Source organism: Panthera tigris, chromosome A3 (assembly GCF_018350195.1).
Source record: "Panthera tigris isolate Pti1 chromosome A3, P.tigris_Pti1_mat1.1, whole genome shotgun sequence".
NCBI lineage: Eukaryota > Metazoa > Chordata > Mammalia > Carnivora > Felidae > Panthera > Panthera tigris.
In genome coordinates, this window is record NC_056662.1 from 1,072,985 (window position 1) to 1,348,505 (window position 275,521).

General features: G+C 59.9%; 8 protein-coding genes across 20 annotated transcripts in view; 2 read left to right on the forward strand and 6 right to left on the reverse strand.

The window, feature by feature from the left end:
* Window positions 1-77,104: 77,104 nt before the first annotated feature.
* SLC17A9 (solute carrier family 17 member 9) lies at window positions 77,105-90,925 on the reverse strand. Of its 2 annotated transcripts, none has more exons than XM_042979967.1 (13): window positions 90,697-90,925; window positions 85,565-85,762; window positions 85,034-85,173; window positions 83,292-83,391; window positions 82,132-82,242; window positions 81,445-81,541; window positions 81,158-81,254; window positions 80,454-80,541; window positions 79,543-79,577; window positions 79,088-79,203; window positions 78,805-78,860; window positions 78,620-78,649; window positions 77,105-78,121 (listed from the first exon to the last, which is right to left on the reverse strand). In XM_042979967.1, the coding sequence occupies exons 1-13, from the start codon at window positions 90,756-90,758 to the stop codon at window positions 77,944-77,946; spliced, it is 1,308 nt and encodes a 435-aa protein (XP_042835901.1). In that variant the 5' UTR covers window positions 90,759-90,925; the 3' UTR covers window positions 77,105-77,943. The 2 variants fall into 2 exon arrangements, with proteins under 2 accessions (XP_042835901.1, XP_042835900.1); XM_042979966.1 differs by having other exon boundaries at window positions 82,112-82,242.
* Window positions 90,926-94,460: 3,535 nt separating this feature from the next.
* GID8 (GID complex subunit 8 homolog) lies at window positions 94,461-102,908 on the reverse strand. Of its 2 annotated transcripts, none has more exons than XM_042979968.1 (6): window positions 102,590-102,908; window positions 102,137-102,276; window positions 99,477-99,607; window positions 98,251-98,447; window positions 97,749-97,946; window positions 94,461-96,976 (listed from the first exon to the last, which is right to left on the reverse strand). In XM_042979968.1, the coding sequence occupies exons 3-6, from the start codon at window positions 99,592-99,594 to the stop codon at window positions 96,803-96,805; spliced, it is 687 nt and encodes a 228-aa protein (XP_042835902.1). In that variant the 5' UTR covers window positions 99,595-99,607; window positions 102,137-102,276; window positions 102,590-102,908; the 3' UTR covers window positions 94,461-96,802. The 2 variants fall into 2 exon arrangements, with proteins under 2 accessions (XP_042835902.1, XP_042835903.1); XM_042979969.1 differs by having other exon boundaries at window positions 102,137-102,333.
* A 36-nt stretch (window positions 102,909-102,944) lies between these two features.
* DIDO1 (death inducer-obliterator 1) lies at window positions 102,945-153,413 on the forward strand. Of its 10 annotated transcripts, none has more exons than XM_042979957.1 (17): window positions 102,945-103,033; window positions 119,841-120,007; window positions 120,482-120,594; window positions 122,054-122,885; window positions 123,304-123,625; window positions 126,001-126,213; window positions 127,038-127,248; window positions 135,853-136,327; window positions 136,449-136,608; window positions 137,842-137,958; window positions 138,082-138,186; window positions 138,364-138,499; window positions 138,754-139,279; window positions 139,697-139,850; window positions 140,540-140,629; window positions 141,443-141,638; window positions 148,893-153,413. In XM_042979957.1, exons 4-17 carry the CDS (start codon window positions 122,056-122,058, stop codon window positions 151,949-151,951), a joined length of 6,594 nt encoding a protein of 2,197 aa, XP_042835891.1. In that variant the 5' UTR covers window positions 102,945-103,033; window positions 119,841-120,007; window positions 120,482-120,594; window positions 122,054-122,055; the 3' UTR covers window positions 151,952-153,413. The 10 variants fall into 10 exon arrangements, with proteins under 10 accessions (XP_042835891.1, XP_042835895.1, XP_042835890.1 ...); XM_042979961.1 differs by having other exon boundaries at window positions 102,970-103,059; XM_042979956.1 differs by lacking the exon at window positions 102,945-103,033 and adding an exon at window positions 108,972-109,040 and having other exon boundaries at window positions 121,876-122,885.
* Window positions 153,414-162,575: 9,162 nt separating this feature from the next.
* TCFL5 (transcription factor like 5) lies at window positions 162,576-178,655 on the forward strand. Of its 2 annotated transcripts, none has more exons than XM_042979964.1 (6): window positions 162,576-163,252; window positions 164,305-164,491; window positions 164,757-164,919; window positions 166,291-166,537; window positions 168,643-168,784; window positions 177,886-178,655. In XM_042979964.1, exons 1-6 carry the CDS (start codon window positions 162,576-162,578, stop codon window positions 178,006-178,008), a joined length of 1,539 nt encoding a protein of 512 aa, XP_042835898.1. In that variant the 3' UTR covers window positions 178,009-178,655. The 2 variants fall into 2 exon arrangements, with proteins under 2 accessions (XP_042835898.1, XP_042835899.1); XM_042979965.1 differs by having other exon boundaries at window positions 166,294-166,537.
* A 157-nt stretch (window positions 178,656-178,812) lies between these two features.
* On the reverse strand, window positions 178,813-196,212 carry COL9A3 (collagen type IX alpha 3 chain). The gene is made up of 32 exons (XM_042979654.1): window positions 196,139-196,212; window positions 195,527-195,595; window positions 194,391-194,426; window positions 193,720-193,791; window positions 193,067-193,120; window positions 192,334-192,369; window positions 192,003-192,026; window positions 191,754-191,807; window positions 191,345-191,398; window positions 190,973-191,014; window positions 189,799-189,855; window positions 189,358-189,411; window positions 188,658-188,711; window positions 188,317-188,370; window positions 188,037-188,090; window positions 187,601-187,654; window positions 186,925-186,978; window positions 186,140-186,193; window positions 186,001-186,054; window positions 185,797-185,841; window positions 185,633-185,686; window positions 185,497-185,550; window positions 184,982-185,035; window positions 184,801-184,872; window positions 183,814-183,849; window positions 183,319-183,363; window positions 182,192-182,224; window positions 181,901-182,047; window positions 181,712-181,766; window positions 181,088-181,270; window positions 180,067-180,144; window positions 178,813-179,362 (listed from the first exon to the last, which is right to left on the reverse strand). Exons 1-32 carry the CDS (start codon window positions 196,208-196,210, stop codon window positions 179,172-179,174), a joined length of 2,049 nt encoding a protein of 682 aa, XP_042835588.1. The 5' UTR covers window positions 196,211-196,212; the 3' UTR covers window positions 178,813-179,171.
* Window positions 196,213-199,210: 2,998 nt separating this feature from the next.
* Window positions 199,211-207,219, reverse strand: OGFR (opioid growth factor receptor). Its single transcript, XM_042979970.1, has 7 exons — window positions 207,005-207,219; window positions 204,495-204,563; window positions 203,791-203,869; window positions 202,892-202,970; window positions 201,858-201,924; window positions 201,163-201,311; window positions 199,211-200,461 (listed from the first exon to the last, which is right to left on the reverse strand). Exons 1-7 carry the CDS (start codon window positions 207,176-207,178, stop codon window positions 199,537-199,539), a joined length of 1,542 nt encoding a protein of 513 aa, XP_042835904.1. The 5' UTR covers window positions 207,179-207,219; the 3' UTR covers window positions 199,211-199,536.
* A 4,280-nt stretch (window positions 207,220-211,499) lies between these two features.
* On the reverse strand, window positions 211,500-215,703 carry LOC102958752 (MRG domain binding protein). The gene is made up of 5 exons (XM_042979971.1): window positions 215,489-215,703; window positions 214,752-214,873; window positions 212,692-212,773; window positions 212,304-212,378; window positions 211,500-211,873 (listed from the first exon to the last, which is right to left on the reverse strand). The coding sequence occupies exons 1-5, from the start codon at window positions 215,634-215,636 to the stop codon at window positions 211,692-211,694; spliced, it is 609 nt and encodes a 202-aa protein (XP_042835905.1). The 5' UTR covers window positions 215,637-215,703; the 3' UTR covers window positions 211,500-211,691.
* A 21,788-nt stretch (window positions 215,704-237,491) lies between these two features.
* The window catches only part of NTSR1 (neurotensin receptor 1), a 46,228-nt gene continuing 8,198 nt past the window's right edge, over window positions 237,492-275,521 (reverse strand). Inside the window, exons 2-4 of the mRNA XM_042979972.1 lie at window positions 243,685-243,886; window positions 239,065-239,155; window positions 237,492-238,186 (exon numbers count right to left, since the gene is read on the reverse strand). Coding sequence (XP_042835906.1) covers window positions 237,937-238,186; window positions 239,065-239,155; window positions 243,685-243,886 — 543 coding nt within the window. The 3' untranslated portion in view covers window positions 237,492-237,936. The remainder of the gene's footprint in view (window positions 238,187-239,064; window positions 239,156-243,684; window positions 243,887-275,521) is intronic.

Below are 275,521 nucleotides of genomic sequence, written 5' to 3' on the forward strand. Positions count from 1 at the left end.
GATGACCGAGTTCCCTCGGCTGGTGGGAGAGGCAAGGTCTGGGCCGGGAAGGGCTTAAGCCCCCAGAGGAGACCCCAGGAGCCTCTGCGTCGGGGCGCAAGCTGGCGGCCAGAGCCCCTGGCTTTGTCCCACTGAGTGAGTGACAGTTAACAGGTCCCTCATCTCTCAGGGCTTCGGTTCCTGAAACGAGCATGAAATGAGCACTGAAGGACAACATCAGTGCCTGCTCTAGGCATCCCCCCGCGAATCCCCCTGCAAATGCCCCCTCTTCCCGAAGGACCTTAGAGGAAAAATGAAGCGTGCTTCAGTCATAAAACACCCTTCCTCTGCACATCTCCACCGCCAAGTGCACACGGTGGGCACCTGCTGAATGGGAGAGCAGCGCAGGCGCTGGATGGGCTCACGGGGACCCAGAAGCAGAGGGACCCAGCCGGTCACTCTTCTTCCTGCAACATCCCGGGTTGGGGGCAGGGGGGTCACCGTCTTTGCTGGATCATTTCCTAAGAGCTGACACGTGCATGTGTTGCCCCACATGATGGCTCTTTTGCAAAAGGAAATTACCGGCAATCTAGATTTTATAGAGGAGGGCTCGTGGAATGTGGGTGTCAGGGGAGTCTGGCATGTGACAATACACGGATGATTTGAGACCTGGTGGGGGTCCCATCCCCCTTTCTGTGTGTCCTTGGAGAAAGCCGCACAGGCAGGAGGAGCAGTGCATGCAAAGGCCCTGAGGCGAGAGCAGGTCTGCCCTGCTGAAGTACCTCCGAGACTCCTCTGGGCTCTGACCGGTTGGAAGCCACTCGGCATCCACGGGGTCACAGTACCAGAGATGCCTCTTGCATCCCTGCAGGACACAGGACGTGCAGAAAAGTGGCTCTTCCCAAGGATGCACACTGTGAAGAGCCACGGCCCCTCACCCCGAAGGAATGTCCAGCCCCCAGGGTCCCAGCCCAACAAGGCAGGTCTTCCAGGAGCCAGGAGCTCGGTCACCTGTGCAGATCCACCAGAGGCTGGCTGTGCGCCGGCCGAGGAAGAAGAAGGCGGGGGTGGGGGTGTCCCCGGAGGCCTGGCTGGCTCTTCCTCGGGGAGGCACCTGGGCTGGGTGAGCAAGATCAGGGTCACTCCAGCCGGGATCCCTCCACCCCAACACCTGGGGCCCCTCAGGGGGACGGCTGTCCCTCCGCTCTGCCCCATGGGGCGGCACTTAGGAAGGGACAATTTCCACCGCCAGCTGCTGACCCGACGAGCCGCCAGTACACCCTATACCGTGGAGTCACTTCAGTGACAGGTGTCCCTGCAGAGGAGAGAGCCTGCAGGCCATCCGCCACACTGACTGGGCCGTGCCCGTCTGCGCTGGGACAATGACGGGGGAGCGGGCCTCATCAGTGGGGTGAGAGCTGAGGAAATGCATGTGTCCCCCCAGCAGCATCTCCCGTCCCATAGGCTGTGTTTTTTAAAAATTTTTAATGTTTATTTATTTTTGAGAGAGAGAGACAGAGCACAAGTGGGGGAGGGGCAGAGAGAGAGGGAGACACAGAATCGGAAGCAGGCTCCAGGCTCTGAGCCGTCAGCACAGAGCCCGACGCAGGGCTCGAACCCACGAACCGCGAGATCACGACCTGAGCCGAAGTCGGGTGCTCAACCGACCGAGCCCCCCAGGCGCCCCCCTCATACACTGTTTTTCCCATGGGCCCCAACCCCTCTCAATGGGGGGGCCTGTGAGCACAGCAGAAGGGGCCACTTGTGACCTGTGGGGCCTGCAGGGGACGGTGACCCACTGGCACTTAGAGCCAAGCCCCCACGCCTAGAAACCCCTGCAGGTGTGGCCCGGGGGGAGGGGGCGCAGCTGTGGCCACGTGGGGCGAGCACGGGCCTCCTCTCCAAGGCCCACGAGACCGCAGACCCGAGACCTGGACAAGTGGCCGTTGCTTAAGTCGCCAAGTCCCGGGGTGGCTCTCGCGCAGCCACAGCAACCGGAGGTGGCTCCCGGAGGAGGCAGCGGGTGGGAAGGGCCCAGCGGGCGGCGTGGCGGGAGGTCAGCAGCGGGTGGGAGGTGGGTGCCCGGTGGGCGCGGAGGTCCGGCCAAGGAGACTTCCGGGCAGCACTGACGGTGCCCCCCGTGTGCTGCGGCCTCAGGCGGGGTGACCGGCGCCGTTTTAAGCAGACGCTGCAGTCGGTTCCGAGCTGATGCCGAGAGAAGCCGTTCCTCCGTCCGCTCTGCCTGAAGCCCGAACTGACGAGCGGCTCGGGCTGTTCTCCATCAGGGTGAGCCTGGAGGGCTGTCACAGCCTCGCAAAGGCTTGAGGGGAGCCTCACAGAGCCGCCCACCGCGGGCCCGCGGGGCGGGCGCTGAGCAGGGGCCTTCAGGGACGTGTGGGCGACGTCGCCTCAGAGGTTCGTGGGGGCCCGAGACAGGGGGGCTGCCTCACAGAGCTTTGCGGGGGCAACTTTGGAGACGGCCTACAACGTTTTACGACGAGGGTCCTGGGGGGAGCATTGCTGGTTCGGACTGAACAGGGCAGAAGGCGGACAGAATGGACAGGAAGGGTGACGACTCCAGGCCAGGGCCAAGAACCTGACCAGATGGAGCCCCCAGCAAGGGGCCGTGCACCTGCCCGGACCTCAGGGCCCACGGGAGCCTCCACTTTTGCCCCTTCGGGGTGGTGTTTCCTCAGCAGTTAGCCCGCACCTGTTCCAGCACTGGCTGGGTGGGCACAGACAACGTGTCCCTTGAATCCTGGTCAAGAGAAGCGTGTGGTTGTGCCAGAACCCCATCCGCTTCTGGACTTGATCGATGACAAGACCCAGGCCCCTGAGACCAGGCCTGATGGCTCAATGGCATGTGCCTTTGGGGTGCCCGGGAGGACCCAGGGAATCGTGCAGGTGGGAGGAATGCAAATAATTTCCGGCCTGGTGGTTTTAAAACCTGGCCCACCAATTATGGGAAACTCCTCCATCAAGACCTGGGGCGCATTTCTCCTCCTACTGAATCCGGACTCCTGACGGCTCCATCGATAGCATCTGGTGGTGGATACTGTGCCTGTTTCCAGGCCGAGGCCTTAAGAAACTGACAGCTCAAGGGGCACCTGGGTGGCTCAGTCGGTTAAGCGTCCGACTTCAGCTCAGGTCACGATCTCACGGTCCGTGAGTTTGAGCCCCGCGTCGGGCTCTGGGCTGATGGCTCAGAGCCTGGAGCCTGCTTCCGATTCTGTGTCTCCCTCTCTCTCTGCCCCTCCCCCGTTCATGCTCTGTCTCTCTCTGTCTCAAAAATAAATAAACGTTAAAAAAAATTAAAAAAAAAAAAAAAAAGAAACTGACAGCTCGCACTCCCTGTATCTGGGACACTCGCCCTTGTAACCCAGCCACCGTGCTGTGCGGAAGCTCAGGCTGCCCGAGGAGAGGCCGGCATGGAGAGGAACCACAGCCGGGCCTGCCCTCCAGCCCTGTGCGTGCGCCATCTTGGAAGCGGGCCTTCCAGGTGGAGCCCACGTGCCCTGGCTAACACCGTGGAGCAGAGACAAGCTGACCCCTCCAAGCCCTGCCCAAATTACAGATTCCTGATCTCAATGGTCATATTTTAAGTCGTCGTGTCTTGGGATGGTTTGTTCCGCAGCAGCGGATAACACAGGCGTCCACGGGAAGTGCGCAGGGAAGTTCCTGGCACATGGCAGGTGTTCAGCGAGTGCTGGCTGCTATTTTCATTCTTCTGGTGATTATCATCGTCAACAACAGCGACCTCAAAGAAGTTGGTCTGGCAGAAATGGTCAACTTCCAGAGATCCACGGGCCCAAATAATATTCTAAATACTTGGACTCCAAACGGGACACATGGACATTAGGAACAAGGGTGCAAACCACTGCTCCTTGGCTTTGTGGATCAGCCTGTGGGGACATCAAGCTTTCACACTGTCTTAAAATGAACGGGGTAAGCGTTGGGCTTTGGGCCATCACAGGCTCCATGTTGCTTTTTCTCCTTGTCCATAATTTCTTTGCCTAAAATGTAAAAGACAGTGAAAACGTGCCCGTGTTAGAGGCTCTCCGTTCCTGACTTGGAACTGCCCGACTCTGCTTTCTCGAGGAGCCACAGACACGGAACACCCTTGTTTCCGTTTTGGTTTGAGCAAGGCGCTCTCCGACACCAGCCGCGACCCCACGAACGGGCCAGTGGGATTGATGGGGCCGACTTCAGAGCTGCCCTGCAGGAATCCAAGTGCCGAGGCTTCCCCTCAGATTTCAAATGCAGGGAGGGTCATTTGGGCCTGCGGTTCAGGTGGGGCCTCTCCCCTGGCAGATCCCCCTGGGGCAGGAGAGCCCCTGTGGGGGTGGCCCCAGCCCCCTGCCTAGGCACCTCAGAGCCAGGCCTTCTCAGCACTTTCTAGGCGGCCGGCCTTGCTGCCAGCCCCGGGGTGGGGTGGGGGTGGGGCTTTCCGAACACCCCTCAAGCCCCAGTGCTCCATGATCCATCCCTGGGGCCCCCAATGGAAGTGGCCCCTAGAAGGGACGCCCGGGCAGCCGGAGAGAATGGGCCCGTCTCCCCTAGATCTCATGGGCCTGACCCCAGTCGGCAGCCGCCTCTCCTCTGGCTTTGGGGGGCTAAGGGGCCATACAGTGGCCCCCACTCGGAGCCCCTTGCAAAGGAAAAGATCAGCTGCCAGGGGAGCCCTGTGGCGGGAGAGCCGTGTGGCCGTGAGGTAATCAGCAGGCAACACTATTACCATTATGCTGCTAATTAATTCCCAGCTCATTACATTTCCTGTGGCTGATTTGTACTCGGGCTGATTTGATTAAGCTCATTTCTATGCTAATAAATGTGTTTTCCTTTGGTTTTAGTGGCCAAAGGAAAGGGCTCGATATTTACATATTTTGACGTTTATCAGAGAAATCACAGCGTCTGAATTAATGAATCTCTGCTTTATGGTTTGTAGGAAGCATCATCGTGGGGTCAGGCACTTCCCGCAGACAACCCTTCTCTGTGACCCTCGGGCCCAGCCCAGGTGGGGTCTCCTCCCTCCCAGGTCACAGCTGTGCTGGGCAGGACCTCCCTTTCCTCCCTCTGTGGGGGGCTGTGGTCACACCCTCTCTGCTGACAAGGGGTGTGTTTAGGAGGGCAGCACAGAACCCTGGCTTTTCTGTCCCTCTAGGTCTGAGTGGCAGGGTGTCAGGGAACCTTGATATCTCCCTAAAGCCAACCTCATCCTGACTATGGATGGGGTCCCATCCACCCCCCACCGCAGCTCCCTCCAGCTACTGTGTGAGCCCCCACCCTGCACAGACACCTACCGGAATGGGGAGGGGGGCAGCCCGTCCCATGCTGCCCAGTACTGTGGTGTCCCTGGGCCCCTCTGCCTCAAGGCCTCACAGAAAGCAGAGAGTGAGAGGATTTATCTGTCCCCAGTCCCCACCTCAGCAGGTCCTGGGATCTGTCTCCTGCCTGCACCCCAGCAGGTCCTGGGATTGATCTGTCTCCTCTAGGCCAGTCCAGCCCCCACATCCCACCATGGCTTCTGTCCACTGCTGACCACGCCTCCCTGGCCCCTTCCTGCGGGCTGGGGCTGGAAGGGCACAGGGGATCCATAGGGCCAACCCTTCCCTGCCTGGGAAGACCATTCAGTGCCAAGCCGCCCTAGACTGCACTGTCCAATCTGCGGGGCCCAGGGCCACGGAGGGTACCACTGGGATCAGGGCCAGCCCCAGCAGGGCCAGCGGATGTGGTGGGCCCCGCTCCACACGTCCAGGACCCAGCCTCCAACCTGGGCCTCCCTGGACAAGGGCCCTCAGCCCCTTGCCGCCCCCATGAAATGCTCTAGGGGTGAATGCAGCCCAGGACTGACTGACTGAATGATGGCCCAGGACAGGAGAGCAGACACACCTGGCAGCGGGGGTGGAAGGCCTCAGGGGTGGGAGGTAGGGTCTGTGCTGACCAGCGGCCATGAGGTTTGCACAGTCCACCAACTGCGCTGCATCTGCCCAGGAGCCAGTCCTGCAGCAGAGGCCGACTGCGGGGGCGGGGGGTTTGCTGGCAGGGGCGGGGCCTCGCCGGGTGAGTGGGGCCTCCGCCAAGGCCAGCGCTGGGTCCTGGGTCCTGGGTTCAGTGTCCACTCCGGCGTGCACCCCACCCCGCAGCGGGGCCGGCACCTTCTTGGGATCTTTCTGCAGCGGAGACTTAGGGACGAATCGCTGTTTCCTCAGGCTCTGCTCCTTTTCCCTGGTGGTGGCCTCCGAGCCCAGACGGTTGTCCAGTGGTCCAGTGAAGTGCCCAGGGTCAGACCGAGGCAGCACGTGAGGGGAGGGGTGTGGAGCGGAGCGGGCTTGGGAGCAGGACAAGGACGCAGGGATGGATGCTGGGGTGTCCCCTGAGGTCCTGCAGCCAAGATGGGAGAGACCTGGAAGCAGAGTGGGGGAGGGGCAGTAGGCGGGGCAGGGGGAGGGGCAGGGGCAGGGTGGGGAGCGGGCTGCCCAGGCCGCTGGGGTGGGGGTGGGGGGCGAGGGGGGGGGTAATCTGGAGCCTCCTAGGAATCCGCCATGGGGCCCAGCCCAGGCCTGCACACGTGGTGCAGCCTCTCAGTGTAGAAGTACGAGACCCAAAGATGCCAGAAACACCGTTCCATGAAAACACGAGCTTCAGGCGTTTGCCTGCTCAGCTCAGGACATCCCCTTGTCCTTTCAGGACACGTCTTTGCGGCAGGCCAGTGGGTGTCATTTCCAGATTCTGGAGCCCCAGAATCTGCCCTGGGTCCCATCCTCCAGCGCCCGGAGCTGGCACGCTGATGCAGAGGACACTTGATGGTCTTGTCTTCCCTCATTGTTGCCTATAACAGGTCTGACATGAGAGCCTTGCCCAAATTCTGGGGGCCCATCTGTGGCATTCTGGCCCAGGGACAAGCCAGGGACTCCCAGATGCCATGTCCCCTTCTGGAAACGCCACCGGGACCTCTTCACACACCTTCCTCTCCCTCGTCCACACCCATCACTCATCCCACCTTCCCCTGGAAAGATGACAGAGAAGCTGTTTCCTGATGGAACATTGATCCCTCCCCCAGAAAGGAAGCTGTGGCTGCCACCCCCCCCCACACACACACACACTCTGGAGCTCTGCCAGGGGAAGGGACTGAGGGAGCCTTCCCGGGGAGATGTTGGCCAGGATTCATGGGGGGAATTCATGGACTGAGCTGCAGGGAAGGCAGGACGGTGCCACTAGCTGCTTCCCAGGAAGAGCCAGCACACCGGGCTCAGCGTCCCCACTGGCCCCAAGGACTGCCTGACGCATGCTACCCACTGAGGTGGGCTGTGAGCTCCGGCCGAGGGACAGGAATTTACAACAACGGGTCCCTGATAATGTAGCCGTGTGACAGATGGGGAAACTGAGACATGAATAACTGTCCAAAAACAAAGTCTTGTCAATTCTCCGAGGCCACGCCCTCACTGGCGGAGCCGGAACCTCACGGCAGACAGGCCCACCCCCTGCCAGCCGCACTGGGCTCTTTCCCCTTCACCCAGCACCCCCGTTGGGTGGCAGCTCCCTGCACCCCACAGCAGGCCTCTCTTTGGGTTGCCTCCATCCCCAGCCCACGCTCAGACCCAGGCGCCTATTCCCCACCTCCCCACACTGCATCTGTTCCTTCTCAGTGACGAGGACTGGGGACAAATGTCATGACAGCTGAGTGCTAGGTCCCAGCACACGCTCCTCCGATGTGGCGCTGACGCCAGGTGACAGAACCACTCTAATCCAACACAGCTTTGCTTCCTGGCGAAGATTCCCGGTACACCCAGGCGGCCTTCGTTGGCACCAGAGTGGGTGCAAATGGTTATTCACCTGAAAATTCAGCTTCACTAAATGGGGTGAGGATCAGGGGACAAGGCCCTGCCTCCTGGGACTCCATTTTTCAGCATAAACTCAGTGTCAGGAATTATCAGTAGGCCTCCTCCCTTGGTGTGGAGCTCGGGATTACACTGAGAGGTGTCCAGGGGACATCTGCTCCGCACACCTGCCTGAACCCCAACCCTCAGGATTAGCAGACACTCAGACATTGCCTAATCACTTTCTCAAGGCAGCAAGCAGAGGAGGAGTGTCCTCCTCTGTCCCTTTGGGGAATCGCCATGGGAAGGGAGAGAGGAAGGGCAGGGATGAGGGAGGGTCCACTGAAGGAGTGCAACAGGAAGGCTCAAGGTCTGACTGAGGTCAGTAAAAAGACTTATGTTCCCAAAGACACACAAGCAGAACCATAACTCATGATGCGTTAAAGTGAGTCTGGTTGACTGGCATTTGTCAGGCTGCCTGAAGGTCTCGGAGGCCGGATGGCTGTGCCTTCAGCACCTTGGAGAGCGCTCCAGGCCCAGAGCTGAGTCTTGACCGGGTCCCAGCACCGTGGACAGCGTGCCGGGCCAGCTCGGCCATCCCCAAGGGACTGGTAGGCACAGGGCCCGGGCTCTCCAGGCAGCAGGTGAGGCAGGGCGGCTGCAGTCAGCTCTGCCAACAGCCAGGCAGCGACGTGCCTTGTGCCTCCTAGAGCTAGCTGTCCTCCGTGCGGCTTCTGACACGTGCCCCCGATGAGTGATGACAGCTCAGCTCCCTGTGGGGAGTGGGAGCCTCTTGGGGCCAGGCGTTTCAACTGCCGTCTAACCAGCAGGTTTTAAAAGCCTAGAGCCCCTGAACAAGAACAGATCAGCTGCTCCCTCCGAGGCTTTTATGACAAGCCTCTCTTTTACCTCCTCAGGACCCCATCAATGCTCCGTGTACATGAGTCCAGGAGGGGTTGGAGGGCAGAGAGGGGGCAACCAGCTGGCTTCTCTGCTTTCCGGCCCTGTGTCAGCCCCACTGAGGGGGCTTGGGCTGGAGAGGTTCAGCTCAAGGGAATGGTCCACAGGAATGTTGGCCCAGGAATGTGGGCCTCTGCCTGGAGTGTCTTCCCTCCCTCATTAACCTTGGAAAGAAATCGGCTCAAACGCCACGTCTCCCCGGAAAGAAAGGGATGGTGTGATGCACACACCTGTGTGTACCTGCATCCACTCGGGGCTGCCTATGGGGCCTCCCCCCGCTCTATCCCGCAGCCTGCTGTCAGCATGGCAGACAATCCGTCTGTGAGCTCCTGTCCTTCAGGACCCCAACTCTCTCCACTGCACAGTGTGGTTCTTACTGCCCGACCTCTAGAAAACTCTCTCTTCCCTGGGAAAATCCCTCAGTGGCCTCCCAAGAGGGAAAAAGTGGCCAGATCCCTTGGGGGTTGGAAAGAGCTGAGGATCCTAACCCTCCAGCTGCTCTGTGAGTGCACTCCCGCCCCGCCCCGCCCTGCCCCTGCTACTTCTGTGGGAAGGTGCCCTTTCACCTTTCCTCCCATGCTACGTGCCCCAGGAGACCTGGGGGTGCTGGGCTTCAGGAAAGTAGATGGTTTCAGTGGGGCAGGAAGTGTGGCCCAGACTCCGGGAGCGGGGTGCTTGACTCCTGTCCTGGTCACTGCAGACCACACACTGCCCTCGCCTTCTGGGCATCGGAGGGGACGTGACTGGGCAGGAAGGGAGAGGGGGCTCGGCTGTCTCCATGCCTCTTCTTTGTGTCTCTTTGTCTAGGGTTTGTCCAGCCCCTGCTGCTGGCTGTTGGGGTTGGAGCCGCCCTCCCTGCTGCGTGGGGTGGGGTTGGGGTGCAGGGCAGGGATGGGCGAAGGTACCAGCAGACAGAGAGAGGGAGGCAGAGCAAAGACAGTGAACTGGCCGGCACATCTGGGTTTGCTCCACAGCCACTGGCTCCACACAAACCCCCCCGGCTCACATGGCCCCTAGCAAGCAGTGCCCAGTTGGCCGTGGGTGCCGATCAATGCTTCACAAGGGGCTGGTGATGCCCCACCCCCCAGAATATCAGGCCAGTTTGTGCAGGGACTGAGTGAGTGAATGGACATGTGGATATCAGAAGGCGGCATTTCGCACTGGAGAGTGGAGCCCTGGGGTCAGGAGCTGGGTCCCCGCTGTCCCCGCAGCCATGTCCCCACCTCCATCTCATCTGGGCACCCTGTTCGTGCACCGGGAGCCCTGCCTGTCTCCTGCCCAGAGCGGCAGCTGTCCACCCGGCAGCCCTGAGTGTCTCCTCTTGCCACCACTGTCGGCCACCGGTGCTCGTTCTCTGAGTGTCCCTCCCCTCCCCTCCCCCTGCTAAAGCTCCACAGGGAGGGGGCTCAGCCCTCCCATGGCCCCTCGGCCCCTGACGCACCCTCGTGGGTGCAGGGTGACACCTTCCAGGCTCTGCAGGGCGGGCCTCTCTGTCCCGTGTGTGTGGCGGCTCCACGTGGGATCCTGGTTTTGCTGAGCCGGGCAGCAGCTGCGCTGACCCTGAGCGGGCCTGCTGGTGCCGGTGGGCATCCCCACTGGACACATGCTCCCGAGAGAGGGGGACCCGCACAACACAGCCTTCACGGCCGGGGTCACTTGCTCAGGGCTGTCTGGCGGGGGTGACGGGGCTCAGGGCAAGTGGAGCATGCCCGTCCCCTCCAGGCACCTCCCCCTGCCTCTCAGCGGCCCCGCCGCCCAACCGCTGCTGCGACCCTAGCTCTGCAGGCCCTTGCGGGGCAGCGGAAGCCAGCGATTTGTTTACATCTTGGACAAACTCTGGAAACCCTAAATCCTCTACTTCATGGTCCTGCTTTGTCCACAGGCCCCACTCCCTTTGGCTCAAGGCCCTCCTCACCTAGTGGACATCTAGGGCCCTCGTGCTCCAGAAGTAGGACAAAGGGACCTTCCACCTGCCACGAAACAGGAAGGCGTCAGCCTGGGCCGAGTGGGCAGGAGAATCAGGCACAGGTCCCACGGGGCACAGAGCACGGCAAGTGTGAGGCTTCGACCTCTTGTTCCCACTTCCACAGTGTTCGGCGTTATCCAACCTCCGTAAGAAGGTTCCGTCAAGATGTCCTTGAGGTGAGTAGGGCATCGTTGTAGTTGAGATGGCAGAGCGACACTCTGAGAGTCAGCTGGTGCACCCCCCACACCGCAGTTTCCTGTGGCCTGCGTGGCTCATCACGTGTGGTCCCCGGGGGGGCTGCTGCTGCGCACAACTGTGACCGAAAGGCTGGGAGAGGCTTATAGCCTCGGGGATGGGGCTCTGGGGCCCTGACGGGGTCTGGGCTGGCACCCCTTTCCCGGAGAACCACGCCACCCGCCAGTGGTAGAAAACCAGTCCCGGGTGCAGACTCCTGCGTCAGCGCCCGTGAGGTCCGAGACAGGCTGTGTCCAGAGCTGCCCGGCCGCCACCTGGGGGGACAGCAGGAGGCGGCACTGGGAGTGAGGTCCGTCCTTGAGGGCGAAATGGCACTTTGTCTCCTGCCCTCTCCCCTGGGGCTGCCCCTCTTCCCGGCCCAGCTCGAGGCCTGTGAGGGCAGAGCCTCTTTCACCTGCCGCGACTCCCCCAAAACACAAGGGGAAGGCGAGGGAAGAATAAAATCCGTCTCAGGCATCCATCCCAGGATGGAGACAATGCTGCCCGGAGACGGGGCCCGTGCCCATCAGCAGGGAGGCTCCCGACGCCACAGCCGGCGACAGAGCCCGAGGTCGGGAGGGCCCCCCGCACCCTGACCCTGGGCACGCACAGCACAGATCCACCTGCAGACGGAACCCTGGCCAGGAGCAGGGAGGCGGCCGCGCATGTCCTGCGGTGAGAGGACGGAGGAGAACGGGCGTCCTCCCTGAGGAGCAGCTGTGCCGCAAGGGAAAGCCCTCAGGGCGCTGCCTTGGGGGCTGGGACAGCGGCCCCGGGCCTGCCTCCTGGGAGCCCGGCGGGTTTGCAAGTGTCACTGCTGTCAGGCCCCAAGAAAGCCCAAAGGTCTTTCTACGCCGACAGGTCACAGAAGCCCTGCCAGGAGAGCGCACGGCACGCGGTTCGTCCGACACCCCACTTCTCTCCGGTCCCCCTGCCGGTCCCCCTGCCGGCCGTGTTATGTTGGCGTCCTCTGATGACTGTTCGGGACTTTTACCAACCACAGAAAACAGAACTCACGGTAAACAATACCTTCTAAAATTGCTTCAGTTCTGACAGTTTGGAGAAGAATTAACGCCTTGGCAGAAGCTATAAAGACTTGCCTTCTCCAAGCCAGTGCCAGCCTCGGCTGATCCTGGATGTTGGAGATAATCAGATGGCTCCCTGGAGACACCCGGGGTGCTCAAGGGGCCGGGCGGAGTCCAGGCCAGGCCGGGTCACCTCCCAGAGGCTGAGCCACGTGCATGTGGGGAGTTGGCCCCGGGCCCTGACCAGCACTGCAAATGCAGGCAGTCATTCCTGCAGAGGTGACCCAGAGGCATTGCAGACTGCGGGCGACATGCTTACAGATGGCGGGAAGAGGCCTCATCCATGAGCAAGACAGACCAAAACGTGCAACAGGCTTCAAAGCTGCTCGCCTCCTTCCACCGGCCCCAGGGTCCTGCCGGGCCCAGAGCCCAAGGGCATCATCCCCACTCGTGCAAATCTTTGCCCCCCCGGGAGCTGGTATGGACTCATATTCCTGCCTGCAGGTTACTTTTCCACTGAATTAGCTACGTTGCACACCTTTAAGACGTTCTTTCTAAACGCCAGGTTTAATTTTCACAAGTTTCTGGGTCTCCCCCGTGACTGATGAAGATATGGTCCCGCTCGGTCAGGGCAGACACCACAAGTATGTGGAGCGGGTAGGAAGGCTGTGGGTCAGCTTTTACAGAAGCTGTTTCTGGACTGATCCTGCTGGGGAAATGCCCCACGTGCCACGGTGGAGGAAACCACATCAAAGTAAGTATCTTAAACCAGTTCTCGTAATTGCTGTCAACGAGACCAAAACAGGGGCAGCGGGCAGTGAGGGAGTTTCAGCCAGGACAACAGCATGTGTGGCCCCCGACACCCGACCTGCTCAGCCCCTCGGCACTGGGGCGTCGGCCTCTCCCTCCACACGCTGACCCCCAGGTGGGCGCCAGCCCCACCTCTGTCCAGACCACATGCGCTGCTCGGAAGCAAAGGGCTGCGTGTCCCTCATGGGACCCGGGCCCATGCCGCTCAGGGCCAGCCAAAACTGTGGGCTAACTGAAGCCGGCGAGAGTGGCTGGCACCTGGGGTCTCTGTGCCCCCACCCTTCCCAGGATGCTGCAGGCACCGTGGTGGCAGGTGTGGGAGGTCCAAATGACCAACTGAGTCTGAGCCAAAACTCTGCCACATGAGCCCAGGGAGGCCGGCGAGGAGCAAGGCACAGTGGCCGAAGGCAGCTGTGGTGAGGATGTCCACAGCCCTCGGCCTCGGCTGGTCTGGCTGCCACTGCCACCCTAGGTCAGGGACATTTGGAGGCTCCTCCGGCCCCACGCACAGCAGTCTGTCAGCCCGTCCCGGTCAGGGTGGGACGCACCGACATCAACAGTGCTTAGCTCGAGGACCGGAGAGGGAAGAGAGAGCAGGTCAGTGAGGCTCCGGGTTCGTGTGTCTGCCCTCGGGTGCCCACGCCCTCCCGCCCACACGCTGGGAGGGGCCAGCGCCTCCCAACGCCCGGCCGAGGTCAGGTTCATCGGCCACCTTCCCGTCCTTCCCTGGTGACCAGCCCACCGGTGCCGGCAGCTGGCCTTCCTCCTGCCGACCCTCACCGGCCTCTGTGGCCTCCGCGATGGGAAGGCTTCGTGTTGGAGAGAAGAGGAACGAGGGGCGGGCAGCAGGTGTGGCCTCCACACCTCCAGTCCCATGAGCTCTGTCGCGGGAACAGGTCAAGTCCACAGGGACTGCACTAGGGACAAATGGCAGTTGTTGGTGGCCCTGAGGGGGGGTGGCAGGGAGGCATCTGCCATCAATCAACCAGGGGAGGAGCCATGAGCCTCACTGACCACAGGGCAGCTGCTGTGGGCTCAGGGGAGGGATCCACGATGAGGACATGGCCATAAACACCGAGGAGGGCCTGCCAGGCCCCACAGAGTCCGAGCACACCCACGCAGGCACGCACCTGCCTACGTGCACACAAATGCACCCACAGAACACGGGTGCACACACCATGTGCACACACTCCCATGCATGCAACCTGTCATGCAGAGCACACACCTGACAACACACACACGTGCACTCACGTGTGCACACTCGCGGGCATGTGCACACGCACACAGAAATCACAGGCACCTGCACGTGCACAGACCGAGCACAAGACAGAGCATGCGTATGTGTGCATCCGTATGTGTGAAAACACACTAGCGCACACAGGGCAGGTAGTGGTCAGGCAGTGACCACCTCTTTGGGGTGCAGATGCTTCTCTCCCCTGGCAGAGCCCCCTTTTCCTGAAGCAGGGCTTGGGGTGTCTTCTGAGCCCTCTCTCCCCCAACCTGCAGCTCAGTTAGGTTTATAAATCTGAGTAAAGCTTTATGAGAACTTCCTCTCCACCCTCCTGCAGCCAGAGCTGAGATGTCAGCCCCGTGCACCTGCCTCAGAGCCCAGGTTCGGTGACAATAGCTGACATTTCCTCCTCCCTCCTTCCCGCGTCGTCCGCTTTCTTCTGCGAGTTCCTGGAGCCAGGACGAAGGTCGCAGGAATATCTTGTCTTACTCGCACTCAGGGTGTCAGATGAATCACCCCCAACCCTCTGTGGGCTGAGTCCAACTGAGACCCACAGGCCAGACACAAGACTCCGTATTTTCTTTCCCCTGTGAGCACGTGATGAATGAAGGCAGGAGGGGTGGGGACGAACAGGTGAGCTCGTGAGCACGTGAGTGAGCTGGGGTCCTGGTGGGGCCATGCCTGACTGGGTCCCAGCAGCAGCTGAGGGACGAGACATCACCTCTGCCCGTGGCTGGGACGGCCCAGAGACTCTGGCCCTGCAGCTCAGCCAAAGACAAACGCCCCAGAGGGGCAGAGGGCCACGTGGGTCTTAAAGGTGCACAGAACATGTAGCTGTCACCCCCATGCCACTCTCTGCAGGGTGCCGGCCTCTGGCCCTTGAGGAGATATGGAGACCCCAAGACCCAGAAGTGAAGGGCCTGCTTACAGCGAGGTCCCCCTACCCCCGCCCCACCCAGCGACCAGCCTGCCACTGCCCTCTGCCGGCCATGCCGGACCACCACACTCCTGGCCCTGGCGGGCAGAGGGAGGGGACATGGGAGAACCCCCCCTGTGTCAGCTCCAGTCAGCATCAGCGAGCCAGTTGCCATGGCGACCGGACGGTGGGGGTGGGGGGCTGCTGTGAAGTCCTTCTGGAAAGCAGGGAATGTGTGTCCTCCTTCCACGGAGCCAAATTCCTCACCCTCTGCCTCTCCCGGCCAAACCCATGTGACCACCCAGGCCCGGGGAGGGGGTTAAGCCCCGCTGTCCTGGGCGGCCCCACCCCGGGGCTCCCGCACCCTGGGCACCATGAACCCGGCTCTGCTTGGGGTATAGTCAGCAGGAAAGACGGTCCTTCTTCCTTGCAGCCAGTGCCCCTGACGCTTCCACAGGCCACATACCCTCCAGAAAAGCCAGAGGAAGCCTGGGGCGGCCACCTGGGGGAGGTCACTGGGATTCCCCTGCCTGGCTTATGGAGGCATCCGTGATCTCGGCCAAAAGCAGAGGTGAGGTGGGCACGACACGAGCAGGGACCCCAAGGCTTCAGGCCCCACTGGGCACACAGGCCTTTTCCCGGGGCTGCTGTGCACACACCTGTCTGGAGGGTAGAGGCTGATCCAGCTTGGACGGGAGCTGGCCGCAGCGCCGTCTGAAGCCAAGACCCCGGCCCTGGCGGCCCTATCGGCCGCAGCTCACAGCCCCGGGGAGGGATGCCACCCGGCATGCCCTGGGCCAGCCGCAGCCTTCGATGGCAGCACGGGCTGTCAGAGCCCCCCTATTGCCCAGCGAGCAGTGGACAGCTGAGCCTGGAGCCCAGGGGGACTGAGGAAGCCCTGACCTCAGGGTGCCACCAAGTGAGAGGCTCGTGGGGACCCCTCGTGTGCAAGAGCGGCCCAGAAGTTTCCTCAATGGGAGACGGCTCCCGGCTCTCCAGTTACTACTTTATGTAAACAAACAAGAGAGTCGCTGGTTCTAAATAAAGGTATTTGTCTATGTAAATTAATATATCATACGCTGTCCTGAAATAGAATTATTTGTCTCTGGAGGAATCATGTTAAAGACTGACATAGGGTATAACTGTATTCATTTGCATATGCAGATATGTCTAATTATTCAACTCGCAATTAAAGGCTTGTGTGTCAGCAAATGAGACTAATTAGATACATTTATCTATGATAATCAGCTTTTTACAAACAAAATAGATCCCCTCCACGTCGCAGGGATGCGGTACGTGGGGAAGGCTGCCAGACCAGAGCAGGGCCCGCTTGGGGGCGGCGCCCGGAGGGAGGGGCCGCTGCGGTGACCCACCTGGTGAGCTGCCCAAGGCCACGGCCCAGCGGAGCCAAGCTGGCGGAGGGGGCGCCCCGGAGCCCGTGCCCGCCCACAGGAGCACCTTCGAGCAGAATCAGAGAGTGGAGTCTCCAGGCCCTGCAGAAGCTGTGGGGCAGAGGGAGGGTGCCTGGGCCCGAGGAGGTCCTGGGTAAAAGCCCAGAGAGATTCAGAGTCCTGGCAGGGGGTTCTGTCCCCTGGAAAGAAAGGGCAGGCGTGTTTCCCACAAGGAAACCTGATCGCAGGGTCACTGGGCACATCCCGGGGGCTGGGATCTGGAGCCTCATGCTGGCTGCCGTTGCAGACCCTGGCTCTTGCCTCTGAGAGCAGTCTGGACCTCGGGGCGTGGCCCCTTTCAGGAGACCAACCAAACGGGCCCTGCAACACGGGTCAGAGCCCCCCAGACCCTTACTTCAACCCCACATCTCGGGTGAGGGTCATATACAGCTTCAACACGGGCTGTGAGAGTGAGTGCGGCCAGCCCACCCACAACCCCAGCCACCGCACATGCCCACCTGCCTGGCCCACAGCCCCCCACTCCCAATCACCCCACCAGTCGGCTCGCTGGGCACCTCCCACACCACTTGCCTGTGGCAGGAACCCATTAACAACGCCGACGCTGATCACCAGCCTCCCCGTGTCCCTGCTCTGGGGGCTGTGTACTGCCTGCCCATAAAGTATGCCCACCTGAGCACTAGAAGGGGACCTTATTTGGAACGTGAGTCTTTGCAGGTGCGATTAACGTAAGGCTCTCAAGAGATCATCCCGGATTCGGGAGGGCTCTAGGCCCACGGCTGCCTGTCCTTCAAGACAAAGGAAAACAGACACAGGCACAGAAAACTGGCCAGGCGGGGACAGAGACGGAGGTCGGGGTGTTTGTCTACAAGCCTAGGCTGCACACTCGCCTGGAACGGACCCTCCCTTGGAGCCCCGGGAGGAACCGATGCCGTGACACCTGGATTTCTGTCTCCAGGGCTGACAGGATAAACCTCTGTTGTTTCAGGCCTCCCAGCATGAAGTTCTGGGCCAGAGGAGCCCTAACGCCTCCCCCCGCCCCCCCCCCCGCTGCAGGGTCTACTTCTGGGGGAACCCAGCCCAAGACAGGGAGTTTTTTAGCTAAATGAATGAACTGATTTAAACACTTCTTTTAGCCTTTGAGCAGATCTGTGATACCATGGGTTTGATAAGCTGGTTGAATTTCTCTAAATACACACTCGAAATAGACTCTCGTAATATGGAAATTGTCGCCTGAGGCTCTGGCCACCTGAAGTCTGCATGACACCAGTGGCAGCCAGCCACACCCCCCAGGAAGACTGGCTCCTTTGCTCTTTTCAGAAGTCCGGGAGAGGCCCCAGTTTCAGAGGGACCCACTGCAGAATTCCTCTCAACGGCTGGTTTCTCTAAAGAATCCCAAACACAACCAATTCCTAAAAGAGCATTTTTCATACAGCTTTGCAGGACTTGACATCACACCCGGGGGTATGGTGGCCACTGGAGTGTGGAGGCCACAGAGCAGGCAGATGAGGGCAGGACCGCAGCCACACAGGGAAAACAAGGACAGTCAAGTCCAAGGGGGTGCCAGTCCCAGAAGTGACCCTCTGAGTGAATGGGGCAGGTGAAGGGGACAGGCGGCGCCACGCCCAGATGCCCCTGACCTGGCCCAGAGGCAGGAGGGGTGGGAGGTGTGGCTTCACTCCGTGGCTGGAGAAGCAGGGGGTTGCATTTGGGGGGGGCCCAGCAAAGCACCCTTAAAGTCTGCCATTTCTGGGTGATGAGTCTATGCTTGCCGGGGGTGGGGAAAGCCCTGGAGGGGGGAGCGTGGACCGCCATGTCGGGGTGCTGCCTGCTGCCGGCATCACTCTGGCTGATAGGGCACTGGCCTGGATGCTCATGGAGAGCCTCCCCATGCTTCGGGTAGCAATGGCCGTCTGAGATGGCGGTGCAAAGCCCAGCCCCCCTGAGGCAGGAAGGACCACCCTGGCACAGCCCCCAACCCCCCTTGCCGAGGCCCCTGTCCCGGGTCTGTCTTCCTACCGTGGGCCTGCTGTGTGCCAGGCCCCATTTGGGGACACTGACGCCTGTGAGCACAGCAGAACTGTCCTGTGAGCCTGCGTGCAAGGGTGAGGGCAGCCAGAAGGGCCGAGGCTGTGCGGGCTCCAGTCAGGGCACCGCGTCCGGTGCGAATGGGGCCATCACCACCTGCAGGGATCCGCCTTCCCCTGCCAGACTCCTCTGCACAGTCACCCATTTGGGGCAATTAAAGCCTTTATTTGGAAGACATAACACCCAATTTCCTCAGCTGAGCAGCTTTTCAAGTAGCATATTATTATCTCGAGTTGTGAGAGCAAGTATCCCTCGGAGTCACCCTGCCCGCATCCTGAAGGCTCGTCTGCCTCCCCTCTGCCCTTGGGTGGATGCAGGAGAAGGAGCCCAGGCAAGCTGGGGCAGGGAGGGGAAAGCTCGCAGGTGGACAGACAGATGGGCGGGGCCTCGGCACCCCGGAGCGCATCCGCAGGGACAGTCCTGTCTCTTTGCAAAGTGCCGGGGCTCAGAGCTCGGCTGAGGCTGCATCAGCTTGGCTGCCGCCTCAGCAGGTCCCTCGGAGTTGATGGAAATCTAATCAGGCAGGCAGTCTGGCACCAAATGTCCTAATTTCCCCAATGCTCGAGGGACACGAGTATCTCTTGGCTGCTGTGGCTCCCGGTCACACCTGGCCTTCCCATCATGCTTGTTTCTTAGGCCAACCTGCAGCTGCGTGGAAGATGAGGCCCATCGGAAACACTGGCTGTTTTCAGAACCTCTAAATTAATTAGGCCCCGGTCGCAAAAGGCACTTAAAATATCGGTGGCATGTGAAGGGAGCACGGGCACGAGAGCAGATGGGGCCAGAGCCCGCCCCGTGCAGCCGCGAGTGAAAGGCCTACTGGGGACAGGGGCCACCACCTCTCCTGCAGGGAGATGCCCTCACAGACCTCCCTGCTCCCCGGCTCTCAGGGTCCAGGCCCAGGGAGAGAGCCCGTGCTGGCGGATGCCCTGCCAGCACTGGTGAGCCCCGAAGAAGAGAAAGGGAACCCGGGCCCAGAATGAGCGCTGCCGCAGTACTTGGGGTGCTGGAACAGGTATCTGTGTGAGCCCCCAGCACTGTCTGCAGGAGGCAGTAGGGGGCTCAAGGTCACTGAGGATTTGCATTACCGGCAAGGGCATTTCTGGTAGGGGACAAGCATGGGTACAGGTGCAGAGAGTCTCTGCTCTGCCCTGCCCTGGATGGACGCCCTGGAGAGGATGAGGCTCACAACAGGCCCCCAATGCACCCTGACCCCTGACCCGTTCCTTCCAGCCCAGGTGCCTGGCGTGTCCCTAAGGACCCCTACCCTCCAGGTGGCATTTCTGTGTCTGGCACAGAGCAGACCCTCCATGGAGACCTGGTGCTCGGGCAAGAATGTGGGGTGAGGTTTCCACCCTCGGTGCCCATGTGGGCCCCATGCTCTGATCCCCTGGGCTTTCGAAAGGCCACCAGGCCAGAAGGGCTGTGCAGAGAACAACACAGGCTGTCAGCCCACTTCCCAGCCAGGGCAGGTAGGGAGCCCCCCCACAAAGGTCAGGCCCACCATGTGCAAAGGCATCCCAAAGCCCAGAGGACTCCAGTCCCACCAGTGACCATTCAGGAAAAGCTGTGGTTTCACAACTGCCATGGAAGAGCCAGACCCTGGGTTCCCCTGTGCATGCGGGCACTGCTGTGATTTCTACACACTAACCTATTAGGGACAGGAGTCAGGGAAGCCGGTGCCCACGTCTGTCCCCTGAGTGTAGCTGCCAGAGGAAGCCTGGCCCGCAGGCTTCCTATCCCTCCACACTGGCTTCCCCACCCCAAGTGCCAGCCACCCGTGTCCCCTTCCTCCATCTTCTGGACGCTGCCCTTTCTGGTGGGGAGTGCCTCTCAGCCAAGGCCGAGGAGCCCACGGAGAAGCACCCCGGGGGCAGACGATTCCGGAGGCTGTTCTGTGTTTCTTGTCCCAGCAAAACCAGGCCCCCTGCCCCAGCAAGACCTCACTGACCATAATTTCCACTTTTTCTTGCCTCTTTCTCCCTGGCCTCCTCCCAGATGAGCCGCCACACATCAGCCTTGCTCAGAGCCCAGCTCAGGTGCCCAGTCCCAACAAGCTTCTCTGGGGACAAACGCCCCTGGGTCAGCAGGGAAGAGCTGCTGCTCCCGAGGCCAGGGTGAGCTTCCTGCAGCCATGGGGTCAGGACACTGGCTGAGGAGGCCTCCAGACCCGCCAGCTCTAGACGGTATCCAGGTGACAACCAGAGCCAAGGCTGGCCCTGTGCCAGCTCCCGGGAGGTGTCCTCTGTGGAATGTCCTGATGAGGGCGTGTTTGTTACCTGTGGCCTCGGGCTGTGCTGGATAGTCTATGCTCCTGGCACCACCAGCCCCGACAGAACTCTGGACACCCAGGCTCGGGAGCCTCCCTGATGACAGTGCTCCACGGGTGTTCCCACGTGGCTGCTGCCCACACAGCTCCCTGGCAGGAGGGCCCCTGGAGGCACACGGGGAAGGAGGGAGAAGGGAAGAGAGACAGCTACTCACTCAGCAGAGGGTGGAGACGAAATGGGGTTTGAGAACTAACTTTTACAAATGAAATTGGAATCTGACAAGAACTCACAGTTTACAGAAATGTTGTCCTAACTCGGCTCCTGGAGAGGAAGGTGCCGGCACGGCACGGCCCGCCGTCAGGCTCCTGGCACCCCTCACGTGCCTGCACAGCGCAAGCACGGTTTCTCTCCAGGACCCCCTTGCAATCAACTGAGTTAATATGTTACCCCTAAATAAGTTAATTATATTATTACTTTCTGACACTGCAATCACAGATTTTTATGTTTTGATGCTAAATTGGGTAAAACTTTAAATTAGGGTAATTAAATAATTAGCTTTAAGATGACAAGGTAGCTAACAGCTTCCCTCTCCCTGACATGCCCAGTCAGTATCGCCTGCATGGAAAATGCCAAAGAGAAGGCCTGTGCCACACCAAAGAGCCTGCTGGGGTGTCCCCAACATTCCTGGCTCTCATCTGCTGCCCTCCCCTCTGGGTTTAGTGTCCCTGGAATAACCCATTGGCCTGGGCTCTTGTGTGAGGATGGGGCCTGGCAGTCTCTACATGTTTTGCAGGAAAGCGCAGAGCTGGACTCTCCTGTTGGGGAGCAGCGGGGTTACTGGCATTTTCCACACAGCAAAGTAAGTGCATTGGTCCCCACAATGGCTCAGAGCTCAACAGAATCAAAGAGCAGCTTACATGTGAGAAACCTTCCCCTCAGATCTGAATCTCACCCCTCTCCTCATCTTCTTGTCCCTCCAAAATGCAACAGCTCTGAGCACCAAGTCACAGATGTGCATGACAATGGTTATGGGGTTTGTGGCTATTTGAGGAGGTGCTCAGTTTCTAGGTTAATGTGGCACATAGAAACATTTAGGACCTCAGTGTTCAAGAAAAGCAATATTTATAGAGTGTGTGCACCATCTGTGGCCTCATTTCTCTCCAGGTGAATTCCCTGTCCAGGTTGGATGTCAGCAAGAAAAGGCAGAGCAGCTTTGAGCGTGATACTTTTCATTTCGAGACGTGTGAACATATAGACTCAGTGCCTGCAAGATGTCGGCGCTGACCTGCTAGGCTTGGGGGAGAGACTCTGCAGCTAAGATTCGCTTTCACTCGGGGGCTCCTTGCTTGGATGTGTGCATCTTTACTGGAGACGTGTCCCACCCCGCATGGGGGCGACCAGAGCCAGTACCTCCTCTACAAGGTGGCGGCAGGTGCACCCTACCAAGCAACCGTCAGCACCACGGACAGCATACAGCCAGCACCATGGACAGCACTGAGAGCCGAGCAAGGGGCGTTCCTCACAAAACCTCTATTCCTTCTGGGCACTAGTGACCTGTAACGCCCGCCCCCACACCCCGGGGGGATGGCAGCTGACCCTGAATTCGGAGAAATCATCCTTATTTCTGGTGCCAGAGGGTCCCTGGACTTGACCCACAGCAAGTGGGAGGCCCCCACAACCACGGAGTCAGCACTGGGTTGGCCATCAAGCACATCAGGCTGGCTGGTCCAGGTCCCAGCCATGGCCCACCCTCTGCCCACCTTCTGCCTTTGGAGGGGGGAGGCAGCACCATTATTCACTAAACACAAAGAAGTGTCTCCCCCACCCCACCCCAGTACCATCAGAGTGCAATGAGGAAGTTACCCTAGACCCTAGGCTGAGTGAGCCCCTTGTTGGCACCCCCACTGGGCCAGCTCCAGAAGCCACCAAGAGCTTGAGGACAACAGAGGTCACCTGATTAGCCATGTGGAGCTTGGCAGGAGCCACTACCATGGCCTCTTCCCATTTCTCAGTAATCCCCCAAACTTTGGCAGCCTGCCCTCCTCCCTCCCTTCCTCTTCCTGCACAATATATGTGGTCTTTTCTCTCTCCTGTTCATGAGCTTTTAGAAATGAAAACCCACCAGGAAAATCCACAAAGGAAGAGAGGGGGGGAACTGAGAAGCCCAGGAAAGGAGGAGACCCTCTTCAGGAATATTCACATGACCAAGAGGTACCCAAGCCTCTTAATCCATCCCAAAAGGAAGCCACAAGTTCCCTTAAACAGGAGACGGGCAGGTGAGGGCAGGGGCCACATGGGTGGAGATATCTGTGTCCATCAGGGTCCAGTATTAGGAGAGCAGAGCCCGTGACTCAAGTTTTACTGGCCACAGTGTCAGATTCAGAAGGGCTGCAAAGCCAAACAGGGGATGGGGAGGGGACAGAGGCCACAGGAAGCCAATCCCACCCTGAGGGCTGGGGGCAAATGGACACTGTCTGCAATGATGAGCATACCTCCTTCCAGGAGACCATGGGGCCCAGCAGGAGCCCCTGCTCGGGGACAGGCCTGGGCTCGTCTGTCGGCTCAAGAGAGGCTGCTGTGGGCTGGGGCCCAGAGGGTGAGAAAGGGGTGCCCCACAGCTTCCATCTTGACCCGTCCCTCTGAGTCCTCGCCCTCCTCTGGGTGTCTGGCCCTCCCACTCTCCTTTGACCACAGAAGGCTGTGAAGGTGTGTTCTGGGGGAGGCGCTATCATTTGGAATCCCTTCCAGTCATGAACAGGGGGCAGTGTGGTGGACAGTGGGAGGAAGCCACCTGGCCCCTCCCAGGTCCAGATGAGGAGGAGGGGCCGGAGGGGTAGGCAGTCCCTGCCCTGGGGTCTGGATCACACCTTCCATTTGTCCACAGGGAGCCACGGCCTGGGGCAGGGAAACGTCCTCAGCTCCACAGGCGTGAATCCCGGCTGCTTTTGTAGAGGAGGCTCCTTTCCCCCCGCCCAGGACGGGCTGACGCCTCAGTGGGTCTGGGTCCAGGGAGCAGCCGTGTGCGTGTGGTGTGTCCTGCTCATGGTGACCAGGGACCCCACACGTGTCCCACTGGAGAACACAGGTGTCTATGTGCCCCAGAAGGCGCTTACTCTGGGGCTGGAGGCCGGCGGTCTTTTTCCAGCTTCTCTGTGCTTCGTTTCTTTGCTCTCATCTCATTTCTAAGTGTGGAAATTACTCTCAAAATAATGCCGGACAGAATCACACAAAATCTAGTACTTTACCCCAAACCTCACCCACACATTCCTTGTTTGGATTTCTCTTCTGAGGTTGATTTACGTCCATCTAGTTTACCTGACTTTGCCGCATTCACACACAGGCACGTCATCTGTCCTGACGGCATACTGCTGCCTTCCGGGTCTGAACGGAAAACCGTCTGCAACCTGGGCCCACATGTGGGACCAGGCATGTCCCGAGCAACCCAGCTGCAGGACCTCCGTCTCCCGGCCAGACTCCCTGCTCCCACTGGGGGACACACGGGTGGGGATGGAAGCATTTTGTCTTTCTTCCTGCCAATGACCAAATTCAAATGTACAACTTACAAACGACATTTGCACTTTCCAGCCCACTGCCTGCAATGATTGTGCGGTGATTATTAAACACGTCATAAATAATAATGTGACATTTTCAGATTGTGCATCTGATTAAGTAGCCATTCTTTGCAGCCTGAGACTGGGCAGCTGAGATCGCTGAAGACAGGACCATTTCACGGGGTCCTCGGCCCCCTGCCAGCCTCCAGGGACCAGCAGTCAAGGCCCCCAGTTAAGTCCACACAGATGCAGCCTCCCCAGTGCCGGGTCCCAAGTGTCAGGGTGGGGGCCAGGGGTAACCCCAGCTGTGTCTTTCCCATGAGCCTGAAGCCTCCCCCCAATGTGCCTAAGTCTGAGAGCCTCAGCCTGTCTATCGCCTGAGGTCTGAGACCACTGCCCGCTTTCCCAGCCCAAGGTCACTGCTCAGACACGACCTGACCCCAGTCTCTTGCCTCTGATGTTGCTAGCCAGACCATGGCCTGCCCGCCACCCAGCCCAGCATAGCCAGCAGCCAATTGGGAGGCAGTTCCTTGGAGAGGAGGGAAGGAGGATACACCTGAACAGAATTCCTCATTCTCAGCAAGATGGCCCAGCTTTCAAGACACCAAAGAACATTTCAGAGTCTGGGGTGCCTGAGTGGCTCAGCCAGTTAAGCGTCCAACTCTTGATTTTGGCTCAGGTCATGATCTCACTGTTGGAGGGACCCAGCACTCCGTTGGGCTCTGTGCTGACAGCACAGAGCCTGCTTGGGACTCTCTGTCTGTCCCTCCCCACTCTCTCTCATTCTCAAAATAAATAAACTTAAAAAAGGAAGAGCTTTCCAGAGTCCATGATGTCTGACTGTGCTGCCCCTCTCCACCCCGCTGGCTTGGCAGGGAGGTGATGAGGCTGCGTGATGTGGGTGGGGGGTCAGTGCTGTCCCCAGGGTGAGCCCTGCCACACCCCGTGACGTTGTCAGCACCGACAGCAGGTCACCTGGACACCAGGACGGTCTCAGGGGCAGGTGGGAAGCAGCCTCAGGAGGGGCTGGAAACGAAGCCCCGGGGACCGGGAGGCAAGCTGCAACGTGGTGTTACGTGCACGGTGCAAAACGAAAACGTGGGCCAGCGCATGAGGCAGGGGTGCCGCCCTGAGAGGCCCTCAGAGCAAAGCTGCTCCTCCCTCTCAACTTGTCAGGGTGTCTCTCGTCTGCTATTTAATGTCGTTCTAAGTAAAGAAAAGTTAAATTCCAAATTACTAGCATGAATTTTACTGTCTGTCCCCATCTTACACAATAGCAGCTATAGAAGCAAATGTAAGAGCTTAACTTCTACACAGAAACATCAAAACCACACAAGCGCACCTCCCAGCACCACCTGCACGTGGCTCTGTTCTTGGGAGAAAATGCCACACACACCCTGCTTTTGTCTCACTTCCCGATGCGTGGACGGTCCCCCCGAGACCCCTTCTCCCACTGGCGGCGCAGGAGGAGGCAGGAGAGGAGCCCGGGTTTCCTGCCCCCTCACCCCGTTCCACGATCACCCTCAGGCGCATGGGGGCTGACACAGGAAGTGGTGGGAACAAGCAGCAAGGGTCGCACCATGGCCTCCCCTCTGCGTCTGTCGCAAGTTCTCGCTGAAAGGGACGTGGGCGTCTGCTGGTCTCCCTGTCGGGACGCACTCACTCTGATCTCGCTGGACCCGCGCATGCGTCCCTGGAATTCTGTGTTCAGGGGCTCCCTGAGCCTCCATGTGGTTGGAGGAAACAATGCAGAAATGACAGACACGTGAGGTTTCTCCTCTGCTCACACACTTGCTGTGTCAGCCCCTCAAACGTTACTTACAAAGTACAAGTTCAAAGACAAAATTATTAAGAATTTCAAGATTGCTACAGTGTGGCATTAAACCAAGCACATGCCCCCCCTGAGGGTGGCCCCTATGCCTGCCCGGGTTATAGCTCGTGAGACTGGCCTTGCTCCCCCCCAAAAATGGATGTCACTCCCCGACTGGGGAAGGAGACAGGATCTGGAGCCTGGGCACACCCAAACCCAGAGGCCAGCAGTGCAGAAAGGTGAGGCCCCCAGGACAAGAGGACACACACACACACACACACACACATGCTTGTGCACACACACCACATAGGTGCACACATGTGTACAGACGCAGGTGCACACTCTCACAAGTACACACAGGTGCACGCACACGGACACAGCATCAGAGTCCCAGCATCAGTGCTCCTTTCTGTGAGGTAGCTGCTGCCTCACTGGGTCGCCTTACAAATTCAAATGTCCCCAGAAAGACACTGAGGTTTCTGCTCCCCAAACCCCTGCCAGGCCCGCGGAGCCCTCTCCCTGCCCGTCTCCTCCCAAGTCCATATCCCACAGGGTGACTCCAGGCTCTTCCACAGAGGGTGGAGGAAAAAAGCTCATCAGCAAAGCCCCGCCCTGTGGACACTGAATGTTCCAGAGACGCACCAACAGACAGCTTCAAGGGAAATGGGACGTTGTGTTTTCACCCCCCCACAGCAGCACTGTGCTGGGTGACAAGGACAGTGCTGCTCAGGCACGGGAGCCACCCCAGGTCACAGCATGAGCCCCAAAGCCCCCACCACAACCACACCGGGACCCTCCTCTGCACCAGCGTGCCCCCTGCCTGCTCCTTGCAGGTGGCCCCAGCAGCCAGCAGAGGGGCTGGGAGGGGCCGTCACGTCCTGCTTTCTGCCCTCAGCCTCCTTGGCTGTCACAGGACCAGCCCTTCCTTCCCCAGGGGATGGTGGGTCGGGCCCCTCCTTAGAAGAGACAGAGGACCCTGCACACCCCACAGGGGCAGGCCCTGGAGGACGCAGATCTAGGGTTTCCTCCTTGTGGTCAAGTGCATGAGGGTGGTTCTGGCTGCCCTGGGCTTCTCCTCCTGGACCAACTGCCCCAGAAGCAAACCTTGGCCCTCAGTGATCCTTGCCCTCACCGCCACCTGGGCCTGTCACCTGCCCAGCTGAGCACAGAGCTGGAGGGGCCCAGGCTCAGCTCCCAGCACCGGAGTGGGTGAGCCCTCCTTCTCTCAAGGCCTGTCACTTCTCGCTGACCCCTCATGTCCAGATCGAGGGTCACCTCCTGTGGGACCCCCAGCCTCCCTGAGCGGTCAGGCCCCACCTGCCCCAGCCCCTGGGTGCCCAGCTTCTGCCCAGCACAGGGCACATTGCCAGCACACCACTGCTCAAAGGAGAGCCTCCTGATCTTTGGGGAACAGGTAGGACAGGGTGGTGGATGCCGGCTGGCCTTAGTAACTTCACAGAGAGTGGTGGCCGTGCCTGAACCTTCCAGAAGGGCTCAAACAGGACCACGTGACTCGGTCAGCAAGCAGTTACACCGCGCGAGCTCCGCCAGGGTGAGAAGAGCCTGCACTGGCACTCGGGAGGCCGGCGCTCGCCTGCCAGGGGCGCTGGCTCTGGGTCCAGCCCCTGAACCTGACGGTTAGATGTTACCAGGTGCCTCACGGCTCCGGGGCGGCCAGGCCTGCAGTGAATGCTGCCCGTGGACCATGCGTGTCCCTGGGTCCTCCTGGCCCCGGGGCTTGCTGGCAGATGAGGGACGACGGCTCCAGTCCGGCACCTGCCACGCAGCCCCCAGCGCCCCCCCCCAACCCAGGCCCATGGCACGTGCCCAGCTTCCCGTGTGGTTCTGTGTGCACCCAGCCTGCTCCCAGCCTGCTGGATACTTGGCAGCTTGCTATTTCACTTAAAAAGATGAAGAAAACAAGACATCGGAAGGCAGGACACTCTCTTAGGTGGGAAGCCCGCACTTAATTGAGGATGTAGCTATTTATTTTCTCCCCTCACTGGTCCAGACCATGAAATATTTATTTTTCCTCATTGAGCCTCTGCACTCAAACTGCCTCGCACCAGCTCCCTGTGGGACCAAAGAGAAAATTGTTAGTCGATAACCTCGAACAAGGGAGCCGAGACGATGCAAGCTGGCAGCTTTGGCAGGACCCCAGACAACAGGGAGCTGCTGTGGGAGGCCCGTGGGCCCCCAACAGAGCCCCACCTCCCAGCCCTGGGTAGCCCTGTGCACGACACGCTCACGGGGGACGGTGTCCGGGGGGCCCATCCACAGCCCGTTGTCCAGCCAGGTGCAGCCGCTGGGATGCGCGGCCGGGCCGGGTGGCGGTGCGAACAGGTGCGTCTGTGGGCTCGGACCAGCACAGGCAGAGGCGGAGGCCGGGGAGGGAAGGTGGGAGCCCACACCCGAAATGAATGGGACCATCACGAGAGACGACCAGCGTGACGGCGTGAGTGGGGGCAGCTTCTTCTGCCGAACCCACCTCCCCACTCATTCTGAGAATCAAGCTTCTTTAAAATCCAGGAGCCATTCCCTGACCCGCCCCCTCCCCTGGAGCCGAGCACAGCAGGTGGAGAAGCACCAGTTCGGGGAGAGCCGGACAAGTAGCATCTCTCCCCCACCATCACAAGTCACACCTTCCAGGGCCCGGCCCAGACACAGGGACCCCACCCACACTCCCGCAGCCCAGGACACCCGCGCCTGGTGGGTGGCCGAGGCCCTTGGAGAAGGGGGCGCCCCAGGGCAGGAAGTGTGGGGGTGCCCCATCCCGACACCCCCATGCTCCGGGCCAGGCAGGTGGATGCAGCTGTGGGCTTTCCAGAGCCCTGGGACGGAAGGAAGGAGGGGCAGGGGGAGGAGGCTAGACTCTGCCCAAAGCACTCCCCACACGGGACTTCATCACAAGGAGACGGGAAGGAGAAGGAAATGGAGATTTCTGCTGCCGAGTAAGATCCCACTTTAATTTCATGCCACATTAGGGCAATCTGGCAGGCAGAGCCCCCCAGAGAGGGTGTGCGTGCCGCGTCCCCCAGGCCGCCAGTGCCCTCTCAACCTGATTCAACAGTGACCCGATTCAACAGTGTTGGATTAACTCCATCTATCTCCACGGCCAGACCAGGACTGAACCCGGCCCCTCTCCCGGCTCTTTGTTCGTGTCTCGTGAGCGGGAGGGGGTGAGCACCCACACACACACAGCGGCACGCCCCAAAACCAGGAACACGACCTTCCCCCAAAGAAATGACCGTCTGCCTCAAGGGGGCACCTGATGCGTGACGTGTCCCCAGCTTCTCCGGGACTGGCGGTTCAATTACCACATTAACAGGCTGCTCGGAGAGCCGTCCTGGGCCTGACCTCAGGTGTGTGATCTTAGGTGAAAGGGTTGTGTCTGCTCAGAAGGTCCCGTGTTTGCACCACTCCTCTTACCTGAAATGCCCAAAGCAGGCAGGTCCAGAGACCGGAAGTGGGTAGGTGGGTGCCAGGGGCTGGGGAGGGACTGCTAATGAGGACAGGCCTCCTTTTGGGGTGATGGCAGGTCTGGAACATAGTGGTGGCCGCACAATGTGCTAAATGCCAGCGAATTACACACTTTAAAATGGTTGAATTGCACAGTGCGTGGAGTATAGTTCAATAACACCGTTTAACAAAACAACGAGATGCGCAGGGCAGGCGGGGGCGAGGGTGAGGAGCTCCCCGATGGGCATGGTGCCTCCAGGTGGGCTCAGGTGGGCTCACGGTTCCCCGTGCTCCACTCGGGATGGAGCCATTGCGTGGTCACGCTGCGTGGGTGCTGAAGAGGGGGGTCTGACAAAGACCCCTCCTTGACCAAGCTCCAGTCAGGCTCCCCCGAGTGTGCTTTTGGACCAGGTCTCAAACCCCAGGCCTCTGGGTCCTTCCCTGTACCATCCAGTTCCAGCAAGAGTCCCCCGCCCCCCATTGGCTTCACGGGCAGGAGGCCCGGGCCATCGATCCACACTCAGTCACCGGGTGCTCCAAGTTTGGATGGTTTAATGCTCTGCAGTCATGGTCAGGAAATTCTTCATAATCTTTGAACAAAGGGCCCTGCATTTTCATTTTCTACTGGGCCCAGAAAGTTCTGAGCTGCTCCTGCCTCTGTGGGGAGGAGATAAAGGCTGGCCTCTCTCCCCACCTTCTGGTGGGCCTAGAAGTGAAGCCCAGTGGCTTCCAGACCCCGCCAGCCTCCAGCAAGGCACAACTGCCCAGAGAGGCAGCTCTGGGGACCGGGCAGGTCAAGGTCAGCTACTCTGCAGGGGCAGGACCCCAGGTTTCCTGGGCCCTGCCCACCAGGCCCTGCCACCCACTGTTCTCAGCTATGAGAGTCCCCACAACCAGCAAGGGGCCAGCGCAGGACGGACAAGGGGGATGGTGTGTGCAGGATGAATGAATGAAGGGGGCTGTGCATGAGGCATGAATGAATGAATGAATGAAGACCGGCAGGTGACGTGCATGGATGAATGAATGGACCACACATGCAGCAGGAATGAATGAATGAAGGAATGGGAGTGGGCATGGCGGGTGAATGAATAAACAAATGAATGGAGCCCAGCACCCGACATGAATGAATGGATAGATGAATGAATAAATGGACGGTCTCCCCAGTGAGTGCAGCCTAGAAGCGTGTGGAGCCCGGGCAGGGGCAGCAGGAGGAACCAGAGCCGCAGGGGGCCCCGTGTCCACCCCATCAGAGTTGGGTTCCCCCTTATGAGCAGAACTGTGTCCCCAAAGTTCACCTGTTGAGATCCGAACCCCCACGACCTCAGAACGTGAGCGCATTTGGAAGTAGGACAGCTGCAGAGGGAATCAGGTAAATGAGGTCTCACTGGACTCTGTCCTGTAGGAAGGGGACCCTGGGACACACAGCGCGCACGGAGAAGGCCGCGCGCTGCCATACGGAGGCAGAGACCCGTCCGCGGCCACCGGCAGACACAGAGCTGGCCCTGCGCACACCTTCCTCGAGGACTTCCGGCCTCCGGGACCGGGAGAGGACCCATCCCCCCTGTTCGAGCCCTGGGCCACTCACACGTTGGCCCCGCTGGGAGGGCTGGCGACACGCACGGGAGCACGGTAAACGCGCTGACAGCTCACGTTGGGCCCCACCTGGCGCCTGGGTCCTGATGCTTCTTCACGCTGCAGCCCCACAGGCCCCAGCGGCCCCTAACCCGCCGGGCCTCAGCGGCTGGTGCCCTGGCTGGGCCGAGAGCATGGCAGCCGGCCAGAGGTCTCCCTCGAAGCCGCACACGCACACATACCCTCGGCCCGCGGGTCTCCCTTCCTGGCCCCACGGGGGGGCCGATGCCATGGCCCGGTTCTTCCTGCTCCCCGGCCCCTCAGTCCTGCCTAGCACTCTCGAGGCCCCTGGGGCTCCGGAACACTCTTTCCAGAGCCCTCGAGCTCTGTTGTGAGCGCCCTGGGACAAGGGCAGAGAACTGGCAGCCACAGGGGGAGGCCCGAGTCCCCGTGAGGAGTGCTCAGGAGGAAGAGCCGGCCTTTATGCACAGGTGGCCTCCTGTCTGTGTACCTTCACGTCATAAGCAGGTGCCCTGTCCTGTTCTGAGGGGTGAAATTGTGTGGTGTCCGCGGACGGCGTGGCATGGCCTTCGGCCGGCACAGGTGAGGCCGCTTCTCCGGGTCCCAGGAGCTGAGGGGTCTGCTGAGCATCTCGGTGCCTGGGGGGGGGGGGGGGTGAGGTGTGCCGAACACAAGGGTCTGGGGCACCCAGGGACTCCACGGGTTCCCCACTGACCGCTTTCGTGGCCAGAATATTTCAAATGGTTACTCCAGTTTGAATTCATCTTAAAAAATAAAAATTTCAAGGGGTGCCTAGGAGGCTCAGTCGGTTGAGCACTGACTTCAGCTCAGGTCATGATCTCACGGTTCGTGGGTTCGAGCCCCGCGTCGGGCTCTGTGCTGACAGCTCGGAGCCTGCTTCGGATTCTGTGTCTCCGTCTCTCTCTGCCCCTCCCCTGCTCACGCTCTGTCTCTCTGTCTCTCAACAATAAATACATGTCAAACACTTTTTTAAACAAATAAATAATAAAAATAAAAATTTCTCCAAGGCCACTCTGTATTGTGCTCAGTCCTCAGTGTCCCACATGAGAATGTGAGCCAAACGACCCTTAGCCCCTCCCCTCCCCTCCACAACCCTGCGCGAGAACCACGGTGGCTCCTCTCTGGCCGCACAGAAACCGCTGGAACGTGAGGGGCCTCTGGAAGGAAAACGGAGTCGAGGATCATATATGCTCACAACCTCCACTCACCGCAGGTGACTCGCACCCCCTCCGGGGAGACCCCTCACCCGGAGGCCCAGGGGCCCCTGCCCCGCGTGACAGGGTGACGTGGCCACCGTCCAAGCCACAGTTCCAGGCTGTAGCGAGCGGCGACAGGCAGGAGTCAGCCGTCCGGCCCCTGGCCGCCCCGCCCCATGAAGTGTGCACAGCGTGTTCATCGAGTGAACCAAATGGCGGCAGGAGGGCGGGCCCAGGCCACGAACACGCCACGAGGGCCGTGGGCCCAGAGGATCTCGGCTCACGGGGCGCCCCGGAGAGGAGCAAGGGGCAGGGGGCCGCGAAGGAGGACATCGCAGCCACTGGGGCTTTGTGGTCACAGCGTCCAGCCGAACGAACGCATCAGCGTGGAGGCCCGGCCGGAGCGCGGAGCCAACAGCCCTGACCAGCCGTGCGGCACCTCCACGTCAGGGCGCGTCTGCGCCAAGTGTCTGAGGGGGGTTGCTTCCCACGGGACACCCGGAGGGGCTCTGCCGGCCGATGACACCACGGTGACGCCACGGCCAGCGCTGGCCGTGCCCCAGCAGCAGGGGCACCCGAGAGCCGTGGCCGGCCCGGGGGGCCTTTCCTGGGGGTCAGCAACCCCACAGCGACGGACCCTGAGCTGCTTCTGCCACGACGGAGAGGTCGCACGAGTGCTTGTGCGCGAGGGCCTGGAGGCGTTTCCAGCTACGCTGTGCCGTCTCATTTCCGAGTCGCTCTGGAGCCTCACCTTATGCGGAAAGTGGGAAATAACGCTCGTCTCCCACCCGCTTTGGAAAGCCGCCCACTCTGCCTGACTTGGAGCCTCGGGCTGAGGCGGCTGTGACCACCCATCCCCACCAGGTGGCGCCACCACGGGGAGCGGCTCTGGCCTCCTTGGGGCCTGGAAGCCGGGTGGGTGGTCAGGGGGCTGGACCATCCGGGTCCAGGGTCAGCAGCCATTGATCTCCTCCTGGGCGGCTCCCAGGACAGGGCGCCCAGCTGTTCTGAGCTGGAAGGTTCGGGCACACACAGCCCGAATTTTCTCTGTCGTGGCTGCCCCTTCCCTCTGGACGAAGCCGACCTGGGTTGTCAGTAAGAACGTTTGTCTGGATGACACTGTCCCTGAGGGTAGGATGGACCCAGGGAAGGGGAAGGAGGAGAAGCACGGGGAAGGGAGGCTGGTGGCTCCACTCCCAGCAAGCCCACAGCCCTCTGCTCGAATAGGACGCGACCCAGTGCAACCTCCTCCAGGAAGTCCTCCTGGGACCAGCACAGCTAGGTGACCCTCCACAGCCCTCCCCAGGCCACTTGGCAGATGGGGTGGGCAGGCCTGCAGGGCACCCACAGGCGGATGATCCTTCTAGATGGGGTCTCCCAAGAGGCCCGTCTCTTGGGTGGGGGTGGGGTCAGCCAACCAAACCACAAGGACCAAGAGTAGGGAATGACACTCGGGATGCAGTTTCCCGGCCGAGAGAGAGCAGCTGCCGGAAGGGAAACGAAGTGGTTTCCCCCGGGGCGGCCAAACTGGGCAGAGGTTCGGCTGCAGCTGCCGGCAGCCTGTGCTACTCGGGGGCTGCCCTCCTGAGAGCAGGGCAGAGCTGAGAGCTGAGGGAGAGCCCTCAAGCCAGCCTCGGACATCTGGATCCAGCGGTGCCTGAAGCCGTCCTTGGTTCACACAACTGAAAACCCAGAGGTCCCTTTTCTTCTTAAACCAGTTTGGATTAGTCGAGATTCCTTCCCTTGCAAGTGGTCGGGTCCCAGCTCTGAGGAAGGTCAGAGCTGAAAGAGACGCCAGACGGGTGTGGAGCGACACCAGGAGGCCACCCCCGGGTCTGCCCTGCACACGGGTCTCTGGGGCCCAGACCCCAGCCTGCTCTCCCTCTGCAGCTCGGAGCCCCTCCCCACCCCCACAGAAATGGAGGAGGGGCTGTGGGCAAGGCCAGAGGCTGTTCCTCGTGCCGGTGGGTCTGGGAGGAGTGGAGACCCCCCCCCCCACACCCCGCCGCCATCAATCAATCTCACCGTCATAACCAGCGAACACGCTCACCGAGCCAGCAGGCTGGGCCATACAGGGTCCCGCACGCCCCCCAGGACCGCCCCTCCCGATCCCCTGGCACATCGTTCACTTGCTTTCCAATTGTGCCATAAGCAGTTGTTTGCCAGAACACCTCTTTTTTTAATTTCCACGTGTTGATGTTTAATCTCAACCAAGTACAAAATCATTTGTGCAATAACGTGGGAGCCACGGGAATAAGAATCAGTAACAGACACGTTCAATCTGCTCTCAGCGTGTCTCACAGGTCTCCGCCCGCTGGAGGCGTTCACGCCTTCTCGGACACGCGGGCCACCCAGGACTCCACGGCCGGGGCAGTCTCGTGGGCTCGGGGCAGGTCCAGGCCAGTCTTCTGGGCCACCTGTGGGGTACAGACGGGGCAGCTGAGGTGTGACCGGCCCCTCTCCTCCACGGGCCTTCAGAGGGCCCCCAAGTCCTCATGTCTCCACAGGCCTCGTGTGCAGTGGGGCCCCCTCCTCCTGCCCACAGCTGCCGGAGGCTCTGATAGAGAGCTAGAGACTGCAGCCACGCCCACCCGGAGAGGGACTCTGCACAGGGGTGCGGGGGAGGGGGGAGAGCCAGGTGCCCTCGGGGCCCCCAGGTGAGAAAGTGCAGCTCCCCCCGTCCAGGACTCTGGACCCCAGGTCCCAGGTCCCAAGCCTGGGGCTGGACTTTATCCCGTCTGCATCCGGACAGATGCAGCGCGTCCCTGACTCTGTCCCAGGGCCATGTGACCCGGGGCAAGCCAACCCTCTGGGGGAGGCAAATGAGGCCACCGAGTTCCTGGCAAAGCCGTCGGAGCTGGCACCTCCCTTGTTCAGCAACAGCGACAGACTCAGAGGCCGAGCTCCCCGGTGGCGGGCCAGCGGGAGCATACGTGGCAGAAGGACCTGTGAGGACCTCCGACCCTGCAGGACTGTGCCCTTTGAGGGACAGAAGTCCGTCTCAGAGCCCTTGGCTACCAGCTCGCCGGCGGGGGACAGTGCCCAGGCTGCGGCTCAGGAAGGCCCACGGGGCCAAGAGGCCTCTCTGAGCAGAGGAGATAGAGGCCAGAATCAGGGAGGCCAAGGCAGCGGGCAGCCCAGGGCCGAGGCCCCGAGCGCCATCCGGAGGGAGCCCCAGGGATCTGCAGAGGGCGCCGGGCTTGGCGCAGACGAGGGTCTGCACGCGCAGGGCGCGACGCCCCAAGATGAGGGCAGTGGCAGGACTCACGCGGGGCCGGGCAACGTGCGTCCCAGCAAGGGGCACCGGGCGGGGCCCCAGAGGGACTCTCTGAGGGTACGTGAGCCACACACAGTGCTCCAGGGCGCCCGTCGACAGAAAAGCCCGCCCGGAAAGGGTCGGCCTGGCCCCTGCTGACCTAGCTGCACAACACGGAGACCTCCCCGAAGCACTAGGACAAAATCCGCACCCAACGGCACAGGGTCCCCAAGGCCAGCGTCCCAGCAAGGTTGCCAGGGACAGGAAGAAGGGGGAAGCGTCACCCGCAGCGGGAGGAAAATGGGTCGGCAGGAGCAGGCCCAGAACGACAGAGGGACGGCTCGGCGGCGGGGACTCGGGCCTCGTGTCCTCGGAGCATCGGGTGGTGGGAACGTGACCCCCACGTCTTCTCATCCCACACGTGAAAAACGCAGCCTCTCAAGTGACAAACACAAGGGACAAGATGAACAGCAAATCTCACGTCACAAAAGGAAAAAAGTGAACGTGAGGACACGGCAATAAAAACTACCCGCAAGGAAACCCAGAGGGGACAAAATAGACTGAAACAAGAGTATCAGTGGCACGCAGGCCACCAGTAAGGGGGTGGAGGGACAGGAAATACGCCCTAAAAAGTAACGGTCAAGTTTTCCAAACCTGCTGAAAATCCAGAGACTGAAAGAGACCAACAACTTCCAGCGGAATGAACCCCAACGAAAAGCCTGGTGCGGCGATCCCAATACAGCTGCCAAAAACCGGCAATAAAGGAAAACCTCCAGCAGTCCAGGAAAACAGACGAATCACACACAGCGGGACGGGGATCGGAGCTACGGCGGACTGCTGGGTGACACTGTACGGGCCAAACACGGCGAGGGGACAGCTTCAAAGTATCCACAGAGAAAGAAAATCTGTCCAGCTAAAACCCGACGTGGCACAAAAATATCTTCACAGATGAAACGTTTTTAAACAAACAAAAAAAGTCAGAGGATTTGTCACCCGCAGGCTCTCAGGAAAAAGTCATCAAAGATCTTCAGGCACAGCGAATGACACCGGGCCGGTCTACGCAGACGGACAAGGTGGGCCAGACACGGAGAGCACGTGGGTAAAGGTAACACACTGTCTTATTTTTGATTTTCGGAAGGTAATCGAGCGTTGAGAGCCGACTTATTAATGATGTGCCTTGGGCTCCGCCCACACAGCGTGGGCCGTGCGACAGCGGCACGAGGCAGGGGCGCGAGCCCACGGCTGCCGGGCGTGCAGGGCGGGCGCTGGGTTAGCAGGACCCATGCTGACCCCAGACAGCCACCGCTGACATGGAACTCGGAGCCAACAGTAGCGATAAAGATTGAAACACTTTTCAAACCCAGTCCCCGGCGATACAGGAAAAGAGGAAAGGAGCCGTTTTGTGAAGACGCGTGTCCGGAAAACGCGTGTCTCCTCGAAGACAAGTCGAGAGTCTTCAGCGGAGGCAAGGACACCCCGTCCGGACAGAAAGGCTAACGGATCCATGAGCGTACCAGGGAGGACATCCACTCATCGGCGATGACAAAGGGACACCAGCCCAACTCCACAGGCCAGGGGCAATGAGGCTCATGGGACACAGCCAGGCAGGTGTCACTCGCACCCTGGCCGACCAGCCACGGTCCAGATGGGGCCACGGGCCTCCGGTGGGCGTCCACACAGGTGGCTTCACGCAAACACAGCGGCAGGTGTTGGCGAACACGGGGCCGGGACAAGGCCCGTCGCCCAGATCGGCCGGTGACCCGGGGTTGTGTCTTATTGGCCGTGAGGGCACCAGTGGGGGACGGGCTCCTGCCTGCTGCCCTGGGGGTGGGCGCTCCCATGGCCGCCGTGTGCAGCCAGGGTGTGAAATGGCCACAACCATCTGACCCAGTGCCATAGTGACGGGGCTCAGAATGAGGTCCAAGGTGCCGTGGGCTGAGGGAGCAGGGAGAGGGGACACCCGAGTGGGAGGCCAACAAGCCATCGTGCCTGCCGGCAACCCTCAGCCTTGCTACCCCATTTTACAGATGGGGGAGAGTGAGGGAGGCCTTCCTGGACGGCTGGGCAGGGCACCGGGGTCCACACTGCCATCGTCCCAATAAGGTGACCCACTGAAGTGTGTGAATCACATGGTGCACACGGGTCCTGTCCCCACACACGCAGACCCCGTCTGCACACATGGGCCCCGTCTGCACACGTGGACGCCGTCTGCACACATGGGCCCCGTCCACACACTTGCCTAAAGTGCACAGAACCTGGGAGGCAGGTGCCATGGCCGGGCCTTGCCCAGGTGAGGAGAGAGTTGCGGGTCCCGCATCAGCTGCCAGGAGCCTGGCCTCAGGTCCCCAGCCGCCGTCCGCCGAGGCCTGCTCCTCCTCCCTCTGGGGCCATGCTCAGTCTCCTGGGCCCAGATCCTCCCTGCAGCCAGAACCCAACATCCTCGGGCGCCAGGCTGGAACCCCTCACCCACCGCACAGACGCCCCTGCGCCTCCCTGCAGCCCTTCCCTGTCTGCGGGGCCCCCTCCCGGGCCCAGAACGGCTGCTGGTGCCTGCAGCTCCCCCCATCCCCGCTGGACTCCACCTGATGCAGGGCTGCTGGGGGCAGGGTGAGGGGACCGGGGCTGTGTCCTGATTACCCCAGAGGGCCCAGGGCCAGAGGTCGGGCCCAAGAGCCACCTAGGACACGCTTGGACTCCATGACTCCGCAGCCCCCAGACTTGCCTTGGAAGCGGCTGGACCCAGGGGCTTGCTGCCCCCTGGAGGCCAGAAGGAGAACTGACCCTAATGGGCCACCCCCTCACCCCTTCAGGAGGTGCTGCGGGGCGCTGAGCCACACCCACGCCGAGCCCCACCGATGTCCGCACCTGCAGAGTGCGGGGCAGGGGCTCGGGGCACGGTGACCTCAGGTGACCTGAGCAAGTGCTGGGCAGTCACTGCCTGATCTCCGAGTGCCCGCAGAGAACACAGGCGAGGGGGCAGCAGGTGAGCCAGGACCTAATGGGGTTAATGGGGGAGGAGTGGGCAGGGGACACAGAGGACAGAAGTTGGAGCAGGACTCAGGCAGGCCCCCCGAGAGGGGTGCAGGGGACAGAGGGGAGTGGCATGGGCCTCACAGGGAAAGTTCTGCCTGCAGATGTCGGGGGCTGAGGGACCACCTGGGCCAAGGTGGGAGTGGGCCGCTGTTCTCCCGAGCTCTGAACGGCAGCCAGGGGCCCCTGCAAAGGGCCAGGTGGGCCACAGTCTTACTGTGAATGAGGGGACCTCGGCAGGGACACACCTGACATGCTTCACCAGGATCCCCCTTGTCACCTGGGGAGGAAGAAACGTGGGGAGCCCGTGCAGCAGCGGGATGCAGGGAGGCTGTCTCGGGTACTACTCCTGCGTGACGGCCACCTTTTATCACTCGTGATCCCGCGTGTTGGGAATTGGAGCGGGCTCAGCAGGACAGCCGTCTGCTCCACATGCCGTGGGCTGGGCAGGGTCAGGAGGTCCAAGTAGGGCCACCGATACCCCGGGGCCTCCTTGCGGGTAGGTGCTAGGCACATCCTCTCTGGAACCTCTCTCCTGAAGACAATGTGTCCAGGGGCCAGAGGCAGCGAGGGAGCAGAGGCAGAAGCACCCCACCACCACCAAAAGAACAGACGCAACCCCGTCTGCTGCACTGCTGAAGACCCACGTCCGGGAGGGGGGCGGGTAGCTGTGGACGCCGCAACTCAGTGAATGCTGAGGCCAACGGCCTGGACCGGGTGGGGAGTGGCAGCAGTGGGCAAAGAAAGGGGTGTCTCCAAGCACCCACTTAAGCAGCAGAAGGAAGGAACGAGGTCTGTCTGCACGGCCATGTGCTTCCAAGAGCAGTGCCTGCCCCAGGACCAGAGGAGCTGGCCCGGACCCCCCCTCCACACACACCCTCACAGGTGGTCCAGAGCACACGCCTCCCTGAGGAAAAGGCAAGAAATTGGGGGAAATCTCAGCACACCTCCTCCTAGTGCCCCCCTGGTGAAGACAGGAAGGTGCCCAGGGGCCCTAGGTGGCATTTCCACACTGTCCCACATCGGCATTACAGAGCCACCTCTGCCAAGGGAAGCCTGGGATCCACCAGCCTCTGATCTTGTTTCCAGCCTCTCCAGCTCTGCCTCCAGTTCTGCCTCCAGGACTCCCATGCCAGCCCTGTCACTGGGTGCTCACAGCCCTCCCCTGCTGCCTTCCCTGCCAACTCCAGTCAGCATGAGCGTGACTGATCAAAGCCAGGGATGGGACACCGGACCCCTCACCATCCTCAGGCCCCAGAGCGAATGGTCTGCCAGCAGCGGGGGGTGAGCACAGTCCAACTTCCATTTCCTCCAGAGTCTGAGTTCAAGGCTCTGCCCACTTTTTAAATCAGTTTGCGTTTTTTGCTACTGAGTTGTATGAGTTCTTTACATAGTTTGGATATGACCCCCCTTATCACATATATGATTTGCAAATATTTTCTCCCATTCTGTAGGATATCTTTTCATTTTGTTGATAGTTTCCTTTGCTGAACAGAAGCTTTTTGGTTTGATGTAGTCCCAGTAGTTTGTTTTTGCCTTTGTTTTTGTGTCAAATCCAAAAAAAATCATCACCAAGACCAATGTCAGGGAGGTTACTATCTGTGTTTTCTTTTAGGAGTTTTAAGGCTTTGGGTCTTATGTTCAAGTCTTTAATCCATTTTGAGTTGATTTTTGTGGATGGTTTAAGATAGGGGACCAGTTTCATTCTTTTGCATGAGGTTGCCTAGATTTCTCAACACCATCTGTTGAAGAGAATGTCTTTTCCTCATTGAATATTCTTGGCTCTTTTGTCATAAATTAATTGGCCATATATGTGTAAGTTTATTTCTGGGATCTCTGTTCTGTTCCACTGATCCGTGTGTCTGTTTTTATGCAAAAGCCACACTGTTTTGATTACTACAGCTTTGTACCGTGGTTTTAAAGAAGGAAGCATGATGCCTTCAGCTTTGGTCCTCTTTCTCAATACTGCCTTGGCTACTCAGGGTATTTTGTGGTTCCATACAGATTTTAGGAATTTTTTTTTTCTATTTCGTAAAAAAAAAAAAAATGCCATTGGAATCTTGATAAGGATTGCATTGAATCTATAGATGGCCTTAGACAGTATAGACATTTTAACAATATTAAGTCAACCCATGGGCACAGAATGTCTCTCCATTTATTTGGGTCGTCTTCAATATCTGTCAACAATGTCACAGTTTTCAGAGAACAGGTCTGTCACCTCCATTGTTAAATTTATTCCTGGGTATTTTACTCTTTTTGATGCAATTGTAAATGGGATTATTTTCTTAATTCCTCTTTCTGATGGTTTGTGGTTAGCATATAGAAACTCAACTGATTTTTGTGTATTAATTGTGTATCCTGCAACTTTCCTGAATTCTTTTATTAGTTATGACAGTTGTTTAGTGGCGTCTTGAGGGGTTTCTATACAGACAGTCCCCTACTTGTGATTATTTGACTTTACAAAGGTGGGAAAGCAATACACATTCAGTAGAAATCGTACTTTGACATTTGCTCTCTCCCCCAGCTAAAATCATGCGGTCAGATCCTGCCTTGTGAGGCTGGGTGGGGATGGCTCCCAGCAGCCACGCACTCAGGAAGGTCAACAGCAGATCCACTCACAATTCTGCATCCAGTCAACATCCTATTTCCCCTTTCCATACAGCATTCAATAAATCAGATATTCAACACTTTATCATAAAACAGGCTTTGTGTCAGAGGACACTGCCCAACTGTAGGCTCATGTCAGTGTTCTGAGCACGTTTAAGGTCAGCGAGGCTAAGGTGTGATGTCTGGTAGGTGAAGCGTATGAAATGCATTTCCTACTTGTGACAGTTTCAACTTACGATGTGTTTGTCAGGATGTGACCCGTCCTAAGTCCAGGAAGATCTCTATATAAAACCATGTCATTTTCACACAGAGGCAAGTTTATTTCTTCCTTTCCGATCTGAATGCCTCTTGCTTCTTTTTCTATCAGCGATATTGGCCTATGATTTTCTTTTCCTGTAGTGTCTTACTTGGTTTTGAAATCAGGGTAATGCTGAACTCAAAACATGGTTTTGGAACTGCTCCCTCGTGTTCAATTTTTTGGAAGATTTTGAGAGGGATCGGGGTTAATTCTTCTTTAAATGTCTGATAGAATCTACCTGTGAAGCCATCTGGCCCCGGGCTTCTCTTCATTGGGAGGTTCTTAATTATGGACTCAATCTCCTTGCTACTGATTAGTCTGCTCAGACGTTCTGTCCCTTCATGACTCAGGCGTGCTGGGTTGTATGTTTCCAGGAATTTGCCCATTTCTTCGGGCTGTCCAACTTGTTGGCATACAATTGTTCACAGCGGTCTCAGGACCCTTTGTATTTCTGTGGTACCTTATAAGCACGTGGATGTTTATAGCAACTTCATTCATAATTGCCAACAACTAACAGAAGAAATAGAGATGTCTGTAACCATGTAGACATTTTTAACGATACAGCGAATTTGGCCAAATTAACTTACATAAAACATTACACCCAACAACATGCTTTCACAAAAAAAAAATTACAAAAATTAACCCTATGAGATGTCACAGCAATTTAGGGAGAAGGAGGGAGGGACAAACGGGGGGCGCAAGGGCAAGGATTTCTAAGGCATTTTAACTGTTCTGTGTGACGCATACCCGTCACTACACATCTGCCCAAAGCATCGGCGCCCACAGCACCCAGAGGCTCATGTAAGCTACGGACTCCGGTTTGTCATATGTATCAGCATTGGTTCATCAGCCGTGACACCTGCAGCTCGTCCTGCAAAGTCAATAACAGAGGAGTGGGGGAGGGGAAGGGTTAAGTGGACACTATACTTTCTCATCAGTTTTCATATGAACTTTAAAACTGGTCTTTAAAGAAAGTGTACTAATTTTTTTTTTAATTGACCATATGCTGAGCCTAAAGCAAGCTTCAAAAAGGAAACTAAGGGATCTTGTTAACATCTTTAGGGGACAAATTTTTCAGAGCAGTCTTGATGTGCCCAGCAGAAAGGCTTTATGGATGGTTGTCCGCTCCCCGTGGTTCAGTCCAGTTACACAGTGAGAGACCGTCACATCTCAGCAGCTGTCGATAGATGAAAGATAAGAATATGGAGGGTTTGAACAACACGATACATACACTCGACTGAATTTAGGTAAATATAGACTATATATATACACATACATACATAGGATTTCAACTGTGTCCAATAAAACTCCCATCATACGCATGAGCTATGTTCAACGACTATAATGGAATAAAATTAGAAATCGACAAGAAAGGAAAACCAAAAAGGTATTCATATATCTAAGTAGCATTTACGAACTTTAAAGCTGCTTTCCTATGAAGAAATCTGGTATCGCTTCAAAGAAATTTAACTATTTTGTTAACGTTTATTTATTTTTGAAAGACAGAGCATGAGCAGGGGAGGGGCGGAGGAGAGGGAGGCACAGAATCCGAAGCAGGGCTCCAGGCTCCGAGCTGTCAGCACAGAGCCCGAAGCGGGTCTCAAACCCACGGACCGTGAGATCATGATCTGAGCTGAAGTCGGACGCTTAACTGACTGAGCCACCCGGGCGCCCCACTTCAAAGAAATGTAAAGGCTCCATATCTAAACGTCAGGGGTGCAGACTGTGTTCTCAGAGGGAAATGCTGAGCCTTGATTGAATGTCCAGAGTCTCTTGGCGAAGCTCACTGCTCCTAATGAAGCACGAAAGATGGACACCTTGTCCAGCTGGGGGCTGGGGGGAGGGTGTCAGGAAGGCTTCCTGGAGGAGGAGGTACATTCAGCCCGATGGGATGGGCAGGGGCATTCCAAGCGGGCAGACGTCTAAAGCCAAGGCGCTGGAACCAGGAACACCCCACGTCACACATCACTGGCACCAGTGCTGGGGGCACCGTGGGGTGGGGCTCAGCATGGGGTTGCGCAGGTGGGAACGGCCTAGAGCACCCCCAAGTGGCAGGGACTCTGCCGCAGGTGAGTGACAGCTGCTGGGCGTTGTGGGTGGAGAGAGATCGGACCAGCCAGGAACCTGGTGATGGAGAAGAGGGAGCAGAGCGGCGAGGGTGAGCCTGCACGGAAACCCTGCCCGAGCCGGTACACCGACTTGTTCTCTGTGTATCGCTCTAGGTCAGTGGCTGGGCCACGAACCAAGGAGACCGTTTGAGGAGATAAATTCATGCTGATGCATGCTGCACCTGTCTCCACGGCATCCTTCCCGAATACCCAGCAGGTGCCCCCTCTGCGGGGGATCCGAAGGTCCAGCTGGTGGGACAGGATTTGGGAGTCGTGAGCAACATTCGGGAGGCGGCCGGGAACTGTCTTATATGTGCCTCATCACGAGGCCACATCGCATTAGAACCTCCTCTCGTACGGCGTGGCAGCCTGAAAGTAGCATGTTCAGTGAGAGAAGCCCACGAGGCATGATTGCAGTCACACGAAATGTCCAGAAGAGGCACAGACACAGACAGAAAGGAGACGGGTGGTTGCCAGGGGCTGGGGGAGGGGAGGAATGGAGAGCGGGTGGGTGAATACGGGGTGTCTGTTTTGGTGTGATAAAAGTGTCTTAAAATAGATTGTGAGGTGGTGAGGGACGCATAACACCGTGGACATACTGAGAACCTCTGAAATGTGCACTTTCAATGGGTGATCTGTGTCGTATGTGAATTACATCTCAGTGAAGCCTCTCTCATCAGCCTGGACGGGCCTGGCTCAGTGCCTGCTCGTAGGGGAGAGGGGGGAATCCTTTGAAAATCGCCCAGTGCCGTAAAAATATGAAAGGTTGTAGTTCTGCGAAGCTTCTAACAACACCTAGACCAAAAACAGCTTCTGGGGGGCGCCTGGGCAGCTCAGTCGGTTGAGGGTCCCACTCTCGATTTCGGCCCAGGTCATGACCTCACAGTTCATGGGACCGAGCCCGATGGGATCCCCATGGGATCGAGCACTGGCAGTGCAGAGCCCGCTTGGAATTCTCTCTCTCTCCCTCCCTCTCTGCCCCTTCCCCTCTCGTGCTTGCTCTCTAAATAAATAAACATTTTTTAAAAAAAACAGCTTCTTGTAAGCAGACCAGGACCAGTCCATCCACCTGCCCCAAGAAGAGTGTGGTGACACGGGGCAGAGGTGGGTCAGATGCCGACCACCACCCTGGGCACTGTGGCACAGACTCTGGGGGCTTTGAGGGTGTGCACTAAGCACTGCCTAGAGGCACTTGGTAAGGGGTACACAGAGACATGTGTCACCCTAAAATGAGCTAAGCAGCACTGTCCTCCATCACCAGAGACCCAGAAAGACAACGGGGGCGGGGGGCAGAGTCCCGCCTGAAATCCCAGAGGAACCACCCGACCTCCTCCCTGCTGGGCGAGCCGGAGGTGGTCCTGGCTGCCCCTAGGGACCTTGTCCCTGGGGAATCATCCACGCAAAACCGCAAAGAGTTGCAACCTCGTTTGGCCTCCCGCACTAGAGCGATATCACAGAAACGAAGCACAACCAGAAACCGGGTGCAGAGATGTGCAAGAAAATCAATAAAAGCATTCAGAGGCGTGAAATAAATGCTTGTTAGGCACCCTTCAGAGAACGTCTGTGAGTGAACGCCCCACGTCCCCACACCGGCCACCGTGGCCTCCTGTTCGTTAGTGGTGTTTGACAAGAAACGGTTGAAACGTCACAGGTGGTGTAGGAATGAGAAGGATGCTCTGTGCTAGGAGACGGGAACCCTACCACGCAGGGCTCATTCCCAACACTGACAGGTGGATTCTTCCGCCCCTGAGGCTGGGAATCCCCCAGAAGGTCCACGCGGTGTGTCCACGGCCTCTCCTTGTCCTGTCTCGATGCCCCTCCATTTGCAGATGAGGAAGTGTGGCTTGCCCGAGGCCACAAGCAGCGAGCTCTGGGGACCCCAGCGCTGTGTTCCCTGCTGCTCCCCTGCCCCAGCCTGCCTGCCTGGCCCCCCAGGTGACTGTGTTCCACGTGGGCCCCCACCTGCCCCACCGGCCCCCCTTCCCCAAGACCCAACAAGTACAGATGCAGGGGCAGCCGGCGCCATCCACTGGGGGCTGCGGCATCCGACTGTCCCCGCCTGGCTGCGGCAGAAGGGCCGGCCGCATGCAGGGACCGTGTCTGCGTGACCCAGAGTGGCTACCCGGAGGGCGGAGGAACCACTGTTCAGAACAGCCTTCAGTTACAAACACAGTCCCACTTTACTGATGCGGAGACGGGCCCAGGGAGGCTGCGGAGCTACCCGTAAGCGGTGGAGTCCGTGCAGCCCTACCTCACCCCATGCTGCCCCTGCCTGCAAGGGTGAAGGGCCCAGAGCTGGGGAGACCGGGGCCACGGCACAGATCTGCTTCATCAGGCTGTATACACCAGGGCCAGCCTCGAACCACCAAACCCCGGGACCGTGAACCCAGTGACCAGCATGACAGACAACAGGAACCTGGGAAGCAGCCTCCTGCGGCCGGTGAGCAGGTGCCCAGAGGGCGGGAGAGCAGGCATCCACCTGGCCCTGAACTCCTAGGAGCCCCTGAGCCCAGAGGGTGGGGCGCAATCTCCTGAGTGGCCAGCAGGTGGCGGCGTCTGACCAAAAAACGGTGCCTCTCCTGGCGCTTTGCCGGATTTGAAGCTGCTTTTCCGTCTGTGGGGGGTGGGCCCCCGACGAAGGCTGTTTTAGGGTCCTGGGCTCCAGATGTGGGCCCATCCCTGCCTCCAGTCCTTTTCCGAGCCGTTGAAGGTGCTTGGTTACGGGGCCATTCAGAAAATGGCGGTGGCCTGAAGTTTAGACATCCCAACTTCCATGCCCACCGCAGACCAGGGTCCCCGTCCCCGGCTGCGACGCGGACACCGGCTTTAACCTAACCTCCCGGGTGACGCCGACCTGCAGACGTGGCTGGGACTCTGCTCCAGGCCTTTTTTTTTTTTTTTAAGGTTAAATCTTTTATTTCCATTTTTTAAAGTTTTTATTTTAATCACGCGGTGCTCATCACAATCCCAAGTGCTCCCCTTAAGCCCCGCCCCCCGTCCCCCCCCTCTGGTGGCCGTGGGTGTTCTCGGCACTGAGGAGTCTGTTTCTGGGCTTGTCTCTCGCTCTTTCTTTTCCCTTCTCTTGTTTGTTTCTTAGATTCCGCATGTGAGTAAAATCATAGGGTCTTTGTTTTTGACTTAATTTGCTCAAGCGTGTTTCCAGATCCATCCACGTCGTGGCAAATGGCAAGATTCCATTCTTCTTGGTGGCTGAATAATATTCCATTGCCTGTCTGTCTCTACCTCTATCTCTATGTGTCTGTATATCGAGAGAGAGAGAGAGAGAGAGAGAGAGAGAGAGAGATCCAGGCCATGACTGGAAAGCCAACCTCACCGTACCTGCACAGTGACTATGTCGGTCACCATGGCGTTCTGCTGACACACCCCTCGGTGATTCAAATGCCCCCACTGGGTCCATAGCATACCGTCCCCTCAACCCCATCACCTCCAGTCGGTCCTGAGCCCCAGAGGCAGGACATCGTCTGATGCACTTTTCCTCAGGGCCCCTGTGGACTTGGCCCACCTCTCTGTATCCCCTGTCACCCCCTCTCCCCTGCAGCTCTGCCAGGCCTGGAGGGACCTCCAGGAGGAAGTGTCCCCAGCCCCCAGAGCACAGTGGCCTGTAGAGAACACTTCCCTGAGCACAATGGCTGCTGCTGTCCTCTAACATGCCACACTCCTTCGGACAGCCCGGATGCCCCCGCCCCCAGCCCCCTGGTCTAATTAACAGCCACTCACCCTTCAGACCACGGCCTGAACACCATGGCTTCCTGTCCACACAAGGCTGTCCCCAAAGCTGGCCTGTGACTAACCTCAGCCCAGGCCCCTCTCAGAAAGGCCTCACCCTGACCCTTCTCGTCCTTGCCAAAGACAGGGCCCACCTTCGCTCTGGGCCCGGAGATGCTGTGGGGGAGACCTGCCCTCCTGAACGCACAGCGAGGGCAACCACAAGGCCCCAGCACAGGCAGGTGCCTCAGCCTGTGTGTAGCTCCTCTCCACTCATTTCCATGCGGGGCCCGGAGCAAGGACGCCCTGAGGTTTTCCACGATGGCCTACCCCTAGGTTCCTGCCCTCAAACACCAGCACAGAGCATAGAAGCCCTTGAGAGCCAGGATCCCAGTCATTGCTGGATTTCCAGAACATTCCAGACAGCAAATGGCTCTTAGCCATTCACTCCACGGCACCTACTCACCTCCCTGAGGACTCAACACCACACACACCATTTCTGTTACTCTCTCTTTGAAGGAACCTGGAGAGCAAAGACACTAAGCCTCTTTGCCAAGGTCTCGTGCTGGAGGCCAGGGTGACCCTTGTCTCTGGGCTGAGCCAGAAGCAAGCCTTCCCACAAGCTCCCGGGCCTCCGGGCAGCTTCCCACCTGGAGAAAGTCTGGGGTCTTGGCCTCCACCCCTCACTGGAAGAACCAAAAAGCTGGGTGCTGAGGCCGGCAGGACCTCCATCCACCGGGGCCGGATCCGAGAGGCAGCAGCAGCCCAGAGACTCCAGGGAAAGCCCCAGAAGCCAGTGTGCACTCAACGCCTGGGTGGTTTTCCGTCCAAGAACGCGGAGGAGTTAGCTGGTGGTGCGCAGGCCATGTGCGGATATCATTCCTTCAGCATACTCTGCAAACAAGGACCCAGGGTTTGAGGAAGGAACCATGGCGCCCTCAGCTCCTTCCCCTGCCCCGTCTGAGCCGTTCTGGGCTTTTCCAACCTGTGTTAGAAACTCCATGGTTACTCCCATCGTCTCAGACCTTCCGAGAGCTCTGACACTAGTCCCCAAAGCCTCCCCTCGGCCTCCAGAACTTTTCCTGGTGGGGGCTCCCAGCTCGGCCCGGCCCTCACACGGAGGAAGCTGAGCCCAGTGACCAGCACAGCCCCCACCCCCCTGCAGGCTCTGGGAGAATTGCAGAATAGGACCTCATACATCGCAGCACCCCCCCACCCCGGGCCCCCAGGCAAAGATCGGGTCTGGCGCCCACCTGGGGATGCCACCTTAGTGTCCCCGGGGTGGGGAGTGTTGGGTGAGACACGGGCCAGAATTACGACTCCTCCCACCTCCACCCCCAGTGTCTCACTGGCCACCCTCCCCAAATCCACCACGGAGGTCACACCCTGACAAGGACAAATGAGAAGACCTCTCTGCGCCTGGACAAGTGTGAGAAACCCTCACACCTGAATTACCAGAAAATTGAAACAAGACGTTTATCCTAAGCAAGTTTTGTCCTCAAAGTCCAATCCCTGCTTTAAGCCACTATGACTTGGGGGAGTGTGGAAAGGGAGGCACTCATCCGGGGAAAGTGCGCGGGGACCACAGGCCCAGGGACTTCCCGATGGCGCCACAGGGCGGGCAGCCCGAGTGAGCGGTGCGCAAACTCGGTTACGCGGCTGTACGTGGGCTCCGTGGGGCACCTACCCGGGCTGCACGCCCAAGACCCCGGAGGAGGCCCCAGGCCAGGGCTCCGCACCTGCTCCGGCCGGGGGGGCCAGGTGTCCGGGGCTGTGCTGCGCGCTCCCCGCTCCGACCCCGGCGCGACGCTGGAGCCGGCTCCTGCCAGAAGAACCAGGGACAAGACGGGCTGAGGCAGGTGCCCGCGTCAGACGCGGGCGTCGTGCGGCGGCAGCCCCCCGGGGGACGCAGGAATCGGCCGGAGACGCGGAGATGCAGGTAAAGCCGCCGCCAGCCCATCTCCACGCAGACCTCCAGCTCCCTGCATCCAGCGGTCCCCGCCCCGGCCGTCGGTAGGCGCCGCCCGGTGGAGCCAGGCGGTCACCAAGTCCCCTCTGATTGGATGGCCGCGAAGTCCCAGCAGCCGCCTCCGCACCTTAAAACGGGAGCGGAGCGCGTGGGAGCTCCAGCCCGCCCCGCCCGGCCCTGCACGCGGCGGCGAGGGGTGGGGGAGGAGGAGGGCAGGAGGGAGCGAGGAGGAAGGACGAGGAGGACGGAGAGAGGAGGCGCCCAGGAGGCGGGGCCCGGGCGGCCGGAGAGGCTCCGGGACCGACCCACCGACCGCCGCCGACAGCCGGACCGACGCGCGAGCCCGGAGCTGCACCGGCCGCGCGGCCATGGCCGAGCTCAAGTCGCTGTCGGGGGACGCGTACCTGGCGCTGAGCCACGGCTACGCGGCGGCCACGGCCGGCCTGGCCTACGGGGCGGCGCGGGGGCCCGAGGCGGCCCGCGGCTACGGCGCGCCGGGCCCGGGCGGCGACCTCCCCGCGGCGCCCGCGCCCCACGCCCCGGCGGCGGCCGAGAGCAGCGGCGAGCAGAGCGACGACGACGACGCCTTCGAGCAGCGGCGGCGGCGGCGGCGGCGGGGGCCCGGGGGCGCGGGGGACGGGCGGCGGCGGCCTCGGGAGCAGCGCTCGCTGCGGCTGAGCATCAACGCGCGCGAGCGGCGGCGGATGCACGACCTGAACGACGCGCTGGACGGGCTGCGCGCCGTCATCCCCTACGCGCACAGCCCGTCGGTGCGCAAGCTCTCCAAGATCGCCACGCTGCTGCTCGCCAAGAACTACATCCTCATGCAGGCGCAGGCCCTGGACGAGATGCGGCGCCTCGTGGCCTACCTCAACCAGGGCCAGGGCCTGGCGGGCCCCGTGGCCGCTGCGCCCCTGACGCCCTTCGGCCAGGCCGCTGTGTACCCCTTCTCTGCGGGCGCCCCGCTGCCCTGCCCGGACAAGTGCACCGCCTTCTCCGGGACGCCCTCGGCGCTTTGCAAACACTGTAACGAGAAGCCGTGAGGGCCCCGAGCCGCCCCCACTCCCGCACGCGTCTCACATTTTACCTTGCCCCCCCCCCCCACCCCGCGACCGTGTCACCCTGACCCCACCGGCCCCACCCATCGGGAGAAGGCGCCCGAAGTCGCTTCCAGCCTGTGCGCGCGGAACCGTGTAGGGCCGCGAGCTCAGAGCACGTCTGGGCGCGGTGGAGAGCGGAACACCGGAATCCGAGCCCCCGAGCCCTCGGTGCGCGCCCCGGGCAATCTCCTGACTTCCGGCTCCAAGCCCGGGACGGGACGGAGGACCTGCCCTGCTTGTCCGGGCATCGCCACGCACCCTGAAAAGAAAACCAGGACTACAGCTGGAGCGGGGACCGGCGGCGTGACCCCGGTGGAGCGGGCCTGCTGGGCGCCAGCCCGGTTCTCACCGAGCGCGGGGACAGAGCTCAGCCCCGCCGGGGCGCGTCCTCCGCCCAAGTCGTCTGCTCCCGCCGGACTGCGGACTGCGGGGCCCGCTCCTGGTGGGCGTGTTCCCGAGGCCGGTGGCGCCTGCGCGGGGTACCTCGGGTCTCTGAGGCTCCGCGACCCCGTCGCGCCCCGACCCAGCCCCAACTGGCGTTTGGAAGGAGCTGCCCTAAGAAGACCCCGGGCCGGCAGCTTCGGGGCCCCCTCGAGTCCCAGTGTGTTACGTTTAGTTCCCCGCCTGCCTAGAGGCGCGCACCTCTAGAGGTGAGCCGACACCGGCTGTCTCCAAGTCTGCGGGATTTGTGCCCCCAAACAGCCCCCTGGGCTCCTCGGCCACCGCCGCTGACGCCAGCTCGTCCCCGCCGGGGTGCGTGGAGTTGGATGGAGACCGCGGGGCGCCCTCCGCTTACAGGCAGCCGCGTGGAGGACGGTCCTCAGTGCCCACGACCGCGCTTGGCCTGGGGTGTCAGGGAAGGGCCTGGTCTAGCTCCGGTGACCGGCAAAGCCCCCTCCGCACCAACCCCCACGCGTTTCCAGGGGAGGAGGCCGGGGCATGGGTGAGTAAGCTGGTGCCAGGGGCTACCTGACCTGTGGAAAGGTGTGGGGGGTCTGCGTCTGGGATGTCAGGGGCACGGGGTGGAATTCTGCCACTACAGGGGTCCCCGCACCCGCAGCCCGCCAGCCACCCTGCAGTCCGGCTGTCGGCTCCCAGTTCACCCCAGCCGCTCGGCTGCAACACCCAGCTTTATTAACCCAATTTCCTTGGCTGTCCTTAATGCTATGCTAATGAGGTGAGGACGGGGCCCTACAAAGCCGCCTGTCTAAAGCATTTAACTTTAATTAATACATTTCAAAAGGCCCTTTTGTATTTGCAAAATGAAGTGTGCGATTAAGCCTTATTCATAAAGACATACGCTTAATACTGGTTTTTGCTAATTTCCATATTTATTTCTTCACTGTCTTTTCTTCTCCCCAACCCACAACTTTGTCAGTTTTGCACATTCAAAAAGGGGAGTCTTAGAAACTATGTTTCAAATCCCTTTTAGGGAAGGAGGGCAGGACAGGACCAGTGCGAGCCACTTACCCGCAGGGTCATTTCAAGTCGATGGTAAATGGACTCTATAAATCCCTTACCCTAATCTGAAACACAGTTGCTGATTCTGGTTAAAACCAGACATGTTTAGGACATTTCTATTCAGAATAAAGTATTTGATTTCAAGATTTTGTTTTAAATATGATCACATTTTAATATCAAATTAAATATGTTCATTTGTGACTGAACTCAATTTCAACTTTCAGATAATTGTGTCAACCTGGGCCACATGCTTCTAAATCACAGAGTCTAAAAAGTCCCTGAGATGCAGACAGCCATCTGTAAGCCGTCACTCAGCGAATATATGAAATACTGAGGAGAAGGTGAGGGGAAAAAAAACCTCTCTGCCCCATCTTGGATGAAAAACAATTTTTTAAAAGGACCATTTCAGTAATGAGTTCTTCCAATTACTTGGTTTCCAAAAAAATTAAATTAAACGGGTTCTTTTAGATGCAAAAGCTGTGTATCTACTCTTCTGGAAAACGTCAGCCTGCCTCTCACTGGGGTGGAGTGGAGTCATTTTTCAGAGCAAAATTAGGCTGGATTCTCAGCAACGCTGATGAAGCAACCTGGTGTATCAGATGCATGTCATTTCATACCCCCTTTCTTTATTTTTTTTTAATGTTTATTTATTTTTGAGAGAGAGAGAGAGAGAGCAGGGGAGGGGCAGAGAGAGCGGGAGACACAGAATCGGAACCAGGCTCCAGGCTCTGAGCTGTCAGCACAGAGCCCGACGCGGGGCTCAAACCCATGAACCGTGAGATCACGACCTGAGCCGAAGTCCGACGCTCAGTTGACTGAGCGCCCCAGAGCTCCCCGCTCTAAGACAGCCTGGACACTGGAAGAACTCCCAGCACGGCCCATGTGCCCCACATACAGGGCCCCAGGGTCTCTGCCCGTTGGCCAGCCCACCACCCTCTGGAAACGTGGGCGGGGGCTCTGGCTGTCTTCTCCCAAGGGCTGCGTCCCCACGGGGTGTCACTGTGGGTGACCTCCCAGAGGTTTCGTGACCTGAGCACCAGCGCGGTCACTTCCTCAGCCCTGGGGAGGACTGAAATAGGAAGCAGCCTTTTTCCCAGAGGCTCAGGCTTAGATCCGCCTCAGGGTGAGGGGAGACGTACATGCTGTGATGTGGGGCGAGGGATTGTCCCTTTAAACCCCAGCTGCCCCGCTCAGAACCGGCCATGCGGGAAACTGTAGCTTTTCTAGTGGCTACCTAAAAAGAGCGAATAGATGAAATGAACTCTAATGACTTTTACGTGCCCCAGTGTATGCAAAACAGTATCATTTCAATGTGAAATCAGTGTTTTTAAATTATTAGGGGGGTATTTCACGCTCCTTCTTTTTTGTACTAAGTCTCCAAAATCCAGTGTGTCTGAATTCAGACCAGCCTCGTTTCGAGTACTCAGTGGCCACAGGTGGCTCAATTGTACGGATGCGAAGCATATGAGGCGCCTTTGTTTCCTTCACCTTCATAATAAACAGGAAGTGCCCCCTGGTTCGAGGAGTAAATTCCAGAGCTCAACAAAGAGGAGACGCTGTGTGACTCCTCAGTCTGGCTCACCAAGTCTAGGGGCAGGTGGCAAGGAAAGACGTTGTCAGCTTTCTACCACGAAACGGGGCAGCACATCTACGGAGTCACCGCTTCCCAGCATCGCGCACCCACCTCCAGGCCTGGGGAGCCAGCATGGTGACACTCCAGGGGAGGGGGGCATCCTGAAGCCAACACTGCCTTCTTCCTCTACTAACCACACAGCTGGAGGGCTCTGCCACGCTGGCCGCTGCTTGGGCCACTCGAAACGTGGGCGGGGGCTCTGGCTGGCCACCCAGGTTCATTCAAACTCAGTTGTGAGCCCGCGGAGCCCGCTCGTGGCGCCTTGGGGCAGGCTTCCCCGAGCCCAGGGGCTCCGCAGGGGTCCCTTGCTGGGGTCGGGAGAGGCGAGTTGCCTGGCTGAGGTCCTGCACCCTGTCTGCATTCACTGACCGGCACAGCCGTGGCCGATGCGGGTGCTAACACGCCTGCTTGCCCCGTGGCACCCCCAGCTTGCCAAGTGGAAAAAGAGGGCGCGTGGGTCGGAAAACCAAAGTGGGGGGCCCTTATGGTTAAGCTGATGATCGAGCATCCCAGGACAGACACAGTCTCCTCTTCCTTCCTTTCTTTAAAACAACCGACGGCCGATATATCTCTCCCTCTCGTTTGGGTATTTTGATGAGAATGTTTCTACCTACTTGGTGAGCCTCCGTGGTCCCAGTACGTTCTGTTCCCGGAGGGCCCGGGATATTTGACACCCAGGGATCTTTGTTTTCCTCCGGTTAGGAAATTCGCTTACCTGAAACCGCATCCCTGGTTTTCAGTAATAGGTAATGGCATGGGAACTGCGGGAGCAGAACCCCACCCTACCCTAGCGCTGCCCCCGGGGGCCTGGGGCACGGGGCGCACGGGCCATCGCGCCCGCCCGAGGTCATCCGCAGCCCTCCTGCATGAGGCGCGGCGGCTTCCGACCGTTTCATTTTGTTGATTTCATCCCAAAGGTGGGATTTTCTCTTCACCCGTGCAGATGTCGCTAGATTCGTCGGGGAACTTTGTTCTACCCTACGAGCAAGCAAATGTGCGTCCGTGCAGACACGCGCTTCGCCAAATATGCGTGTCTCTTTCCCTTGCAGGTTGGCAGCACCATTCAACGACGGGCGCCTCCTCCTACAGGACAAGTGCTGTTCTCCTAAAAGAATGTGTGAGACGCACGGACTGTTATCCAGCCGCACCCGCGGGCGTCTGCGAAGTCTGACTGCAGCTCCCCAGCATAGGCTGTGGAGCCCCGGCCAACCCAGCAGAGAGCGATTACCGCAATTTATCATGTGGATGTGCCTGTGATACGGCCCGAGTCTTTAATCGCTCTTGGCATCCCATCGTAAGGGATGGAAATAGAGGGATTTACAATGTATTAAATCATTTCTCCAACAATTAATTACCTCTTTGGATCATAACCCTGCACGTTATGTTCCGTACCCCGACAAAAGTCAGTTCCATAAAACTGGAAAATTAATACACATTTGCAGATTCAACCCCAAAGGGGCAAAACCCACGTTACCATAAATCCAGAAAGGCTCCAAGAGTTAGCGACATTACCTTGGATGTCAGTGTTACCCCCGTTTTACACAATGATTTATGCAGGTTCTCCCCAGTCTGAAGTGCCCGAGGCGTATGCAGTGATGTGAAGGAATGAACGCTGTTTGTAAGCGAGGCTCTCTGAGTAGGAAGCCGGATTATTTTCAAAGTCGGGGCGGAGGGGCAGCGCTCGTGAGAGGCACACGCGGAGGGGGGTCTCTGAGTAAACCGACGTTTCCACGCTCCTGTTCTGCGGTTGGCTGTGGGATCCCCCGGCTGTGGCCTGGTCAGGACACAGAGGGAGGAGGCTGTCTGGCTCCAGGGACCGCTGCAGTCTGCGTTTCCATCAGAATGCGAACCAGAGCTGTGCACGGGCCTGGCCGGTGGTCCCTGAGCCCCGGACACTCAGGCCCCTCCTGGGGTGCCCGCCCCACAGGGTGCCAGCCTGACGCGGGGAGGGGGGGCAGGGGGGTTGGTCGGTGGTGCCACCTGGGACAGGAGCAGGATCCTAGCTGGAGGGTTTCTTAGGAGCGGCTCGCCTGTGCGTTAGACACGGAGGGCCTTCCCAGCCAGCCTGGTTTCGCCTCCAAGCCCCATTTTGTCTAAAGTGATGAGCCCACCGCCAGTTGCGCTCCTGGGGGCCCTGATTCGGCCTGACAGGAGCCAACCTACCGGCTCCGTGGGGACAGCGCTCGTTGTGCTAATGAGGCCACAGCCAGTCTGGGAATTGGCCACAAACACAAGGCACAAATGGGACCCGCAACACTCGCTCATGGCCACAAGGCATCTGACAGGACGCATTTCACTCTGCAGCCGGCTGGCTCTGAGCCTGGAGCCGTGTGTCCTCGGCCCTCCCTGCACCTCCCTGCTTTGACCACAGAGGCACGGAAGTCACAAAATCCCAGGGAACCATCTCTAAGTCTCATGCCTTCTTTTACTGCCTCAGCGAACACCCGGGGCAGAAGCCCGCCTCTGCCCAGAAGGTTCCAGAGCCGGCCAGGCGGGACTCGAGGGACCCGGCCCGCCAGGTCATCACGGTGCAGATAGAAGCCGGGCATCCTCTGCCAAGGCCCTCGGAGGGTTTCGGGTAAAGCAGCCCGGATGCCGTCTGCTGAAAGCAAACCGGCAAGGGAGCAGCTCGTCACCGAGGAGGGCTACGCCCACGATCGTTGGTCACTGGGACCCAGAAACCCCACATCTGTGAGTCAGCTGATGCCAACAGGCCCGTGGCAACCAGACCGCTGATGGAGAAAACGCCCGAACAAGATGATTTCGGTGGACAGATCCATTCATCTTCTGAGCATATCACTAACCCGCCCCGTTAGGCTGGACGAGCCTGGCTGCCAGCGGCCTTCCTCACTCCCAGAGGATCCGGAGATCTGCGCAGGCCGCACCTGCATTTCAAACAGCACACACAAGTGGGAAGGTGTGTGTTTTGTGTTCAGGAATCTGGGTTTCCAGAAGAATCCAAAGCCCCTTAACTACAGAGAACTGCCATCCACCTACACTGGGTTCCCTCTTATGGGCTGTGGGTTTGGCAGCGACATTCAGAATGACCAGGCCCCTCCAGAGCCTCCCGTCCACTCCTTCTCCACCTCCGTGACATTGGGGTACCAGACGGGGTGAGCGCTTCGCCCCAGAATGTCCAAGGGCTGTTTCCAGAAACGCCTGTGTCCAGGGGGTGGGACGTGCCCCCGGAGCCCCTTCCCAGTGTGCCCACCCTAGCTCATTCCGTCCGTCCGTCTCTCGCTCACTCTCTCCCGTAGCTTCTTCAGGGAAAAAAGAAGCTCTTCGACCTCTCTCCCTCCCTCTGGCCCTGCTCCCCTGAGCAGCACACATACTCCTTAAAATACTCCACATGCAAAATACTCCTGACCATACCTCGCGGTGCGGCATCTGGCCTAGGGGGAGCCCAGCAGGTCCGGGAAGTAAAGGCTGATCCAGAAGGCAGCTGACGGGCCGCCATCAGCCTGGAGCCTGGAGCCCAGTGGGACAATGGGTGGGAACAGGCCGGGGCCGCCATTATTGTCTGTGCTCACGAGTGTCCTGACCTCGTGTGTGCGAGTCGGTCGCACTATATACAGTTTCGCTCCCCACGCGGATCCCTGGGTCCTCGGCTGCAGTCAGAATAGAAAACACCTGTCCCACCGGGAGCCCCCTCACGGCTCGCTCCTCCCGACGCCCCACCTCACCCGAAATGGCCCTCGAAACCCCCTCCCACTCTCTAGACAGCCTGGCCTCCAGTGTGCTTGACCGAGGCTAGCAGGGTGACCCCCTTGCCTGCTTATCCGGACGGGGGTTTTCCCAAGACACAGGCCTTCCATTTTCAAACTGCAAAGTCCTGGGCAAATGGCTGTGCTGGTCACCCAGGGGTTAGGTCCTCAAACAGAAGAGCGCAGAAACAGCATGAATAAAACCGGGCAGAGGGCCCTCCTCTCCGCTCGCACGCCTCCTGCGGGACGTCCTGAACCCCCCGCCATATGCCATGGAGACCGTGGCCTGGAGCACACAGTGTCTGCTGAGGGTGGGGGCCCCACTGCTGCCCCCGTGGCTGCTCCGAAGGGGGGGAGTGAGGCCACTCTACGCAGACAACAGGCAGGACCCAAGGGACAGTGGTTTCTGTTTGGTCTGAGGGACAACCTCGCAGCAAGAGCTTCAGGGAGCAGGGGCGGCTGAAAGCGCTCACAGGAGCGACTCTGCAGGGGAGGGGGCGGCCGAGACGGGGGAGGGCCGTTCCCCGAGCTACGGCCACTTTCTGTAGGCCTGCTTCTCCCAAGATGCCTGCACCCAGCTGGCCGGGCCAGCACCAGAGCGTCTCCACTCAACACATAGCCCATCCGGATTTTAGGGGAGGTGATGGGGGGGCGGGCCCTGAGGGAGAGACGTCTCCAGAAGGCGCAGGAGCTGGCCAGAGAGGGAGGGCAGCCAGCGGCGGCTCAGCGAAGCTGTAGGAACAGGGAGCAGACAGGAATCGGCATCTAATGAGCACGTCGTCGGGATGATTTTGCTCTAATTTTTTGCTTAATAGGGTTGGTTTAAAAAGTAATTTTGAGGAGCCATGCCTCCCCTAAACCTGTTCGTTATCACGACGGGCCTCCCCCTCCGGCACTGCAGGGGACGTGGTGGTTAATTAATACCGTGTCGGGAAGTGGCCGTGCTGACAGATGAGGGACATGGACGGACTTTCAAGGATACTGGCTTCATTAAGCAGCCTCATTACAGCTGCAGAGCCGCTAAGTACGCTGTTTAGGGGGCGCTCAGCTCTCGGCTACTCCCCTTCTCCTCTCCGCCCACCACCTAAGTGAACCAAGGATGTTTCCAAAATAGCCACAAACGGGCAAACAAGGTCAGAGGCCCCTGCAGGCACCGACAGGTGTGCGCCCCGCGCCCTGAGCCGCTCCGGACACAGCGGCGGGCCAGGCGGGCGAGGGAGGGCGAAGACGGAGCCCGAAGCCGTCCCGAGCCCAGGTGCGGATCTGCTCTCGGGGCTTCGCGCTCTCTGGGCCCTCGCGGGGCCTCCCCACGGCCGTTCCTCCGGCCAGACGGGTCAGCAGGGCGCTGCCCTGTGCCGGCGCCGTCTAGAGGTCCCTGGTCCCCCGCAGGCGGAGGGGGGCGGGGGTGGCCTGTGAGGGGGCTGTTCATTCTTTCACAGCGTGACTGTGTCCTCTTTTTTTGCATTGTGGCTTTTGGTTACGTAAACCGACGTTTTAACCATTTTGGACTGCATAGTTCAGCAGCCTCAGATACATTCCCAGTGTCGTGCAACCACTATACACCGTCTATTTCCAGAACTCTGTTATCATCTATAATTTGATTTTTCTCAAGTCGGGCTTATTAAGATATGATTTACATCCAGTAAAATGTGCGGCTTAAACACACGGTTGCACGAATATGGGAGACATGTGCCATGTAGACACCACCCCCAGGATCGAGACAGAGAATCCCGCCATCACCTTCTCGCACTGGCCTAGCCCCACGACCGCCAGCACACAAGGTAGCCTAGCCTTTTCCAAAACATCTTTCATTCGGCATGGTGCGTCTGAGGTTCACCGAGGTCCCCCTCCGGGCCTCAGTCTTACTGTCTGTAAAGCGGGATGGTGATCATCAGCCCAAGAGGCTTCTGGCGAGCCGTGAGAGACGTTTCCATAAATCTCAGCGCCTCGCCTGCCCCACCTTGGTTTTTGCGGAAGTAGCCCCCACGTGAGCCTCTGTGACGCGAGACAGACTTTCGGGGGGCGAAATGAGCAGTCTTCGCGGGAGGACCCGATTGGCGCGTGCCGAGACCTCCCAAGACCGTTCCTGCCTGGGATTCCGGGCCAGCTCCGTGGCGAGGCGGCGTCCAGGGCCGTCAACGCCCAGCGCTCTCGCAGTCAGCCCGCCCGTCCCCCGCGTCGCTTCGCCTTTCCAGACACGTGTCTTCTGGGTTAAAACTCATGCGGCCCACCTGGCTGCTGCTGGTGGCCCCCGTGACAGGTGAGAGGGGTTGAGAGCTTGGGGCAAGGAGCCGCTGGGTGGCCCGCACTCAGGACACGCGGAACCTAGAGCCGTTGTGCCGAACCCGTGAGACCCTCGTCTGAAACAAGAAAGGCTTGTGGCAAATGAGCGTGAGTCGTGCTGGGGACATAAACTGCAAAATGGGCCGTGAGAGGCTTGCTGCCCCTCAGACTTGTCCCAAACTCCTCCCGCTGCACTTCTTAGATACAGCAACACGGAGACGTCTTTAACAGGCGAGTGAGTTGAAAGCCGTCAGGGTTAAGTCCCTGACGTCATGCACGGACGGGCGTGCGCGTGTGACCCGAGTGGCCGCGGCCGGCGCCCAGCCACTGGCTGGACCTCCGCGTGCCCCGGCCACAGACGTCAGCGGGGAGCTATCTTCATAAACAGGAGGTATTCATAATCCCCCGTGTGGCAGCTCAATTATCTGTCCAGCGGCAAGGGACCGTTACGGATGAGGCCGTGATTAAATTTCCTCGTGTAACGACCCTAAGTAAATCTTTGCAATTTTCATTTTGTGGAGATTTAATATAGATCGGCGCCCTGTTGTTGGCTCCCATTTTAATCCAAAGTCACTCATTAAATGGAGACCAGCAGACGTCGGTGGGCAAGGCCTGTGGGCTGAGCTGCGGACTGGACGAGCCAGCGCCCGTTCCAGATGGACGGCTGCTGGCCTCGTTCCGTGATGGGCGCTAATCTGAAACCTTGACCTGCTTCTCTGCACATTACGCATATTAAATGCAACCTGGACACCCAGGGATGGGACGTTGTGGGGCCGCAGACAGGAACTAGAGACCGTCACGTTCACGGTACCAACAGTTCCCGAGATTTACCAGGTACAAGAGTGGCAGGAAGTGCTGTTTACAACAGGCTACGATTCCCGTGTTAAAGGAGGAAAAATGTATGCAGGGATCAGATCTTCGTGGAGGGAGACGAGACGCTGCCCGCGGTGGGGCTTCTGGGGAAGAGGCCGAGGGCCCGGTGGGGAGGGGAGAGGGGACGCGGCCCCGGTGGCAGTTCTATCCCAGCCGTCTTCACACACTACGGACATTGTCTATGAAACCCGGAGACTAACCGCCGTGGGTTGAGTGTGGCTCCAAGTTACGTCCACGTCCTGATGCCTGGACCTTGTGAATATCACCTTGCAGAGCAAACTGTGTGAGTCAGTTAAGGATCTTGAGAAGAGGCACCTGTCCTCTCCTAGATCAGCCGGCTGCACCCCAGAGGCACTCACCTGCATCCAAATCAGCAAAGGCAGAGGGAGTGGGGGGAGCTGCAGGGGGAGGCAGCAGAGAGGGGGCGGGAAGCCCGACGGACACCTACCCCAGGGTGGGAGGAGGCAAGGGGATTGTCCCCTGCAGCCTCAGGAGGCAGTACAGCCCCTGCTGACCCAGCCGCGGCCCAGAACTGTGGGAGAGCTCGGTTCCGACCCAGCCGCGGCCCAGAACTGTGGGAGAGCTCGGTTCCGACCCAGCCGCGGCCGCCACAGGGAAAGTACGGCAGACAGAAGGGAAGCGGTCTAACCTTCGTGGATACAAAACGACCCAGTCCACCCACCTGGGTCTCCCGGCCGATTTCCACTTTCCCTCTGGGGCCTCAAGTCTTCTGTGTGACTTTATTCTTCCAGAGGAACAAAAGGAGGGTGTGGCAGTGGTTGCCCCAGGTATGAACCACACACTAGGATGGTTCCCTCCCAGGGACTGGAAGAAAACCACTCAAAGACACCCCTTCCTCCAAATAAAACTGTCCTCCCAGCAAGCCCGGGGCCGTCTTGTCTGAGTTAAGCTCTGTGGTGCCTGTGGATGTCCGAAGGGGCCACCGGCAAGGAAGCCCCTTTATCAGTCTGTTTCTTTTCTTGTTTTAGAGAAGTTTTTCTTTTTTTATTTTTTTAATGTTTTGTTAATTTATTTTGAGAGAGAGAGAGAGCACATGTGCTGGTGCAAGCAGGGGGAGGGGCAGAGGGAGAGGGAGAGAGAGGATCCCAAGCAGGCTCCGCACCGCCAGCACAGAGCCCGATGCGGGGCTCGAACTCAACAACCGTGAGATCATGACCTGGGCTGAAACCAAGAGTGGGACGCTTAACCGACTGACCACTGAGGCGTCCCATCAATCTTTTTCGAGAGCACGGTGCTGTCCTCTGTCCAGGGTCTTTGCTGATGTCCTTGCAGACAGGGACCTGTGTCCTCTGGGCCACACCTGTCCCTTGGGCCCATCTGCACTGCCCGGATCACGCCTGGTCAAGCAGACATGGACACACTTCCCAGACTTCAGCAGGACGCCTCACCTTGGACCACATGGGACCCCCAGCCGTCTCTGCGAGCCCCTCTGTCCCCCAACGCCCTGCCCCAGTGACTGCGGGCCGGGGGTCGGGGGGGGGGGACATCCAGACACACTGGCTCTATCAGTCCCCTTATATTTTATTGGTAGTAATAAATGCCCGTGCTAATTAACGGAATAGGTTTAACCGCAGTAATGACTGTATCACAGGAGTGGCCCTTCTGGGTCTTACATAAAACCCTCAGTGATAAAATTTCCTCTGTGGCATTTTCATTAAGTTTCCATTGTTCTGAAGTGAGGCACAGGTTGTGCTAGAACATTCTGAAGGGGCTGCTGGAGCCTCACACCCGTGCTCCACTTGGGAAATGGGGTGGGGGTGCAGCGCTCGGATCCCGGGATCTGGAACATGCCCTCAGAACCATCTCTCCCCACGCCGTGGCCAGGCTGGAAGCGGGGGAGGACTGCACAAGCGACCCGGACAGGGCAGAGCCAGAGGCCTGAACAACCCGCTGATCACCGAACCTCAGTGTCACAGTCTGGGTGGGGATGGGAGTCTCTCTCTAGGCTGGGGGTGGGGGGAGGTGCACGCCTGCCTCCCTTGGGCTCAGCAGATGGACTTCTTACAAATGAGCCGTGTGGAGACCCTGGGCAGCACACGAGGAACTGTGTCCCCAGAAACCAACCTGTGCAATGCTTCCGGAGAGATCAGCCTGCTCTCAAGAGACTGGTACATTTTCTCTCCCATGGGGATCAGCTCCCAGGATTCATTTGGACCTTCACCTGGTCCCCAGTGCCCGGGGCTAACTGTGCCCGCTGACCCCTTGCCATCGCCAGGGAGGAACTGTGGGCAGCCGCGTTTCTCAGACATGGGCGCAGGAGCACCCAAAGACAGCACGAGGAAGCCAGAACAAGGACCCCCCCAGGCCAGGCCCTAGACCAGAGCCCATCCCGCTGGCAGCGTGGGCCCCGTCTCTGTAAGGGGGAGGCACTCCTGACTCCCGAGCCGTAGGTCTACAGGGACTGGGAGCCGACTGGGGGGTACGGATGTGGACGCAGTGGACGTGAGTTCCCGCCATCGCTGTGATCGCACACAGACGGGTACCTGTGTCAGCAAAGCCAACTGTCCCAAGGTCACCACCTCTGTCCTTCCAGACCTACACATGGAAACCCAGGAGAGTAATGTCGGAAATCAAGAGCCTGCATTTTTAAAACATGAGTTCAGGCTTTCCGCTAATTCGGACACTTGTTCTGTTTGCTCTCGACCTGTTTATCCTCCCTGGGCCTCCCATCCCCCATCCCAGCCTCCCTCCCCCCCCCCCCGGGCCTCCAGTCCCACTCCTGAGCCTCCCATTCCCACTCCGTCCACTCCCATCCCCCCCCCCCCGGGGCCTCCCCTCTCTCTTCCTCTCAGCCTGGGGAGTCTGCCCTCACGTGAGGCCACTGCCCAGGAGAGGACTCTGACCTCTGAGGGCCCCTGTCTGTCCCTTGGATGCTTCCACAGACCCAGGCGGGCGGCAGAGTTTGCCAGGAAGCAGTCGCTCTTTGTCAACTGCAGCCAAGAGCCGAGGCCGCAGGGCAGCGCCTGCCCCCAGCTGCTGCTGTCCTCTCTGTAAACCACCGGCCGCTGGGCCCAGCTCAGGCCCTCTCAGGGCCGCCAGCAGGCCCATCCATGAATATTGATGGCACTGCCTTTGTGACAAGCGTCCCACATGGGCCCGCTGCAGAGCGGCCGCTGCTCCGAGACCTATCCGGCTTTGCTGAGGGCCAGGACGCGCGGCGGCGACAGATGGACACTGGCCTCCAAACCTCTGTGCGCCCGAGCCCTGCACAAAGGAGCCCGGGATGTTTTTAATATCACACACTTGCCTCGGGGCTTGTTTTCAGTCCCATTTACCAAGGGCTTGGGCTTTTTATCAGTCAAATGCCTTAAGCACTTTGTCAACTTGGACATCTGGCCGCACGCTTACAATTTTTTTATTTGCTAAAATATTTAACGGTGTGGCGGGGTGGGGGAGGGGGTCACCAGAGATTTGGGCCACCGTGGCACATGCGGGCACCAGCCACCCCAGCAAAGCACCACAGGGGACCCCGTGGGAGTGGCTCTTCCCTGGTGGAGCAGTGGGAGTTCACCCCATTCGGGGCCTGGTGGACGCCTCGCCGTGTTCCCGCCTCTAAACAGTAGGGATCTGTGAAGTCAGCAGACAGTCGTGATTGACAACGGGGCTGTAATCGATCCTGTACGTGCACGTCCACGGCAGCAGTCTGTTCGGTACCAGAGCCCAGCCGAGGCTGGAGTCGACCCAAGTGCCCACCAGCCCGTGAACGGACGGACCACACGTGGCCCATCTAGACGATGTGCGCCACTCAGCCACACGAGGCACGTGGTTCTGACTCGCACGGCGCGCGTGGGCCTGGAGAACGTGACGTGGGGCGAAAGCGGCCACTCACAGAAGGCCACACGGTGTGAGATTCCACTGGCACGAATTGCCCACAGCAGGCAAACAAGGGGGACGGGAAACGGATGGGTGGTTGGCAGGGGCGGGGGGTGCGGTGTCCTTCTGGGGTGACGAAAAGTCTGGAACCGTACAGTGATGAGATGATTGTACAAAATTAAAAGTGGTTAACATGGTAAATTCGTAAAAGGGAATTTACCGAGATGAGGTGAGGCTGGTACTGGCTGTAATGGCCTTAACCCTGATCACCAGCGGTCACCAGTGATTAAGGGTCCCCTTGTGCTCAGCACGGCTGTCTGCCGAGGCCACATTAATGAGCAAGAACAGGCATGGACAGCAACCAGATAACTTAGCCTGAGATGAAGGAAGGCTTCCTGGAGGAGGTGACGTTGGGCTGAGCTCAGGAGAATGGGGAGGGGGTCCAGGCAGGGAAACAGCAGGGAGGCCATTGAGGCAGCAGTGTGGCTCCCAGGGATGAGAGAAGGATGACCTAGGTAGGGAACAAAGAGGTCGAGAGGGCAGTTCCTGCTCCTGCCCCAGGAACAGCGGGTCACCCGTGTAGAAAGGAGGTACATCAGAGGGCAGTTTGCCTGCCCCGTGGGCCCTTCCCTGAGCCCCTCCCACGTGCCCGGCCTGGTGAAGCTGTTCTCTCATGCCTGCCCTGGGCCCCACACTTCCCAGGTAAGGACGCTGAGGCTCAGAGAGGGTGGGTCGCCGTGAACCCCATGCCCCCTCCGGGCAAGGCCTCAAGCCTGAGTCTGGAGCTCCTCTCCAGCAGAGGGAGGCAGCAGCCTGCCAGCTCCAGTGAGCTCCCCGAGGGATAAAGACTCCTGAGAAGTCTCAAGAAACTGGCCCAAAGCCTGTGGTCCTACAGCCTGGGCCCCCAGAAGCCGAGGTCCCCAGTGTTGGGCCAAGTCCTCAGTCCTGGTGAGGACCACTCTCCGTGCCTCACCCTCTCCTGGGCCACCGTAAGAGGCCACCAGCAGCACACGAGTGCACGGTTGCAGGAGCCACCAGACTGACTGGGGTGCTCCTGCCTCAGACCAGCCTCCTTCACTTGCCAGCAGAGGGGGCCTAGCCCCTGGGGCTGCACGCAGTCTGAGGACCCCATCCCCAAATGCCTGTGCACAGGGGATGACCGTGGTGCCATCCACGTCTGCCTATAGCACTGAGGGTCCACAGCCAGGGCCAGGCCAACAGGAGACAGCACGAAGGACACAGTGTGGAGGGACAGATCCTGGATGGCTAGGGGAAACTGAGCCCTCCCCAGCCTGGAGGGTCTGCCTGGCTGTCAGAGGACATTCCTGGGAAGAGGTACAGAGAGGCTGAGGTAGGGGGTGTTGTAGGGCATGTTCTGGGGAGATGGTCAGGGCCGCTGTGGGTCACGATCCTGTCCCCAGACAGGCTGGTGGTCATCGAGCAGGGTCTCTATGTCCAGGGGCCCCCAGTGGCCCCAGATGTGCCCACCCCACCCTCGCCAGTTCCACGCCCCCTCTCTCGGCCCGCCCTCCTGCTGTGCCAGGCCCCCTCGGCTTGCTGCCCCCCGCCCACTCCCCTGCCTCCTGCCTGCTCCCACTGTCTGAGGACAGAGACGGACCCACTCCACCCCACAGCGGGTTGGCCAAGGCACCTCTACACTCCTGGATCCATCCACAGTCCTAGTGCCCACACTGTCTGGGGAGCAGAGGAGTGAGAAAGATTCCAGAGGCTTCCACACAGTCAGCATGCCCAAGCTTGGACCTGTTCCCCAGAATGGCCCAGCAGGGTGTTGACCTACAGCCCTCTACACCCGCCTGGCCTTTGGACACGGTTCTCAGAGCCCTGAGTGTTCTCCCGCCCCCCATCTCTTCCCCATCACACCCACCAGACCCTGGCAGGATGCCACCCCGGGGAAGCCGCTCGGACTTCCCAGCCCAAGTCAGCCCATGTTCCCACCCCATGAGCCATCCAGGCCTTTTTCCTGAGCTGGGCAGGACCCCATCATTGACGCCTGGAGTCAGCACCTCGGACAGGGCCAGGTCCTGGGGGAGCCCAGCAGGGACCCTGGAAGGGGTTCACGAGGTTACCACCCCAACTCCTGGAGGGGACAGCAGCAAGACAGGACTCACCTGCGGAGGAAGGTGGCAGCAGGGACTGGACCCGACCGGCTGGACCCAGGATGCAGCGGAGGGGGCCCTGCGGCCAGCTTGGGATGCAGTGGAGGGGGGCATGACGGCCCACTCGAGACGCTGTGTCCTCCGTCAGCTTCTTCAAAGAGGACATCTGTTCATCTCTCAAGGAGACCGGCTTCTCTCCCCGCCCTCCTCTGGATGAGCTTCCGTGTCCCCGCAAAGGTGCCGGCAGACATGAAATGTGCCCGCCAAGCCCACCCTCATGTGGCTGAGCGTCTCGGGCTGACCCTGGGTCACCTGCACCCCCACCCCCCACCCCGTCTGTCCCTCCCAGCTCCGTGGCTCCGTCCCCACGGGTCTGGGCCGCGCAGCCCCCTCCGCCAGCACCGCCAGGACCCCAGCCGGCTCGCGCAGGTTCTGGTGCACCTCTTGCCTTTAGATGTTCAGCAGCATGAATATTCTTATTTTTTATTTAAAACTAATTTGGAGTTCTCGCTCTCTAAGGGGCTTCTAATCACCAAAAATCGCCTACGGCAAGAGCTGATTGACAGGCCAACGTGGCCACTTCTGAAGAACAAATTGGCCATTGGCGGAGCCACATACAAAGGGAAATGCCAAGGGCTTGTATTTATGAGCTATTAGGGAGAATGCTGTTAGCATCTGCTTCCCACATGGGCAAAAACACCTGTCAGACATCAGGAGACCATAAAACAGCCCACGTTTAATAGTTACTTTGTTTAAAAAGTCATTAAAATTGAATGTCAGCTAAAACTTAGGAAAACAGTTATTCTTCAAACCCCTTTGATTCTTGCTAGCAAGCACACAGGACTCTTTCTTCCCAGGACAAAGACGCAAGTTTGTAAAGGGGAGTGGGGGACTGCCCCAGAGCAGCTTCAGTGACAGAGCGAGGCTTGAAGGAGAAGAAGTGTCTGTTGGGACCCCCGATGAGGTCCTGGGTGTGGCGGGGTGGAGGTGCCTGCCCACCCTGTGGGATGGCTGGCTGGACAGGGCTGCACCCTCACCAGAGTCTGCAGATTGGGTCATCCCAAAGGCCTCCACCCTGACTGTCCCCGCTTGCCCTCAGTCCTCCCCAAGCAGGGTCCTCCCCAGGCAGTGTCCTCTCCAAGCATGGTCCTCCCCAGGCAGGGTCCTCCCCGAACAGGATCCTCCCCAGGCAGGGACCACAAATGAGGTGGGCTCTCTCCAGCCACGAGGAGGCAAGTGCAGGACCCTCACATCTCCTCAGTGTCCCCAAGAGCTGCCAAGTAGCCAACAATTAGGGCCAATTCTGGAGACGACTCCTGATGGGAACTCATGGGCCCAAGCCCAGGATCGGGTCAGAGTGGCAGGTGGGGCTGGGGGGCTGCTAGTCAGGCAGCCAGAGCAGGGCCAGGCCAGTCCGAGGGGCTGTCCGCCTCGGAAGGTGGAGACAACTGCCCGCTGCTCGCAAACAACAGATGGTCCCGGGGACAGAAATTGGCCCACAGCCCTTGTCACATTCGTTACACAATGTGGGTCAAATACTGAAGGCGGGGAGAGGTTTGCTTTGGGAGATGGCAGGGGCAGGGAGCCCTGGTACAAGCGAAGCCCACCATCATCTCCACCCCACTGGACAGAGGGGAAGGGAGACGGGGCGACCCAGGTCACATCCATGACCCTCACCACACAGAGGGAAGGACTGAGATGGCCGGAGTCACGTCCCTGATTGTCACTGGATGGAGGGGAAGAACGAGGCCAGGGTTAGGCACAGGCACAGGCAGCTGATGAGAGTGACCAGCCGGCCCTGGGGACTTTGGCCCCAAGAACATTGTTCTTGCTCAGGTTCTAGGCCCATCTTTGCCCGGGGCCTGCATGGTGCTGGGGGGCTCAGCCCAGGGCTGCACATCAGCTAAAGGTTGATGGAAGGAAGGAAAAGTTCCGCCTGGCCATGTCAGGGCTTCGGAGCTCCCAGGGTAGCTGGACAGCTGGACATAGAGACCCCAAGAGAGAGCAGACGCTGTAATTGGCCAGTTTTGACAACGTGACCTGTGCTACAACGGACCGGGTAGCCCAGCCTGGGGCATCTTTCATGTAGATGAGTTAACCCTGGTGAAATCGTTTCAGCAGAAGAGCCGTGGAAATGTTGGACATGGTGTGTGTGGCCACGTGGAATGATGAGCAAGGACTTCAGCGGGTTCAGCGAGGAAGCTCCGGAGAACGTTCTCCAGGGAGCACATCACATGATGGAAGCTGCGTGGGGTCTGTGGATCTGGTGTCCTCGCGGGTGATGCCTGCGGATCCGTGTGTGCTTGGTCACCCATTTGGGGCAAAGTCCTGGGGACGGGGCAGAGAAATCTGAATGGTGGCACAGCCCTCCTTCCCCAAAAAGCCATCATCCTGGGGAGAAAATGGCATGAGATGATGATGCAGAGGGTCCGTGGGGGACACTGCAGCTCGTCCCCAACCTCCTCACCCCAGCTCAGCCCCAGGGACTCAGGGACTCCTGAGGAATGGCAGTTTGGGAAGACCAGGGGTGGTGAGCAGCATGGAGGGTTGGGTCTTGCTGTCCCTGTCCCTATACTGGGGGAGCCTGGGGCGGGGACTCCCTAGCCCCAAATTCCAAATGACCTTCAGGAAGCTTTCGGACCGTGTACCGTCGAACAACGCTCTAATCCCAGCCTGTGAGACAGGGCCGCTGTCCTGCAGGGACAGAGGAAGGAGGACCCGGGGTTGGACAGGCTGGAGCCGCTCCTTGGTGGGCATCAGGGGCCACGGACGGAGGTGAGCGACCCCGGAAAACACCGTCAGCGCCCCGGACGGGGGGCCACACGTCCCCGTTGGGGACCAAGTCTCCTCACGGAGGGCACAGAGGGGCCAGCGCCCGACCAAGGCACGTGCACACGGACAGCGGCCTGAAGCCCTGTCACCAAGTATCAGCGGTCCTCTCTCGGGGGCATTTATTCCCACTCATTCGTCCTCTGCGTTCTCAGCAAAGAGCGTGTCTCTGCCAAGTCCATCAGGGCAGTGTCTCCAAACTGGAAAGGAGAGCAAGTGTGGGCCCAGGGGGGCCGATGGTGCGTGCGCCCCCCCGGGCACTGCCCACGAGCTGGGAGGCTCCAGGCGGGTTCGCCGCCCCTCTGCCTCCCTGGAGATGGGGTGCCAACCTGACGGCCTCTTCCCCTACTGTTCAAGGACGCCAGACAGGCTCTGTGACCCGCCATGGCCTCCATCCCTCCGGACACAAGGAGGGTGGCCGGTACCGGGCACCTGACCCGGTCTCCGAAGAGCCCTGCGCGCCCGACATTTGCAGCTGAGGCGAAATTTGCAGGACGTTAAACCAGACGCTTTTTCTTAATGTTATTTTGGGAGAGAGGGAGTGAGCGTGCACAAGCACCCGTATGCGGAGCAGGGGCAGAGAGGGAGGGAGAGGGAGAATCCCAAGCAGGCTCTGAGCTGTCAGCACAGAGCCCAACACGGGGCTCGAACTCAAGAACTGTGAGATCCTGACCTGGGGCGAAACCGAGCGTCAGACGCTCAACCGACTGAGCCCCCAGGAGCCCCGTTAAACCAGACACGGTCAGCGGCAGTTAGCACATTCGGTGCTGTGCGGCCCCACCGCCTCTCGTTCCAGAACATTCCTTCACCCCAAACGGAGGCCCGCCACCGGCGGCAGTCACGCTCTGCCCACCCCGATCCCTGGCAACACCGATCTGCTTCTGCCCCTGCGGACTTTCCTACGACTCGTGTCCTCCCGGGTCCGGCCTCTCACCCCACGCCGTGGTTTCAAGGCTCGTCCACGCGGCCGCGTCCACGCTTCGCTCCTTGCTGAGCCCGAGTGACACCCCGCCGGGGGCTGGACCGCGTTTGGCGGACCCGTCGTTGTCTCCAGCTCTGGCTGCCGCCAGCGTCCGCGTGTGGGTTCTGCACGGACACCCCGCCATCCCTCTTGGGCGCACGCGGAGCGCTGGAGCTGCTGGGTTGCTATGGAAACCTCACAGTTCGGCGTCTGAGGATCTGCCAGGCGGCTCTGCCCGGGGGCTGCACCCTGTACCCCCCCGGCCGGCGTGAGTGGGGCTGCGCTTCCCCACCGCGTTCACGCCAACGCTTCCTGCGGCCTGTGTGCTGATTCCAGCCGCCTCCTGGCTGGGCGCCGGGCTCGCCGAGGTGGATCCGCACGTCAGCAAATGATGATGCCGTGCGTCTTTCCACGGGCCGCGCTGTGCGCCAGGGCTTACGGGCCCGCGGCTTGTTTGTGGCGAGCAGGACTGAGCCGTTCATTCCCCTGGACACCGGTCGCTGGGGTGCTGTGTTCTGTCTGCACCGTGGTCTCCCGGGCCTGCACTGGCGTTTCTGTTTCAGCAAAGGGAGAGTCTCAGACACGGAGGACGTGGGTCTCCCCCCAGCCAGGAGAGGCTGCCCTGGGGGCCGGGTGGAGATTTGCCGCAGGAGGTCACGGGGGGGGGGGGGGGGGGGGGGGGGGGGGGGGGGGGGGGGGGGGGGGGGGGGGAGGTCTCGGCACCACCCTGTGGGGAGGGACGGAGCAGGGGGAAAGCCGCAGCCACAGCCGAGGTCTCCATGGCCCCGCGGGAGGTTCTGGAGCTATGACGGCCCTCACTGCTGTCGGTCCAGCTGAGGCTAGGGGGTGGGGGTGGGGTGGGGCGGCGGGCCAACCCTGGGGGAGGCGCAGCCTGGGAAAGGGGCTCGGCTGTCAGCTGCCAGCAGCCCCCACCCCCAACCTAAGTGGGGTCTGGTCGCCCACAGCATTTTCTACGGCCTCCAGGGCAGCCTCACCTGCCCTCTACGGCCCTGGGTTCAGGGCAGGTGGCAACAGAGAAGCTACACTGTATGGCTGAATTGTGTCCCCCAAACCCAATGTTGAAGCTCTAACCCCCGGGGTGTCGGGGTGACTGTATTTGGAAGGGGGGGTTTTCACAGAGGTGATCAGGTCAAATGAGGTCAGTGGGGTGTGCCCCACTCCGGTCTGTGTCCTTGTAAGGAGAGATCTGGAGGACGGCATCTTCACGGGTGCCCAGGAGAGAGGGCTGGGGTGGGGGGCGGCCTCTGTGGTTGGAGCCCCTAACATGCAGCATTTTGTTCTGGCAGCCTCGGGACACTAAAACGCCACCGTCACACCTACCCCGAGGGCGCTGGGCTGGTCCCTGTGGAGGCGCCTAATTCTGGGAATACAAACGAGCATCCAGGCAGGCACAGAGATAGAAGACAGGAGGGGGGTCGACAGAATACGAAACGTCCCTGCTGGGTGCAGCAGGTGTCGGGGAAACCGCTGGCTTGTACACAGGGAGCCCGTCCCCCAGGCGTCCTCTTCACCGAGGAACAGGAGGAAATAGGAAAATACATTCCCAGCCTGGGCACCGGCTGAAGGCTCTCTGAGCCAGAGGAAGAGCGAAAACTTGAACCACTTACGGGTTTGCAGGATGGCAATTAATGCTAACGCGTTAAATAATTTAATTGGACAGGGTGTACTTCGTGTCACATGTCCCTGGCATCTCCGTTGGTCTGTCCTTGGCACAGACGCTTTCCCGGCTCCTTCCTAAAGCAGCTCCTGGGTCCTCTGCCCACCTGAGCAAAGGCAGGCATTGCTTTTGTGAGCAGGAGGAAGTGGGCATCGATCAAATTCTCCCTGAACAACAATCGTGAGCCAAGACTGGACAGCCGAAGGGCGGCTGGGGACGCCCTGAAACTCAGGGCCCCCCTGCGGTCTTCCCAAGAGAACGAGCCCCGTTCTTCCCGCAAGCCGGACCCAGCTCAGACGCCCCCAGACCCTCCAGCACCCACATCGGACGGGCACACCCCTCCACTCTCTCCTCAGGGAGCCCTAACCCGTCACCCGAAAGCCAGGCTACTTTACGTCAATCATCGTATTCTCTCTAGCAGCCGCTGTAGGTCGAGCATTGGAGGGGGCTCATCTGGGCCATTCTGTCGGGGGCTCCTCGTGCAGTTAGCCAGAGAGCCTCTGTCTCTTCGTGCACACCAGGGCCTCCCCGTGTCTCCCTCACAGCATGGTGGGGGCCCCAGACCCAGTGTCCCAGGAGAGCTTTCCCTGACCTAATCCAGAAATCACCTTCCGGTCTTAGAGCCCACCTAGATCCAAGGTGCTCAAGGGAAGGAATTTGGGGGCTACTTTTAAAATAGCAGCTCGGCTTCTCGGGGAGGAAGGGCCTCCCTCCCCTGTGCCCGCTTCCCCCCGAGGCGGGCACAAAGCTGCCTGATCAATGACAAGGCAGCAGACCCCAGGATTCCCACCACACGTGTCCCAGGGCCTGTTGATGCTGGGTATCTCTGCCAGGCAGAGCAGAGGGCACAGTGCGCTCCACCAAGGACCACCGAGGCCAGGCCCCAGGCTGGGGGGCGCGAAGGAGCACTGTTCATGAGCCCCGCCCTCAGAGCCCCTGTCTAGTGGGGGGCCCCTGCCACACCAGCACCGTGTGTGTGCCTGCACGTACACGTGTGTGCACGCATTTGTACATGTGTGTTGGATGATGGGGTGGGGGTGATCTAGGCAGTGACAGAGGCCAGACCAAGGTCTGGAGGTGGAAAATATAGGCAGGGCAGAGAACAGGTGCGTCTGACCGACCACAGGCACCAGGTGTGAGGGCTGGAGGGACACGGGGCCTGGAGTCTCAGAGACTGAAGCAGGAGCCCCGGGGTCAGTCCCCGCCACTAAGCTGCCTCACTGACCTTGGCAAGGGTCATTTTAGTAGGTGGTCAGGCTGAGAGGGGCACAGGACCCTCTGGGGGGACAGAGACAGAGACAGAGAGATGGAGACAGAAACAGAGGGAGCAGGAACGGGGTGTGGGTCTCAAGCTGGCTGTCTACATCTTTGTTGGTAGGAGGAGGGTGGCAGGAGGGGCCCCGAGGTCTCTGCAACAGCACGGTGGCTGGCGGGCTCAGGCCCTGCCCGCTGGACGCCGGCTCACAGGGTGTGAGAAGCAGGCCGAGCTCCTTCCCCCCACTGCCAGGCGCAGCTCTGGTGAGCCCCTGGCCTCCCCGCTGCCCACTGAGGACAGGCAGGGATGAGTGCCTGGTGTGGGTGGGGCCCAGGGCGGGTGGAAGGTGCGGGGACAGCACCCACCCCGAGGCACCTTCTCCCAGCTTCCAGCCCCTGCTCACAGGACTCGGGGACACGGGGCTGCTTGGGCATGGCAGTGCTGGCCAGCCCCGCTCCCCCCCGCTGGCCTGTAACCCCACATGGCCACCGCCTCGGGCTCAGGAAGGGCGTCAGCTAGACTCCAAGGAGGACCAGCCAGGGTCCACTGCCCCACAAGGGGCTGGAAGGCAAAGGGGTCGGCGACGGAGAACACATCTCCCCCCACCCCCAACCGGCACCAGCCTCCCCGCCAGCTTCTTTCAAAGTTGGGAGTGTCTTTTGTATTCCAAAGGCCAAAGGGCCAAGCTTGCCTTTAATTAAAATGCACGTCCTTTAATTAAAGGCCCCATAACACATGAAGGGCATCCACTGAAATAGGACGTGTGACACAGTCATTTCCCTGCTGTTAATTACTAATTAATGAAGCTATTTCAATTAATAGCTTCCCCACCTCACTCCCCCTCTGACAGGCCCCGTGCTGGGGCGCGTCCTAGAATCAGACACCAGCTCCCGTGCCAGCAGCCACCGTGCTGAATATTCATGCCACGACCTCAAAGCTTTTCAATTAAACATAATAAAATAAATCCCAGTCAAAGCGCGGGCCAATTGTGGCTCATCTCCTTCCTCGGGCGCCCGAAGAGGGGGACCGGACGGCCCGCTGCAGACAGGACGGAGCATGGCCGGTGGCCCCTGCCTGTCCCCCTGGTTGTGAGGTCCGACTCACCCAGGGGGATGGGTGTCCGGAAGTCCCCGAGGGGGCAAGTGGGGACTCCCAGGGCACCACGGTCCTGCAGCTGAAAAGACGCAGCCAGAAACGGAGGGCCAAGGAGAGTGGCCCAGAGAGGTGGGGGGCTGTTAACATGTTCATTAGGAATTTTGAGTGGCCATTAAAGATCCTGCTTTAAAGAAACGAGGAGAGGGGCGCCTGGGTGGCTCAGTCGGTTGAGCACCGACTTCGGCTCAGGTCTCACGGTTGGTGGGTTTGAGTCCCGCGTCGGGCTCTGTGTTGACAGCTCAGGGCCCGGAGCCTGCTTCAGATTCTGTCTCCCTCTCTGTCTGCCCCTCCCCCGCTTGTGCTCTGTCTCTCTTAAAAATAAAAAATAATAAACATAAAAAAAAGTGACCTTATAAAAAGAAACGATGGGGAAAGTCATTTGTGGTGACCACGTGTGGGTGGGAGCTGAAGGGAGGGCACCCGGAAGCCTGTGTGGGGTCCGGGTCCGAGGACAGGACTCAGGGAAGCCTGTGCCCCCACCCGAGGGACATCCGGAGTCTGAACCCCCAGCTCCCCTGCTGCCTCCTTGCTCAGGTAGGTGGAGGACAGCCCCGCCTGGAGGACCCAGCCCCCCGCCCCCAGTGTCGAGTCACCGGGCCGGCGCCCCAAGCCCGGCCCCAGCCCTTCCCCCTCCCACTCCGCGTCGGGCTCCTGCCGCGCTGTCCAGCCTCCGCCTGCCCTCGCCCGCCCTCGCCGCAGGGTCCCCTGCACCTGGAACATCCTTCCAGCCCGTTCCCTCCAACGGAGCCCAGCGGCAGGGCACCCACGGACAGGGCACTGAGCAGCCCGCCGGAGGCCCTTCCCACGGCACCTAGAGGCTGCTGGACGGACGGACGCAGCTCTGTCAGACGGCGCCCTCTGTCGGCCAGCTGCAGGTGACAGCAGCCCTGGCCTCTGCAGGTGCCTCCAGGCAGGGCCGCAGGGGCACACACCGACTCCCACACGCCCGGGGGCAGCGAGCTGCGAGCACGGTTGGGTGTGCGGTGCAGGAGGCCGGCCCGAGCCCTACGCCTCCCGGCTCTGCTGCTTTTCCCCCCATCGCTGCCTGACCTTGGTCCCCATCAGCCACCGGGACCTGACAGGGCTGTTGACAGGGGACGCGTCTGAGCCTGCGAGCGGCAGATAACACAGGGCTGGGCCCCCACCGGGCTGGAACACCCTCTGCCAGCAGCACCCTCCCTGCCAACAACCGTTTCCCCCCGACTCTGCAGCCCTGACCGAGCTCCAACACTGGCCTTGGAGCATCCAGCCCAGAGACGGCATCCCAGATCAGGAACGGCCGTTGCCAGAGGGGGTCGGGCCCCTCTGCTGGGCACCAGGCCTGTGTCCCCAAATCCCACGTGCCTGCCTCCCTCCTCTGACTCTGCGGAGGGGACCGAGTGGGACCCGATACGGCGTCCTGGGGGCCTGGGGCCTCAGTTCACACACGTGTATCTTGGTTCTCCTTCTGAGCAGACCCACCATCGCCTCCTGTGTCCCATGTTCCTTCAGGGGCTCAGGGTCCGAGACCCTCAAGGACTGAGCAACCACGGGAAGGGCCACCTCCTTGCTTACACTCTCAGAGACCTCACGGTTTGCTGTGGGTTGCGAAGGTGTTAAAGGCCTTATCCCGACAGCCAAAGGTTGAAACAAGCCAGGAGTCCACCGCAGACGAGTGGGCGAACAGGTGTGGCCCGTGCACACACGGGACTGTTACCCAACCGTAAAAGGGAAGGACGAGCCGACACCTGCTACAACATGGGTGGGCCTCGAGGACACCACGCCGAGTGGAACAAGCCAGTCCCTGAAGGACGAATACTGCGTGACTCCCCTTGTGTGAGGGACCTGGGGCCGTCACACCCATAGGGACAGGAGGCCCCTGGGGGCGGGGGTAGGTGTTGTTTAATGAAGACAGGCTTCCCGTTCTGGAAACGGTGGGTGGGGACGGCCACGCGGCAGTGTGAACGCGCCAACATCCTGCGCCGCCCGCTGGCAGCGGTCATGAGGGCCGACCTCAGCTCCCGCGTCCCAGGAACGTCACCGTGTTCTGTGCTGCAGGACATCGGCCGCGGGGGGCCCTCCGGGGCTGGGCTCCTCCTCCGCCGGGGGTCACTTGGGGAAAACCTCCAGCGGAGCGCACGTGAAGGCCTTTGCGGTAAATTAACATCCCTAGAACATTTCCACGCGGCCCCCCCCCCAGCGCCTCTCCGCGTCTCCGCGTGTCCACGACGCCCCCCAGCGCGTCTCCACCTCCACAAACAGGCCTGCCCTATGGAGGCCAGACTCATTTTGTAATCAGAGGTCCGTCTTCGGGTTCTTTCTGATCACAGGTGGGGGCGGCAGGGAGCAACGCGTACTCACGCGGAGCTACCCTCCTCCTCCTCGAGCGCACCTGGGCTGTCTGGGCCCGGTTCCGCGGGAGCCGCGACAGGCAGGCCGCAGCAAGGCCAGAGGCTCCGTGCCACCGCGGGCGGGTTCCCCGGGTGGAGGGGCACCTCCTCCCTCGCTGCCCCTGCACGTTCACCTCCACCTTCCTTCCTGCATGTGTCTGCTCAGGGGGCCGCCCCTGACCGTCACCTGCAACACTCCGGGGGCTTCCTCCGGGGTGAGCTCAACAAGTCTTCAATACGTGTTTATTCTTTTTAAAAAAGGAAGATTGGGGGCCTGGGGGGGCTCAGTCGGTTGGGCGTCCAACTCTTGACTTCGGCTCAGGTCATGTTCTCCCGGTTCGTGGGATCAAGCCCCACATCAGGCTCTGTGTTGACAACACAGAACCTGCTTGCGATTCTCCCCTCCCCCCCCCCCGCCCTTCCCCCGTTCACTCAAGCACTCTTTCTCTCTCTGCCCCTCCCCACGTGCTCGCCAACTCACTCTCTCTCAAGATGAATAAATAAAAACTTCAGAAAAAATAAATAAATAAAGGAAGGTTAATAAAATCGCAGCCTTCCTTTTCCAGTTTAATAGCTTATCATTTAAATAAGTCTGGTGTGATCTCTCCACATTCTTAGTTCTTCTACATAGACATCTTGCAAAATCTATTACAAACTCACGAGATGACCAGTTTCTTGTTATGAGAGAGAGAAGGACAAGGTGGGAGGGCTCCCTGGTCCCCAGAAGCATCCCTGGCAGAGAGGGACCCACAGGGGGGTGCCGGGGGGGGCCCAAAGATGGGCAAGGGCGTCTAGCCCACAACCCCCAACAGCCTCCATCAGAGCCGCGGTTCTGGCCCAAGGCACAGTCTCCTGAGGACATGTGGTGAGGCCAGAAGCCAGTGCTGGTTGTCATCACTGGCAGGGGGTGGGGGTCACCTAGTAGGCGGGGGCCAACTGCTAAACAGCCCGCAGTGCACAGGACAGCACCCCCCAGGAAGAATGATCTGGCCCCAGGGCCAAGAGGCTAAGCAGAGCAGGTCTGAGGGAAGAGTCCCGCTGGGTGGTGCCCCTGCCCCTGTGATGACAGACAGGCAGCCCTCCCACCCAGTGACCACGTGGGCACGCAGACCTACGTGGGACAGACTGTGATAGTGCAGCTGCTACTCAAAACACCAATCCCACTCACCCCTGCCAGCCCACGAACCCCGGGGGAGGGCGCGATCACCTCACTGGCTGGTGGAGAGACTGAGGCCCACCAGGGCTGCCCGGGCTCCGCTGGGGCCTGTCCCCCTCTGCTCACACACCCGGGATCAGGAGTGGGAGGCTCTTCAACACAGCCCGACGCCCCGAGGCGGGCAGCACTGGGTCCTCGGGGAACCGTCAGGCCGAGGCAGCTAGAGGTCCTCGTGGGTAGGGCTCAGGTCCACGCGCTGGGCCTCTCCAAACAGCAGAAAGACGCACAGCCCCAGGCTGCTGACGGCAGCCACCAGGCTGAACATGGACGTCCAGGAGCCCGTGGTCTCGATGAGGTAGCCTCCCAAGCACACGCCCACGACACCTGCACCAGAGGCGGACAGGGCAGTCCTGAGGGGAGGGCCGGGGCAGGGACTGGGGCTAGGGTACCAGGAGGGGAGGTCGGGGGCGGCCTGAGGGACAGAAGCTGAACTCAGGTGTCCAAGCTACCAGGCCAAGGGAGGGCCGGCCTCAGAGGGTCCCAGAGGGCCAGAGACCTCACGGGCTGTCCGGCATATTGCCTCTCACAGGTCCTCCGTGGGGAGTGAGCCCCAGCGTTCTCATCCAGCCACTCAGCCCCTGGAACCCCGGGCCTTGAGGATTTGACTCACATCTGTTGGTCAAGTGAGGGCTGGGGTGCTCGCCATCAGAAAAGTGAACGTTCGCCCCAGACCAGCTCCGGGATCTCACTGTCCCCCTCCCCGCTGGTCTGACACCGGGGGACCCTGGAGGGCGCCGTGCCCCACCCTGCAGGGCTAAGGGGCCGGCGGGGCGGGAAGACTCAGGGGTGGGACAGCCGGGAGACACCCGGCCCGCCTCTTACCTGCCAAGGCCCCAGCTGTGTTGGCCACACCTGCGAGCGAGACAGAGCGACAACGAGGATGGGTCACAGGAGGCCCTCACCCGGGGGCAGCCCCTGGGGGCCCGGAGAGAGGACGGGGCTCGGGTGAGGCAATGTCTGGGTGGGGAACAGCCCCTCCTATTCAAACAGGGGCCAGTGGCTCTCACCGAACAGAAAGCCGGCACAGGATGGAGCCAGGTCCTGGATGTTGACGGAAATGCCACTGTGGGAAAGAGAAAGGGAGGTGGGCGAGCAAGTGACCACGGGGCGGCTGCCACCCCATGGAGTCCGGGGCTGGTCCTCTGAGCACCCGGGGTCTAGAAACTGCCACGCGGGCACTCGGAACCCAGCCCAGCCAAGGCCCGCCCCCGACAGCAGGGCGCTCAGCCATGCCAGGGCACACCCACCGTGCCAGGGTGCCGGCCGGTGAGTGGGGCGCCCGGCCCTCACCTGTGGTTGAAGGTCTGCAGGCCGATGGAAGCTGATGCAAACACCACAGATTTGCAGAAGCTCGAGGTGTGCCCCAAACACAGGGCAAAAACGCTGGACAGGCCAAGGCCCATCACCTGCGGGAGAGAGGATTGGCGCCTGCCGACAGGGCTCCTCCCGGGGCCACCCGGGGCGCACCGAGCAAGGTCACTGGGAAAACCCCTCCCAGGCCTGCCCAGCGGGTATGAGACCCCCACTTGTCCGACCAGAGGGGAATGGGGGCGACCCAGGCCCAGAGACGTGTGCGGGGGCCTGGGGGGGCACAGCTGGGAGAAGGGCCTCAGGTCGGCCAAACCAGCCCTCAGCACTGACCCAGGGCACCTCCGAATGCTTTCTGGGTCAGGAGACGGGGGGTCACAACCCGCAGGTCCCGGGAGCAAACCAGGGGTGTCCAGAGGAGCATTTCACCTCCCTACCTGCATGAACTTCCGAACAGTGATGGTTCTGTAACCTGAGAAGAGGAGAGAGGTTCCCATTGGCACCCGCGTGGGGTCCCAGCCGGCACGGCAGCAGGGAGGGAGCATGGAGGGGAGGGCCGGGCCCTGGGCTCAAGGAGGGGGTGTCCCGGGTCGTGCGTGAGACATGTGCACATGTGGGTGGGCACACGTGCCTGCACTGGGCATCCTGTGTGCTGGGTGTGTGTGAGCAGCTGTGTGAATGTGTGTGGGCACGTGTGCCCTGTGCTGGGCATCCTGGGTGCGTGTGCACACCCGTGTGAGTTCCTGTGGACGCGTGTGCCCTGCCTGGGCATCCTGCATCCTGGGTATGTGTGCACGTGTGCGAGTGCGTGTGAGTGTGTGTGCCCGGCCCTGGGTGTGCACCTAGAGGGCTCTCCAGGACAAGGCCAAGCAGACACGCAGAAGGAAGGCCCCGGGACGGTTTACACACGTGCTGTCTCCCTGTTTCTGCAAAGTCTCCACTTTTTCCACAGTGAGTGTGCAGGACTCTCTCACTAGGAAAGGACTAACGTCTAAGAATGCGTGTGCGTGCGCATGCGCGTGCGGTGTGCGCGTCTGTGAGATCCTCGTCCTCGGGCGTGTTCGCTGGGGTCCCGGGCTCGCGCACACAGCCCCCCCGACCTATGACCTCTGACCCCTCTGAAGACCAAGGAGGAGCTCCACGGTGCCCGCAGGAATCGGGTCCTCTCCCTGTGCCCCACCCCCTCCGGGAAACTGAGGCTGAGGTGGTCGGGGCCCCACTCTCGAAGCGAGGTCCTGGGGGTGGCAAGACCCCTCCCATCCCCGTAGCACCCCCAGGAGGGGGCCCCCACCCCCCACAGTGTGGCAAAGCTGGGTGGGCTCCCGGCGGCCCCTCCTCCAGGGCTCACCCTGATTGATGAGATGGTCGGAGAGGAACCCGCTGAACAGACCGGCGGGGATGGCCACCAGCCAGGGCACCACGTTGAAGACCCAGCCCTGCAGGGAAGAGGGAGGCCTCGGAGGGCACGCGCCTGGCCACCCGCGAGAGGTTGCACAGGCCGGTGGCTGCCCGTGTGCCCTGATGCCCGGTAAGTCTCCCCCTGCCCACAGGCTGGGCTCCCGGGCTGGAGGGCCCCCCTGACCTTGACCTCCCCCACCCTGGCCGAGCTCCACGTCCACTAGGGCCGCCCTCCTTCAGTCCGAGTCTCCCTCACTGGCCCCCCACACCGTGACAGGGCCGAGCAGGGGGGACACAGGCCCACCGTGTGGAGGTGCAGGAGGTTCTGGTCACCAGACGGGGAGGGTGGCCAGGGTGGAGTGGGCCAAGCTGACCCTGCCCGTGTCGCGATCCCCACTTGGCCTCGGTCCTGACCACGCACAGACCGTCGGCTGAGCCTAGGGCAGGGCTCTGCCGGGCGGCCGCACAGGGTGCATCCCGGGAGCGGGTGCTGTACGGTGGTGGGAAGGGGCCCTGTCCTGGGTGGCTGCACCAGACCAGAGGGGCCGCGGGCCCTGAGCACGGGCGAGGTCAGCTCGGGGCCGCGAGCCCGAGTGGGGCCGCAAACAACACCGTGTCTCCGTCACCCCGCGGGCACCAGGGTGGTCCACCCACCTTGGAGCTGGGGAACGTCTCCTTGAAGAAGGTCGGCAGCCAGGAGAGGAGGATGAAGAGAGCGCACGCGGACGACAGCTGAGCGGAGATGGCTGCCCTGGGGGGCGCGGGCCGGGCTCAGGGTCCACGCGCCCCAGCCCCGCACGGAGGGGCGCCCCCGCCAGCCCCCGCGGAGCTCAGAAGCCGGGGTGACCCCGGCCCGTGTAGGCTTCGGGAACACCCGAGATCGGCTGGTCTCGGCCCCGTGCCGCCCCACCCCAAGCTGCGGCCCCGAGGCGCCGGCTCACCAGACAGAGGGCTTCCGGAAAAGCTGTCTCCAGGGAACTTTGGTGCGCCTGGACACCCGCAGGCCTCGCACCAGAACACCCAAGGCCAGGATGAGATCTGAGGGGCAAGCGGTTTCCATGTGGAAGCTCCTCAGAATCGGGGGACGGCGTCTGCTCGTAACAGACGGCTCCCGGGGGGGCAGCTCCAGGGGCCAGCGCCCCCACAGCCCTGCGGCCCGCCTGGCTGCCCCGGGGACGGCCACACCGTCCTCCCTGCCAGCACCTTGGGCTGTCGGCATTTGAGGGAGTCTGAACAGACTTCTTCGGTCCTTCCCCCGCCCTCGGATCCCCCAAGCCCCGCTTCCTGCCGTCTTTAGACCAATGGCCCCTGCCAGGTGCCTGTGCCCGGTGGGCACCTGTCTCCGTGTGCCCGCTTCTTCCTGGGGCACGGCTCCCAGTCCTGAACCCGGGCAGAGCCGGCCCGAGAACTGGCATTTTCCTCAGGCTCTAGTCTAGAGGATGCTTTTCCGGACGGGGCCAAGCTGCAGCCCAGGGACCCGCTGAGCGGGCGCTACTCCGCAGGTGAGTTGGGTGGATGTTTAGCGGCCGCTAGAGGGGCCGGGCGCCAGGCCCTCGCCCTCCCTGGGCAGCTGCGTTTGCCGGCCATCGCCCGCCCGGCCGCAGTTACCTTTTTCACTCAGCAGGTACCTGTGCACATAACACACCCACAGCAGGGTGAGCCCGCCGGAGAGGTAGAAGACGCTAGGCCAGCCGTACCAGTCCAGGAGCAGGGAGCCCACGGCCCCCGTCACCAGCGTCCTGAAAGACAGGTGGCCGTGACCCTGGGCTTTGCTGGGGCAAGGCGATGCCTCTGAGCACCCCCACCCGGCATAAGCTCGTCGCCAGGAAAGCAGCCGCCCCAGTCTGAGCGTATTTTGTGAAGCGTTCAGAGAGTTCAGGGAGACTTCCGGCTGCCTTGGCACCCAGGGGACGTGGGCACAGCCGTGCGGCTGTGACACGGCACAGGGGCCCTCTGTTGCTTTAATTTCTTGCTTCCGGGCCTCCAAGTTGGCCTCCAAGATGTCTAAACGCAAAAGCGGGAAAAGCAAGCACAAAGCCCAGAAGCCCTGTGGATCCTCGCCTCCTGCAGGCCTGGGCGGGGGGGGGGGGGGGGGGGGGGGGGGGGGTAGGGGGGCGCCTTACCCCCCCCCGGAGCCTCCCTTTCCTCATCTGTGCAGTGGGCAGAGTGTGTTCCGTGCCTCTCAGCCTAAGACACAGGCCCAGGACGCCTGGGTGAAGCGGGATTTCAGAAACAACGCACACCGTTCCTTGTGGGAGTACGTCCCACATGGCGTATCCAGAACCCCCGTTCCACTGGGCGCTCTGGGCTTTTATCCGGGCTCCTGGCCCGTCCTCAGGCACCCCTCCACGCTCTGATTTCTTGCCTGCTTCTTAGCAGCGGGGGAAGTGAGGGACCTGAGCCCCGGGTAGTGAAGCCCCATCAGGACAGCAACATGTCCCTTCTCCCCGAGCCAGGCCTCCATTCAGGAGTACAGGGACAGGGTCTTCATGTCTGGACCATGTCACATGCCCCCCAGGGGAGCACAGGTCGCCTCCCACATCGGGAAGGCACCCCCTCTGGCTCCCTCAGCACAGATGAAAGGGAACGCCGTGTCCCATTGCCAGAGCCTCAACCACACCACCTGCCCTGGGGACAGAACATGCACAAGGGTGGGGGGGGTCCCCCGCAGCACAGAAGCAGCCGACCCGCATCTCCCTGAGCCGCAAAGGTGCCCACGTGGCCTGTCCCCGCCCAGGCCCCCCTGGGCACACCCTCTGTCCCCTGGGCTCTCAGGGCCAGGACTTACCCAAATTGGGAGCCGGCCCCCACGGCACTGTAGGTGAAGGCGCGTTCGCTCTCTCGTACCTTCTGTGACAGCAGGCTGGTCAGCGCCGGGAAGTAGACCCCTGAAACGAGCAGAGAGCTGCGTCCCCACGCGGTCACCTGGGGCCAGGGCGGGGCCAGCCAGGACCGAGAGCTGCTCTGGGAGGCTCCCCCGGGGACCAGCAGGACTGGGCTCCGAGGACCTGTCAGCTGGACTCTCAGCTGGGGGACAGGTGTGCTCAGGGTCCTGGTACAGAACGGGCTGTGGGAACGACGGAGTCTGAGCTGGCACTCCTGACACACCAGCTCGAGTCCTGGTGCACACTCACACTCACACACGCACGCCACATGCTGATTCGTGCATGCTCACGCGCGCACACTCACACACACGTGCACGCTTGCTCGCACAGGCCCACTCACACTCGCACACACGTTCACACACTGGCACGCTCTGCTCGCACGTGCACATTCGCACTCACTCTCGTGCTCGCACGGACACGCTCACAATGCTCACGCACACTCGCACACGCATGCTCACACATGACACGCTCGTGCACGCACGCACACCCACACGCTCTCTCGCTCGCACACGCACGCTCGCACGCGTTCACACACGCAGTGCACCTACAGCCCGTGAGGCCCGAGCGAGCGGCCCCACGGAGCCACGGTGCCTGGATGTGTCGCCGTCCCACAGCCACACGAGATGTCGCCGCAGGGAGGCCCGAGGGACCCCGGGGCCTCTTCGCAACTTCCTGCGAATCTATAATCATTGCAAAACCTAATTTTTAGAACAGGGACGGCGGCTCCCGCCGCTGTGCTTTTCTCCCAGGAAGAGCTAAGAGGCCAGGGGCTGAGGCAGGGCCCGGCCTTCCCGTCGGGGCCCCACCCCTGCCCACACCAACTGCCAGTCACCCAGGCTGATCGCTGCCCCTTGAGCTCTCGTGACGGCACGGACCGGCCCCCCACCTCCCAGGAAGATGGGGGAACAGCCTGAGCTGAGGGCCCCCTGGCTGGACGCCCAGAAACCCCAGCCACGGGACCGGCCGCACGTGGGGCACCGCGGTGAACCCACGGGGGCTCAGGGGCCGGACTGCCCGAGAGGCGGACCGGTGGGCCGGCCAGGAAACAGGGAGAGGCCGAGTGCAGACGCGGGTCCCGGAGGCTCCGGCCAGGGGCAGCCTCTGCCCAGCAACACGCAGAAACTCAGCAAGTCCCCGCTGCGCCAGCAGCCAGGGGCGCTGACGGCCACCGTGTGGCAAGCTGCCTGCCACCCACGCCCCCGGGGTGGGCCTTTTGGCGGAGGGGGGCATCTGACATCGGATTGCGCCAGACCGTGAAATGTTTCTGGGAAACAGAGCTTCGGCGCCAAGGCCTCGCGCGGCACGACAGACCCGCCCGCCACAGGGAAGCGCAGCCGAGCGCCGGCCGCCTGCTGGGGGCGGTCGGTCCTCGTGCCTCCCTGCCCACGAGGACAGCTGCCCGCCCGCCGCGCTGGGGGCTCCCGGGGCCTTATCAGCAGGCGCACGAGACTTCCTCTGACCTAAGCACACGCGCGGGAGCACGCCTGAGTACACGTATGTACCCACACGTACACCCACCTGCACGGACACGTCCACACACCCACGTGCCCACGCGCGTGTACCTACACGCGTACACAACGCGTGCGTGCTCGCCTGGCGCTGGCACGGCTGGGACCGCAGACGGGAGCTGCCAAGACAGCCCTACCTTGGAGCAAGCCCGTGAGGATGCGCGAGAAGGTCATGAGGACCAGGTGAGCACTGCTGAGGCGGGCGAGCAGCGGGGTGGCGGCAGTGATGAAGCCCCAGGCGGAGGCGGACAGCAGGATGACCTTCTCACCCCCGATCCTGGAGGAGGACGAGAGCACAGTGGCGGGTGGCGGGCAGGGTGGGCGGGTCCTGCCCGGAGGAGCCCAAGCCGGTGCCTGCTCCAGCCCGGCTCTGAGCTGCCGCCTCCGGGCCGGGCGCCGCTTCCTTGTCCTCCTCCGCAGAAGGGGCGGGGGGTGAGGGCACAGGCCCAGCCTGTCCCTCCGTCCCAACAAGCACCCCCCCACCCCCGCCCCCCAGGACAAGCGCCCCAAGGGGAGCCGCGCACCTGCCCCCGGACCGCCTCCTCCACGGACCTCTGTCCTCCCGGCCGATGCCTCTCTCCAGGCCAGGCCCGGCCCCACATTCATCCTGCGGGAGCCGCCTCCCCCCGGGGCAGCCCCGGCCCCGCGTGGGGAGCAGGGGTGGTTACCGGTCCCCCAGGTAGCCGCCCACCACCTGAGTCAGGCAGTAGCCCCAGAAGAAGCTGCTGAGCACGACGCCGGCTTCCTTCTTGTTCCAGCCGAAGTCCTGGCTCATGGAGACGGCGCACACGGGCACGCTGACCCGGGCGCAGTACAGCAGGCCCGTGCCCAGCAGCAGCGTCCCCGTCCATGCCTGGCACTCGGGCCTGCGGGACAGGAGGGACGGTGTCACCCAGGAGGGCAGCGTGGCCGCCCCTCCGACACCGGAACCCCCCTGCGTGTCGGCACCGGAAGCACAGGCAGACCCTAGGAACGAGTCACGACAGCAGAGGCTGGGAGCAGCCGGACGGCCAGCAGAGGGGCACATGGGACAGAGCACAGCTGGAGGGGTGTGCTAGTTGGGACCGGCAGCCAGGTCCACGCCCCCACTCCCCGCTCCCCACAGGCCAGGCTCCCCAGGGAAGCAGCTGGGCAAGAGCAGACAGCTCAGTAACCTGCCCAGGAGACCCCGGCTGAGGCCAAAAGGGAGGGTCTCGTGGCAGGGGTGGGCCACTACGGGATAGGAGCAGGGCAGTGGGTCCCCGAAGGCTCCGCAGGAAAAGCTGTGTGTGCCCAGCAGAGGAGGTCGGGGCAGGCGGTGCTGGGCGGCCAGCGAGGGGACAGTGCCGTGGGGGTGGTCGGCCCTTGGAGGAACCCGGGTGGAGGAGAGGCAGGCCCGGCTGCCTAGGAAGTCGCCAGACAGGTGTCCACAGGGGGCCGGTCCTTGAAACTTCTGGCCAGTGCTCCCTGACTGCCCCTGAGACCAAGGGAACTGAGAAACTGCCAGAGCCGGGAGATGACGCCCCCGTGCATGTGGGGTCCCGGATGGGGTCCTGGGGTGTGAAAACCAACGGCAGAAATCTGAGCAAACTCCAGGCTTTTGTCCGTGGTTCCCTGCGGAGAGGGACTCCCAGGCGGGACAAAGGCAGGACGCTGACAGAAGATGTGGAGGGAGGGGTGGGCGGTAGAGTCACTCCCTTCACGTGACTCTGTAAATCAAGAACTGGCCTCAGAGACAAAGTTTACTTTGAAACAATGAGAGAGAGGGAGCTGTGGGCACCAGTCGTGGGGGTGGGAGATGGGTGGAGAGGGGGTACCGCTGGTGACTTGTGATGTCCCGTGCGGAGGGCGGGGTGTGCAAGCTGGGGGCGGGTGGTCAGAGAGTGCGGGGGCCTTGCAGCAGCCCCGCGGGGAGCTCAGGGGCCCCACCTGCACGGGGACCCATCCCGAGCAGGGCGCACACACCAGGAGCCCCATCAGTGGGTGTGATACGACGCACCCATTACCACAAACGCCCCGACCTGGAGCGGGGCCCACCTGCCAGGAGAAGTCAGGGCTGCGGGCCTCCCCGCAGGATGGACCGCTGACCACAGGACCTGCCCCGGGGGCTGGCCTCCAGGCGCCCAGGTGTGGGTGGGTCTGTGGACACGGAACGAGAGGCCTGGCCTCTTCGAGCCTCCGTTTCCTTAGTGAAGACAGGCTGGTCCCCATGACAGCTGCCTCTTCATGGGTGAGTGGATAGCAGAGTGACCAGCAAGTTCCCAATGTCCCAACAAGAAGCCACTGTGACCAGGAGGAAGGGAGGCCAGGCAACTGTGTCCACCTCCTCCGGCTGATGTCTCCACGTGGGTCCACTCCCTGTCCACAAACCACAGTGTGCTCTTCCACGGTCAGGGAGGAGGCGGCCCTCCCCACGGCCCCGACCTGCTGAGTGGCCCCACCGTGGGCGCCCTGGGGCCGCTCCTGGCTGCAGCCCCTCCACAGCCAAGGAGCCACTGCTTGAGGCTGTGGGGTCCTGCAGTCCTACCAGCAGAGACAGCTGATTCGAGGTTCGACACCATCACTCGGGAGTTTGGGGGTGAATGAGTCTGAGTTCCAGCAGCCGGCCTTCCGGCCCCAACAGACCCCTATCTGTAGGCCAGGGCCCCATCTGGGGCTTGGGGATTCCAGTTCCAAAGTGCCTTCCAGCTCCTGATGGGGCGTGTGGTGTGGGCATCAAAGAAGTCCCCGTCCGGGCCCTAGCACGACGTGGGGAACCCCATCCCTTCCCTGGACTGGTTTCCCGGGCATGCTCTGGACCAGGCACTTCAGGCTGGGCCTCTGGACCTCAGAGGGGTGTGGCACGCAGGGCTCCAGGGCGCCCTTCTGTGGCCCTCTGCTTTTATATACCAGAACCAGTGGGAAATCGGGTCCTGTGCTAAAAATATCCCCAGCTGTGCAATTCCAGAAGCCAGACACTAGACCCTGCTTTGGCTGAAGCTGGGGGACGGTGCTCCACTTGGAAACTGCCCAGTGACCCCCGTCACATGGCCCCCATCCCCACCTCCAGGTTCTTAAAATGTTACTGGAATGATTCAGAAGCCTGGACAACGGGGACAGCAGCACGGACCCGAGGTCCCAAGGCTTGAGAGGGATGGGGCCATAGGGGAAGCTCAGTGGCTGTCCCTCTGGGCCCGGGGGCCCCAAACGTTAGTTTTCTTTCCAGAACTGAAGACCGTGGGGCGGAGGCAGGGCCAGGCATCTGCGAGGCTGATAAGCCCGCAGGTGGCACCAGCTCACTGCCCACCCGACACAGGACCCGGGGCCCCTGGCAGGGCGGACCACCGTGGGCTCAGGCACCCGCCCCTCTGGGGTTCCGGACCTGAAGATGATGCCCCCAACGTCTCCCCGACACTCATCCCTGGGACTTGACCACAGTCGCCCCACGAGCACCTCACACGGTCCTCCCTCCCAGCCAGCTTTCCAGCCCAGGGGCAGCAGGCCTGTTGGGCACATCGCTCTCCTGAGCAAACACTCCCACTGGCCTTACTGGGGAGGTCCAGAGCAACACAGCCCAAACCGCCCACCGGAGTCCGTCCAGCTGGCCTGAGCCCAGCCGGCTGCAGCATCGCCACGGCCTCCGGGTGCCCCGTTCTGGGGGAGCCCACGGCGCTCCCACGCCCCCGCGCCCCCTGCACGCATGTGTATGCACTGCCCAGGGGCACCAGGAGAAGGCGGGCGTGGAGTAGAGCTTCCAACACCCCCACAGACAGCCACAGTCCAAAGGTGCCTTCGAGAGGAGCTTCATTCCTTTCTATGGTCAGAGCAGTGGAGGGCCACCCGCGTCCAGACTGGACTGTGCCCCCAGCAAGCCCACCTGGCCCATCTCACTGGTGACCCTGAGAGCCTGGCTGTGTTTGCCCTCTGGGTGGGAAGGCCAGCTGAGGCTGACCCACTCTGGGAGGCTGGCAGGCTCCTAGAATATGGTGCTGCCCCTGGGCCTCCTTGTGACCACGGGAAGCCAAGAAAGGCCCGTCAGCATCCGGGCCAGCAGTCTGCCCTGAGCTTGTGTGGGGCAAGGTGCTGTCTGCTTCCTCCCTGGGAGGCCCCCACGGCCCAGTCCCCAAGCTGGAGGCAATGCCAGCTGGGCAGGCAGAGGTACTTCCTCTCCAGTGGCTGGGGACACAGAACAAGGAAGTCTGGCTGGACTCGGCAGCCCAGACACGGACTCCTTGATCCTGCGGATGGCCTGGCCTGTTTGGGAACACAGAAGGCTACCGCAAGAGTGGATCGGAGAGTTTCATCCTGCCCACTGTGACCTGCCCTGAGCCTCAGGCCTGTGCCCCCAGCTCATCGGAATGCTGCCTATGAAACTTCTAGAAACTTCTGCTTCCTGCCAGTGGCCCTTGTGCATAAGCATCCACGGCTGAGCAAACATGTGGTCACGTGGCCCCTCGATTCAGAAAAGGGAAATGTGCCGGCATTGCAGGCCACGGGTCCAAGGCCACTGGCTGCCCCCACCCCTGCTCCCAGGGCCCACAAGGGCAGACACGTGGCTGTCGAGGCAGAGGGCACACAGGGTGGGCAGCCAGAAACAGCCACACTCACTGCGATGGGTCCACTCAGGGGTGGGGACAGCCTCGTCCCGGCTGAATCCAGTTCCACTCAGGACCCCCAGACCCCTCCAAAACTTCAGGCTGCCTCCCCTGCCAACGGCCTGGGGAAGTGGGGCAGGTGCCCCTTCCAGAGCGAGCACACAGGGAGGCAGTTGAGGCCGAGCCAGCTAGAGCCGCTGAAACGTGACCCCATGCCACCCGGATCAGTACCTGGATCAGCCCCTCGGTATCCAGGGCAGCAGGGGGGTGGGGTGTGGGGGGGGAGGACGAGAGCGCTCCTGGACCCTGGCAGGCACCAGCACGCAGCCCCCCAGCTCTAGCAGATGCCTGGAGCAGGGCCCAGGCCAAGGCTGCGGTTTGGGCTCTGGGACTCCCACGCTCACTGCGGCCCTTCCCACGCCGCTCTGCACACCCTGTCCTGCGAAACGACCAGCTTCTCTCCCGTCTCCCCCACTGGCTTTGCCTTCATCTTGCCCCAGCCTCGGGGACACTACCTCTTAGCGCCTTCCTGTGACCCTGTGCTGGGCGGCAGCAGCAGGTCCTGAGACCAGGCTCCCTGGGCACTCGGAGACTGCCTGAACTGGCCTGGGGATCCCAGGGCCTGACGTGGGCCCGGGGTCCACAGAACCAGAGGGAGGGCTGCGGCACAGGTGGCCTGGTTGTTCAGCGTGTCACAGTCGTGAGGAGAGCCCCTGTCCTGGGGCCTTCTGTCCTCGGCAATGGATGTGGAAACAGAATGTTTCCCAGAATGTGGGCCCTGCCCCCCCAGGAGCCTCCCGCCCCCCCACCATGGAGACCTGTCCACAGCACACAGCTGGCAGGTGTGGGCAGGACTCAGCCACCTGCCATGTCAGCTGAACCTGCTCTCAGGTGTGTGGTCACCGGTAGGGACTCGGGCCTGTAAATGGGTGTGGTCCTACCTGGCAGGGTCACTTCTAGGACCCACAGCTGTGCCCGTGAGCTCCCCCTTCACCAGCCAGGACGATGCCCCCTTCCCCCAGGCAGGACTCCTGGGATACCTCCTGCCTGCGCACCCCCCGGGACCCTGGAGGGCCTGGAGAGGACTCACGGGGGCTCTCACCGGCCCTGGGACTCGAAAAGGGATGGGGTCTCGGGCTGGGTACTGGTATGCGGACCGTCAGGGAAGTGCACAGCCCATAGGTGGAGAGAAGGTGGCCTCGCCCCGTCCCCAAGCCGCCGCCCCGCCCCCCACACCTTGGCCCCACCTGGACCACTGGGCGTCCTCAGCCCCGTCCCTGCGGGCCTCCTCCGGTGGCAGCGGCTGCATCGGGGGCAGCCGTCCGCGGGCGCAGCGCGTTCAGGTCGGGCGCCCGCCTCTCCAACCCACACGGGGCAGCGCCGCCCAAGGCCACGTGTCAGTCCCGGCCGTGCTTCCGTCTGGCGCTCTGCTCTTAGGACGTGTCGCCCCCGGACGGCCACCGCAGAGGGAGGGCGGGTGGGGCGGGGCACACACTCGGTCCCCGCCCTGCGCTCCACCGGCAGCTGTCAGGGTCCACCTCCCTGCGGCTCCTCCGGCTCCCGTGAAGTCCGGCGGCGGCGGCGGGAGTGGGGAGGGTGCGGGGCTCCCCGTGGCGGGTGGCCCGCTGGGCGGACCGGGCTGTGGAGGGCGGGGCCCGGGGGATCCTGGCATCAGGGCTCTGGTGTTGGACAGGAACCTGTGAATCGGGGGATGGTGGTGGTCCCCACGTCACAGGGCTGTGGACTCATCCAGTGACAACTGGGGACAGTCTTCGCAGAATGCGAGAGCAGGAAGACTCAAGCGCCCCCAGTTTGTAAGGTGGGTCTTCGGAGGTGGGCTCCCGCCCTGCCACCCGAGCCAGCCAACGCCGGGCAGCTGAGCGGGCCGTGTCCACGTGGCAGGCCGTGCGGAACAGGCCAGAGCCCAAGGGCGTGCCAAGCACGGAGGGTCTGCCAGCCCCCAAGCTGAGTCCCCGGGGCCCTCTCGGTGCGCGGGGGGTGGGCCTTACGTGGCCTCGTCGAGGACACGGCCAGCACGGAGCCGCGGACGCCGGGACCCGACGGCCACAACCGGGCTTCCGGCCACGCTGGCTTCTCCTAGCTGCCGCCTCCTCCGTCCCGCACAGGGCAGCCCAGCAAGCTGGGTCCCGCCCCGCCATGGCACAGCCTCCCAAGGCTTCTCACTGCACTTAGAACAAAGCCTAAAACATCCCCACAGGGCAGGGCCCCGCCGGCCCCATCCTCCAGCCACGGGGCTTTTTTGGAAGCCAATTCCCTCCCCCCTCCGCCTCCGGAGTCTTCAGTACCGCGCAGCCCGAGGGGGCGCAGGCCCAGCACCACACCCGGTGCAGCTTCAGCTTCTGTAACCGACAGACCTCAAGGACCCGGCGGGGGGGGGGGGGGGGTCTCCCCGGTGTGGTGCCCCCCCATCACCTCTTTCCCCTCCCCCCAGCTTCACACCAGCTATTGAAGGGAGGAGTCTGTCTTTTGCACCCAATTACCACCCTAAATGGTAGAAGGACCCAAGGACAAACAAGTGTGCACAACGTGACTGGAAACCACGAAAATGAATTTCGGATAATAAATGAATTTAATGCAGTGTAGGTTCTACAGCCGGATCCTTCCAAGTTCCGGAGCGGCTCATTCTTCAACGTGCTGGTGGGCTCACCATCCGCGTCTTCAACACACGCGCTGCTGTTCCGCACGTGATTCACGCTAAAAACACAGCTAGATGCTCGAGACCGAGGACTCGCCGGGCCCGTGGGTCTGGAGCTGCGCAGGGCCCGCCTCGCCCCGGGTCTCTGTGCCTCCACTGGCCGCCCACCGGGCCCTGCAGCCCCCAGCCCAGGAGGCCACGGCGACCACCAGGCTCGCTTCCCCCTCGAGCGTGTGGCGCCGTGTGCGCCGCCGAGTGCCAGACGGCACAGCCAGGCAGGGCTCCGCACGCGAGTCCGGCGGTCCGGTGCGGCGGGCGGCAGCGGGATCGCTGCCTCCCGGTCCCCAGGCTCCCGACGTGAGGCGGAGACTCGCACCGCACCGCACGGCACCATTCCTGCCGGTGCCACACCCACGGCCGGGCACGAGGTCGCGGCGTGACCTGCTCGAAAACACAGCCAGTCGGAAGGTGCTGGGAAGGCGCGTGCAGAGAAGTCCACTCCTCCCGGTCCTCACTCCTCCAGCCGCCACTTTTGGTTGGAGCCGAGTAGGAGTCCCACAGACCTTCCGCGTCACGGTCAGAATGGACCCAGCGACCCCGCCTTCCGGGGGTGGGGGGCGGGGGGGGGCTTCCCAACTCTGCAGATGAGTCCTGGTCCCACCGCAGGCTCCCTGCGACGAGAAACACCTCCGCCCTGCAGACGGAGGGACGGGATGCCCGGTCGGCCCAGACTGCCCCTCCTGCCCCCCGCCGAGGGCCCGAAGCCGCCGCAGCTGCGGCCCTGCAGCCTGTGAAGGCAGAGCAGCTGGGGACCCCCACCACTGCCGACGGTCCGCACAGGCACAGAGGCCGAAGGCCCCTGCAAACCCGTGCTCTACGTCTACGTAAGCAACTCGCGAGGAAAGGAAGAGCGCCTCGAAGGCATCTCGGAATTAAGGTGCGACATCCCACACGGGCAGGCCCCCCGGGCCGGGGACCGTGGCCCTCGCCAAACACCCCGGGTGGTCTTGCGTGCAAACCCAAGCGCTCACCGCTCCGCACGGTCACGCCGCCACAAACCACCGCACCACCTCCTGCAAGGTGGCAGGCGTTGGCGGGAAGAAGGGTTCAGGTGCCATCGTCACACGGGGAATGGCGACGGCGGAGGGTTCCTTTCCCCTCTCCGATGTAACAAACCTGTGAGGCTACGCTCAGTAACGCCACCGCTCCGGCATCAAGGCACCCTCCTTCTGCACGCACTAGAAGGCACTGGAAAGCGGTCACTCCAAGTCTGTCAATGTTCCGCAAGCGCCTTCCACGCGAGGCGCTCACGGTCCTGACAGCACAGGATGTGTGCCTCTGCAGGACGCGGCATGTGCGATGGGGAGAAGGGCCTCAGGCTCACCACAGCGGTCCCTGGACTTGGACCATCAGGAAGCATGCGTGAGAAAGAAAAAAAAAAAAAAAGAAAGAAAAAGAAAAAAAAGAAACTTTTCAGCTTAAAACCACGCAGACGGCAGCGCCAATCTATTTTCTCACAAACGTGAAACTCGAGTGCTGCGTCTCTAGACGAGACAAGACTCCTGCGTCCACGCACAGCACACACGGACGCACACCTGTGAAAGCAGACAGTGCTGGTGGGAATGGACAGAAGGGGGCAGAAGGATGCGGACCCGGTCCCTCCACCAGGGCTAGCAGATGGACTTCCCACCAGACGTGTCGGCATCGTCTCTGAGTCCTTCTCCTTCGTAGATCTTCACGGGCAAAAACTAAAAAGACCTTTCAGGAAATCGCTCTTGAGAAAAACAAGGCAAATTTTACTGTGAAATTAACAGCAGGCAGCAAAAGCAACCTATTCTGCATTTTTCAAAGGACGCTGTGGAGGCCCACAGGCCTGCAGGGACACGGCAGACCAGGACCAGGGTAACTCCCAAGCAGGTCCCGCTCTGTCCTCCGGAGGACACCGTTGTCCTTAACGTACAACGTGTACGGTTCTTTCTGAAAGCCCTGGTCCCCCCACTCCCCAAAACCAGCATCGTACACAGAGAAATACGGACACCGCGCCACCTTAACAGAAACCGTCCTCAACACATTTCCCCACACGGCTTCTGGATGCATCTTGACTGCGTTGGGGGGGGGAACCACCTCCTTGTCCCCCGAGGCCTCACACATGGGGTCTTCGGTCATGTGTGAGGGAGACTTTCGTGTCAAACCAGGCCTGATGAACGTTTGCCTGTTCTAGAACCTGGAAACCTCCATTCAAATGGCAAAATATATTAGTTGTCATTGGATTTGCGCTAATCCCTACGCTTCGTAAAGATTCCAAACTAGGGTTATTTTTCACACGACTTCCTATCAGGAATGCAGAGTAACCAGAATATTCTCAAATTTTATTTATTTCAAGGCACTTTCCACAAAACATAAAGAGAATAAACTACATAAAACGTTACATTTTCATAAACACAACAGCGAGATCCAAACGAGACGAAGAAAAATCACGTTATACTTAATGTCTGTGGTCTCGAAATGGCTTGATTTAGCGTGCTTGCCGAAGACACAGACCGCCACACGGCGGCCCACGGGAGGCGTCTGCAAAGCCGGGCCCGCCGGAGCCTCCAGGTCCGCCGACAGATGGGACGAGCGTAACCGGGCCTCAGAGGGAAGAGAACAGCAGGGAGTCTGAGAGCGAGTCTCGCCAAAGCCCGGCTCGCACGTCACCCGCTGCCTCGATCGGCGAACAGGGGCCGCCGCCCGCGCGTTCGGGCCGATGGTTCACGGCTCACACCCTGGACTCTGAAGAACGTGTCGGGTTGATTACGTATTAGTCAAGCACGCAAACGATCTCACGTGCGCTAACGAGGAAAGCCAACTGGAAACGTGCTGGACTCTGGTACCCGCCAAGCGCATACGCCGCCTGCTCGTCTCTCCAGCTCCTGCAGCAGGTAATGGTGAACTACCTGAAGATGAAAACCTTTGGCCCTAACTTATCGGCCTCAAGCCTCGGAGGAAACAGCCCTAAAGAAAGGTCACATCTGGAGAGGACTGCTGAGACGGTCTCGGGCGTCGAGGAGAGACCCCCCCCTTCATCCTCACGACACCAAGAGGGCAGCAGGAGGGCGAGGGGGGCAGAGGCCGGAAGAATCCACAATGCACAGTCTTGCCTCTGCATCGGTGACCACCCAAGGCGGTCAAAAACCCACCACCGACCCCAGGCTCCGAGTGGAAGCAGGGAGCAGAGATTAAGCGGGGGACTGGCTGACCGCACGGCACGTGAGGATCGCGCTCAGGTCTGCAGGCGTGTGGGGGACGTGGCCCCAGCGGTCAGAGGCAGACCACCTGACCCACGGGAGCACCCACGAGCCCGCCCAGCCTTGCTGGTCAAGGAAGCCGGCTCCCCGCAGTTCAGCTGCTGTTGGCATCTGCCTCTACGAAGCACCGGGCACCGAACCCCGCCCCGGATCCGCACAGGGAGGACGGAGTCCCCGCACCGGGGGGACGTGCAGAGCCACCCGTGGCTAGGAAGCCCTGCGCCCCCGGGGCACGGTCCCCACCACCTCCTCGAGCCTGCGCCCGCGGGGTCGGCCGGCAGCTCTGTTAACGACCGCCCTACAGGACCAGGGCCGAGCTGCACCTGCAGTGAGTCCACACACACGAGTCCGTGTCCCCGGTCACCAGAGCACCCGCGTCCCAGCGACTGCACTGGCGGCAGGACACGTGGGGACTCACACGCACACTGGCCTGCTGCGGGGCAAGCCCCGCCGCCAAGGCAAGTGTGCACTCCTGGGGGGGGGGGGTTCTCGCTGTCAAGACCCCACTCCTCGGGGTCCACTCCCCAGGGGCACAAGGGCCCTTAGGCCGCAAGCACTAGATGAGGCCATTGCCATCAGTCACTGTCCCGGCACCGAGACATGAGCTCCGAAAGCAAAAGATTTGAGAGGATTAACACTTTTTGGAGGCTGTTGTGGTCATTCTCGAAATCAAAGAGAAACCTTTATTTTCAACAAAACTGCCTACAAGAGAAGGTCCATCGATCCGCTAAGAAAGAGTCTCTCACCACAACCAGCACCAAAATATAGATTTAAAAAATTAAAAAACACACAGCCCCAGCCCTCACTCACACACACACACACACACACACACACACACGCATCTCCCCAGGAGCCATACCACCCAGACCAGAGAAAAACAAACCAAACTCAATACCCTCACACAAAAGAAGTCTTTGAATTAGGATTTACAAATTTATATAGTCTTTCCTATGAAAAAACAAAAAACCAAGGGGTAAGAGAAACCTTCTCCACAAAGGCCTGACGAGTCTTAGCAGATCTGAGAAAACGTATTTTCTGCCTACGAGCTAACAGAAAGCAAAATAATGATCAGTGCTTGTCAGAGGTTTGCGAGGGAGGCCTCCGTTCAACAACGTTCCCGAACTACAGAGTGCTCGGTGGCCGATGCGGCCCGTCCCCGCTGTCAGCGCGCCCACCGCGGTCTGCGCCACACTTCCAAAGACACCGCGTCTCTCACTGCAAGTTTTCCAGCGCTCAGAAGGGCCATTTTTCCCTTTAAAAAAGATGCCGGGTCGGAAAAAAAAAAAAAATCCAGGAAAAGGGAGAAGAAAGAGTTCTCTACTGCGGTAACCTGTCAGTCACAGACAGCTGCTCTGAGTCCGGTCCGGGGTGGGGGTCGGGGGGTGGGGGCGCAGGGGCCACCGGCACAGACTACTTGGGCTCCTCGATCACACCTTTGCTGAGGTCTGTCATTTTGGGATATTTTACTTTCTTCTGGTCCAGCTCATTCTGAGCCCAAAGGAGTAGTTTCAGTAATTTTGCCAGCTTGGGTGTGGACTCACGATTTTCATAATCTAGGACAGCTTGGTTAACTTCACTCCACACCTAGAAAATAAATACGTCGGATAAAAACAACCACACGTGCAGAGTGCCCGCCAGTAGGACCAGTTACAATGTGCATTTACGCTTCTTAAAACCTTCTTACAGGAGAAGACGGTTACTTATTCAAATGAATACGAAGCCCACGACCGGGAGGCCCTCCAGGAGATGTTAAACACACGCTCCTTGTCCAGGAGGAGCTCGCGGCCTGGTCGGTGGGGCTCATACCCGGCCTGGATAGCAGTGACATGCTGTGAGCCAGGCTTGAGGGGACCGGGGAGGAGGAAAGAGCAGGGTGGGGTGACACAAGGTCCACGGGACAAGCCACAGGAGGATCCGCGTGGCGGCGGCCTGGAGAGCGGCCCTCCCTTCCGGCAGGAAAGGGCCACGGGAGTAAAGGGCCGCGTCTGGGGCAGTAATGCACCGTCGTGGGGGCTGGAACCCAGAAGCAGCAGCAAGGAGACAAACAGCTTCACAAGCAAATAGGGGATTTTAAGTAAAACGTGTTTCGGACACCTACTTCTAAGAGTCTCCAAACAAACAAGAAGGAGGTTAAGACGAACGGGAAAGGCTGAGACAGCGAGTCCGAATGCCATGTGTGACGTCACGGTGCTCAGTTCCCAGCTCACACAGGGAAAGGGGACACCGGACGGGAGAATCAGTGCCGTCGTGACTGGGTGTCACGTGCCCAGACACGGCTTCCGTTCGTTCTACAGCTGTGCCTGTTAGAGTCCCGCCCCGAACACCCACCGAGGGAAGGAGGAGCCGTCGGTCTTACCTTCTGCCTCTGCATCATGTGAAGCAGGTCTCCGAATGGAGACTCCTCGGGGTTATCAAAGGCCAGCAGGGCCAGAGTGCGTTCCATCTCCGTCAGGCACTCCCTGCTCTCCTCGCCCTGCTCTGCCAGCTGGGTCTGCGCGAACTCCAGCGCCGCCTCCGTCTCGCGCTGGCGGATCAGCTCTATGAGGTGCTGTTGCTGGGCCGGCAAAGGCAGACAGGCTTACACACCGCGCCCAGACAGGCACACCCGGTGACGCGCTCTGGTCTCTAGCCAAAGGACGTCTTACGTGACAACGTCTAGCAGCCCTGAATTATGACATTAACGCTCCTGAACAAGAAACGGCTTCTGGAATACACGAGACAACGGCTAACCTAAGCCCCTTCCCCACGAAAACTAAAACAACGTTCTGTTAATGCAAATTAGTCGCGTGACTTCTGAAACGAGCACACGTAACCTCATCGAGTGTCCACCAACCAGACGCCTCTCAACTGAAACTCACTTGCAGGTGGAAGTAAAGATACCGGTTTGTGTCCAGGAGCTCCGGATGGAGGCTGTTGATCAGTGCGATAGCCTCCTGGATCTGGCCTTTCAGGATCATCTCACGGATTTTGATCCGCTCGTCAAGTGTTTCCAGATCCACGCTAGGTTCAATCCCAGATTCCATTCGAAACTTCTCTGCTGCTTCCTTAAAGCCCTCTGAAAATGAAAACTATCTTCAGTGCTCAGGAAGCTGGCAAGACACTAACGCAAAGCATTTTTATCCCTAGAAAGCCCATCCACCTCAAACCAATAACCTTCAACGTGACCCGCACCATCTTAAGGACTTGGCATTTACATCTCTGATTTACTAGCCGTGCCCCACACAGAAAGTGAAAACCATGTACGCCACTCCTTCCCATCCCACCCGAGACGCCGTTCACCCCCCAGCCAGGGGCAAGAGTGCACGCCGGGAAGCCCAGTGCACTACGGGCTCCCCCGGGAAGGCTGCGACCCCAGGCAGAGGCTGCCGGCGTGGTTCAGGCACGTCTGCGCACGCCGGCTGCGCCTTCACAGCCTGCAGAGGCCTGACCCTCCTGCCTCCTTGTGAGTGGACAGTTCTCACCAGCGTCTAAGCAGCATGTGTGGCCACCCACCCCCACTACAGGCAGACACTTCCTCAACACCTTCCCAGAGAAGTCTCGGTCAAGACTGATTTGGGGGACGAGGCACTGTGAACAATGGAAAGAGACTCAGACCTTTTTGAAACATCGGTGTTTTCCAATCATGTACAAAATTACCCTCTTCTTTCCCAGTATCAAGGAGGACTATAGTCACAGACCCCTTTTGCTGCTTTCCATCTGCTTCTGCCCTTCCCCCTTTCTCCTCTGAGTTAGGCACACCTTCTAGAAACAGCCCAGTATCATTTCTCAGACTTGCCAAAAGAGATCAATTACTTGGGGTTTAAACGTACTCCAGAACGTTCTTTAGTCACTTGATAAGCTGCAAAAATATTAAAGGTCAAGAAACAGGTTTTTGCTTTAGAGCTCAGATACCTGGCATAACAACCTCACCTCTGGAACAGGTCACCTTTGATACGGCAATTTACAAATTTAGGAAAATTAGCAGTGTGTTTTTATTACACCCAAACACAATTCTACCAAGGAAGTCCAATGTAAAATTCTACGTACACATACAAAAAGGGAGATTTACGTTCAAGAGGTAGCACCCTTATGGCCAGCCTGTTACCTGTGACCAGGTAGTTCATGATGAGGCGGTTCATGTCTGCTCGCTGGACGTGCAAGTTATTGAGTTTTTCCATCCACTCGTCTTTCGTGATTTCATCGGGTTTTTCTGCATAACTCATTCTGACTTATTTTCTACAGGAAAACAGTATTTTAAAAATTAGCGAAGATCACGGGAATGAATTACAGAGAACACGCTCAATGGTCCCTCATAGGGCTGTGTAGTAACAGATGACAGCCAGACTTGTGAGCACAGAGAAACCTACAGGGTCATCAGATACCCATGTTGCACACAGAAACGCTGGGTCTCTACTGTACTTCAATTAAAAAAAAAAGATGTTAAGAATTCCGTTAAGAATCGTAATCATTTCAGAGTGAAGCACGGCGACGCAGCGCGAAGGAATAAGGAGATGGTGGAAAGATACTTTATCTGGAAAACAGCAAATTCAAAGCGCCGGGCACCAAATGCAGATATAGGGATCAGAAAGAAGGCCAGCATATTTAGAAGATAGGATTGGTGCGAGGAAGAGCCCAGAGTCTCAGAATGGACAGGTCAAATCGTGGGGTGGGTCGTACCAAGTAAGGCCTCGCCGGATAAAGGAGGAGTTTAGATCAACCCTCTTCTAAGCATGAAGGGCAACCACGAGGGACATAAGCTAAATATTCTACGCGATGACACACGTGCCCGAGAGAGAAGCCCACGATGAGACATTCACCAGACCTACCAAAATTAAGAAGTCTGACCATACCAAGTATCCACAAAGACATGGAGCTCCCTCCAGCTCTTTGATGCTGCTGTGAGAGCAGACTGGAAACGCAAACAGACCCGGCATTCCCTGCGGGGCGGACCACACGCGCTCCTCACGGCCCGGGGATTCTATCACTAGACTGAGGTCCTCCACACTCACCACCGCACACCCGACACGGACAAGCCTGCTCACAGAAACGGTTTTCAAGATGGCAAAAATCAGGAAGCCACCCACCTGGATGTTCATTCAAAAGCAGCAGGGAACCACAATCCCAGGCCCAAAACCCTTGGGCAGATCCGTTCCAAAAGTTAAAATCTTGCCGACTGTACCCAGAACTACACGGCACGACTTAGCATATGTCACATGACACGCACACTGCAGTCTGGGGTGACACCCCACAATTAAATATGACTTCTTCGGGGAAACGTCTGGGCAGCCACACTGGGTGGAATGGAGATGGAAAAGCTCTCACCGGAGCAGATTTTGCCATCAAATAGGTTAAAAACAAAAAATTTCTGATTGTCAGAGCTATCTGGATTTTAGGATTGCTGAGAAAGGCTTATGATCGCATAACAGAATTTACTAGAACAATTAAAACATGAACACAGCCACAGGGAGGACTCTCAGAAACCAGTTGGACGAATAAAGCAAGACCCAAGCGTAGCAGACAGTTTTACAAAGAACAAAAACAACACAAATCGCGTGATACGTGCTTTAGCAACAAATACAAATTCGGCAAAGCGTTTTCTTGTTTTGAGTAAAGACGTGAAACTCAGGAGGCGGTGACCATGGGAAGGAGGGCAGAGAGGTGCCAGCCCTGGGGGCACCAGTTGGCTCTTAAGATGGCGAGCCCACCACCGTCCTCGTAAGTAATCTATACATCATGGGTACCACTTTACGCCAGACAAGGACATGCTAAATCGCTCCATTAAATTAAAAGATCAAAAAACAAAGGCACCTGGGTGGCTCAGTCGGGTGAGCGTCCAACTCCTGATTTTGGCTCAGGTCATGATCCCAGGATCATGGGATCGAGCCCCAGATTCTGTCTCTTCCTCTGCCCCTCTCCCCTGCTCATACACTCCCAATCTCTAAAATAAAAAAGTAAAATAAAAAAATGTTTTTAAATTAAAGAACAGAGAAAGTGGGGCAGCAAAAGCTGAGCAGGAAAGCCAGCGAGAAGCCATCAAACGAGAGCAGCGGCAGGAGAGTCAGAGACACAGCAGGTGAAGATTCTGTGGGCGCAAGTCAACGGCCGTGCTGCCGGCCCGAACGCAGAGGGATAAAGGACCAGAGCGCTCGAGGCCGGACCGAAGCTTTCAAGCTTGAGACCTTGGAGGACCGGGCCACAAACAAAAAGAAACAGGACAGGTTTGAGGAGTAGAGCAAGTTTGGGCTGACTATCAGACACGCAGATGGAGAAGTCAAGCAGGCACCTGGATTATAGGTCCCCAGCCCAGCGCTGGAAACATTAATTAGGGAGACAGCCACCCAACAAGGGTACCTATCGAAAGCCACGAGTTGGGCAAAGATCGCCCAGGGAGAGAGCACGGGCACAAGACCAAGTCCTTGGGTGCTAGGAGGGTGCCCACACTCAGCACCAGAGGAGGAAGCCGGCCCGGGAGACAAACCAAGAGATGCAATTCCTCCTACAAATGCCCAAGTCCTGTAGCTCCGGGCAGGTGCGTAATTCCCTCAGGCCACTCTGCTGTTCCCAGACAACAACTCCAGGTAACCTGGGACAAACGAGGCCCCTCTCTCTCCATCCCCGTAGTACCCAAAATCACACCAGTACCGCTCCCAGCACGGACAGCGATCTGGGAACAGCAACAACTCCAGAGAAATACTCAACACGCAAACCTCCCAACTCTGAAACCGAGGAACACTTGCTTCCCAAGCAAGCAGTTCGCGTCCTCACCAGCTCAGCTTCTGCTCTGAAGCGGTGGTCATAAAAATCTTTCTCTTTACAGGGACACGAGTGCGGTGCTTCAGGTAATTGCCACTGCTGTAGTTGGCGACCACTTCTGAACCTTGTAGCCTTCGCTCGAAAGGCGCTCCCTTTAAGAATAAACACCGAATTACAGCGCCCGAGCGCTGTGGGGTCAGGACTCTGCTCTGGCCAGGAGAAAAGGGGCAGTTGACAGTGCAAATCCACAAGGCCCCCGTTCTGCCACCTGCTCAGACCTTCGACCCCGTAGGGCCCCCAGCCCGCTCCCGACCCCCGCCCCGGCCCCCTCTGGCCTCTCCCGCCGAGCCCTACCCCGGCCCCCTGCTCGGCCTCCACCCCGCCCCCGCCCAGCCCCACCCCGGCCCGCCGCGCTCCCGCGGGGAAGCTCGGCCCGGCCGCCTGGGTCCGCCGCGGCCATCTTACCGTGCGGATCCCGCCTCCCGCGCAGCGCGGTCTCCACGGCCGCTCGGGGGGGCGGAGGGCGGCCGAGCCGGGAGGGCGGTGAGGCGCCGGGGATGGGTGGCGGAGGCGGGAGCCGCGGCCGAGGCGGGGGCGGGGAACGGGAGGGCAGACGCACGGACGGCCGCCCCTTCAGGCACCTCCCGCGAGATCGCGAGAGCGCAGGCTCGCCAGCCTGTAACCAATCAAGCGCTCCCGCGAGGGGGCGGAACGCGGCGGCTGCCCGGAAGCGCGAGACTCCAGCTTCCGTCCTTGCGCAGAACTCTTCTCGCGGCGCGCTCGCTCTACGGGTTGGCGCGAGAGTCAAAAGGCGTCGGCCGACTCTGGGCAAGATGGCCGCCGTCGAGGTGTCGTTGCGGGGGAACTTCGCGCAGGGATGGCGACGTCTAGACTGAGTCGGAGGCGAAGGTCCCAGCTCCCTTTCCGTCATTTGTGTGAGCTCGGAGGGCAGGGGGCGGGGGGCAGGCGCCAGTGCTCCGCGCCGCCCCGAGGCGGGGGTCCCTCCGCACTCGGCGCCTGCCTTCGCACGGGCCCGGGAGGAGCCGCCCGAGCGCGACCCGGCGGGAGCGCTTCGTTCCGTCGGTTGAGGAGGGCCCCGGGGGTTACCGAGCGCGCTTTCGCTTGCCGCCTGCGGGGGCAAAGGAACCGGGCCCGCCCGGCGGTCCACTGGCCGCGCGAGGTGGGGCCAGGGCTGCGGGCGCGCGTGCAGCGACAGCGACGGCGGCGGCGGGGACACGCGGAGGCGCGCGTGTGCTCGTTCTGTGCCTGCTCGCGGGCCGCGTCCGAGCAGGGTCTCCTTTTCCCGCTGTGGGAAAGCAAGGTTAAGAGATCTCTGCGGCTTCGGGAAGGAAATGGAGGGGGCAGCCCCTTGCTCCGTCCCATGAAATCCGACGTCTTCCTGAATTAGAGCTCAGGGTTGGATGGTTTCGTGCGGTTGCTCAAAAGTGAGCTGAAGAGCGCGGGGGTGCTGTCGGACTTCTCGCCGAGAGGAAGTCCCATAGGTTTCACAGGGATGACTGGTTACGGGTAGTTTCCAATCCAGTGTGCTGAGTCTGCAGGTACAAAGTTTTGACACGAATCCGTTCAAATCGCACAGAGAGTACACGTTCGTGAGGACGTCTTTTGCAGCTACTTAAGTCTGCGTACGATTCTAGGTGTCAACTTCACCGTGTGCGAAGGGGTGCGGATTTTTAGAATTCTTTCCAGAGGCACACAAGCAAACACTTGAATGCTAGTGCCCTAGGGAGATAGGATATTCCAGGCCACAGAGGCTTCAGCTGCGCCTTCCGGGGGCCACAGGTTAATGGCCCGTGTCCCCAGCGGCCAACCCGTTACCGAGTCCTGCAAATGTCACCTCCTTATTTCTGTCTAGACGCTGGCTGCTTTTTATTGTCCCCAGCCTCTCTGCTGCTGGGATTGCCCCTCCCAGGGGTCCCACCAGTTTTTAATGAAGCGCACGCAGCAGGCAGGGTGGTCTCTCCTTGTGCCCGTTCTCTTCACACCTTTCAGAGACCCCCAGGTGCCTGTGCAAAGTGAGCAGGGCCAAAAGCCTCGTGGCCCTCGCTCCTCCTGTCTCTACTGCAGCCGTCCTCCCGTTGGAGCTTCTCCACCGGCTGCTTCTCTTAGCGCTGGGTTCGCAAGCTGGGCCACGTGGACAACACTTCTCCAGGCTGACTCCTCAGAAGGGGACGGCCTTCCCGGAACAAAGCCGAATGTAGCCTGTCTCCTTTAGGCTCACGTCTCACATCCTAAACCATGCGTTTGTCGCATTTAGCACACCATTTTCTGTCGCTGATGCTTGATGATGTGTCCCAGTTCAGCACACGTGTGAACTTTTCAAGAGCTGAAACATGCAGGAGTGGGGGCTCCGTAGCTATTTGTTGAGAATGTTGAAGGAGTGAATGACGAATGACCACTTTAAGTACAAGCAGCCTCGGCAGAAGTGGACGGAGGGAGTGTCATGGGGCAGGGAATGTCCGCAGCCCTCCGTGATCGAGTTCATGGATTGACAGGACAGGAAGACGGAGAAAGGCACTTCTGTAGCCTGGTTGATGAGGTTAACGGTGGGGGCACCAGGTGAGGAAGAGCCATCCTGACAACTCGTGGGCTGGAAGGAGGGGGGGGCGGGGAGATGGCGAGCTCCGTGTCGGCCTTGTCGGGTGTGAGGTGCCTTGACCGGGACCAGGGGGTCAGTAGGCTCTCCGGAAGCCGGGGGGTGGGGAGCTTTAGAAGATGGATGGGCAGTATCGAGTGCAGCAGGGCCGTCCAGCGTGACATTCACCAAAAACTGTTCACTTGACAGTTGTGGGTGACAGGGCAGCGAGCTCAGTGACATGGCGGGAATGGACAGCGGTAGGTGGCGGTGAGGTGGGAGGTGAGCAGGGTGAAGGGAAGACAGTTGTGGTTTAACACCTCAGAAGCGGCAGATGTGGAGAGCAAGGAGCACGTTAAACTCTAAAGCCACAGGACTTGGTAGCTGAAGGGGGGGGGGGCGTGTCAGGGAGAATCCAGGCTTCTGGCTTGTGCTTTTGGGTTTATAGGGTGGGACCATCACTGAGTCGGGACACCAGGGAAGGGCCTGGTTGGAGGAGAGACTCCCAAGTCATGAGCTCGTTTTGCATGCCTTAGGCTTTGGTGTGCATTTGAGGCATCAAGTGGAGATGACGGAACTAGTGGGAGGATGGACCCGCTACAGGCCGAGGTAAAGGTCAGCGCAGCCAGGTGTGCGTGAGATCCCCTGTAGAGCGCACGGTTAGGGGCAGCCGGGGCCACCCTGAAGACACATGCCGCAAGGAGTCTGGGGGAGAGCAGTAGGGAGGTGCACCGCTTTGGCCACCGCCTGGGGCAGTGACCAGGTTGACAGGAAGGAGGTGGGTCTGTGGAAGGGGGAGCCGCCCGAGCTTCCATGGTTCCCCCAAGCGTGGGTGGAGAGTTTCATTTTATTAGATTAGCAGCTCTTTACAGAGACGCGTGAAAAGTTTATTAGTCTTAAAGAGCATGAAAGAGTTTTCAGAAAGGAAAAGTATTTGGGGGAATAAAATACACAGTGCTTCCTCTACTCAAATCCTAGACTGTTCAATAACCAGGACAGCAGCCGTGTTTTACAGGTGTTTTTGTCTTATTCTCAAAACCCAAAAGCATAAAACCAAGGCCCTGCTTTGAAGGAGATTTGGCAAAGACAAACCCGGCTCATCAGGATAGTGCGCGGTTGTCGCTGCTGAGTCCCCACAACAACCACGCAGGCAGCCCCGAGAGGTCAGCTCCCGAGCTCCAGCTTTTCCCGGTGCTTTAAGTTTCTTTCCAAAGATATGGAAGAGTAAGGAAGGATTTTATCATCGTTTAGTGGTGCCGCACGTACTCGGGTGCCGCGCGCGCATCTCAGCCGAAAGTTCTAGGACCGGTGGAAGCGTGCCTCTCGGCGCGTTTGGTATGGCCCCGCCCTCCCTCCTGGCCCAGGTGTATCTCCCTTCCCAGACTCTGTACCATTAAGTCGGAAAGCATTGCTTCTGAGTTTCTTCGGGTGGGTGAAAGCAAGAGTAGTTATTTCCTGATCCTTTAGCCCCTGCTGAGAGCCTAGAGAGCGCGGGCAGCACAGGTGGGGTGGGGGGCCCACGCCCTGCAGCTGCAGACCAGCAGACACAGGCAGCACGCCTGAGTGACAGTCACTTAATCCACCGGGATTTCCTAGGGAATTCATACAGCATTTCATACGAACTTGTACGCTAAGACTTGGCTGGTGAAGAATTTGATAGACCTGTGTTGGCTTGGGATTCCACCTTTTTTTTAATTAAAAGTAGATAATGCACTCACACGGACACACATAAACGCATACAGCCTGTGTATGTGTGTAGTTATATCTGTATATGCTCTGAGGATTTTTTTTTCTTTTTGTCTAAGCCCAGAGATTTTTTCCAATGGATATCCACGCTTTTCCTTTCTTAGAACGCACTTGGAAATTTTTGGTTTTTGCTTTCTTGACTTTAAAATTCTCTTACATTTATTCTTTAAGGCTTTGCTTTCTGTTGGAACGAGAGGGACTTCTGTCTGACAGACTCCCGAGATGTTTCATTTCTCTGCACAACCATGAAAGGCAACACCCTTGGCCTCCCACCTTCTGTAGACAGATTTGGGAGATGTTATTTCTCCTTGGATTTCTAAATTTTAGAAGCAGTTGGTTCCAATTGCAACTCAAAAATAGTTCTGGTATTGAGCAGGTAATTTATGTGTATTGGTTTTGTTGAAGTTCGGAATAAAGCTCTGGGAATCCTTTTGAAATCACGGATGGCTTGGCCTCTGTTACTCGCGTTGGTATTTCCTTCCAGTGCTCTTTCTCACCTTCACTGTTTGAGTTTTGTGGGCCGTGCAAGAGGATGAGTTAATTCCAACAATGTTTCTGCTCTGGACAAATCCAGAAAGCCCCTGTCAGACCTGAGTTCAAACAGTCGCTTTGGCTTTCCAAGTACTTGTTCATTTTGGAAACAAATCTCATAAATTTCATCCTGTACATTGTAGCTGCAACTCTCCTGAGGCCCCACAGGCCAGGGGTGATGGCAGGAGACTGGCACCCTGCCCTAGGACTTGCTTGTCGGGGTGACCTTCCTCCTCACACTCACCAGCGGGCTCAGACTCAGTAAAGGTCTTGGGCTTGTTCCTCCCCACTTTCTCTGCTACATACTTTGTGTTATGATTAGCCTATGAAGCTCACGGAGTCACAACTGCTTTTCTGTCAAAATCTGTGACAGGCACTACTTTGTCTGGCTTTTTTTATTGCGTGGATTCATTTAGAAACTTAAGAGATGAAAGCAACCAGAAAGGAAATACAGCTCTCATGCCTCACAGATTAAAATACGGATTTCTTCTGAAGTCAACTTTATTTTCCACTGAATCCGCAGGGCGACATCTCAGAGTAACAGGAACCATTGTGAAAGCTAGGAGTAATGAGCATCGTTCTGCACGAATAGAAAACGTTGTATTCCCTCTCATTGGGATCACAAAGCCAGGGCTTTACTATAGCAGAGGAGATAGAATATGTCTACTTGTTCTCTGGCTGAGGATCTCTGGACAAGGGTAGAAGAACTGAGGAGAACACATCTAGACCAGTGCCCTGTCTTGTACCCAGTTCTCTGCCGTGATTGACATACTGTCCTAAACCCTCATCCTGTGCCTTCCGTCCCTGCAAGCACCCACCCGCGTGGCACCTGGGAGTTACTACGATCTCCCTTTGCAGAGAGACATTGCTGCTGGGTTTGTTTCATTTAAGGCTCCTCCACTAAAAAGGCTGAGCGGGGTTCCCCCATTCCAACTCCTGGCTGGGGAGGCCTCCTGTGGTCTTCCCCCTTTACAGACACCCTGCCCAAGATCACACTGCTTGTGCCACCTGGTTTCGCCTCCCAACCGTCTGCTCTCTAAACTCCCCACTCCACCTATCTGGGGGCAAACTTGAAGACGGTCACGATGGAAGAGTGGAGAGCCCATCCCTGCAGGATTCCATGAAGGTGGTCCTAATGGAATCCCACCAGCAGAAAACACTGCGTTGTATTCCTTGGGAGAAAATCCAGAGTCCGGCTCTGAAACTAGCAGGTCTTGTCATCTTTAGAAATAGATGTTGATTGAAAAGCGCATCTGACCCCAACCCGTGGTTCTCACGCATGGAAGCGTCAGGGATGCGCCTGTGGGGTTCGCTGTGTGCGGCTCTACTGCACACAGGGCACCATTCCGCCTTTTGACCCGGGCTGAAACCAAAGCCAAGGGGTTCCTGCTTCTAAAGAACGTGGGAGCGGGGGGGCTGTAGAGACACGTACGTAATGGGGGCAGAGGCCCTCAGCCACGGAGTTCTACCCCCGGGGCCAGTGTTCGGTGTCCATAGCGCCCCGAGGGTGCCGGCGCTTCCCCTCTGCGGTATGTTTGTGGAGCATCCGGGGACTGGCCGGTGCTGGGGTGTCCCTGCTCGGCTCGGAGTGAAGAAGATCCGGATGGAGGGCTGCGCACCTGCCAGACCCCTTTGCCTTTCTGGACCCGGACGCCTCACCGCTCCTTGCCGCCCCTGCGGGCAGATGTGCCCGAGCTGAGCGTGCCGGTGGCGGCGGGGGCCGGCTTGCTGTACAAACTTGAGGGCGCGGCTGCTCCTTTATCCTCGTCCCCGCCTCCTCGCCGCAAAGCCAGCCTGGGGCTCCGCGGCCCGGGGGCCCCGCCGAATGCGGCCGGCGCCTGCGGCCCTCGGACTCGGGGAGCCGCGGCGCAAGGCGCAGGCGCGCACGCGGGGCGGGGCCTCCTCCCTCCGCGCGGGGGCGCTGCTCCGGACGCGGCCGGCCCCTCTAGCCCCGCGCCTCGGTTCCCGGCGCCGACCCCGCCCTCCCGCCCACTCCGCCGAGCTCCGAGGAAATGGCTGCGGGACCCCAGAGGCCTGCGACCCGCGGTGAGTGGCATCCCGGCCGCCGGGCAGACGGGCCGGCCGCCGCGGGGCCGCACTCGGGGGCGGCGGCGGGGCGGGAGCCCGGCCCTCCGACGGCCGCGGCGGCCGCGCCGGCCCTCGCTGCGCTCCCGCCGAGGAGAGAAGATGGCGGCCGCCGCGGGGATGGCGGGAGGGAGGGGAGGAGGGGGCGGCTGAGGGGGGAGAGGGGAGGCGAGGTGCGGGAGAGGGAGCGGAGACGGGGGACAGTGGAGGGGGAGGGCGGCTGGGGGAGAGCGGCGGGGGGCAGGGGGCCCACGGAGAGGGGGTCGCGGGGGGGGGGGGAGGGGGCCCACGGAGCGGGGTCACCTCCCGAGGCCACTCCGAGGCCCCCGCCGCGCGTGGGCGCCTGCCTGGGGCTGGGTCCGCCGGAGGAGGGTGTTTGCTCGGGGGCCTGGTCCCGATTTGAAGGGACCGGAGGGGACGGCAGCGCAGTACTGTCCGTTGACCCAAGTCAGCAGGGCGGGAGGCCCGCTAGTCCGAGGGCAGGGGGCGCCGCTCTTCTCTGGAAGTTCCAAGTCCAGCGGGCGTCCGCGTACGAGTGACTTGTTTGCCCAAAGTGCCGCTGGCTGCAGGGAGTTCTGCTCTCTACCCCGGTTAGCTCGTCCGGACGTCCTTCACGGACGTGAAATTTCGTTCCGGGATCCTTTCTCGGAGTGTGGGGCACGGTTCCCGGTGTTCACTTCCGTTTAACCGGAGGAGTTTGGTGTCTCCACCTGCTCTCAGGAGGGGTGATGGGACAGGTGCGTGGTCTTTGGTGCTCCAGGAAGCAGAGGAGGCTTTCGGAAAGTCGGTTTCGCTGAAAAAGAGTATTTGTCCCATCATAAAATGCTGATTTTTAGTTTCCCGTGTAGTTACTTTGTCGTCTTGGTGTATACTGGCCACGTTTGTGTCCCGTTTTACTCTCCTGGCCAGCTTTCACCTTCCAGGGGAGGCGTGCCCCTGCAGTCGTGCTCTTTCTGTCTCTTCCCACCTTTGGCACTCGGGGCCCCATTTGTTTTCTCCTGCTTCCCGCCCTGCTGCTCCGCCCCCGGACAGACAGCCCACTTAGAAGCCCGCTCTGAGGCTGGACGGGTCCCTTCCCCGTGCTTCTGTCCCCTGGAGGCGGGAACGGGCACACAAGCAGTTGTTAAAATGAGTTGTGGCAGGTAAACGGCCCCGAGCGGGGTCCACTGTGAGCGGGCACTCTGCTTCCCCGACACGACAGTGAGGTGCGTTCGCGGAAGATCTTAAAGGCCGCTTTTGCCTCCTGCGCGGTGCTTGTGACACAGTGGGGCCCAGGGCCCGTTTTCCGCTTTGAATCCAGCGCCTCCATCAGTGAGCCTAGAATCGGCGCCGTAGGTCCCAGCAGCGCGAGCTGAGCTTCGTTCGTCCCTTAGCCGTAGAGAATGGTACCTGTGTCATTTGCGGTGAATGAGATCTGAGCGTTCCGTGCCCCTTCTAACCTGCAGGGCACTGAGGTGCAAGGAAGGAACGACCTCCAAGCCCAGACCTCGGAGCCTGTTTCTTGGGCCCACCCCAGGCACGCGTTCCGTGGTTCCCCCGGAGCCACACAGGCCCCGGCTGGAGGGTGCTCCCAAGAAGGGTGTGCTTTAGCCAGGCATTTTAAGGAAGTGGCGTCAGCGACCCGTAGAGTGATGCCTCCGTTTGCTCAGCAAGTATCTGCTGCCTCCTGGGTGCCGCGCAGCCTGGCTGTAGCGGCTCGCACAAAGGCCTCCCCGGCCTCGGAGACCAGTGCAGCGGGGCTCGTGAGGACACGCCAGCCCCTTCGCTGGCCAGCCCTTAGTGGCACCTGTGTGGGTGTGTGTGCACACGCACACGTCCCTGGGACCGGCCCCCTGGGTTCCCGTTAGAAACACAGCACAGGCATCTCAGAAGCGTCACCTGGGGAGACCCAGCCCGAGGCCTGCTGTGAAACTTCCGCCAAATGCACGTGCGAGGCCTCTTGTTCTCCTCCTTGCCGGTGTTCTTGGGGGCTTGAGCCATGACTTCAGGAATAGTGCGTATCTTCATTTCTGATTTTCCAGCAGGAACTGTCCCTTGTTAGTATGGGGTTAAATTCAGGTTATTTCGGGCACAGTTCTGTACTGATCAGAGGGAAGGGCACAAATAAAAAGTTGTGTGGTGACAGGTGGCTCCCCTTTCCTGGCTGCTGCTGCCCGTGGTTACCGCTGTCTGTCCTGTCCAACAGTGATGCTCACGGCTCGTGTGCCTGTGTGAGCATCACAGTGGCTCATTGAGGAGAGGTGTCGCGGGGGGGGGGGGGGCCTGGAGGTGGGCCGCTCACTCAGTGCCTCTGCTGGGCTTTGCGTGGGGGGCGTGGAGTGGGGACTTCCATTCCCACTTCCTGCTTGCTTTTGGCGGCGGGAGTTTTCAGGTCCTGCTGTCGACACTGTAAGTCCTTCTACTGCCACAGGGCGTCTGACTCTCCAGGAGTCCGTACTCGAGCAGCTCAGGGACTGGTTTCTTTTTTGTTTTGCTACGTGTTTGTGAGGTGTTCAGGGTTCTGATTGTTTTACGTTTCTGTTAGCACAATACGCTTCATCTTCGTACACCTGTCTGATGACACCAGGGGGTTTCCATTCGGCTCTTGCGGAGCAAAGATTGAATGTATTTGCGGGTTAAGCCGGCTCACTGTTGTCCTTGGGTCCCTGCAGTGTGGCGCTGCGTCTCAGAGAGGCCTGATTCTCACATGCCTGGTGGACTCAGGAAGTCCATTAAGAAGGTTTCTCCGAAATGGAGTTTCTCTTTTGTGTATTTTCTTATTTTTGTGGTGTGGTCCCTTAGAATGGGTGCCTCATGTTATCATCTGTGTAGTTAGTGTCAAACGATTCGTGCTGATTCCATTACAAAGGCTCTGTGGTTAACAGTTTATAAAAGCACACTAATTGGGAAAGAAGGGCCAAATTGAGCTCACTTGGTGTGGTGCTCACGGTTCTGGAGAATAGTTTCTCTTGTTTAGACCTCATTTTATTTTTTGAGTACTAATTTTGAGGGTAAGTTGTTACTTGAGATTGAGTAGGTGATTGTATGTATTTAATAAGGATTCTTGTAGCTGTGACTAAAATATGCTTAATCAGTAGGTGGTGATTACCTAGTGTAATATTTCTTTCTTCAGGTGGCAGAGTCAGGTGCTATGGTTTTGTTTCACATATGCTGATACAGACATTTAAATGGCATTTACCACACCTTTATGAGAAAGTAAATGAGATTCCCCCTCCCAAATACAAAGACAGATTTGCTGTGTGTTGAGTTACAAATGCCTAGAAAATTAAGATAATAATTAAAAAAAAAAAAAAAAGGCAAGAACACCAGAAGCCCTTCAGAACCTGCATTACAGCTGTTGCCCAGTTTCTGGACATGGGTGGGTGGGTGGGTGTGGCAGGATGTGTTTATGGGACGTGGCCACCGTGCTCTTCACTCTTGTGGGACCCGCTCTCCATGGCAGTGGCCATGTGGTTTGTTGTCCTTTAATTGCAGTCTGAAAGAATTCTATTATGTGGACGTTTCTTGATTTTTTTTCCCCCTCCCAAAATCAGTGTCCTGATGGTGGAGATGGATTTGTGTCCCTTTGTTTAAAAAAAAAAAAAAAAAGTGTGGCTGGGAGGGCCCTTATACACGCACCTGCCCTTTGCCAGCTGTCTCAGCTGGGTCCAAGTGAGGCATGTCCCCCTGGACCACGGGAGCAGGAATGTTGCCTGCTCTGTCCCGGTGCCGAGTACAGGAGGGCATCTTGGTGAATATTTATCAAGTAGATTCTCCTAGGGGCCTTGCTTTCGCAAACGCTCACCAATACGGACATCATCCTCTTAATAGATGGCCCCTACCGCTTGCTGCTTGCTTCCTGTGTGCGGGCGCTGTCACTTACACGGTGTAGTTTCGCGTATCCTTTTAGGAAATTGGGAGGTCACGGTCGTCCACAGTTCCCAGACGGGCAAGCACAGCCCAAAGGGAAGTGCACATTCTCAGCACGTCGGTACCTGTTAGGTTTGCCCCTGGGGCTGAAGCCCGTGTTCTTGTAATGCGCTGCAGAGCTGCGCCTTGAGCCTCCCGAGCCCAGCCTGCTTGGGAGAAGAACTGCCCCACTTCTACGTGGAGGAGGGGAGTGCCGACTGCCTCGGTCAGGACTGGAAGTGCTGAGCCTGCATACAGAGGGGCCCCCCCCACAAGATGCCCTAGCGCCCCATGGAGACAGCGGGGCTAGGTGGACACTAGCTGTGGATGTTAGACTGTGATCACACAGTCTGCCTCTTCACAGCATGTTTTTTAGTTGTAAGACATCCCGTTCCTGCACTACTCACACATAGAGCAGCAACAGTCTGAAGTCGCGTGCGTTGTGTACCGGCTTAACTGTCAGGCTTGGCGCTACGTGAGGCTTTAAAATTTGACAGGGAAGATCCTGTGGTCCTGTAATTTCTTTGTTTAAGCAGGGACCTCTCCCACTTGCCCCCAGTACAAAACTGGACGCTGGCTTTGGCTCATCTCAGAGAGAGAAAAGAAGACTCCAGCTGAAACGTGGTGGCTTCTTGACCTTAGGTCTCCACCGTTAGCCGTCGCCTCTTGGCCAGTTTGTGGCCTGCGGTCCCGACAGCACCACTCACCAGGCAGGTGCTCGGGAGGGAAGTCCTTCGTGTCTTCTCCAAACTCTATTCTCTTTGAGGTCGGGTGGCAGCCTGTGTGTGAGTCAACCATTTCATACCTGGAAAGAAGCGCCTTCCTAGCGATCGCTCGCGAGTGGGACGGAAGGTGTAGATGAGGCGGATACTGAGCGCCGCTGCTGCTCGCCTAGCCTTGCTGACTGGGAAGGACGCGGCACCGACTGCTTCTGGCCCGTCAGGAGCAGTCCCGTCAAGTTACCTTAAAGCCCGCTCTTTACGCCTCAGCTCAAGACACGTTTATACGCCTAAATTCACTGAGGGCATCACAGAGTCTTTATTTACGTGTGTCTATTGGTATTTACTGTACTTGGCGTTTAAAAGACATCTAAGTTCATTCATTTTTGAACATGCAGCCTCACGCGTGTCAACGTGAATAACGTCGTATGAAAACTATTTTTTTTCTAAGAAGCAGTGACAGAGGTCATTTGTTTCTTTAACTTCTGGCTTAACTGACAACAGCTGGATCCTTACGTCTGCTTCTGCATGCAGACTCTAGTACATCGCTGTGATTTAGCTTCCAGAAAGCTTTACCGCCCGCTCCCGAGTGGCCAGCGGGAGAGGCATGTGATAGCCTTTGTGGTTGCAGAGATGAGTTGACCTCGGGGACCCCCCGAAGGGCCTGAGGACCACATTTCTTGAGAACTTCTGCTTTAAATAATGATTAGAGATGCTGTGCTGTTAAGAAATAAGAATTTTACAAAATAGTTGTCTTTAAATGCTCACATCTGGGAAAATGGGTTACTTTTAGGAAGTTAGACAACGTCTTTGAATTTTTATTGGCTCAGCCGTGTGCTTGCTTTTCGGGAAGAACGTGGGATAAAGCTGGTTTGTCCTCCCAGTGCACATCTCTCTCCCAAGTAGACCACCTGAAATGAAGTGAGAGGCCCAGAGCGTGGCCTGGGTGCCTGCTGGGTGGGAGGGGCGCTGAGACTTCTTCGGGCCTTAGGTCACGTGGCCTGACTGCCGCGTCTGCGTGGAAGCGGCACTTCACGTTGACTGTAAGACAGCCTTTCGCTAGATCCTTAATTCCTGCTGCAGTGAAAATGGGGGTGAGGGTGGCCTGTGTTGGCTGTGGAATGATGCAGGTCTCCTGTGGCATGACCCCAGGAAACGACAATGCCGTGGGGTCCTGCAGCGGTGCCCCCACTCACTGGTGCTGGAAGGGAGTGCCAGCCAGCCACAGGTGCAGACGGGGCCTAGACAGACCACTGTGGATATAAAATCAATGGGGTGGCCAGTAGGGTCGGGGTCCTCCCTGGAGGGCCAGGGTTCTTAACTAATAGCTACAAGACCTAGAGACTCTTCAGGGGACACAGCTCCCAAAGCACCTAGCAGGGGTGGCTGGCACTTGAACATCATACTGCCCAGGGAAGTGACTTACGGTGCCTGTCCTCTCTGTGCACACACACGCACATCTCTCCCTCTCTCTGTTGGGGAAGGAAGGAGAGGGGACTCTCCTGTCTGGGAACCCGTCCCAGTGTCGTCGTTGGGGATTTAGCAGCAGCCAAGCTTGTCCCGTATGACACTTTTTACTTTTATTTTTTTAATGTTTGTTTTTGAGAGAGAGAACGCGAGCAGGTGAAGGACAGAGAGAGGTGGGGACAAAGGATCTGAGGCAGGCTCTGCGCTGACAGCAGCAAGCCCGACACGGGGCTGGAACTCATGAACCGTGAGATCGTGACCTGAGCGGAAGTTGGACGCTTAACTGATTGAGCCACCCAGGCGCCCCCATGACAGATTTTCTAATGAGTGCAAGAACCTGTATTGTTCAGAGGGTCACTGAGAGCCAGGCGGTGGCCTTGTGTTAAGAGCACCAGTCCCCCAGGATGTACGACTCCAATGGTCCCTTGCAGTGTTCGAAAGCATGTTTTTGTTCAGAGAGACCAGAGGGGGGCTGGCTCAGTCTGCTTGGGCTGCTTTAACAAAAGACCGTAGACCAGGGGGCTTATACAAAACACCTCTGCTTCTCACAGATCTGGAGGCCCAAGATCAGGGTGTTAGCTGGCATGGTCAGGTGCTGGTAAGGGGTCTTCAGGGCTGCAGGGGGCAAGAGAGCTGGGGGGGGTGGGGAGGGGGCTCTTTTTAAGGGCACTGATCCTATTCATGAGGGTTCTGACCTTATGACCTAAGCACCTCCCATCTGCTAGGAGTGCCATCACCCTAGCACTGGGTTTCAAAATGAATTTTCAGGGGTGTGTACAACGCAGACCATGGCCGAAGCCCATTGAAGGTAGTGGCCCGTGGCATTAGGCAGAGAAGAGTGAAAGCCTCGTCTCGTTCTCCTTAACCTTGGCAGATGTAACGTGGCTGCTCTGGCTGCTGACACCCACGTGGAGTTGTCCACCAAGGTCACAAGCCTGTGTTCCGCAACAGAAACTGGGTAGAGGGAAACCTGTGCCCGTTGCATGCCCACAATGACCTGGAAGCCCGGCTGGATGGCAGAGCCTGGCCGGGCCTCAGTCCCCAAGGTGCTTTCAAGCAGCGGCTTTTGCTTTTTGTCTCCACACGTGTGTAAAAGCAGCACTAAGAAATTTTAAGCAGGGTCATTTCTAGATGTCTCTTTATATACACATCCGGGCTGTGTTGCGGACACCTTCGTTTCATCAGGATAATTTCTTTATTTTTAATGTTTTTTAATGTTTGTCTTTGAGAAAGCATGAGCGGGGGAGATGCGTGGGGGGGGGGGGGGGCGGGTGGAGACAGAGGATCCAAAACGGGCTCCACACTGACAGCAGAGAGCCGGATGCCGGGCTCGAACTTACGAACCACGAGACCATGACCTGAGCTGCTCCACCACCTGAGCCACCCAGGCACCCCCCCCCCCCCCATCAAGATAGTTTTAATAACGACCATGGGTTTTGGTAGCAGCAGAACTTCGAATAGGCTGTAAAAGACTTAAATGCAGTTAACGCCCGTCGAGTCAGGTTCTGTGTAGATGTTCAGATAAACAAAAACTGGTTTGCTTAGTTTCCTTTGTGGGCCGGGGTCAGAAGGCAGGAGTGGCGTTTGCTGCCGCAGACCCCAGGGTTGGCGAGCGGAGGGAGCACTGGCAGAGCCCGCTGCTGGTGGCCAGGACGGTGCTCAGACCTGGGTGCTCGCCGGGGGCCGTCGTGTCAGGAAAGAGTCTTTAGTTGGGATCTCTCCTTTTTAGTAGTTGGAGGAACCTAGCACCTTCTCAGCCCTTTATCGTGAGCCACAAAGGGGTGGTTGTGAGGAGGGAAGCCCCTTCATACAAAGCATGAACGTGAGCTTGAGCCCGGCCTGGCAGAATTTTAAATTTTCGGTTAATGAGTCAAAACAGTGAGGCTGTGTTGCAACATTGGCTGTGATTTCTGGCTGGCAGGTTTTTTTCAAAATTGACATCACTTGTTTTGAATATTGTTTCAAGGGTTGGAGGTTTGCCACCAGGTGCGTGGTGGCGTGGCAGGCACACGCTTCGTGTGATCTTTTTGAGATGCAGCGCAGGCTGTTTCCTCACAGTCGTCATGCTGTGAAGACAGGAACTGCACTGTGGTTCTCGGCATAGCGTCTTCGGGAAGGCAGTCTCGTAGGTTGGTAGAACCGGAGACCCATCTGTCCACGGGCGCATCATAGTCCCTTCTGTGAGCGCGCGTCCTAGACGCGGAGCCCTCGCGTTTACCAGGTTGAATGTCCTGCAGCACTGACACCCACGGCTGTTTTGGGTGGATGTTTGTTGTGTTGGGTTTTTTAAAAAAGGAGGGCCACCTGGGTGGCCCAGTCTGTTAACGTCCAACTGCAGCTCAGATCATGATCTCACAGTTCGATTCTCGCAGAGCACGCTTCGGATCCTCGGTCTCCCTTTCTCTCTGCCCCTCCTCCTCCCCCATTCCCCTGCTCTCGCGTGTGCACCTTGTCTCAAAAATAAGCATTTTAAAAAAATAAGAAAATTTTTAGGGGCGCCTGGGTGGCTCAGTCAGTTAAGCATCCAACTGCGGCTCAGATCATGATCTCACAGTTCTTGGGTTTGAGCCGGGCATCAGGGTCTGTGCTGACAGCTCAGAGCCTACTTGGGATTCTCTTTCTCTGCCCCTCGCCTGCTCATGCGCTCGCTCGCCCTCTTTGTCTCTCTCTGTCTCTCAAAAATAAACACTAAAAAAAAAAGTCACAACTGTCAGCCTAACATTTTGAAAAGTTGTTGGAGATTCTGAAGGGGAATTTAGCGGGTTTAGAGCAGTTTTGTGGGAGGAAATGCCTGGGCCCTTCTGATACCCAAGTGCAAGACTGTTGCTTTGCACACATGCAGGGCGTGCAGGGCTCCTCCCAGCGTGGTGCCCGCGTCCCCGGGGCCGGCGGCGAGGCCTGGGGACCTGATGGGACCTCACCACTGCGGTGTCCAGGGCTTCGAACGTCCCCTGCGGTGAAATGTCGAGTCCCCCAGAGGGCCCCCGGCCGCCTCCAGAAGGGCCCTGGCCCCTGAGAGAACCGACCGGCTCCGCATTCAGGGGGCGTTTTCTCAGGTGAAAGATGGGAGTCTCGGGGAAAGCAACTGCCACTATTCGCCACTGGTGATAAAATTTGAGGTTTCAAGTGCAAATGACAGTCTTGAAAAGCCTCTGTCTGCTGGCACGAGCCCTGTGTTCCCCGGTAAGTAAAGCCGTTTGAGGAGCTGGGGACTGGCGTCAAGGCCACCCTGGCTTCTGTGTTGTAGGGAAGCAGGTCGGTGCAGACAGGTGCACTTCCCCCACCCCAGCAGGTGCCTGCGCTCCGCCCTCTTGCAGGGTCCGCCCCCGGGCTGTGGGGGGGGGGGGAGCTGCCAGTTACAGTAACCGGAAACTTTCTCCATTTGCCTGTTGGAAACTGAAGCTCTTTGGGGCCCTCAGCTTTGAAGAGCATGAAGGGGCTCGGAGAGCCGCCGGGAAGCCTTGAGCGGGGAAGACTTACGCCAGGCAGCCAAGGAGGGCACCACGCTGAGATGGAGAACGGTGACTTCCCGCCATGTCGCCATGTCGGTCTCCGGGTGGCAGGGGCGCCCGCCTTCCCCCCCCCACCCCTCTTGGTGGGGACAGCCATGGCAGCCGGCGGGGCTGCGGGTTCCTGGGCGGCGGACTCTCTCCGTTACACCCATGTCCAAGTTCAACACGGTTTCTCCGCCTTTCACCGGGTGCGATTTTATAGTAGAATTTCTGGGCTGAGGAAATTATCACAAAAGTAATATTGCAAAGATAAATATAAAGTCAAGATAATAGTTTGTTCTGAGAGGCAAAGCGTCTGAAGTGTTGAAGCCTCAATTTGAGATGCGTTTACCACACTTGAGAGATTCGGTGGCCAGGAGGTTGGATTCCGCTCCTCCTCGGAGTGGAGGGGTCACTGTCTCTTTAAAAGGAGGAGCGTCAGAATGTTGGTCTTTGTTCTGGGGTCACTAAGGAAACCACAGTTTACAGGAGGGCTGCTGGAGGTGAGGGTTCAGCTGGCAGGGGGCACCCTTGGGGTGGAGTGTGAGGTGTGTGAAAAGATCAGCTAGGATTGGCCCGGGAACAGGGGCCTGTTCAGTGTGCGTCTCGCTGGGTGCGGGACAATCCGGGGGAGGGCTGGGTGCGCTGTGCACGCGCACCGCACGTGGACCACGGGAAGTAACTGTAAATAACGGTCTTCAGAGTTTTTTTGGGCCTTTAAAAGGATGGCATGGCTACAGCATTAAGATTTTTTAAGTACTTGTGTTCTACGCGGTTCGGTGCAGCCTTCTCACGTTCCCTGGTTCTCTCTCTGTGTGGTTTTACGGAGCTGGGTCCGTCTCAGAAGTGAGGTCGTGATTGGAAAGCAGCCCATTTTGCAGCCTCTCTGCACTCTCCCTGCAGCTCGCTCCCGGCCTCCCCGCTGCGCCAGCCAGGACCCGCTCCTGCTCCAGGCCTGGCCTGGTCACCATCCAGAGCGTGGTCACCGTGTCTTCCCTTCGTTAAAAGTCCTTGAGGAACAGGATTGTGTTTTTTCTTTTCTTCTTTTTCTTTTTTTGACTCCCTGGATGGCTTTGTGGGTCACGTGGTAACATATAGACAAATCAGATGACTTGGAAAGTTGATGTTTTGTTTTTTTAACGTGGTTTTAGTTCCAATTACTTACACCTATGAATTATTTTTTTATTTTCTTTCAGGAGCTTACTCCATGCGAATAGTCTCGAGATAATCTTCATTGTTACTTGTGAACCTTGACTGACAACAGCAGTGTTTGAGGCCTAGTGGTTTACTTGGACCAGGCGATTCCATCTGCCAGGTGTTTGGACCTCCAGAGAAAGTGTCCAAGCTTTCAGTGTTCCGGCAGGTAAAGTATAAATAGCATTAAATGTCAGCAGCTCCTTTTCGCTTAATAGGTTTCAAGTCGGATGGCATCTTATGCGAAGGAACTGATAGCATGTAACATTCATATTTGCTTGTTCGAAATAGTAAACTTTAGCCCTTAGGTGTTCAGAGAGACATTCGGCCACACGCTGAGAACCGGATGCCCGCACTCCTTTATCTTTACATTGGCGTTTTATCGGAGCATAGACTTGATGTTGTGTGAGAGTTGCGTTTTGTTGAGGAGAGCTTTTCCTGCACAAAATCTCAGGTGACCAGAAAAGTGCTGTGGTCCTTGAGGGGACGTGTGCTGATGTCACAGTCACTCCCACAAGCTTCCGACTGGCTAGAGTGTGCTGGCCAAGTTCTGGACAGAAAAGCGGGAAGGGACAGCACCTTGTGGGGAGTGAAGAATCAGGTCACGTGTGGTTTTGAATTTTGTATATTTTGTATTTTGAAGGTTGTCATTCCATAGCAGTCCTTCCCCTACACTGGAACATGGCATAGAATCTGAGTCTGCAGTAGCATTTAAATGTGATTGAAGCCTGGGAAGCTTGGAAAAAAATTCTCAAGGTATATGCTGGTTTTTCCCCCCAGATTTTATCATTTGAAGCAAGAGTAGAATTTTCACGAGCATGACCTTTTAGTAATCTACTAGGAAGTTAAGAGCAGAGAATAAATACGCGTAAAGCTGTTGCCCTGGGCTTTATTTTCTCAAGTGTTCAAATTATCTGTTACTTCTTACCTGTGCGACCCTCACCTCCATGAGGTATCCACAGGGCAGGGCAGGGTGGCACTCAGCTCACCTCAGGGTTGGGGTGCGGGCACGAGCACCACACCTGCTCCGTGCCCTTCCCTCTAGCGGGGCAGCCGGACGTCTTACATAGCAGCTCAGGACTCTGAAACCCAGGGTGGAAGCAGCTGGTCCTCGAGCCGGCACGTCGTTCTGTAGCTGTGCTGGGGTGGGGGGGGTCCCCGGAAAGCCGGCCCTCCTCTGTTCACGCCCCGTGCCACCTGTGCTGCCCCCACCGCCCGTCCTGCGGAGCCCTGTGCTGGGCAGCTGAGGGGCGAGGGGACCGGCTGGATTTGCTGGCTGCGGTCCTCCACTAAACATTGAACGTGTGGCTGTTAAATCTTCTCTGATGAGTCCCCTCAAATCTCCTGTTACCGCCTGTTAGGAATCTTCGGTCAAGATGACTCATTTTGTAGCGCCTGGTGGCACAGTCTGTTAAGTGACCGACTCTTGATCTCAGCGCGGGTCATGATTTCATCGTTCAGGGGATTGAGCCCCACTTTGGGCTCTGTGCTGACAGTGGAGCCTGCTTAGGATTCATTTTCTCCCTCTTCCTCTCCCTCTCTCCTCTCCCCTCCCTCCCTCCCTCCCTCCCTCCTTCCCTCCTTCCCTCCTTCCCTCCTTCCCTCCCTCCCTCCTTCCCTCCCTCCCTCCCTCCCTCTCCCTCTCCCTCTCCCTCTCCCCCTCCCCTTGCTCCCTCTCCCCCTCCCTCCCTCCCCCTCCCTCCCTCCCTCCCCCTCCCTCCCTCCCTCCCCCTCCCTCCCTCTCTCCCCCTCCCCCTGCTCACATGCACTCATGCACGCTCTCTCAGTCAAATAAATTTAGGGGCACCTGGGTGGCTCAGTCAATTGAAGATCTGACTCCTGATTTCAGCTCAGGTCACAATTTCAGTTTGTGGGTTCAAGCCCGGCATCGGGCTCTGTGCTGACAGGGAAAACAAAGCCTGCTTGGGTTTCTCTTTCTCCTCTCTCTGTGCCCATCCCCTGCGTGCACTCTCTCTCTCCCTCTCTCTCAAAAATAAACTTTAAAAAATAACTAAACTTAAAATTTTTTCTAAAAAGGTAACTGGTTTCAACGGACACCTTCACTCCGTGTAGGTAGAAGGCTGTCGTTGCCCCCGTGCCCCCTCCGTTGTGTGGATTAAAGGTCGCGTGCACTTTCAGCTCCGGGATCGTCGGTCATTGGCCCGGAAATGTCGCCTCGTTAACGTCGCTTGTGGCTTGGTCGTTTCCCCGTTAGGTATGGATGAAAAAGGTGGCCCGAGCAATGAGGAAGCACCCAAGGCCATCAAACCCACCAGCAAAGAATTCAGGAAAACGTGGGGCTTTCGAAGAACCACCATCGCCAAGCGAGAGGGTGCCGGGGACGCCGAGGCGGACGCTCTGGAGCAGCAGCCCCAGCAGGGCCTTTCCTTGCGGCGCAGCGGGAGGCAGCCGAAGCGGACCGAGCGCGTGGAAGAGTTTCTCACGACGGTCCGACGGCGAGGAAGGAAGAATGCGCCCGTCTCCCTGGAGGACTCCGGCGAGCCGGTGTCTTGTCCCGTCACGGACGTGGAGACGGCATCGGAAGGGAGCGTGGAGAGCACGTCGGAGGGGAAGGGCGGGCCCACGGCAGGCTCCGCGGGGGACAAGGAGCAGCCGGCCGCCCCCACAAAGGCCAAAGGGGGTGAGGGCGAGGACGACACCTCTGACAGCGACAGCGACGGGCTGACTTTGAAGGAACTGCAGAACCGCCTGCGGAGACAGCGGGAGCAGGCGGCGGCCGACAGATCCCCCAGGAGCCTCCAGAGCCGCCTGCGGAGGAAGCGCCGAGAGCAGGGTCCCACGCAGACCGGCGGCACGGAGGCGGCCGGTGCCACAGAGAGCTCGCTGCCCCGCGAGCAGGAGCCCGAGGCCGAGCAGGGTGCCGTGTCGGAGGCCGAGAAAGACGGCGGAGAGCAGGAGCTGGAAGGGAAGGCGGCTCAGGGGATGGAAGGCAGAGACCCCAGGGACACGGGCCGGCAGCGGCCCGAGTGTGAGGCCTACGAGCCCAACGCTCTGTACTGCATATGTCGTCAGCCGCACAACAACAGGTAGGCCCGGGGCCGCCCCCTGTCCTCGTGAGGCAGCGCAGACTGGGATGCCCCCATCCTCCTAGAGGCCCCTTGCACAGCGCTGCTCTACACCATTCTGGAAGGGGGCACAGGGGCAGGCTGTGGCTGGGTGGGGGGCGGGAGACGAGCGTGGTCTGTAGGCTGGAATGCCAGGAGCCGGGCAGCTCACTCCCAGAATGCTGCCCCCCCCCCCCCCCCCCCCCGAAACAAAAAGACCCAAATTTGAATGGTGGTAAATTCAAGAGAAGGGCATTGAATAGTCATTATTTTCTTCCCTCTTTCCCGTACTTTGTTTTTTTTCATAATAGGGTTTTAAAGCCAATTCATTTTTTAACGTACCAAAAATTGAGCGTTTGTCGTGTTTTCCAGTCCTGATACCGTTATTGTATAATTTTAGGTTTATGATCTGCTGTGACCGATGTGAAGAGTGGTTTCACGGCGACTGTGTGGGCATCTCCGAGGCTCGGGGAAGGCTCCTGGAGCGCAATGGCGAGGATTACATCTGCCCGCACTGCACCATCCTGCAGGTGCGGGACGACGCGGAGCCCGAGGGCACAGAGCAGCAGGAGGCCGGGTGCGGGCCCGCAGACTCAGACGGTGCCGACTGCACCAGCATGGGGACGGTGGAGCAGAAGTCCAGTGAGGACCAAGGAATAAAGGGCAGAATTGAGAAAGCTGCAAACCCCAGCAGCAAGAAAAAGCTCAAGATATTCCAGCCCGTAAGTACTGGTGTGCGAGGCCCACGGAAGGGGCGGACCCCATAGATCGCAGGTTCCCGTCCACAGAGGGAACAGTGTCGGGACTCGAGATTCGTTCTCTCGGAGCAGGGCGCTGTGTCTGCCATGGGCTGGGCTCTGCTGGAAGGCAGTCCTCTGCACTTTGCCTCGTGGGCCTCCCGCACTCGTGCCCCTGCAGGACGCCACAGGGGACCTTTTATTTAAGTCCTGTCTATCTCCTATACGGTTATCATCAAGTTAACGTTTTCCTTAAACACTTATTTATAGAGTTTGATTTTTGGGGGGTGCCTGGGTGGCTCAGTCTGTTGAGCGTCCAACTCTTGATTTTGGCTCAGGTCATGATCCTAGGGTCGTGGGGTGGAGCCTGCTTGAGATTCTTTCTGTCTCTTCCTCTGTCCCTCTCCCCCACTCGCACTCTCTCTTTAAATAAAAATAACTTAGAGTCCGTTTTTCTTAAATATTCTTTCTGGGGTCTCGATCTTCACATACACGTTAACGAAATTATTTTGAGCTCCTGAAGTAAACGTACACCTGTATCACCTGACCCCACCATCCTGAGAGGGCTGGTGGTCTTGCGAGCGCCAAGGGCAGTGCTGGTGATCCAAGGTCCCCGGGCGGGAAGGCGGGAGATCCCTCTGGCCCGACCGCCTATAACAGTCTCAGGTGCTTCCGGTGCTCCCGCCAGCTCAGTCTCTCTTTTCCTAGCTCTGCTACGTGCTTCTCCTTCTAGCTGGCTCTTAGGTCTCTAGGACCATGGCCCTCTGTCCTCTCTCTCATGTATGTTCAGCTTGTGCTGTTGAGCAGTGTCACAGACCCTCACGAGCACGTTCCCACAGCCCTTCCTGAGTCCTGGATGGCCTTGAATTGGAGGCCTGTCCTTCAGTGGGCACCGGGCATGCAGAAGCCGTGAGGGCTGTGGGAGCCTCGAAGTAAAAGTGCCGTGAGGTCTGGACCAATTAAGGGTGGCTAGCAAGGAGTGCCAGGACGTACTGAGTGGGGGTGTGATGCTCACTGTTCATATCATGTTCGGTCATTAAGGAAAATTCATGGAGGGGCGCCTGGGTGGCTCAGTCGGTTGAGCGTCCGACTTCAACTCAGGTCATGATCTCACAGTTTGTGGGTTCAAGCCCAGCATCAGCCTCTGTGCTGACAGCCTGGAGACTGCTCCGGATCCTGTGTCTCCCTCCCTCTCTCTCTCTGTCTCTCCCCCAACTCTCAAAAATGAATAAACGTCAAAAAAAGTTAAAAAATTCGTGGAATTGGAAATTAACGGGAAAAGTCACCTTAATTTCACGTCTTTATTGTTGATCTGTTTGAGGTTATACAGGCTTAATTTTATTCTTGGTTAAACTTGGATTTTGTGGAAGAAAAACAATCTCAGAATACATTAATTGGAGAAGTAAGATTTTGCTCAAGTACACTTGAGGGATAGGTTCATGTGTATTTTAGTCTCGACCACCAAAAAAAAAAACCCCACACGTTGGCAAATGTTAACAGAAGTGCACGGGGTAAGATCTCGTGGTAGGTGAGGTCCCTCTTGCTTGCCTAGCGAGTGACCACAGTCTCAGTGGCCTTGCACAGCATGATTTTTCAGCTCAGTTTCTGTGGGTCAGCGGCCTGTGCACAGACAGGGCCGTAAGAGACTGCACCCCAGGTGCTGCTGCAGGCTGGGGTCTCATGGGAGGCTCGGCTGGGGAGAGACCCGCCTCTGAAAGACTCCCCACGGTTTTGTGTCTAAATGTGCCCTGTGCGGGGTCTATGGCACAGTGGTACCCAAAGTCATTCGTTGTTTCTCGGAGGTTCAAATTGAGTTGGGTGTTGTGCATTCCATCTGGCAGCCTCCCCCTCAGAACCTGGCCGTGGGGGCTCCCGCACAGGACCACTTGCTTTTTGAAGACCTGCAGTGGGGTCTTCTCTCTGCTGCAAGGCCCGGTCCCTCTTTTAGGGTTTTCACTTGACTAAGCCAGGCCCTTTCAGTTATTCAGAAGAGTCTCATTTGGGATCTCAAGTACATCAGCGAAATCTCTTCCTGTCTGCCTTGTAATGGAACCTAATTATGGGTGTGAAATCCCATTGTGTTCAGAGGTCCACAGAGGCCATGCACCAGGGCAGAGTCCCGGGGTCCCCTTCGAGTCCTGCCTGCCACGGGTGGCATGAGGGGTAATTACTGTAAGCGCCTAGCCAAGGGACAGACGGTCCGGGTGCTTTGGATAAACGGAGACGTGTTTTCATTCTTACCAGAAACATAGTTAGCACCTCCGTTAAGAATCGTGACGTCGCTACTAGTAAGTGGTTCCCAAAGCGCTGTCACCGCTAAAACGGGTGAGCACGCTGAAGCCCTGCGTTTCCTCCTGCAGGTGGTAGAGGCTCCTGGTGCCTCAAACTGTATCGGCCCCGGGTGCTCGAACGTGGCGCAGCCTGACTCGGTTTACTGCAGCAGTGACTGTATTCTGAAACACGCCGCGGCTACTATGAAATCTCTAAGTGCGGGTAAAGAACAAAAACCAAAACCTAAAGACAAGACCAAGATGAAGCCAGAGAAGCTCATTCTCCCGAAATGTAGCGTCCAGGTAAGTTGACCGAGACCAGCCCCGTGAGTCGTTGACGTGAGAAGCGGGTGGCAGGCGGGCACCTTCGGCGGCCTCTGTGGCCTGGCTGGGCCCGCGCCCCTCCGCAGCGCTCCTGTCAGATTCACAAATGCGCACGTCTTCTGTCCGCCCTCTCGGTGAGGGCGTCACACTCGCACGGGAGAAGAGCTGGGCCCCGGCAGAGCGTGTGCACCTTGCACTCACACACAGCGAGGGTGGCGTGGGTCCCCTGCGGCCAGACTGGGCCGCACTTGAAGACCTGCCACGTGGAATTGTTCTGTGCTGCATGTGATCTGGGAAGAGCCCGGGATGCTTTAAGGTCACGGGCACTTGTTTTGCCAGGAAGCCCTTGACCAGAGTTTGAGCTCGGCTTGGCTTGGCTGTTTCAGTCCCGTTACGTTTGTGACAAGCAGGGTGTCGGTGGTGCCGTTTGGGGGAGTTGTTTTTAAATGCTGCTCAGCCTTTAGATGGCTGAAATTGTAAAGCTGGTGATTTTGAATCCCAGGCTCCCCAGAGCAGCACTTGCTGCTGTGCACAGGGCCGTGGCAACAACGCCGAGCGCCCAGCCCAGGAGGCGGGACGCCACTTTCCTCCACGTCCTGGCGTCCACAGGGCTTACCCAACACATTGTCACCCAGGTCCTCTTTCGTGTCCATCGCTCCCCAGGGGCCTGCACCTCGCTCAGGGTGGTGAGGGGCTTCAAACGACCCCAACCGTAGAGCGTATCATGCCTTTCGTCGTGAAGCGCGGCGAGCGAAGGCTCTTCTCTGACCTCCGTAATGATTGGGGTTTTGCTGGTTATCCAGGCAGGCGTGCGAATCTCTTCTGTGCATAAGAGACCAGCTCCAGACAAGAAAGAAAACATAGCGAAGAAGGCGACAGTGGCCCCTTCGAGGAGCGAGGTGTTCGTGAAGGAAGCGACCTGTGAGGGCACGCCGTCCTGGGCAAGCGACCACAATTACAATGCAGTAAAGCCAGAACAGACTGCTGCCCCCTGGCCACCACTGTTGTATAAATGTATGTATCACCTAGGGGTAGCGTCTGGACCCTTCCCTGTCTTTCTGGACAGCCAGCACTTGGGCCTGTCCAGAACTAGGAGCTTTAGCCACGTTTAATGGTGCACCTTCAAAGATCGGAGCAGATTTCTGAGTCCGGGATGCCTCCGGCCCCGTGCACCTCCTCAGTGTGTTGGCGCTTCCTGTCAGTACAAACCTCAAAAAGCTGTACAAGCCTCATTGCTAAATTTAGTTTCACCTGGCGATCTAGGTCTTTAATCTCTTTCGTTTTTATCGTCGGGCTCTGGTAAGTACCCGTGGTCTCCAGCGAGGTCGCACTGAGGGGCTGCGCTTCCGGCACTCAGACCCCACCAGTCCGGGGGCCTCCGCCTTCTCTCCTTTCGGCGCGGGGAGGCCTCTGCGGGCAGTGCTGCACCGGATGCTCAACTAAAGTAGGATGTTCAGGAGTTCAGTCAGTTTGGATCCAGCAGGAATTTTTTTCATGTCCGATTCAAATACTACACACACACACACACAGACACACACACACACACACACACACACACACACACTCCAGCTTTGAAGGCTGTTTACCGCTGCTGCATATGCTCTAAGGTAAGTGAGCGTGCGGCCTGACCCCTGGAGCAGCGCCCCCGGTGGAGGGGGAGTGCCGCGCTCCCTGGTGCCGGACTCCTCTCCGGGGGCGTGCACTGTCGGGTGGGGCCCTCAGCCTCGGGACAGGAGCCCTGGGCCAGAGCGTGCAGTGGGGTCCTTTCTGTTCGCTCATTTCTCAGGCGCTCCAAAATTCTGGAAACTTAAATTGATCCATAGGGCGCAGTGTACTCCATTATTAAGATTCTTTTTGTTCCATTTTAATTTATGTTCTTTTATATTTTGTGCTTCTTACAAAAATTCCAAAATACGGAGTGGTCTTAAATTCCAAGAGTGTAGACTGCGAGCTGCCTTCTCCTGAGCGCAGGAGCTGGGTGCTCCTGTAGGTCATTGCTAGAGCCCGTGTGGTCGGGAATGTGTAACTACTCGGAGAACGTAAGTGACCTGAGACCTACGGAATTACAAGGCAGTACTAGGCGGGTGGGGAGGGGGAGTTAGGAGTGAGCTATTAAATTACAGGATTAACCGATCGCTGTGTTAAAATGAGTCTCTGATACACCTTAGGTGGTTGAGCTGCGAACTTCGTTGCTCGCGACCTGCCTCAGACTTTCAGCAGAATAGCACTTTTACAGACCTCACGCACGTCCCCGCAAATGAGCATCACTGAGCATCATGGATGAATACTGGTGGCGGGGGGGCGGTGCAGAGAGCAGTTCACTTCGGAACGCCGTGCCACAGTGCTCAGAGTCGGTCTCAGGCACGGGACAGGACAAAGGAAACCGGGAGTCACCCCGGAAGCCCTGGCCGGCCGCGGTACAGTTCCATCTCTGTCGACCAGACCTGGAAAAGCTGCCGTGAGGCTCCCCGTGCCCGTGGGGGTGGGGGTGGAGGAGCGCTGGGCGAGGACGGTGGGCACACAGGGTAGGGAGTCCAGGAGGAGGCCCCCTGCTCTGCCCCTCTCACCTCCACCTGCCGCTCTGCCTCTCTCACCTCTACTTCTCTGCCCCTCTCCCCTCTGCCTGCTTCCTCTGCACATCAGCCCCCCCCCCCCCCCCCACCCGCTGAGGCCTGAGCTGCTTCAGCTGACAGGGGACAGATGAGCGACTGCCGGCCTTTCTCAGCACATTCACATCTCAAAATTAAAGCTGATGGATAGCCACCGTTATGGAATGCGTAAGGGACACATCTTTGAGCTAGTTGCTTCTCATCCCTTTTTGTTGCGCCAGAAACGTCCTCTTCCGGCCATTAGTAAAATACCCGACTTCGGTCTCGGTGAATAGTAGTTGTGTCTCTGCCTCTCTCCCCCCAAACTATCGCCTCACAGTTGGGGTCGCAGGCAGCGTGCGCACACACAGCAGAACCGTGCGTCCCCGCGGGGACCACCCCCTTCCTGTCTGGCTGGCCGCAGACTGCTCTCCTGGGTTAGGGTCCAGCTGGCGTTGGGACAGTGGTTAGGAGGAGGCATTCCCACGTTGACCTGGGTACGTGTCAAGTCTGTGGGCAAATTGCCACCCAACCTGTCTTGCCTACTGTTGAGGGAACGACACTCCGACCCCGGAGGTGCCCTGGGCTTCCCTCTCCTTCCCAGGCCGCTGGTGCTGACCCTGGGTTGTGGGTGTGGGGCAGCTGTGAACATGGGTGCAGGGAGACCTCCCATCAAACAGGGACGGACTCAGAAGCTCTTCCTGCTTCTCACAGAAACATCAGCAGGGGTGATGCAATTCACATACCATTGTTCCTCTGACTCGTTTTTTTGTTTTTGAGGATTTCTGTACAGGTTCTTTAACTTCTAGAAGCAATTGCCACTTTATTTCTAAACTCAAGTCATGGTACTCTTTTGTTTTGATAACCTTATTTTTTTCTGTTCTTTTTCACTGTTGGGTCAACCTCCCGTTAAGGCATGAAGAGGGCTGAAAACTTTTTTCTAAGATGCCCCTGATTTATCACAGTTCAGAAGTGAAGTGGAATTCTGATACCCACATGCACCATTCCTGGTACCTTGGATCCCCTATGTGGGCTCATTAGGGGACTTCAAACACTGGGGTTCTGAACCGATTTTGACTGGAAAATGGGATTTCTGCGGTTTCATCTAGTTGAGAAGTAGAATGGACACCCTAGCAACCTCTCCACCCAAGTTCAGATGTCTTAAAACCGCTCACACAGATAGAAGCATTTCCTCACGAAGTGCCGGGCACACCTCACAGACTGTCCACCTGCTTACGAAATGGATCAAGGAGAACGTGGATTTTCACGAGGATAACTAGGGGTGTGGGCTCCGGAGGCGTGCTTAGGAGCCCTAAATTTCCTAGAACAAATATGGGGGGGCACTAGGACCCAGGAATACTTTGTAGAAATGGAAATCCTTGGGTTCTGCCAGTTGCGGGAGCCATTTTTATCAGTCTGTTCCAGAATGGTCCTTGGCAATAAAATGTGGTTGGAGACAAATCAGACCTGGTACATCTGAACCAATTAGAGGAAAAACCAAAACCCGTACTGATAAAGATTTGGCTTGACGAGTCTTTAACGTTACCCACGTAGCTGGAGTTTTCTGAGTTCTCAGATGATAGTCTTCTGGCATTTTAAACGGTTTTACTTTTTACAAGCTTAAAACTAACAAGACAAAGAGGTCAGGGAAAGGTCTCACATGTCCGTCAACTTAACACTCGAGAGGAAACCTTCTGTAGCTCCCAGTGCCGCCCCCTTAGTAGTTGTGCTACAGTCCCTGGCAGGTGGGGGGTGCCGGAAGTTTCCAGCAGGGTAGGCCTCACTCAGGCCAGTGACTTTGGGGAGCTGCGAACCTGCTCCGTTACGGAAAGACAGGCTGCAGGAGAGTCCGTCTGCGGGCATCGGTGTCCCGGAGTCCACGGGTCCCGTCGACGGCGCTGCTGTAGTCCCACCAGTGCAGCACAGGGATTTCAGGGCTGTCTGCATAAAGCTAGGACGTTCTTGACTGTGTGTGTGCGATGCGTCCCTGTGCACATAGCTGTATTCTTTGCTTCAGTAAACCGAAGAAGCTTTGCTGAGAGAAGGCTGGGCCCTCTACTAGTGGCAAGAGCCTGGAGAAGCTCAGCCGGGAGCACACAGAGGTAACTGCGGCAGGGCCCTGACTCTGGTCTGCACGGGGCCAGCAGCCTGGTGGTTTCTGCTCAGTGGGGCCCTTTGGGACGAGGGATGGACAGAGAAAGGTCAGCGGGCTCTCCTAATGTGGCTCAGGCCCCTAGTGTGTTGGGTGAACTAGTAAACCATTTGGGTACAGATGATCCTGGTTACGATCACCCCTGGTGGGAGCTGCGGTCATGCCCGTTAGCCAGTTCAGAGCTCTGAGTCCCACGGGAGCCTCGGGCCCTGTGTCCAGTCCTGCATTGGCCGTGGGCCACTCCCCCGATGGCAGCTATGTCGTCAGGAAGGGCGAGGCGCCCATCTCCCCACGAGACCTCGGTCCCGTCTCTTCCAAGTGGTTCGTGTTGGAGGACAGTCACTGGTTCTTTTCTGGATTACCCATCCAATATGAACGAGCTTCGGGGTTGATTTTCAAAGTACTGGACGTGAAACTTAAAATGAGGGAGAGTGACTTCCTTCCAGGCGTATTCTGCAAGTTTCTCGCAGAGTTCTGCGCGCCTCTCTGTTAAGGCGGAAGTCACTCGAATATGGGACATCAGTAAGAAAAGCCTTGTGAAGCCCTGACCGTGACAGTCTGGGGGTCTTCATAATGACCTCCTGAAGATGGTGTCTAGTCCGAGCAGCATCGGGTGCAGCTTACGCTTGCTTGAGTGTTCGTCGGGAGGTGATACATGCTTTCTGATAGAAAAGCAAGTTGGTACTTTATTGTGCTTCTCGAAGAAAAATGCACTTTCAAGTGTTTAAGCAAAGGCACAAGAGCAAACTGGTTTTGTCTTGCTATGGTTCACTTCACTTTTCACTCCAGGGTAAGTCCTGGCCATCAGAGGTGGGAAACACGGGGCCGCCCGGCCCTCCCCGCCCTGTGCCTTCCCTTCCTGTGCTGGAGCCCACGGGGCAGGGTGGCCTGGCTCTCAACTGAGGGGCACAGTTGGGGCCGGCGGGGTGGGAGCAGGGGCTGGGATCCTGAGCCAGTGGGCGGGTCTGCGAGGGGCACGTGGTCTCTCACTTGGGGCCTTGGGGGACCTACCTGCACCGTGGAGCCCGCCGCTGGCGCCTAACGCCCTGAAGCACTGTTTTCTTTCTTTGGCTTTTATAGCCGGTCACCCGAGGCGGGTGTGCCTGAGTTTCATCTTGGGGAGTTTTTAGGGTAAACTGGTACTAGTTCGGGCAGGACCAAAAGCACAAAAGCTTTAGAGCAATTTGCAGCCGCACTGAGGGTTTGTCACCGGTTCCCGTGAAGGGCAGTCCCTAGACGTGTCTGGGGCTGCCGGGCTGTGCGGGGCGGGAGCTTCACCTGAGCGGCTGCCACTTCCTCTGCTGCAACCCGGGGCTCCCGACTCCGCTGAGGCCCGCCAGTGCCACCCAGTGGCCAGCGATGCCGCGGCACCACTACCGCCTGGCACCGTGACAGGCTCCAATCCGGGCGTGCACACTGGCCTGGCCCGCCGTGCCCTCTTGCTAGGCTTTGCCCGAAAGCGCTCATCTCTGTCACCAACAAGCGGCCCGATCTGGCAGAAACCACTCCATCTGGGCCGATGGCCTGACCCCTTGGGAGCGGCCCTTCCTCTGGCTGCTAGAGTCCCGGCGAGCCCCCTAAGTCCTGCCTGGCCCGGCGTTCCCCGCGAGCAGGCCCCAGGGTGTGGGCATTGAGGGAGCCTTCGCTGCCAGAGTGGCACAGGCTCGGCATGCTCCCGGCAGGCGGTCTCCCTCCAGTAGGCCGGGCAGCCTCCGGTGGGGAGTGCAGGCACCTCGCCTTGGCGGACCAGAGCATCCTTCAGTGCTTGGGGCCAACTGACGGTCCCCTGAAGCTGCCCTTGGGTGGCTGTCTAGAATAACGTTTTTTTGGTTGGCTGTATACAGTTATTCCTTGCTCTTCTGGAAACTTATACACGGCATCCTACATTTAGTGAATCTGGATAAAGAGTCTGCAAACTTGATTTTAGCTCTGCTCAAAAATAGAGATTCTCTCACTGCGACAGCATTCCGGTGCCGTGCAGGGCCAGTCACTTCGGCAGCGGCCAACGCGGGCCCAGCTGGCAGGGGGACCAAATGCAGCGGGGTCTGCCGCGCTTGCCGGATAGAAGCATGGACGTTTTCAGCCTGTCAGAGTGGAAGATGGGCGTGTCCGATGCGCTGGTGGAGTCCCCATCAGTTTCAGAACGTTGTACTAACAATCTGCTTTTTTACCTAATTGTCATACCTCTTTATATACTCCCTCAAGCCCAGATGAGGGATGACAGGAGCTGATTAAAGAGGTAGCAAGCGGTTCTGTAAAATAGCAGCATGGTGAACAAGGAAAGCCACCCTCTGCTTTTTAAGTAGATTGTGTTCATTTACCACCGAAGCGTTCTTGGGTAATAGGTCACTTTAATCCTACGTATTGGGAATGTCCTAAAAATGATGTTGACTTGGCTTTTTGCTGAATGAGAAAACAGGTCAGACAAGTGGAAGTATTGATTTTAGGTTCTGACCGGGACACTTTGGAGTAAGCGTTTTATTTTTTTATTTAAAAAAAATTTTTTTTATGTTTATTTTTGAGAGAGCGTGAGAACGGGGGAGGAGCAGAGAGAGAGGGAGACACAGAATCCGAAGCAGGCTCCGGGCTCTCAGCCTGGAGCACACAGCCCGACGTGGGGCCTGAACTCACGAACCGTGAGATCATGACCTGAGCCGAAGTCGGACGCTTAACCACCGAGCCACCCAGGCTCCCCTGAAGTACGCGTTTTGAGAGTTCCAGTTTTTCACCTTAAGTGGAATGCAGCCACTCAAATGTCAAGTGACGAGATTTGCTTCTGGTGCCATCACACAGGTGTCCTGTACGCGACCAGCCTTCCCAGGGTGTCTGGAAGTGCCCTAGGCCAGCTTTCTAAGTGTGCTCCTCAAGTGGTCTTGGCAGAGTTTGTCTTCATGAAAGGCAGTGACAGAACCAGTTCTGGGCCTCAGTTGTCATGACGGCTGCTGGCGGCCAGCTGCCTGCCTCTGCTCAAGGTCCGTGTGCTGGGGGCCTTGCTTCTGTCCCTGTCCTTGCTGGGCCGCCCTTCTCTTGCCCCCTGCTTCCTGCAAGAAAAGGGGCCGTCCAGCTGATTTCACCCCAAACTAGCAGCCCCCACCACCACCACCAGCAAGGTGGACCTTGTGGCCAAATCTGAGTTGCTGAAAATCTGAGTGTTGAGGTCCGGGACCCCTGAGGCCTGTGAACATGATGTGATGGGACTGGAGAAATGTTATCTCGTCCCCATTATGTGCTCGCTTCTTACTTGGCAAGAAGTCATCGTTTCCGCGTGCTCTCTTGAAAAGTCCAGATCCCGAGGGCATGAGACATTTACGGGGGTGGCCGTTGGTGATGGTGGGCACAGGTGATGACAGGTGGGGTGGGGGTGGCGCACAGGCCACCTTGGGCGGGTGGGCGGGAGGCTCTGCGAGGTGAAAATACCGGCTGCAGAGTCCGAGCTGACCAACCTGGTGGCCAAGTACCTGTGAGGCTGGCTGGCCTGAGATTTGGACCCGTGCAGCACTGTGGGTACAGACTCGGTAGGATCCGGAAGTTCTCTTTATAAAGCGGAGAATTTGAGGTCCCAGGCCCTCCAGTTCCCACTGCTGCACCGGCCCTGTCGGCTGCTGCAGGGAGGAGGCCCGTGAGAGCAGCGCACTGGCCCTCCGCCCACATGGCCGGGACCTGCGGCTGCCCGAGGGCCTCGTCTGCAGGTCGGGTCCCCTCTTCTCTCACCAGAGACTTTCTCCCTCGTGCCTTAGAACAGTTAAGAGAAGCAGCGGTGGCGGACGGGTGACCGAAGATCGCTGGAGCATATGTCGAAGCCACCCCCACTCCCCCATTTTAGTGTCTGAGAGGCAGTTTCTCCGGTGGTCCCTTGAGTGACTTAACCGCCACCCTCGACAGCATCCCCACGCGGTATCCTGGCCATTTGGCTCCTCCAGACCCCTGTCTGTCACTCTACACTGCACCCACCAGGGGCCGTCCATTACCTTCCTGCTTGCACTGCTCCCCAAGCAGCTGTGTCCCTGGAGGGCTGCGGCACTGGCCCAGAACCGCCTCCCTTGCTTCCCTCACACCTTCACCCTGACGGTCTGATCACAATCGATACCGTCGGTCCTTTCCGTCCTTGCTCTCCCCCACCAACATGTGCCAGCATCACGTAAAGATTTTTGTGCAAGTGAAGAAGTTTTCACATTATTTTAGCTTTTGACCACAGCCCTTGTTTGGATCAAAAGTGCTAATTTAGCATCCTGTCCCGTAATGGGGTACAAGCAGAAGACCGTGGGGACATCTGTCACACCGCCTCTCACTCTTTGCACGTGGAGCGGCTGACCTTCCCTGTGCCATGGATCCCCTCAGCTTTCCCTCTTGCACTGATGCCCTCCTTTGCCCTTGACTGCTGTCCAGATTGGGGGGGGGGGGGACACCCGTGTGCGGTGCGGCCCCCAGCAGTGCAGCTCGCCCTACCGTAGCCCGAGGGCCGGCGAACATGCGTTGACAGAGAACGCATCTATCTGATTTCTACACTCAGGTTCACAAAAACATTACACTTGTCTGTGAAAGTGTTCTGAATCTTTTTCTGATCCTGCAAAATTTGCCATTCAATTTTCAAGTTTAGTTAGTGATTTAAATTAAGACTTTGGAAACTCAGGTTTGTTGCTTGAAGTGAAAGGTTTAACATAAGGTAGCAAAACATTTTCTGAAATACGGCGTGGCCACTTACAAATATTGCTGGCAACCCCTAACTAACACTCGTGAACTTCCTGATTTTAAGTTGCCGTCCCGGAGTAACGCGCGGTAAACTTTGCTGGTTCCGGGGCGAGCGTGCTTTTTGAGTCGGGTGACCGCACAGCAGGTGACCTCCCTGCCTCACTGAGCGTGTTCATGTCTCACTTGCAGCCATGAAGGAGGACAGGCGTGTGGAGGAGAAGACTGCAGTGGTGGCTGTTGGGCCGAAGAAGATGGCCCCTCCGGGCTCCTCGGCAGGCGGCAAACAACCTTCACCCAGAAACCTCCTGCCGAAGAAGTCCCCTCCCTTCGCAAACGCAGCAGCAGCCAAAGTGGCCAGCAAGAAGTCGCCGTCGGGCTTCAAGGGCACCATACCCAAGAGGCCGTGGCTCTCGGCTGCCCCGCCGGGCGGCGCCCCCACCGCCAAGCAGGCCAGGCTGGCGTCTGGGGCTGCCACGTCCGCTTCCAAAAAGTCACCGGGCTCTGCCGCGTTGGCAGGGGCCCTCAGGAAGCCGGTGGCCACCTCCGGCCCCTTGGCTCCTCCAGCCCCAGGACGCCTGGGGACCTCGAGCCCTGCCCTGTCGCAGCCAAATTCACAGATACGGCAGAACATAAGACGCTCCTTGAAGGAGATTTTGTGGAAAAGGTGGGCTGTCCTGCTTGATTTCTTGCTGTCGAAGTGGGTTCGGCCCGGTCGTTTTCACATTTCCACGCTTCGAGACCAGGCACAGGTGGGGTTTACGCCGCTCTTCTCTTCCTGTTCCTAGAGTCAACGACAGTGATGACCTAATCATGACGGAAAACGAAGTAGGAAAAATTGCCCTCCATATTGAGAAAGAGCTGTTTAACTTGTTCCAAGTCACAGACAATCGCTACAAGAGTAAATACCGCAGCATCATGTTCAACCTCAAGGATCCCAAAAATCAGGTGTGTGCAGATGACCCGAGTGGGAACGTTCTGGCTTTCTAGGTTCTTTTAGCCACGCTTCATAGTGAAAAGCTGGACACAGCACGCTGAAGAGCTGTCCTTTCCATCGAAGTCGGAAGGACACGCCTTGTCGGTATAGAGAATTCCCGTTTGTCCTTCCCTCCCCTGCCTAACCTGGGGTCGGAGTCAGGGGTTCTCGCTGGTTCTCTGAAGTCCGTCCTCGTTTCACCAGATTGTTCTCTACACGTGGCTGTAAAGTTTCTATTGTTCCATTGGCTCCGGAGTAATATTGAGATTCTTTACCTTAGGGACCTGGGTATCTCTATCTTTGAGCTTCAGACAACTTTCTCTGCCTTGTTACTGTTCCATCAGTTGAGTCAGCCCGCTGATCTGGGCGTCCTTGAGCAATAATGGGTCCTAAGCACGCCCTGCAGCGCTCCCCCCGTGGGCAGGTGCTGTTCTCGCTCGGGGAGTGGGGCAGAGTCCTGATGGCAGCCGTGGGGGGCAGTGTCTCGCAGTGAGGTTGAAACGGGAGTCCCTCAGAAAGCATTGGCCACTCGCCTGGTGTGGTTTCCCCCACCTCCTGCCCTCCGAGGCTCACTGTCTTCTGGCCTTCTCTCCAGATGTTCAGGAACAGACTCCCATACTGTCACCTCCCATCACACTGTAGTAACACCGTAGGGGGGGTGGTGATTCCCACCTTTACTCCTAATCTGGTACCTTTTTTTTAGCTTTCTTTTTAAAGTTTATGTATTTACTTTGAGAGAGAGCGTGAGTGGACAGGGGACAGAGGGGCGGGGGGAGAGAGAATCCCCAGTAGGGCTTGGTGCCGTGAGCGCGGAGCCCATCGCGGGGCTCGATCTCATGAACCATGAGATCACGACCTGAACCGAAATCAAGAGTCGGACGGACACTCAACCGACCGAGCCACCCCGCACCTTTTCGAGTTGGTTTTGTTTTCCGTGAGGTCTTTTTAGCAGAGTCGGTGCGGCATGGCCCCAGGGGCCACTACCTGGCACTGCCCGTCGGGGACAGCGTGGCATTTACCCTCGTGGGCCGCTGGGGAGCCGGGTGAGGTCAGGTCCCCTGCTGCGCTCAATCCTTCGTCCTGTCGCCGCCGGGCCTCTGGCGAAAGTTCTCGCGCTGCTGGGTTTTTCTCGTATTCTCCCTACTGTCTCAGAAGCGGACGGCAAAGTGTTTTTAAACGAGTGAACAAAGGGTGTTTGTTTACAGGGCCTCTTCCATCGTGTTCTGCGTGAGGAGATCTCTTTGGCGAAACTTGTGAGGATGAAGCCAGAAGAACTTGTGTCCAAAGAGCTGTCCACGTGGAGGGAGCGGCCCACAAAGCCTGTGAGTGCCAGCCGGTGAGGGGGCTCGGCGCCGGTGGCCTGGGTCTCCGGGGGCGGCTGCTGGGCGAGGCACGAGCGAGCCCTCCGGAGCAGGGCTTCAGGCTCTGTGTCCCTCTCGTGTCAGGCGACGGAGTCCAGAAATAAGCAGCACGGTGACAGTAAACAGACCGCCGTTAAACGGGACGCTGTGCCCAACATGGAGGACTCGCCACCCGTGTCCGATTCAGACGTAAGCGTTTGGGGCTCCCGGGGTTTGTGAAGGTCGGGTAAAAGTCCTCCGTCCCCAGGGGCTTCGGTGTCTGAATCGCCCGGCACGGTGCCGGCGGCCCTTCGTCGCACGCGCCGTCCCGTGCCGGTGCCGCGGGATGGGCAGGAAGGGCTCAGGCGTCCGCTCGTCGCCCCGCAGGAGCAGCAGGAGTCGGTGCGAGCCGTCCCCGAGCAGAGCGCCGCGCCCCTCCTTGACATCTTCAGCAGTATGTTGAAAGACACCACGAGTCAGCACCGGGCGCATCTGTTCGACCTGAACTGTAAAATTTGTACAGGTGAGCGTGACTTGGGGCGTGAAACCTCGCAGCTGAGACTTCGCTGGCTGTTGTCTAAAGTCGCTGTCCTCCTAATGGCAGTCGTACCCGACCCACGTGAAACAAGTTAGAAGACTGGGGCGGTTTTCCGAAGTTGTAGCGTCTGCCTCTACCTTCGCGGCTTTTTCTTTTTCATAAGAAATCATCTACTCGTGGGCAGGCCGTGCCCTCCGGTGTGTGGGATTCCTCACGAAGGCCTTCCCCATGTTCTTCAGGTCAGGTTCCGTCATCGGAGGATGAACCGGCTCCAAAAAAGCAAAAGCTGTCCGCTTCTAAGAAGGAAGAGTCGAGATCCAAGTATGACACCACTCCTGAGCCAGTTCTTAGCTCGGCTGATGACGTGGTTCCAGAAGCTCTGCCCGAAAGCGCCTCCGAGCCAGACCCGGACAGTGCTGCTCCGCACGCACACTCGGAGAGAAAGTATTTCCCTGTGCCGCCGGGAGACAGCCACCCGGAGCCTTCTGCCCTGGAAGGCCCCTCCTGCCCGGCCACCTGCGGGGGCCCAGTGCTCACCACGGTCACGGTGTCTGGCCGAGACCCCAGGACCGCGCCAGGCGGGTCGTGCACAGTCACGGCCCCTGCAGCAGCCCGCCCTGACGGCGCCCACCCAGCGGAATCCCGACAGGAGGTCCTGAAGCCCGCCGTGACCTCGGTGACAGTGCCCAAGTCCATACTGGCGAAGCCGTCCTCGTCCCCCGAGCCCAGATACCTCCTGCCGGTGCCACCGTCACCACGCGTCAGGTGCGCTCTACGTGTGGAGTCTGGACAAGCCATGAGTTGCATTCCCTGTGGGTTAACAGAAGGAGCAGAGGGGAGGGATCCCAGCACTCAGCTCAGTCCTCTGTGCCGAGAATATGGCCATGCCTGGGTGCTTTGCATGGGCAATAGGAGGCCTGCTTATAGGCTGCCTGCTCGCTGTTCTAAACCTGCGGCTCTTAAAACCCGAAACGTGATCTTGTGGTCGTTCGGGTTTGTCGCCTCTTCATTTTATTTTTTCTTGACCAGAACGCGTCACAGTTAAAGTACTCGATTTGAAAAAAACTACCAAAACGTGCAGGAGTTTGCTCTTGCTGTTAATAATTGCCGAAGATGTCCGTACTTGGAAATGTTTTGTGCAGAAAGAAAGATTTATCTCTCTTCTCTGATTTTGTTTTACAGCCTCTCCGAGTCAAGGTCCCCTCCGGAAGGAGATACGACCCTCTTTTTGTCTCGACTCAGCACCATTTGGAAAGGATTCATTAACATGCAGAGTGTAGCAAAATTTGTCACTAAGGCGTATCCCGTCTCAGGGTGCTGTGACTATCTCAGCGAGGTTAGAACTGGGAGAGGGAGAGCGAGAGAGCGAGCGTGTGCGCATGGGCGTACGTGCACGCGTCTTCTGTAGACGCCCTGACCCCGCGTAGACCAGTGCGGCGGCCTTCCAGCAGCGTGTCCGGACGCATAAGCACGGGAGGCACGGGAGAGCCCGCTGTCACGAGTCAGCAGGTTAAGCAGTCTGGACGGTGGTAGGCACTGAGATGAGCAGTCGGGCATCCCGACATCGACAACGAAGCCGCCATCGTCTTCCCCCCTTTGTGCAGTGAGGGCGTTTCCCCAGGGCGTGTGCTCCCAGCGTGTGAGTGTTGGTGTGCAGTAACACGCACAACAGCTCTGCTTTTACAGACTTAGCGTAAACAGCGCTAGGGTGTGCGACCTCCGCAAGTAGCCTAGCAAGTCGTTCTGGATCGTATCTCATTGCCGTACGCGTATGTTCCCGAAAGATGACCTAAGAGTTTTTGCAAAACGTAATCCTGTTTGGCTGGAGGCCATCGTAGCACGTTTGTGTCTGGTGACTCATAATCCTGGATGATAACCAAGCACCGTCTAATACTGTTATGACCGTTTTCTTTGGAATAGTTGTACCCCTGAGTCTCAGGTAGTTGGATGCCTCGAAATTACTGCATCAGTGTCCCCGAGTGCCGTGGGTTTACCGGTCATTTACTCCAAGTATGTTTTGTCTAGGACCTGCCAGACACGATTCACATTGGCGGAAGGATCGCGCCCAGGACAGTCTGGGATTATGTCGGCAAGCTCAAATCCTCTGTGTCTAAGGTACCTGCTTTAGTCTAATCTCTGCACCTGTGGAGGAAGGTGTGTGTTCAAATGCAACTTTCTCTTTCACTTTTTATCTTGATGGGTCAGTACTTGAAATGTCAGCCTATAAGTTATTAATCGTTGCCAGGTAAATGTTTAAAATTATGTTTGTAGCTGGATAACAGAGTGTGTTTGGGTGATACGGTGATGGCAGTTTTATTAGAAGTAATTTTAATAATGCGTGCTGGTCGGTGTTAGAAATAGAGGCGCCGTGTCTCCTCATTGTTTCTGTGACCGAGGAAGCCAGCGGGTGCTTTATGGTGACCCTGCTGGGGCTCGAGGCCTGGGCTCTGGGGGGGCCTGGGTGCTGTGAGCCCCTGAGATGCGGCTGCTGCTGGGCCGCGTACAGGGGAAAGGGCTGCCTTCGTCCTCAGGCTCCACACGGGGCTCAGACCTTCTGGGCTCCTTGAGCCTTCCTGGCTCTCGTGTAGATCACACGGCCGGGTGATCGGGACCACTGTCCTCACAGCAGATGATGTGTCGGTGCGAGAACACCACGAGAGGGGCTGTTTCAAGGACGTGGGGCTACGAATAGGCGTGATCTTGAGGTTCCTGCCGAGACCAGGGTTGGAGTCCAGCAGCCTGATACTGGACACCGTGTCGTCCCTAGCACTTGTCCCAACGTGCGGGCCGGCAGGGCCGTGGGAACCAAGTCCGGGGAGCTCTTGTCCCTCTCCTGTGAGACTGCTGGTGAGGTTCAGGTGCAGGCTGAGCGCGGCGCCTTCTCCGGTAACCGCAGGCCAACGTGCTCTCGTCCTGTTTGTGCCGCAGGAGCTGTGTCTCATCCGCTTCCACCCCGCGACCGAGGAGGAGGAGGTGGCCTATATCTCTCTCTACTCCTATTTTAGCAGCCGCGGCCGCTTCGGTGTCGTAGCTAATAACAGCAGGCACGTCAAGGACCTCTACCTGATCCCGCTGAGCGCCAAGGACCCTATTCCATCCAAACTCTTGCCCTTCGAGGGACCAGGTAAGCGCCAGTTTTCGGAGTGGTGACACCTGATCCCACACGTCCCTTTCCCGCCAACGCCACGTCCTCCCGAGCTGCTCACAGGCTTTGTAGCAGCAAGAGCGCTGAATGCAGGTGAAGCCGTGCTGAGCTATAGGACTCGGCCTCTGGGGTCCCGGGGATGGCGGGGTGCACCAGAAATACCCTCACCGTTGGCATGAACTGTCTTAGCAAGTGGCACGCAGAGGGGAAAACCCCTGTCATGGCCTCGGGTCCATGGAAGCGCAGAAGAGCCACAGAGGAAGGTGACCGCTGACGTGGGCTCGCGGGTGCTTGCGCTTTACCGACAGCTCAGAGCTGCGCACGCGCCAGGCGGGTTCCTCTCCTGCCTCCCGGGAGACGCAGGCGAGCAGCTCTGTCTGTCCGTTCCTTACAAAGTTCCGCTTTTGGAGGGTTACTTGCAAATTAGTCTTAAGCAAAACACCCAACGGTTCAGACTTGTCAAGGGGTTGAGGGCGATTCCAAGGGGCACCCGCTCTGGGGGGGCACGTGACTAGCCGCACACTTGACAGAAGACGCCCACATTGAAGTGTCTCCTTGGCCATGAAGTCCCCAAAGGATTGAGAACGCTCGCAGGGCGCCGTATCTGACGCACGGTGGGCTCTTTCTGAGGTGCTTTGTTCCGGAGGCAGCGGCCGAGCGCCGGGCCATTGCTGGCGCCGCCCGGACTGGCACCTCCGTACCCTTGGCCCCATCACCGGTCCTGGCAGGCGCTCCCGCTACAGCCACGCGCCGGACCCGCCCCACCTGAACCGTAGCGGGGCCCCGCAGGGCTGCTTCGGCCGGAGCGTGCCTCCCACGCCACACGCACGGCCCAGGTCCCTACGTGTCAGAAGCAGGCCCCAGACGGTAGCGGTGGGTGTCTGCGACCGCGGGGCCACGTGTCTGCTGGCACGCTGCATTGAGTTACCTCACTGCCGAATACGTGAAAACCGAGTACTTTAGGGTGTCCCCTCCCACACTCCGTGGGGGGAAGAGACGCCACCCGACGGGTGGCGGCAAGAACCTTGGTGGAGGTTCTCGGCGAGCGGCTGTGTGAAGTGCGCTGGCCTGCTCCCTGGATCGCCGTCCTGTGCTCCTGGAGGCGAAGACGAAGAAACTGGTCTCTCGGGCCCCGTGGAGAACCTCCGGTCAGTCGCCAGCATAGGAGCTCGTGTGGAGAATGTGGCGGAAGCGTAGGGATCCCGCTGACACCGACACGGGTGTCCGCAGAGCTGGGGGCGGGGGGGGTGGGGGGGGGGGATGCCCAGCCTCCCTCTGAACAAGAGTAAGCTGTCCCCGCTGCAGGGGCCGCAGAGCATGAGCCTCCCTGAGACTCTGCTGTGGGATGAGCAGGACGGGGCCTGTGTGGGGGCTCCGCCTGGGCAGGGGTGTGAGGAGCTGGGCTCCGTGGCTAGGCGGGCACGGGTTCCTTGCAGCGGATGGGAGAGGAGACCCTCCATTGGAGTCGCAGTGGGTGCAACCCAGCTGGTGGAGAGGCCGAGGCCCCACGGGACATTCTGGGGCGGCACGGGCACGAGCGGGGCGGGCGGGGTGGGGCCTCTCGCCCGACACGCTGAGCACCCCGACACGCTCGGGGATCGGCCACCCGCCCTCCCAAAACTACAGCACCACCCGAAGAGCCCCCTGAAAGAGCTGTGTTTTAAGGGCTTCTCAACCTAACCTAATTCAGCGTATGTTTTTTATTCTCCTGATGCCATTGCCTACCATTGATATCTGTGCGTATGTGATCCGCTTCCCCAGCGAAACAGCCTTGGCCCCAGGCCGGGTCATCTACCTGACCTGCCTCGTGTGTTCGTAGCATGACTTGGCGCTCTCTGGGTGCGGATGCTCGTGTGTCCCGGCTTCGTGGTGTGTGCGTGTGTGTGTGCGTGTGCTTGGAAGCCTGGGTGTGGGTCCTGGTGTGTGTGTCCCGTGTGCATGCATCTGCAGGGCTGGGCGCGGGAACGTTTCTCCTGGGTCACAGAAGTGGCCTCCGCGGCACAGGCTGGTCGGGAGGGGGGGGGGGGGGCGGCAGTGATGTCCCTCAGCGGAACAGCCTGCCGTCCGGCCAGCACTGCCCCCAGCCTGGCGGGGGCGCCCTTGACTCCCGCCGCGGCCCGGCCCACGGCCGTCTCTGGCCTGAGGTCACACACCCAGTAAATGCTCCCGCCAGGGAGCAGGGCACAAAGCGCAGGCCTCGGCGGGACGCAGGGCCGCGGCTCGGGGGAGCCACCAGTCTGGGTGAGGGGCCTGCTGTGTGAGCAGGGGGAGGGTGTGAAGAGGAGCTTAGGGTGGAGGTAGGGAGGGTGCCACACTTTGTGGAAAGTCCTTTTATTCCCGTAGAAAATCACAGGTGCCCTTGCCTCCCGCACTCGGGAGCCCAGCAGGTTTCGGTGACGTGGGATTCTCCCCAGACTCTGGCTGTTCGCACCAGAGGGTGCTTAAACCACGTCCTGACCCAGGGACTCTATGTGAGCCTGTCCCTCGGCCAGTGCTGCGTGTTTTCGCAGCTCCACGCTCCTGACCGGACCCACGGAGAGCGTGTCCACACGCGGTCCGTCCTCGGCCCACACACCGAGTGTCCACGCGGCATTTCAGAGCACAGCCAGAGCGCGCTCGGCTCCTGAGGACGTTTCCGTCCGTGCGTATTTGTGTGACTTGTCCCCCAGAAATGCCAGGTTGTCACGTTCTGTCACACGGTGTCATTCTAACCACCTAACAGTGTAATCTCCGAAGACACCTGGGAAGCCTGAGTCTCCCTCAGCCAGCAGACTGTCTCCCACTTGGGACGTTAATGTAAGTGGCCTCGAGCTGAGCTGACGGGGCTCTTCTCCCCTGGGGACGTGGGTCTCAGATGCTCTCCGCGTCTCAAGGCCTTGTACACGGAAGGAAGACCGGGCACGCTGGACATTCGTCTTATGTGTGCCCCGTGACCCCGACAGGACTGGACCCAGGCCAGGGCGCCCCGTCACTCCCGAGTGAAACCAGGGCACAGGTTCTCGCCTGGGACGCCTGTTGGGTGACCTTGGGCTTCTAAGAGGCGCACCGTAGACGGCGGGGACACCGCCTGCCCGGGTGCTGAGTGGCGAGGGCTGTCTGCCTGGAGTAAAGCCGTGGTGCCGGCTTCTGTATTCATTTTGAACTGCTTTCTAAGTTAGCTGCAAACTCTGGGTTGGAGTATTGTCAGGTAAGCATTCCTCGGTTTTCCTGTGTGTGTGGCGTGAATCCGTGGCCGTGCTCACACTGTCCTCAAAGTCAAGTATGATACTGAGTACCGTGTATCGCTCTTTCTCCTTCGAAATCAATAAAAATATTTTATAGAAACTGGTCACTGTTTGTTTGAATTTGAACCGTTTGTAGCTCTTGTCGCAGGTCCGCCGTGACGGAGGACGAGCCGACGCCACCCAGCCGTGGGAGCGCAGCCCGGCTGAGGGTGTGCAGGGCCGTGCTGCTCTGAGCGCCTGGACGAAGACGGACAGCACTCTTCTCTTACCTGAAACGTGTGCTAAGCCCCGTGACTGCGTACGGGTCTCAGGGAGTCAGAATTGGACGGAGGCGTGCGCGTGTGTGTGTGTGTGTGTGTGTGTGTGTGTGTACGCACGCGCGTGTGTGTGGTGGTGGTGGCAGTGGGCTGGGGGTGGTACATACTATTGCCCTGTATTTGCCAAGTCTCTTTCTGGACCAGTCCTACTTAAGAACCATGGCCTGTTAACTCCCACGTAGTTTCTGCTTAGCAGGAGTGAAAATTCTGTCTTGATGGATTCAACCATAAGAGAGTCTTCATTTAAAAAAATGAATAGTGTAGGGTACCAGATTTAGGAGTAAAAGCACTACTTTCGTAGTTCCGGGGTTAAGGAGTCAGCTTTCAGATGGCTTATTAAAACTAAGTTTTGTCCCGTGATGTGTCCGGGTGGGGGGGGGGGGGGGACAGGGGTGTGCTTCCCACACCTTCACCTTCCCTGGCATCCCTGCTGCTGACACACCTGGATACAAGCCCTGGTTTTGGTCTCATGTCAGAAATCTGCTGGCACACGACCTTGCAGATGCCCCTGTCCCTGGGTTGGTCCACTGTTTCTGTACGGGTGGTCTGAGTCTAGCCACAGAGGCTGAGGCTGGAGACACCCACCAAGAGCACTCAGGGATGCCTGCGTAAAGCCAACCAGGCTTGTTTTCCGTGCAACACACCCCGGAGACCCGTTGCCCTGGCACTTTAGAGGGCGTGGGTGCCGACACCCCTGCTGAGCCCAATCGACACCCCTCTGGAGGTGGGACGGCACACCCCACCCGCCCACCCACCTAGTTGCCTGTTTCCATCTGCTTTGCGAATTACAAACCTAACAACAACCCTCCAGAGGGCGGTGGGGTAAGTAGGCATCTCTGCTTCTAATAATGGACGAAGGGAGGAATTTGGCAAAACCGGAGAAGCAGCCCTGTGCCCTGGGCTGCAGCCAGCGTGGTCACCACCACCGCACCCTCTCCTCTCCCGAGGAGCACTCGGCAGCGGGCAGGCCTGCAGAGGGCCCTGGCTGGGCGACGGGCGTTCTGGAGGAGAGCCGGCCCCCTACTGCCTCCCAGATGGGGGCACCCGTTTGATCTTGCCCCCTGTCGCCTCGCCCGCCACCCCCCCCCCCCCGGTGGCAGCAGGAGCCTGGGTGAACCTGGGGCACACCCTCACGTCAGTAAAGATCTAAAGGTCGATTCCGAGGCCACTAGATTAGCAAATTTTACTGTTTGTTCCACAAACGTCAGTTACTGCCGTTTACACTTCAGATACTAATGCAGCCGTGACACGAACACACGCGTCGGGTGATGAGATCCGACTGCTTCAGAACAGACGTAGGCATAAAGTCTCGGTGAAATTCAAAACTTAACACCGATCCTCGTTAGACTGTTTACAGATAGGTGCAGATGCAGTCCGGTCGAGAGTTGAAAGCTACTTAATTAGATGCCAGTGCCTGGCGAGCTTGCTGTTCTCAAAACAAATGTAAATGCTGAGTGATTTAACCGTCTTCCCCCGTGATGAATAGGACAGCAGAGGTTGGAATCTGCAGAGGGCTGCCGAGGTTAGGGGTGTAGTGATCGCCCTCTAGTCTGCACATTCACCCGTTGTAAGTTTCCCTTGTGAAGGCACGCTTCACCAGGACTGAGACCCAAGCCTCCCCGGATTTAACACCATGACTTCCCTGCCATGCACAGCTTACCGACCTCTGGGGCCTGACCCCGAGCCACAAGCCCCAGTTGGGCTTTCCCTGCGTGGAGTACAGGTCCCGGGGACTTCCCCCTCACCAAGGCTCCCCGGCCCTGGCTCGCACCCACCCACCCACCCACGTGGCTGAGCGCATTCCTTCACCGTGATTCTCGTGTCAGGTTCTTCAGGGAGAGCCAGGCTCGCAGAGCAGGTCTGCAGGCTCTGGGGCCGCTGGCAGCCGACCCGCGGTCCAGAAGGGCCAGATAGCCATGTTAGCAATTGACCAAACCCCAGGCTGGGTCTGAGTAAGCAGTCAGATGTCCAGTAAACTGCTATGGTGAGAGGAGTGCCCTTGTAAGTTATCCTCAACTCGTGTTAATTAGGAAATGAACTTGATAGATTAACCCTCAGGTCTGCTGATCAGAAACGTTTGCCATGTAGCAAAGTGTGGGCTGCCTGATTTTCCAGTCTGTTCCCTCCTTTGCCTGGCTCTTCCTTTCCTGGATACACAGCTTTTGCTGGGGGGCTGGGGGGGTGGGCAGGGAGAGGACGTTCTGGAAGCCATGTCTCTTGAGGTGATGGCGAGGTCCTGGTGCGTTAGGAGCGGATGTCTTCAATGGACATCTGTGCTCTCGCACATCAGCTATGAGGCAGGAGGCCCAACCTGGGAGGGAAGGAGGGTCTCAGTATGCTGTCTGCGCAGATGCTGGGGTTCCCCAGCTCTCCGGCGCCCCTGATACTCCTCCTCAGGGGCTGGACGGGCCATCCACCAACCCTCGAGTGCTCGACCTATCAACCCATCTCTGTTGGAATTTAGGGAGGTTAACAGAGTTTGAGAATTGTATAATGGCACCCACAGAGAACTATTTCAAGTGACTTGTGATCATCTTTAAAACCAAAAGGAATAGGGAAACTACTGATTTTTAGTAAGTAGAGAACGTGTACGTACCGCGTGCATAAACATCCACGTTCTACGATGATGTTATCAGTTGAGTTTATACAATTTGATTTTAAATATGCTAGTGACATAAGTTTTTGTTCTTTGTATGTCATTTCTCCCTAAAATTACTGTTTTGTGACTTGGGGTGGCGGGGTTTTCTTGTTGTCGTCCCTCTTTTGGTATTCTGGATTTATTGTGAGTGTGGTTACCGAACTATTAACACCCTCGATAAAACACACAGTTTAGGACCGAGTAAGCCTTTTTTATTTAAGAAATGGGTATTTTTAAGAACCATCCTGTGCCCAGGAACTTTTCCATGCAGTCTGCTCTTCACGGAACACCCCGCCCTTGTCTTTAAGCACCCTGTCCCGTGTTCACAGAGACTGAGCAGGACTTGGCCCTTGTTGATGTTAACAGAATTCCCTTCTAAACCTACAAGGGTGTTTATCATAGCCCTTTCAGTCAGCTTGGTCTTTCCCATTAACTGTAACTGTGACGCCAGCAGCTGGGTGACCTTCCCTAATGGCACGTGCTGAGGGGATCGTTGCAAACAAGCCGTGGAACTGCTCCCTGGTGGAACCTTCGGTATTCGTACGTGTAGCTTGAATTACGTAGCGCAGTGCGTGAGTTCCAGGAAGGGCTGTTACCTTTCTGATGTGTAGTGAGAGGCAAGTAAAAGAACAAAGCTAAGATTTTGTTTAAAAAAAAAAAAAAATTCTGGTGCGTACATGCTTCGTTTCTTACAGGTCAGCAGATGCTGACGTTTGCACACTGGCCTCGCCGGCCTCCTCCGTCATGCCATCGCTTTAATTACGTCTGATCTTTAAATCTGTAACGTAGGCTCTGCTCATTGGGATGACTTGACTCATGAACTGGGCCCTGGGTTCTGTGGCTGTGACGTGGGGGCTGGACGGCGGAGGCGACGGTGTGCCCCGGGGTCTTTTGTTTGCAATAAGCTGTTCAAGCACTCGATTGTGTTTTGCCAGTGAGTTTCTTCCTCCTTCCTATTGAAACGTGCCCCATCACTGCCCTTGACAGGGTTTACGTCTGGAGAATAAAGGCCGACGTTAAATTCTGAACTCTGCACAAATGTTTTGTTTTTCAGGTCTTGAGTCACCGCGCCCCAACATCATCCTCGGGTTGGTGATCTGTCAGAGAATAAAACGCCCTTCAAGTGCTGGAGAATTAGATAAGGTAGAGGAGAAGCGGACCCGACTTCAGACCCAAGAAGAAACGGAGGTTTCTGTCTATCCCAAAGTGCCTGCAGCCCCGCAGCAGTCTGAGAAGAAACCCCCCAAGCTCCAGGTCTGCTCCGGGGACGTGGCCGGCAGCACCACACCCCCAGGGACTCCTCCCCCGCCGCCCCCTCTGCCCGAGCCACCCAGCGCCCCGGCGTCGTCGTCCGTGTTGAAAATCCTGTCGTCGCTCAAACCAGGAGCCACGAGCACTACCACGGCGTCCTCACCCGCCACCGCGGCCGTCACCGTGGCCTCTCCCTCCGCCAACCCCTCCACCTCGAAGACAGCCTCACCCCTGGAACACATCCTGCAGACGCTCTTTGGGAAGAAGAAGTCCTTTGACCCCCCTGCCAGAGAGCCCGTGGGGTCCACACCGGCCTCCCACCAAGACCCCAAAGCCACGGCCGACAGCGGGCTGCCCGCGGCGCCTTTACTGGACCCGATCGTCCAGCAGTTCGGTCAGTTCTCAAGAGACAGAGCTCTGGAGGACGAGGAAGATGACAGACCGTATGACCCCGAAGAGGAGTACGGGCCCGACAGAGCCTGTGACGCTCAGCTCGAGCGCGGGAGGCGCCCCGATGGGGACAAGGCCCCAGAGACGGCCGAGCGGGAGGAGGTGGCCTATGACCCGGAGGACGAGACCATCTTGGAAGAGGCCAAGGTGGCCATCGACGACCTGCCCAACAGGATGTGTGCGGACGGGAAGGGCGGCTCCGCCGAGAGGCCCGGCGAGCCCACGGCCGCCGGAGCGGCCCCCTCCCTGGTCGAGCAGCAGCAGATGATAGAAGAGCTCAACAAGCAGATTGAGGAGCAGAGGAGGCAGGTGGAGGAGCAGGAAGCCGCGCTCCGGCAGCAGAGGGCCGCCGTGGGGGCCTCCATGGCGCACTTCTCCGTGGCCGACGCGCTGCTGTCGCCGCCCCCGAAGTCCCTGCCCCAGGCCGAGCTGTTCCCGCCGGAGCAGCAGGTCGCGTGCCGCCCGTCCGCACTCCCCGGCGCCCCTGCGGGGGCGGGGGCGGGCCCCGGCTGCGACCCGCGGCAGAACCGGGACCCCCGGCAGGCCCGGCGGCTGGCCGCAGAGCACGGCGAGGGTGAGGCCGGCTCCAGGCCGCCCGCGGCCCGGGAGGAGGGTGCAGAGTCGGCCCCGCAGGCCAAGCCGGACGGCCCCAAGCGCGAACACCCCCCCGCGAGCCCGGTCCCGCCGCCCGTGGACGGCGGCGCCCCCTCGGCGGGCTCCAGACCTGCCCGCAAGGTGCTGCTGCCCACGCCCCCCGGCGCAGCCGCCTTTCAGCCCGGCTTCCCTTTGCATGGCGACGCCCAGAGCTTCCCCTCTGCCGGCGGGAGGGACCCTTTCTCTGGTGCCCCTCAGGACAAAGCGCTCGGCTCGTCCCCGTACGAGGATCCGAGGAACGCTCCGTTTGCCGAGAAAAGCGACCACCCGACCGTCGAGCCTGAAGGAGACAGGGAGCCGCAGTGCAGACCCGGCGAGGGGGCCGCCACTCTCCCGGCACCTGGACAGAGGGTGGGGGGCCCTCCGCCCGTGCCCCAGGGCCAGCGGGAGCCGGCACCACGTGCTTTCGGAACGTCTGGGCTTCATGGCCCCAGTTTCCCAGGACCCAGGGGGTCCGTTCCTCCTTTCTCAGAGGAGAGTATGGTTTCCAATAGCGATGGGCCGCGGGGGCCTCCGCCAGCCAGGTTCGGGGCTCAGAAGGGGCCCATTCCTTCCTTGTTGTCAGGGCCACACGGGCCCCCTCCCTACGGGGACAGCAGGGGCCCCTCCCCCTCCCACCTTGGGGGACCCAGGGGAGCGGCACCCCAATTCGAAGACCGGAAGGACCCCCACGGGGAGAAGAGGGAGTTCCAGGACGGCCCGTACGACGAGATGGCCGGCCCCCCCTCTCAGTTCGAGGGACCAGAACAAGCCCCCTTCATGGCGGGCAGAGGCACGGCGCCTTTCCAGTTCGGAGGCCAGAGGAGGCCTCTTCTGTCACAGTTTAAGGGCCCCCGAGGAGGTCCCCCTCCCTCTCAGTTTGGAGGTCAGAGAGGGCCCCCGCCCGGCCACTTCGTGGGCCCGAGGGGGCCACATCCCGGTCAGTTCGAAGGACCCAGAGCCCAGGCACCGAACTTCATGCCGGGGCCCAGGGGGATCCAGCCTCAGCAGTTCGAGGAGCAGAGGGTGAGCTCGCCCCCGAGATTCGCCGGCCCCCGGGCGCCAGCGCCCCTGCCGTTCGGCGGGCCGAGAGGCTCGGCGCCCTTCCCCGAGAAGAGCGAGCCCGCACCGCCCCGCTTCCACTTCCAGGGCCCGCCGGCCCCGGGGCTGAAGCCGGCCCCCAGGCCGCTGCTGGAGCTGCCCAGCCACCCGCCGCCGCACCGGCCGGAGCGCTGGGACGAGGCGCCCGCGCAGGGCCCCGAGGCCGACTTCCGCGAGGGCAAGGGCCACGAGTACAGAAGCCAGGCCTTCGAAGGGCGCCAGAGGGAGCGGTTCGAAGCCGGGCCCAAAGAGAAGCCGCTGGAGGAGCCCGAGGCCGCGCCGCCGGAGAGCCGGCCGGGCAGGGCCCTGGAGGAGCGTCGGCGGGAGCGGGGGCGGCGCTGGAGCCGGGAGCGGGACTGGGACCGGGGCCACGAGCGGGGCCGTCACCGCGACAAGGACCCGGGCCGCGAGTGGGACCGGAGTCGGGAGCGCGGCGCCGACAGGGACCGAGGGCGGGAGCCGGAGCGGGCGGCCGAATGGGGCCGGAGCCGGGAGCGCAGCCGGAACCGGGACCGGGAGCGCCGGCGGGAGCGGGAGAGGTCTCGCAGCAGGGAGCGCGGCCGCGACCGCACCCGCGAGCACGGCCGGGAGCGCAAGGACCGCAGCAAAAGCAAGGAGGGCGCCCGGGACCCCAAAGCCGAGGCGCCTCGGGCCGCCACCCCCGCCACCCAGACCTAGCGCCGGGGCGCGGTGAGCGCCTGGGTGTGCAGAGAGCTACGAACTGCGATGCAGAATAGAACGTTCTGGACTTCAACGATTGCTGTAATTTTGTGTATAGTGGTTTCTTACAAAATTTCACATCTTTACAATTCTGTTGCTTTTTAAAAAAAAAAAAAACTAAGAACTGAATATTTCCATTTAAAATCACTGAAATGGGAAAGCGTCTACAGAAGCATATTGCTTTTTCAAATTATAAAGTTATCTTTTCCAATAACTTGAGTCTGGTAACTTTTAAGGGAATTTCAGTGGACCCTAGAGCCATACCTTCGCTGACCTCTCACCTGTATTTCTGTTTCCAGAAGCTGTTGTCACAGGTGTCACAGGTGTAGTGCTGGGGGGGGGGGGGGGGCCGGTGGCCTGCTTTCTGCTCGCTCCCTGGGGTGTCAGATGCACAAAAGCCCACAAATGCATTTTCCTTTTGTCCTAAAGAAATTTGAATTGCAAATTTCAACCAGGAAACAAAACATTTCGTAGTTTTGCTCAGTTTTTATATATCGCCTTATACATTTTTTTTCAAAAACGTGATTGAAAGCAACATCTGTCCAAGTAGAAATTGTTGCGTTTTAAATAGCAATCTATTGAAAAAGGTGTAACCTTTACCAGCCTAAAGAAAGTGAGAAGATAAGCCAATTAAGTGTACTTTAAAAAGGGGGTGGGGGGAGGGGGGGTTACTTGGACTTGAACGATCAGGAACATTTTGTTTGTGAAACCCGACCCTCTGAGCAGTCCTTCCTGTGTCCCAGGGAGAGGGCACCAGGTCCAGACTGTTACACTGTCCGGTGATGCATTTTAGACTTTGTCACTGAAAGCGGAACAGTACTCGTGTGAAGTCTGGGACGGAAACCAGTGACCGTAGTTAGAGAGCTGCAACTCAGGAAGCTGTTGGCTGCAACGGCGGCCTGCCTTCTGTGGCGTATTTGCAGGTACTTCCGGAGCGTGAGAGGGAGGAAACCTTGCTAATTTATTTGACTGTACAAATACACTTTGATAATTTTTTATATTTTCATAAACTTACTTTTGCAAGCGTAAGATGAGAGAATTTCACTCATTCTTTGGAGTCTGTTCCATCGCACATCACTACAGATTTTTCACTTTCTAGCACAAACGTACAAATGGTAAGAACACGGAGGACTTAGTGATTTGGAGGGACTGGGATTCCAGAGCAAACGTCAGGTGACAGCGCAGCCGAGTGCTGAAAGTTCCAACGTCTCATACGATGCGAAGGGTTTTTTACACGTAAAACAAATTTTTCTAATTTAAATACACAAATGTAAAAATCAAGTGTGTTTCTTTAGGTTTACTTGATAGAAATTTCTGTAAATTGTATTTTATATTACAAAGTATTATATCACTGTACATTAAAACACGGAACTGCATAGGTTTTGTTACTTGAAGTAGAATAAACATCTACAGAAGGTTTTCTGCCGCGCCTGTGTCACTTCCCCTGTCGGGAGTCTGGGGCTGGGGGGCCCCTCCGCGAGCTCGCACACGCCCACCCCTGCCCCGTGCCGACGACCGCCCCCCCCCCCCCGACTCTGAGTCGGGTGACCCACCCTACCGCTCTGCCTGCTCGAGCGGTGCCTGGTGCCGTGGCCGCCGTGGCCTGGAGGTGTGGCGGAGCCCGTGGCCCAGGCTCCGGTGCCGCGGGTGGAGTGGGTGGCCGTGGCCGAGCCGGCAGGCTGACGCGGTGCCTTCAGGGCGAGGGGAACGGCTCCCAAACCTACACGCGGCCACTGCCGGGGCAAAGGACACGGCGTGGGCGTCGCCCTGGAACTTCAGCGCCCAGCTGCCCCCCTAATTGACCTCAGTCCGATCACCCCGTGTCCCAGGAGCTCACTTTCTCAGCAGGCGCGTCCCCAGCCCCGCTGTGAGCAGAGGCAGAGAGAACATCCTTCCTGAGGACGCTCCCGTCCTGTTGGGTGCCCTGTCACCAGTGGCTGGCAGGTGTCCCAGCCCAGCACAGGGCAAACCAGGGAGGGCCCCTGGACACAGAGCAACCAAGGAGGGTTCCGCAGGGGGCAGCACCCGGGCCCCCGGGCCGCTGTTGCCTCAGAAGGGTGCGCTGAGCCGAGATGGCCCACATAGGCGCACGGAGGCGGGCGGCCTGTTTGCGGGGAACCGCGAGGGGCCAGACCTGGCCGGGGGCAGGGCCGCCATACCCAGAGCTGACCGGGGACACCGAAGAGGCTGGGCACGGCGCCCAGGCCTGCACAGTGCTGTCAGAGGGGTGTCCCCGGAACGTCGGGAAACTGGGCCCCGTTTTCAAGTTCTCAGTCCTTCGAACGCTCACTGCTCAGATGTTTGCCTTCAGTTGTGTTCACCCCAGAGCCTGTGTCTCCCATGCTCCACGGCACCAGGGTGCTCTGTCCTCACCCTGCCGCCTGCCACCCCCGTCACCCCTCCAGCCTGTGACCCCATTTAGCCAACGGGACCCCCGAGCCGCACGTGGGTCTCCAGAAACCCGAATAGTGAGGAGTCTGGCTTGAGGATGCGGCCCTCCTTCCCTGAATCTTTTTCCCCTCTGTTTTCTTTTGTTTACAAAATTGGGATTCTATACGTTCTTGTATCTTTTTTTTTTTTTTTAATTTGCTTTGTCCTGGGAAATTCCCAAAGGCATCAAATATCGATCAAAAGACATTTTGGAGGCACCTGGTGGCTCAGTCGGTTGAGCATCCGACTTCGGCTCGGGTCATGATCTCACGGCCCGTGGGTTCTAGCCCCACGTCGGGCTCTGTGCCGACAGCTCGGAGCCTGGAGCCTGCTTCGGATTCTGTGTCTCCCTCTCTCTCTGCCCCTCCCCTGCTCATGCTCTGTGTCTCAAAAAATGAATAAATGTTAAAAAAAATTTTTTAAGTCATTTTGTATTTTTCCCATTGTTGACAAGGTTTGTATCTTCTCCTTTCAAGAGAATGAATGCTCCCTGTAGATCCGTGAGGTCCTAAGCATCAACCGCGGAGCATGTAGGAAACGAAAGGAGCATGTGAAGAAAATGAAGATCTGCCGTCCCCTCCCCGTGAATGTGGTCATCCAGAAACATCCAGACACAAGCCTTCCTAGCGGTACTTCCAGCCCCTTTCTTATGTGCACGTGTTGCTGATGTTCGGGGTGCATCACCAAGGACACGCATTTAGGAAAAGCCCAATGAACAGAGACCACCTAGCGTGCGTCTGCGTGCTTCACACGCACCTAGAGGCAGCCAGTCCCAGTGGGTAGAGCGGCCTCCGTGTCACTGACAGCCCCGTCCTCAGCTTGTGACTTTGTCCTGATGGTTGCAAGAAGGCTGCCCCTGCAGGCGTGACATCATCATCTCACTGTTCTGGGAGGAAGCCAGCACGAGAGACAGAGCCGTAGCAGGGCAGCCCTGCCCCATCTGCCCTCCTGGTTGAAACTTTTGCTTATATCTTGTCGCCACGCTCTGTCACACGGCCACCCCTAGCTGCACAGGAACGAGTCCGGGCCTGCCAGAAAACCAGGGGAGGGGTCAGCACCGCGGCTAGGAAGGGCAGCCGGAGCCACAGCCAGGCAGGCAGTGCCCGGTTCCTATCAGTGACTTCTCCGTCACCTTGCACACCACCCAGCAGGCGCCCTGCTGGACACATGCCCCCAAAGCATGCGTTATCCGCAGGGCAGTGTCACCCCCGTGGGGGCCAAGGCTGGTTCTGGGGGTACAGGTCTTAGCTACTGCAACGGTCTGTGGCCCTCCGAGGGGCAGAGAAAAGTCTGGAGGGGCTTCTTGGGGAGCCGCCGTTTTTCAAAGGGTGGGAAACTGCCCTACACGGAGGAAGACTTCTGCACACACGAAAATCTGTAAGCAAACATCGACAGTGATTTACTCCTAACTGCCCAAACCAGGAGACCACCCGAAGTCCCCTCTGTCCACGCATGTCCCAGCCGGGGCTCAGCCGCAGCCCAGCCGTGAAAGTGAGCACGAGCGGGCACGGGCCGCGGTGGGGGGGCCTCTGCTGTGTCGAGCGAGGGGGAGAAGCCAGACCGAAGGCCACCAGCCCATCACATGACAGCGATAAGACAAAACTCGGGGGATAGATGGGGCTGGGGTGAGGGGAGCACGCCGCTGGGGAGCGGCGCCAGGGAGTCACGGGGGTGGGGTGTTGGCTGCATGGCTGTTTCCAAGTGCCAAAACTCAAGATGCCCAAGCGAGTGACGGTTACTGGAAGTGACGCCGTGTCACCCAGACGAGGAGTGGAGGCCGGGCGTCGCGTTGGCAGCAACCAGTGGTGAGTCCTACCCCCCGCAGCTGCACTTGTACACACACACACACACACACACACGCACGTGCACCCAGTCCCGCACACCCATGTAAGCGCACACGTGTGCACATGCACACTCACGCACACTCACACCCATGCATGTGCGCACACATCAGGGACAAAAAGAAAGGAGCTCAACTCCGGAGGTGATTCTGCAGCAGTCCGGCTTTGTTCGCCCCGAATACGGCAAAGCCTTACTTCCTGCAGTGACTCGCCTTTGATTTCAGAAAAGACCCCCCACGTATCTGTAATTATACAGCAATAAATGAACATCTCTTCTTCTTTAAAAAAACAGAACGGGGGGGGGGCGCCCTCTGACCTGGGCCTGGGGTCTTTCCTCTGCCACTTCCTTCGTTCTGTCTCTGCCACGCAGCTGGATGACCCCTTGTCTGTCCTGCCCTGCGGATCCCGCCTCCTTGTCCTGCCCCTTTTCCTGGAACTCCTCCCCCGAATTTCTCCGGAAGGGACTTGGTCTACCCCTGGCTGCTTTCGCCGTGTTGGGATTTTGCAGGCTGTCACTGGAGACCGTCTGTCCCCGCTACCGCTCCTGATGCCCGTCACCTTGCCCCCGACCAGGGCAGCACGAAGCTCTGGCTTCTGCCAGCCCGTGCTCACTCTCATTTCTCGCAAGTTCGAAGCAGTTGCCTAGAACTTTCCCCTGGTTTGTCTTTCCTTCTGCGTGCGCGCGCGTGCGTGCGTCTGATTAATCAATACTTTGATAGCTGAGAAATCTTTTGGCAAGCAGAGGGAAACTCACATTTTGTTCCCCGTCCCATTTCTTTGTCTTACAAATCTAGGGAACGATGTTTCTTACATAAATATTTAAACTCGAAATTAAATATTTAACGTCCTTATAATCAGCATTTAATAATAATTAAATTTCCAGGGGCGCCTGGATGGCTCCGTCAGCAGAACGCCCCACTTGGTTGAGCGTCCGACTCTTGATTTCAGCCCGGGTCACCATCTCGAGGTTCGTGAGATCCAGCCTTGCGTGGGGCTCTAGGCTGACAGCGTGGAGCCTGCTTGGGATTCCCTCTCTGCCCCGCCCCTGTCCACGTACTCCCTGTGTGTGTGTACGTCAAAACAAAGAAACTTAAAAAAGTAAATTTCCAAATACTTAGATATCAATTACAAAGATACTTCATAAAAGCCTCCTAAGTGGCTAATGAAACTCACACCTGTAACAAAGGTTTATCAGATTCCCTCAGTCCTCGTCCACCTTGAGGAGCGAACAAAGCTCACAAAGCACAGCGACAACGCGACGCTCGGCAAACAGCTTCCTGACTGCGAGTGCCGTGGGCGCAACTCGCTTCTTCATGATCTCTTCTTGCGTGGGTCATCCCGGGCACAGAGGACCCTGAAGACAGGGGTACAGGATGGACAGACAGACAGGCATCAGGGAGGCTCCTCATGGCACCTACCCTGCCTGCCGTGGCCGCAGGGTGACGCTGTGGGCAGCCTGTGGTCCGCGCCCCGCAGGCCAGAGCTCCAAGTCAGCGAGACAGGCAGAGGCAAGGGGAAGCAAGGTCAGGCCGGGGCAAGGGGTCGTCTGTCGTTCCGGCTTCTCTGGCAGGATGCCCTCGCCTCCAAGGTGGGAGGAGTGAGAGAGACACGTGTGCTGGTGTGTTTTCGTGGCTCACGTAGCCCAGCCACAGCCCACGCCAGCCACGTGAGCCGCCACGCACAAGACCCCTCGGTGCTACAAAGCAGCCGGCGGGGGCTTCTCTTCCGGTGTCTGGATCTCACGTACAAGTGCCTCTGGTGACCCCCCGAACTGGGAATATGCAGGAGAGGGCCTCCTGCTCCGCCAGCCCGGCCCCCAGCACAGCCCCCAGACTGGCCCCCAAGCCTGCTCAAAGCCGCCTTTTAAACCTTAAGTTCCAAGGGTGCCTGGGTGGCTCAGTCGGTTACGCATCCGACTTTGGCTCAGGTCATGATCTCGCGGTTCGTGAGTTCGAGCCCCGCGTCGGGCGCTGTGCTGACAGCTCGGAGCCTGGAGCCTGCTTCGGATTCTGGGTCTCCCTCTCTCTCTGCCCCTCCCCCACTCCTACTCCGTCTTTCCCCCTCTCTCTCTCAAAAGTAAATAATCATTCAAAAAAATTTTTTTAATAAAAACAAATAAACCATACACTCTAAACAAACACAATGGCAGAGTGGTGCTCCCACCTAACTGGGTGCAGCTATCCCGGAAATACGCCCACTCCCAGGAGGAGACAGTCCCTCCTTGCCCTGGCGAAGTTCAAGTTCGGTGTTCTCCACCGGCCCACACTCCCACCTGGAGCTCGGGATGAGGTCAGCCGCTCTCAACACACCCGATGTTAGACAAGAGGGTCAAGAGGGCAGAAGAAAAAAGAGTATGCGGTTAATAAGCACACACACGGATGTTATCTCCGAAGCAGGAAGGGACCCTCCTGGGGTGGTCACCTCTGCAGTGGGCCATGCGGCCGTAACCAGGGTCTCTTGGCTTCCTCGCCATCCAGTCCACGCTCCCTTGGTCCTGGAGCTCCTCAGCCGGTCTAGACTCCCTGCCTGGTGGGTGCCCCAGAGCGTCCTTCCTTCAGGCCCGAACTATCGGCGATCCCGCCTGAATTGCCTCGTGGTGGCTTCACTGATTCAATCACAGGACTTGGGGGTTACCGAGAGGTGGCCCCAGGAACGCTCCAGCATCTCAGGCGTGTTCTCCTGACCCTCACTGACAAGTAGCAGCCTCACTGCCCTTGCTAGGAGGCCGGGTCACCCCCGGCCAGGGCAGTCTCCCTCCTTTGCCCGTTCGTTCACTGGCATGGAGGGGCCGAAGCGGCCAGGTGGCCGTCCCCGCCGCCAGCCCCGCGAGACCATCACTGCGTCCTCTAGAGGAAGCTCTCTTCCCTTTGAACTGACTCTTCTAGAACCAGAAGTGGCAGGAACGGGCAGCAAAGATCCAGCTAGTGGATCGGCAGAGGTAACGGCGAGAGGCGCCACCCCGTTTCCAGCCCTTGGTTCCCAGACCCACGAATCCCGGCGGTGGAGAGAGAGCATCATAAGTTGTTGCTGACCCCGAGCGTGCGTCCTGAGAGGCAGCGCCCCAGCCCTGCAAGCTTCTCCCGCCACCCGGCTGGCGCCGTGACGGAGTCTTCCAAAGGCCGCCAAGTACTTCTCTCAGAAGGGCCCAAACCCAGAACTCTGACCCCAGACGCTGGCGAGGGCGTGGGCGGCAGGAGCGCTCACCCTGGCCGGCGGGAACGCGGAATGGCGAGGCCGCTCTGGAAGGCAGCGTGGTGATTTCTCACAAAAGTAAACATACTCTTACCGCACGATCCACAACCATGTCCTTGGCAGTTACCCAAAGAAGTAGAAAACTTCCGTCCACACGAGAACCCGCACACGGATGTTTATGGCAGCTTTATTCGCAATCGCCCAAACTCGAAGCAGCCAAGATGCCCTCGGTGGGTGTGGACCACCCAGACAGCAGAATATTATTCAGGGCTAAAAAGAAATGAGCTCCCAAGGCCCTGGGGACACATGCAGGAAACTTAATCGCATATTACCAAGAGAAAGAAGCCAGTCAGAAAAGGCTACACACTGTGTGATTCCAACCGTATGACATTCTGGGAAAAGCAAAATCGTGGAAACGGAGAAGTCAGTGGCTTCTTGAGGGGCGGGGAGGGGAGGGACAGGCGGAGCACCGAGGATTTTTAGGGAAGATGTTCAGTATGATACCCGACATACGTGTCAGATGCACGTTTTGTTAAGTTCAGACCTTGGCGTATTTTGAGTGGTGGTAAACGTATCGTATTTTAACTGCAGCATATACACGTCCACTGCCGGTGTATGGGAAGACAGCGATATGTGTGTGCTGTTCTTTTCTGTGACCTTGCCGAAGTCACTTGTTAGCTTTTTTCCAGGTTCCATAGGATTTTCTACATAGATCATACTGTCTGCAAAGAAAGACGCTGCACTTTTGTCTCCTCGTGAATTCTTTTCTCCTGCTCGTCGTATTGCATAGAGACTCCAGTGTGATGTCAGACAGACGTGGTGATGGTGGAGATCTTTGCCCTTTTCCTAACCTGGGGAAAACATTCAGTCTTGTGCTGTTAAGTATGATGCTCGCTGTGGTTACTTCCCAGATGCCCTTTATCAGGTTGAGGAAGTTCCCTTCCATTCGTGCTTTGCAGTTTTTCTCAGAAATGGATGTTAGATTTGTCAAACACGTTCTTTTTTCTTGTTGCAATTTTGAGTTTATCATACTTTTTTTTTCTTTGTGGTCTTTTTAAAGTGTGTTTATTTTGAAAGAGAGAGAGAGAGAGAGAGAGAGAGAGAGCGCACTCATGCAAGCGGGGTTGGGGCAGAGACAGAGAATCCCAAGCAGCCTCCGTGCTGTCAGCACAGCGAAGGGGGGCTCGAATCCATGAACCGTGAGATCACGACCCGAGCCGAAACCAAGAGTCAGATGCTTCACCGACCGAGCCACCCAGGCGCCCCTTTTTGGCCATTAACACGGTACATTATGTTGGTTGATTTTCGAATGTGAACGAAACTTGTGTCGCTGGAGTAATCCCCACTTGGTTGTGATGTATCACTCTTTTTTAAAGATCTTGTTGCATTCAATTTGCTAAGATTCTATTAAGGATTTTTGCACGTTTGTTCATCAGACATTGCTCTGTGGTTTTATATTCCTGTAACATCTTTATCTGGTTTTGATATCAAGTCATGCTGGTTTCACAGAACGTATGTTTCTATGATGGTTTCACATGCCGCACTTACCCTCGTGAAGCACGGTTCGGTTTTCAATGGTGGGTCCACAGCCGCTAAGCTGACTCTGTGACCCACCGTGGGTCTTCCCCCAGATAACGACCGCGTGTGCCGTGCTGTTTCGGCCTAGTCCCTTCTCCCGGCCCCTCTCAAATTCGATTTTCTTGCCCGTTTGGGGCAGAGGCTGCTATTTGCTCACAGGAGCCACGGCTGGAGACCTCACTCCCCGCATGCACGCCGGCTGCGCGGGGATTCTGGGTGGGGTTCACAGCTCTGGGGGGCTGCCTCCCGAGGGGTGGGCGGCACCCCTGGGAGCTGCACTTAGACTTTAGAAAAGCACGTTTGGTATTCTCTTCACGTTTTACTTACAATGCCAGTTCCAGTGAAGCGACATCATTCTCGCATTCCACCTCTAAACAAAAGAGGCCTCGAAAACTGTCTGCAGGAACCCCACCCAAATGAGAAACAAACACACGTGGTAGGTGGCCAATGGTCTTTACTTCCAGTAAGTGAAAAACCAAATCGGATATAATCTTGATTTTACTTTCTCAGCGACACAGCACTCTGTGATTTTGCTGTTCAGCGAGGTCTTTTCAGCAGCAGCACGCGCATCAGATGGGGCTCCTGAGAAAGTGGCTTCCGGGTCCCACCCAGGCCTGAATTAGAATCTGCTTTTTAACAAGGTCCTGGTGACTCTGTGCACATTGTGGTCTGTGTTGGTGCCGCGCTTGGAATCTTCTCAAAGGTTTTACCCGCGTCCCTCTGTGTATTTAGCGGCTTTGTAATTTCGCTTTTTAAACTTCCATATTTCAATCACCTCTAGCTAATCCCTGTGTCTGGTGTGGAAATAAGTGCTCTAGCTTGGTTTGCTTTTTTTTTTTTTCCAAAGGATTAATCCGCTGTCCTGATATCGTTTATTGAGGAACCCACCACTTCCCTCCCGAGGACGTTTTAAGCGGGAGAAAAGCCTTAAAACCACGTGCACGGTACGATCTCGCATGTGTTCACAGAAACGACGCGGCAGAGGGGCGCTGCGCACTCGGGGAGCACGACTGCGGTGTGCTCCGGAATGCGGCGGTATGACCGACACGTCACCAGGCTGCAGACCTCCTCCTCCCCGCACAGGTACCTCGCACAGGTACCCGGGGTAGGTGTGTAGTACCTGTGAACGGCTAGAGCGCACGCGCCCGCCGGGCCCCGGCCCCGGCCCCGCCCTCGCCCTGCGCGCGCATCCCCCGCATCGCCCCGCCCCCGACCTGCGCACGCAGCCCACCACAGCCGCTCCCCACCCACCCGCACACCTGCGCGCGCAACTCCCGTGGCACCGCCACCGCCCTCTCCGCCGTCGGGGGCGGGGCGCGGCGCGGCGCGGCGCGGCGGGCAGCCGGCCAGGCGGTTGGCGAGGGTGGGGGCCAGGGGGCGGGGCCTCGGCCCAGGGGGTGGGGTTTCCGTTGCGGGCGGGGCGGCGCGGCGCAGGCGCGCCGTAGGCCCAGCGGTTTCCCGCCCCCCACAACGTCGCCCGGCGACGCCGCGCCGGCCCGGTGCCCGCCGGCCCCGCCGCGCGCCCCGCCGTTGGCGCCGGCATGTCGGGCCCCGGGCCGCGGGAGCCGCCGCAGGCGGGCGGGCCGGCGGGCCCCGAGGGCGCGGACGCGGCGCCGGGCGAGGCGGGGCTGAGCTTCACGACCACCGACCTGAGCCTGGTGGAGATGACGGAGGTGGAGTACACGCAGCTGCAGCACATCCTCTACTCGCACATGGAGGCGGCGGCGGCCGACGGCGAGCTCGACGCGCGCCTCAGCTCGGCCTTTCTGGCGGCCACGGCGCCGGGCGCGGCGACGGCGGCGGGCGGCTTCGCGGCGGCGGGGGGCGCGGCGGCGGCGGCGGCGGCGGCCGGGGGCGCGGCGTCCGTGTACCCGGTGTTGTGCCCGCCCGCGCTGGCCGACGGCGGCTTCGCGGGCGCCGCGCCCTGCCTGGGCCACGTCGACTTCCAGGAGCTGCGCATGATGCTGCTCAGCGAGGCGGGCGCCCCCGCCGCCGCCGAGAAGACGCCGGGCGCCGACGGCCCCGGCCCGGGCGCGCCGCGGCCCAAGGCGCCCGACGGCGGCGGCGGCGGCAAGGAGAACGCGGAGGGAGCGCCCGAGGCGCGGGCCAAGTCGGCCGTGCGCGTCCGCCTGGAGGACCGCTTCAACAGCATCCCCGCTGAGCCGCCTTCCGCCCCGCGCGGCGCCGAGCCCCCCGAGCCCGGCGTGGCGCTCAACAAGTGGGTGTCCACCCCGGGGCGGCCGGGCGCGGGGAGGGCGCGGGGGGGGGGGGGGGCGGGCCGCGCCGGGTCTGCGCGCACAGGAGGCCGCCAGCCTCCGTCGGGGTGCGGACCGGAAGGTCCCGTGCAGAGGCCGAAGTCTCAGTCTGGGTGCACATGCGGACCCCTGGTGAGGAGGCCGCCGGCCTGGCTGTGACTGGTATCTGCGTGGCCGGGTCTGGGTAGAGACCAGGTGATCTGGTGCAAAGCCAGCGCCACCGCAGCTTGCGTTTTAATATGGATTGGGCCCAGCTGGGTCTGGGCGCAGGTCAAGTCAGCCGCTAGAAAGCCCCCAGCCTCCTCCCGGCTGGCATCTTAACAGGGGGCCGACTTGCAAGGTTCTGTGCCCTGTGCAGGTGCCGGTGAGCAAGCACTTGGGAGTACTGAGTACACACCCCAGAGCGTGGGCTTCTGTGGTCAGCGCTGTCTGCACGCGGAAGGGCTAAGTTCCAGTTGAGATCGGTGTGCCAGTGCTTCTGAGCACCGGATTACCCGCCTGCGTGTCAGGAGAGGTGTGTTTCCCCCATGTTGACTCAGGTTAGCGGTGTCTTCACTGCGCGCACGGACGCAGCCTTGTGGAAGGAAAGCGTCTTGTCCTGAGGCTTTGACCACAGAGCGTAGCTTCTCCTGCAGCCAGGCCGCCAGCCCGCCAGTCCTGCCCCAGGGGCGACTCCTGGAGAGGAGCGGCCCGTGTGCTGCGGCGGCTCCTCGGCTTTCTGTCCGTCCCTAGCCAGTGGTGGTCCCCATTTCGCCCTCAGTCATCAGAGTTTGGAGGATGGCCAAAACAACAGAGCAAGAGAGATTGTCAGTGACACACAGCCTCCCGATCCTCCGTGAGGAAGAAGCTTGAGCTTGTGCGCCGCGGCACCAGTCGGTGATTGTTCGCCAGAGGTTTCCGTGATGAGGGGCATTCGTTCACCCTAACAGACTTGCGCGTTCTAGAAAAGGTGATTGTACCGCTTCGGGACATTTCCCGCAACACACTCGTCACATGTTTTTTTTTGTCTCGGCAGTTTGGTCACTCTTATCCGACATCCTTCCGAATTAATGAACGTCCCTCTTCATCAGCAACAAAACAAATGCACGACGTTAGTGAAAAATAAAACTGCCACCGCGGCCACGGCCCTGCAGTTCACGTACCCCGTGTTCACGGCCAACGCCTGCTCGGCCAACGCCGGCTCGAACCCGTCGCAGGTGCAGGTAAGGGGACAGTTGGTCCCGCTTTGCTCTTTTGTAGCGAATGGATCTGAGTTGAGTTCATTCGATCTGAAGGATTTCTCTTTCGCCGAGCTTAATAACCCTTAACGTCGAGAGTGTTTATGTGGTCGGGGAATGTCTTAAAATCCTCTGTGTAGCGCATGATGTCTTTGGCGTGATTTCTGTGGAAGTGCATGTGCTTTGTGTGGAATCGAGGGGACCGACTGGGTCTCATGCTGATAAAGTTCCTGTGGCTTCGTTTTTCCAGAGCTCTAGTAACCCATGTTCTATACTCGAAGCTGCCAAGCATCAGGATATTGGATTGCCTAGAGCATTTTCTTTCTGTTACCAGCAGGAAGTTGAATCCACTAAACAGACTCTGGGCGGTAGAAACAAAGCTTTGCCTGAGCAGGTTTGGATTAAAGTAGGAGGTAAGCCACAAAGGGGAGCGGGCGCTGCCCTGATGTCATTCTGGTGGGGGGGAGGTTTGTAAACGTGACATGGTCTTGGAGGTGTATTTCCACGTGGGGGACTTTTCTTCACTTTGAACTTTCTTTCGAATTCCAAACATATTTGTACTTAGTGTGGAAACATTGAGTTTGGAGGCTCCTCTTGCTAGCGATCTCCGTGAACGGAAGAACGACGGGCTTCCGTAAACTTAGCGTTTCCTGCAAGTTGCCGAAAGCACTGAATAGCGTTGTTTTTGTTTTTTTCTTATTTTATATTTCACGAGTGAGCCAGGAGTCTGAAACCTGCTAAAAGCTTTAGGAGACAATCTGCAGATGGGCAGAGGATTGAGTTGGGGACAAGAGGCCATAAGGTGATTCAGAAGGGTTTAGAAATAAACTGCTGAAGGCAAACCTTGCTCATCTTGAGAGTGAGCTCGCAATCCCTTTCTCCCTGGGAGCCAACTATTTTTTGACTCACTGGACGAGATAACCCCAAGGTTTTCCAGAGCCGGCGAGGGCAGGAGCGACGGAGCCGCCGAGGCAGCGGGCAGTTCTCGTGGTTCGGCGTCTCCGTGCAGAAGCGCGTGTTACCGTTTGCAGAGTTAAAGGTTGCTAGTCAGACCGTGTGCTAAGTTCTCAGCTTCAGGAACAAAGCGTTCCCAGCACTGAGCTCCCCACCGGGTCCCCCGCTCTGAAAGATGTGGTGGTGACTCCTGTGCCACAGATTTATTTGGCTTTTGTTTGGCATCCTGAGAACGCACACCCCGCACGTGTTAGCTGGGGGCCTCCCGCTCTGCGTGTGACGAAATTTGCCGCGTTCCTCCAGCAGAAGTCAAAGCTAGGAGGTGGTCACTCCTCGTGTGGGCAGAATCGCTTGTGAGGTGAGGGCATGTTTAACCGTAGGCCACCTACGTTTTGTCTTCTGGGCACTGCGGTTAGAGTATCCGCTGTCACGTTAGAATAATTGCATAAAAGAAAATCTTCTGGAGAAAAAAAATCTTTTTTCATTCTGAACGTCAGAGAAGTTCAATAACTTCTTGGTTTCTCCGTTCGTAGGTGGTAGTTAACATCTGCTGATTAACAGGGGACCTTTGGCAAGGTTGTATTGATTACATAATACTCGGAGTGTTCTCGTTTGGTTACAGATTCATGTTCAGGTTTGTGGTTTGAACCTTGGAGCTTTGTGTACAAGTTCCTGGAGTAGGTGCAGCTTTTCCTGTTGAGTTCTGTGTGTCCCTTGCTCGTGAATGCGTATGTCTGGAGTTGAAAATGGCACCAAAGGTACTCAGCACTAATGGGAAGAAGTTAAGTAAAATAAAAAATTAAAATACACTTTCTTCTTCTTTTGCAAAGAAGAAGCGCTATGTAAGCAAGCAATAAATAAGAGGAACCGGAGTAGAATTCGTCAGCTGGACACAAACGTAGAACGAAGAGCCCTTGGAGAGATTCAGAACGTGGGTGAAGCTTCCACCGCCGCACAGGGCGCTTGGCCACCCGCGGAGTCCTCGCAGGCAAACCTCGGGGAGCAGAGCCAGAGCGGGCCCCAGGGAGGAAGGTCGCAGCGCAGGGAGAGGCATAACCGCATGGAAAGAGATAGAAGGTAACTCGTGTGGTTGTTCGTCAGCACGCAACTTTATTCCGGTTATTAGCGGTAATAGGCAAGTTATTGATGAGACAGCAGTTTAGTCGATTCACAATGTGTTCAAAGTGGAGAGAGGTTGGCCAGAGTGAATATTGACTTTGTTTTGCTAGGGGCATCGGGGTCCCCAGGACCACCTCCCAGGTTTGATGATTCTTTAGGACTTAGGGCTTTGATTTATTACAGAGAAAGGAACCTGCAAAATTACCAAAGGTGCTGGGTGGGGGATGGGCGTCCAGTGAGCTAGTTGTAGGCTCCCAGGTGTCCCCTCCCAGGGGACTCCCAGATGCACTCAGCAACCCCAGCACCAGCTGTGGCCAGCTGGGAAAGCTCCTGAGGGACTCAGGGCCCCGAGATTTTCTTGGCGGGCATGTCATGGAGGCATTCCTACCTGCCAAGCAGCCAATCCCAGGACCCCAGGAGAAGAGCCGATGCACAGCATAAGCCGTGTTTACGCGCACGTTGTGGGTGCAGGGAGCCCCTCCTAACTAACGGTGCTGGGAACCCCTGGAATCTGAGTGTCCAGATGCCATCAGGGGCCCGCCTTGTGAGTAGGCTGCTGGGAGATGGCCAGGGTGCACAGTGGGGCACTTCGCTTTGCCTGGTTCTTTTAAGAATGTTGGGAAGGAAAGGGGTTAGAACTGTCGTTCTATCTGCAGGTTTTATTTAGAATCTGCAATATTTTTTTGAATATTTATTTTTGAGAGAGAGAGAGAGAGAGATTGACAGGGCATGAGCAGGGGAGGGGCAGAAAGAGGGAGACACAGAATCCGAAGCAGATTCCAGGCTCCGAGCTGTCAGCACAGAGCCCGATGCGGGGCTCAAACCCACGAACCATGAGATCATGACCTGAGCTGAAGTCAGATGCTTAAGTGACTGAGCCACCCAGGCGCCCTGAATCTGCAATTTTATGTAGAATCAAAAGGTGGCTAGTTTTTCTCTATTACAGCTGGATTTTTACCTGATGTTTCCCTAACATAATTAACATAGTCATTCATTGAGAACTTTGTACCAGTTTCCTTTTTATAGCATGCGGCAAGGCAGACGTTCAACTATGAAGGGCGAATGTTGACCCAAGGCGACTTCTTTCCTTTTAAAAGGATATATTAGAGCTAGCTGCCCAGCTAGATCTCCTTCATACACAGGTGCGCTCACACCCACTGGCACACACACACACTCACACACTCTACTTGAAGCGCTGTGTCAGCAAGGACTTTCGAACCAGAAAGGACATTTTTCCTATTCTGTTATTTATCACATAAACATTTATTTAACACCTACTATGTGAAGACCCTTCTACCATATGCTGACAGCGAGAGCTTAGATTTTTACTCTGCCTTTTCGTAGTTTAACAGCCTGCAGAGGGATCACCTCTCATCTGAGTTTCTTATCTACAAAGCAGAGCTGGCTACCACACGGATTGGAGACAGGATGAAACACGTGTGTATGTCACACGTGTCTGCCTCTGTGTAGAAGTTAGCATCTCGTAAATGCCAGCTGTCACGTTGACCTCATGAGATCGCTACGACAGATTCTGAGTGTATGCTTGGGAAGATGGGCAACGAGGGTTGTATAAGCTGGTAATCGGGAAGAGCTAAAAATGGTGTAAATCATGAGACCACTTGGGATGTAAACGATCTCCAAAAAATGAATGATCTCTCAAATGACTGGGTTTTGGGGCATTATCAGACTGGTCGTGTGTGATCCTTTTGACCCGGGGTCCCTTGCCGATCATAGCTGCAACCCTGAGCTGTGGGTGAGCTCCTTGGCCCAAGGAGAGCTGTCCACCCAGAGAACCCCCCACAAAATTTTGCTTCGCGTTTCCGGGGCTTGGGTCCATGCTTGGTCTGGAGACTGGAAACTGGCCCTTGCTCCTGACCCATGAGAAGTCCGTGGAAACCCCTGCAGCAGGTCGGCCTTGTGGAGGAGGGCCGCATGGTCGTGGCGGAGCGTGGTCCTGAGCACGCACTCGGTGGCCGGGCCACAAGCAACACATTCAGACATTTGCTTTACTGCTTGGTATTGCTTCTGCTTCTCTGGGTGATCACTTTGGATTTTGACCGTAGGCGCAGAATCCGCATTTGTTGCGATGAGTTGAATCTTCTAGTCCCCTTCTGCAATGCCGAGACAGATAAGGCAACCACGCTCCAGTGGACCACAGCGTTCCTGAAGTACATTCAGGAGAGACACGGAGATTCTCTTAAGAAGGTCAGTATTCGGAGCAGGTAGATTTTTCGAATTTTATAAACTTACCAGAGATCTTAACTTATCCTTCTTTCCCTGAGATATCCCAGACTGTTCTTGCTGGAATCCAGTGTCAGGTACTGAGTTCACTGAGAACAGAACTCCGCTCATTAATGATGTAGCTCTTCGTGTATCGAAATAAGAATCACGGCCGGGGTCCGTTCACTGACGCACGGTGTAAGTGACTGAGTATTGGTTGTCAGGTCATAGATCGAGCGCCTGCTGTGTGCAGTGGATTGTGGGGCTTGAAGGGGTGTCAGAGACCTGGGAGATGTGGTCTTTCGTTACCCTCTGAAAACTTTATGATGGGATGAAGCAAGAATAGTTAAGGGAGAGACAGATACGTGTTAAATAGTCTGGAATTCACGTGCGCTCAGAAGGCGGAGAAGCGAGACTCTTCGGTGGGCCGCGTGACCGGGGACGACTTGGGGGCTTCGGAGCCCAAGCATCTGGCTCCTTGTTGCAGCCAGCGCTGCCTTGACCCTGTCTGTCCAGTCCCAGGGGCAATCGTAGCGAGCGAGCGTGGCTCCGGGTAGGACCGAACGCGTGGTGTGAATGGGAGTCCGGCCGCCCCTTCCCTGGTGGTTCAGATGGAAGAACGGAGGCGTTCGCGGCTTTGGCTTCAGTGCTCTGCCTCGGGGGGACCGCGGCTGCAGGTACTGGCCTCAGAATGCTGGTGGCCAGGGGGAGTGGTGGCGAGGCCTCAACGAGGCAAGCCCAGCGCCCCGGCCCCGCTCCTTGTCGAAGCCGTCGTGTGGTTGCCGCTGTGGGCTCAGCACCCGTTAGGCGCTGAGCTGAGGTTGGCGCAGAAACGTGGAAGCCTTTTAGAAAGAGCCTCTCGTGTCTAGATCCCGGAAGGGCCGGGAACCGCAGGCGGTTTTCCGTTTCCCTCGTGTCTCCGCACGGCAAGGCTCCGTCCTTCCGTTGTACGTTGGCCGCGTTGTAGAGCAGCGTTTACGTCCCGTCTCTTCTAACTGGATCACTTACGGTTGTTTATGATGCACTTACTCTTTGACATTACGTGTTGGAGATCGACTGTTAACTTTGATAAAATGAAGCTTTTATGTATTTTTGTTATTATTTAATTCCAGTTAGTGAACACACAGCGTGATACCAGTTTCAGGTGTACAACGTAGGGATTCGGCACTCCCACACGTCCCCCGGTGCTCGTCACGACAGGTGCGCTCCTTCATCCCCTCACTTATTTCCCCCGTCCTCCGACCCCCCTCCCCTCTGGCGACCGTCGGTGTGATGTGATCTCTGTAGTTGAGGGTCTGGTTCTTGGTTAGTCTCTTTATTCCTTTGCCCATTTGTTTTGTTTCTTCAATTCCACAGATGAGTGATATCATACAGTATGTGTTTTTCTCTGAATGACATGTTTCACTATCATACTTTAGTTCTATCCACGTCGTTGCCAATGGCAAGCTCTTACTCTCTTTGATGGCTGAGTACTGTTCCACTGTGTGTGTGTGTGTGTGTGTGTGTGTGTGTGTGTGTGTGTGTGTATCCACCACATCTTTATCCATTCGTCAGTCAACGGACGTTTGGGCTCTTTCCATAGTTTGGCTATTGTCGATAGTGTTGCTGTAAACATCGGGGTGAATTTGCCTCTTCGAATCAGCATTCTTGTAGCCTTTGGGCAAATACAGGGAAGTGTGACGGCTGGGTCGTAGGGTACTTCTGTTTTTAACTTCTTGAGGAACCTCCGCACTGCTTTCCAGAGCGGCTACACCGGTTTGCATTCCACCGGTTTGCAGTGCAAAACGGTTCCTTTTTCTCCGCATCCTCACCGGCAGCTGTTGTTTCCTGAGTTGTGAGTCTGAGCCGCTCGGACAGGTGTGAGGTGGTGGTATCTCAGTGTCGTTTTGATCTGATGAGGAGTGATGTCGGGCCTCACGTGTCTGTTGGCCACTTGTGTGTCGTTTTTGGAAAAAGCTTACGTACGTTCATATATACATATGTGTATATATGTGTGTTTAAAAATTGATATTTGTTTATTTAGAGAGCCCACGCACATTTACAAGTGAGGGGGGGGAGGGAGGGAGGGAGGGAGGGAGGGAGGGAGGGATAGAGGGAGAGGGAGAGGGAGAGACTGAGGAAGGGAGAATCCCAAGCAGGCTCCACACTCACTGCAGAGCCTGATGTGGGGCTCGATCTCATGAAGCACAAGGTCGTGGCCTGAGCCAAAATCAAGAGTCAGACATTTAGCCTGCTGTGCCACCCATGCGCCCCAAGCTTTTACATGTTTGAAAATGATTTTAATGTTTGCCTCTGGGTATCTATTAGTAATGAATTACTCGTGTAATTTATTCAAACGTATTGAAGGTGCTTACAACAACGATAAAAATTCGTTAACTGTCTTTGTATATACCCAAAGATTAAATAGGTTAAAACTTACAGGTGTTATATTTCACATTTCATATACATTATGCTTCCTGGTGTTTCTGAACTTAGTTACGTTGAATGTGTGGCTTGCTTCTGGGTCAGATTCTAGGGCCGGTCAGGAAAGGGGCTGCAGGGACGTCGGGAAGCACTTTGTTGGGTTAGCACACAGCTCGCCAAGCAGGGTCTATGGCTGTTTCCTCGGTAACCGGTCTCTCTTATTCACCTATTTCTGTTCTGACAGGTAAAATACACGAGAGTCTTAAGTGATTTTCCCGAGTTGTGTTGTTTGTTTATTTATTTATTTATTTTTTTATTTTTTTAAATTTTTTAACGTTTATCTATTTTTGAGACAGAGAGAGACACAGCATGAACGGGGGAGGGGCAGAGAGAGAGGGAGACACAGAATCGGAAGCAAGCTCCAGGCTCTGAGCCATCAGCCCAGAGCCCGACACGGGGCTCGAACTCACGGACCGCGAGATCGTGACCTGAGCTGAAGTCGGACGCTTAACCGACTGAGCCACCCAGGCGCCCCTTCCCGAGTTGTTTTAGTACACGTTTCGTTCCGCAGGTCACTGCACCCAGGCTTGTTCAGGGTGCCGGGGGTTCACCCTTCGAATGAGACCAAGAGCCTGCTGGCCGAGCGGACGATGCAGGGGCGTGTCGGTCCTGTCACGAGGAGAGCTGCTCTGTGGGCCCTGCCTGCAGCAGGGGTGGCGGGGGGTCTGGAGGGTCGTAGGCAGCAGTGGCATGTCAGCCTTAAAAGCAAAACAGCCGGTGGTTTTACTGGCAAAGTGAGTCTCGGGGGAACGAGGAACCGCCACGCAGGACACGCAAGCTGCGGGGAACACAGGGAAGGCCCGCTCTCTTAGGTTTTAGGGGGAGATCGGGGCGGGTCGTTTGGGGCGGCAGTGTGCCGGAGAGGAGGGGGAGTCAGGGTTTGGGGCGGTTTCTGGCTCCGGCAGGCAGTGGCCGGGGCGGTGTTGCCGGGGCAGGGGGGCGGGGGCGCCGAGGCCTCCCGCGCCGAGGCTGGTCTCGCCGGCCGGCTGTGGCGCCCGAGCCCCCGCCAAGGCGCCCGGCTCCGTCTCGGGGGGGGGGGGGGGGGCCTCCTGTGCCCGTCCCCACGGGCGCCATCTGATCGATGTTTCGCGCGGGGCCCGCCGTGGGCCGGTGGGGGAGGGGGGGGCGGCCGGGGCGGCCTCCGGCCTCTGGCGCAGACGTGCGAGGCTTTCGGCGCCCAGGAGGCACCAAGCCGTGTCCAGAGGGCGACGGGGAGATGAGTCTGGGGCTCCGTCAGCAGACACCTGGTTCCCTCGGCGCCCTTTCTTGTTTCTTCGTTAATTTATTTCACTTCCAGCGTAGTTACCATACGGTGTTGTGTTGGTTTCAGGCCAGTTTGTGTTGTTTTTCTAACGAACATACACACAGTACAATGAACACCTCCGCACCCGTCACCCGGGGTCGGCGTTTACCGTGTTTACGTCACGCACTCGCGTGTTGGCCGCGCAGTTTCAGAGACGCTTCCAGGCGTCGCGTCTCTTCACCTCTAGGTATTTCTGGACGCGTCTCCTGGAAAATTCTCCTGCGCACCCCCCGTGCCGTTACTGTGCCTCACGAGGCTGATCGCCATGCTGGCATCAAATAGTCCATATTGGCGTTTCCCCGGAATGTTTCAAATGACTTTCGTAGCGGTTTTCCTTTTTTCCTCCAAACCCGCACCCACCCATGGATTGATTATGTATTGCGTTTAATTACGCTTTTAAGTCTCCTTAAGTTGCACCCACTCTGCCCCACCTCACGTTTGCTTACGATGACGTTGAGGTTTGGGGGAGATGAGGTCGGGTGTCTGTAGAACTCTGAATTTAGATGATTCACTTTATATGGGGAATTTTGATAGAATTTCAAACTTTGAGAAAAGTTCCAAGATTTGTACCGAACTCGGCGGGTGCCCGCCAGCCTCACTCAGAGTCACCAGTTGCTAACGTCATAGCCCGTTCGCTCTGTCGTGCTTGATCTCTCGTTATATACTTTCCTGAACCGTTTAATAACGACTCGTAGATACCTCAGGACTTGTGTATTTTTGAAGAACAAAAGCCTCGTCTTACGGAACCGGGATACGGTGCTCAGACTCAGGAAATGTCACTTCCGTCCAAAACTGTTGTCCGGCTCAGGGGTAACCTCTGGATTTGCCTGGATTTGCCTGTTCTCCCGATAATGTCCTCTGCAGCTTCCCCACTGGTTATGAGGAGCCGTCGAGAGAGAGGACCGGGAATCTCAGCCCAGCCGCGGGCGGCCCCTCCCTCTGCACCTCCCGCCCCCTCACAGCCCCCCCCCCCCACTGCCCACTCTCCCGGCAGCACCACCACTTGGTGCTGCGGGAATTCCTGCCCCCACGTCCGCCAGCCTCTGACTGGTTGGTTCCTGTTTCACCAGTGACGGGCACCCTGAGTTAGTCCGTGGCCCTGGGGGTGACGGCCGACAGGCTGACGGTCTCCCCAGTTGGTGCGCAGCATCCCCCGGTCCCCTATTGACTGGTGTCCCCCCTCCCCCTCCCGCACACAGACCCCTCCTTCAACCTTCCAGACAGGAACATACCCCCTCTTTGGCTCTGAAGGCGAGGACAATCACCTGGCCTGGTGGGTGGGCCCTGGTGGCCCCGTTGCAGCTCTGTCCCCCCTCTGCTCCTTTGTCACTCTGAACCTGGGTGCCTGTGCCCGAGTCTCCGTGAGCCTTGCTGCTCTGTCAGCATTTGGGGGGCGGGCAGAGTCAGTGGTAGTGTTTTCTCGTTTTTTCTTTTATGTCCGTTATTTCAAAGCGTTACCTATTCTGTCATTTTTTTAAGGTTTTATTTTTTTCTGTCGCACTGAGGTAAAAGCATTTGGCTTTTTACTTTTTCTGTTTTTAAAGCAGAGGTCTCTGGCTACTTTGTATTTCATTTCATTTTATTTTTTTAAATTTTTTATAAGTTTTCTTTATTTTGAGAGAGGCAGAGTGGGGGCGGGGGGCAGAGAGAGAAGGAGACAGAGAATCCCAAGCAGACTCCATGCTTCCAGCACAGAGCCTGACTCAGGGCTTGAACCCACAAAACGTGAGATCGTGACCTCAGCCGAAACCAAGAGTCAAATGCTCAACCAACTGAGCCACCCAGGCGCCCCTGTTTTTCACGTTTTCGTATTACGTTGTCATCAATGAAGATGGTCTGTACAAAGAAACCATTTTTGAAAGTTTGTTGAGACTTCCATCGTGACCTCTTCTGTTGTCAGTTTTTTAAAGTTTTGTATTTATTTGGAAAGAATGTGTATACTCCATTCGGTGGATTCTGTGTTTGTTAGGTTGAGACTATTCGTGGCGATTCAGACTTTCCCCTCCTGCTCTGCTGTGTGGCACGCCTGTCCCTGCCCCAGACAGGCGGCCGGTACTTTCCCTTCCCGACTTCCTGGTGCAGCTTCCTGATGGGTGCTCGGAACCATCGCCCTCCTTCCTCTTAAGAAATACGCTTTGTTTTTGTAAGGTTATCTTTGTTTCTATAATCTCTACACCCAACATGGGGCTCGAACTCACAACCCCAAGGTCAGGAGTCACTGGCTGTTCCTTACTGAGCCAGCCGGACGCCCTGAGAAATGCACTTCTTGTGTTTGGCTTCTCTAGTATTTGCACACTCTGGCCAGATATCATCAAGGTGTCTTGATGAGCTGTAAGACTCCCTTGAAACTCTGCCGTTTCACTCAGGCTTTGTTGAAGTAGATGCCGACTGAGAGGGGAGAGTGGCAGTCGCCCACTAACTTCTGGCCTACAAGGAGGCCTGGCGATCGCAGCCACCCCGGTGCCTCGTGATTGAGAGCTGGGACCCCGTGGGCATCCAGGCCACACCAGCTTACCCGCTGCCCGCACAGATGCCCAGCACAAAGGCGGAGGCCCGGCACCAGTCTCGCAGCGTGGACACTGGTCAGGAAATCTCTGGAGTGCTTTCTTACATCGGAAATGATTGTTTCCTTCTTTGTGGCTTTAATTATTCCCAAAGGGAAATTCTGCCTTTTCGGTACAGGCAGATATTTTCTATTTGGGCTTTGGGTGTCAGGATATAGGAAACTGTCAAAATACGGTTCATCTTAAATTGCATTGAGACCCTAAAACCTGTTAAAGTTCGGGAAGAAAATTAGAGATATGTGCAGATGTAGCGGCTGAGTGGGATAGTCGTTAGAAATGACAGGTGGCCTTGGTCAGATGCCACTTTGAAGGTGGACAGGTGGCGTGCCCCAGCCATTCCAGATGGTTCCGAAGTTAAACTCGTTCAGCAGAGTACTTCTTCCCTTTCAGGACGTGAACTAAATATAAACCCACTACAGCCCAGCAACAAAAGCAACACAATACAAAAACAAAGGATTCGAGCACCTTTTTCCAAAGAAGGTGAACAAATGGCCAGCAAGCGCATGAGAAGATGCTCGCCATCTCTGACCGTCAGGGAAATGCGGGTCAAAACCACGTGCAAGTACCACTTCTCACCGTCACGTGTGGCTGTTACAGACAAAATAGGTGCTCGCAGGAGGTGCAGAGTTGGAACTCGGGGCTGCTGGTGGGAATGTCAGATGGTGCGGCTGCTGTAGACGGTTGTCTGACGGTGTCTCAAGAAGGTAGCCCTAGAATTGCCGCGCGATCCGGCAATCCCTCTTGGGGGTTATGCACCCGAGAGACTTAAAAGCAGGGACCCGGATGGACGCCCGCATGTCAGTGTTCACAGCAGCTCTGGTCTCAGAGGCCAGGATGTTGGAGGCGGGCCCGCTGCCTGGCAGCGTGCGTGCGGAGGGCGCTTGCTCAGCCGTAGCCAGAGAGAGCCGTAGGCAGAGAGGGTTGCCGCAGCACGGGCGCGGCTCGTCGCCGCTCTGAGTGACGTGAACCAGTCACAGGAGGACAGACGACCCCTGGGTCCACTTCTGTGTGGCCCCTGGAGCTGTTCCATTCGTAGGGACAGAAAGCGGGCTGGTGGGCAGCGGCTGCGGGAGGACGAGAGTCATGTTTGACGGGGGACACAGTGTCCGTGTGGAAAGATGAAAAGTGGTGGTGATCACGCGACACTGTGAAGGCAGTTCGTGTGCCGGATTAAACCACATACAGCGGTTAAAACAAAATGTCACGGTATGTATTTTTTACTGTCACAAAACCTTTAAGCCTAGACTCAGCGGCATAAGAATGCTATGCTTAAAAAACTCGTGGAAATGTGTCCGTGCACAAACACGGAGAGAACAGAATACCGAGCTCCTGTGTTCCTGTGACTCTGCTTCAGGGCCAAGATCGCCTCGTCTGTACTCCTGTCCTGCCTCCCTTGCGGGACTATTTTATTTTAAAGCAGTTGCAGACCTAACATTTTAATTTAATTTTTCAATTTACATTCAAGTTAGTTAGCGTGTAGCGCAACCAGGATTTCAGGAGTAGGTTCCTTAGTGCCCCTTCCCCATTTAGCCCATCCCCCCTCCCACACCCCCTCCAGTAACCCTGTTTGTTCTCCATATTTAAGAGTCTCTTAACATTTTGTCCCCCTCGCTGTTTTTATATTATTTTTGTTTCCCTTCCCTTATGTTCGTCTGTTTTGTCTCTTAAAGTCCTCATATGAGTGAAGTCCTATGATTTTTGTCTTTCTCTGACTAATTTCGCTTAGCATAATACTCTCTGGTTCCATCCACGTAGTTGCAGAGGGCAAGATTTCCTTCTTTGTGATTGCCGTGTAATGCTCCATTGTATGTATACCACATCTTTAGCCATTCATCCCTCGATGGACATTTGCTCCTTGCTCTTTATTTCTTGAAGAGACGGAACACTTTGTCCATAGGACGTCTGCCTTCTGCGTTGTGCAGACCCACGATCCCGTTTCCCAGAGGCTGACAAAGATCTGGCTGTCTGCACTTGCCTTCTTTTGTGAGCTTGGGGCTGACCCTGTGCTCGGGACAGCCAGCCTGCCCCAGCCACGAGAGCTGAGGCCTTGAAAAGTTCCTGGAGGCAGGACAGCGTGAGCAAGGGCCGTGCCGACGGTACCACGGGAGCCAGATTTTAGTCTTACGGGTGCAGAGGTAACCCCTGACCCCAGGCCTGCCCCGGAACACTTGCTGGTGTGTGTGGGGTAGGTCATGGGTACGGTGTCTGTGTGGGGTGATGGAAAGTTCTGGAGATGGATGGTAGTGATGGCTCTGAAACACTGATGTCCTTAATGCGACTGATGGAACACTGACACTAAAGGGGTAAAGTGGTATATTATGCTACGACAGAAAATCTGTAAGTATGGCTGCTGCTTTTAAATAAAGAAGGCTTTATACTATATTCAGGCATCATGAGACTCTATTGGAAAGTTAAAAATACATGTAAATGTAACGGAGAAAAATGTTTGAATCCTTTTTATCCTGTACACCCCCTTACGAGATGGGACATGAATTTGTAGATGACGCCTACATATCTTGAAGTAATTTAGCTCATAATTTCAACCTTCTTTGTTTAATTTTTTAAAGGTTTTTTTCATTGTAAGTACTCTCTCCGCCCCACCACGGGGCTCGAACTCACGACCCCGAGATCAAGAGCCGTGCACATTGCACCGACTGAGCTGGCCAAATGCTCCCCCCAACACACAACCTTTGTGTTGTGGAGATAGTTTCCGTGTCTGTAAATTCAGTGCATTAACAGTCATTTCTCAACTTCAGGAATTTGAGAGTGTGTTTTGCGGTAAAACTGGCAGAAGGCTCAAGTTGACCAGACCGGACTCCTTGGTGACGCGTCCTGCACAGGAGAGCCTACAGAGCAGCCCAGCCATGGACGTCAAGTGACCGGCACCGACCTCGAGTTCCCGGCAGTGGCGGCTGCCGCCCGGGGCCCCCAAGCGTCTGTGCAACCCAGGAGCCCCGGCGGTTTGACTCTAGGGGGACGCAGGTCAAGTTGATGGGCCTCCAGTGGGGACGTTAAAGCACGTTGTATAAAGATGTTTGTCTAGAACAAAATACTTACTAGTCATTTGTGTCCTCTTAGACCATTTGGGGATGAAGACGTTGCCAATTGACAAGAAACTTCTCAATTACCTGCCTGATTCCATCATGTTTCTTAACATGATAACTTTGAAAATTACCATCCTTTGTAATTTCCTTAGTCTTAAAAGGTATATTGCTTTTTACTTATTTTATCTGCATTTTAAATGTGCCCGCTTAGCAACTGGAACAAGTTAAATTTTTCTTAATTAGAAGTAGTTTGGAAATTTCACTCTTTTGTTTCTCCCTCCCCTTGTACCGACTCCATTCACACAGGACCATGTTGTGAGATGTGGTCCATTTCCAGCCTTCCTGCTGGACATTTTCCAGACTCCCTTTGAAGCCATTTTTGTCCGTAAATGAAATATCGTCACAGTGGGTTACTTCACACCCTGATTTCCATATTGAGAGTCCCTACTTTCTGTGTAATAAACTCTAGTGTTTGGAACTGAGTTTTTCAAATGAGTGGCTTTATTTATCACAACAGGTAATAGCAGTAGACTTTCGTGCAGTACAAAGTCACCTTCAATAAATACTGTTAATTGGAGACGGTAAAAGTTTGTACACAAGAAAAGCGGGAAAATCAGACTAGACCATGTGTAGTCGGGATGCCGTACGTGAACTTCTTTATTTGTTACACTGTGGTCGTTAGATCTCATAGATCGTCTCGCTGGGACCATGTCTTCGTCCTTCCACAAATGCTGTGTAAACAAGCTGAATATTTTCTATCTGTGGAATCGTACAGAACTGCGTGTGCGGCCTGTACCCCCAGATGCCACGTCACGTAGGGCTGGGCTGAGGTACGACGTTTCAGCTGTAAATACATGGGAGACAGAACACGAGGACAGGGCATTGGAGGACGCTCTCGGGGGACGTCACAGCGCGGCCCGAGGTCTCTTCTGGGACCTTCCGGAGCTCCCTGCTTGCAGCACAGCCTCATCTTCTCCCTCACTTCCTTCAGTTGCGTTTCAGGAGCTTCTAGAACCGGATTTTTCCCCGCCCCCTGCCATCACGGCTCCTTGGCAGGCAGAGGTGTCACAGATGCCGGGGGTCCCCTGAGCACCAACAGCACCAGGGAGGCCGGGATCTCCCGGAGGCCCGGGCTCGCCTTGGGCCCCGTCTCGGCCGTCCTTGCTCACGCCGGGCACACCCTGCGGTCCTGGAGACGAGTCGGAGCAGGAAGGTGAGTGTGGACGGTGGGAATGGACAGCCATTCCACCTGCCCCCCCCACTTTGGTCTTAGAGCTTATTCCCCACTCTGGAAGGGCCCAGGGGAGGGGAGGGGGTGCGGGAAGGAGGTGAGGTGCAGTGAGAGGTGCGTGGGGGTCCGGGATCTGTCCCAGGGGTGGCGGCTCGGACTGGAGCTGAGCTCGGTCTGTGGTGAGCCAGGGGGGTGTGCGGAGTTGTCTGGTGAGCAGGGACGGAGGTGACCGGGCCCCCGAGCAGGTGGAGGCAGAGTGGCCGCTGCCTCGCGGGCAGCCCCAGGTGTGGGGGCCGGCGGGCCTCGGGCCCCCGGCCCCTAGGGCGTGGGTGCAGGTGAGACCAGGCCCGGAAAGCCTCCTGGGAAGCCCCTGTCTCTCCACAAAACATGTATATTGATGTCAGTTCAAACGTCCAGGATACATACGGGCCAGTGAAGGGATTGTGTTAGAATTTAGCTGAAATAGATGGTGGGTGGCCTGCACTAAATAGATTCTCCTGAATGGGTTCTCGAGTAAGCTGTTCTACAAAGTGATTCAGACAGTTCCTGACCTTCTGAGAGAGTTTGCCAAGAGAGAACTCGTTCCTTTAGAAGGCCGTTCGTCGCCCAAGCACGCCCCACGCAGAGTTGGAAGCAAAGCCGACAGCGGCCGGCACACGTACCTTGGAGCCCCTGGTCTCCGTCAGGCCCGTCCAGACCCGCGCCCGCCGAGCCTTTGTCTCCTCGGTCTCCCTGGGTCCCTGTGGGAAAGCAGCGGACGTGAGCCCCAGGTGCGTGACCCACCTTCTGACGCCCACTTTGCAGGCTTTTCCCCAAAACGACACGCTCAGGAAAACAGCCCAAGCATCACAACCAGTCAAGGTGGTTGACGCTTGAATGCATCTCGGTTTGGGGACCAAGGGCACCGGCACGGGGCGGGGCAGGACTCCGGGCCGCCCGCAGGGAACCTCGGGGGTTCCATCGGTGCGGATGGACGGCACGGCGTCTGGGAGGGGGGAGGAGGTGTGTGCGTCCGTCTCCGGGGCTCAGGTGGTTCGGGCGTGAGGATATGGGAAATGGCGCTGCTAACTTTGGAATACTTTATGCTTCACAGATGAAGAAAGGGATTTACAGATTTAAGTTTCCCTTGGAAGTATTTTTCTTAGGCTATTTTTCAGAAACAAAATTATTGGATCAGTAAGTTGGAATGGACTGGAATCGTGAGCGTGATCTCCCTCGTTTGGGCCGTGAGGCTCGCTGGCGGGGCCAGCCGGCCACGGTGGCGCAGCTTAGAGGTTGGAAATGGGGTGAGTGTTCGAGGCCGTTTCGGAAAAGGTTAGTGCCCGCCCACTCACACACGTGAGGCTCCGATCATGGGCACCGAGCACCCCGCCGCCAGCACAGGCCGGCCCCGGGGCCCATGGGGGGGCGCGTCTGTGACTTGAGCTGGTTCCTAAATTACATCTAGTGCATCGTCGACCTTTAAAAGGGAGCTCCGTACAGCTTTTGCCTTTTGCCACAGAAACGTTCACATGTTTCGGTTTTTACGAAGGCACATCCTATGGTGTATAAAGGGGCTTCTGTGAGCTTCTCACGTTTGTCTGTCCTTCCCCCCAGATGTTCTGATGGTATTTGAGAAAAACATCACATTAAAAAAACGTGGCAGTGCTCGTGGGAGAGAGGAGGAGTGCGGGGGCCACTCACCTCTGGGCCCAGGGTCTCCCAGCTCTCCGGTGGGACCACGATATCCAGGGGGCCCTCGCGCACCGGGGTGGCCGATGGAGCCGGGGGGCCCCGGGGGACCTGGGGGTCCGGCTGGACCAGGCCGGCCCGCGGATCCCGGCGCTAAAGGCTTCCTCAGGTGAGCTGCTAACTGGGCGATTTGTTCTTTTGAAAAACAAAGGGGCACGCGTTTATTCAAAGCGGATTAGCGGAAGTGTTCTATGCCGCGGCTAACACGTCAGGGCTGCCCGCCTTCCAGAAGGAAGTTTCACAGATTGAAAGTGGCCCGAGCTTGGTGTCAGGGCACGAAACTCTAGTGCTGCCAGAGTACCGAGCAGTGAGTCAAGGCCCAGAAGGAGGCGCTCCCTTTGCGCGAGCTCCTTAAAAGCCCTGTGAATCAAAGTGGCCAAAAGATGCCACTTAGTTCGGAAGGGCCGAAAGGGCCCAGTCCCCGTCCCTCGTGACTGATTCTTTGAGCAGACGTCTAGAGCGCCTGGCCCGGTATTAAATCCCGGGGGAGGGAGCCCCCACCTGGTGCAGAGGGACAGAGCGGACCCCCAAGGACCCCAGGCAGCTGGGCAGGGAAGGGGGTGGGAGGGCACTCACCGCTGAGCATCGCCCCACACAGCTCCCGGATGTGCTGCTCGCTGGCCTCTCGCCCCTGAAACGCACCCCGTAAGCTGGTCAGCGGACAGGGGGGCAGGCCGGCACCTCCAGGGGCACCCCGCCATCACTCTCGGGAAGGTGACCCCCGCCCCCGGACGCTGACCTCAACACAGGGAAAGAAGCACGTACCGGGACTCCGGGCTTCCCAGTGATGCCAGGCACGCCTTGGACGCCCTGGAAACCCACGGGGCCGGGCGGGCCTGGGACACCATCCACGCCGCTGGTGCCGTTGGGGCCCGGGATGCCCTTCGGGCCCAGCTCCCCTCGACTGCCGGACTAGGGGAGAACGGGACCAGTGCCCAGAAGCCCCGCCACGCACGTTCCTCCCTCTTGCCCCGCTTCCGGGCAGAGCCAGCTTCGCGACCTGCAGGCCTGTGTCTCCTCTGGGCTTTGCTGTCGGGACGGCTGCCAGCCACTTACCTCTCCTTTGGGACCGACGGGACCACCGGGACCCTGCGAGAGAGGAGCCGTTGCGTGTGCTGCTAGGCAGGCGGGCATTTGCTTCCAGAGAACCAGGCCAGCGTGTTACTGGTCAGGGATGGCCTCGAACAGCCGGGAAACTACAACTTGACCGCTTCAGGATATCTCGTAAGTACGTTTTTATCTCGCTGGGGTTGTGTTATGACCACTGATGTTTTTGTGACTTAGTTTTCCTAAAGGGTGTTTTCAGTAGCTGCTTTGTACTTTTTCTCACACGTGTTGACTTTGCTCCTGGCCGTTATTATCATTATAATAAATGACGCTAAGCTGACAGTCTGTCCCTAAGGTTCCCTTTCCCCAGCTGTGTCCTCCTCAGGAAGCTTCCTGGCTGCCTGTGAACAGGCACGTGGTCCCAACCAGACAGCAGATGGCCCAGGACCCATTCTGCCATGCCGCCGTCGGCGAGAGCAGACGCCTCTGGGCTCCGCAGCCGGCAGGAACTGCCACCCCCATCAGATTATCAGGGACGGGTTCCCAGGGTCCTGCTGGGTCAAGGTCATCCGGGAATCCCCCAAAATAAACCTCGAGCGCGCACGCGCACACACACACACACACACACACACAGAGCCCTGACCACGTCCTGGCTACGGTCACAGGGCTGTGGGCTGTGCCAGAGACGAGGGTCCCCGGGGCCGGGTCGTCGCCATCTCCCCCAGACACCTCGACAGCCTTATCACCGAACTGAAACCCTGGCCACGGGGCAAAGACCCTTCCCCCGAAACCCCACGACCGTCGTGCCCCAGCCTCCAGGAAAAGGTCCACCTGTCCATGAGCTCAGTCAAGGATTTTACTCTAAACATAACTTGATTTTTAGCTCTGTGGAGGCAGAGTTTTCTGGAGTTTTATCTGAACCGTGCCCCAGTTCCCGCCGAAAGTCACCGGTGACGTGACTGCAGGCAGCATCACGTGGACAGGAGCCCACAGGACCCACAGGGACACATGGGCCCAGCCCCTGGCCTCCACGCGGCTTCCCCCACTCCCAGGACCAGCAGAGACTGGCCTCCCCCGGACGCGGCTCGTTCACACTCAGCTGTTAACACAAGTGAGGCCGACTAGGTCACACTCACCAGCTCTCCTTTGTCCCCAGGAAGGCCGTCAGAACCTGCAATGCCCTGGGAACGACACGCCCCAACGTTAAACCACGTTCTCAAGCCTCGGGAGCTGGTTCGCGAGACCCCGGGCCAGGGGGACGCAGGCTGACGTCCCTTATTGACCTGACACGAGGCTTTCCTGCCAAGCAGAATCCTCAACCAATATAAAAAGGACCTGGGGCCACCTGGAGGTCACAGGCCCAGCTCCCTAGCCTTTCCAGAGAGGACAAATTTTTGACCTACAAACAGGCCTGCAGCCCAGATGCCGCCCTTGACGAGCTCACATTCCCAGAAGGTCCGCAGGAACACCCCCTCCCCCGGGGGCCCCAGGAGCCGAGCCGGGGAGTGGGGCTGGGTGTCCAGAGCGGTCACCTCCACTCAGAGGGAGCAAGGAGAAGCCAGTCATGAAGACAGCGGGAGGGAGAGAGGAGCTTCAGCCTGCATCGACGGGACCAGCGGGCACCCACTCACCTGGTCTCCCTTCGGGCCTGCGGCTCCTCCGGGGCCCTGGCAGAGAGAAGGCTCGGCCTTAGAGGAAGCCCAGGGCCCCCGGGGGGGTGGAGCCCAGGGGCCCGGGCGCGTCCCCCAAGTGTCTCAGGGACGCCAGAGCATCGCAGCACGCGGGGTGCCGTGGGTGTTTAATGGGCCTCTTTGGGTTGGGTGTTGCTTGTACCACCAGTGACCGTGCGGGCAGCTGGCACCTGTAACCCTCGGGTGGCGTCCCGAGTGGGACCGGACGTGTCTGGGGAGGTGCAGGCCGGGGTCGCCCCGAGAACAGAGAACATTAAAATAACAATTGTCCGTCTGCTCAAACAGAAGCAGGAGCCAGAGCTGCCCTGGGAGGGGATGGAGGAGGCCGGGGTGGGCAAGGTGGGGGGGAAGGCGAGGACCGTCTGTGAGCACAGCCCCCCGGCCCCCCCCCTCCCCGCAGAGGCCCTGGCCCCTGGGGTTTCCCGCCCGCCTGGAGGCTAACGAAGGGCCACTTTCTCGGCCAGTGGTTTCCGTGGCCCCCGCCCTGCCCTGCCCGCCTCCCCGGAATGAAGCGAGGTCTGGACGGCAGCTCCTGGGCCTTCCCGTCTGCAGGGGTGATGGCAGAGGCCAGCGCGGCCTTGGCAGGGCCTGGGGCGCGCGTCCAAGTGGGGCCTGGTCCTGCCCCGCCGGGCGCCTGGGCGCTCTGGCCCGACCGTCCCGGGACCACAGGGACCCACACAGAACCCGCCGTCACAAGACCGCTAGGAAAGTTAGAAGCAGTGACGGTTAACAGCAGGTGTGGTTTTCACACTTGTCTTAAAGCAACGTAACCCTTTGTCCGACCCTCAGCTGAAACCCGACGGGCCCCCACGGAGCCAGGAGCACCGGCCGGGCCACCGGCAGCATGTGGTCCTCGCCTGTGGGTCCCAGGGACTGTGAGCAAGGGCGGGGCGGGGTAGGGCACCCCCTGCTGGGACAGCCACTTACCCGGTCACCCGTGACACCTCGGAGGCCCTGGGGGCCCGGCAGGCCGGGGTCTCCTGTGTCGCCCTTCCGGCCCTGCAGACAAGGACCCAGCTCGTCAGCACCCACAAAGGAGCCCAGCGGGGACCCCTCCCCTGCTCAGCTGGCCCCTCCGGGCGTAAACCCCGCCCCAGGTCTCACCCACCTGGAAGCCTCGGACGCCAGGGGCTCCAGGAGGGCCTTGCGGGCCCAGAGCCCCCTAAAAGACAAAAGGAAGGTGTGGGTCCAGCTCGCCTGCCCCCAGGGACGCCGGGCAGACACGGGAGCTGGCCTACTCGCCGGGGACAGAGATGGGGGGCGGCTGGGGGTTGTGGGGGTGAGGCATGCCCTCAGACCCCACGTGCCCGTCAGCCCTGGGAGCCAGGCACCCACACCCACGGCTGCCTGGGGCCCTGTGGCCGGTGTCCCCACGATCCCATCTATACACCTACTCGGACGTGAGGGGTGGGAAGCCCCCACTGCACCTCACGGAGCCTGCGACGGGCGCTGTGACTTCCTCCCTCGGCAAGGATGGGACAGCTGGGCCTGGCCCTCGGTGTCTTTCGGCTTCAGTGGGCTCAGCTCACTGACGTGTCCCAGATGCCTCCCCAGCCCGCACGGCGACATGGAGGTGCCCCCCTGCCCTTCCCCCCCTTGCCAGGCTACACCCGCCTCACTCACCGCCGAGCCCCTGTGGCCAGCCTCACCGCGCTCCCCAGGCACGCCAACGTCTCCCTGCACGAGGTCAGGGGGAGGGGGACAGGGGTCAGCAGGGTCCGTGGACTTAGGGCGGGGGGGGGGGAGGGGGGACACTTACCGGGATGCCAGGCTCTCCCGAGGGTCCGGCCTCACCCAGCTCCCCGGCTCGGCCCTGCACGAGAGGGAGCCCCGAGTGTGCGCTCGTCCCTCCCTCCGGGGCCCGGACACCACCCCCACCCCCACCCCCACCCCCACCCCCAGCAAGACGGAGAAGCCACGTACCAGTTCTCCCTTCTCGCCCTTGGACCCTGCTCGTCCGGGGAGGCCCTGCGCACGTCAGAGGTCCAGGCTGTGAGCCCGTGGCAGAGCACCCCCAAAGCGGGGCTCCCCTGCACAAACTCCCACTCGGGGACGCGCAGAAGACCCCCGTCCCCGAGCCCCCACCGGCGTAGCCCCGGCACCACCGAGGGAAGCCCACACGCTCACCGGCAGCCCGTTGGGACCCTTCTCTCCTGGGGCACCGTTGCGACCGGCCTCTCCCTGCGGGAGGTCAGGGGACAGGGTGCTGAGGCCCGGGAGGCCCAACCCCCGCAGACCCCTTCTCCCCTGTAGGCCAGATACCAACCTTCTCGCCATCGAGTCCGGGCACGCCGTCCCGCCCGTCCTTGCCCGGCATACCCTGGGGATGGGGGGTGGCATGAGGCCTGGGGCGCAGCGCGTGTCCCGTCACCCCACCCTCCCTCCCCAGGCCGGTGTGTCAGTCCCTGCAGGGGGGGCGCGGAGGACCCCGCCCTCCGCGTCTGCCCGGGGTTTTCACCACGCCCACAGCCAAGTTCTGTTGCGGCCCGTTTTGCAGATGAGAAGACAGAGGCTTGGGGGCTGGGATGTGGGCCTTCCCGATCCCACACTCTGGACTGATGTGGGAACAGAGAGCACAGCCCAGTGTTGGGAAACCAGCAGGAGGGCAAGCTTTCAGAGGAGGCCCCCAGGGGCCTGTCCTCGTCCGCGTGGGTTGGGGCTGGGAGGGGCTGAGCAGGGGACCGGGCGGTGCGGGTGCCCCAGGACCCTCAGAATGCCCCACACCTGTGCCCACCGGTCTACCCAGCCCACCCTTCTGTCCCCTGCGGCAGACGCTCTGCCTCCTCCGCACGGTCGGGGCTGCCCGGAACACGTGGCCCCGTGCCCTGCTCAGCCACTGGTAGGAGGCTCCGGACGGCGACAGCAGCGTTCGGCCAAGTGAGGGCCACACGCCGGCCGCGGACAGCCCCAGGCGGCTGAAGAAGGGTTCTCCCGGGGGGGGAGACACTTGCAGAAGATGGGAGGCCAGCAGGGGCAGCAGGGGCCTGCTCTGTGCAGGGACACCAGGGACACCGGCCGTTGTCTGACACCGCGGCAGCCGCGGGCACTCACCGGCTCTCCGCCCGGCCCGGCCACTCCAGGGGCTCCTTTGGGACCAGGTCTGCCCTAAAAGACACATAAGCCACTGCATTTGGGACCTTGAGGAAGAGGAATGCTCCCCCCCCAGACTGTGTCCCTGGTCCCCAGGCAGGCTCAGGCCAGGAGCCCTGCACGCGCCCCGTGCCCATGACTCCCGGGCACCAGGGGCTGTGCTCAGGGCTGGGGGATGCCCAACCACGGGCGGAAGGGCTTGTGGACTCGGGACCTGTCTCAGCATCACGCGGCCGCCTCCCGGGCCTCTGGCCACGGGACTCAGTCCGGGGGACGACGAGGTTGAAGGCGTCCGCAGGCAGACGCCAGCTTGGGGCTGTCCCCTCATTGCTCGATCATCTCTCAGCTTTACTCACGGTTGCTCGCTCAACCTGAGAGTCATTTTCTCTGTTATTCCATTTCACAGTTGGGCAACGGCGCAGGGCCCAGGGCCTCTGGCGGGATGAGTGTAGCGGCCGGAATGCGCCCCCAGGAGTCTGGTCCTACAGCCTCCGCCCCGCTGCTCCCGGCACGAGCTCGTCAGAGCCACCAGAACTGCCGGTGACCCAGCTGCTGGCCAGGGGCCACCCCACCCTCCCTCCCCAGGGGTCGGCGTGTCTGGAGGAAGGACCCAGAGAATCAAGGTCACTTTACTTACAAGGTCACCCTTGGGGCCACGGAACCCGTCTGGGCCCCTCTCGCCTCTGTCACCCTAAAATGACGGGGGGTGGAGGTATGGAAACAAAAAGTTAACTGCAGAAGGTGGGAGGGCTGGATGGAGGGTCACAGGGGCCAGAGGGACGTTGACCACACCTCACACACGTCCAGAGGGAAGAACACCAAAGTCCCAGCGAGAACAGGCCCTCGCGGTGAACTCAACCCCCCCAGGTGTACCCACTCCTGCCCCCAGGTGTGCCCACTGGCACCTGCCCAGGTGTGCCCAGGGGTGCGTGCCCACAAAAGGACTCTGCTCCCGGAAGGGCCAGCCTGGCGCAGCCCAGGGGACTGAGGGAGGCGTCTGAGTGAGGAAGAGGAAGGGTACAGAGAGCCCAGGCCTGCGGGGGGCCACCCTCCACCCCCAGACACACACATACCACTTTCCCAGGGGCTCCTGGGATCCCCAGCGGCCCTCGGAATCCGATGGGACCCTGTAAGGAGGCGGGGGGCCATCTGGGGCCTCTCATCTGGAGCCTGGCCAGCATCCCTTGGAGGACGTGGCTCCAGCCAGAGAGACCCTGCCTCCAGCACCCCCAACAGACACCCCCTCCCCAGTCAGCTGCCCAGGGGTCCCAAACCGTCCCCCACCCCCCCTTTTCCAAGGCCTCCACTCCGCTCGCCTAGGGCCCCTCTCCACCTGATGCGGGGCTGACTTACCCGATCCCCGGGGGGCCCGGCCGGCCCCGGCAGACCTCGAAGTCCCCGAGGCCCCTGTAAGAGGAAAGCTGGAAAGGCAGGGCCTGGGCCAGCAGCACCCCCAGGACCGCACGCCCCCCGGGAGCCACGGAGGGCCCTAGGGTCTTCCCTAGAAGCACCTGACCTCGGGCCAGGCCCTGGAGGGGGCAGGACCACAATTCCTAGGATCTGCAGCCTGGCAGAGGCAGGACCCTGGCCCGGTCCCTCTTACGAGTGTCGGTGGACCGTCCCCTGCAGTCCTAAGCAGTCGAGGGGCTCTGGCCCCACATCCCCACCCACGTCTGGCCCCTGCCCCCGCTCACCTGCAGCCCTACAGTGCCTGGGATGCCAGCCGGCCCGGGGGGCCCAGGATCACCCTGCAATGGAGATGAGGTGCCGTGAGCTGGGTCAGGCCTGAGCCCTCCCAGCACCTGTCCAAGCCCACTGGTCCCCCCAGATGAGCCCGTGCAGCGGGGGCCGTGGCCCTGTTCACAGCTGAGCCTCTGAGGCTGGGGGCTTCTGGCCTTCCTCTGGAGGGCAAGGTCCCTGTGGCTTCTGCTCCTGCAAGGCCCCCAGCCTTTCCCAGACGCCTCTGCCTGGCTGGCGTGGGCACGTCTACTGCCCGAGCGGCGACCTCACCGTGCCGGACATGTACCCAGCCTCACCTGGTGCCTGTGGGTAAGGGCAAACCAAAATCTTCCGCGGCCAGGGGCCACGGGGGGTGGGGGGTGGGGGGTGGGGGTGGCAGGGGCCTCCAGGAGACCTCTCCGGCCACCAGCGGGGCCGCCTGAGCTCAGGAAACTTCCACGTGAGACCAGGCAGGTGGGGGGTTCGTCCAGGGACCCTGCCCCAAAGCACTTGGCTCCGACTGGCCGGGCCCCACAGAGGAGGCGTGCATAGCACGCCCCAGAGGCGGCCGGCACCCCCTCCCTGACCCACCGCCAGCGGGGCCCTGGCCCCCACCCCCCACCAGGCGCCCCTCCCTCCCTCCCCCCTCCGCCCGGGCCGACGGCCCATATTCACCTTCTCGCCATCCTTGCCGACCTCTCCTTGCTCCCCTTTGTAGCCGGTGGGCCCCTGAAAGCCAGTGGGGGCGAGGAGTCACAGCCCACCCCCAGCAGCCCTGAACAGAGGCCCGCGTGGCCGCCAGATCAGGTGGGGAAACTGAGGTCCGGTCAAGAGGGGGCAAGGCCGGGCCAGGGAAGGGAGTTGGTGGCCTGACGCCAGCTTCCCTGGCTGCAGCTGTCGCCATGCCGCCCGGTCCCGGGGGCCACACCGGTGCCCAGCCCGTTAACAGTGCTGAACAGGGGGGTGGGGACAGAGCAAGGCCCCCAGGCTGGGTCGGAGGCCAGCTCTCCCTTCTTCCTGGAACACCCAGGGCGGGCTTTCTGGAAGCCCGCCTCCCCCCGAGTCCCCTCCGGACCTTGAGGCTCGGGTCTGAGTCACCCTGTGGCCGCCGCTCACCTTGAACCCTGGCATTCCTGGGGGCCCGGGAGGGCCTGGGGGGCAGATGGCCGGGCACTGTTGGAAAGCAGAGTGGTCAGAGCGGGACCTGCCTCTCAGGTCAACACCCAGGGGCCCTGAGACGGGCCATTCCAGACGAGTGAAGGGACCTCAGGCCACACCAGGGCCTCCCGGGGAGCCCAGACGGGCCCTCGCTCAGTGTGGCCGCCCGGGGTGGGGTGGGGGGTGCAGAAAGGCACTGCCCGGAGCAGGATGGCGGCTGCCTGGCCCCTCGCGGGCTCGCGCTGGGAGCCAAGCTCCCCTTTCTCCGTACTCAGCGCAGCGGCTTCACAAAGGGGCCCTCATCCCGTGTTCCCGCAGCAAACCTCGGGCCGGGGCTCCTGTCAGTGCACAAATGCTCTCTAGGAACGGACAGGTGTCCTGCAGACACGGATGGGGCACTCCACGCCCAGGGCACCGTAACGCCAAGGGATGGCGCTGGGTTTCCTAGATCATTCCGCAGCTCATCTCTCTGCCCCTGCCTGGCCCATCGCCAGGGGCCCAGCCATCCTCCCGATTCTGGAAGGTTCTGGAAGGTTCTGGAAGGTCCCTAAACCCTCCCTCTGGGACATGCCCTGGTCAAACACTCCGGACGCAGGGGTGGAGCCAAGGGCGCCGGCAGCGGGCAGGTCACATCCTTCAGGAGCACCGGACGCCGACCCCTCCGCGCACACAGCGGAGAAGGACCTGGGGCCGCCCCAGACGCGGTCTTTGTTTTCACGGGAGCGACAAAGCTCACAGATAAGAGTGAGTCCCAGACGCTAGTCCAGAGTCTTCTCTGCTGGGGAAACCCTCTGTGCCACCCTTGTAGCCGACACCCGCCGAGTGTGGCTGAGCGGTCAGCGCCCGGCTGCGCCAGGCTACAATTGGATTCTGTTTCACTTCGATTCACATTCACGCTCCTGTGAGCAGGGGGTGGGGGTGGGGGTGAGGGGACCCGGGGGCAGGAGCGCAAGAGGGAGCGGCTCATAGCCAGTGGGCAGAGTTGGCGTGGCGAAGCCGCGCCCAGAGCTGGTGCCACCCACGCAGACCCGGGGGGTAGGGAACGAGCCACGGGGTCCCCGAGGCGGTGGGCTGGGCTCGCGCCCCCTCCCCCCAAGACGGGCAACCTTCACAAATGGCTGTAAGTGCCTACCTGCAGGTCAGTGGCGCCTTCAGGGAGGACCCCTGGGTGACCCTGGGACACAAAGACAGCTGACTTGGATGCTGCCGTCCCCCGCCCTCCCTGTCACCCACCACTCCGGACTCAGTCCCTTCATCCCTCATGTGGCCAGTGCTGGGCATTAACAAGGACAGAAACCACCTGTCCTGAGCCACTGGGCCTGAGCCCTGCCTGTCCCCAGGTCAGCTGACCCGGCTGCCACTTTGGCCCCGGACTCCGCCCATGTCTGAAAAGGGGATGGGAGTCCACGTGGGTGCGGCTGGGGGCCCCGGGGACAGGAGAGCCACGTCATCGCTGCCTGGCACTACCCCAGCGAAGCCCTGGGGTCCCCTGCCTGGTACTTACAGGGGGTCCAGGAGGTCCCGGGGGGCCAGGGAGGCCCGGTAGTCCAGAGGGTCCCTGGGGGGGTGGGTTATGACATTAGGTGAGGGTGACCAGCGGTCTCCCTCCCTGTGCCCTCACGGGGACGTTGCCACCTGCCCGCCTCCCCCAGCCTGGCCTGTGCATGTGCCCACAGCGCATCTCAAGGCCTAGCCTGTCCTTGTCCCTGAATGTCACTTGGGGTTTCCGTCAAGGGCCATGAGAAAGGAAATGGGGGAGGAGGAGGGTGGAAGAGGTGAGGGGAAGAGGGAGGGGAGGGAAGGGAAGGGAAGGAGCAGAGGTGGGATGAAGCCCTGGGGGTTGAATTGGGGGTGTCCCGGTGGGCAGGGCCCTTGCTCTGAGCAGGGGGGGAGGGTCAGGGCCAGCCACTCACCGGGGGGCCCCGGAGGCCAGCTCCACCAGGGATGCCGCTCACTCCTGCCTCTCCCTGGGGGGGGTAAGGACGTGAGAAACAGGGGTCTGCACCCACAGACCCACACAGGGCTCGTCTGCCCCCTCTGGAGGGACAGGAAGTCCGGTGGGGGGCGGCTGGCCCCAGCCCCGGTTTGGGACCTGGCAGCCCGCCTGGCCCGGAGTGTGGTGGGCGTGCTTGGGTGGGGCCGCGAGGGTGGTCAGTACTCACCGGGGGTCCGGGGAGGCCTTTGCCCTGCAGTGACAAGCACGGGGTCAGAAGGCGCTGGGGACAGCCCACTCCCCTACCCCCATCCCCCACCCCCGAGACAGGCGGGCTGTACGGGGGGGACTCCCAGACTCCTGGGGCAGGGGGCCCTCCCTGGGGGAGAGAGGACACAGCCCAGATGGTGTCCCAGGACCCCGGCCCAGGCTGGCTCGGCCCCGGAGGGACAGCAGGCAAGAGGGCTGGACGCTGCCTCTCAGGGCTCCCGAGGGCACCCCGCCCCGGTCAGACCCTCTAGCTCCTCAAAGTCCCACTGAGAGGGGGAAATGACACTCACCCCCAGCCCGGGGGGCCCCGGGGGGCCCAGACTTCCCTGCAGAAGGAAAGAGGGTCAGGAGTGAGCTGAGCCCAGGCGCCCAGGACTCTGTGAGCCAACCTGTCCCACCCGCCCCCCCCTCTGAAGTGGGAGCTCTCCGTTTTACAGAAGATCGAGGCCCCGGGGGGACCTCTGAGGCCCAGCGGCCCGGACAGGTCTTTGCCAATAATCCCGCTGAGGAAAATCCATCCAGACTGTTGGAAACGACGCAGGAAGCAGCCAAGAGCAGGCAGGACACGCCCCCAGGAAGGCCCGGCGCTAGGGCTGACCCGAGCCACACAGAAGGGCCCTGTGCCCATCTCTCCAAGAAGCCTTCCAGGTAGCCCCCTCCCCCAAAGGTCACGAGAGCTTTGGCCCCTGCCCTTTCTGCCGCTCCCCTGTACCCCGAAGACGCAGGCCTGGCCCGGGGGGCCCCCGACAAGAGACTCCCTACAGAAACCCGGAGACAGCCGCCCTGGCGCGTAAGGCCGGTCGCCCCCGCCGGGTCTGAACGCTAGGACGGCTGCAAGCAGGGGCCCGTGTGTCGTCCCCCTGAGCCCACCTGCCCTTCTGTGGCCTCCACCTCACCGCACACGCGGTAGGACGTCCCAGCTGCCCTCAGGGCCACCAGCCTTGTGGACAGTGCTCAGCACTGGGGGTGGGGTGGGGACCTCACTCCCAAGCGGAACCCATCCAACTTGGGGCAGGCACTGACCCGTTCTCCAGGTGCGCCCTTGGGGCCCGGTGGTCCGTCCTGTCCTGTCAGACCCTGGGGAGAGAGGCAGGGGAGGGGGAGCTCGAGGGGTCACGCTGGGAGGACGGCCCGCCTCCCCCCAGAGGGCACTCTCCTAACTAAAATGGGTCCGGACACTGAGAAGAACCTTGCATGCGGCCCCTTCCTCTCCCGGAGCCTCTGGGGGAGGTGAGGAGCTGATAAGCCCAGCAGGTGGGAGAAGTCCCTTCTCAGAGCCCTGCCGCGGCCCCCGCGGTCCTGGGGCCAAGGCCTTGAGCCCCGAGGACAAACGCAGCCAGCCTGGGGCTCAGAGGGGCCCAGGTAGCCAGAGAAACGAGAGCTAGGAGCATTTTCACCCCTGCCGGGAGCTGGCTGCGTCCTCTGCCTGGGCTGAGGGGTCTGGGATGCAGGCCAAGGGACCCCCGCTGGGGGACATCCGGAGACTCTTGGGACCGAGCAGGCCCAGCGCAGGCCCAGCCCCAGCCCCAGCCCCAGCGGGAGAGCTGCAATTAAACTTGACTCCTGGGATACAACCCCTCCGGTCCCGGCTCAGGGGAGGAGAAGGGAGGGGGCTCACGAGAGGGGGCTCTCGGGAGGGGAAGGGGGGAGGGGGAGGGAGGGGCGGGCACACTCACGTCCACACCGGGCAGTCCTGGGAGCCCAGCCTCCCCTGGTTTCCCTGGCTTCCCTGGGGCCCCTTTTGGTCCCTGGAGGGAGGAGGGGGAGGGCAGAGGCGTGAGGGCAGGTCCAGCCCAGAGCCTTGGCCTTCACCAATAAGGCTTGTGTTTTCCAGCTGCGGCACCGCCCGGCAGTTAGAGATTGGCTCTTCTCCACCCGAGGCCCAGCTGCCGGCTTTCCTGCGGACCCCCACCCAGCTGGGCCCGGCGCCCACCCTCACTGGCCCCAGCTGGCCGCCCTCTCCAGCCGCCTCCCCCCCTTAGTCACCTCTGTAGGAAGTTCACCTGGATGCTTCGTCAGCCGCCCGGGCTAAGGGCCTGTGCGTCCCTCTGTGGGACCCCGGTGTGCCCTAGAACCCTCAATTCCTGGGCCTGAACAGCTCTGTGAAAGCCCAGGGCCCCCTCGCCGGCTGTAGCCACCTGGCCTGGCTGGCACCGGCCCAAAGACCGTCTCAAAGCCAGCCGCCACCCAGGGACACGCTGAATCCCACACGCTCCCCTCCCGCCCCCTTCCCGCCTCTGAGGCCTCCTGCCTGGCGGGCAACCCAGGGCCCAGTGTGGTGGGAAGGGGACGTCCTGACCCCTCGGTTCTAGGTCCACCCCTCCCCTTGCCGTAGCTGGACACTCACCGGGGACCCTGGCAGACCCGGAGGCCCAACTTCTCCCTGTAGAGGGGAAGACACCCACATGTGACCAAGGGTCCCCTGAAGATCCCGGCCCAGGGGAGCAGAGACCCAAGAGGCGACACGGGACCCCCCTCCCACAGGCGACCTCATCCACATCTAAGGGGCCCCCTCCTCTCTGGGGCCAGGCACAGGGACATACCCCCCACCCCTCCACCAGCCTGAGAAGCCTCGGAAGGTGGGCCACAGCCCCTCAGACTTGCAGAGGCCCAGGGGGAACGCCACCCCCGTGACCACTAGGCCCGAGACCCTTGGTGTGAGGCTTCCAGGCTTTTAAGTGGAACCCTCCCCAGAAGGAACGGCACGACTCCCGTCAGCCTGGGGCTCCTGGGGGGCCGGGCGCCCAGCCCCAGCGGGAGGGGTGTGGGGGTCCTGGGTCCAGGGCCCAATGTGACCACCATGACCCGCCCTGCCCCCACCCTGCGGGGCTGTCGCCGAGCACCCTGCGGGTCGAGATCAACCGGGGTTGGCGTGGATATGAGACTCAGGGCCATCTAGGGCCTTGGGGGCCCAGAGAGAGACTGAGGACTGGTCAAGGGGGGCTCTCGCGGGTGAGGAGGTCCTGGGGCAGGTCTCTGCTTTACATGGAGGTGGCTGGATCGGGGGGGGGTTCACCCAAGACGGTCCTGGGGGAGGCTGGCCGCGGGATTTCAGCTGCTTGGATTGGGCCACACTTGACCTGGGGCACCCCTGGACACAGCATCTCTGGGGCAGAGCCAGCTCCAGAGCCCCCCAAAGCTGGCTCCAGCCCAAGACCCTCAGGGGACAGCCCTGCACCTCCACCCCCAGGGCCTCAGGATACAGGAGCAAGGGCCCCTGGGGACCCGGAGACACGCACATCAATGCCCACGTTCCCAGGCCAAAGACTACCGTGCACCCCCCACCTGCTCTGGGGACGGGATCCCTGCGGGCTGAACCCTGAACAGGAACAAGGACCGTCTTTGTCCCTTTTCACACCCCACACCCCGCTTCGCCCCAGCCCCGACGAGTGGGACTTAGTTTTGTCTCCATCAGGTCTAGAGGCTCAGGGAGGCTGCAGCCAGACTAGAACCCCACGGAGCCCTCCCCGCCCGCAAACTCACATCAATGCCGTCCTTGCCCGGTTTCCCAGGTGGCCCTTGGGGGCCCGGGGGGCCTTGGGGTCCCACTTTCTGAAACGGAGAAGTGTCATCATGCAGTTGACCCCTCCCACCCTCTCCCGCGGGTCAGCCCAACAGAGCGTCCCCTGTTCCTGGGTCGGGAACGGCACCGGGGGCCTGGCCCCGGGCCCCCCCCCCCAGGCCTGCCTCAGAGATGCCCCAAAGCCCGGGGCTGGCAGCGTCTGCTGCCTGGATCCTCCAGGAGGGGCTGCACCGCAGGGAGCCTCGGGGAACAAAGGCGACATTGTGCCCGTCCGGTGGCAGCAGCAGCCGACCAGGCCAGGCGAGGACAGGGCGACTCCTGGGCTCATCCACGAAGGGTCGCGCCATCCACGAGGGCTCCGTGGGGCGGCCAGTCTCCGTGCTCCACGGCGAGGTGGGCGATGGGCCTCGAGGCTGCGCAGGCGGTCCCCAAGCGTCCCGGGTTCCGGGCTCACTCACTGGCCCAGGGTGGCCGGGGAGGGGGCAGGTCGGTCCCCCGGCTGTGCTGCTCGACGCCCCGTCTCGGAGCCCCCGGACTCCCACCCTGGCCGCCGCTCTCCGGCCCGCGCTCACCTGCGCCTCGGTCACGGTCGCGGCCAGGAGCTGCCCGAGCAGGAGCAGGGCCAGGGTGGGGGCTCCGGCCATGGCTGCACTCGCGCTCTGAGCAGCGGCAGCGCCGGCGGCCTGGGCTCGGGGCGGACGGCGGGCGGGGCGGGCGGCGGGCTGGACGCCAGTTCCCGCCCCGCCGGCTGAGCACAAGCCCCCCATTCAGCAGGGCCCACCTGGGGCTTCCGCGCCGCCCCACGCCTCCCGCCGAGCCGGCCAGGGGGAAGAAAAGAGACCCAGTGGCATTTTTTGGCCAGCCTCGGAGTTAAAATTATCCCCGAGACCGATGAGTTACACACATATACCTTTTAGCAAAAAAGAAAGAAGTTCTTTTCACCACTTGAGCCCGGAGCAGGGCGTAGAGAGGGAACAGTCCCGCATTGAAGGGCTCCTTCCGAGAAGGGGCAGCCCCAGCCCCAGCCCCAGCGCAGGGCGACCTCCTCGGGATCCTGAGTGCGACCGAGGCTGCCCAAGGCCCAGCAAGACCCCCGGCGAGGGCGAGCGTCCCTGTGCCGGGGGCCAGACCAAGCCACGCCTCTGGCTCCCGCGCCGTGTCCTGCCATGGGCAGAAGTCTAGGGCCATGCCTGCTCGGCCGGGGGCACCGCCCATGCCCAGGGGCCTCACCCCAAACTTGAGCAATCCTGAGTGGCCCATCCATGTTGCCCATCACTGGCAAAGGGCAGACTCTTACCCAGCGCTCCGCACCCCAAGAGAGGGCAAAGTGGCGGCCTCGGCCGAGAAGGAAGCCCCACCATGAGCCTGGGCCTGAGCACGAGTGCTGGACGGGACCCTGAGGCTGGTGTTGGCTGTTCCCGTTTTTCACAAGATTTGGGCAGCTCAGGGCTCGCCAGATTTAGGCAAACTCTGCTTCCCCCTGGGAAGGCACAGGAACAGCAAGGTAGGGGGCAGCACCTGGGGCCAGGGGCCTCCATGGCCACCCTAGGGGACTCTCAAAACTCCAAGTCACCTACAGGCCCATTGAATTTGCAGGATCTCACACCCCCCCCCTGCCCCCCCAAGATCAAAGAGGTTTTTTCCTGCTTCGTCCTCGAGGATTCTGATGGCTTCCTGTCTTACGTTTAGGTCCTTCATCCATTTTGAGTTTATTTTTGTGTGTGGTGTAAGAAAGTGGTCCAGGTTCATTCTTCTGCATGTCGCTGTCCAGTTTTCCCAGCCCCACTTGCTGAAGAGACTGTCTTTCTTCCATGGGATATTCTTTCCTGCTTTGTCAAAGATCAGTTGGCCATACGTTTGTGGGTCCATTTCTGGGTTCTCTGTTCTGTTCCATTGATCTGAGTGTCTGTTCTTGTGCCATCCCTCTCCTTCTTCCTCCCTCCCTTCCTTTCTTTCCTAGTCAATGCGAGCAGTGGGGAAAGAGTGGCATGCAGAATTCCATCTGTAACTGACCATGGACAATGTGGAAAACTCACAACCTCCGGCCCAGCCTGTAGGAGCTTCATTTCTGTGGGGGGGAGCTCAGGGCTTGCAGGGGGCTGTCGGTTTACCCGGGAGCAGCAGGTGGGAAGCGAAAAGGATAGAGCAGCGAGGCAAGATGACTGCTCACCGCTGGGGTGGACCGGCCGCCCCTCAGGTGCGAGGGTGTGTGTGAATTCCATCCAGAAGGGCCGAGAGACGCTCACAAGAGTTCTTGCCCCCCCCCCCCAGCAGAGTCTGGGTCATCCTAGGACCCCCTCAGACAGCAGGGTGGGGCTTGGGGCCAGTCCCCCCCCCCCCCCCCGGCCCCTGCTGGACCAGACTCAGAGGCAGCCCAGCTGGCCTTCACCCGGGGCAAGGGAATGAAACCCTGCTCCACCCTTCACCCCCAACCCATCCTTAGCTCCACTCAGCCCCCCCCCCCCACCTGTTCCTGCCTTGAAGCTTGAACAGCCGCAGTGGGCTAGGGCTGGAGGAGGCCGGCCAGGGGGTGCCTCACATCTGGTACCACCAGGCAGAACCAAAGCATCACCCGTGTTTCGGGCCATCACTCTCCGTGATGCTTGGTGGGTCAGAGCCAAGCACGGACCCGTCCCCCCAGAGTTGCTCCAATGGGATTTTCCTTCCTCTCTGGGGTTCCAGCTGCCCCACCGAACCTTGCTCCGTACTGGTCTACACTGAGGACTCTGACCGCTATGGGCTCACACTCATCTTGGTGCCTTAGTTTCTCCCCTCTGTGGTGGAAACGGCATCACCGACCAAACCGGAGTTCAGGCACCTGGGGTCCTACCCCTCCCAGCAGATCAGGGGTGGGGGGGGGGCGGGGAGGGGAGCCAGCAGCCCAGGACGTACGCCTCCCCAACTCCAGCTCTGGGGAACATCAACTCAGGGGCCCTCCCTCCCAATGACTTCCAGTTTGTACAGCCCTCCCTCCAGGACGGGAGCGGACCGTCAGCTCTTTTTGTGAGAATGGAGCCCAAGTCGCAGCTGGTAACTCTCGGGGTGAACCGTGCTCCCTTCTCCCGTCCCCAGGAGAACTGTGACCTTTGTCACTTCGCTTGTTCAAAGGCAAGCGCGTGGCCCTCGGCAGTCTCCTCACCCCACTGGTGTCGGCGCAGAGGAGCCAGCGTGTCAGGAAGGGGGATCCTGGCCTGAGCCAGCCGCGACTCGAGGAGCGGGAGGTGTGCTGTGCCCACGCCAGGGCAGAGGGTCCGGAGGCCCCGGGGAGGCTGTGTCTTGAGGCAAAGGGCTACCAGGGTAGGGACAGAGGGCACGGAGCCAGAGAACGCCGCCGACCTTGCTCCCCAAGGCACGACACTGTGCCCCATATCAGCGTGGGCACAGGTCCCGTCCCGACCCGGGCCACGCCACGCCCCTGCTCCTCCCGCTCAACCCACCCAAGGGGGCTGCGCGTGGGTCCCCAGACTTAAACTAGTGACAAAGGGCAGCCAAGGGACAGAGCGCCCGGCTCCAGAGGCCCCGGGAGGCTGCATGGTCAGGGTGCTCGTGTGTTGGGGGGCGCCCAGGGGACACCACCCCCGGACTCCCGAAGAGCAGTGCTCCTCCCCTGCCCACTCACGGGACTGCTGCCCATGTCCAAACACTCAAAGTCAAATGAGTTTATTCAGAAAAGGTTTCGGCACCAGACTAAGAAAATGAGCCCCCATTCCCACCCCCCAGACCCTTGAGGGCCAATTTACAAAGATGGGGGGGGGGGCGGTGGCTTGGAGGAGGGAGGCAGGAAGTGAGCTGGAGGTAAGGATCCCCAAGTCCCTGGCCTTCCCAGAGGGGGGATCCGCTCCTTCCACGGCTGCGGTGACCAGGAGGGACAGACCAGTACTGCTCCGTGCTGACAACCGCTGACCACGTGGCTCCCCAGACCCGTGGCAGTGGCAGGACGGAGGGCAGGATGCCCAGGCGGCCCGTTCCCTTAAGGCTTTCTGGGTTTGGCCTCAGGCCCCGCCTCTGCTTCCCTATCTACCGAGGGTCCCGCGGGGGCTGAGCTCCCAGGGGCACCCTGCTCTAGCTCTGCCAGGCCACCGGCCTCCTCCACCCCGTTATCCTTCTCTCTGGCCTCGGGGCACCCTGGCAGGGCGCAGCGCCGGGCGGGGGCTGGGGGCTCGGCCCCACCACCGGCACCCACCGAGTCGCCGCTCCCGGGGCCCTGGTCCACCTTCCTTCTCTTCCTCACCTCCTCCACCACCTTGGCCCCCGGGGGGGGCTGGGGGCAGGACTGCTCGGCCTCCCCCGGGGCCCGGCTGCCCGATTCCTGGGTCCCCCCGCTCAGGCCGCCCTGGCTGAGGGCGCAGCCCTCCAGGTTCAGGGCGATCTTCTCCACGTCCGAGGCGCTCTGGCCGCCCCGTTCCCCCGGGGCCTGCTCCCGCCGGCTGGCGTCCAGCTTCCTCTTCTTGTTCTCCTTGGGGCTCGGGGGCTCCGGGCCCCCCTCCCCGCGGCCCCCCGCCTCCCCTTCCTGGCCCCCGGCCCGCCCCGGAGCGCCGGTCTGGCCCCCCGCGGCGCCGGCCCCGGAGAGGGGGTCCGGGGCCCCGGGGCTCCCCTCCCCCTCCCCCGCGGGCAGGGGTGGCCGCAGCCTCCGCAGCTTGTCGTGCGGCCCCCACACGAACTTGCGGCGCGGCCGGAAGTGCTCCCAGGCGAAGCGCAGCAGCTTGCGGCGCTGGCGCGGGCAGCGCACGGTGAACACGAAGTAGTCCAGGGCGCTCTGGCGCACGGCCGGCAGCTCCTGGCGCACCAGCGTCTCCTCCAGGAAGAAGCGCGCCAGCGGCGCCTGGTAGCGCTCCAGGCCCAGCTCGCCCAGGGACTTGAGGATGCGCGTGATGCGGAGGTTGTTGTGGCTGTGCCTGGGGCCGGGAAGCGGGGGGGCGCTGGCGCGGGGGGCGGGGCGCCCCGCCAGGGCCCTCCCTCCCTCCTCCTCCTCCCCTCCTCCTCACTTCCCTCCCCCCTCCCCTCCTCCTCCCTCCGCCAGGCTCCGTCCCACCCTCTCATCCCCCTGGCGCCCTCCCCCTCCCTGTGCCCCACCCCAGTCCTGGAGAAAATGGCCTGTGTGCTGGACCCTGCAGGTGGGGATCCTGATGCATCTTTTAGAAGGGGGCTGCCCCCTGGGCCCCGAAGGTCTCCCCCCACCCCCCCGCATGGCTGGAGAAGAGCCGGAGGGGGACCCCCCCCCCCCCCAGCACGGGACCTGTTACCCACGTGCAGGGGCACTGGTGTCATCAGCAGACCCACCCCCTTTACCTCCTCCCCATCCGGTGCCTCTCACCAGGGAGGAGGAGGGCCGTGCCTGCCAAGGTGAGGGTGCTATGGGCATCCTGGCCCACACCCAGGCGGACCCAGCGCGGCAAGCAGTGAAACTGACCGGCTCTCACGCCCCTATCAGTGGCACCACCCCCACCCTGCAAACACGGAGGGTGTTCAGAGAGCCTTTAGTCACTTGCCCGAGTGGCCCTGGAGTCCCTCCTCCGCCGAAGCGCTCCCCCCACACCTGTCTGAAACCTAGCAGCCCCATCCTCCTCGGCCGTGGTGGGGGAGGGGCGGTCCTCACCAGTTGAGGTTCTGGAAGCGCTTCTGGTAGTTCTGTGCTCGGCGCACCTGACCCGAGCTCCTGTCTTCTAGCTGGATCCCGTAGAACCCCAGCATGAGCTCGTAGGCCTGCACAAACCGCTCCCTGACCTCCTTGCAGCTTTTAAATGCCTGGAACACACCCCCGAGGCCGGTGGGGAGCCCAGGGGTCGTCACCCATACATCCGGCTGGCCAACGCCCCCTCGGGCCCTGATTCTTCTAAAGGGCTGGACTCAGACTTTCAGGGTAAAACGCCAGGGTGCAGGAGCCCGGACAGGAGTGAACGATGAACCTCTCTAAGCTGCCTCAGAGTCTCACTGGGGCCTGAGGCCCCGGCTTCACCCCCAGGGGAATCTAGCTCCTGGGAATCACGCGCCCCCACCCCCCACCCCAGGGCTGAGCACGTGGCAGGAAACACGTCCTGTCCCCCGCCCCCCCCCCCCCCCCAGACCCTCTTGTCCCTCCAGGAGCGTCTGCTCCAGCCCCAACCAGGTGTGATGAAACTCCGGTCACCATGATTCTGCTCACAGCCCTGGCTCTGGGCTCCCCAATTGGAGGCAAAGTGCCGGAGAGAGCCAGATTTCTCTAGAAGCCTGTGAGAGCACCAGGGGCAGAGGCAAGGGCCAGTGCGGAGGGGAGGGGCTCCCCGGGACGGCTTCCCAGCGATCAGAGCTCACCTCAACCTCCCGGAGCGTGAGGGGCTTGGCATGCCAGTTCACTCCAGGTTCACGCAGAGGAAACAGCCTGTGGGAGGCACGGTTACAGGTCCGTCGGCGGCAGGCACGGGCTCCCAGCCACGGCGCACACCCGCGGTCCCGGGAGGCTCACCAGCCTCTCTGGGCTCACGGCTCAACTCTAGGAGGGCCTGGCTGGATGACCATGTGTGTGCGCTCTCACAAGGCAAAGCCGAGGCGTGAGGGGGGGAAGGCTGCAGGGAACCTGTTACGGGCCAGGGCACCCGATGGGTGCACACACGACTAGAAGAGTCGTGCGCGTACTCGGCAGCGAGCCGGTCTGCCAGTGCTGCCCAGGGCGTTCCAGGCAGTCCTCCTAATTCTTAGGTTCTCCTTGCGTCTAGCCGTCAGTGCTGCACAACTATCCCCCACGATGCGCTGTGCCCAGGAAAAGGCCCCCGACGTGCCATTTTCAAACGCACTGTGTTTGTGGGGCAGCGTCAAGGCTCTCCAAGGTAGCCATGCCGGCAAGGATCACCTCAGGCCACTGTTCGAGGCCTGTCACTGTCAGTGTCCAAGGGACTCTGCGGGCCCACGAGGCCTGTTGGCACCGGGGCCCGTCCCATCCCAGCAAGCTGGCCTGTCTGAGGCTCTTCCTGCGCCCCACGCCCACCTACAGCCTCAGAGGCTGCGCACCACCGCTGCCCTGCCCCGCCGAGGCGGCCTGCCCAGTAAACCCCGCCCCACTGACAGCACCTGCTCGGTAAGCCCCGCCCCACCGACGGTGCCTTCTCATAAGCCCCGCCCCGCCGACGGTGCCTGCTCAGTAAGCCCCGCCCTACCGAGGGCGCCTGCTCAGTAAGCCCCGCCCCACCGACGGTGCCTGCTCGGTAAGCCCCGCCCCACCGAGGGCACCTGCTCAGTAAGCCCCGCCCCACCGAGGGCCCCTGCTCAGTAAGCCCCGCCCCACTGAGGGCCCCTGCTCAGTAAGCCCCGCCCCGCCGACATTGCCTGCTCGGGAAGCCCCGCCCACTCACCACTGGATGTAGGAGTGATTCTCTTCCAGGACATCGTAGTCCTCCCTCCAGTTCTGAAGAATGTCTTCAATGAAACAGCCTGGGGGCCCCACGGGGATAAGTCAGTGAGAAGCTGCTAGAAGTCCCCCCACTTTCCCTCCCCTCCTCTGTTGAGGACCTCGGGGCTCTGAAGCGTGTGTCTGTGTCATGTGACCGTAACCCTCCCCAACCGAAGCCCTCGGTTTCTTTGCAGTCCGACACGGGCTCTCCGTTGCTGCCTGAGCACGGACCCGAGTGAGAAGGGCCACGCTGGGCTCGTTGGGCCGGAGGGCCCAGGAGGACATGGGGTCCCAGACCCCCACCTGCCTTTGCAGAAAGGGGGCCTCACCGCCCCCTCCAAACCACAGCTGGTTAGCTGGAACCCGACCTCAGACAGAACCTCCAGCGGAGCCCCACCCCCCATGGCCTGGCCTCCTGTAGGGCGGCCACTGTTTCCAAGGGCCAGTGACTCTCTGAGGCCACGTGTCCTCTGCTGCAATTGTGCTGCGTTGTAGTGGGAAGGCGGCCACGCCTGAACGAATGCGCCTGGGTGGCTTCCCACGGACTCTCCCTTATGGACACTCACAGTTGAATTTCGTGTCACTTTCACAGCACAGAACATTTTCCACCTTGAGTTGTTTCCAACCACTTGGAAATGGAACAATCACTCTTACTCGCCAGTTTACACGTGCGGCTTTCCCACCAAGGCAGCAGTAGTGAGCGACACGGCCCTTCCCAGGGCGTCCCCGCAGCAGCCTGCAGGGGGCGCTGCGGGGCAAGCCGAAAACCGCGGGCCCAACAGGAAGCCGTCCCCAACAGGGTCCCAGTGGGGCCACAGACGCCCCCCGGGACAGGGCGCAGGCGGCCCAGCAGACGCGCACCGTTGGGCAGGAACCGGATCTCGTTTCTGTAGAAACTCAGGTTTGGCATGTCACCGTTGCCATCCCGTTCTATCAAATCCTGAAGGGCCAGAGAAAGTTGCGGTGGAGACATCTCCAGAAATAGGCTGCCTCCGAGGGCCCCTCACACTAGAACGTTCGGGGAGCGGGCGTCCGCTCCTGGGCCCGTGAGCCTCGACATCCTGAAGGCTGGCGAAGACCCGAGTCCCCGGCCGGGGCCCCTCGCCCCGCAGGCGAGGACCAGCCTCCGCACTGGGAGGACAGCAGCTCGCTCTGACCGCCACCTTCCCTCCTCACCAGCGCGGGCCGGGCGGCAGGTCCCCTCCATCTGTACCCCTAAAGTAGCCTAGGGGTTGGCTGACACTCACAGTGCAGAGGGCAGGGGCGAGGGCCACGGAACGCCACCGACATGGGCCCCGACCCGCGGACCGACACACGGGGCCACGTGTGGCTGCGCCACTAGCTGGCGCTGCTCCCCTGCTCTAAAGGCTCCGGGACAGAGGCGGTCCTCATCACCCCCCTCCCCCGGGGGGGGAAGGAGCCGCAGTCCCAGGTGGGCCCTGGGACCTCGTCTGAGGAGGGGGGTGACGGGACGTCTTGTCCCGATGGCCTTCTCCCGGCGGAGGGCGGGAGACTCCGTCCCGGCCCGGCTGCCGAGGTGTGCGGGCGCCGAGGCGGCTACGTACCGGGTAGTGGTGCCGGTACCTGCGTGTGTCGCGCGCCGCTCGCCAGTTTCGGGACCCCGTCGTCCTGGCCTGGGGAGAGAGGAGATGAGTGAGACCCCTAGGGGAGGCCCACCCCAAGCCAGCCCCTGTCCCAGGAAGGGCAGCACGCACGGGGTCAGCTAGCAACAAAACCGGAAGGGACCAGAATGGGAGGAACAAGCCCTGCCCCCTGCTCAGCCCCCGCGGCCCGCCCCCGCTCCCAGGATCCCAGGCTGACCGGCACGTTCTTGGGGTGCAGCACCGTCCCCAGGCCCTGGCCTCACTGCCTCCTCCGGTACTTGCCGGCTAAGTCCATTTGGACCGCAGCCCCAGGACTTGCCCCTGGTCCCCCTGCCTTCGCCAGTGCTTTCTCTGTGTACGGTGCTCTAAGTTGTCACAAGGCTTGTGTCTCGAAGGGCCGTGGCCTCCCGGCCTACAGCCCCAGGAGGGGCCCCAAACACTTGCCTGACGAAGAGATGAATGACCAAGGCCCAGGGAACCAGCCTGGCCCCCGCCCAACGCCGCAGACCAGACCCCGTGTCTCCGGGCCTCCGGCCCTATGCGAGAGCCTGCGCAGGGAGACACAGGGGCTCCTCGCTGCCCCCCAACACCTGCAGCCCCTATCTCTGCAGGCCAAGCTCCCCGGGTCCTGGGAGGGATAGAAGGTAACTTCACGGCTAGGATGCTGGGTAAAGGTGGCTTCACCCACCCTCTTATAGGGTGGGAGGCGTGAGCGAGGTTGAGCCTGGCCTGAGGTCCGACAGAAGCCGGGGCAGGAGAGAGGGCCCAGGCAGGTATGGCCTCTGGGCATGACTCCACAGGAGACCGACCGCTCGTCCCAGGGAAACACCTGGGTCCAGGACCCTGGAAGGAGCACTGCAAGGGGTGTCAGGAGGCCACAGGCCTGTCACTGTGTCCCTTGGCTCTGACCCCCTCCCCACTCCCCAAGATGCTCCAAATGGTTCTGAGCTCCAGCAGGGGCCTGGGGGTGCCTCTCTGCCCAATTTATAGACCAGGGCCTGCTGGTGATGTTCTTGCCTACCAGCCAAGGGCCCGAGGAGACACCGAAACCCAGCAGGAGCTGGCCCCACTCACCATCCCCAGGTCAGCCCCACGGGTGCACAGAAGACACAGCCCAGGACAAGTACCAGACAGCTGGGCCCCGTGTAGAAGTCAACGACTGTGGCGCCTCTCAGTGGCCGAGGGGCCAGCGCACTGCTGTAGGAGTGGGGCTCACAGAGCTACAGCAAGGACGGCATCCTCTCTCAATACGTGCCCCAGCCGGCGGGCATCTGCCACAGAAGAGCCAGATCCCTGCCCGGTGACCCCTGGCCACTGCCCAGCCTGCTGCCTCCAGAAACTCATGCCTGCCCCAAACACCATAGATGTGCTCCGCCTTCTGGCCTCCCTGGCAGGCCCAGGAGCCCGTCTGGGTCCCTCTCCCTGACCAAGACTTCACCACACAGCCAGCTAAACCCCAAACCAGAGCTCTCCTCTGTCTGGGGGAGAATGCAACCCAGAGATCACACGGGATGGAATTCAAGGCCCCACAGACACGATGCCAATACATCATCCTCCAAAAGTGACAGCTGTCACCTAAGTCCCGATAACACCTAGAACCCCAGCTGGGACCACCCTGCACTGGGACAGAATGTGAGGCTCAGGGAGTACCGGCCCCTGGTATTGAGTGACCCTAGTAACAAAAGTAACCAGTGGTAATGAGAAGAAAATAAATCCGTGGCAACAAAAGTAACCGATCGTAACAAGGAGTATCACCAGTGAAGACAAAAGTAACTGCTGGTCACCTAGGTAATCAGTAGTAACAAAAGTCACAGCTGATAATGACAAATCAGCAGCCATAACTGCCAGTAGCTGGGGCGAGCAGCCCTGGCTCAGGCAGGTCACATAAATGTGGCCTCCAAGGCCACTCTCGAGAGGGTGGGAGGTCCCAGCGGGTGGGCGCTGCACCCAGCGAGGAGCGGTGGGGGTGAGGCGGGCCGGGGGTGGGAGGGAGCAGGGCGGGGCAGAAGCAGGGGGCACCCAGAGGCAGAAAGGCAGGCAGAAGCAGGCGGCCAGCACGGAGAGCTGGGATCTATTCAGAGGACAGAGCCAAGGGCCCGGAGGCGGGAAGTGACAGAGGCGAGTCCAGAATGTGCCCAGGGCATCCGCTTGAGGAAGTATCATCACACCGCACGGATCTGAGGGTGGCCCTGGATCTCCCTGCAAGGTCCCCCCACGGGCTGGGCCGGAGCTGGGAGGCGCGGGACGGGGCGGGCCTCAGGGTGTCCAGCGATCCTGAGGGGGGCACCAGGGGGCCTGGGTCGGGGAGAGGGCAACAGCTGGAGAGGGAGAGCCAGGCCCCAAGCCGGGTGTCCGGGGACCGGGAGGGGGGGCGGCCTTCCCGGAGCGGGGCCTCACCCCCACCTCGCGGCGGCCGGGCGGGCGCCACCCGGGGCTGGGCGCTGGGTCCCCGGCGCGCGTCGAGACTGCACCTGGAGCGCGCCGGGCCGCGCCGCCGGCGCGTCCTCTTCGTCCTCGTCCTCGTCCTCCGCGTCCGCGTCCCCTGGGGCGCCGGCCTCGCCGTCCTCGTCGCCCCCAGCGCTCGCGCCCTCGCCGTCCTCGTCCTCGTCCTCCTCCCAGGTCGAGTCGCAGTCCGGGTCGTCCATGCTCGGGCGGCGGCGGGACCCGCGCTCCGGCGGAAGCGAAAGTGAGCGAAGGAGGAAGCGCGGGGGAGGGCCGGGGGCGGGGCCGGGGCGGGATCGGGGCGGGGCCGGGGGCGGGGCCGCCGGCGCCGTCCGCCCCGAGAAGGCCCCCCACGCTCCGAGGACAGCCCCTCCCCGAGAACGTCACTCCGGAGGACGCCCGCCCCCTTCCTCGCTGGGATTGCCCCCAGGGTGTCCCCCCAGGACCCCCCTACACGATATCCCTTCCCTTTGGGAGAAGACACCTCCCCCAGGATGCCCTCTGGAGTATACCGGCTCTACAGGTATGTCCCTGGAGGATGCTCATCCCAGAGAATCACCCCAGAATGCCCCTGAGGACAACCTCCCCCCAGAGGAAGACGCCTACCTGCTGGAAACCCCCTCCTCCAGAATATCCCTCTTCCCAGAGGACGTTCTCCTGGAGGAAGTCTACCCACCCCCTGGAGGATGCCCACAGGAGGATGTCCCTCCACAGGGCTGACCCCAGGAGCATAACCCCTGGGAGCTGTCCTCCCCAGAAGGGAGGCCCCCCCAGGATGCTCCCACGCGGGATGCCCTCCAGGTGTAGGCTGGGGCTGTGGTCTCATGAGAGGCTCCTTTGGAGAGCAGTCTGCTTCCACGGTCCCCCAGACTGTGGGCAGAAGTCATTCTCGGCCAGTAGGACACGGATCCGCGTGTCCCTTCACAGACGGTTCACAAAGGCCAGCAGGAGGGTCTCTTTACAGTGTGCTGGGAGTCGTCTGCACCGTCACTGTGGGCCTGGCCTCTGCCCCTTTGCCACAACCTATCAGCCGTAAGGTAAGGTGCTGCCTAGAGGGAGGGGACGCATGAATGACTGGGTGACTGGGGTCATCCTGAGGCTGCTCAACACAGGTGGCCCTGGTTAAACATCCCCTCGGGGGCCTCTCTGGGCGCTGGGGGCAGCCGGCGGTGGCCGCCCTCTTCGCACACATTGGCGTGTGTCAGACAGCTGAAAATCACCTGCAGTTGCAAATTCCCCAGTGACCTCCCACAGATTCCCTTAATCTGTGCCCTCACACCTGCTGGTGGCCGCGGGAGTTCCAGCAAAGTTGGAGACCCGCCCCTCAACATGCAACTTGGGAGTGGCCCGCCCAGGTAGTATTTGGACTCTGTGACGACCGTGCACCTTCGGTGTTTCACAGCATTTTAGCTAAAACCAAAGTCTGGCCTTCTGACGGATCTAGCCAGGAGGGTAACTCCCGGGGTCGACGGGGTAGAAGGTGAAGGCCAAACCCAGCCCCCTGGGGTCGCTGACCTCTCCCAGCTCTGCCAGCGGCCCCTGGGCCTCAGGGCTGCCTGTGACAGCTGAGAGGGAGCACAACCTTCCGACCTTGGCTGTGGGCACAGCTGAGGGCCCTTCTTGATGCCGGCCGTCCTCATCCATTCTCCGGGTACAGTCTCACCTGGCTGGAGCCTGTGTACACACGACCTCACTCTCTAAGAGGACGGAGGTGCCCCCCCCTCCTCCGGAACGGACATCTGGGCATTTCTGTAAAAGGTCTGCCACCCGTGGGCAGGCTAGGTTTCCTGGGCAGCGGGCAGCCGCCACGCCTCTGGCGGGGGCCGCGGGGGCGGATGGCCTCCCCCACCCCCTGGGCCTCACCTCCCGCTTGCCTGACTTGCAGGTGGCCCCGCGAGGCCCGGCCAGGACATCGGGCAGATGACACCGGGAGGCCCTGACGCAGGTGTCTGCATTCCGGGGGCGGAACGCAGGGGTTTGGCTGCTCTGAGGGGCACTGCGGCGGGGAGGCTGTGCCTTTCCACGGGCCGAGCGGCAAGCCTCCCCGCCGCTGCCTCCCACCGGGGCCGGGACGACGGACCCTCCCAGACGCTGCCCGACTTCCGCTCCACAAGGAAGAGTCACCCCGAACAGCACCTCTGGCTGCTTTTGTGCAGTTTGCCTGGGGCCCCGCAGGGCGCGTTAACCCGGGAGCCCAGATTTCTGCTGCAGAAGAAGTCTTGTGCTGCGTCCTCCCCTCTGCAGCCTGGGGACGCCCGCTGTGGGCTCAGGGCTCTGGACAGCTGGCCGCCCAGGCTGGGGCGGGGCTGAGCAGGGGTGGGGGGCAGGACTGGGGGGCGGGCCAGGGGGGCCGGGGCGGGGCCCAGAGGAGCGACGGCGGCGCGCTCGCTCGGTTCCTCCTCCTCCGAGCACCGGCAGTAGGTGGCGCGCCCCAGGGTGGCCCTGCCCCCGGTGGAGGAGTCTTGCAGGAGCTGGGCGGGGGCAGGTTCAGGTTAGACCTGCCTTAACGTTTTCCTCAGGCAAAACCAGTTGCAGCCTCGTTGTTTGGCCAAAGCCCCACGCCCTCCCGCCCCGCCCCGAGGGAGCCCCGCTGCGTCCCGTTGCTGCCCTATCGGTACGCACTTGGGAGCACACTCTCCTGCATCAGCCCTGGGGGCCCTGGGCTGGGCCAGAGCAGGGAGGGCTGAGGCCGCACCCACCTGTCCCCGCCCAGGGAGGCTGCGCCGTCCCGTTGTCGACGACCGGCGTCCTCAGCGCGAAGCACCTCCCGGAGGTTTCTGGTCCCGGGTCAGTGGCGCCTGTGTCTCCCAGGGTCCTGCAGCCGCTCACACTGGCTTCTCCCCAGCGCCTCTCCTCTGTCACACTCCGTCTACCTACGTGGTGGGGGCACAGCTGTTCCCCATGTCACAGAGTGGACCCCTAGGCCAGGAGAGGGTAGTGCGGGGATGTGAACTTGACCTGCACAGGCCACACGCACCACATGAACCGGACCCCCTGTGTGAGCCTCACCCCGGCTGAGGACTCCGGCCTCCGCAGGCCTCAGGGCGTGGGGAGTGGCCCCAAACCGGCACCTGGGGTGGGGGGCCATCTACCTTGCTGGGCTGGCCTTGTGCGCCCCTCCCCCCACATCTCCTGGAAGGGCAGCGAATGTTCAGTCATTAGGAAACAGGTTTGACTTATTGACTAGGCTTTTCCAGCATGTTCTGAGGTCCCTGAAGATCCTGCTCCAGACCAGGGTCTACGTCTGTAAGGGAAAGACCCCCGTCTTCATAGACAACGTTTGCCCCGTGGCCCTGACGGTTCTGACTCCCCAGGGACCAGGCTCCTCTCGGGCAGCAGGGTCCCAGCGACAGAAGCCGGCGCAGAGTGGGCCTTGAAGGAGGGCTGCCGGCGATGTGCTCCAGGCCCTGCGAGAGACGGCGGGCCGGGTAGAGCAGGCCAGCCTGCATGGGGCGTGGGGCACCGGGTTCCTGCCCTTGCCTGGTGGGCCGAGGCCCGGCCTCCTGCTCCGAGACGGTGGGGGGATTCAGCTTCCTGGTGACTTGTCCAGATGAAGGACCCGGGGTGCGGAGGTCAGCCGGGACTGAGGGCGCACCCTTCCTGCTCTGCCGGGACTCTCCTGTGCGGAGAACAGACTGGGCCCCGAGACTCGCGTTGCCAGAGGATGAGCTCCCAGACGTCCGGGCTCAGCCAGCCACTGGCTCTGCCTTGTCCGCCGTCCGGGCATTTCGTATCTGAAGGACTTGTCACACTCGACCACATTTCCACTCTGGCCCGATTTCCTGTTGGTCGTCAATACATTGTATCGAGGGAATGCTACGAAGCCCACTGAGTGTAGGCTGTGGTTATAATCCTTGGAAAAATAAACACTTCCTACCGTAAGAAAAGGGAACTTACTTTGGTATCAAAATCACGAGACTCCAGGCTGCTGCTTTTGTGCTTTAATATTCCGCACTCAAACGAAAGTATTTCAGGCAACCCTGGGCCCCGGCGCCCCTTCCCTCCACTCACTCATTTGGTCTGTTTGCAAGTTACCGGAGGATACAAAAATAGCCGCTACAAATCCTCTGTTTCTGGCATATAAAAACTGAGCGAAAAGTGTCTCAGCAGTCATGACCTTAGCACAAAACATCTCGGGAAAAATACAACACAGGTTTCACTTCTGCAGTGTTGTTTTCATACAAAACACTAGTAAAATAGGCTTCTTAAAAATTAAATAGTGAAATACCGCCAAATTATATACATCGTTACAGTACAAGCGAATGAGGCAAAACGTCCAGTTCTCAGTTTCTCAGGTGGGGCGACGGTCCGCCACGGGCTGGCCTGAGTCTCTCTCCCGACGGGGCAGCCGGTTAGGAAGAACGGCCAACAGATGGACAGACGGACAAACGGGCAGCACTGAGCTGCCCGGCAAGACCAGCGCTCCCCAAGGACACAGCAAGAACGGACTTCCTGCTCGCTGGTCCAGGTCTCCTTGTCCGTGCCCCTCGCCCTGCTCCGCGGGGCCTGGACCGCAGCCCGGCCGGCGAACTAGCACGGCTGGAGCTGACCCGGCGTCACGGGAGGACGGGGAGCGGGAGGACACGCCCCCGCGGGAGGCGGTCGCGGTCGGGCCCTGTGGGAGCCACAGGGGCGGCGGGCTGGGGGGGCGGGGGGGGCGGCGCGTCCGGCCCGGTGGCCGCTGTCCCCCTGCCCTGTGCCGGGGCCGAGCGGCGTCTACGTTCGGCGCCGCTTGGCGGCGCTGGGGCTGGAGGGGTTGCTGTTTGCCGTCAGGACTTTGTCGGTGACGCGGCTGCGCTTCCGCTTGTCCACCCCCTCCTTGGAGCCCAAGTCCGAGGGGTTCTTGTCTTTGCTGGCCTTTTCCGTTGCTTTGCCCAAGCTTCCTGAAGACGAAAAAACTGGGAGACAAAATCATTTGGCTAAAAACAGAATATCCAGAATTTTACTTCCTCTTCCCGCTCAGTCATAAAAAGCTGCATCTACACACACGACGCTCCGAGCTGGGCTGCCGTGTGGCCCGCGGGCGGCTGGGTCCTCCTGAGGACCCGCCGTCCCTGCCGCGTGGAGCGTGTCCCCTGCACCCGCACCCCCTGCACCACGCACTTTACGTCCAGCGGCCCGGGTGCCAGTGCCCCGGGCCGCCGCGGGGCTCGCTCGCAGTGTGGGCCGTGCACCAGGCCAGGTTTGCCCAGCAGCTCGCGCCCAGGCGGGTGGAACCAGACAGCGCAGCTCCGGCCCCGGGCGGACTCAACGCGCGGGCTGGGGGTGCGGAGCCGCCCGGCTTGCTCCTGGGGCCCAGGGCGGGGTCGGGGGGCGCTGCCCACTCACCATCGTCCGCCCCGTTGTGGGGGTCCACATCTTCCTTCATTTCCTCCTTCATCTCTTCTTCAATGACCACTTTTCCTGTGGGGCGACAGCTGACGTTTACCAAAACGGTGGGAGACGCGGCCCTGCCCAGCGCTGCGGACGGCTCAGGCCGGGGACGGCTGTGTGTGTGCTTCTCAGCTGCCGCCAGGCCGCTTTTAAAGAGAGCCCATTGTTCTTGAACAAGTTCCCGCCAGTCCCCAAGACTCCCCAGACCTCCCAGTCCACCTGGGCCAAGAAGCACCCCGCCGGCAGCCCTCACTCCTCCCCGAGGCTCGTGCCCTTCACCCGACGCCACCGCCCTCGGCCCACGTCCTCCTTAATTCCCGAACCTGACCCGCCTGAGTCTCACCTTCTCGGACTTCGTGAATGATTTCTTCCGGAAGGACGAAGTTCCTCTCGGGATTTGGGAATGGAAGAATCTCAGATTCGTGCTGACGGCAAGTAGGGCGATTTTTTAAAGAAACAAAGAAAAAAATGTGATTTCAGTAAGTCACCAAAAACGTGTAAGAGCCAACTTAGGAGCACCTGAGGAGCAAGCACACGGGGGGGGGCCGGTCCCCGAGAGCCGAGGGGGAGGGCACCAGCGGGGTGAGGACACTTCCTTCTTTCTGCCGGCAGTCTACCGGGAGCTGGGCTTCTCCGACAGGCCGCAGAAGGCAAGGCTATGGCTCTAGCCACCAGGAGTCCAGCCACCAGGAGTCGTCACCTGACCTGAGGCTGGGGCAGCCCCACTTCCCAGCATGCCGTCCCTGCCCCCAGGGCAAAAGCAGGCTACGGCTGTCCTGCTGACCTGTCCCGCCCCCTCCCCACGAGGTGACAGTGACAGTGGAGCCCGCAGACACGGAGGTGCCGGACAGGAAAGCTACTGCCTCGGACACCAGGTGAGGACTACACAGTGGTGCCAGGGACACTGCTTATCAGAGTCCCACTTGCCCTACACGTCACACAGGCCCCATGTGCCAGAAGGGACGAGACCCTGGAGGCACGGGACCACCAGAGGAAAGGAAGGTGAGCTGGCTGAAGGGGTCTAGACAGGGAGGGGCTCAGCGGGAAGGGCCTCCTCTCCGCAGCTCGCAGGCTGTGGTAAAGCTCGGTGCTCAGCCCGCAGACGTGCTTGCGTCTCCTGGAGCTTTGGAAACCCTGTGGCCCTTGGGGCTGCTGGTATCTCCGTGGTGGGGGCCACAGATGCACACTGCCAGGGTCCCGGGTGACTCTGGCATCAGCTCCAGAGGGGCACTGGGGTCCGGAGCGACAGCCTCGAGGTCGTGCCTGGTCCCGCACAAGTAATAGGCCAGACTGAAGTTCCGGCAGAGAGGGGGGACCGGCTGCTTGCCCTGGACTACAGCCTCTGAGAGGCGCCCTGCAGCTCCCAAGTGCAGCGAGGGCCTGGTGCCAGCTGTGTCTGTGTCCCTGGCTGCACTGGGCCAGGGACCCCGCCACCCTCATGTCTGTGTCTTGCTTGGGGCCCCCACTGGCCTAGAGTCACGGCATGGAAGTCTGGGGACCAGGTGACCCCACAAGGTGACAGGTGTGGGGTGAGGCCCCTTCAGGATGACAGCTTGTCCGTGATGAGCTGGTCCCAGCAACAGGGACTTCACTTTCCAGGGTGCTTTCTACAGGCCGGGCATTCAGTCCCCAGAGCACGGCTGTCACCGCTATCTCCTTCCAAGAGTAAGACAAGGAGCTGCGAACCACCTGCCCAAACCCACAGGAAGCAAAGTTGGCACCACGTTCGGGCAAGGAAGGCCTCAGCTGGGTGGGCTGGCGTGGCCCTAAGTCAGCCAGGGGGGCAGAGACTCACCCCTGCCCCGGCACAAGTGCCTACCCCTTTGCTTGCCTGGAGCTCCCACTGCCCCCCAGCCCCAGGGGTCCACACCTCCTCTGAGCTCCTCGACCCCCCATCTCCTGCTGCCACAGAGCCCTGACGCCTGCTGTTCCTCTGCGGGGAATGTCCACTGTCTCCTCTGGCCATCCTGGCTTCCCAGTTGACCTGCCTGCCTTTCGATGAAACTGGCCGGGGGTTCTGTGGCGACAGGGCCCCGGCCTGCCTGGTGCCCACAGAGGCCACCATATTCACCTGAATGTGACTTAGATCCAGTCACCTTCCTGCCTGGCGCGCCGTGGGGCCTCCCGTGTGACTGCCGGGGCCTCACGCCTCCTCCACGGGCCTCAGCTCCGCACTTGTCTCCCCGGGGAGACTTTTGCTAAGCACCCCACATAAGGAAGGCTCCTCGAGGGCAACCAGCTACCCCCACTGCGTTTGTGAGCTGCTTGAGGTGCCTCGTTTGGTTACTGGTGCCCCCCCCCCCCCCGGGGAGGGCCACAGGCCACAGGGCTCCCTGAGGAGCAGCTCGGTCTGGGGCTGGGGGGCCCTGGCCTGAGGAGCAGGGAGGGTGGGATCCAGCTCACCAGTGCCTGCATGTCATACATGGTGCTCAGGTGGTCCCAGATGACCTTGGATGGGACCTGCCGACCAATGTTCTGGCTGAACTTGTCCCGGATACAGATCATGTGGAAGTGCCGATTGACACCTGTGGGAAGAGGGAGTCACCTGTGAGGAGGGGGGAGGCGGGAGGCAGTGAGGGAGCTGGAAGCAGGGGTCAGCAGGGGAGAAGTAAAGATGGGGGCAGGAGGGCGGGTGTAGGAGGTGCAAAAGGAGGGTATTGGGGGGCACGGTGGAGGAGGGAGAGTGGGTGCAGGAGGGGCACAGCAGGGGCCAGGGGGAGGGTGTAGGGGGAGCATCAGGGGCCAGAGGGAAGGTGCAGGGGGGCAGCAGGGGCCAGAGGGAGGGTGCAGGGGCGCAGCAGGGGCCAGAGGCAGGGTGCAGGGGGAGCATCAGGGGCCAGGGGCAGGGTAGAGGGGCGCAGCAGGGGCCAGAGGGAGGGTCCAGGACGGGCAGAAGGGGCCAGAGGGAGGGCAGAGGGGTGCAGGAAGGGCCATAGGGAGGGTACGGGAAGGCGGAGGGGCGCAGGGGAGGCAGGGGTGCAGGAGGGGGTAGCGTCAGCGGAGGTGGGGTGGGTGGGCGCAGGGGTCGGAGGAGGCGCAGGTGGGTGGGCGGACGTGGGAGGCCCCGCCCCGCGCCCCGGCCGTTGCCCGGCCCGCCCCGCCCCCACGCGGGTCCGCGGCCTCGGCGGCGCTCCGCTCACCGACGGGCTTGTGGCCCAGCATGGCGTGGAAGAGGCACACCTCCACCTCGGGGCTCCACACCACCGTCTCCTCGGCCGGGCTGGTGGCCGCCTCCCCCGGCCCCTTGTCGCCCGGCGCGCCGCCGCCGCCCACCTCAGCCTCCCCCATGGCCCGGCCGCCCAGCGACGAGCCCCCGGCGGGAGCGGGCGCGGCCACGGCCTCGGCGCAGGCGCACTTGCGGGGCGGGCGGGCGCGCGCGCGCGGCGGGCTCGCGCTCGGGTTCGCGCGCGGCGCCGGCGCAGGCGCAGCGGAGGGTTGGGCCCCGCGGCTCCCCCTGGCGGCCCGGCCCCGCGGCGCAGCGCGGTCGGCGCGGGCGGGCTGCGGAAGCGCGGGGGAGAGGTTGCGGCGCCTGCGGCGCGGCTCCGGGTGAGGCTCCTCTGAGCTGTGCGCTCTTCGAGGCGGGGCTGCCAGCAGCACGTCCCCGTCTGAGGAGCTTAGGAAGAAGAACGGGCCACTGACAGCGCCTGCCGGCGGGGGCTCCCTGCGACCGCCGCTGCCCCGGCCAGACCTGGCCTTGACCGCGGGCTTCGGTGGGGGCCACCCCCCCCACCGCCGGCCACGGAGGGGGCAGGGCCAAGGCGGGGCAGCCGACATCACCCAATCAGGGCCGCCGACTCCGCCCCGTCCCGCGGACCGCGCCCCGCCCCTCCCCAGGCCCCGCCCACCGCGCTGTCAAGGCGCCGGACCCGCTGCGGCCTGCGCTCCTCCCCTCCCGCCGGGTTGTGGACTCTCGCTCCCGCTGCCGGGACCCCTTCCGGGCAAGGCGCCAAGCGTCTCTAGGCCTCAGTTTCCCCCTCCGTGCAATGGAAGCAACAACGGCGCATTCCTCAGGGGTCCTGATGAAGACTGGGGGCCCTTCCCGCTGTCTGCTCTGGTGCCCCAGACCTGAGCCTGACGCGGACGCACGCCCAGGCTTCACAGTTAACTGCTGGTGTCACACTGCTGAGCGCTGCCCCTTGGCCGGCGCAGGCTCCGGTCAGCCACACCCACGGGGACAGCCCGGAGGAGTCCAGGCTCAGTTGCCCGGGGCCTGAGTCCTGCCTGTGAAGGGGGCTGCTGATGATACCGGTCCCCTCAGTGGCACATGGGAGCTGTGGCCCTCTTGTCCGGGGGTCGGGAGAGGCCCCTGGGGTGGCAACCTTGGACATGGGGGACAGGCAAAGGGACGGAAGGAGAGGCATGTGTGGCCCTGGGCTGGAAACAGAGCGGGCCTGGCCTGGCAGGCTAGGGTGGGTCATGGGTGGTGGCTTCTGGAGGTCAGTTCCTCCTCACTCAGTCCTTGACCAGGGACCGTGGCGAGGTGTCTCACCCTGACCCCCAGATGAGAGGATCCCACTTGTTCCTTCATGTTCATACCCCTCAGCAGGTGTTCTGCTGTGCTCCCTGCCTACTTGTCATTGCAAACCATTGGTGACAGCGTCGGTCTTCCCTGCCAGATTATCAGTCAGACCCAGGGGACCAGGGCTGACCTGGCACAGAGCAGGTGGACAGTGACCGTTTGTGGACCCAATGACCAACTGACCAACTCACTTTCTTGATCACTAGGGCTAAATGATACCCCCCTACTGCCCACTGCCACTTGTGATGTCCACATCTTAAAAAGATGCATTTGGCCTCCCAAGCCTCTTAGTCCCAGCAATGGGGGGGGGCTTGGACCCCCAGATGGGAAACATCTAGGCCCTGGAAAGGGATTTCTCCATGAGCCATCTGGTTTATACATGAGCCATCTGGTTTATACATCAGTCTTCTATGAGTTTGGCTACTGTGAGTTATTCCCAAGACCAGGTCTGGGTTCTGCCCAAGTGGAGTTTCTTGCCCGGGAACCGATGTCCTCTCTGGAAAGCAGTGACCATCACTTATAAAAGGGTACCTATCTTTCACTCCTAAGGGGACACCTGGCTCTTAGTTGTGAGAGCTGGGTTCAGAGGAAGGAGTGTTTGGAAGGCTTTGGTCAAACATCCCCTTGTGTGTCCACCTTCCCTTGGGCGCACTGTCCTCCCCTCCGACTGAGTCTCTGGGACAGAAATAGAATTCCACCCCAGCATGGCTGGCACTGGCCCCCCTCTGGTGCTCTCACACTGGAGCTCACACCCGAGACAGTGGAGGGATACGCTCATGAAGGAAGCGCAGCCCCCACTCGCTCATATGTACCTGCTCTACCATGGGCCTCCTCGCGCCTCGTCCTGACCTCTGGACATCAAGGACAGCAACATCATCCCTGTTCCTGGGCTGAGGGACCTCCGAGGTGTGAGGTGCCCAAGGGACCCAGTGGCTGCCAGCCAGGGCGGCTGAGACTTCTCCTTCAGGGTCAGCTGTGGCTTGCAGCCCACACATCACACCTCTAGAGGGCGTCTCCCACCCATTGTTTGGACTCAGACCGGGGCTCCCGTCTCAGAACCCTGCAGGCAGGAACCACACGGACGCACTTCGTCTTCCCTTGGCAGCTGGCCCAGAGGGCCAGTCACGGCCTTTTGAAAAGAAAGTCTAATTCTTCCGATGGGCATCATCGCCGTGATGACCCCAAGGACGTTTATCCTGCCCACGGCGCATGGCTCTGTGGTCAGCTCCGTGGATCCTCACAGATCCTGTCCTGGTACCATTACCGCCCCCATCATGTCACCTGCAGGGCTAAGTCTGGTCCAGGGGAGGAGGGGAGCCGTGGGGTGCCAGGCTCAGCTGCCAGTCACTCCTGATTGGTCAGGGGGGTGTTGCCTTCTCTGTCGGGTTGCCAGATTTGACATATAAAACTAGGGGCACCTGGGTGGCTCAGTCGGTTGAGTGTCTGCCTCTTGGTTTCGGCTCAGGTCATGATCTCATGGTTTGTGATCGAGCCCCACATCGGGGCTGCGCTGACAGTCAGGAGCCTGCTTAGGATTCTCTCTCCCCCCTCTCTCTGCCCCTCTCCCACTCTCCCTCTCTGTCTCTCAAAATAAATAAATAAACTTAAAAAAAGAAGATTCTCTCTGCCCCACCCCCCTACTCGCACGTGCTTTCTCCCTAAAATAAAAAAATAAAGGATGATGCTCAGTTACATTTGAATTTCAGATAAATAATGAGTAATTTTGCAGTGAAGGTATGTGTCAAATATTGTGTGGGATGTACCTACATTCAAAGTTACTTTTTGTTTATTTAAAGCACAAATTTAACTGGATGTTCTGTATTGTATCTGATGATCATGCTCCTTTTGCCTGAATTACTTTCTGGTCTGCAGATTTTTTTTTTTTTTTAGTGTTTGTTTATTTTTAAGGAGGAGAGAGTGTGTTCAGGGGAGGGACAGAGAGAGAGGGAGACACAGAATCCGAAGTAGGCTCCAGGCTCTGAGCTGTCAGCACAGAGCCCGATACGGGGCTCGAACCCACAAACCACGAGATCATGACCTGAGCCGAAGTCGGATGTTTAACCGACTGAGCCACCCAGGCGCCCCTGGTCAGCAGCTTGATTGGTCTTGAAATATGGGGACTGCTGGGGCCATAGTGTTCTGTCCGTCTCTCCCTGGAGTGAGCCTTGTGAATTCGAGACAGGGAGGTCCTGTCACCGCTGGGAGCTCATTAGGATTTGTAGGCGGAGTGAGCCACTTGGGCTGTGATGGCCAAGGGCAGACCCCAGGCCCTGGCTTCCCAGGCGCTGATTTTGTGGGTGCAGAGGGCCCCCAGGTAAGAGCACACGACAATCGATTTCACCACCTCTGCCTTGAGGGATAGGCCCCTTGTGCGTGTGTGCACTTCATGTCCCTGCGCTCGGGGCTGGGCCATAAAGAGGCGGGGTCAGCTCTGGCGGCCTGGCCTTGTCAGGGCGCGGCCCCTCCCAGCAGCTCCTGTCACACGGGGGCTTGTCAGAACGGCAGATTCCGAAGGGTGGGCCCACGCACACGTCCATGACACCCAGCTAGCTCTGCCGAGTCAGCCGGGGGTGGGGGGCAGCCCTCCAGGGTGTTCACGTGAGGACCACAGAGGGGTTCCGCCCAGCAACCTCTCTCCAAGTTCTCAAGTGGTCTTGACGAGGGGTGGGGTCAGGCTGAGCTGCTCTCTATTGTGTTTTCTTGTTCTGATTTCCTGGGGGAGAGGAGCCTCAAGTTTACTGCCTGTCAGGGGACAAGAGGCCTTCCCAGCCCTTGGGCATCAGAGCCAGGCCCTGAGCATGGCTGTGACAACCGATGGCTTCACCTGTGACTGCAGGGACCAAGCAGTCAGGAAGTACCCTGGCTATCATCATCCCCCTTGTGGGCGCGGAAACTGAGGCACAGGAGCGCCGGGTAAGTGATCTGCTATAGCAGCTGGGAAGCTGGCTTTGACCCTGTGTCCTCACCTTCCCCGAGAGCGGGGGTCCCGGGGGAGGACACTCATTTCTTTCTCCCCCTTCGGGGACTGACCAGTCTGCCCCTCCTCCTCTTCCCACGGCCCTGAGGGAGACTGAGGACCAGTTTGCAGGAACCTCCCCCCGCCCAGGATGGGAGTCACCACTGAGGGCAGTGGGGAGTGTGGGCAGGGGCGCAGGGAAGGGGGCCCTACCGCAGGCAGGACGTTCTGGGTTTATTCTCAGCTTCTTGGCTAGACGTGGCCCAGCCCCAAGGGGACAAGGAGCAGACCCTTGGCTCCCGAGGCTGGTAGCAGACTCCCACCCCCGAGAAGGCTCTGGGCCGACCCAGCACGGCCCCTGCCCCCTGCAGCCCCAACCCCCATACTTTTCAAGACGGAGGACCGTGCCGTGGCAGTCGCCGAGTGCCACGAAGGCTGCGCCTGGGCTGCTGGTCGTGGCAGCCCTCGAGCCAGTTTCAAGGGGACCAATGAGGGGCTGAGTTTATTTTTAAAACATAGAATCTTTCCCCATCAGTTCAGCTCCCAGTGGCCAGCATGGCTTCCTTGGGCAACAACAGAAGGAAATGATTCATCGGGTCAATGTGGAGAATGTTCTCTTTGTAAAAGGGAACAATTCTTTTTTAAAAAAAGTTTATTTACTTACCGCGCGCGCGTGTGTGTGTGTGTGTGAGAGAGAGACAGAGAGAGAGCACGAGTGGGGGAAGGGCAGAGAGAGAGAGAGAGAGAGAGAGAGATTGAGAATCCCAAGCAGGCTCCACGCTGCCATCACAGAGCCCGACGTGGGGATCAAGCTCATGATTCGTGAGATCACGACCTGAGCCGAAATCAACAGTCGGATGCTTCACCGACTGAGCCCCCCGGGCGCTCATGGGAAAAGTCATCCTGAAAGAAACCCCCCACGGCCCACACTTCCCCTGAGCCAGGCTCTGCCGCATTCTGGCCTCGGTGTGTTTCTGTCCCCCATGGGGAGGTTAGACGCGGGGCTTGTCAGCTGGAAGCCTGGGGGGGACGAACCAGAGAGGGGACCAGGAAGTGAGCCCCTGGGCTCTCCGTGTACCTAGCAGCACTGAAGCGGGAGGGTGCACCTGTGGGTGATGTCTCAGGCCCCGGAGATAAGGAGAAAAGGCACGAACTTCCGGGAGAAACAGTGGAGTGGCCCCAGGACAACTCAGGGCCAGAATGATGGCGGGCTCGGACCGGCAAAGGTCACGAGGAAAGCAGTGCTGGGCCCAGAGCCCCCGGCCAGGCCACGGCCTCACCCAGTGTGGGGACCAGGTGCTGCGAGGGCACCGGCATGAATGGAACACGAGGTTCAGGATGCAGCCCGGTGCACGGCCAGGAGACCATTACCCTGTGCCTTCTCCCCCTCTAACCCTTCCCGACGCTTTTACTTTTATTAAAAAAAAAAAAAAAAGAAGAGGAGGAAAATACAGGGGCGCCTGGGTAGCTCAGTCGGTGAAGCATCTGACTTCGGCTCAGGTCATGATCTCACGGCCCGTGGGTTCGAGCCCCGCTTCGGGCCCTGTGCTGACCGTTTGGACCCTGGAGCTGCTTCGGGTTCTGAGTCTCCCTCTCTCTCTCTCTGCCCCTCCCTTGCTCATGCTTTCTCCCTGTCTCTCTCTCAAAAATAAATAAACATTAAAAGAAAAAACAAAACAAAAAACTCCCTGAAAATACAGAAAGGGGATTATCTCCAGGGATCCAGAGAAAGTATTCGTGGAGGGAGGGATTGGAAAGCAAGTAAGGTGAGCGAGAGATAAGCCTGATGGTACACGGGGCTCCTGTGTAAGTCCTACCACAAATTATTTAAAAGTAAAAACGTAAAGATATACATAAAGACTGCAGAGGAAGACAGGTGCGTCAGGGAACCCACCACAGCGGTGGCTTTTTCCCGGCAGCACTTGCGTAATTTCATATAGGATTAATTCCCGGGTCCCGGCCTCTCTCGCTGCTCCAGAGCAAGCATTTCCGATTAAACGAATTCCCAAACCTTCTTCTGAAAATGAAGTCAGCCTCATCTCACTTGAGGTCCGCAGAGCCGGTAGACGGAGGTGGTGGTCAGGGTGTGCGCGCGCCTCCGTGCTCTTCTCCGAGCGACGTGGTGTCTCTGCCGGGACCACATAGACACAGAGATGGGGCTTGGGGGCCTTTGGGGGCAGGGCGTGGCTCTGGCTTCCTGGGGACTGGTGTAGAGAAAAGCTCCGCCCTGGTCGGAAGGAAGGCACTCACAGAGAGCCAGCAGGAGGGGAAAGACCCCGTCGCCCCGTGACAGGGGCAGCTGAGGACCCCCTACAGCTTCTGGCAGTGGCAGAAGGTCCTCCCCTGGGGCCACCTCAGTCCTGGCCGCTACTGCGGTCTGTCCCAGGAGGGAGTATTTGCAGAGAGCTGTCCCCCAACGGTGACACGCTTTCCGCCGCGTCAGGAGACCTGGCCGTCACTCTTGTCCAGCTCTGGGCACTCAGCCCCCACTGGCATCCGTGGGGCCGCTCTTGCCCAAGACGGGCCGGGAGAGGCAGGGGAGGCGATGACGAAGGACGGCCCCGGCAGGACAGGTTCTGACCAGAGTCCTCTTTGATGGCCGTCATTGCTTTGAAAATGCCCCGTGTGTGCACCGGGCTCCTGTCCTGTCGCTGGCTGGAAGGATGTGCCCCCCTTTCCAATCGTTCTCCCTTGGTTTCCGTACGGGCAGGGTCTGGGGGGCAAGCAGCGGAGGGGACCCTGGCTGGCTTAGGGGGTGGAGAATGACTGGAGGGCCCTGGCGCCCACAATGCTGATGGCAAGCGGGGGTACCCTGGGACAGGTGAGGTCCCCGTTCTCTGACTCTGTCCCTCTGGTCTGGGCTCAGAAGGGGGCGAATGAGCACCCAGCTGCTTGGGTCTTGGTGGGAAGAAGCTCTTTCCTCAAGGAAAACTGAGGTGTTGGGAGAGAGGCCGAGGGCCCCGCTGCACCCACATGACTCCGGGTCACGTGAGAAGGAGTCTCCCCACCGCCCTCACGTGGGCTTGAAGGGCAGGGGAAGCAGGACCACTCCGGGGAGCCCAGGAGGGCCCTATAGTCCCCACATGAAGCAGGCGTCTCTGAGAGCCCTCCCACCTGGGCTCCCTGTCCTGAAGTCTGTGCACCGGGTCCCGGGTTGGAAGGCGCCCGCGTGGGCCCGGGCCAAGTGCCCCTGGTTAGCTAATCGCTGAGGCCGGTGGGTCTGGCTGGGTCCCCGGGGCCAGTGGGGCTCATGCTCACGCTGGCCCTTCCCGAGACAAATCCAGCCGTGCAGCGAGCGAGGCAAGCGGGGCTCCGAGCCCAGAGCCTCTTGTGGCTCTGAGGAGCCGGTGGCCAGAGCCAAGAGCTGTCCTCAGCCAGCAGAGCTCCAGGCAGGGTGGAGGGCTGCGAGCCGGAGCAGAACAGCAGGCTGTTCGACCCCAAGCCCAGAAATGCCAGTCGGGGCCCGGCCCGCCGCTGCCCGGCGAGCTGATTCCCAGAGCCCCGCGGTTGTCCTGGGGCCGCGAGCTGCGGTGCACAGGCCCCGCGAGCCCCGCGCCAATCTGCTCTTTGCGGAGCTGCGGGAAGGCACTGCGTGTCCACGGCCAGGTGCCTGAGCAGGGTCCGTTTCCCGGTAATTCAGCCTGGGGAGCCTCGTCGGCGTTGCTGATGCCTCTGGCTTTGGTAAAGCGGCCTGGCTTTGCTCTACGGGGCCGGGCAGGTGGACAGGAAGTCTGGAAAGTGCTTCCTCTGGGGCTCGGCGCCGGCCTCTCCCATGGAGCCTCCGCGGTCTGAGCGTGGCGGGCGTCCCTGGGCCAGAACTTGATTGCCGATAACCCTCCTGCAGCGTGCTGGGCCTCTGGGCCTCTGTCTGGGCCAGAGGGGAGGATTCGGGGTAGCCTACTCCCGGCCGCTGCCCTCACGGGCTTCGCTTGGTTACTCGCAGGGTCTCCCGATCCCGAAATTCCCGGTGTGGGACACGGGGCCGTTTCCCTCCTCCGTGTCAGGGAGAGATTATAAGCACATGACCTTGACACATCACGCGGCCCCATGAAGTCATCGACAGACACATGGTCACCCCTGGGCTTCAGTTGGGGGGGGCGGCGTCCCTCATTTTCTAGTTCAGGAGCTTCCCCAGAGGAAGCGAGGACAGTGCTGCCCAGAGCTGGGCGTGGGCTGCTTGCTTCCTCACCTGGTCCCGGGTTGGGGTGCCGGGGCTGCAGCCAACCTCCCCCCCACCCCACCTCTCCCCTTCCCCGCGACCCCCTCCTTCCGCAAGTGCTGAGGGGTACGTGCTTGTCCTCTGAGCTCGTGCCCGTTCCTTGCCCGTCATGGTCCTGAGGTGCGTACTCTCTCCACACTTGGGTGGCCTGTGGGAGGGAGGTCCCTCCCGTGCGAAGCCTCTGAGTGGGGGAGGAACCATTTAGAAGCAGCAGGCAGATGGGGTGCTGGGAAGGGCTTGGACCTCCAGCCTCTGGGCTGGGCCCGTTCGGGGCTCCCTGTCATGGCGGACCGCGTGGAGTCTGGGGCTTGGCCCGTGGCTGACTTTCCACCCTCACGTTCTGTGGCCATATCACGGTCCCACCCTCACTTGAGGCTGCCGGCAGGAAGTCTGGTTGTGGTGTGTGCACTCAAGTACCGCATACTGTCAGTGTTCTCCGTGGCACAGCTGTTCAATCCATTTCCACGATGCAGCCGCCAAACTGAGCAGAAGCCTCATTTCCAAATGGAAATTTCCTTGGCAGTTTGGCAGGCACTGACCTTGCTATTAGCTGCTTTTGTGGTTCTACAGGCAGGAAGTTTCCTCGGGTTGCCTCTCTGCAGATAGAGGGACAGGATGATCAATGAGAAGAGCGTCGTTTTCTTTCTGAAGTGTGCTGCACGTCTCCTTCGCCATCCATCCACCATCCACCCATCCACCGTCCATCCACCTGTCCATCCATCCATCCACCATCCATCCATCCATCCATCCACCATCCATCCATCCACCGTTCATCCATCCATCCATTCATCCACCGTCCATCCACCTGTCCATCCATCCATCCACCATCCATCCATCCATCCACCATCCATCCATCCACCGTTCATCCATCCATCCATCCATCTGTCCATCCATCCATCCACCATCCATCCATCCATCCCTCCATTCATCCATCCATCCCTCCATTCGTCCATCCATCCATCCATTCACCATCCATCTGTCCACCCACCATCCATCTATCCATCCCTCCATTCGTCCATCCATCCATCCATTCACCATCCATCTGTCCATCCACCATCCATCCATCCATCCACCCATCCATCCATCCATCTGTCCATCCACCATCCATCCATCCATCCACCGTTCATCCATCCATCCATCCATCTGTCCATCCATCTGTCCATCCACCATCCATTCATCCATCCACCCATCCATCCATCCATCCATCCACCGTTCATCCATCCATCCATCCATCCGTCCATCCACCATCCATCCCTCCATTCATCCATCCACCGTTCATCCATCCATCCATCCATCCGTCCATCCACCATCCATCCCTCCATTCGTCCATCCATCCATCCATCCATCCACCATCCATCATCCATCCACCCACCCACCTGCCCATCAACTCACCCATCCATTCACACATCCACCCACCCACCCAGCCACCCATCGATTCATCCATCCCCCCATCCATCCATTCATCCATCCATCCATTGACCCACCATCCACCCATCCATCATCCATCCCATGAACATTTACGGGGTGCCTGCTCTCTGTGTACCAGGCCCTGAGGAGTGAACACAACTTACACCAGAGAGAAGAGAGACAGGTGATCAGAGAACATAATACATTGGTAATGAAGAAAAGCGTAACGAGACTTTTCTTGTTGAGGCAGGTGTGTTAGCAACAGTAGGAGGCCCCATTGCCCTGAGGCCATACAGGACTCCCGTGGGGTCCTTCTTCAGTGTCACCATTCTGCACCTCTGCCAGCTATTTCTCCTGGTCGGGACTGTACTGTCCAGGACGACCCAGCTCGCCTGTCTCAGTGCAGCAGCATGGTGAGTGACGTTAATATTTTTCTGTGTGCCGTTGTTTCCCAACCACCCTCTCAGCCACTGAGAATTCTGTTTCCCATAGAAATCGACGCTTGACGTCTCCCGAAGCCTTCTCTTTCTTCCGCCTGCTTGCAGAGTTGGGGATTGTTCCTCTGTGGAGTCTGGGGCCATACCCTTGTCTAAATCAGACAGTCCAGCAGTCTTCATATGCTGCGTCCAGGAAACCCTGAGCAAAGGAGGGAAGGAATCCAACCTCACGGCGTGATGGGCACAGGCCACGCCGGGACATTGGACTGAATGGTTTCCTTAACGTTTTTGACATAACCTCTCAGTTCCAAGACTCGGAGACCTGGCATATTCACCAGAGGAGTCTCCCTCCGTGTTGATGAGAAATCACCTGGAGTATTTTTCCGCAAAGCAAACCCTTCCTCCCGGACTTGAGTAAGAAAGACGCAGGACGTTCAACTCATCTATACACAATCCTTCCGGTGACCCCAGGCCCGAGCCTGTGTCAGAGCCGGACCCTGGGGTCATGGTGGTCCCTTCCAGGGAAGCCGAAGGCTCCACGGGGGCGGCCACCAGAACAGGTGGGCACTGGTGAGCCAGCAGCCACAGTATGAAGCAGCAGAAGGAAGGGGCTGGCAAGGCAGGGGCCCCCGCTGGGGTCTCAGCCAGGCTAGAGTGCATATCCTCCCATATCTGCCCCGTGCCTTTTCTGTCTACTCACCAGCGACCACGCTATGCTGGCCCATCTTGCCCTATGGCCTTCTTCCTAAGAGCAGTGCTCAGAATGCCATGGAGAGCAAGGCCTTTTGGTTTGGGAGCTCAGACCTGTCCATGCCTTGGCGACAGGGATCCAAGACCCCTGCCCCATGTGACCCACGGCCCGCAGCTCAGGTCCAGGATGTAGTTGCTCGGGACCAGGCCGGTGACGGCTGCAGAACTCCCGGGACTGGAGTGCGCCTGCCGGGAGGGCCCCGGGCATTCCTGGCCGAGCCAGGTCCTGCAGCACCGTGGGAGAGGACCGCGTGCAGACACAGCCTCTGTGCCCGGCCGGGGCGGGGGGTGCTTGACTCAGGGTCCCTGAGCAGGGCTACCCTCTGCCACACGTGCACACAGACAGACGTGCTGGGACAAAGCGAAAGACTGACAAGAACTTGCATCTGTATGGCCGGGGCACTGAGGACGTACCGCAAAGCCGCACGGCAGGCACTCCACGCTTTCCTGCCTCAGCACATCGTCCGCTAGCATCCACTCGCACCCCGTGTTCTGGGGGCCCGGCCGGGTCCTCCGCTCGGGCTCCCACGTGCTGAAGCTGCGGTGTCCCCAGCTGGGCTTGTCCCCGGAGGTTCCGGGAAGCAGGCGCTGCCTGCTCGTCCAGGCTGTGCTCAGGGTCCAGGTCCTTGCGGCCGTAGGGCCGAGTGTCCTTTCCTCGCCGGCCGTGGTCGGGGGTCGCCCCCAGCATCGCTGGCTGGGGGCCTCTGTTTCCATCTTGGAAGCCAGCAAAAGCGGCTGGGTCTTTCCCACACACGAGTCTCTGTGACTTCCCAGCCTGCCTCTGGAAATGCCCAAGAGAGCGGAAAGCAGAAAGCGCTGTGCTTTTAAAAGGTCGTGTGACTATTTGGGGCCTCCCTGGAAATCCAGGATAGTCTCCCCACCTTGACGTTTACGGCCTTAAACACATCTGCAAAGTCCCGCGCCCTGCCACAGGCCGCGGACACGCGCTCACAGGTTCTGGAGGTGGGGGAGTGGACGTGCCGCCTCCCACAGGCACCAAGCAGCCCTCCCCAGAATGAGCACGTCTGCGGTGTGATGACAGAGGGCCCGCTGCTGCGGGTGGATGCGGAGGAGGACCGAGTGCGGACAGAAGGGGGACCCGCTGGCCCGAGTTCCCGTGCTCCTGGCTTATCCCGCCCACAGAGCTGAGGCGCCCCCGCCCCGGGGCCCTTTGGGAGAGACCCTGAGGGGCAGCAAGGGCATCTCTGGTGCCGTCAGTACGGGCTAGGGCTCACACGCAGACCCGCCGATTGGGAAGCTACGCTGGGCTCCCTGGCACGTCATTAACGGAAAGTCACTTAAAGTCACCTACAGCCACTTGCCTTTGAAGAACGGGAATTCAGCCTGGTGTTCGGGGCGGCCAGCCGTGAGGCCATCGTCACCGTCCCTCCGGTTCCGCACGGCGTGGCTTTATTACGTGCCGGCTCACCTCTCCTGCCGCCTGGGAGGTGTGCCGGGGCGTGCCTGGGGCAGGGGGGCTGTGCCGGGCTCCCCGTTAATTTTGGGGGCGTCCGCATCTTGGGGTGCAGCACATATCACTCCCCCCCCCCAGTGGCACGTGGGCTCTTCGCTGAGAAGATGCCGCGTCGCGGGTGTGGGAGGAAGTCGAGAATAGCTCAGTAGCTTCAACCGGAAACGGGCCAGGGACCGTGGGGAGGGACGGGGCGCCAGGCACGCGGAGCCGGTGTCACTCACGGCGTGTTGGCGAAATACAACCAGAGACACGATCTGCTAGCCGGGCACACCTCTCCACGAAGGTGGAAGAGAAAGAGAACAGTTTTATTATCAAATGAGCGTGCAGCTTGCGTCACGGGCCATCCGCCAAGGGCTGCCAAAGACCGAAGAAAATGCACCCTTTTCCGGAGCCGAGGAAACACCCCCATCACCACGTTCTTCAGCTCGCGTAGACACTTCTCAGGTAGGGCCTGACAGCACCTGCCGTCACGTACGGCCCGTCCCCCTCCACCTCTAACTGCGGTGACCACCTGTGTTAGCTCGCCGGCTTTATCGGAGGAAAAATAAACTCCCGCACCCTCACGACAGGACGGAGTTTGGGGGTGAGGCGCCCGCGGACGCTGGGCTCCTGCCTCTCGGGGGCTGGGGCAAGGGGTGCTCCCTTCCCTGGGGATTAATTTCAGAGAGACGGCTCCCAGGTCCTTGAGAAAGACAGTCCTGGGTTGTAAGCTGGAGGGAGGTTTATTTAGCTTTTAAAGAGATTTATATACCTCTCAAAGGAATGCACACCTCCTTTGAGAGAGAATTTGCAACTCCCAGTTTTCTAGAGTCGACACTGGAAGGAAACGGAGGGAGTCTCTCCTGTTAGCACTGGGGGGGGGGGGGTGGTGATTTCTCAGTTTCTACCTGTGGAGCCTGCAGCACGGAGGACCTGGGGGGAGGAGCTGGGGCTGAGCACGGGGGCCGGCGGGCGCGGGTGCCGGTGGCACAGGGTCCCGTGCAGACCGCCCGGCACCCGGGAGCCTCAGTGGCCCCGTGATGCCGCTGTGCTAACGGCTCCTTCTTGGGGGCTGCGGCAAGGACAAAATTGCAGGCAGTTGGTACGCACAGAGGTCCTGCGGGAGAAATGCTGCTGTTGTCACTGTGCCCACGGTTGGTGGCCGGATGGGGGGGCCAAAAGCTAGCACATGCTTATGGGGCAGTGCGGCGGTGGGGGGGGGGGCCCAGAGAGCGCCCTCTGAGGAGGAGGGGATGGGAGATGGGGAGCAGCAGGGACAGGGCATCCTAGGCCCAGCTAGGACCCCCCCCCCCCCCAGGATTCAGGGACCTTCATGGTCACCGTTGTGAGGGACAGAGACCTCCTGATCACAGACACCGCCTCATCATGCAAGAATCTCAAGCTTCTTAGTGCTCCGATTGGGTGAGGCCAGGTTGGGGGTGGGGTAGGGGGCGAGGGGTCAAGACCCAGGGCAGAAAGAGGCCCTTAAAGTTCATTTCCCGCCCACCCCCACCCAGGCTGGATCCCACGGCAGCAGGGGACGGACGGGGCGACAGACTGCCTAGGGCTCCCTCTCGGCCCCTCCCCCTCTGTAAACTGGACACTGAGGAGGGGCAAGTGTCCTGGGCCATGGGGAGCCTCAGAGGGGGCCTGTCCACACAAGACTTGCTGGCTCCCTCCTGGAGCCCTGACACGGGAACGGCAAACAGGCACAGCCTGGTGTTCAGGGCTGCCAAGGCCTCCCACCACAGACCCCTGACTTTCTGCTCCTTGCTTGGCTTGGTACATACAGTAGGCGCTCATTAAGTGTGCTGGGTGGTGGAAACGAAGAAGCCCAGACTGGGCTAAGGGGGCAGGTGGAGGCCGCAGGGGGACCGCAGCGGGTGTGGGGGAGCCCGCGGTGCCCGGGGCCCGAGGGGCCTGCCCTCAGGGGGCCGGGGTCAGACCAGGGTGGGTCCACCTCACGGGACAGCAGGGCTGTAGCTGGGAGCGGGAGCGGGGCGGCCGGGAGCGGGGCTCTGCTCTGCTGGGGAGGCCGGGTGTGGCCGTGCTGGTCAGAGCCTCTCCCTCCCCGTGCCCCACTGAAGTGTCACTTTCTAATGTAAACAAATGACAGGGATGCTCAGAGGAGACTGCCTGCCGAGGGGGAACATGATTAGAGTAATTTGGGCCCAAGAGAAGTGACTGATGTGGACAGACAAGGCCAGCGGGGCCAACACACCATCAGAAGCCAGGGCCCCATCTGCAGGGCTGGGCCAGCTCCCGCGGTGGGGGGGGGGTCGCTCCTGGGGGGCCGTAATGAGCCCACCACACGTCGCCAGGAAGCTCAACATGAGCCTCACAGCCGCACGGTGCCGCCCTGCCCACCCGTCCCCCCTGCTGCCCTCGGCTGTCCTCCTCGCGATAGCCGGTCACTGTCCCCACCGGGGGAGTGTGCCCCTCCCAGCCACCCTCTCTGTCTGCTCCTGACTGCTCACCCCAACCACCTCCTTTCTGTTTTCCGGGCTCTCATCCGCCCCCCCCCCATGGGAGCCCCACGGCCCACGCTGCTCAACGCAGTGTCCCCACACAGCCTGGGCCGGCAGCCAAGGGGGGCTCTGGTAAATCTGTCCATGGGAATCTCCACGTGGACACCGGGGGAGCACGGCCCAGGCTGCCCCCTCCACTGCCCCCTCCACGCAGCCTCCCTGGATTAGAGCCACCAGCCTGCCTGGGGGAGGGGACTCTGCTTCCTTGCTGAGCCGGAGGTTCTATCCCCCATGGGTGGCCCAGGCTGGGCAGGAGTCCTTGGAGGACCCCGGGAGGCTGGGGTTTGGGTGGGAATTTGATGTTTTCTTGGGTGCTGCTGAGTCACCCAAAGTGACACAGATGATTTGAAATGGGGTTTTCATGTCTCCATCAGGCTCCTCAGATGACTTGGGGCCGGAGAGGCCATAAGCTGCGTGCTTGTTGGCCATCGAGGAGAAGGACCGTGGGAAGGAGAAAGGACAGTAAAGAGACCCCTGGCTGAGTGCGGCTGGAGTGGGGGCAGGGGAGGGTCCCTAGGGGAAGGAAGCCCAGTCCTTGGGCTGGTGTTGGGGGACCAGAGCGTCCTCTGCTTTGCTGCTGGCCCTGAGGGGTCCCACAAGGTCTCCCTCTCAGACCCACACCCTCATCAGTAAAAGGAACTGTCCCCTTCCTGCTTAGTGACCACTGCGAGGTCCCACAACTGACTGAGCATAGCAGGGGTTTCCGTGTCCCTTCTCTGCTGTCCCGGCCCCCTTCTGCTGCCCCCTCCTCACTGTCCCCTCCTCATTGTGCCTGTCCCTTCCCTGATGGTCACTGGCCTCACCTGCACTGCCTCAGAGGTGGCTGCACGAGGAAGGGTGGGTATGCAGGCCGAGCCCCCCGTCCCACCCCCCAGGACACCTGCAGGGCCGTTCTGACGCCTGAGCTCCCACAGGGTCAGCGGAGGCCTGTGGAGACACAGCAAATCCTCTGCTTGGGCGCTCTGGGGACGGGGACCTCACTTCTGCACAAGACAGCCCCTCGTTTTACCTTCGGGAACATCTGAATGTCAAAGATTTATTTTAACTTCGTGTGCAAGTGTGCGCACGAAGGGCCGAGCACGGTTCGGGCCGGCGTGGCTGCGCCGTGCGTGTGCGTGTGCGCGTGCGCGTGCATGAGAGAGAGCGCGTGCACGCGTCTGAGGGCCGGTGTCCGTGTCCCGCCACCGCCGGCCCTGCCACAGCGCGGGGCAGCGCGCTCCCCCCTGCCAGCGGCGGCCACCCCCCGGGGGGACTAAGCGGGGACTTCACTCGGTACCGTATGCTCGTTTCAAATTTTCCCTCGGAGAGTGGACCACTTTCTACCGAAAGGAGAAGGCTTTGCATCCTGAAAGTCAACGCGCACACGGCCAGCCAGGCAGGCGGGGAGGCTGGGGCCCGATCCAGGAGCGCCTTCCACACCTCGGGCCTCTCTCCCCCGTTCCGCTCGCTCGTGCCGAGTCTTGTCCCGACAAGAGCCTGAGCCCACGCCCCTCGGACAGTAAAGAGGCAGACAGGTGGGCGTGTGGGGCGGCGCCTGGCAAGAAGCTCTTTGTCACCCAAGCAGCGAGGTGACGGGACAACGCCATGGGAGTCGCCTGCCCAGCTGGAAGGCGGGCGCGGGCGGGGGCGCCGGCCGGGGGCTCCCGCGATGCCCACTGCTGCCCTTGGGGCGCCAGGCGACTGGCGACTCCAGCGGTTCAGGATTCGGCCCGCGGTTTGCATTTTAGAGCCGGCACATCCCGTGTAGACGAGGCTCGAACGCTCAGAGGGGAGCAGCGAGGTCTCCCAAGGCCCCTCCTGGGGAGCGTGTAGGGTCCAAGAAAGGGAATCGCTGCCTGGGAGGCAGGGGGCGGGGGGCACTTGGAAGGGGCAAGGCAGAGGATCATTCCCAGGGGAGCCCGAATGCTTTGGTTGGGGCCCCCGTTCCCCTCGCCCCTGCAAATACGCCACACGCTCAATCGGACCCCCTTTTATTCCCAAAGCAGATCTGCCCACCGGAAACCCCCGAGCGGAGAAGCCAGCGGCCGCAGCACTCCCGCAGCGGCCACGAGCCCCCCGAGCCGTGGCCCTGAGCGCCGGGACTGTTCAGATCACAGGAAACCGCTCATCCTGAAGGGTCGATGAGGCTGACGTTTTCCTCCGAACTCCCGGTGACTAATGTGCAGGGAGAGAATGTCATGGAATGTTCAGCCAGAACCTTCTTTCGAAGGACCTGAAGGGTTTCATCACCAACACTCGGCACTCATAGGGGTGTGCTCCGACAGCTCTGCGGGAGGCATCGGGCTCTAGCGGTTAGAAGCGCACAGACCGTGTGGCCCAGACTGTGGCGGGGACCGATCGTCCACTCCCAGAAGTCGGGAGGGGGATAGCGAAGGCAGGCGGAGCCCCGGCACCTCCGTCCCAGCCCCCTGCTTGGGGTGTCCGGGCCCCCGGTGTAGAGTATCTGTGGGTCTTGGGAGGCAAACGAGCGGAGCGCTGAGCCTTGAAGCTGCTGGGCTCGGCTGGCACGAGGCCGCAAGCCAGACGGCCCAACAAGCCAGACGGCTTGTTCAGACTGGACACCAGGAGGCAGAGCCCTGGGGAAAGTCTTGCTTCCCGAGAGCCCGGGGGGCCCGGGAGCGCCTCAGGTCTCCAGCCAGCTTGCAGGGGCCCCTGGGCTCCCCGAGGGGACACCGGGGGTGGGGGACTTGTGCCCTCATGCCCCGCCCTGAGCGCTCGTTCCGAGGAGCACCCACACCTGCCTCCCCGGTGGGTACCCCCCCCATCAAACGCTGCAGGAACGTGTCGTCACAGGAAGGTTCGCAGAACGTCCTGGGTTCGTTCACCTGGCTCCAGGCTTGCCGTGTGTGTGTGTGTGTGTGTGTGTGTGTGTGTGTGTTTCTGTCTGCTCCCCCTTCTGCTCAGTGGGGGTTTGCTGAGCTGTGCGGGGGTAGGGGTGGCACTTATCTGAGGATGTGTCTGTCGTTCTGGGGGTCCACCTTGTGTGTCTGTGAAGTTTCTGCCCCTGGCCCTTGTCTCCTCTCCGCAGGGGCCCTGCCCCCACACCTGGTGAGGAAGGCAGACGTTTGCTTATTCATTCGTTAGATTTTCTTTAATGTTCATTTTTGAGAGAGACAGAGCATGAGCAGGGGAGGGGCAGAGAGAGAGACGGAAACAGAGAATCTGATGCAGGCTCCAGGCTCCGAGCTGTCAGCACAGAGCCCGATGCGGGGCTCAAACCCATGAACCGTGAGATCATGACCTGAGCCGAAGTCGATGCTTAACCGACTGAGCCCCCAGATGCCCATAGATTTTCTGGGTGATAAGTCCCAGTGTCCGTGGGCAAAGATGAGCGAATTACGGCAGAGGGCTGGCTGGCCGAATGGCTCTCAAATCCAGTAGCTGGAGTTTGAATTTGTCATTCCATCACAAGCGACAGCCCCGGGGTCTCTGGTTCAACACCCACCGGGAACAAGAGGGCAAGAACCCTGCGGGGGGATGAGCCCCAGACTCCACCCCCCCCCCAACCCTGAGCCAGCAGGGAGAGTGAGGCCCGGGCCCTGTCCCACCGCAGCTCCCCGAGGGACCCCACCAGGGTGGGCAGGGGCTGAGCGGAGGCTCTGGCCCTGGGCGTGGCTGGCCATGCCCTGGGGGGCTGCAGAGAGCAGGACAAGGCCCCCCCCATATCTCTTCATCCCCAAGGGTGCGGGGAAGGTAGGGGCCCGGAGGCCCAGGCGGCCAGTGGTCTGTGCCTCCTGAGCTGGGCTGAGACCGTGACCTCTCTGAGCTGTAGGAGGAGCCCCAGTGAGGCCAGGGGCTGGTGCCCTCGCGTGTGTGTTTGCACGTGTGTGCACATGAGCGTGCACGCGTTGGGGCTGGCCTCCCCTTGTCCTCGTCTCTCCACACGGCCATTTCTTTTAGACGTTCAGCCTGGACGTGGTTTCCATGGAGTTCTGACAAAAACCGGGATTCAAATCGTCGTCGTCACGGGCAGCAGGAGGGGGAGGGCGGGGCCGGGAGCTTTCCCTGCACTCGGGATCCAGGGGCAGGCCTGGGCCCGTGGTTTTTTTTCCTCCTTCCTTCAAGGGTATTTGAAAATGTATGGAATTCTCTCCAAGCCCTCCTCCCATTGCCTGGCGGTGCGACCAGAGATGCCTCTAGAACCGGGAGGGAGGATTCCTCCCTATGCATGTGCTGGAATAGGGATCCAGGCTCAGGAACTTGCAGGAGGGGCTTGTCCAGAGCGCTGGCCTCCCAGGGCAGTGGCACTGAAGTGTGGTTAGGGTTCCAGACTGCCTTCCCACTGACCCCAAAGTTTTGTCTCCTTGACTGGCCTGAAATTCCACCATTAGAGTTTTATTCCTTTGGATATTCTTGTAAAATGTCAGTGCACCTATTGGAGCTTACCAGTGAGTCTCTCACATCTGGGAGTGAAGGGGTGTCCTGAGCCATCCCTGCCGGGAGGGCGGGACACTCACGAGGAGAGGCAAGGGAGCGTTTGGAGCCTCACCCCTCACCCCTGTGCCAATCAGAAGGGGGGCGCGAGTCAGCTGGAGGCAGCAGGTGAAGGAAGGACTGCAGGAACGGAAGGGGGAGGGCACGTGGCCCGGGTTCTGGCGCTTTTGCACAGGCTGTTGAAGGGGCAGGTCCCCCTCCGCGCGCCCCCACCTTTCCAGGAGCTTCCGCTCAAGCACACGGGGCAGGCTGGGGCCTGGGAGGCTGGCATCTATGGGCTTGTGGTGTTTCCCTGCAGCCGGGAAAGACGCTCTCCCTCCCGCCCCCAGGCTGGACACCTCGGGGACGCCGCCCGTGAGGGACGAAGGTGTGGCAGGAGAAGCCGAAAGACGACGAGGGGTCGGCTGTGCCAGAGGTCAGGGTCAGTGCTCGTCCCCGTCCCCAGGCGTCCCCCACCTGCCGACCCCTGGGGAGAAGCTCACTGGCTTCCCCGTTTTCTAGGCCGGCCCCAGGGGCCGCGGAGCCCCGAGCCCGACACGCACAGACCCTGCACCCCCGTCACGAGGCCGCCTCTGTGCTCAGCCCGCGGACGACGAAAACGGACACACGGAGGGCAGCGTCTGGCCGCACCCCCAGGTGGACCCAGGTCTCCCCGACTCCAGGCCTCGAGGCGGCCCCGTTGCTGTTCCTTGCTCTGGTGGCAGCGGGACCCGAGCTGGGGGACCCCGGCCCCCAGCCTTTGGGAGGCGCCACCAGAGCCCACGCGGTTTTGGTCCGAGGGCCCCAGTGGAGGGTTGTCCCCCGAGTCAGAAAACGCCCGGTGAACAAACGAATGAGGGGATGAACAGATGTGGGCCCGCTGGCCCCTGGACATGAGAGTCCCAGCCACGGGGGCCACTGTCTCCTTTATTGAGAGGCTCAGGGGCTTTGTTCTTGCCGATTACGTCACGGGGGCGGGGGCGGGGGCGGGGGCAGGGCGGGGCGGGGGGGGGGGCGCTTGAGCCGTCGGCGGGGTTTCGGCATCACTGCTGACCAGTCACACCGGACACTGTTCTCTGACACCGGCTTCGGGAGCTCCGGTGTGACGTGGCCAGGAGCTGACTCCACGGGGCTGGACGGCACGGGGAGGGGGGGCCGGCTGCGCGGCTGCGTCTCTACCTCCACGAAGTGCGCACACGGGAAGGCGGGGTCCTTGAGAGTCGGACAGACTTGGGGCTGCGCACAGACCCCGCCCCCGCTGCGACTCGGAGGCTGCGGGGTGGTGGGGGGGGGGGCCCACCTGCGTTGACTCCGCCCCCACCCCGGGGAACCGTCCCATCCGTCCATCCTGGGCTGGGCCCCGCCGAGACGGTCGCGTGAGTCCCGGCCGAGAGGGAGGAACGGCCCCACCCATTTGTCAGGCGGCTGAGCCGGGGCGCGAGGACCCGTGCCCGAGGCGCGGAGCGCCAGCGAGGGTCCAGGCCCTCGTCCCGGCGCCCACCGCCCGGGCCCAGCCGCCCTGCTCACCCGCCCAGAGCAGACGCTGTGGGCCAGGTCTGGGCTGGCTTCGGCCCCTGCGTGGGTGGCCCCTGGGTCACGGGGCCGGCTGTGGGCTGACCTCCTCCCCCTGCCCCCTGGAGCTGTCCCTGGTGAACGGAGAAGGACCCCGTGGAGTTTAAGCAGGACACGGTTCGTAGCGGGGCGTCCATCGACATCCTCCCATCCACCTTGTCATTTTCGTGGGTGGGACACCGAGCCCTGGTCACCCAGGACAGGGACCAGGCCTCCTGAGTCCCGAGTCAGGGCTGCTCCCAGCCGCTGGCCGGCCCAACGGTCTCCCTTCAGGCCAAATACGCTCCTGAGCCCAGGGAGAACCTGGGCTTTTAAAAAGCCTGTACCTCTCTTTCCAGGCACTTCTGCCACTGTCTCCTTTGGCTCGGGGACCGGCCAAAGCTGGGAGCAGGCCACCCTGCCTGGAGACCGGCTCTTCCAGACCAAGGAGGCGCCTGCCCCTCTGGGTCCCCGGAGCCGGGGCTGCTGCTGGCTGGCTGTGACGGACGACGCTGGCCGGCGGGCTGGCTGTACTCACGGCTCCCTGTCCTCACCTGTGGCCGAGTCCCCAGAACTGGCGTCTCTCTGGGACCCGGCCAGCTGCCCTCCACTCCAGGGAGCCGACCCCGAAGCAGCTCAGAGCTGGGCAGCGGGAGCTCACCCGCACAGCGGACAAGAGCACGCGGGCCGTCCCTGGCCTGGCCCGGGGCAGGGGGGTGTGGAGACAAGACTCCGCCGAGCCGGCCTTGCCTCCGCCAAGCCAAGAGGACTTCCAGGGCATCCCCCCAGCGGCTGGCATCCCTGTGGAGCCCACTGCTTTGGCGAGGAGGCGGGAGAGGAGGGGGAGGCCCGGGTCCGGCCGATGCCCGGCACCCCGACCCCCAGGTGGTCTGTGGGGACACAGGGAAGCTTCCCGGGAGTCGCCCTTGGAGGGGGGCCGTCTGGCTGCCTGCTGTACCAGAGGAGGGTAAGGGTCCTCTCCTCGCTCCCCCGGGGCGCCAGGACCTCGGCCGGCCTCTTCCAACACCCACCCCCCCACCCCCCGCCAGAGGCACTGCCGCCCCCAACGCCCGCCTGGCCCGACCCGTGCCTTTCATTTCTGTCCACCCTCAACACACAGCCGTCTGGGAACAAAGAAGTCTGCCTTTCACCCAGCACTAATTTGTCCTCATTACAGGCCCTTTCTGGATCCGGGAGAGGAACAATCTCTCCGTGGCGTTCAAAGAGGAGAGGAGGGAGGGGTGGGGCGGGCTGAGGGAGAAGCTGAAAGAAGTGGGGCCCCGGGCCTCGGCGGACCCCTCCGCCGCCCCAGGGGTGGGGTGGGGGGGGCTGCCGAGCGGCGGGGCCCCACCCGCCTAGTACAGCGTTTCCCGGGTGACGTTGCTAGAGAACGTGTGGTTGCTGGACACACTGTTGGTCCTCCTGGAGAAGGCTGGCCTCTTCCTCCTGCGCCCCCACAGGGGACAGAGGCAGGCCAGGGTGGACAGGAAGGCCTGGCGGAAGTTGGCGGAGACCAGGTTGTACAGGATGGGGTTGATGGCGGAGCTGATGTAGAAGAGGGCGTTGGTCAGCATGTAGAAGTAGTGGTAAAAGTCGTAGAGGAACCTGGAAGGGAGGGGCGAGGGCCGGGCGCTCAGACCCCGCGGCCCCCACGCGGGGGTGGGGCCTGGCAGCCCCCCGGCCGGCGGGAGCGCGGGCTCGGGCGGTGGCTCGGGACAGACGTTTAGAAAACGCCTTGTCAATTTGTGACACGGGGACATTCCGTGGTAAGTTCCAGGACTCCGGCTTGTCTCGAGAAGCCGGACGTCGTGGCCACACCCCCGCCGAGCTGGGCTGGGGCCGTCCTCCCTGGGGGGTGCGGCCGACCCGCCCGGCCGCCTCCAGCGCTCCCCGCGACACACCTGCCCTTCCGCTGGCGGGGTCCCAGCACAGCTGGGCTGCGGGGCTCGGCTGCGCCCCGGCCTCAACCCAACAGCCAGGGCGGGAACCCCTTCCGGCCTCCTGGGCGGCAGTGTACCTCGCCCTCAGGGGAGGGCTTTCTGGAAGCTTCTACACGGCCTCCCGGACTCCTCCCCCAGATCTTCCTTCTGCTGGTTTTGCCGTGTGTCCCGTGGCTGTGGCTCCCCCTGAGTCCCGGGGGTGCTCCTGGCAGCTCAGCCAGCCTGTGGTGGCCCAGCCCCCCTCCCACATCCAGCAGGGCCGGCCCTTCCTTGTCTCTGTCTAGATCTCTCAACTTGTCTCGTGCCCGCTCGCTTAGGGTCTGCTTTCCTTCTCTGCTGCTACCTGCTCCCGGGCACCTGTCCCTCTGTGAACTTCGTCCTTCCCCCGGCCCGGTCACAGCCACACCAAGGACGTGTGGGGATGTGACCGGCACCCTTGTCCTGAGCTGCTCTGCTCAGCACCACCCCCCCCCCCGCCCTCGCCATGCCCATCTGCTGTGGGAGCTTCTCCCAGCCCGAGCCCCACCCCCTCCTGGTACTCACGGGGTCCACTGCGTGTCTGAAATGTAGCAGAACATGAGACGCCGGACGTGGTAGGGCAGCCAGCAGACCACGAAGGCGATGACCACTGCCCCTGAGACACAGAGAGAGGTGGGTCTCCGTGGGGTGAAGGGCCGTGTCCTGTTATGTGCGCAGGAGACCTAACACTTGTAAAAGTGCAGACTCAGGGCAAGCTCTCTCAGCATCCTGACGACATTTTGTTTTGCAGAAACAGGAAAACCCATCTTAAGATTCACGCGGAGTCTCGAGGGACCCCAGAAACGGTTTGGGGAAGAACAAAGATGGAGGGCTTTTGCGTCCTGATCTCAAAACCTACCATGAACCCACAGTAATGAAAACAGTGTGACACTGGCTTAAAGACAGACATAGAGACCATGGGATAGAAAGAGAGCCCAGAAACAAGCCTCACGGATATGGTCAAATGACTCCCTATGAGGCTGCCAGGACAGGACCATTGAGAGGATGGTCTCTTCGACAAACGGTGTCAGGGAAACGGGCAGCCACGTGCAGAAGACCCCTACCTCACGCCCTATACACGATTAGCTCAAAGTGGATCAAAGACCTGAAGGTAGTAAGAACTATGAGTCCCAAATTCTTAGGAGAAGCAGAGGGCGCAAACCTGACGATGTTTAACTTGGCAGGGATTTCTTGGATATGGGATCAAAGGACACAGTCAACAGGATGAAAAGGTAGCACACAGAATGGGAGAAGGTATTTACCTAGCATATCTGCTCAGGGATTAATATCCAGCATACTCAGAGAACTAAACTTCAACAGCAAAAATCAAACCACCCGATTAAACATTTAAAAATGGGCAAAGGGCTTGAGTAGACATTTCTCCAAAGAAGACACACAGATGGTTAATCGGCACATGAAAAACTGCTCAACATCACTCATCATTAGGGAAACGCAGTCCCAAACTATAGTAAGATCCCAGCATGCCCGGGATGGCTACTCTTAAAGAAAAAAGCCCTCAGAAAATAGCGATTTTTGGTGAGGATGTGGAGAAATTAGAACCCGTCTGCGCTGTTGGCGGGAACGTAAAATGGCACGCCTACTTTGGGAAACAGCATGGCAATCCTTCAAGACGTTAAAAACAGAAGTACCCCAGGACCCGGCAATTCTACTCCTGAGGGTGTTCCCCAAAGAACCGAAATCAGGGCCCCGAGCAGACGTTTGTACACCAGCAGCACCACTTACAACGGCCACAAGGTGGGGCAACCCGAGTGTCCGCCAACAGATGATGGAATATCACTCAGCCCTAAGAAGAGGGAAGTCCAACTGGTGCCGCAGCCTGAGCCTTAAGGACGTTGTGCTCGGTGCAATAAGTCAGACACCAAAACACAACGATTCCACTCCCATGGGGCCCCGAGAGTAGTCGAATTCAGAGACAGAGGAGGTGGCAGTTGTCAGGGGCTGGGGGAAGGGGCGGGTGGGGGCAGAGTCTCGGTTTGTAAGGTGAACACATTCTGGAGGTGGATGGTGGCGACGGCCACACAGTGTGATGAATGTACGAAATATCACCGAACGGACACTTAGAAATGGTCGAGACGGTAAATCGTATGCTATGTGCGTTTTTCTGTAATTAAAAAGGGAGCGACAGAAAAGCCAACCGCTAGGGAAAACCCGGGGCTGGCTGGCCCGGTGCACAGAGGAGCGCGGTCCCCGAGACAGCACATCCCCATCCCGGGACTTGGGCACAACTTCAAGAGGTGCTCGGTTTGGGGCCCCGGAGACCCGGGCCTGAGGGAAGCCCCCCGAGGGGAGGGCTGTCCTACTGGCAGCAGTAGGAAAAGGGTTGGTGGCATGGGGCTATTCTGGGAAGCCTGACCCTGACAGGGCGGAAGCAAATGCTGGGACCCTGACCACTGGACACAGCGTGCTGCTCACTGGACATGAGGTGACTGTGAGCTGAGTAACTCTCTCATCGATACTATTGCGATGATCAATGCTGAAAGGGCAATACTTTGGAAATACTAAACCTAATGGATTACTAAAATTAATTTCATCTATGTCTTTTTACTTTTTAAATATGTTGCCACATTTCAGTGGTCACTAGACCGTTTAACATTTAACCGTCATATATTATGACACTCTGGACCTCTTTCTTCTAAGAACCAGGGGCCTCTGAGGGACAGGTGGCCTGGGGCAGAGGCCCAGAGGCCTGTCTGCTGGGGTGAGGGTGACAGCAATTGGGAAGGCTGCTGGGCTGGGGGGAGGCACAGGTAGGTGGTCAGGGTGGGGGGTTGGGTAGGGTGGGGCTGCCTTCAGCAGAGCACGGCGGGGGAGGCGGGTGTTTGAAGAAAGAACTCTCCGCAAGGAGGCCACCTCTGGGCACAGGAGACACCCTCATGGCATCCCACATAAGGAGCCCCACACCCACATGAGTATAAGCTCCACCCAGGGCTCTCCTGTGACGGAGGCTGGCTTGGGACCTTTGTAGGGGTTGGTCTTCAGGATTCCTAGAATGTGGGTCACTGTGCAGGGGCGCTGCTCTTCAGGCCTCTTTGCCTGGCACCTGACAGCACGTGATAACCCCACCTCTGCTGCTCGATGACTGTGTGAGCGAGCTGCCTGACCCGGAGACGTGCTCAGGGACTGAGCGAATTGAATTGGCGAGTGGATGAGTGATCAGACAGATGGGTGGACAGATGGAGGGATGGATGTGTGGATGGCTGGAGGGATGGGTGAACGGCCGGGTGGACAGGTGGGTGGGTGGGGTGGGTGGATGGACAGATGGATGTGTGGATGGCTGGAGGGATGGATGGGTGGACGGATGGGTGGGTGGGTGGACGGATGGGTGGGTGGGTGGACGGATGGGTGGGGGGATGGATGGATGGATGGATGGATGGATGAATGTGTGGATGGATGGATGAATGTGTGGATGGATGGATGAATGTGTGGATGGATGTGTGGATGGCTGGAGGGATGGGTGGACGGCTGGGTGGACGGCTGGGTGGATGGGTGGGTGGGTGGATGGGTGAGGGGATGGATGGATGGATGGATGGATGGATGGATGGATGGATGTGTGGATGGATGGAGGGATGGATGTGTGGATGGATGGAGGGATGGATGGGTGGGTGGACGGATGAACGTGTGGATGGCTAGAGGGATGGATGGGTGGATGGATGGATGGGTGGGTGGGGGATGGATGGGTGGGGGGATGGATGGATGGATGGATGGATGTGTGGATGGATGGAGGGATGGATGGGTGGGTGGGTGGACAGATGGACGGATGAACGTGTGGATGGCTGGAGGGATGGATTGGTGGACGGATGGGTGGGTGGGGGGATGGATGGATGGATGGATGGATGGACGGACAGATGGACGGATGAATGTGTGGATGGCTGGAGGGATGGATTGGTGGACGGATGGGTGGGTGGGGGGATGGATGGATGGATGGATGGATGGATGGATGGATGGATGAATGTATGGATGGCTGGAGGGATGGATGGGTGGGTGGGTGGACAGATGGACGGATGAACGTGTGGATGGCTGGAGGGATGGATAGGTGGGTGGGGAGATGGATGGGTGGGGGGATGGATGGATGGATGGACGGACGGACAGACGGATGGACGGACAGACGGATGGATGGATGGAGGGATGGATGGGTGGGTGGGTGGACGGATGGACGGATGAACGTGTGGATGGCTGGAGGGATGGATTGGTGGACGGATTGGGTGGGTGGGGGGATGGATGGATGGATGGATGGACAGACAGATGGACGGATGAACGTGTGGATGGCTGGAAGGATGGATTGGTGGACGGATGGGTGGGTGGGGGGATGGATGGATGGATGGATGGACAGACAGATGGACGGATGAACGTGTGGATGGCTGGAGGGATGGATTGGTGGACGGATGGGTGGGTGGGGGGATGGATGGATGGATGGATGGATGGATGGATGGATGAATGTATGGATGGCTGGAGGGATGGATGGGTGGGTGGGTGGACAGATGGACGGATGAACGTGTGGATGGCTGGAGGGATGGATAGGTGGGTGGGGAGATGGATGGGTGGGGGGACGGATGGATGGATGGACGGACGGACAGACGGATGGACGGACAGACGGATGGATGGATGGATGGATGGATGGATGTGTGGATGGATGGAGGGATGGATGGGTGGGTGGGTGGACGGATGGACGGATGAACGTGTAGATGGCTGGAGGGATGGATGGGTGGATGGATGGGTGGGGGGATGGATGGATTGATGGATGGATGAATGGATGGATGGATGGATGGATGGATGGATGGATGGATGAATGTGTGGATGGATGGAGGGATGGATGGGTGGACGGATGGAGGGATGGATGGATGTGTGGATGGATGGAGAGATGGCTGGTGGGTGGATGGAGGGATGGATGAATGTGTGGATGGATGTGTGGATGGCTGGAGGGATGGGTGGACGGGCAGATGAACAGGTAGAGGAGTGGAGTTAAGAGCACCAACCCCTGGCTGGGGCTGACCCTTGAGTCTCAGCTCGGACTGCTCCGTTTCCCGGGTCTTAAACTTTGCCCTGTTTGGCAGTGTGAGGCTCACAGCTCTGCCAGCCCCTTGCTGCCACCCGGCCCATCCCCCAAAGGGCCCGGCAGTTACGTACGTAAGACCCGAACGCCGTGCCGCAGGGCCTGGACCCTGCCAGGCTCGATGGACATGTTGAATGAGCTGTGTTGGTCCCCAACTGTGCACACCTGGCCTTGCTCAGATGCCTGGCTGACCATGATGGTCAGCTTGTTGGCGATGATGGTGTTCAGGACGGAGATGACCACCATGGGGAACACGAAGGACATGAAGGTGTTAACCTGCAGGGACAGAGCAGGACAGCCATCAGGCTGGCGTGCAGGGGACGCTGCCCGCCCTGGTGCCTGTCCCTCCGGCTGGGGGTCTGAGGCCTGGAGTGTGGAAGGTGCTTGGTCTTTTGCGTCAGGCTTGTAGACATACCCCCCACTTCCTGCCCGTTTCCCACCCACTCCTGGCTCAGAGAGCGGTCACGGAGTCTTTGCCATCTCAGGGAGCCACTCTGCATGGGGTTCAGCCTGTAGACAGTGTGGTGTGCCCTGGTCGCGGTGAAGGGCTGGGGCTCTCTGTTTCCAGCTCTGGACACAACATGTCATGGGTACATCCCTGAGCATGGCGCTGCCCCTCCAGGAAGGCTGAGCCCAGCCCCCCCGTCCCCCGCCGCCTCTCCATGCATGAAAAGTGCTTCTTACTGGCCCCTCTAACTTCCGTGTCCTTTGCACCTGGGGAAACTGAGCCACAGACAGGGGCTGGACCTGTACAAGCCCGAGTCTGGCCTTGCCGGGACACCAGGCTGAGACGGACATTCGCAGCCACCTTGCAGGGGTGGCCCTGGTGGGCAGCAGGGAACGGGTCTCCCATGGAGCTGGACCTAACGCGGCCACCGCCTCCCAGGGCAGCAGCATAGCAGCCTCGAGCGGTATAAATCCACGCGTGGCTTTTTATTCTTCCCGAGCGCTCCTGTTGTCTGGCGCCCCTTGCTCCCCCACGTGGCCTCGCCCTCAAGATGCCACAGCGGGTCTGTCCGTGGTCGGCTGCTCCGAATGTTCGTTTTGAACTTCACGTTCAAAAAAGCTTTTGGTTGTGCCTGGCTCTGCCGGGCAGCTGCAATCCCTCTGGGGAGTTCCAGGGCGTCTGCGCCCGGGGTTCCCTGGACCCCGGGCTGCACCCCTGCTACCTCCTAACTCGGTTTGCCCGCAGCCCTTGAGAGCAGAGCTAAGGGTCCTCCACGATACGCAGACATGGTGTCTGCACCTCTGTCCTGCTCATGCAAGCAGGGGACGGGGGGACCAGTGGCCACCAAGAAATGCCAGAGGTTCCCAGATGGGGACGTTGGCAGCTTTGCTCCACGGCCCTCTTGGCGGTCAGGCGTCTGTCCAGAGCGGGGCAGGCTCACACGCCTGCTCTCTTGAGGGCGCTGGCTGAAGTCTCCAGAGGCCCTGCCCACCCACACAGTGTTCCAGAACCCACCTGGGAGATGGAGAGGGCCTCCAGGAGGCGGTGGCCGGAGGAGACCTCAGTGCCATCTGAACAAAGCTCCGCTAGACTAGGGTGAATGGGCCCTCGGGAGGGCCTCTCCCACACGCTGGCCCCAGTGCCCATCACTCACTGCCGGCCCGGGGCTCCTGACAGCCCCTCCACCAGGCACCCTTCTCCCCCACGTCCTCAGAGCTCGGGAGGCCCGAGATGGGGCCCCATCCCAACTCCCTTGGTGAGGACGCTGTTGGCGTGCGGCGGGGCGGCTCCGGGAAGGCTTCTGAAGCTCCTGCTGGGCTGCGGGCTGGGCAGGGGTGCAGGAGGACGCTGTGTCTGGGCCCAGGAGACAAACTAATTCCCTGTGAGTCATCGCAGCCCGGTATTATTTAAACAGAACAAACGTATCCAACACAGATTTTAAATGTCAAAACATTTAAGATACCATACCTCGCCGAGCACAGGCAGTAGGGACCGCTGCCTCGGAGGGCAGGTGGGGGCCACGGGCAGGGGCCAGGGCCCTGCCTGGTGGGTTAGGAGGTCTGGTGTGAGGCCCGCTGCGGTTCCCCTTGATCCTGAGGTCTGCAGCGAGGAGAGGGGGCCTCACCCTGCAGGCCCGCCCCGGTCAGAGGCTTGGGCCAGCCCTGACTTCCAGGGGCCGGAATGCCTCTCCTCGGCATCCCCCACCCCTGCAGCCTGGAGGTGGGCATCGATCTGGATTGCGGAGGCACTGGGGGGCACGCCTGGCTCTGGGGGCTTGCCTTCTCTTGTCAAAGCTCACAGCAAGGAACGGGGGCCCGAGGCGGACTACCCGCTGACAACGAGTGAACAGAAGCACCTCTCATAAGCCTGGTGCAGAGTCTCCGGGAACACTGTAAATGTCTTCCCAGGAAGGCAAGGAGGCCAGGCGAGGGAAGCCAGGGCCACCCCAGACAGGTAGGTGCAGGTGTGGACGCCGTGCCTGGTCTAGGCATTTATCCCAACAAGACGTAAGACTTGGGAACAGACAGGCTGATGCTAAAATGCAAATCGAAACACGTCATCTAAGAATGGCCAGGAAAGCTCTAGAAAGGAAGAGCGATGGGTCAGTACCGGGCAGGGAGGCGGCAGCCTACCACCCACTTACCAAATACTGACCCACGAGAGAGACTTGGTGTGGACACTCTGGCACAGGGGGAAGGGTGGACGCGGAGACCAGTGCAGTGGAGACGGGCCAGAAATGGCGCCCAGTGAGGCAAAGCGTGGTGCTGGGTAAAGAGGGCAGCATGTCAGGGAGAGGGGGCAGGAGGGCGGCCGCCTGCAAAGCCAGGAGACTGGACCCTCAGGGCCTGCTGTCTCCGCCCCCTTCCCCGGGCCCCTCCCCTCTGCCTCCCTGCAACTGCCCACCCTCCAGGTCCATCCAGTCGTCCAGTCGGCGCATCCCTAAAGCTCTAGGTGGGCCCTCCCTGGACAAATGCAGGCCGTTTCCGCAGCCCTGCACCATTTACACGTATCTGGTGAGAGCCGACCCCAGGCCTCTTGTTCAGGAGGGACCTGGGGCAGGGGTGGGGGAAGATGCGGGGGGGCGCCGCCCGGCCTCGCTGGAGCTCCTACAGCCGCCGTTTGCAGCCACTGCTCCCAGCCTCTCAGTTTTTCTTCAGCAAAATAAGTATTTCCTTATTCCCCTTAGGACAATCTGAACTGGTTCCCGAAACGTGTACCCTAACTCATGGAGATCCCACACCAAAAAAACAAATCCAGATGGAGCAAAGATTAAAACCCAGAAAGGAGAGCCACAAGACGGTACGAAACTGAGGGAATTTCAAAAATAAAGTTCAGGCACTGCTATTAAAAAAAAAAAGAATGATGGAAAAAAATCAATTCTCTCAGCCCTCGGAGAAATTCCTGTCCCACCGCGCCTCCAGACGTTCCCGTAACCCCAGCCCCGGCCATCCTGCCTCAGTCTCCCCGTGGACTGTGGCAGCTTCGAGCTGGACCCAAGAGGCCGGCAGGAAGCAGACTGCCCAGCGGGAGCCTCCAGAGGCCCAGGTCCTGGCTTTGTCAGCCCAGCACCTCCCTCCCAGAGCCTGTCCTCCGTCCCTGACGAGGTGGTTGAGCGCCCTCCCCCGTGGCCCCGACTGACCGCTGGGCGAGGTCTGGCCACAGCGGCCAGCCTGCTTCGGGGAGGTCAGGTCTTCTGAGCAACAGGCCACAAGTTGAGCTGCCTCCCCGCCTCCCTCGGTCCCCTGCCTCTGGGCTCTGCAGCCCTGGCCGGAGTTGGAAAGCCCTGAGGCGGGCAGGGCCTCCAGGAAGCAAGGGTTGGGGGTGGGGAGGGGAAAAGGGAGGGAGTGGGGGGTTTGACCTTGGCCTCAGACACCCCTGGTGGTGCGCTGGCTGGCTGGCTACGGATTTGGGCGGTTCCAGAATGGCCTCTCAGCCTTAGCTTTCTCACTTCTGCAAGGGGGACAGTAAGAGTGCTCAGCTCAGGGCTGAGAGCACGGTCCATACTCAGTGGCGCCCAGGATGTTACTGGGGGACCCGCTTGGGGACGGAGCCAGGACGCTCTGAGGCGCTGTCACCGCCAGTCCTGTCCGAGGACTCGGGGCTGGTGTCTGCCCCCCAGCACTTGTAATCTCGTGAGGGAGGTGGAGCGGAACGTTGAGCAATAAAAAGGAGGTGTGCATCTAGGGACAGAGGTCTCCCTGGGAGGCAGGGCCGGCGCCCAGTCCCGGGGGGGGGGGGGTGCACACGGCAGGCCTGCCAGCCTTTGAGAGGCACCACCGTGGATGCGGGCAGCCCGGCCCGCCTCCAGGCCCTCGGTCAACCAGGGGGTTCTCCACTGAGACCCCTCTCCTTCCCCTTTCAAAGGGCCTAGTCTCACTCCTCCCTTCTTTTGTTCTGCACTGGGGCCCAAGCCTCTCTACTTAATCCCACGTGTTTAGAGAGAGAGATGGCCCCCGGGCTCACACTGCTTCAAGGCTCAACTAGCAGCCTGCGGTGAGTGGAAAGGCACAAAGCAGGGTCGGGTCGTTCGCAAAACCCAGAGGTGCGGCTTCTCGCCCAAACTCTCCACCGTAGAGACCGCTGGGGCCTCCTCGGTGCCTGGAAGAGGACCCCCTCCCCAGCAGATGAGCAGCCCCAGCCCGGCCCAGGCTCACAGGGGTGGCCCCTGCCAACTTCCAGGTCAGACTCCAGTGGAAAGAACGTCCCTCAGACCCAGCAAGTGTGGCCCGCGACTCTCCACTGGGACAGCCACGGCTGCTGAGGGCGGGGACGGCCAAGGTGGGTCATCCAGAGTCCCGGTGTGCCACCGTCCCTCAGCGCAGCCTCGCTCGAAAAGCAAAAATCCAGGAACAACACCATCTGGGCTGGTTGATAAGTTACGACGCGTCCACACCACGGGGCACCCTGTTGACATCGGGAATGAGGCGGACTGGATGCTCCAGGGTGACAGGTGAAAAAAGCAAGCACAGAGCAGCCAGGTGGAGTAAGGAGACAGCTCCACACTGGCGTCCCCAGGAGGGAAACCCAGCAGAGGCCGACATGGGCGGGGAGGGCCTGGGGAGCTGGGAGGCTCCTGTCATGTCCTCCTGGATCGAGGGCACAGGGATGGAATAAGGGCACACTTGGTCTGCTTCTCCTGCGTGTGTGTCCCTTGCCCCGTTGGTTACATGAAAATCACACGTGTCACCCCGCCTCCCCAGGACCGGGAAGCGTGAGGGGCCTAAGGGACCACATCTCAGCGGCTATGTCCCCGTTCCAGGCGTGGGCCAAAGGTAAGAAAAGGGGCTTGCAAGGTGACACAGCCCAGGGTTTCCCATCCCTCGTCTGACAAGCACCCCGGCGCTCTAGATGCTGCTGGGACCTGGAGTTCCAATATCTGCCACCCAGCAGGGACACACAGACACGGACCAGTGTCTAGAGAACAAGACAGGGCACCACGGAGCTGCACACCGCTCTGTGGGTCAGTGCTGGCCACAGGCCTGGGCTTTGGTGGGACAGGTGGAGGACCAGGGCAGAGGACACGGCACGTGACCTGGAGGGGCCATGCGAGTCACGGTTAGTGTTTGAAAGGCCAGCACGGGGAGGAGGGCCCCAGGCACTGGGTGCCGCCTGGGGCTTAGCTCGCCCGCTTCCGGCTGCAGGTGTCGGCCTATCCGACACAGCCCATCCCGCCACGACGGCCCTAATAGGCAGACTCTGGCTCAATGTAGAAAGTACATTTTGAGGGCCTCTAACTTCCCCTTTCTCGATACATAGACTTTAGCTAAGCATGAGCGGGATGCTTTCCATGAGCCAGAGAGCATGCTCGGAGCCCTGCCTGCACTTCACTGAATACACATGTCAAATTAACAAGGCAGAAGCTGTCAGTATTCACACCTAATCGAAGAAGCAACCCAGACCCAGCTGTGAGCCCGGACCCAGTCTGACTCACAGCTGGAGTGCCCACCTCCCATGTCACGGGACGTCTTACAGGCAGGCAGCAGATGAAAGGAAGATGAAGCATCCATTTGTATGGGCAAGAGCCACACCAGGGTGCGGGACCTCATCCTCACACGGGAAGCTTCTCTGGGCATGTGGCTTGCCCTCAACTGCCCAGAGAGGATGCTGTTTTTGGGTCAGTGCAAATTAAAGAAATTTTTTAAAAATTTTATTTTGGAGACAGAGAGTGAGCAGGGGAGGGGCAGAGAGGGAGACACAGAATCCGAAGCAGGCGCCAGGCTCTGAGCTGTCAGCACAGAGCCCCACGCGGGGCTCAAACTCACAAACTGTGAGATCGTGACCTGAGCCGAAGTCAGACGCTTAACTGACTGAGCTCCCCAGGTGCCCCGAGTGCAAAATTTTGAGAACAACTTCTAGTTCAAAGATCATGACTCCTTGGTGATCTCCCAGAGCTGAACCTCTGCATTTCTCTCCGTTGATGTCCCTTCAGCTCCACTCTGGTCCCCATGCTCCTCTCTGGCTTGAAACTTCTGGAAGAGGCTGGGCAAGTCACTGGGGACTCAGTGAGAGACGATGCTCCAGCCCAGGAGGCTGGGGGTTCAGCACCACGGACAGTGCCACCAAAGCCGATGGTGCCACTGGGGGCCTGGGGTGGGGAAGACCTGGGGTGGGGGGTCAAGGAGTGGGGGGGGGCAGGGGTGAGGGGCTGGTGTGGGGGAGGTGGGCTGGAGTCGGGGAGACCTGAGGTGGGGACCCCAAGCCAGCTAGGAGCAGGGGCCATCAGGAACACTCCACCCGTCTCTAGACGCTTCCTATCTCGATGAGAAGGGGGCGAGCACCGGTAACCTGTGTAGGAGGCACTTCCCCACGGCCCCGCCCGCTGCTCCTGCTGCAGGCAGCCCTGCACTGGGGAGGGAGTCTCCCTCCTGTAGTGCGGGAGCCACAGAGGCCACAGTCTGAGAGTGAACTTGAGAAACAGGAGCTCCTCTGGAGCCACATCCTGTCTGTTCCTGGCGGTACTGCAGGGCTGGCACCAGCTGGGCTGCCGGGAGACCCTCAATCGGATTAGGAAAATCGCTTTCCCAGGACGCCTGCCCCTTCCTGAGGACCGGGGAGGCATCCTCCAGAAGGAGCAGGATGGCCGCTCCCCTGGGTCGCAGGCTGGAGGCGCACCGGGGGCCCGGCCTTGGCTGAGAGTTGGGGACTCACGAGCCCCCGCGGCAGCTGGGGTGGCGAGCTGCCTCGTGGTTATGACGGCACCTCTCAAAACCACACGGAAGCCATCCGTACGGTGCGGCAAGCTGTCGGGGGGTGTGGGCCGAGGGCCTCTTTGCTGTGTTGTCAAATATCTGTTGGCTAACAAGCCCGTGAGAATGTTCAAATCAGTGGGACATCTGTTAAGTGGCAACAAATGGGCTTTAAAAATCCTTGACAAGGACCCGTGGCAGAGCCGTGAGCGGGTGTGTGGCAGTCTGACCCTGGGGCACGGCCCCCACTTTTGTGCCCAGCGGAAGGAGGGCAGGAACCTTAGTGGTCACCTAACGCACAGAAACCATGGCCCATGTGGCGTATGCCCGGCTCTTGTCCCTACCCGCCCCTCACGCTGTGATGGTGACCCTTTTCTTGCGGTGACAAAGTCCGTCTTGCAGGATGGCTCCCGGTGTGTAAGAACCGGCTCCTGCCAACCCCACCACGCAGGTTCGAGCCGATCTGACCAGGTTTGCTAAGCCCTTTGTGTGCATTTTCCTAAATGCGGGGAATTAATTCGACTCTGACGGATTACGACCAACTCACGCAGCACAGAGCATTCTGGAGGTTTTGCGTGAGCCTTTGACAGAGTTCGAGGCGTCGGGGCTCTGCTCCATGCCAGGAAAACCTGGGGACCCAGTCTTGATCAAGACCCCAGGGTGGGGGGGGGCACACACGGATGTGGGGGGTGGGTTTCCAGGGAGTTTAGCAGATCCCTCGGCTGTGCCTGGGGGAGGGGTTCGGAGAGGCGGGGAGCTCACACACCGAGGGGCCGAGAGTGCGAGCAGGAGCACCGACTGCCGGTCGGCAACGCGGTCAGGAGAGCGGTGCAGGACCAGGGCTCGGCCTGGGGGCTGTCCCCACCTCGGTGCCGTCGCCCGCCCTGTTCCCCGTGTTCCCGGCATCACAGGCAGATGGACGTGTGGCCCCACAATTGTGTTTCCTTGCCACGTAATTGTGTGCGCAGTTTAGCAAATATCCTGTTCCTTCCCAATTTCGAATTACTGTCCCCTTGGCCACTGTGCTCCGGAGGACATCTGCTCTGTACTCATCATCTCCGCTCCTCCCAATAGAATTAGTGCCCTTTCCCTGCTTTAGGTGAATCTGATTATGGTGGACCCAGAGCCGAGTGGCCGGTGTGAAGGAGGAGGGCCGGGGGCGGCCACTCACACCCCAAGCCCAACTCGGCCCGAACGTGGCTCTGGTTTCTTCCCACGCTGACCAGCTCCTGGGCCCGGACGGGAGTCTGTGCCCTGGCTTAAGTCCCAGCGGTGACACCACACGCTCCCTCGGCCAGGCTTCCTCCGGGGCTCCTGTCCCCGGACGGCTGTGACCTCAGAAACGGTGGTGGGGTCCTCTGCCCCTGCTCCCGCCCAGGGCCACCCAGCGAGGGCCCTGGCTGTAGCTCTCAGCAAAGCGGGAAGGCCAGCCGGCGTGTCGCCCAGTTACCCCAAAGCGGGCAGCCGAGAACTTCTTCCTTCCATCCCGAGGACACGGCGCGTGACGAGTGCGGCCCCACTCTGCTTTTCTCCTCTCCAGCCGCAGACTCTGCCACAGCAGATAGCCCTGGCCAGTGGATTCGAGACTCGCGGTTCTCCGTGCATGAGTGTGCGAGAGAGGGTCGCGGTGGGGGCGAAGGGCCGAGCTTCCTGTTTCTAGATACTGGAGCACAGAGCAAGGCGGGCCCGGATTGGGGTCTCGCCAGACAACTTGAGTGCATCCGTTCCCAGGCCGGGCCTGTCTCCTGCCTATAAAGAGGGAGGTGGGCCGGTCCATCTTGAAGACCCCGGTCCTCGGGAATGAGGGCGGCCCGGGCCGGGCACTGCTCGAGGACCACACAACATACCCCTGGTCTCCGGCTCCTGTTCTCGGGAAGATGGCAGCTTGCTGGAGGGACTCCACTGCCCGCGGCCGTGGACGCCTGGTACTGTTGGTGTTCCGAGCCCACGAGGGCAGAGGGCCGACTGGCTGTAGGGAAGCCTCGCTGTCCGGAGGGCCACGACTTCCCCAGTGTTCCACTCGTGGACCATCAGCTTTTCTTTTCTCTTGCGGGAGCTCAGTGGCAGCTGGGGCAGCTTAAGGGGACTGGGCTGTGTGACTCAGGCCTCCCCATGATTCGGGCTGTCACCTGGACACGGGCCCCAGGCAGCGGCTTCTTCCCAGCTCGGGAACCGCAGGCTTGAGCAGGGACACGTCCTGCCTTGGCGCCTCCTCTTGGAATATTCTGGCGCCTCCTGGCTGCGCCCTCCCTTCTGTCTACCCACGCCCTCCTGGGTTCACCAGCCCGTCATCCTGTCCTCTGAATGCACCGGCACCTGGGCTCACCATCTGACCTTCAGAAGCATTTATTGAGCATCTGATGTACGCGGGGTGCTCTGCACAGACTGAGGTGAGTGCGGAGGACAGGTAAACACACACGACTCACGGTGGGCACGAGACACAGGCTGGTGGGGGGACAAGATGGGTAGGGCCTGGGAGCCAGGGGGGGCCCAGGCCCGGAGAGATGCCACGGTGGCCTGCATTAGGGCAGTGCTCACGGGGATGGACACGGTGGGCCACCGAGGGAGGACCCAGCAGTGTCAGGTAGGAGGAGTCAGGGAGAAGCTAAGGGGTTGACTCGGCCTCTCTGGTGGACCCGGGGGCTGCACCTCAGAGGCGTGTCTCCTGCTTTAACACCCCCCCCACGCGGACATCTTGGCCGCTAATGTCCCCCCCCACACACACACCGGTTAGAGGGTCCCCCTAGCTTTTTCCTCCAACAACCTGAGTCTCCTTCTCGTGCAAATGTCTCAGCAGAGATGCTTTCCCGTCATCATCAGCCCGTCTGGGAAGATGCCTTTCCTCGGGAGCCAGGGCATCCTCTCCCCCGCCTACGGCGACCCCCTGAGGCGCATGCCAGGCATTCATGACACGCGACTGGCTCTGCTTCAGTAGGATCAGAGGAAGCCGCAGTGTGGGGCTCTTGGGCTGCCCTCCCGGCCGGGCCCGGGCAGGCGGGGAGATGTGGGCAGAGGCAGGCAGAGGGCGAGAACCGTCCGTCTGCCCCTGGGAGCACGCGGGACGCCCCGACAGGCTGGGGCACCACAGGCCGGCGGGCCCGGTGCTACCGACCCAGGTGAAGAGTGCAGCCTCGGGGGGTCCGGCTCCTTCAGGGCCGTCATCCGCTGCCCTGTCCACCCCGGCCCCTCCACGCCCAGCTGGGTTTTCCCCCCGACGGTTTTGCAACGGCCACTCAGAGGCACTCGGAGGCCTCGCTCTCCTGGCGTGGATGCTTCCCTCTCCCGGTGGGCAAAGCGGCACCGGAAGGCGCCGACGTGGCCACCGTGCGGCAGTCAGCGCGTGAGGTCTCCGCTTCCCGCGGTCGGTCTGCTGTCATTCCGGTGAGCTCGGCCGCAACGAGACAAAGCCTCACCAACACAGAGGCTGCGAGGCGAAACCCCCAGCCCAGCTGGGGGCGGAGTGGACACAGAGTCTTCCTACAACCGGGTAAACAACTTCGAGGCCGCCCTCTGGGCTGGGAGACGTCCGACCGATGGGCTGCTGTCCCTCGAGCCCCACGCCTGGTTCTGGCTCTCTGCACCTGCTCTGTCCCCCGACCGGCTGCCCCACACCCCCCTCAGTGGCCCGCACCTTCGCGATCCCCAGGACCTCCCGGAGGCCTGAGAGCCCGCCTTCTTAATCGTCGCAGGCAGCCTTGGCACTGAGGTGTCACCTTGGGGCTGAGCCCTCCCCTAGACACCCTAGGCCAAGAGGCAACTGTCATGGGTCCCTCCGCTAACAGGACTGCGCCACAGACTCTCAGCTCCCTGCCCGTGGAGGAGGGTCCTCAAAGCCATCAGGGCTTCCCGCCCCTGGACGCGCTCGCCTTTCGCCATGTGGCTGGCCGTTGCTCCCACAAAGACGTGGGGCCTGCGGCCCAGCCCTTGCCTGTCCTGGCTCTGACCTGTGACACGCAGCGCAGTCCTGCCTTCCAAGCCGGGCCTCGTGCTTTCTGCTCCCAGAACGTGGCTGCCACAACGTGAGAAAACCCCGACTTGCCTCCTGGACAGCAAGGCCTAGGCAAGAGCCAGCACCAACCTGCAGACGGGCGAATGAGGCCGTCTCAGACTCATCCAGGCCTGTGGGGCCACCAGATGACGGAAGCCACATAAGTGGCCCCAGCTGAGACCAGCTGAGCCAGCCCAAGTCCCATCCAAAGAATCACAAGCAACGTTACTGTTTGAGGCAACAAGTTTTGGACTGTTTTGTTGTGCAACAGAGGCCAGCTGACAGCGGGGAGAGAGAGTCAGAGAGAGGGAGGGATACAGAGAGACAGGCAGGGAGAGAGAGAGTCAGAGAGAGGGAGAGAGAGAGAGAGAAAGAAGGAGGGAGGGAGAGAGAGAGAGGCAGAGAGTAAGAGAGAGGAAGAGAGAGATAATCAGAGAGAGAGAGTGAGAGTCAGAGAGAGGGAGAAAGAGAGAGGGAGAGAGAGAGAGAGAGGAAGAGAGAGAGAGAGGGAGGGAGAGAGGAAGAGAGAGGGAGAGAGAGGGAGGGAGAGAGAGAGAGAGGAAGAGAGAGGGAGAGAGAGGGAGGGAGAGAGAGTCAGAGAGAGGAAGAGAGAGAACCTTAAGCAGGCTCCACGCTCAGTGTAGAGGCTGATGTGGGGCTCGATCTCACAACCATGAGATCGTGACTCGAGCCAAAACCAAGAGTTGGACACTTCGCCGACGGAGCCTGCCAGGCGCCCCAGGGTTTTTAAATTTCTCTGCCCCCCCCCACCCCACGACACTTTTCCTTTGAAGAGAAACACCCCTCGCGTAAGTAACATGCAACCCACCCCGGGCGCTGACAGGAAGTTCAAGAAGGCAGGGGGGTCGTGGCGCAGCTGACGGGGCTGTCCCACCCCAGAAACTGGGGGCTGGTCTTATAAAGACAGCTGAGGTGGCACCTGCCGTGTGCAGAGTCGGGGTCAGGGGTGTGAGGAGGGCGGAGGACAGTTTTCTTTCATTTGTGTTTCCTGCAAAGAGGCTCATCAGTGTCACCTACGGGTCCCACTTCTTGGAAAAGGAGCAGCGTGTAACGGAGCCTTGCAGGAGGAGAGCCGGCTCCTGGCTGGTGGGTGAAACTCAAGTGTGCAAACGGGTGTGGGCCCTGGGCAGCTGAGCCCGGGGTGGGACCGGTGGGCCTGGGTCCTTCGAGGGCTCTGCGGTGTGATGATGTCGACGTGGGATCCTCCCTCGATCCCCACTATCAGCAAACGCCGGTTCGTGCTTCGTGCGGCTTACGGTCACGTGCATTTGTGTGCCTGTCTGCGCACGGGTATAGGAGCGTTTCTGTGTGTGTGCACATGCTGTGAATGTGTTTCCGGGTGTGTGTGCATGTGTGCACGCGTGTTTCTGGGCGCGAGTGTGGGTGCACTTGGCTTCCCCGTGTGCCCCTCTTTTGCTATCGGCTGGCACAGAACCCAGGAAGTCACTTTGACAAGGAAATGCCTCATGACGGCGAGGGGCTTGGGGACCTCAGCCTCCCGCCTTCGTCCCGTTGCCCCCAGATTCTGAGCAGACCCCCTGCCCCCTGAACCGGAAGGGACACGTTTCAGGACAGGGTGTCCGCTCAGCTAACACGTGGGCCCTCACGTTCACGCTTCTGCAGACGGCGACTGCAGCTCTGGGCAGTGCGCGGCCCTGGCAACTGGGCTCAGCGGCGAGGACGGTGCCGGAACACGGGCTCCGACTCTGGCGGGCAGACCAGACCCCCAGGAAACGGGGATCGGTTGGAACCCCAGTTCTCGGGCGACCCCTTGGCCACTTGCCCTCCTGGGGGGGCTGCCCTCCTCCCCTCACGGCCTCACCGGGATGGAGGGAACCAGCAAACCCCACGGCCGGGCTCCGCCCCCTTCCTCCCGCACCTCTGATGCCCGCCCCGGGCGCGCCTGCCTCACGCTGCCCAGAGGACAGAGATTCCACCACAGACTGAAGGGCGTGTCCCCCCAAGTTCATATGCAGGATTCTGGCTCCCAAGGATACGGTGTTAGGGGGTGAGGCCTTTGGGGTGATGAGGTCGCCCTGATAACAGAGACTCCAGAGAGCTCCCGCCCCCCCTTCCTCCGTGTGAAGACACCCCAGCCGTCGTGACCCGGGACTCGGGCTCTCATCGGACGCGGGATCTGCCGGTGCCCTCGGCTCGGACCTGCGGCCCCCACAGTTGAGAGGCACACGTGGCCGCTATTTGGAAGCCCCCAGTCCCCATCGAGCGGCCAGAGCGGACGAGACAGCTCTCAACGGTTGTGAATCTTCCAGAAGCAATGGGGCAGGTCTCTGGGCCAGAGGCCTGGGCCACACCTGGGCCCGGGGGCCACTGGCCTCAGTGCAGGGTGCGGCCACCCCCTGGGCGCCACCCCTCCACCCGCGAAAGGAATTTCATCTCCTTCCTGGTAAGGTGCTCGTCACAGACACAGAATTGGCTCGCCTGTTACACGTGGAGTGTTTCTAGTAGGATCTGGGTCTTTGTCGGGGAGGGGGGCTCTGGCTGGACCACCAGCAGCCTCTGCGGAAAGCAAACGAGGCATTCCGTCTGTCCCTGCGAGGGTGCCCACCTCTCCCGCCGCCACGCTTATGGCGATTTGCGTAACTGAAGGGGGCTGTCCGGAGCTCCGGGAGGGGACAGGCCGACCTCTGGCACAGACGGAGGCCAGGTGTCCCTGAGCACCAGGTAAGCATGCGGCGGGCTGGAGGGACAGCTTACCTTCCGTTTGGCCGGCGCATGGCCATTTATGATGGGACACGTGTTTGTGCTGTCCCCACCAGTCGGCTGCATGGGGACACAGCCTGGCGCTCCAGCCATGGAAGCACTTCCAGGGTGAACGGCAGGCAGAAGGCACTGTCTCAGTGCCCTCGGGCTCCTGTGACCACAGCCGTGGCCCGAGTGGCCGATAGACAGCAGAAATCTGTTTCTCGCAGCCCTGGAGGCGGGGGTCCGGGACTGAGGGCGCTGGTGTGGAAAAGGGGCGAGGGGGGTCTCTGGCCTCTTCGTACAGGGGCGCTGACTCCGTCCTGGGGGCCCCACCTTCTGACACCGTCCCCCAGGGGTCAGAGCTTCAACATATGAATTTGGGGGTGAGGGACAAAAACATTCAGTCCACGACAGCTGGCAAAGGGAGGGCCGAGCTAACCCGAAGTGGGGGCGCCCTGACCTGGGGCAGCGTGGACGGGCTCTGGAGAGGCACATGGGACAAGCTGGGTGTTCACAGACAGGCAGCCCCACCGGAGAACACCAGCCCCTGGGACTTAAAGATTCCCAGCAGCTACAGTAGGAGCCGAAACGGGTGAAAGTAACTTCAGTAAAATAACTTACAACTCAGCACGTCCAAAATACTATCGTTTCAGCACGTAGCTGGCATAAAAATATCCGGAAAATATCGACTTCTTCCCTGCACACCAGCTGTCGGGATCGCGGGTGTGCGTTTCACCCTCTGGAGGCTCCTCGTGACCCACACCAGCCAGCGTGCTGGACGGGGCAGCTCTGGGTCCTTACGAGAAGCCCTGAAGGCGGCGTCCACCCCCACCCCACGAGGTGGCACCAGCCACTGCCCTCCTCTGGCCCCGTCTCCGGTCAGAGGAGGAGGAGATAGAGTGCAGCCCCCCCAACGACCCCCAGACCACCCCCAAACAGGACGAGTCAGAATCCGCACAAGGTCACTTAAAACGACGCGTGAAAAAGTTGCGCTAAGAATGGAAGCCGTCCCGGGGCGCCTGGGTGGCTCAGTCGGTTGAGCGCCGACTTCGGCTCAGGTCACGATCTCGCGGTCCGTGAGTTCGAGCCCCGCATCGGGCCCCTGGGCTGACAGCTCAGAGCCTGGAGCCTGTTTCAGATTCTGTGTCTCCCTCTCTCTGACCCTCCCCCATTCATGCTCTGTCTCTCTCTGTCTCAAAAATAAATAAACGTTAAAAAAAAAAATTAAAAAAAAAAAGAATGGAAGCCATCCCATAAGAACAAAGGGGCAGGAAACTCGCTTGTAAGACGGAAGGCACGTCGGGGGTCTCTGGACGGCCCGTGTTTGCAGCCACGCCTTCTGGAATCCGTGCCCGACTTCTCTGTGTCCCCCACGAATCACCAGCTGCACCAGATGATGAGGGCGCCAGAGGTCTCACGGGCGGGGGGCCCACAGGGCGCGAGCCAGGGAAGGCACCCTCCTTTCTTACTCCAAGTAGTTGAGCCCCGAGGGCAGGATGCTGGGGTGGGGACGGGGAGCACCAGGGGTCAGCGGCACAGACCTGACCTGGGACAGACCTGTTCCGGGGCCATCCTGGCTGTGTGTCTGACCAGATGGCTTCCCCATCCGCAGCCTGAGTCTCCTGATCCGTAAATGGGGACAGTCCTAGGAGCCCCCAGCCCAGAAGGTGGCCCAGAGTCAGCTCTTATTAAAAAATGCTTATTTATTTTTGAGGGAGAGCAAGCACGAGTCGGGGAGGGGCAGAGAGAGGGGGCCAGAGGATCCCAAGCAGGCTCCGAGCTGTCAGCACAGAGCCCGACCTGGGGCTCGAACCCACAAACCGCGAGGTGATGACCTGAGCCGAAGTCGGACGCTCCACCGACTGAGCCACCTGGGGACCCCCAGAGTTATCTCTTAAAACTGTAATTAGTGGTGTGAACCATCACTTACGGGGCTGTCTGCCCCAGGGCTTCGCTGAGATAACACGTGAATGACACATTTATCACAGTAACGCCTGCTCACCCAGCTCAGAACTTCCCCAAGTCGAGAGTGGCCGTCCCAGGGCAGTGTCCCCCCTCCCCGAAGCTGCCCACCCGTGTCCTCGGGGAGGTGGCCCTGAGCTTCCCAGTCTGGGACGCCGGAACGGACCAGGGACAGGGTCCACACCCCGGGAGGCCGCCGTCCCCGCAGACGGGGGTGGGGGTACGAGCGTCAGCCAACGCCTCCCTCGGAAACCAGCTGCTCCCCTCCCCCACCCAGCGCCAACGACGACGTCCCCCCAGAGCCGTGACTCTGAAGGAGCCTCCGGCCGCCTAAGGCCGAGGCCGCTTCCCTATTATGCCTGGTGATCGAGATTCATTTTCTCTGACACATCTTCTCCCCGGAAGATATTCACATGCTGTTTATGACATTTAAATTGCTTGGAATTTGCAAGTCCCATGCTGGCGTGAATATTCATGGCTGTGTGTTACCCAAGCTCGTTCTCTCTTCCGTGGCTCCCAGGACGCAGCTGCCTGGGGGGCCACGCCTCTGCAGTGAAGTGACAAGTCCTACTGACGCCTGTGGTGGCTTCTCGCCAGAGAACGTTCTGGAACCTGAAAGCCACCAGAGGTCCCTTTCACCAAGCCGTCAGGGCTGTGGGCCACCCCCCCCCCCGTGACCCCACCAGGCCAGACACAGAGCCAAGCAAGGGCAGGAGGGCTGGAGGGAGTGCAGGAGCTGGGTGCTCAGGCCTCCTGTTTGACCTACTTTTCTTAAACCAGAGGGGGCTGTGAGGGGCTCTGGTACCGACGCTCACCTTGGCCGTGGCCGGGCCCCCCAGGACATGCCGGCCGCCCCCCTCCCGTCCTCCACCAAACACGGAGCTGACAGCATCGGGGATGCGCTCCCAGTGGCCACGGGCACTGACAAAGGGCCACGGTGCTGTCTCTGAGCCTCGACGGCCGGAGGCAGCCAGGGGTCCATGCCTTTGAGAAACACCTGACCTGCGGAGGCTGCATGACCCGGCCGCCACGTGGCCGACCGGCACGACGACGGCCCGGCCCGGCCCGGCCTGCTTGGAAGTAAAACGGCCATGTGCAGCCTCCATGCAAAACGGCTGGCAGGTCCTCCGAAACCAAAACAAGAAAGAATTGCCACACGGCCCAGTAATTCCACTCTGGGTCCATCCCCTAAAGAGCTGAAAACAGGGTCGGAGAGATCCTTGCACATCGGCGTTCACAACAGCGACAGGTGGAAGCCGCCCAAGTGCCCACGCACGGGTGAACACGACGTGGTCCACGCACACAGCAGAGTGATTCAGCCTCACGAGGAAGGGGATTCTGACACCCGCCAGCACGTGGGTGAACCCTGAGGACGCCACGCGGAGCGACATGAGCCAGTCGCGAAAAGGCAGAACTCCGGTGCTATTTATAGGAGGTCCCTGGAGGAGCCAAACTCACAGACACAGCGAGTGAGGGGCGCTGGGGGAGGCCGAGGGGGACAGTGTCAGTTTTGCAAAGCGGAAAGGGTCCTGGTGGTGACGGCCGCACAGGCGAGTGGACGTGCTTGGTACTGGGGACCTGTACTCTTAGAAATGCCTAACATGGTGGGTTTTACGGGAACTTAACCGCAAACGTCGGAAGGAAACGCCAAAATGTGCAAAGAACTCAACAAGAAAACAAACGCCTCAGAAAACGGACCTGCGCAGACGACGGACCCGTCATCAGAGAAGATCCACAGACGACAAGAGGAGCCTGTGGCAGGGGCTCGGCGTCAGGTGCGGAGGGGTTCCCAGGGGAGGCAAGGAGACGATCCGCACGGCTGAGTAGAAAGGGACCAGGCTGCGGGACGGCAGGTGCACACGCGGTTGGCGGCTGGCAGGAACGTGGCAGGTTTCGTGGCTCTGGAAGGCGGCGTGGTGGCTTCTTACAAAACGAACCAGACTCCTACCGTACGACCCAGCAACACCCCTCTATTCACCCAAAGGAGCTGAAAGCTTCCGTCCCCACAAAAACCCACACACGGATGTTTACGGCAGCTCTGTCCGTAATCGCCAAGACTCGAAGCCACCAAGATGCCCTCGGTGGGTGGGGACCACCCAGACAGCAGATCATTCAGGGCTAAAAAGAAATGAGCTCCCAGGCCCTGGAGGCACACGGAGGAAGCTTAACCGCGAATCCCTGAGTGACAGAAGCCACTCAGAAGGCTCCACACCGTGTGACTCCAACCCTATGACATTCTGGAAAAGGCACAACCGTGGACCCGGGGACAAAGTGAGCTGGCTTCCGGGTGGAACTCCATCACACCCTTCCGATGTTTGGAAACAGGTACTGGGTCCCCTAGTTCCCACTGCCGTCCCAGGTGCCCCCACCCACGTGGTCACCTTCCTCGGGGCACATCCAGTTTCATTTAAAACGGGCACAACATCAGAGCATCAAAAGCTAAGCCAGGAGCTGCCAGGTGCCTCTGTGCGAACAGGTGAGCCCGCCCAGCCCCGACCAGACACCGGGAGCCATTCCCCTGCAGTGGGCATGGGGCGCCTCTCCCCAGCCCCGCCGCCTGGGCTCCGTCTCTCTGATGATGCCCAACAGCCCCGTCCATCACGTCTGCCTGACTGGGGAGGGGTGCGGTCCGTCCCCCGCCCCAGGCCCCCAGCCCCGGGGCGCGGGATCAGATGTGTCTGGGCCGATGGCTCCAGAGGCCCCTGAAGGGACCAAAGGCGTCTGGCAGAGCCGAGGCAGAGCCCCCACCTGTCCCCCCACAGCCCCTGGCCAGCTTCCTGAGCACAGGAGGGTCACTCTCCTCTCTCTCCCTTCACCATATCCGGGGCCCCGCCAACCGCATCCGGCCTGCCGCTGCCCTCTGCCCGCAAGACCCCCCCACCCCCGATCCGAGGATAGGGCCCTCCTGCAAAAACGCACATTGCTGGGGGAGAATCTGCCCCCCCAGGTCCTACGGGGGACAGTGCTGTGATGTGGGGGTGGGACAGTGCCCTCACACCTGCACCAGCATCACCAAGAGCCCAGGGTGGGGCCTGACGTTGGGGCCAGTTCAGGGGGGTCTCAGCATTCGTCACCAAGCTCCACGGCCTGCCAGGGCCGTGTTCCCAAGCCAGCTAAGGCCTAAACCTCAAACCTTCTCTGCCCAACGAGCTCCAGCGTGGGCACCCCCTCCCTGGCCCTTGGCGGGGGCACCTGCCCTGTTTGCCCGAGATACCGGCTTTAGCGCTGAAGCCTCACGTGCAGGAAGCCCTCAGTCCCGGGCACAGGGGACAGGGCCCCTGGGGCTCAGCTCCTGCTGCCCCTTCCCCACCCATGGCCAGCTGGGCCGAGCTCAGATCCCACAGAGGGGTCGGGGATGTCCCCTGCATCGAGCCAGCTGCCCAGCCGGCCGTGGCTTCTCCTGCACAACCTCCCAGCCCCACGTCGAGGCCTGGAGCCCCTGCAGGCGGGGTGGGCACTGCCCCCGGCCGCTGCCACCCCCCCACCCCAGCCACTGCCCCTGGCCTGGAGGTGCGGAAGGCGAGAGCTCAACTGCCTGGCCGAGGCCGAGGGCTGATGCCTGTCTGAGCTTCTCAGGCTCAGGCCAGGGCCGGGGCCGAGGGTCCTGGGCCTTGCACAGCAGCCCGACGGAACACAGGAGCCACTCTTGCCCTTGTACCCACGGGACCAGGGCAGGGAGGCTGTCCGTTTGAGGCCCACAGGCAGGGACTCAGAATGTCCAGGCCCACCCGAGGGGTGCTCTCCCTCCCTCAGATGTCACCACAGCCCTCCCCCTGCCCCCGGGCCACACGGCCACCTGGCTGCTGGTCACCCCGAGCTCTGCCCCGGCTGCTGGCAGGCGTTACAGAGTGCTGCTACCCGAGGCTGGGCTTGGACAGGGCCTGACCTCTGGGCTGGGCCTGGGCGGGGACCCGGACAGAGGTGTCCGTGGGGACACGGAGGCCTCCCCATGCTGAGGGCTCAGGCCCGGCCTGCTGCAGGCACCGCCCTGTCTGACCTGAGCCACTCCTGGCCACGAGGGTCTGGCATGAGAGTGGAACAGCCTCTGGTCCAGGCCCCCCTGGGATCGGGCTGAGGGTCCCTCCCCGCCCCACCCTGCGACCCTGAGAGCCCCTCGCCACAGCCCCCCTGCCCCAGAGCAGGAGGAGTGGGCCTCCTTCAGCTCTCCCTTCGTGCCGCCCCCTTCCAAGGGGCTGGGAACCACAGAGCCTTCCCCGATGGGTCAGCCCTGGGGCTCCAGGGAGTGCTGTCCCCACCCCAGCCCGGTCCCCGGCCCCCTGCAACGCCCCCTCCTGGGGCTGCGCGGACAGCTACTTGGGCTGAGGAAGGGGCATCGAGTGTACGTTTGGACACGGTCGCGTCTCAGCGTTGAGCCCCAAGAGCTGTCCCCGTGCGGTCGGGCCGAAGGGCCGGACATCTGTCCCTTGGCTCTTGCAACTGGCTTACCTGACTGCTGTTGGGAGGGGTGGGGTGGGGTCGCTGGATGGCCCTGGGGGCCCCTCCGCCTCAGCACCACCCCGAGACACTTTCCTGCCCCGAGGCGCCTCCGTCCGCTGTGTTAGGCGACCGCTGTGTTAGCGCCCTGCAGAGGCAGTTCAGGGCGGGGTGAGCACATGGCCGGTCTGTGACCGCCGGAGGGGACTCCTTGCCATCCGCTCGGCAGAGAAAGCACGGCTCAGAGCCAGCTCGTCCTGCACGGACGTTCTTTCTTCCCCTTTCTCTGAGCAAGACTCACACACAGAGACCCACGTGCACTCCACCGAGCGCCCGGCCGGCCCCGTGTGGCAGGGGGTCTGAGGGCTGGCGGGCAGCTAAAGCCACAAACGGCTTCAATTCTTACTGAAACAGAAACAGCTTTGCAGAGAGGATGCTGAGAAATGAGCTCTCTGCCATTTTTTAGAAACCCGACAGTCAGAATCCGCAAAACGCCAGCTTCACTCACCCCCGGGTGGGGTGTCCGGCCGTCCATCCCCGAGATGAGCTCTGGTCGCCTGCTGGCCCCACGCCGGGGCTCAGGGCTGCGTCACTGAGGAAGCAGAGCACGGGGATGGTGAGGGGGAGGGGTGGAGGGCTTCGTGGAGGTGGCAACCCCGGGCCCAGCTGAGCAGGTGGGGGGACGTGGGCATCTTTTGGCGGGGGACACGAGGAGCCCAAACCTGCCTTCTGCTGCACCCAGCACTGGGTGTGGGGAGCACACGGGGCATGGCAATCCACCCACGTTCCCAGACGTGGAAGCCGCTCGGCCCTCCTCCAGGAAGCCCTCCCCGTGCTCTAGCCCGCCCTGCCCATCAGTCAACGTTGCTCTCCCTTGTCCTCGCAGGGAGCCCTGGGAGGGGGGCAAAGAGCCACACGGGTCCCGTTGGGCCCTTACGTGCTGCGGCTTTGGGAAATCCCAGGGCTGTGCTGGGCCCGGCACGTTCACTGCAGAGTGAGCACCACAGGGGGGCAGGCGCTGGCTCGGCCCTGCACTGGTCACAGAACCAGGGGCCCAGGACACAGAAAAGGCTGCTCTGTCCCCTGGCCCATTTGCTGGCCTTGCCCAGGACCCAGACCCGGCTGGTCTGGGACAACATCTCTCCTTGGACCCCTCGGGAGGACCCAGGCCCCTTTCGAATTGACTCAGGCAGCTTCTTGGACACCCACGCCTGCCGGGCCCCACCCCCCCTAGTTGGCCCTCGGGAGGCTCCTGTAGACCGAGGCCCCGCCCCTGGCTGCCTGGGCCTGGGCCCTTCGCTGTAGAGGCTTTCAGGGTCCTCTACTTCCAGCCTGAGCCCCTCCCTGCAGCCACCCGGGACACGTGTCCTTGTGGGAACCCAGGTCCCCGCTGCCTGTGACGGCCACTCCACGGCCGGCCCCGGGCTCCGAGCCACCGCCCGCTGGCCACGCACGGCGACGCTCATCGGTGTCCTTCCGCTGAGCACCGGTGGCCTCACAGAGCACCGAAGTTGGCTCCGGACCTGCCTGCTGGCTGCGCCGTGGTGCCAGGCGGTGACGCCCTCGCTTATTTTTGGTGGCCGCGGTAAGCTGTTCGTGCCTTGCGCACCGCGGCACTTGGACCCACCTGTTGGAGGGGCGTCCGGGCTGAGACGGGCTGTGATCCCACCCCGGCTGCTCCCTGACGCGTGGACGTCTCAGGACGGTGCCGATGAGCTCAGGCGCCATGCCGGTGGGGAGAAGGCACAGGGAGCTGGGGGGGGGGGGGCTGTCCCCCCCCCCCCCGACAAGTCTGAGGGGCCGTGGGGGGCCACGGCGGCCTTTGTGCACGGGTCCCCAGGGGGGAGGATGGGACTGGGCCCGGTTCCCCAACCGGACCGGAAGGTCTCTCTGGACCAGTGAACACAGGGAAGGCATCTCGTTCCCGCCACGCGCTCCTTACGAGCACCAGAGCCCCGCCCTCCAGCCGGTTTCCCGACTGGACTCAGGACCCAGGGGACCGACCCACAGGCAGCAGCTGGTTTGCAGGCCACCTGCGTGCGGATGGCCGTGCCGGCTTGAGCATCAGACAGTGTCTGTAGCTTTGCTCAGCCGTAGGGGACAAGCCGGAGTTCTGGCCGGGCTGTAGGTGGCCCCATTATCCACAGAGATAGCACCACGGCCCCCAACTCAGCCAAATAACGAAGAAAGCCCTCGACGCCTGTGAACACGCCTGGGCTCTACCGGCCTGCCCCGCATGGGACAGCTGGATTCTCCGGGGACCGGCGTGCAGGGGGCAGGGGGCGTCAGCTCTACCTTCTGGGGGGGACACGGGATGCAGAGGGAGGGGCAGCCGGGGGTCTGTCGCCTCTAACCCCCCAGGCCAGGAGCCTCTGCGGTTCTCTTCATAAAGAGCCCGTCCTTCTGGGCTCCCCTCTCCAATAGCGGCTGTTTCTCCAGGGCAGGAGGAATGAAAACACGTTTAATTTATTGCCGATGGAAGCGAAAATCCCCGCAAGTGGGGGCCCAAGCTGCGAAGGGGGGCCCTGGAGAGCCATCCTGCTTGCGTCCTGGCCTGTGCTGGGGCTCTAACTGTGCTGCCCCCAGCTCACAAGGTCAGGGCAAGTATCGATCCTGAGGCCCCACCTACCTCGTGAATTAGTTACAAAGATCAGGAAAGGATCCCACTAAACGTCAGCAGGAGGCCCCCCAGAAAGGGCTGAAACTGGTTCTAAACACTTTAAACGCCAACCAAAGCATCCGGCCCGGGGGCTGGGAGGAGGTGGCCAGTGGCCACGTGCTGATGACCCGGCTGAGTCTTGGTGAAATGTGGCTCCTGTGTGGTCAAGCCCTGGGGGCTGGGGCAGAGCAGAAGATCCCTGGGCTCTTGTGGGAACCGCTGAGGCGCAGGCAGTGGTTGGAACAGGGGCTTGGAGCCCTCCTGTTCCGGGGCTGGGAGCTCTTGTGGGTGGCAAGGGCACCCGTGCCCCGGGCTGAAGGGAGACAGGGGCCCTGACCACACCCTGGCCTCACTGCCTGGCCCCCCACGTTTCCAGCTTGCCTTTGGGCCAGAGCAACCCCCTGACCACGCTCCCAGCATCCATGCCTGCCCTCCGGCCCACCCAGCACGTCAGAGCCGCCCCGGTGCCGGTCCCAGAATTAAGCCCAGACCTGCTCTGCACGCACGTCCCTGTGGCCTTCACGGTGGCTGCGTGGAGGCACCTTCACGGACCCTGACCCAAACTCAGTGACCTGCACCTGTGCTAAATGTCATGGGCTTGGGGCAGGAAGGCCGGGCCCCAGAACCACAGACATAACGCCCCCTCGCCGTGGCCAGCCCGACCGTCAGAGGTGCCTGTCCCCCGTGTGGCCGTGAAAGCCATCTGAGCTCGTGGCCCGGCACGGAGTCAGACAGGAACCAGTCAGCACACTGGGGCTGGCACGTGGGAGAGCTTCCTGCGACGGGACGACAGGACAAGGTGTGGGCAGGCAGGGCAACTGGCCGGGGCTGGCGCAGGATTCTGAGGCTTGTGCCGGGGAAGCCCGTTCCACTGCAGCCTGGAGGGTCAGGGGAACGGGCAGCGACAGCCCAGCGGGTGCACGTGGAGACAGCGCCCGAGACGAGGCAGGGGCAGACAGGCCACACGTGCCCCAGCGCACCTGCCTCCTCCCGGGTCTCCCGCGGGCCCTGCCTGGTGGGGGCAGGGCCAGGAGAAGGGAGAGAGGCACTCGGGGCAGGCGCAACAGAGAAGGTGGGGGTTCTGGGGTGAGGGGCACACGGATGCCACATCACGTGCCACTGCCTTGGCGGGAAGACGGATTTGTGGCGCCAGCCCCCCAGGGTCACTACCGGCATTTCGTGAGATTACGGATGAAAGGGGGCCCTTGGCGAGCCTGAGCTGCGGTCCCCTCCCTCCCTATGCCGCCCCCCACCCCCACCAGGGGTCGAATCCTTGCAGGGGGGCCAGAGGCCACTTCCTCAGCTGAAGACCCTCAGAGCACAGCCCCGTCGCGCTGGGACGATCGGGACCATCTCATCGGAGGGCCGTGAGCTCTGCACCCGCTCCTCCCTGTTCCTCCCCGTGCATCTATCAGGGGGCCCCGGGCCTGGAGCTGGGGGCCGGTCAAGGGCTCAGGGGACAGAGTGCTGCGTCTGCACCCGGGAGCAAGACGGCCCGGCGGGCAGTGCGCGGGGAGCGAGCCCCCGCTGGGACAGGCAGCCCTGGCCCGGCTTCCGCCTCCGGCCACGAACTGTGGCCCAGTGGGGCTACCGGTGGACACTGAATGTAGGTCCGGGCCCCGATGCCCAGAACCTGCGGGTGGAACCGTACTTGGAAAAAGGGTCTTTGCAGATGCAGTTAAGGACGTTGAGATGAGATCACGTTGCCTTAGGGTGGCCCCGAGTCCGATGACAAGTGTCCCTGCGACAGGAGAGGAGAGCCACAGACACAGAGGAGACACCACGTGAAGACACAGGCAGAGACTGGAGGGGTGCAGCCACGGGTCAAGGGACGCCTGGGGCCACCAGAGGCTGGAAGGGGCGGGAGGGACCTTCCTCTAGGGCCTGTCCACACCTCGGTTCAGACTTCTGGCCTCCACAGCTGCGACAGGACAGGGCAGGACAGGACAGTTTGAGCAGCATGGTCCGCGGTCCCGTGCTACCGTGGCCCCAGGGTCCGCGCACACGGCTCCCGAGACCCACGGCACTTTCTGTGGCCCTCAGGACAGGCGGAAGCAGAAGAGGTGTTTGGGGCTGGAGCCTTTTCCAAACAGGAATCTCTGCCCCCGGTGGTTTTCACTGGCGCTTTCTGAGTGTCTTCTAGCTGATCTCAGATCCGACACAAACGTAGGTATTTTTAACACATTAGACGGCGTCTCTTAAACAAGCTGTCAGGAAAATGAATTGCAGAGGTTTTACGGGTGCTCACTTTGCCTAAATGCCCTGCAATTATCTGCGCCTCGTCAGCGGGCGCGTGTGACGGGGAGCCTCAGAGGCGCCTCGCCGTTCCAGAAAAGCTTCTTCAGCGGGGGTGCGCGTCCCGACCCCAGGTCGCCGCTCAAGCGTCTGTGTGGCAGCCTGCGTGGCCGGCTCGGACTTTTTCCCAATCTGCCGAGCCTCGGAGGCCAAAAGGTCCCCCAGAAGACCACTGCCCCTCAAGCCCAGGCCCGGGCATGGCAAGTGCCCTGTCCTCCTCTAACTCCTCCCAGCACCCAGGCGGAGCCCGTGGCCCCCAGCTGGGCCCAAGTCTCCCGGGAGGACGGCTGGCCTCAGAAAATGGGCCTCAGGGCCGGGCAGAGTCTAGGGCCCAGGCATCGTGCCAGCCCGTGGGGGGACAGAGGGGCCTGTGGGCTGGTCACGTCCCTTCCCGCCTCACGGGGGCATCGCTGCAAGTGCCACACAGGACTGCCAGGGACCCAGCTGCTCGACGCCTTCCTCACAGGGTGCTCCTGTCTGCATTATCCTGCCTCCCGCCCTGGACCCTGGTGCCTGTGCTCCTGGCCCGCTGTCAGGGCAAGATGCACGGACCGCCTGGGGGCCGCCAGGGAGTGAGGTTCACCAGAAGCTGGTTTCGAAGAAGTCTAAGAGCTTTTCCGGGGCTTGGCCCTGTCTCCCCCCACTGGTGGTGGGGGAGTGGGGAGCAGGGAGGAGCCAGTGGTCTGTGCAGGGTTCCCCACCCTGAGGACAGTCCAGAAGGGGGTCTCCAGGCTGCATGTCCAAACCGGCTGGAAAGCTTCCCGCCCCCACTTGGTGCTCCTTTCCTTTAAGGGTTCCCGGGGCGGGGGTGCCGCTGGGAGCTCAGGGGAGCCCGGAGCCAGGGATCCCGGGAGTGGGGTGAGGACAGATGCGATCGCTTCTCCCTCATCCCCAGGCAATAAATAGCGACCCTCGACAGCTTCCAGCCGCGCACATCCTGTTGGGCACAACGCCTGACGAGCTACAAATGAGCTCATCTTTGATTTTGGCCCCATCGGCGAGTCCTGGACGTCCCGATGCTCGGGGTTCCCGAGTGACACGACCCAGACGTGCTTCCACTTGGGCCCGAGCCGCGGGGGCTACGGCTCCGCAGTCCTGACAGACCGCGGGGAAGTTATGCAGCCCCCGGCCTGCCGTGAGCGGTTACAACTTAATCACTCCCGAGCGGGGATTATTACAGCCCCAGGACTCTCTGAACTTCAGGAGATTGAAAATGGTGTGTTTTGTTTTTTTTTTAAATAGAGGAAGTGTTTTTTTGAGTTATGAGAGCACAAAAGTCGCGGAAGAATGCTCTTAACCTTTAAATATGTCAAGGGAGACTTACTGAACTTTACAATAAAATCACCTTTTAGCAGACAAGGAGCTAAAAACGTTCAAGTCCAAATAATGTCACTCTTTCATAAGCTTCTGTGGATTCACTGGAACACAGTGGCCATCTTCAACTTCGTGTTCCTGGGATAACTATGTTTCTTTGTTAGCCATTCTTCTGCAACTTTGTTTTAATAATTCCTTTGAACCCAAGTCTTCTATCATAAGCTGCCTGGGATATTTTTGAAAGTAGGCAGTGTGTCAACTCCAGGGATGCGTCCCACGTGGGGTGCTGGACTAAATCCGCTGTCATAAACAGCCATGAAGGTGTACACAGAGCATCGGGCTATTGTTCTCACACACTGGACACTCCGCAGTGCGAGACTGCGGTGGCTGAGGGCGGGGCAACTCTCCAGGTAAGTCCCGCGGTCACGTGTTGATCTTCTTGGGGGTGTTTTCGCCATTGCAACGTTAGGAGTCGGTGGCGGGGGGGTGGCGGTCTGGACGGAGCATGGCTATTCCAGTCAAGAGGCAGAACTCAAAAACTGGGGCCACGGGAGCGGTTTAAATCTGCAGAGAAGGCACTTGGGGGGTATCCCGCACGGTGGGGGTCCTCAGAAGCCTGAGAGGGGCTCTCCGTGGCTTCTGGGCGGGCTGGGCTGTGTACACAGCCTTCCGGGAGACGGCCGGCATTCTGGCAGCACCGGAGGGGAGAGGCATCCTTGGCACGTGGAGTGTCGCGCTCGGGTGCCAGCAAGCCCGCACCTTAGGAGTAAGCGCCACGCCCCAGAGGGAGGGCCACGCGCGACTCATCTGAGCCTCAAAACCAACTCCAAAACCCACAGGGGACACTGAGTCTATGGTGGGGTCCTCCCCAGTTAGAAGGGCTTGGGCTTTCTGCAGAGCTGCACGGACAAGTGTAGACCGAGATGATCAGTCTGCAACCGAGAGCCCCACTAAAGCAAGAACCGACACGCTTCGGAAGAAGATAACACAACACAGAGTCTCTTCGACGCGTCATCTGCAACACCCAGTAGAAATAAAAAATTACTAGATATGCAAAGAAGCAGGAAAATGTGACCCACTGCTAAGAAAAAAAAGCAATCGGCTAAAACAGACCTCCAGGTGAGCGACAGGAAGTGGGAAGTGTCAGGTGTGAACGGGTATAATGTGAATTTCTATCAGACGCCGGTAACTTAAGGATGCACGTTTATGGCCCCGGAGCAGCCGTTACAGGAATAGAGACAGGTGCACCTAAAAAAGTCAGTGGGGGAAATAAAGCGGAATTCTCTGGCGCCCCAGTCAGAGGACTAAGAAAGGGATCTCTGGAAACCACAGAGCGTGGGAGGAGGTGTCGGCAAGGAGACAGTGGGAAAAGGGGCCCCCCAATTCTTGCATGAATCGACAGCAGTCCTGGGGTTACCCTTGACCTGCACATGTATGGGACACACCTAGCGAGCCGGAGTAAAGGGCCTGAAAACTGCACCGTGACATAAACCACCTCCAAGAACCAGGACTACACCCTGAACGGTGGGCGCACGGGGGAGGGCACGCGGACGGGACGGACGCCACAGCCACCGCCACCAGACAGCTCTCACAGGCTCCCTGACCAAAGACGAGACTCAACCGAAAACCTCAACGTCTTCCAGAGGGTTCTAAATCACCCCAGATACCACGGCAATATTCTAAGTGTCCAGAAAGCAATCCGAAATTACTTGATATTGAAGGAACCGGAAAACCTAAGTCTTCTGGAAAAGACGACGCAGATTGCCCTCAGGAGGACGCAGAAGGTGTTCCCAGACAAGGGCATTATGGCAGGTGTTGGAACCATGCTCCTTGAGGTAAGCCAACTCTCTCGAAATGGATGGAGAGAACCAGTGGGAATTTTGGAACTAAACAATACAGCGTGGCCAGCCAAATCAACCCTCAGAGAGTGATACGCCCCCACAGAGCGCATGCCCTGCGAGGGCGCACGCGTCGCTCGCCAGCTCAGACCGGGACTCGGGGCCGTCGGACGAACGTGAACCCCTTTGGGGAAGTGAAATCGCGCAAGCATGTTCTCCAAACATATGGCATTACAAATCAATGACAAAGTGTCGTCTGGAAAATCCCCAAACGTTTGCAAATTAAACAACACGATTCTAAACAGTCCAAAGAGCAGAGGGAATTAAATCTCAGCAGAAATCAGAAAACATGTTGGACTGAATTAGAACCCATTTTGCAAATTTTGAAATGCTACTAAAGCAGCGTTTGGGAGGGAGTCTGTAGCATTAAATGCTTAAACTGCAAAAGAATAAGGCCTTGAATCATGAGTCTAAGCTTCCACCTTGAGAAGTATAGGAGCTCAAAACAGATTAAATCCAGACCAGGCACAGAAAGGAGACGAAGACGGGAACATAAATAAATACGACAAAAGCAGAAAGACAACAGGAAATATCACTGAAGCTGGTTAATCGAAAAAAGAGGAACAATACGGGTAAACCGGCCGTACTGAGCAGGGGAGAAAAGAGAATGCACAGACCACTGATATCAGGAGTGGAAAAAACAAGGGATTGTTACAGACCCCACAGGTGGACCCGGTGACAAAGCCAAGCCACGAACTGCAAGCCGCCAAATTTGACAACTTAGAGAAAATGGACCAATTCCCTGAAAGACACAAGTTGCCCGAACTTGGGAAGAAACGCACCCCAGACCCTCTCCGTACCTAGGAAGGGCCTTGAATTCACGGCCAGAACCCGTCCAACGAAACCCCAGGCCCAGACGGGTTCCTCGAAAGATTCCACCAAACCTTTGAAAAAGAAATACTACCAATTCCACACGATCTCTTTCAGAAAATAGAAGAGGATCAGATACTTCTCAGACCATTTTATGAAACCAGCATTATCCGGACCCCAAAACCAGACAAAGACATACAAGAAGCCAAAGCTGCAGACCCATGTGTCTCAGGAGCAAACACACAAACATTCTCAGCCAAGTATCAACAAACCGAATCCGGCAACATACAAACAGGACGATACGTGACATGACCAGGTGGAGTTTGTACCAGAAACGTGAGGCTGGGGTCGACCTACGACGCAGCGATTGCAGGACGAGGTATTTAGGCAAAGGACACAGGAATACAGACTTGAAGGGGCACACGCACCACGATGTTCACAGCAGCACCCTCGACAACAGCCAGACTATGGGGACAGCCCGCATGTCCATCGACGGATGATGGATGAGGAAGACGTGGTGTTTATATACAGCGGAGTACTACTCAGCATCACAAAGAATGAAATCGTGCCATTTGCAACGACATGGATGGAGCTAGAAGGTAGTATTATGTCAAGCAAAGTAAGTCAGAGAAAGACAAATACCATAGGATTCCACTCATATATGGAATTTAAGGAACATATGGGAAGGGGGGGAAGAGAAGAGAGGGAAACAAACCATAAGACACTTAGATACAGAGAACAAACTGAGGTTGATGGAGGGAGGGGGGTGGGGGACGGGCTAGATGGGGGATGGGCACGAAGGAGGGCACGTGTTGGGACGAGCACGGGGTGTCGTATGTGAGTCATGAGTCACTGGGTTCTGCTCCTGAAACCAATATCGACTTAATGAACTAGAATTTAAATAAAAATTTGAAAAAAAAATAAAGAAATGTGACTCTGGTTCAACATTAAAAATCAGTCAACATTTTCCACGGATACAAGGCGCCCAGAGTAGTTGTGTCCACAGAGACAGAAGTAGAGGGCAGGGCAGGGCAGGTGTGGGGGCAGTGGATGGGGCAGGGGCAGGGCAGGAGGAGCAGGGGTGGGCAGTGTGAGGACCGAGTTCTCGAGTTCTCGTCTGGGAAGATGAAGGAGTCCTGAGGGCAGGTCGTGGGGACGGTCACACTGAAATGTGGGTGTGCTCAGTGCCATTGAAACAGACACTCAAAAATGGCTAAAATGGTGAATTTTATATTATATATACGCTTTACCACAACAAAACACTAATCAATGTAATTCACTGTATTAACTAAGGAAGAAAAATCATACGATCACACCGATAATGGAGAAAAAGCATTGGACAAAATTCAGCATCCGTTCATGATAAACACCCTCAGCAAACTAGGAATAGAAGGGAAATTTCTTAATCTGATAAAGATCATCTACTAAAAACTTAACAAAAAACCTCATATTAATTATAAAGCACAAACACTTTCTCTCCAAGATCAGGAACGAGGCCGGGAGATTTTCTCTTCTGCTCAGATTACATATCAGAAGCCACAGCCGGTGCGATGAGGCAATAAAAGGAAATTACAGGCATACAGATTGGACAGGATGAAATAAAACTTTCTCTATTCACAGACGACAGGACTGCCTGCACAGAAAACCCCAGGGAACCCACAAAATTATTTGCAGAATCCATACGTGTACTTACCATGGTCACAAGACACACATCAACCCACAAACCCACTCACATTTCTCTATGCTGGCCGTCAACGACGGGAAAGAGAAAAAATTTTAAAAGCCCGTGTGCAATAACCCCAAACACGAATACCAAGCACGTCAGGATCTGTGTGCCGGCAGAGGCACAGTAACCGCGGCCAAGGGGACCTAACCGAACAGAGGGCTGCGTTGTACTTGGGGACCAGATGTCTCAGGGTTAAGATGCCGAGTCTCCCCCCACTGAGCCATACACTGTCCCAGTTTAAATCAAAACCCCTGCGGGCGTTTCTGTGGACGCTGAGAAGCTGATGCTAACATTTGCATAGAAAACAAAGGAACGAGAGTAGCACAGCGCTTCTGGGAAAGAACAGGAGGACCGAGGAGCCCTCTGTCTGGAACACCCCCCCGCAAGGCTGCGGTGCCGGAGGCAGTCTGGGGGCAGGGACGGCGCAGACACGCAGACAGAGGAAGGTCTGGGCAGAGCCCCGCACGGGAGGTCAGGTGACTTTTGATGGAGGTGTCAAAAAACTTCAGCGCAGAGAAGATCGTCTTTTCTCGAGCGGCACTGACCACTGGGATGTGAATATGTGAAAAGAAAAGAAAAGCATCCATAGCTCACCCCGTGGAAAAATGAACTCAAAACAGATCATAAACCTGCATGTGAAACATCAATGACGAAGATGATGGAAGGAACCGGGGAAGGGGATCTTCGTGAATTCCTAGACACAACACCAAGAGTGTGATTCGTTAAAACGTCTGATAAGTTGGAGTCTGTCAAAATGACAGCTGTTTTCTGTGACAAACAAGGTCAGGAAAATGCACAGATAAACCACAGGGGAGAAAATGCTTGCGAAGCACGTATCTGCACAGAGGACTCGTATGCAGTTTTCAAAACTCTCAAAATTCAGTAAGAAAACAAGTCAGTTTAAAACCTCTGGGGGGCTCCGTCGGTGAAGCCTCCGACTTCGGCTCAGGTCAGAATCTCGCGGTTC

Bases quoted from the DNA above. Each gene is read 5' to 3' on its own strand.
- SLC17A9 (XM_042979966.1), bottom strand. From the start codon at position 90,758: ATGCAGCCGCTGCCACCGGAGGAGGCCCGCAGGGACGGGGCTGAGGAC. The intron at 85,763-90,696 runs GTGGGGCCAAGG...CCTGTCCCGCAG, and splicing joins GAGGACGCCCAGTGGTCCAG to GCCCGAGTGCCAGGCATGGA. The intron at 80,542-81,157 runs GTGGGTGGACCA...TCTTCCCTGCAG, and splicing joins AGACGTTCCCCAGCTCCAAG to GGCTGGGTCTTCAACGTGGT.
- OGFR (XM_042979970.1), bottom strand. From the start codon at position 207,178: ATGGACGACCCGGACTGCGACTCGACCTGGGAGGAGGACGAGGACGAG. The intron at 202,971-203,790 runs GTGCGCGTCTGC...TGGGGCCCCCAG, and splicing joins GATCCGGTTCCTGCCCAACG to GCTGTTTCATTGAAGACATT. The intron at 201,925-202,891 runs GTGAGTGGGCGG...TGCCTCCCACAG, and splicing joins AATCACTCCTACATCCAGTG to GCTGTTTCCTCTGCGTGAAC.
- TCFL5 (XM_042979964.1), top strand. From the start codon at position 162,576: ATGTCGGGCCCCGGGCCGCGGGAGCCGCCGCAGGCGGGCGGGCCGGCG. The intron at 164,920-166,290 runs GTAAGCCACAAA...TCTTTTGCAAAG, and splicing joins GGTTTGGATTAAAGTAGGAG to AAGAAGCGCTATGTAAGCAA. The intron at 168,785-177,885 runs GTCAGTATTCGG...TCTCAACTTCAG, and splicing joins ACGGAGATTCTCTTAAGAAG to GAATTTGAGAGTGTGTTTTG.
- DIDO1 (XM_042979957.1), top strand. From the start codon at position 122,056: ATGGATGAAAAAGGTGGCCCGAGCAATGAGGAAGCACCCAAGGCCATC. The intron at 122,886-123,303 runs GTAGGCCCGGGG...GTATAATTTTAG, and splicing joins CGTCAGCCGCACAACAACAG to GTTTATGATCTGCTGTGACC. The intron at 137,959-138,081 runs GTGAGTGCCAGC...CTCTCGTGTCAG, and splicing joins GGGAGCGGCCCACAAAGCCT to GCGACGGAGTCCAGAAATAA.
- LOC102958752 (XM_042979971.1), bottom strand. From the start codon at position 215,636: ATGGGGGAGGCTGAGGTGGGCGGCGGCGGCGCGCCGGGCGACAAGGGG. The intron at 214,874-215,488 runs GTGAGCGGAGCG...CTCTTCCCACAG, and splicing joins GCTGGGCCACAAGCCCGTCG to GTGTCAATCGGCACTTCCAC. The intron at 212,774-214,751 runs GTGAGCTGGATC...ACTTGCCGTCAG, and splicing joins TGTATGACATGCAGGCACTG to CACGAATCTGAGATTCTTCC.
- GID8 (XM_042979968.1), bottom strand. From the start codon at position 99,594: ATGAGTTATGCAGAAAAACCCGATGAAATCACGAAAGACGAGTGGATG. The intron at 98,448-99,476 runs GTAACAGGCTGG...TTTCATTTTCAG, and splicing joins CATGAACTACCTGGTCACAG to AGGGCTTTAAGGAAGCAGCA. The intron at 96,977-97,748 runs GTAAGACCGACG...TTTATTTTCTAG, and splicing joins ACATGATGCAGAGGCAGAAG to GTGTGGAGTGAAGTTAACCA.
- COL9A3 (XM_042979654.1), bottom strand. From the start codon at position 196,210: ATGGCCGGAGCCCCCACCCTGGCCCTGCTCCTGCTCGGGCAGCTCCTG. The intron at 186,194-186,924 runs GTGAGTGCCCGC...CCCCATCCCCAG, and splicing joins CCGGGCCGGGCGGAGAGCCG to GGTATGCCGGGCAAGGACGG. The intron at 185,842-186,000 runs GTGAGCGTGTGG...TGACGTGCGCAG, and splicing joins AGGGTCCCAACGGGCTGCCG to GGCCTCCCCGGACGAGCAGG.